A 288,358-nucleotide genomic window follows, 5' to 3' on the forward strand; every position below is an offset into this window, starting at 1 on the left:
GGAAAAAAATCCCTGTGGGATGTGGTGACAGGGAAGTTTACAACCTTACATGTATTTATTACAAATTTAGAAAAATTGAAAGTAAAAGAGCTTTTTAACTTAAAGGCTAGATCAAAAAATAAAAATAATTAAGATAAAATCCATAATTGCCAAAATAGAAGGCAAACAATGATAAAACAATAGAGCAGATCAATAAAAGAAAATAATATTAATAGTTCTTTGAAAATACCAATAAAAATAGGCAAATTTTTGGCAAATATGATTTCAAAAATAAAGGCACAAATTAACATAAAAATGAAAGGGGACCAAACTACAGACAGAAGAGATTAAAAATTATTTTTAAAATACTATGTGTAACTTTTACACCAATAATTTTGAAAATCTAGGTGAAATGGGTAATTTCCAGGAAAATAAGTAACGAAAATTAGCCTAAGAAATAGAAAACTTAAATAGACCAATTAATCACAGAAGAATGTAAAATGATAACAATCTACCTCAAGAGTCACCAACCCCAAAAGTTTTGTGGATGAGTTTGACCAAATCACCTAGGAACAGATTAATCAAACTTTATATCAATTTTTCCATTGCAAAGAAAAAAAAAAGAGAAATTACACCACACAGCTATAAGCCTGGTATAATCTTGATACCAAAATAGAAAGTAAAGGGAAAGAAAATTATAGGCCCACCTCACTTATGAACCTTGATATAAAAATGTATAACCTTGATACCAAAATTGGACAAGTGCAAGAAAACTACAGGCCAGCATATTTCACAGGAGTGCTAATAGCATTTTGTTTGAGACAATTCTTCATTTAGTATCCCTAGTTCCCATTTACTAAATGATATTAGGAGGACTCCTCCTCCTACACACATAACCAATAAACTGTGACAACCAAAAGCACCTCCAGATATTTCCAAATGCCTCCTAGAGGGATGGTTTAGCCTGAGATTGAGGCTCAATGCTATAGGCAATTTCACTTATGAACACAGATACAAACATGGTAAATAAAATATTAGTCACTCAAATCCTTCAGTAGATTAAAGAAAGATACATCATGCTTCAGTAGGTTAATCCTAGGGATGCAAGGAAGGTTTAACATTTACAGATCTGTCAGTGTGGAACAGGGCACTAAATCCTTGCTTGGAAAATTGTCAATTAAAGGGAAAAAGTTAAGCATTTATCCTGTCTTCCCTGTAGGAACTGTATTTTAGGCTTACCAAACAGCCCTAGTAGATGAGGGATACTTCTTTTTATAGAGCAATTCTAGCTAATGAATGACAAAAAATGATGGAATTAGAAAATCATTACTTTGAAACCCTAATGAAATATTTTTTTCAGATAACAGTTATCAAAAGAATGGTAAAGTCATTAGGTAAAAGGATGATGGAGAACTTCACAATGGAGGGATCAGATTGTCACTGTGTCAATCCACTTTTTTTTTTTTTTTTTTGAGACAGAGTCTCGCTTTGTTGCCCAGGCTAGAGTGAGTGCCGTGGCGTCAGCCTAGCTCACAGCAACTTCAAACTCCTGGGCTTAAGCGATCCTACTGCCTCACAGCCTCCCGAGTAGCTGGGACTACAGGCATGCGCCACCATGCCCGGCTAATTTTTTCTATATATATTTTAGTTGGCCAGATAATTTCGTTCTATTTTTTTAGTAGAGACGGGGGTCTCACTCTTGCTCAGGCTGGTCTCGAACTCCTGACCTTGAGCGATCCACCCGCCTCGGCCTCCCAGAGTGCTAGGATTACAGGCGTGAGCCACCGCGCCCGGCCGAATCCACTTTTAATATTACTAGAAGTGAAAGAACCATGCATCATGTAAAAGGAAATACATAGTATCACCATGAAACATTCTTGCCAAATAATAATTTTTAAAACCTGAATGTAATCAAGCCTTTAGATCTAACTTCCAGGCTACAGGAAATACAGACAATATAGAAACAAGTAAAACACCTCAAGGAATAATCAGTCAAATCCATAATGTGGGACAGTCTACAGGACAAATGGCAGATTTCTTCAATGTCAATGACATGAAAATAAAAGGGAGGAGATACTGTTTGGTTTTAGCTTTTAAAAAATTTAAATGAATAATGTACTTGTTAAAGGATCCATATTATCTATATTTTAAGTAGGTCCAACAAGTTGAGTATGAGGTTTTATTTGCTTTTCAAACTCCTTTTTCAAATACTCATAAAAGCATATGTAATCTGTGGTGTATTTTTAAATCAGATAAAATCTCAAATGTTATTGTTTATTAAATATTACCTTCTTTAAACATGAAAAAAATTTAAAAATTTAAATGAAACTAAAGAGACATAGTCTAAATACAATAAGCTGACCTCAGTTGGATCCTGATTCCAACAAACCTTAATGGTAAAAACATTTTTTAGACAGTCAGAAAAATCTGATTATTCACTGAGTATTAGTGTGATAATGGTTTTGTAATTATGTAAGATATTCTTTTTGCTATAATTCTTTTGTTATGCATACTGAAATATTTAGGAGTGAAATCACATGATATTCATGATTAGCCTAAAATATTTCAGCACAAAAGACAGAAAGAGGATAGTTGAAACAAGTATGGCAAAATGTTGATGGCTACTGAAGCTGAGTTATGGGTATGTAGGGGCTTATTGTATACTCTACTGTTGTGTATATTTGGAAATTTTCATAATAGAAAGCTTTTTAAAGCTATTAATGCATTAACAATGTAAAGGGGAAAAAAACAATATGTCCAACTTAGAGGTGAAAAGGCAATTGATAAAATTTCACATCCACTTGTGTTTTTAAAAAGCCTCAAAAGAGTAAAAATTAAAGAGAACTTATTTCACTTAATAAAGAGTAACTGCCAGAAACCCATAGTAAACCTAATGTTTAATGATAAAATTTTAGAAGCATTCCCATTAAAAGGAGGGATAAGATAAAAATATCTGATATCATTGCTACTACTCAATCTTATACTGGAGGTCCTAGACAATGCATTGAGACAAGAAAAATATATATGATATACAGGCTGAAGACAAAGAGATAAAACTATCAATATTTGCACATAATCTGTTTTCCTACCAAGGAAATCCAATAGAATCAATGAGAAAACTATTAGAATAAAAAGAGAATTTAGTAAAGTTGCTGGAGCTAAGATCACAAACAAAAATCAACAACTTTCTTATACACCTTTAATAATTATAAAATGAAAGAAAAATCTTATTCATATAGCAACAAAAACCATAAAGTATCTAGACATTAAATTAAACAACAAGGTATGTTCAAGACATTTATGGAAAAATTATGAAACATTGATAAAGGACTTAAAAATTTGGATAAATGGAGAGCCATACCACATTTATTCATATAAAGGTAGATTTGTTAATGTAAAGATGCCAATTCTCCCCAGTTAAATCTGTAAACTCAATGCAATGCCAACAAAAACACCAATAAGATTCTACGTGGACATAACAATCTGATTTTAAAATCCACATAAAATAGTAAATATGTAAGAATAACAAAGAAATTGAAGAAAAGTATCATAAAACATATTATAAAAATGTAGAAATTAAAACAGTGTGGTAGAGAGGCAGGTATAAATAAATGGATCAGTACAACCAAAGAGACAATCCTGAAACAAACCCACGTATCCATAAGGATCTATATTGATTAAAGGTAGCATTTAAAAGTCAGTGGAGAAAATAAAGAGGGAGGCATGTAGAAAAATATTCATTGCAGCAGGTTTCATATTAGCAGAAATTTGGGGATAACCATGTGAATGGGGAAATTCAGTCTATTTATTCTGTAAAATACTATGCAACAGTGAAGAAGAACAAGCTAGATTTATATTTATTAACAAGAAAAGCTCTCAGAAATAATGTTGGGTGAAAGTAGCAAGTAGCAGAACAATATACATACCATGATACAATTGATATTTTTTTAAACCACTAAATAAGATCATATATTCCCCATATGCATGTGCATGCGTGTAAAATGTTTGCAAAAAAATTTTAAAAGTTATGTCAAACAGTGAGTAGGAATGGAGGAGGTGGGAAGGAAATCAATGATGATCAAAGGGGATTTTAGACTTCCCTGTAATGTCCTAATTTTTCAAAAGAAAAATGTATTCATGTATCATGTGCATAATTAAATCAATAGATAAGAAATAATTAAAAGGCTGCATAATAATGAGTCCAGTTATGCTAAAATTATATATATGTATGAGTACTTATTTATTCACACAAAATGCATGAAAAGGGGACTATAAGGATACATACCAAACTATGAACAGTTGGCTGTTGTTGTTGTTTTTGTGGGATGGCAGAGAGGGAGCAGAAAAGGCAAGTTGCAAGATTTACTCTCTCTATACCTGTGTATAGTGATACATCATGGCACCTACATACCATGTTTTGATCTTTTATCACAAAAATATGCTTATATATTATTAATTAAAAAATAAAAACAAGAAAAAAGTCAAAGACACACTGTTAAGTGGAAAAAGCTAGCTTCAGGATAACACAGTAATAATTATTATGTAAAAAGCAAACCAACAAACAAAACAAAACTAAATATTTTGTATGCATTTATATATAGGTAGATAAAGTTGCAAATGAAATTAAGAACAGTTGTTAAATTTGGGGTGGGGTATTGGGTTGGGATAGAGGTGAAGGAGGATAATGAGGTGATTAAGAACACAGCTCCAACAATTACTAGCTGTAAGATCTCATGCAAGTTACCTGACCTCTTTGTGCCTCAGTATCCCCATCTGTAAAGTGGAAAATATAACAGTACCTATCTCATGGAGTAAATGAACTAATCTATTTAAAGCATTTAGAATGATGCTGGGCAGAGAAGGCCTATGTAAGCATTTACTCTCATTGTTATACATTTCTATATTTTCATAATTTTATAAGAAAATATTCATGTGCTGAGTCCAGCTCAGCACAGGGAACCCCAAACCAAGTGGCTCTGCTGAAATGAAGACAAAGTAGCCCATTATCAGGACAAGTGGGCACGGGGGACTCGATGCTTCTAAGAGCAAAAAGCCCGGTCCTTGGTGTGCACATTGCTTTTATTCGTACAACTCAAGATGGAACGAAGGAACTCAAGGGCGGGAAACAGATGGCCGTTTACTCCCCAATCTCTATATTTTGAGAATGGTTTGTTCAAAGAACATTCCCAGACCTCCTACATAACTGCAGTCATTGGAGACATGGCTGTTTACTTCAACCTCTCGGGCTGCTGACCAGCGGCTTTCCGTCAGGTCGAACTCGGCTTTCCTTCATCCATACCCGTTCAGCATCAAGGAAACAGCCAGCTCACAGTTCTGCTCCTACATTCATGTATTCCTCATGTAATTCCTCGTGCATTCCTTGTGTAATTTTAAAAATAAAATCTAAAATATAATATTAGAGAAAAAAAGAAAATTTTGTAAAATGGCACATTGCAAAATTAATATGCAATTAGTGACAAATTAAATGTCCATCAATAGGAAAACAGTTAAATAAGTCATGATGCATCCATAACATGGAATATTATGTAACCCTTAAGAATGAGGTGGGTCTCTATATATGGAAATGGAAATATGACTATTGTATATTTAAAATTTTTTGAAGTGATAAAATGGTATGTATCATTTTAATATATTATATATGTATACATCTATTATGTGTTTACATATTATACATGTGCATATTATATACGTGTGTGAGTGTGTGCACATATACACACAGCCATATATACACTAACACACACAAATAGGCCTTTCACAATTTACCTTATATACTTTTGTGTTGTCTTTTTTATGAGTGTATAGTTATTACTTAAGAAACAAACACACAAATACTGAGAAAGCTGATGACATCATTCACCCAATCAAAACCCTTTAATAGGAATACTCCCATTGCTCTTAGTATAAAGCCCAAAATACTTAAGAGAACCTGTCATCCAGCCTCACCTCACATTAACTCTCCTATGGCTAGACTAGAGCATCGTTTAGCATGCTCTAACCATAGGCAACATCTTTCAATTCTTCGAATCATTATACATGCTCTAGCTTCAGGTCTTTGTACATGCTGTCTCCTCTACCTAGCACACTTCTTCCACCCACCCATCATCCACCTCCATCTATCCCAATTTATCCAGTTCTCATCACTTCTTCAGGGAAGCCTTCCCTGACATTCCAGACAGGGTCAGATCCCCCTGTTCAAAAGCACTTACAGAATGCTTATTTTTCCTTCATAGCTCTTAACATACTTTGCAGCTTTCTAGTTGTAGGTAGGATTACTCATATCTGTTAACACTTGGCCTCTTGTCTGTCTTGTTATATCCTGACATCTAGTAAGAGCTCAGTGAATACTTGTGAAATAAATGACTGTTTCCCATTAATCATGATGGATCTTGGCTTTAGCACTGGTTCTATTTTCTTCTCCATTTCAACCTCTGCCATCATATAAGCAACATCAATGTCTGTTGATAACACACCCAACATGCTAGCCTCACTGTCCTTTGATCTCCTTTACTTCAACAACTTCTGACTACATGCCACTTCACATGCTGTTTCTAGCCATTAGTGTCCTAAACCATCAAATAAACACTGGAGCTGCTCCACTTTAGAATTCCTGAATTCCACTAGCCCAGTCTCTGGCTAGAACCTCCTATCCCTCTTACTTCTTGGTACTCAGAATACCCACTCCTCATTCTCATCAAGATCTCCCATCCTTTGATTTCTCTCATTCTCCAGCTCATTATCACCTCATGGCTTCACTTCCTATTCTCTAGGTGCCATGGTGCATCACTTCAACCACTCTCTTACTAAAAGCTTCACTGCTCTTACCATTTTTAATCTACCATTTATTGAGCAGTTACTATGAGCTGCTTTACATGCATTACCTCTGCAATGCCTCACAAAACCTTTGAGGTTGATATAACCATTGTCCTCTTTTACTGAACTGATAAATTCAGTAAAGTTACAGTATACAAAATCAACATACAAAAATCAGTAGAATTTCTATATGCCAACAGTCAACAATCTGAAAAAGAAACCAAGAAAGTAATCCCATTTATAATAGCTACAAATAAAATAAAAAACCAAGGAATAAAGCAAAGAAGTGAAAGATCTCTATAATGAAAACTATAAAACACTGATGAAAGAAATTGAAGAGGACACAAAAAAATGGAAATATACTCCATGCTCATGGATTAGAAGAATCAATATTGTTAAAATGTCCATAATACCCAAAGCAATCTACAGATTCAATGCAATTCCCATCAAAATACCAATGACATTCTTCACAGAAATAGAAAAAATAATCCTAAAATTTATATAAAACCACAGAGGACCCAGAATAGCCAAAGCCATCCTGAGCAAAAGATCAAAATTGGAGGAATCACATTACTTGATTTCAAATTATCCTACAAGCTGTACTAACCCAAACAGCAAGGTACTGGCATAAAAACAGACACACAGACCAATGAAACAGAGTAGAGAACTCAGAAATAAATCCACGCATCTATAGTTATCTTATCTTTGACAAAGGTGCCAAGAACATACAGTAGGGAAAGGACAGACTCTTCAATAAATGCTGGGAAAACTAGAGATATCCATAGGCAGAAGAATGAAACTAGATAGACCCTTATCTCTTACCATATACAAAAATCAAATGAAAATGGATTAATGACTTAAATCTAAGACCTGAAACTATGATACTTCTAAAAGAAAAGATTGGGGAAACACTTCAGGATGTTGGTCTGGGCAAGGACATCTTGAGTAATACCCACAAAGCACAGGCAACCAAAGCAAAATTGGACAAATGGGATCACATCAAGTTGAAAAGCTTCTGCACAGCAAAGGAAACAATTAACAAAGTGAAGAGACAACCCACAAAATGGGAGAATATATTTACAAACTACCCATTTGACAAGGGATTAATAACTAGAATATATAAGGAGCTCCAACAACTGAATAGGAAAAAATCGAATAATCCAATTTAAAAACGGGCAAAGGATCTGAATAGACATTTCTCAAAAGATAAGGAAAAGGATTCTTAAAGCAGTGAAGTAACTTGTGCCAGGTCACACAGCTGGAAAGTAAAGGAGCAGGGTGCAATTGGGATATGAAGGAGATATGTCTGACTCCAAGGTCCGTACTCCAAACCAGTAGGTTATCTTTGCCTCTCAGAGGGAAAGACAGCTCTGACTGCAACATGGGAATGAAAAAGAGTGAGGCAGGCAAGTGTGAAGGCTTGGCGAGCAAGGCAGCAATCCAGGTGAGAGGTGATGGTGAACGAGTCATTGTCTACCCAAGCATTGCTCATAATTCAAAATAAAGTCCCACTTACTTCTGGTGTATGATTTTACAGGATGAATTCAGTGGGCTTTGGCTCAGGATAGCACGACTAGGTGTGCCTAGAAAAAACCAAAAATAAATCAGTAATTGAAGACATTCTTTAAGAAGAAAATTTTTACTTTAACTTCTCTGAAAATACACACACACATATTTCTAGGTAAGCTACCACTTATTAAAGACTTCCCATGTGCTTGACATTTATTATAGTCTTATTCATACCTCCAGCTACCCTGTGAGCTACCCCATCCATTTTAGAAGTTAGTGAGGTCCGAAAAGATTAAGAAAATTCGGTCCGGGCGTGGTGGCTCACGCCTGTAATCCTAGCACTCTGGGAGGCCGAGGTGGGCGGATCGTTTGAGCTCAGGAGTTCGAGACCAGCCTGAGCAAGAGCGAGACCCCATCTCTACTAAAAATAGAGAGAAATTATATGGACAGCTAAAAAATATATGTATAGAAAAAATTAGCCGGGCATGGTGGCGCATGCCTGTAGTCCCAACTACTTGGGAGGCTGAGACAGGAGGATCCCTTGAGCTCAGGAGTTTGAGGTTGCTGTGAGCTAGGCTGACGCCACGGCACTCACTCTAGCCTGGGCAACAGAGTGAGACTCTGTCTCAAAAAAAAAAAAAAAAAAAAAAGAAAATTCGTAATGTCACACAGTTCTAGTTAATGGTAAAGATGGGATCAGAACCCAAATCTGCTGGTCTCCTTCTGGTCACTTGCCCAGCAAAGTCCCAATCTTAGATTCCCCACTCTACCCACAGGCTGTCAAGACCCTTAGGGAAAAAAATCACACGAGAAAGCATTACAAATCTAAGCGTTACAAATCTCTGCGCTACAACCTTATCTAGGAGCTGACCAGCAAGATCTGAGGCTGGTGAGATCGGTGAGGATGGGCTCAGGGAGGGGCTGGCCTTTACCCTAAAGGCCATAAAGCACCCTTCTGCAATCTTACTCTGGGGAGTGACTTATCATAGCCCCCCCCAAAAAACTCTTGCAGGCACCGTGTCCCACAGAAGCAGCAAACCTATCCTAAAATCCACCCCAAGCCCACAGAAAGATTAGGCAACGGCCCGGTCACCTGTTCCATTTCTTCTCTCACAGAATCAAAAGACAATGACAGATATCAAAGTAACCTATTTGGGTCTTCTCTTCCATTTAAATCATAATCTGGGATCTACGGATGGCCATCTGTGGGTCCACAAACCCTCTATGCCTATATGCAAACCATGGGCATTTCTTGTTAAGGAAATGGTCAATAGTTTTTCTCACATTTTCAATGGGTCCACTTCCATCCACCAGCTCATCTCAAAAAAAAAAAAGGTTAAAAATCAATCATGGCTTTAAGCTGTGCAGCAAGGGATTCCCTGACACCTTTACCTCAGCTGCACACACATGCAGTGTCGCTCCAGTGTCCCACCGTCAGCCAGACTTCCTTTCCTTTCTCCCCTCCCCCCCACGCACGCCTACACGCACGCACCCCCACGCATGCACCCCCACGTACGAACCCCCACGCACGCACGCACCCCACGCACACGCATATAAATCCCCACTCGCACACTCCCACACGCACATGCCCATGCAGGCTGCCTCCGTCACCAGCCGTACACTCCCACATCCGCACCTTGTAAGTCACCACATGCATTTACCCCACACACCTCCACACATACACATTCCTGCACATATGCGCCTGCCCACATATTCCCGTCTCTACACTCCTTTGTACACGCGTGTCCCCCTCACTACACGTACCAGCCCTCTTGCACATGCACGTACTTCCACATCCTTGGGAGCTTTTTCCCCTCTCCCCGCTCAATGGCTGGTTTTGGGGGCCGGCCCTCCCACGCCCCCAGCTTCGCAGCAGGAGGTCCCTCCCCAGTGCGCTGAGCTCAACCCGCCTGAGCCCGCGGCAGCCCCACACACTCATCTGACTGGGCCGCCGCTTCCCTCCTTACATCCCAGGAGACACCGGGCGGGGTGTGGCACCTCTCACGCTCGGCCACCAAGACCTGAAGACAACAGGGACGCCGAGAGCTCGGCCTGAGGGAACTCCCTCAATTTCTCGTCCCTCTGAATCCGGGGCGTGGGGTGCGGGTGGGGAGCAGGGAGGTGTTTCTTATCCTCGCTGGGGAAAGCGCTCACCTGGTTCCCAAAGCCAGTTTGCCCTTCTACTTCCTGCCAGCGGGGTAGGGATTCCGAGAGAGAGCCAAGGTCTTTGAGGCGGGGAAGGGGAAATGACTCAGAGAGGAGGCGGCCCAGAAGGAGGGGCTGGGCTAGAAACGGGGCGGGGTGGGGGGGGGGAAGGACTGGGGGGCGGGAGGGAAAGGGGAGAATAGAAAGGGATGTGAAAACCGCGCAGGGGGCAGTTTTGAGGGTGTCTAGCGAAGACCTGGAAGTCCTTCCTGGTTAACCCTGATTTCAGGAGCCGCTGGACTAGGTCATTTCCTCAGTGCTGGGCCTTAAACTTGTTCACCTTGCGCCAAAGGGAGCCATGGCTAAGATCCTTGCTAGCAGCTCACCAGGCATCTAGGAATCTGCTGGTTTGGGCATGGATGCAGGGATTAACTCTTTATGTTCTAGGGGGCCAATAATAGTCTTTTACCTTATAGGGTTGCTGCTAAATGAGTCACTGCATCACAAATTGCTCAGCGTAGTGTAAACAATCAATCAATGATAGCTCCTATGATTAGAAAAGTGTTCATTCGTTGATCATCTGTTACTCCTCTACATTATGAGTCTCATGAGTGCAAGGACTATGTTTCTTATTCATCACTGAACTTTAGCACCTGACACAAAGACTATCAATAAATTATCCATTGAATGAATGAGTAAATGAATGATTGAATGATAACTTCGAATGGTGGCTATACCAAGACCCTCTCCTTTGCCCCGTAAGGAGTGTATCTGTGGGAGTCTGGGGGGAAGTCCATGATTGTGGAAGGTAGCACACAGAACCCTTTTCGGTTGCTGTATCGAGTGACCTGCTCTGCCCTTGGAAAATGGAATGTCTTTGGCAATTATTTACATGGACACATGGAAGACTGTCTGACAGCTGACCTGAAATTTGAAACTCAGGCATGGTTAGCTAGAGCAGTATTTGCATTTTGTACAGTTAGTGAGTAAAGCAGGATGGGAGGAGAGAGCTGAAGTGGAAAGTTCAAAAGTTATGGTGGCAAATATAAGTGGGGGAGATTGGCAGGGGAGGTCCAAGTGAAGTATGTACGGGAGAGGATAGTCATCCTAAAGGGAATCAGATGATGGTCCTAAAGTAACCAGTAATGTCACCCACTTTTCTATCCCAGTCATAGGATTCCTGATGATCTGCCCTGATGTCCCAACATTCTTGGGGTAGGTATGCAGATTAGGCTTCTGTCACTAGTCACTAAATTTGCATTTATGGAAATCCATACTGTTAGGGCTAGAAGGGACCTTAGAAATTACCCATACACTTTAGTGAAAAACTAAGAGCCCAAGATAGCAAAGGATTTGGACCTTGGTTCTCTGGCCTTGGTACTGAATCTTTTGGAGCCTGAATTTATTGTATATCCTAATTATTCCCGTAATCCCAGCTCCATCCCCACCTCCAACCCCAAAGAGACTGAGAACAAAAGGATATGAATGAAACATCAGTAGAGAGGAAGGAGAGAGGAGGTTCCTCAATAGACCCTGACTTGACTTCCTTTTGCTTCCCCCTGGGGAAGTTACCTGGACCTTCAACTAGCCTCTGTTGGAGAAAGGCTCCCCTCTGGCACCCTAGCAACCTGGCAATATCCACAATGGTCCCTTAGGCAAAGGCTTGAACCATAGCTAATCTGAGTCTTGTCAGAATGCGTGTGATCCTTCCAGAGCACAAGAGAATAGGAGGTCTGAGAGGAACTGCTTCAACATCATTGCCTGCTTGCCTCATCATCTCCCCTGTGAGGCTGTCTGTCATGAGACAGTTTTTCACAGCCTCCCACCTCCCTGGTTCTGATAAGGTATAAGGCTTCCTGACCCACTTCCCTCAGAATAGAACTAGACTATAAAGCTACTTAGCTGCTGTCTAGAATTGGCTTCTTAGCAATTGGATACCCCACAACTCACATGGCAGTGTTCTGGCCCCTTCTGTTTCAGTGTCATCCTTTTTGTTGTTTAGGACAAGGACCAGTAGGAGCTGGAACCTTTGACTGCTTTTTCTTTCACTGTGTGAATAACAAACTGTTTGAAACTAAAGGTGACTCATTGTATCTTTATTTGTTGCATCAGTCAGGCCTCAGACTTGGCCTTGCCTTATGTGTTTGACAGCTGCTTGCTGTGAATTTTGCATTTATGGGATATCACAGCATCCTCCCTTATCACTGAGGGAGTGGAGCTGGACCAAAAAAAAAAAAAGAAGAAGATCATAATGGCTTTTTCCTGCCACTGCACATCAAAGGGATAATCAGCCCAAATTCCATTTTCTGGGACTTTCAATCTGGGTGGAGGAGTAGCAGATCCTTTTTGCATTCTGTGTATAAGGCCAGCCCTATACAAAATAGAGTTGACATCCATATATCATTATTTGAAAGACTCCTCTTGGCCCAAAATATGTCCCCTACAAGCCTACCAGAGCATTGTCGGCAGACTCTTTTAAATCTGAAAGTCTGAAGTTTCTCTCCCCACTTTTTCACCCCCAGGTTAGACAACAAAAACATTTTCTCTAGAAGGTCCCTGTTAACATTTCTTGTTTTCTGAGAAGAGGTAAAGGTAGGATTTGGTAGGAGTATGAATTTTGCCTGTACTCCTCCATTAGCACATTATTGATGGTTAATTTATTAATTCTTCTAATTGTGCCCTTTGAAGGAGCCTGGTTTTAAAGAACAGTGGCAAGAAGCAGTCATGGGAATGCTGGACCAGGAATATCTGTCTGAGGGGGATTTGACAAGTGGTAGTGGTAAGTGCACCTAACCTCGAACCTCACAATGTACAAGGTGGCCTGCTTGTCATTCTGCTTACCAGGTTCTAATTCTATTCAAGCAGCATTTCCTAAGCATCTACTGTGTGGAAGTCTCTATGCTTGGTCCTGGTAAGAGCTTCTACTCTCACTCTACTCTCACTCCAGTAAATGCTCCCTTTTTCAACTACCCCTAGTAACTCATTGATTTCATAGATCTAAAACTATTTGGGAAGAATTATTGAACTGGGTACCTCCTTATAAATGTTTGGAATTTTTTTCATCTTAATATCACCCCACAAAAATGAGAAGAGTACTAGGAATGTAACAAGTAGTCATAAGCTCTTGATTGACTAGGCCAAACCAGTCACAACTGTAATTCATATATTGTGCACGGCAGTTATAGGAAGACCACCTTGATTCTCCATTCCTGGAAATTCAGTGAAGGAGTCATTTTCACTAGCTATCATGCTAAATATATTTTCAATATCCTTGTAACAACCTACTCCTAACCTTTGTAACTGAGACCACCTCACTGCCACTTACAGGCTCAGCTTCACTGAGACTCTGGGACCAATTCTATTCCTAAATAGGGGAACATAAAGAACCGTCTCTGCTCTGCCCTGGCACATAAATGGAACTAGCCTTTCCCAACATCACATCACAAAAAAATATATATGTATATTAAAATCTTAGCTGTGAGTAATAACCCCATATTTGGCATTTGCCCAGACTGCTCTCCAATTAGACTACTAAATTCCTAATGTTCTAAGCTTTTGTCTCCTTTATATTTTAATCCTCTTGACTTTGGGCTAGAGTTCCTATAGGCCCTTGGTCTGATAACCTGTTTCAAATCACTTCTCTAGCTGCCACCCTTGACTGCCCTGCTTCACTTCACCTTGTAGTCTCAATGCCACCACAACTCTAACTAAGATATGCCCAATTCCAGCCCTGACTAACCCTCCTATGCTCCTTCTACAGGCAAGGTGTTTAACAGTAAGTCAGATCACTTGTTTTTAGTCCTACCCTAATCTTAACACTGGGATTTTATTTGTTCTTCTTTAATTCTCACCTTCTGTTCCAATCTCTGAAACTAAATGTGCCATGTTTCCTTATACCTTCATTTCTTTAGTCTTCTTGACTGTATCCTGCTACTAAAACCAAAGTCTTCATGATTGGATTCTCAAGTTCCAGACCCCCTGGACCCTCTCTGCCCAGATCTCTATTATATGACCATTGGTTTCTCTCAAGTCACTTACCCAATTCCAGTAACTCATGGCCATCTTCCTTTTAGTCCTCCCCCAATTAAACTCCAGTGAGAGACAACCAAGAACTCATGAATACATATATATTTATTTAATTCATAATATAGCATTTTGGATGGGCTGGGATATTTTAGAGAGGGATGAGGCTGTGTAATCCACAGATGCTCAGATTTCTGTCACTAGGAGAGACACTCTTGGTCCAGAGCTCCCAGTACAAAGAGGCCTGGGGTAAAGCATTTGATAAAAAATAGTCCAACAATAGTCTAATAAATATTCTAGCCAATAACAACAATACAGCATACGTCTGAAACTGGCAGACCACACCATAAAAGGCAGTTTTGCCTGACATGATGGCTATCAGTCTGGCCAACCTGTAATACACAGTGGCCAAATACAGCCCAATGGCTCCGAGGCTGCAATTGGCTTCAGGAGCTAGAAATAAGTGTAGGAGTGGTTCTTATCTACCTGCCTCACGTTCTCCATTCTTTGGAGGAAAGGGTATCAAATATTTGAGCTTATTCAAAAGTCCATCCATGGATTGCTCCATCCAGGTAGTCATATATAAATACGTAAACCAAGGAAGCTTAGAAAATTCACCTAGTGTGTTTTAGCCAGAAAGAACATCTATAAGTGATTTTGTTGTAATCTGAATTTTATCACATCCAAAGATATACAATGGAATTACATAATAAAAACACATTCAGATGCAGTTACTCTTACTTACAAATAGCCAGAACCTCAATGTGGCATTAAAACTTCTTTCATATTCTCAAAAGAGGTTTAACTTTATTTTGATTATTATTGTGCTTTCTTCAATAAGACAATATAAAAAGTGGAAACAAGCATAAATTGCAGACATAAAATAATTTTCTGGCAGAAAAGGTTGTGGAAAATAGATTTAGTAAAACAATTAACAACAAAAGCTTATGGAGTCGCCTTCCTTGAAGATGTTAAATATAGGTCTTATTCCCTTTGTCCAACTGGGTTTAGCTAGGGGTAGCCAGTAACTTCTAAGGTTCCTGGCATTTTCAGGATTCTATGAAAGTCTTAAGTTAATTGAAGTAAATATCTGGGACTCATCACACCCCAATGGAGTACTTTGCTACCATGTTATATCTTGGAAATCACTTTTCATTATTTGGCTCAGAAGTTGGGACTTTAACTTCATTGCTTACCCCAAACCCAGTTTAATCTTCCTACTTTATTCGATAGGCCTAGCTGTGACTAATTTTTGGCTATAACCCAAACTTAAATCCACCTTCAAGGAACAAAGTTTGAAAAGATTGAAATGATATTAAAAAGAATAATGCCACATGCTCCAAAGACAATTCTTTAAGATAACTGCCAAAGTTTTTAAGGAGGACAATGCTCATTTATATGTATAAGCCCTGGTACATCTGTAAAATAATATCAATACAACCCAAATGGAGTAGTAACCAAGCTTTTCTGTCCAGGAACTAACAAACATTACTATGGATATCAGAGTACAGGAGGGAAACTTTGATAATTCATTTGTTCGTTCATATATTCATTCAATAAACATTAGCCAGGCAGCTACTCTGTTGCAGACACTGTGCCAGGTATTAAAAATACAACAATAAAAAAAGATACAATCCTTGCCCTCAAGATATTCACAGTCTAGTAGGGAAGATGATTATCACACGTTAAACTTTTGTGTGTGCATCAGAATCACACAAGGAGCTTGTCAAAAATGTATATTTCTACCTATGCTTCCAGATATTCTAATTAATCAGGAGTACAATCCCAGAATCAATTGTTTTAAAGATGAGTCTAACATAGGTGGTCTGAAAAACACTTTGAAAAACACTGCTACACAATGTGATTATTGCTGAGAGAAGGATGCACAGGGTGTCATGGGAGCTCCAAAGAAAGGAATGTAACCCAGTCTAGGGAGTCAAGGAGTTAGTCTGGTTGAGAGGGGTAAGGGTGGGAAAAGGTAGTCCAGGCTAGAGTCAAAGTAGGCCAGGGAAATTAGAGCTTTGTTCTAGAGTACTAAGATCTAAAGGACACAAAAATAAATGAATGGCTTTGGAGAGGCAAGGACAAGGCGAAGGAAATTGTCCTGGGGTGAAGGTGGAGTGTTCTATACTTACAGCCTTTTCACACTATTCCCTTAATTTAAGGAAAATTCCTATTGTTTACTCTGGGCATTAAAATTGTTAATAATGTCTCTGCTTCAAGCACAGAGGACAACTTGGCTAGAGTAACCAGTGTAACGGGGAAAGTAGCAAAAGATGAAGCTGGGAAAACAAACAGGGACATGAAAAGTCAAACTCTAAGGAGTGGGGACCTTCTAATGAGTGTTAAGGCGCCAGTGAAAGGCTTTATGAAGTGGGAAAATCATGTTATGTTTAAGAATTTGGGGTTAGGCCCTAGGGGAAAGACCAGGATAACAGAAATGAAGGGCACACATTTTAAAGCACTGCTACACAGCATTGGAGCTGGGGGTAGGGGAGGAGATTAATATTTATGGCACACTTAGTAAATGCCAGGCACTGTGCTAGACAGTTTACACTTGCTATCTTTTTAAATCTTTGAAACAGCCTTGTGAAGTAGACATTATTTTACAGAAAAGGAAACAGAGGCTCAGAGAATGAAGTACTTGCCCTAAGTCATACCATTAATAAATGGCAGAGAAACTAAGATCATTTTAATCAAAAGGTTATGAGATTTCCATTACAGCACTAATGAATCTTACTGAGGTTTCTTATGTCCTGATTAGCAGTAAGGACATAATGGTCTTTAAAACAGAAAAGCTGACTTTGGCACTAGATATGTAGGTTTGAGCCTTCCTTCTGTATCTGCATCAGTCTTTCTTTCCATGTTAGGTTTAGAAACAATACATAACTGTTACGGCAGGGATTAATATAGATACTTTGTCTCTTCTACAGAATAGAGGCCATTTGACAGCAGGTACTATGTTTTATTAACATGTGTACTCACCCAGCAGTAGTGTGGTATCTGGCATCTAATAGTTTATCGAATGAATTAATAAATCAGCATCCACCAAGCTGGCAGAAAGGAAGAGGGAAGAAATTTTGACATTGTTTCCAGGCTCCAATCTGGGGGAATTATTACAGCTACAACTCTGTAATTGTACAATAGTAATATTTTCACAACTCTCAAGTACACTCCTTGAAGCAGACTCAGCTCCTGGAAAGGAGAAAAGCTCTGGTTTTCTGAAATCCCCAATTCCTGCAGTGGAACTAACAAAATCACAGACCATAAAGGTCCATTCCCTTCAGATATACTGATGAGGACTAGGATAAATTTTATGTCTGCATTTGCCAGGAAGAGTTGGCTAAGCAAATGAATAGTGTAAACAAGATTGCAATAGGAATGATTATTTAACCTATTTAAGAAAACAAACTGTTTTCAGGCATTCTGAAGCACTTCAGAAGTGTTTTATCTGAAAATATAAGTACATTTATATGCAAATAGTTGTTGCACGTATTAACACTCCATTCTTACCGATTAAGCAAGTTCCTAAAGAACTTCCATTATGCTTTTTAAAGCTTAATTCTAATAACTGTATGTACTTGACAGTAAGAAAACTGTATTTCTTTGAAAAATTCTGTGACAGAATTTTTAACAATTCAGATGGACCTCCTCTATTAGGAAGCATCAACGACATTGTGCTCCATAGGACACTTCTACCTGGACCAATTTTCTATCTAGAAATTACCTCCCTTGTGCAATCTTGTCCCAAATTTCTCCTAACCCAACCTAGAACTCTTCCCACTCTCTATGTCATTCATGACTGCATGTGTATGTGTGTGTGACAGGAGGGAGGAAGGGAGTGATGGAAGGAGGGAGGAGAGAAATGCTGATTGATTTTGATGTTTCCTTTAGAGGACAAAAATGGATGGTGTAATTTATTTTCCCTTCTAGTATATTTCTCACTCAAAATGAGCAAATTAAAAAGTTTACTGTGTATATAAAATACATAAAATGAATTCTGCAGTCACGTGAATGATGCAGAATTCATTTTATATATTATATATACATATTCATGGTTTACATAATAAACCCTTTATTGTAGGTTTTTATCAAAAGTGACACACAATATGTGACAATTTGACACTGTTCAAAATTCTATTTGGCCAAACTGGCCAGTACTAGAAAGGCTGACCACTATCCCCCTTCTGGCTGGCTAGCCCCTTGTTCAGAGCATCTTTCTACATTATTTACCTAGAATTATGCTAATTGCTTCCAGTATCATTTAACTCCTGAATCATTGGGAACTTTTAATTCTCTAATGACAACAGATGCATTCTCTAAATTTTTCTCCAATGGCTTGAACCCAGACTACTCAGATAATTTGTTATGAGTAAAACTTAATTCATTAATTGAGATACAAGCTTTAATACACAAAAATTAAATCTACAATATCTAGTTATTTTGGATGCTTCAAATGGACTTTATTTTGTATTTCATATATTGAACACTAACTTGGGTTTAGGAGGGGAAGAACTGCTGAATGGAAGAGCTAGTGAATTATATGCTCTCTTGAAACTTAATGACAACCTTTCATCCCAGAAACATAGGGGGATTCGTGAGGCCTGCAGTTGCATTCCTGCCGCTCAGGGTAATCAATAAAATCTGGGGCAGGTAAGCCAGACAGGATCATTAGGGATTTGTTCCAGATTGTGAATGTTGGACAAACTGGAAGAATGAAGGTCACATCAAAAGTATGAAGATGGAGACAGTTAACTGGGTCATAGAAAGACAGCATGTTGTTGTCATAATCCAGGAGGACACCCAGACGCTTCAACTGCGGAGGCACATCCACCAGCATTTCCTTGTTGTTATGTCTCACCACGAAGTTACTATTGCAGCGAGAGAAGACCCATGAAGAGGCATTCTTGCCAATCCATTCATTCTTTGGAGCTGATTTGTAGGCAATACCAATTGCATACCTGGGAGACAGTGGAAATGAGAAATAAACATTTACAAATGATATGAGTTGTGCTAGACACCATATAGGATATATAAGAAACAGAATACATGTTTCTTCCTTAAAAGTTTACATTTAGATGCACAATGTTGATATCACTAGAGCTTTAAAAAGCTAGCAATTAGAGTAATGTAGTAATTTCCAACTCCTAGGCCAGTATATTTTCCATGATTTTATTAAAAAGCTGGCAAATTTTTCTATGAGTGTTTTTCATCACATACCTTTTCACTTTGACTTGCTGGTGTTATGGCTGTGCTATGGAATTCAATCTCCCAGGAACCTAACGACAGGTGAGAGAAGAGAAAAGAAAAATGGGATCCACTCACCATGTTGAGGAACCCATGAGCACCTCCCAGTAGTGGCAGCCACTGTCAATGAATATATTTCCTGCTGCCCCATAGCACCCTGTGCCACTGAACCTCTCTGGGGTATGGCTTTTTTTCAGAGAGCTTTCATCCTTCTCCATCTGCAATCCATCATTGGAGATCTTCAACTTCCTATGAGTCATTTTGGGATCCAATTTAAAGGGCTGGCCTGAAAAAAAAAGTAGAAAAGAGAAAAAGCGTAATGAAATATTTTAAAAGTTTACCTTTGTCCTCCAGGACCACCACTACCAGGGGAGCCAGACTGTGAATGCTGAACAAAGGGGGAGTCTCAATATGATGATCATTCTTGGGTCAGTGCAAGTTGGCTGCTGTTTAGATTATATTAAGAAAGCAGGCCAGAAGCCAGAGTTTTCAATAAAATAAGAATAAAGGTCAATCTCCCATAAAATGACCTATGTGGAGGCATTTATTTTACCACTGTAGGAAAAAAATGGGGATCTCTCCTAAGAACATTTTGTTGGAAGTAATATTCTAAGCATACAGGAGCTAACAAGCTGTCCCCTCATCATATATTATCAAATTAAAAAGGAGCTTTGCTTTATTTCAGTGGGTGGTTTGGGATTTGGATAGATTTTAAAGGAAGGAGTATTTCAATGTTTGAGATGAGGGGGACTGATAAGGTATTGGTGCTTGATGCCAGAGCAAAAAAAAAAAAAAAAAAAAAACCCTGAGAGCTCAACAACAGGACAGTTATTTGCCCTCTTACAATAGGGATGTAAGCAAAATATAATTGGGCAACTTTGTTAGAATGACTGTTGCATGATCAATGATCAGAGAAAACATTTGCTGTGTACACTCATTCACACAACACAGAATTTCTTATCACCGTATGGCAAAAGCTTTATTGCCAGGGGGCCAGTTACTCGGTATGGGAGGAGCTTTATTATACAAAATGCTTCTGTGACAGACACTGTTGGCTAACACAATATGCATTTCCAACTTTTTCTGTTACCCACTTTCACTATAGAGGCTGGAAAAGCTAAATACTCAATTTCCCAGCCTCCCTTGCTGCTAGGGGTGGCTAACAAGATGGAAGCAGAAGCCAGACAGAATGGAGGAAACTTCTGGGAAAGTTTCTGTTTTTCTGATAAAACGGATAGCCATCACATGTACCAACCCTTTCATCCTTCTTCCTATTTTGAGAGGAGAGATGACATCTGAAGGTTACAGTGGCCATTTTGCAACCATGTGACAACAAGCCAATGCACAAAGAGAGAAGGAGCCTGCGTCTTTTATGACATCACAGAGAGGCTGCACAGCCCTGAACTGCCTACCTTCAAACTTCTTGTTATGTAACAGAGAGAAAAAAATATACTATTCATTTCAGCTACTAACAAATGCAATTTGTTAAGCTAAGTTGTGCTTTCTGTTACTTTAAGTCAAAAGCATTCCTAACAGAATGGCTTCTCTGTAGTAGTATTCTAATAGATCAATCACAAATAACGCTCTTTTACTCAATTGTGTCCCAAATATGAGGCAGAGGGGTAGAGTGCAGACAAAAACTCTTCACTAATATCCTCCCAGGCTGGCAGCTATTTTATGTATATGTCTGTGTCCACAAATCTCCCATGAGCACCAACAAACCCCTTGCCCAAAACACAAACAATAGCAAAACTCCCCTACCCAGTGCCATTGCTCTCATGCACTGCAATGGTGCCTGATCAGGCTAAATGTACTCCCTGACATGGAGAGGAAAACTGATCTTCCCTTTCAAAATTACCACAACGTACTATTTGTTTTTAGTCTGGTCGGTTCACTGTTCCGGCTGCCTGCTTGGTTTATGGCTTTAACAACGAAGATGTAGCGTGTTCCGCTCTGGAGCCCGTGCACCGTGTAATGGTTCTGTTTAATGTTGGGCACAATCATCCAGCTATCCACTGAATTATACAGGCCTGTAAAGTGGGGAAAGACAAGGACATTAACTAGCAGGTAAGAGAGATAGGGCAAAAAACACACTGAAAATTCATCATAAGCACCCCCCTCCCCAAAAAGGAAGTGAATTCATTTTGTCTTCTTTTGAGTCTCGGAACACAGAATGAGATGAAACAGGGCTTATGATTCCACTATTTCTTTTCTCCCACAGAGCTAGATTTATGCCAGGCTCCTTGCTTCTGGAAATTGAGCACAACCACTAGCAAAAGTTAGGTTACTTCAATTTTCTGCCAAATAACACAGGAGTGGCCACTATACAAAGTCACAGAATCATCACTCTTATGAAATCTCTGGATCTTTACCCCAAATGTCCACTTTTCTGAGAGCTGAGTCTGGTCTTGTATGGATGGAGCAGTCCTGTGCAGGGCACAGAAACATGGAAACTCAAGAGCTGAAAGAACACCTAGACAGCATGTTTCCCTCATTTTACAAATAAGAAACTAGGATTGAGAGAAGAAAAGTGACTTGCCCAAGGCCACAGATAATTGGTGATGGTGCTAAGAGTACAACTCTGGTATTTTTAAAATCTTAGCCCAGTGTTCTCTCTACTATACCACAATTCATGGGGTGAATGACAATGTTTCTTTGTCTCTGCAAAGTAGTGAGGCTTTCAGGGCTTATGATTACACTCTCCCACCTCCTCCTCACCCTTACTTTCCAAACTAGCTGGGCTCCAAGGTCTCACAGGGAAGCCAAGGAGATGATATGATAACCAAAGCAAGATATCCTCTCCTCACTCTGATACTACACATTTTTACCCCTTCCTGGCTTTAATTCCCATATTCATTTGGGGTTGAGTGGTCCAGTAACACACTGTTGCCTGGAATCTTCTTCCTTTCCAAGTAGGGAAAGGGATCAGAGATCTAGGCTTCTGCTTTTGAAAGTCTTTAGACTATAAACATTGACTAAAACAGGAGAAATGTACATAACTAAAAACATGTATTTGGCTAGCTTTCAGTAAAACACAGACCAGCATTCTACTCTGTGGATTATCCAGACTTCTCTCTCCTATTATATGCTTTATAGTTAGTTTACCACTTTTTAACCACAGTTCTAATAAAGCATGGAAAGGAAAGGGCAACGAAAATGAGTGGTGAATTTAGTTACTCCTATGCAGCTGTAGTAAAGGATTTATTGAGTTGAAAATTGAAAATAATAAGTCATGACTGTGTTGCAAGAGAGCTGACCAAAAGGATTTTATAATTAATTTGAGAGGAAGCTGAAAATCCTAAATTAAAACTAGAAAAAGAAACATAATGGAGGACAGATATGCTATAGAAAAAGAAGAAGAATTGGTGGAGATGCCTAGTGATTCTTATGAAAATACAATAAGGGAGGGCCAGGATCAATATCTGAGGCCCTGCCTATCTATGTATTAATGCACAGTCTGCGTCATAAGCTGCACATGAAATTTTAATGCAAAGAGGAAAGTATATGATCTTCCAGATACACTTCTAACAATACAAAAACAAACTTCACAATAAAGTACTATGCAGCTGTGAAAAAAGAATGAGGAAGATCTCTATGAACTGATGTAGAGTGATTTCCAGGAAATATTTTCAATTGAAAATAGTAAATTGCAAAAGAGCATACATAGTATGCTACTTTTATTGAGAGAAAGAAAGGCAAATAAGAAAGCATATGTTTGTTTGGATTTACAAAGAAACAACAACAGGAAGGATAAACCAGAAAATAATGAAGTTGGCTAACAACAAGGCACAGGGTTGGGGAAACAGGATTAAAAGGATATGGGAAGGAATGACACTTCTCTGAGTATACTTTTTATATAGTTTCCCCTTTGGGGAACATGTTGTTTTACAAATTCAAAAAAATAAATTAAATCCATAAGGCTGGAAAGGTAGGGACTAAAATTGAAGGCAAACAGAACAAATGAGAATTGCACTTCAAATGAATAACATAACCACACCCAACAGTGGGGATGGGGGGAGAACTGCAAACAAATCCTAAAGTATTGTTATCAGGTTTGTTGTTGTAGTGGTATGGGCAAAGCAATTCTGACACTATTATACTTTGTAATAGATATATTATAGGATTGAGCAAATAAGTACATGTGTTGAGACTGCTGGGAGCCAGGGTTCATACTGTGGAAGAAGGAATATGCATATATGGAATGGGGGAAGGCAAGAAAGAACCTGTGAGAATGGATTGGAATTGGACGTATTGATGTGAACTTATGATTCCTAAAGCATGCAAATGTTTGTGCATGTGCACATATGTAAAGTATGTATGCTTGTATATTGTATGTGTGCATATGTATACATGAGGATGTTTATTCTCCCACTAAAAGGAACCAGGGCTCCTTGGAAAAATGGCTGATTTCAAGGCTGGGACAGGATATGGTCAAAATGAGCCTAGAACATTTTGTTATGCCAAAAAGTAAGGAAGTACATAAAAAATGATGAGAGAATATCATAAAGACCCAGGAGTGACCTTGAAAGGCTCACACTGGCTATATCTGGATGATTTGAGCACCAAAAAAAGTAAGGGCAGTAAAAAATTAAAAGAGAATGCATCAGTCCATACTTATAAATAACTAAACAAATGGGGGAAATGGGGAATGGGGCTCTTGTTTACAGTAGAATGCCAAGTGCCAACTTGTAAATGTGGGAGGGAGTACCCAGCTGGAAAATCATCATTTTGCAATTACCGTGGTACCGTGGTAAAGACTGAATCAGGCAAGAATCATCAACTGATGCTAAAAGAGGGGTGAGGGAGGTGAGATGGGTTTGATGAGGAAGCAGGATATTTTCATGGTCTTAAAGTATCACCACACTGATTGCTTATTAGTGGCAAAAGAAAAAGCAGTAACTACGCAGTGAAGAAATCAGATCACATCTTAACTAGGTGATCAAAATTAGTATCACCAATGAAGGTCAAGTACACATCATATGCTTCCAGATATAATACCCTAAGAAAGGACTGTACTGAATATAATCATGAGGAAACATCAGACAAATCCAAAATAAGGAAGAATATAATAAAGTATTAAAAAAAGGGTACTTTTAAAAATCTCAATGCCAGTAAAGACAAAAAAGGGCTGAGGAAGTTTTCAGATTAAAGGAGGCTAAAGAGATATGAAAATTAAATGTAATACCTGGGCCTACCTAGACTATAAAGGATAATATTGGGTTCTTCATATGTTACAAAGAATGTTATTGGGTCAGTTGTCAAAAATTAGAATGTGAATGGTGGTTTAGATAAAAGTATTGAATCAATTAAAGTTGATAACTGTACTGTGGTTATGTAAGATAATTTCCTTATTCTTAGGAGACATACACTGAAGAATTCAGAGGTAAAATGCCCTGATGTATACAATTTACTGTCAAATGGTTCCCCCTAAAAACAGAGACAGAGAATGTCAGCAAATGATAAATGAAATGGAACAAAATAGTAACGATAGGTAAATCTGGACAAAGAGTACAGGGGTGTTCTTTGTGTTAGTCTTGCGACTCTTCTGTAATTTTGAAATTATTTCTAAATTTAAAAAGGTAAATATATGATCCTCTGGGTATCACTGAGACTTGCTAAGATTGGACTTATGATTAAATTATGATAATGGAAGTACACCTCTTGTTCAGAAGGGAAAAATCACAATACGGAAATCCAAGAACCTGAGTATAAATGTGTGGTGGAGAGAATTTACATGAGAATGAAAAGGAGGGGAAATTAAAGAAGTTATATCTTTGTGGCAGCATGTTATAGACTGCCTGGCCAGACAGAGGTTATGGTCAATGTTTTTGTAATGCAAAACACAAAACTCAAACAGAATTAAATTAATACAGTAATCAGAAGACAAATAACCATCTATTGGAATTCTTGTTCGGCTAACTGCATCATCTGAAACATTATTGGTTGTAATCATTTTAATCTTAAAAGAAGTGGAAGAAAGTTAAAAATGAAGGAAGAAAGTTGATAAATACAGGGGATAGACTACTCTCCCAGACTTAATCTCAACCGACAAGGATGACATTTCTGGATAAAGAAAATGGGAAAAAAACTGAAGGGAAAGTAGCTCTCAGAACTGAGGGTAAGTCAACAGTGGCAGGCCAGATTGGATGGTAAAACTGGGACCTTGAATCTTCATAAATATTATCCCTAGTCAAATAGTTTCCCATAACCATCCAAAATTTTGCTTCAGGGCTCTGCCCTTATCCCTGTCCTACTGAACTGTTCTATCAATGACTGAAGGAAGACATAGAAGGCAGGCTCCAAGGGAAAGCAAATGTATTGGAAGGTAGAATCTGGATCCCAAAGGGTTTTGGCATGCTGGAATAAGGAGTCAAAGTCATTCAAAGTATTGTGTTTCGGTTTAGACAATCATAAAAGAATAGGATTTGGAATTCACAGAAAATTCAGTTGATTATATGCTCGGTAAAGAGTCAAAAGTCAATGTGGCTGCTGAAAAACAGATACAGGGTGAGGGGGCATCAGCTAATGTACAAGAGAAATAAATAATCCAGCTATCCTTTGCAGTGGTCAGTCCACTTTTTCAGTAATGTATTCACTTTTTTGACAGGACATTTTATAAAGTACTTTGTGCACATAAAAAGAATACCAGGATGGTAAAGGATCTTAAAACCATGCCGTATGGGGAGCAATTGAAAGAACTGAAGATGTCTAGCCTAGAAAAGAGAAACTTTAGAAGGGTCATACGAACTACCTAAAATTATCTGAAGAACTACTATGTGAAAGATGGATTAGGTTTCTTAATGATACACAAAAGGCCAGAACTAGTACACCGGTAGCTATGGTTTAATTCAAGGAGCATTAAGTTTGAAGTCTGACAGGCCTGGGTTCCAATCTTAATTTCATCATTTTATAGCTCTGTGACATTGGGCAACTCACTTAACTTGAGGCTTTGTGTCTTCATCTATAAAGCAGAGTTAATATCACCCATTTCATAAGGCTAAGTAAGAACTCATGGGGACTATATGAGATAATGAATGTGGGAACATTTGTAAATGTCAAAGCATGATACACATGTAAATAATTAATGTCATTATTATTTACTAAAAGGAAGAGTCATCTCTCTTATAAGAAAATACTGGCAATTATTTATAGCTACACAGCAATTGAATGGGCTGTTTCGTTAGAAGTGAGCTCCCTCCTCATCACTGGAAATGTTCAAGCTCACACAGGGCTATCATCTACTGGGTATCTGGCAGATGGGAAGAAGATTAGTCTAGATGACTTCTAAGGTCCACTCCAATTCTAAGATGCTATGATCCTATCGCTATTAAGAATTATCCCCTAAGCTTTTCTTTATAAGGGACTATACCTTTTGATCTTAGTCACTTCTTAGACTTGTTCTCAACTCCTGGGAGACTGTTCTCACCATATCAGGAAGAAGAAGCACAGTTGTTGGCTCTAAGACTTTCCAGAGTAGGAAAGACAAGTCTGTCAGTGAAACCTTAGAGTTTGTGATGTCACAACCTGAAGAAACACCCAGGAACATAGCTACATGGGCCAAGTGGATTAGGTTGGAGCTGCACGAGGCAAGTGTTTTTTAGAGTTTGACCTCCAAATGTCCTTTCATCTCCACACCTCACCATTTTCACAAACAGAAGTCTGCCCCAGAATTGTCACAAAACAGGAAAAGGAAGCCTATGGGGGGGGGGAGTTAGTTGGAAAAACTCCTCTCATGCCAACTTGTGAAGTCAGGCACAAAGCACAAACACAAAGGTAAAAGAAAATTCTAATTTGCAGCTATGCAGATGCAACCTTAGGGTGGGAATCTGTTCCTGTCTTGAATCCAGCTTTGATTCTGCTTTTTGTTTCCATTTCCCTCCAGCATATCAAGGGAAACTTTCAGCTCAATACCCTCTTGACTGGCAATCAATGAATGAAGTTCAGTCCCTACTCTGCTTTGTCTTGCTCCAATTCACCAGAAGGTGAAACCATAACATGTGAGCTAAACAACTGCTTTGTTAACCGCTTTCATTTTGTGGACCACTGACTTGTTTTTATATTTAGTATTATTCTTGGTGAAAAGGGAGAAGGAGTAAAGAGAAGATTGACAGAGGCAGGAAGCTTGTCACCATATTCACTGATCAAATAGGTATGATAAAGTCTTTGAACATAATATATTTTACCATGATAATGAGTGGAAGAAGAGTCAAGGAAAGAGATAGATGTTCACACACACAGAACCAGCAATGATGAACAAATACTGAGCTATGCTGTCCTTGGGAGAATGGAGTGACATGGATTAATTGAGGAAAGGCTAAGGATTACATACATAAATGGGAGTGGCCCCAGTGACTGCCCAAAAAGGGATTACACAACTACCTTGTCACCCCCATCAGTAAGGTCTTTGCAATGCCCTGGGGAGCTTACACTGTCTATGAAACACTATACTAAACAACCTAACATGTCTTACAAACACTTGCCTCGTGGCGCCCCGGCCAATCTTGAGCAGCTTACTGCTTCCTTACATTTCCTTATCTCTGGCCACAGGCCCCAACTACACCATGACTTACTGATGAAGTTAGCCTGGCCAGTGAATATGGTGTACTGAAGCTCATAGGAGCTGATGCTGAACTCATCATCAGAGATCCAGTGGACTGTAATGGTGTCATGGGAGGCAGTACAGAGTTCCTCTCGGATAGATGGTGGGTTTGGGGCTGTAAGGAAAGGTGAAAAAGAAGGTAAGAAAAGCAAAATCTCTCTTATGGAATTTTACAATCGTTACTCTTCCTGTGTAACCCAACATCTCTTAGAGAGGAGGTTTTCTTAATAAATAAGCTTTAGACTACATGAACCATACAACCTAAAGCAAAATGCTGAGACCTCCAGCTAGCCCAAAACCACTTTTGCTACAATAAAGATATTTTATGCAATGATATAAGCCTACATTATTGTGATGGTTGCCTCAGTTGTCTAGTCTGTCTATATAAGCGCTTCCGTAGATATCAGAGCAAAGTGGTCACATGGTTTTCTTAATAGATGGCCCTCAACCTATTACATTTTATTTCAAAATAAGTTTTATTACATATTTTGGCAGTATAGTCAAGTGCAAATTAATATGAGTCCCCTCATCTGTAAATAGGGATGAGTTATTGTAAGGATTAATCATATAACATTAATATACAATGTCTGGCATAAAGTAGATATTTAATAAATGATATCTATGTTAATATATTAACAAAAATAGCTACAAACATAAATGTTATAGCCATTATTCTAACATTAAAGTTAGTGTGTGGATATTTTTCTCATGAAATGATCATTGAATAATCCTGAAGGTAGCCAGCATTTTTTAACAGGCTGGTTGCATCCCTCATTTTCTAAAATTGTCTGCAAGCCAGATTTTTCTGACACTTTTCTTCTTGATCTAATAATTCCTAAGTTTTCCTAAAACCATTTCAGTAGTACCTGTTCCCGTGTGGAACATCGTCTAACATTCCCTAATTGCCACCTGAGTTCTGCCCTCTTAACAAGCAACAATATATTACTGATAGACTCATAAAGAGTAATTCACTAGCAATTTCTCGTGTTTTACCCTTAAGTATGGATTGTATACCCATTCTGATCCCAGAAACATTTAACAAACCATCTTTCTTTTCTGTTGTATGAATTAAAATCTATTCTATCTGAAAAGATATAATGTATCACTTTAAAGATTATAAAAACATTTTCATTATAAATATTATCCTTTTTAGATTATTTTTAAATAAAGTAAAAGCACACCAAAAGAAAAAAATGAAAATGGGAAGGAAAACACAGTCTTTTCACACCTGTTAAATAATCTAGCCCCTCCAACAGTTTCTTTTCTCTGGAAAAATCTAAAGCAAAGTTTTCAAAGGCATCATTAAAATTGATGTCTGGAATCAGAACTTGAGAAGATGCAGTTGCCATAGCAACCCTGAAAGAGAGAAAAGTACATCAATATACATCAACATAGGTTTGCAACCTTCACCCAGTGTTTGATTTCTGGTTTAACAAGGTGAAAATAAATGACTTGTAAGGTTTGATTCATTAAGTGAAAATACTGTATCTGTGCTTTTCCAATGAAAACCATTTAAATTTTAATCATCAGGAACCAATTAAGAGTTATACCATATTTATTCACATATGTTCACCCCTCAAACACTCCTCCATCCTGTCTTAATTTTGAGCAGTAAATACAGAATTTTTTCCCCTCTGCATCATTTTCCATCTGGCAGGCAGCATCAAAACTAGACCTCTGAAGGCTTTGTAAGAACAGTTTGAAAGATTTTTTTCTCACTCTCTATTTTTTATGCTAATAAACAAGCCCGCATGCTAGGTTAACACCTTCCCCTAAATAATTCTTTATTTGATCTTTTATAATATTAATATTTCATTTTAATATCCTCTAATTGTACAGTGCTGATACTTTTGTCTCCCCAACTAATTCTATGAGTCTCAAGAGCAGGGTTCATATTTTGTATCTCTTATATATTCCACGGTCCCTAACACAGTGTTGGACACATAATGAAAACATAATTGTTGAATGAATAACTGAATGACTAACAACAACACAACTGCTAACATTTATTGAGTGCTTAGTATATACAAGGCACTGTGCATGCTCTTTGCATACATTATCTAATTTATTCCTTACCATAACCCTGTATAGCAGATGTTATTTCCATTTTGCAAATGAGAAAGCTGACACGTTGAAAAGATAAGTAACTTACCCAAGATCACACAACTAATAAGGGTCAGAAATATAACTGAACCCATGTCCATCTGATTCTAAACTCAATAGGATTAACCATTTAGATTGTTCTTAAAAAAAAAAAGAGGTATATTTTACATACTTCAACAATTCTTAACCATGGTTACACATCAGAATCATCTGGGCAAACTTTAACAAACTATACATGTTTAAGTCCTGGACCAGATCTTCTGAATCAGAGCCAATGAAGATCCTTGAGAATGCAAATGACAGGGTGGAAAGAAACATATACATGGCAACAATATGTAGGTTAGAGTAGAAAAGGCATTGAATGCAGGAAGACCAGAGAGGAAACTTTTATGGTAAACTAGTAGGGGATGAGGAGTTGAACAAATACATGCATGTATACCCTGCTACACATCGACCAACATTATCTGTTGGCTGTTTCTAAAAATAGAAATGTTTCAGGACTAAACTACAGGCCAAATGAAAGACTTAACTCAGTACAATCTAATAGTCTCACATTGAACAGCCAGTCTTCTAGGATTTGGTGAGTAATGAGACAACAACTTCTTTAGGGTAGAGCTAACCCATAAAATTAGCTCATGACATTTCTTCCTGACCTCTCCAATCTTCTTTCTTTCTTCCATTCATCTATCCAATACTTATTAAGCACAACCAATGCATCAGGCACTGTGCTGAGCACTGAAGATACACACAAGAACAAGCTTGTTGTGGTCCTTGCCCTCAAGAACTCACACATTGTGAAGGAGAAAGACATTAGATAGGCAATAGAAGTGCTACTCCAAAGGGAGTAAAGCATACACAAGAGTCATCTGCAGCGACTCCGGAACTAGGGAAATATCCCTAGAGGAAGTTAATTTTAAGCAGTTACCTACATGATGAGCAGGAGTTAGCTAAGCAAAGACTATGTGGATGTATTTGTGTTCTCTCTTGCCTAAAGGCTGGAGAATGTGGCAAAGACATGCAGGACCTTGTAGGCCATGTTACAAACTTTGAATTTTATCCTAAGTACAGGCACGGTAGGAGCCACTAAGCATTTTAGGCAGAGGAGTGATATATTCAAATTTATGTTTCAACAAGAGTACTATGGTTTCAGTGGATGAGCTGGAAAGGGCAAAAATTAGAGGCAGGCAGACCAGATTTTAAGGTGTCCAGGAAGGAGCAGAAAGCAAAGTGGTGACAGGAGTATAGATAAATAAAATAGAAAGTTAATTCACAAAGCAAATTAAAATTTAAAAAGAAATTAAATTTAAAAGTCCAACTACATGAGAAATCAAAGAAATGTAAGTTAAAGTGCAATAGAATTTAGATTACAAATGACAATAAGAGCTTTTTATGCTTATATTTAATAATGCCTACATTTTTGTATCAGGATTGAAATTAATACACATTTTAGAGGCCAATTCAGCACTAAATATCAAAATAGTTTGAAATGTAAATATTCTTTGACACCAGAGTTCTACTTCATAATATTTTTAGTAGGAAAATAATTGGTCATATGCAAAGATACCACTCCAAGGGCACTCAACACACCATATGTAACCTAATTGTTTAGCAGTGGAGACCTAGCTAAGTAAGGTACTACACATCAAAAGATGAAATAGCATGCAGCCACTGGAAAGCAGGTTTTGCAATAGTATCCAATAACATGGAGAAAAGTTTGTGATATATTAATATTCAGTTTAAAAGGTACAATATAGTATAGTATATACAGAATGCCCTTATGTTTGTGAAATATATAAATATAAATATTGGGATATTATATTCCCAAATGTTAACAGTGGCTGAAAGGTTAAAAATGAATTAAAAGTGACACTGTGAGGGGTGTGTGTGTGTGTGTGTGTGTGTGTTTGTATTTAGGCAAAACACAACATTAGCTATTTTGTTGCAGTCTGCTAAGGCCTTGATCTCTATTAGGGATAATATAATAAGTGTTATTTGTAAAGGGGAGATGATACCCCTCCCAGCTAAAATCTCATTTTAACTGAAGTCATAGTGCCTTAACACAATATAATGAATAATGATGGGGAGGAATTTCAGACCCTGTGAGACCAGTGAGAAAGACAATTAAGTTGGATAGATGGCTCTCAAGTCATACCACATAGAAAGCCATCTATTCCACCTACACCTCAGGCTATACCTGAGCCTGCAAAAAGATTCAGATAGAGAGCAGGGAACCATCAGGTAGTTGAAGCCCTAGCAACTAATGAGTTTGCAACAAGAAGAATGTGTAGTGTGAGAAGAGAATAGCCTAAGACAGAATCACAAAGAATTGCATTAAAGGAATAGGTCAAGGAAGAGTTGTTCACAAAGGCGGAAAAAAAAAAAACTGGATAGGAAGAAAATCAGGAGTGTTCATGGTAGCTATGGGCAGAGAAATTTCAAGTAAGAATAGTCAGCAGGGACAAATGTTACTGAGAGATCAAGTAAGATGAAACAGTAAGATGAAACAAAGGAGTGTCTGTTACATTTGGCAACAAGATATTCATTTGGTGACCTTGAAAAGAACATTTGCAATGGTGTGGCAGTGGGAGAAAACATTTCAGAGGAGGGTTGAAGAGTGGGGACGATTAAATACAATGGTTTAAATACATGTTTTATCTTTGCTTTCATGAAATTCCACTGAAATGACAGTCCAAGAATGAAATGTCATAAACCCACAAAGACAAAAGAAAATGGAAAAGAGATGCCAACAAGTAAGAGATTGTCAACAAATGTTTGGAAGCTAGAAAGGGATGGATGTGTGGTAACCAACAACAGACCAAAAAAGCTGGATCAGGAAGCCAACAACATCACGCTGATTTAGTGCCACAGAAAGTTGAAAGTTTGCATGAGGAACAGCTAGATCCCTGGACCCACTAAACCAGAGACTGCCCTTCCCTCATCCTGGCAGGAGATGTGAGGTTTACTTTCTGCTGAGCTTTGACATTATACTAAAAGCAGTCTTCAAACTCTCAACTCCTTTTCCCTGCTTGGCTTTCAGAATGCTGGCAGACAGGCTTATTCCCTCCACTCCCCACCCCACAAAAAGCAGGAGGTTGGAGGATTCCTTCCAAAGGAAAATGACCCAAGAGAAAACACCTACAGAAATGACACTTGGGATACTTCAATAAAAAGCTGGCATTCTGCCTTAGGATCCTATAGCAAAGGTCACCAAAGTTCACCAAATGCCCCCAACCCACTCAGAGCTCCCAGTCATCTTTTAGTGCTTATATTTAAACAAACAGTGAAAAGCCTACCAGATATTTAGGAAAAGAGAGCAACTGAAACAAACACAGAGAAAAGGAACTTGGAGGAAACAAAGACAATGCAGGGTTTAGAAGAAAACTTTTAAAGTAATAACACTCTCAAGAAGAAAAACAAATCGTTTGTATCCACAAAGCAAAAACAGAAAGCTAAAAAAGAAACAAAGGTCAAGAATGAGCTCTTGTAAATAAAAAATATGAATGCTGAAATTAAAATACCAATAGAAGGACTGAACAAAAAATTAAGGAAATATATATAAAATGAGAAGACAAGGTCATGAAAAATAGAAAACAAAAGATTTTTTAAATTAGAGGGAAAATCTAGGATGTCCAATATTTGACTAGAGTCCCAGGAAGAGAGAAGAGAGAAAATAAAGGGGAGGAAATTATTAGTGAATAATACAAGAAAATTTCGCAGAACTATAAGTTACTAGTCTTCAGATTGGAAAGGCTCACTGCCCAACACGGATAAATGATAAAAGACTCACAACCAAGGCAGATCTTGGTGAAATTTCAGAAAAACAGGGTTAAAGATAAGATCTTCTAGATTTTAACGGCAATTACCAAAAAAATGAAAGATACCAAGTCTTGGCAAGGATGTACAAAAGGGGAACCCTTGTATACTGTGGGTGAGAATGTAAATTATAATAGCCATTATGGCAAATGGTATGGGGTTCCTCACAAAGCTAAAAATAGGACTACCATATATGATCCAGCAATCCCACTTCTCAGTATAAACCCAAAAGAATTGAAATCAATTTGCTGAGGAGATATCTGCACTTCTATGTTCATTTCAGCACTATTCACAATAGCCACGATCAATATAAGTGTCCATCAACAGATGAATGGATAAAGAAAATGTGGTATATATACACAATGAAATATTATTCAGCCTTAAAAAGGAAGGAAATCTTGTCATTTGCAACAGCACCAATGAACCTGGAGGACATGATGCTAACTGAAATAAGCCAGGCACGGAAAGACAAATACTACATGATCTCACTTATATGTGGAATCTAAAAGTCAAACTCATAGAAGTAGAGAATGGAATGGTGGTTACCAGAGGCTGGTGGGGGGGAAAGAGGAATGGGGAATTGTTGGTCAAAGAGTATAAAGTTTCAGTTGGATAGGAGGAATACATTTCTGAGACCTATTATTTTGCAGCAACGTGACTATACTCAATCATAATATATTATATATTTCCAAATAGCTAAGAGTAAATTTCAAATATCTCACCACAAAAAAATGTTAAGTGAGCTAATGGATATGCTAATTTGCTTGATTTAATCAGTCCACATTGTATACATATAGCAAAACATCACAGTGTACCCCATTAATGTATACAATTATGATCTGTCAATTAAAAATGCTAATAATTTTTAAAAGCTTCTAGATTTTAAAATATAGGTCATATTCAAAAGATCAGGAATAAAAATGGCAGTGAACTTTTCAACACAACACTGGAATCAGGAGACAATGGAGCCATGCCTTTAAAATTATAAGGGAAATTTATTTCTAACCTATGAAGTATGAAAATTAAAAATATTTTTTAGACAAAAAGTTCTTGAAAATTTACACCCCATTAAATACAATGTATTCTTTCTTAAGAAACTATGAGAGAATTTGTTCAAAAAAATTAAGGGAGTAAAATGGTATAGGAAGGGGAAATTCAGGCAGAGTCTTATGAATTCCCTAAAATTAAAGGGACAGAGCTGAGAATCCAGGGAAACTAGGTTGGCTGGAGTTCACTAGAGCAAAGAGGAAAAAGCTTCAGAGAGAACTCTAGAGACGTTCAGAGGGTTTCCTCTCTGAAGGGGAAAATTCAACAAAATATTGATCAACATATGCATGTGAGGAAACTACTCAATACTGTGGAAAGAGCCACCCAAAAAGATTAGAGGGAACATTCCCTGGGAACAATATAGGGAGGGAACAATATAAGACCAGGAATAGTGTTTGTTCCTACCAGCTAAACTGAAAAATCTCATGATTCATGGGACATTGGGTAGAGTACTCAGAAGGAGTTTGCCTCAATAGTGAGGAAAAATTGTCTCTAGACTAAACACTGCTCTTATCCCACCTAACAAATCTTAAAAGCAAGACTTGAAAGGATCAAGCTATTTTCAAGTAACTTAACTGTGTCCCAGAACAAAGTTTAAGAATATTTACAGGAATATAAAAATATACAGCACTTAAGAGGAAATTCACAAAGTCTGGCATCCAATCAAAAATTACCAGACATGCAAAGAATCTGGAAAATACATAATGAGGAGAAAAAGCAATCAATCAAAACTGACCCAGATCTCACATAGGTGTTGGAATTAGCAGGCAAGGACATTAAAACAGTTACTGTAGTTACAAATGGAAATGTATTCCATTTGTTCAAAAAGCTAGAGGAAAGGCTGAATGTCTTAAGAGATATGAAAGATATGAAAAAAGACTCAAATAAAACTTCTAGAGATGAAAACTATAATATCTGAGATGAAAAAATACACTGAAGGGGTTAACGGCAGATTAGGCATCATAGAAGAAAAGGTTAGTGAACTTGAAGACATATCAATATAAACTATCCAAAATGAAACACCCAGAGAAAAAAAGGCCCCCCAAAAAATACAGCATCAGTGAGCTATAGGACAATTTCAAGCAGTCTAATACACGTGTAATTAGAATCCCCAGTAGAGAGGAAGGAGGTGGCATAAAAAATATTTGAAGAAATAATGACTGAAAAAATTTCCAAATTTGCAGAAGTCAATGATAATGTATAAAATTGAAAAAAATTAAAAATAGCAATGTAAGGATGATATCTAAAAACGTAAAGGTCGTGCCAATAGAAACACCTAATAAGAGTTGAAATTGCTTGGCTTTGTTGTAAAAGTGTAGACTATGGCAGTAGACTCCCTATATTTGAATCCTGCCTCTGCCTCTTACTATTTGGATATCATAGGCAAGTCACTTAACCTCTCTGAGCATCGTTCTCTCATTTGTAAAGTGGGGATAATAATAGCGTCTACTTCATAAGGTTTTTGTGAGGATTAAATGAGTTAATACTTATCAGTGCGAACATCGTATAACCAGGAAGAAGTGAAACCAGGGCTCAAAATCAGATCTCTCCTTTCTAGATCTAAAATGCTTGGGCTTGCACTGACAAAATTTCTAGATGGTTGACATATATGAAAGTGGAGGAAAAAAAAATGGTTAGAAAGTTCATATCGACTCAGGTGATGGCGGAGTGGTGGTGAATGCCTAGATTCGTGCTCCCGGAGAGGAAGGCATGGATCCGGACCTACCACAACGCTAGAGGACCGCTCCTCCACAAGAACAGCGGTGTGAATCCACAGAGAATCAACGTGGGACACACAGAGCAAGAAAAGTCTGAGGTGAACAGGAAATAGGATCACGAAATTCTAGAGAGTGCGGGATGGACAATAGACAGCAGAGTGCGGAACAGCTGTACCCGCCTCACCATGGAGTGGGGCGGGGACAGCCTCCTAGGAAAGCGGCTTGTTCTCCCCACTGACCTCCACACCCACCTAATTAGAGACCTGCCTGAAGCCGGTGCAGAATCACCGAGGGAGACGTGGGGCTGTGCAGACAGGAGGCATTTTCGGGAAAACAGCTTAGACCCTGGGGGATCTCAGCCGAGACCGCGCTGGGCGAGGAGAGACGGAGCTAAGCCAAGGCGGAAAACTGCAAAGGGTCCCCGAACAACGTATTTCTTTGTATCTCCTTGCTTCTTTTTTAGGCGGTTCTCCAGCTGGTGACCCCCGGTGAGCGTCTTTGCCCGCCAGGCCCCCGGCTCTGGTGTTTGCCGAACCGGAACATTAATCCCCTCCAGGGCTGGTGTTCTGCGGGCGCGCAGGCGCCATCTTGAAATCCACAGTGAAACTGCTGTGGAGCCATAAGGTGCCGAGTGGCTCCCTGGCGGCTCCCTCCACTATTCTCTGAACCCACGCCAAGAGCGTGGGACCTACATAAACACGGTGGGCAGGAGACATTTCCAGGAAAACAGCTTGGACCCTGGGGGAATCTCAGCCGGGGGCTTCGCTCGGCAGGAGGGACAGAGCTGCGCTAAGGCGTAAAAAAAAACAAAGGATTGCTGAACTACAGATTTTATTTATTTTATTTGTTTTTTAACTTTTTTTTCTTTTTCTTCTTTTCTTTTTTCCTTTTTTCCTTGCCTTGCCCTGCCCTGCCCTGCATTGCCCCCCCTTTTTTTTCCTTCTCTCTTTTTGCCTTCTAGCTGGGGAGCCACGGTGGGCTTCGGAAATCGCCAGGCCCCCGGCTCTGGTGCCTCCCGGACCCTGAGCAGTCACCCCCAGTGTCGGCGATCTGCGGGCGTGTGGTCACCATCTTGGGGCCCACAGCCTAGCGGCTGCGGAGCCATAGGGTGCCAAGAGACTCCCTGGGCGGCTCCCTCCCCTGGTCCACGGACCCTCTATAGGGGCCCTGCCCTTGTGTAAACACTGAGTACTTCTCCAGAAGTGAGAGTGTGGAGCCTGCTCCCTGGGGACATTGGGCCAGGGCAGACTTTTGCCTGTGGGAGCTGCAGCAGCTGGGGCGCTGAGCAAGCGAGGGCACCATCCACTCCCTGTAGGTAGTATCTTTCCTGCGGAAACAGACAGAAACCACCCCTATAGAGGAAGAACCAAAGGGGAAAAACAAATAAACAAACAAACAAACAGAGAGAATTTCTGTATGCAACTAGTGTGGACCCTGCCTGCTTACTGAAAGACCACAACACAGTGCCTTAACTCGCCAAAGCGGTCTTGGATCACTCCAATCCTCTAGGGCTGGACCCACCAGAAGCAGCCCCCCAACTGAAGTAGAAAAAACTCTAAACAATACACAACAGTCTCCCCCTCTTGACAAAGGAAGCAACATACCTAGACTGCTTCACAGCCTAAGAACAGAGTACAAAGTGTGCTGTTAACCAGACTAAAACTATAAGAAAAGATCCAACGATAAATCTAGATGGGAAGGGCCCAGCGAAAAAACACGGGGAGCACAAAGAATCAAACGGAAATCTCACCGCCAAAGAGAAATACCAGCTCTCAACCATTTGACACAAACCAGACTCAAAATACCAACATGTTACAGGAAGAATTTCAATTATGGATTATAAACAAGCTGAATAATATACAAGAAACAATGGATAACCAACACAAAGAAACCACAAAAAAAAATACAGGATTTGGAAGAAAAATTCACTAAAGAAATTGAAATATTGAAGAAAAACCAAACTGAACTCCTAGAAATGAAGAATTTACTCAGAGAGCTACAAAACACTGTGGAAAGTCTCAAGAGCAGGATAGATCAAACAGAGGAAAGAATCTCAGAGATTGAAGATAACTGTTTCCAACTAAATAAGTCAGTCACAGAGACAGAACAAAGAAATAAGAGAAATGATCAGAGTCTTCAAGAAATGTGGGATTATGTGAAGAAACCTAATGTGAGAGTTATTGGCATTCCTGAGGGTGAAGAAGATAATAAGCAAGGGTTGGACAAGCTATTTGAAGACATAATTGAGGAAAATTTTTCCAGGCCTTGCTAAAACTCTAGACATACAGGTTCAAGAAGTTCAAAGGACCCCTGGGAGATTCATAGCAAATAGGAAAACACCACGCCACATAGTCATCAGGCTGACCAAAATATCCACTAAAGAGTCCCTTCTTCGAGCTGTAAGGAGAAAGAAACAAGTAACATACAAAGGAAAGTCCATTAGAATTACGCCAGATTTCTCAACTGAAACCTTACAAGCAAGAAGAGGCTGGGGCCCCATTCTCACTCTTCTGAAACAGAATAATGCCCAGCCTAGAATCTTGTACCCAGCTAAGCTAAGTTTTCTATAAGAAGGAGAAATTAAGACATTCTCAGATAAACAAAGGCTGAGGGAATTCACCAAGACAAGACCAGCCCTCAAAGAAGTACTCAAAAGAGAGTTACACACGGATCAGCACAAGAAAGACCCACGAATGTAAAACTACTCAAGAGCTAAAGATCAAATTCCAGATACCACAATGGCTCAAGAGAGAAAACATAGCAATGAAGTTCTACCCAACAAGCTGAACAGAAATCTGTCCCACTTATCAGTTCTCTCAATAAATGTGAATGGCTTGAATTCCCCGCTCAAGAGACATAGACTGGCCCAAAGGATAAAAAAACATAAACCAAGTATCTGCTGTCTTCAGGAAACTCACCTAACCTGCAAAGATGCATTTAGACTGAAAATAAAAGGATGGAAATCAATATTTCAAGCAAACAGTAGCCAAAAGAAAGCTGGTGTGGCAGTCTTAATTTCCAATAACTTAGTTTTCAAACCAACAAAAGTAATAAAAGACAAAGATGGTTACTATATACTGGTTAAAGGCACAATTCAACAAGACGACATGACTATACTCAATATATACGCACCCAACCTAGGTGCACCCAGATTCATAAAGCAAACCCTACTTGATCTGAACCAAATGATAGATAACAATACTGTAATAGCTGGAGACTTTAACACCCCACTGACAGTACAGGACAGATCCCCTAAACAGAAAATAAACAAAGACATAATGGACTTAAATAGAATGCTAGAACAAATGGGCCTGACTGACATCTACAAGACATTCTACCCAAAGTCCACAGAATATACATTCTTCTCATCAGCTCATGGGACATTCTCTAAGATTGACCATATCCTAGGACATAAAGCATGTCTTAAAAAATTTAAAAAAATAGAAATTATACCATGCATCTTCTCAGATCACAGTGGAATAAAAGTAACAATGAACCCAAACAGAAACCCTCATTCCTACTCAAAGTCATGGAAGCTAAACAACTTTCTCCCGAACAATTATTCTATAAAGGAAGAAATCAAGACAGAAATCAAAAGTTTCTTTGAATTAAATGACAATGGAGATACAACTTATCAAAATCTATGGGACACAGCTAAAGCAGTCCTGAGAGGAAAATTCATATCCATAAATGCCTATATCAAAAAGACAGAAAACTTGCAAATAGACAACTTAATGAATAGACTCAAAGAGCTGGAGAAAGAAAAAGAGAACGACCCCAAACCCAGCAGAAGGCGAGAAATTACTAAGATCAAATCAGAATTAAATGAAAAGGACAACAAAGAAACCATAAGGGAAATTAATAAAACAAAAAGTTGGTTCTTTGAAAAAATAAACAAAATAGACACACCTCTGCCTAGACTAACCAAGAGCACAAAACAAAAATCTCTAATAACCTCCATTAGGAACATGAAAGGAGAAATCACAACCGATGCCACAGAGATACACGATATCATCTATGAATTCTACAAGAATCTTTATGCACACAAACTGGAGAATGAGGAGGAAATGGACAAATTTTTAGAAACACATAGCCTTCCCAGGCTCAACCAGGAAGAAATAGAGTATCTGAATAGACCAATATCAAGAACTGAAATCGAAACAGCAATAAAAAACCTTCACAAAAAGAAAAGCCCTGGTCCAGATGGGTTCACACCCGAATTTTACCATACATACAGAGAAGAACTGGTGCCCATCCTACATAAACTATTCTCCAATATTGAGAAGGACGGAATTCTCCCCAACACGTTCTACCAAGCCAATATAACATTGATACCAAAACCAGGAAAGGATGCAACAAAAATAGAGAACTACAGACCAATTTCTCTTATGAATATAGATGCAAAAATTCTCAATAAAATTCTAGCAAATCGAATCCAAGTGATTATCAAAAAAATAATCCACCACGACCAAGTGGGCTTCATCCCCGAGATGCAGGGGTGGTTCAACATACGTAAATCTATAAATGTAATTCACCACATAAATAGAAGCAAAAACAAAAACCATATGATCTTCTCAATAGATGCAGAAAAAGCATTTGACAAAATTCAACACCCTTTTATGATAAGAACGCTTAACAAAATAGGCATAGATGGAACCTACCTAAAAATGATACAAGCGATATATGACAAACCCACAGCCAACATCATTCTGAATGGGGAAAAATTGAAAGCATTCCCACTTAGAACTGGAACCAGACAGGGCTGCCCACTGTCCCCATTACTTTTCAACATAGTATTGGAAGTCCTTGCGAGAGCTATCAGGCAAGAGAGCAGAATCAAGGGAGTCCAAATACGGAAAGAAGAGATCAAACTCTCACTTTTTGCTGATGATATGATGTTATATCTGGAAAACCCCCAGGATTCAACCATGAGACTCCTGGAATTGATTAATGAATATAGCAATGTCTCGGGTTACAAAATCAATATACACAAATCAGAGGCATTTATATATGCCAATAACAGTCAATTGGAGCACCAAATTAAAGACTCAATACCCTTCAAAATAGCAACAAAGAAAATAAAATATCTAGGAATATATCTAACTAAGAGGTAAAGGACCTCTATAAGGAAAACTATGAAACACTGAGAAAAGAAATAGCAGAACTTGCAAATAGGTGGAAAACTATACCATGCTCGTGGATCGGAAGAATCAACATTGTTAAAATGTCTACACTACCAAAAGTGATCTACAGATTCAATGCAATCCCTATTAAACTACCAACATCATTTTTCACAGACGTAGAGAAAATAATTATACACTTTGTATGGAAACAGAGAAGACCCCGTATAGCAAAAGCAATTTTAAGCAATAAAAACAAAATGGGAGGTATTAATTTGCCAGACTTCAAACTATACTACAAGGCTGTGGTTCTTAAAACAGCCTGGTACTGGCACAAGTGCAGGGACACAGACCAGTGGAACACAACAGAAAATCCAAATATAAAACCATCCTTATATAGACACCTAATCTTTGACAAAGCAGGCAAGAAAATACTCTGGGGACAAGAATCCCTATTCAATAAATGGTGCTGGGAAAATTGGTTAGCCACATGTAGAAGACTGAAATAGGACCCACAGCTTTCACCTCTCACAAAAATCAAATCACGGTGGAAAACAGACTTAAACCTTAGGTGTGAAACGATTAGAATTCTAGAAGAAAATGTAGGAAAGACTCTTACAGACATTGGCCTAGGCAAAGAATTTATGAAGAAGACCCCTAAGGCAATCACAGCAACAACAAAAATAAATGAATGGGACCTGATTAAATTAAAAAGCTTCTGCACAGCCAAAGAAACAGTCCAGAGAATAAACAGACCACCTACAGAATGGGAAAAAATTTTTGCATACTACACATCAGATAAAGGACTGATAACAAGAATCTATTTAGAACTCAGGAAAATCAGCAAGAAAAAATCAAACAACCCTATCAAAAAGTGGGCAAATGACATGAATAGAAATGTCTCAAAAGAAGATATAAGAATGGCTAACAAACATATGAAAAAATGCTCAACATCCCTAATCATCAGAGAAATGCAAATCAAAACCACAATGAGATATCACTTAACTCCAGTGAGAATGGCCTTTATCAAAAAGTCCCAAAACAACACATGTTGGCATGGATGTGGAGAGACAGGAACACTCATACACTGCTGGTGGGACTGCAAACTAGTGCAACCCCTGTGGAAAGCGTTATGGAGATATCTTAAAGAGATTCAAGTAGACCTACCATTCAATCCAGCAATCCCATTATTGGGCATATACCCAAAGGAAAAAAGGTCATTCTATAACAAAGACACATGTACCCGAATGTTTATAGCAGCACAATTCACAATTGCAAAGATGTGGAAACAACCCAAATGCCCATCAATACATGAATGGATTAGTAAGCTGTGGTATATGTATACCATGGAATATTACTCAGCTATAAGAAATAACGAAGATACGACATCTCTATGGTTCTCCTGGAGAGAGTTGGAACCAATTCTACTAAGTGAAGTATCCCAAGAATGGAAAAACAAGCATCACATGTACTCACCAGAAAATTGGTTTCCCTGATCATCACCTAAATTCACATCTGGGAACGATACCAATCGGATATCAGACTGAGGTGGGGGGTGGGGGGAGGGGATGGGTGTATGCCTACACAATGAGTGCATTGCGCACCGTTTGGGGAATGGTCATGCTTGAAGGTGCTGACGGGGGTGGGGGGGGCGGTGAGGAGGGGATGGCTATATATCTACATGATGAGTGCAATGCACACTGTCTGGGGAACGGACACACCTGGAGCTTTGACTTGGGGGGACAGGTGGTACATGGGCAACGTATGTAACCTGAAATTCTGTATCCCCCATAATAAGATGAAATAAAAAAAAAAACCTTATCAAGGCTTAGAATAATGTCAGTGCAAAGTAAGTGCTCAATATTATTAATATTATTATCAGAGAGCAGAAACTGAGGATGAAGAGATTGGCATTTATTGCAATATGACTTGTAGCAGTATTTTACTTTCTAACTATATTCGAGGTATCCCTTTGATATAAATAAATTGTAAATACTTGAGAGTAAATTAGGGGTGAGAAAATGGAAAGTCTTTCAAAAAGTTTTCTCTGAAGGGAAGGAAAGGGATAGGGTGATAGCTAGAGGGGGTATAAGGTAAAAAAAAAAAAGTTGTAGATTTGCTTTGTTTTGAGGTAGTAGAGAAATGAGTGGGTTTAAAAGTGGAAGTGAAGTCAACTAAGGAGGGGGAAAATTGAAGGTATGGAAAAAAGAGGGCATGTGAGCAAAGCACAAATGAAGGGACATCTCTTCCATTATAACCAGAAGAAAAGAGGATGGACGTGAACGTATATATGCCCAGCAGTTTGATATGAGAAGTTGAGATATTTATCATTCACACCTACTATTCTTCATAAAGCGAGAGGGCATTTGCTGAGCATAAGCAGGAAGGTGGCAGGGTTGGAATTCTGAGAGGTAAGTACAAAAGATTTGAAATATCCATTATAGAGAACAAGTCAAAAAGAAAGCTGACCAAAGCAACACAGAAGGATTTCAGGTCAGTACTGAGAGCCCAGGTGAGATTAGAAGCCATAAATTTCTGCTGCAGCAGTACCAACCTCTTTGATTACATGATTTTTGCCAGCAGGGCTCTGCAACTCAAATATATACATGGAAAAGGTGGGAATAGCGGGACTGATTCACGGTTGGGATTTTATCATGTTGGTGCAATAGAAAGACAACGGGGTAAGGACATTTTCCAAGGAAATTAGGGATATTAAAAAGAGAAAAACTGAAGTAAGAAATCAGACAGGAGGTAGCTGGTAGGTAGGAAGAAAGTACAGTAGTCAGGACTTAGAGGTCCCAGTGAAGTTGAAGAGTAGATGTATTTGAAGAAAAAAGAGTTCTAAGTATAGAGATTATAGTTAGAAAATGGGATATTTTAATTTATGATTTCACTGCAATTCTGAGGTTCAGCATGTGGTCCATGGCAGTGGGTGGATGAGATGGAGCAGAGGTGAAAGGCACTGGAGGAGGAGATGTCAAGGAGGCTAGATGGCTAGAGCATTAGGTGGGTCAGCCGTGTGCGTGCTACTGCAGTCATCCAGAATGATGGCAGGGGCAATAGGAGGAATACCGTGAGCCTGGAGCCAAGCTCTTCAACGGATGAGAGGGAGATATAAGATCAAATCTGGCCTAATGAGCCACTGTAGCCGCTTGAAGCCTTGGTAACTATACTGAACAATGTTTCAGACCATGGATTTTTTTGCCAATGGTTATAGAAGGGTTTTAAAGGGTCCATGAGTCCCCCAAAATTGTATGCAAAATTCTGTATATATATGTAAAATGCATTTTTTTTTCCTCTGGAAGGTTCACGACTTTCATCAATTTTCAAAAGGGTGAGTGATTAAATAAAAGCCTTAAGGGCTGGGCGTGCCTGTAATCCTAGCACTCTGGGAGACCAAGGCAGGACTGTTTGAGGTCAGGAGTTCAAGACCAGCCTGAGAAGGTGCAAGACCCCATCTCTACTAAAAATAGAAAAAATTAGCTGGGCATGGTGGCATGCACCTGTAGTCCCAGCTACTTGGGAGACTGAGGCAAGAGGATCTCTTGAGCCGAGGCGTTTGAGGTTGCAGTAAGCTATGATCACACCACTGCACTCCAGCCTAGGTGACAGAGAAAGCCCCTGTCTCTTTAAAAAACAAACAAACAAACAAAAAACCATGGCGGTGGGGCTACAGAGTCAAAGAAAAGAGCCCTGACGTCCACAGGGCAATTTACCACTGAAGTTCAATAACTACTTAGCTGATAAAATCTTCAGGTGGCAGCTGCTACATATATATGCCTAAACAGAATTAAGTAACTTCAGGCTGGCCCTTTTTCACAAGAACACGCATTTCAAAAGAATGTAAGGAACTCACCTCTCAGCGATATTTTTTGCAGACTGTAGAAACCGTGCCTGGTCATTTTCTTTCAGGATATGCTCAGCTTGGTTGATGAGGACTGTTGACCGTTCAAGACACTGGCGGCAATTAGCAACCTGCTGTGCCAACTTTCTCAGTTTCATAACCTTAAAGAAATTAGTAAAAGAAAAAAATAAGATAAAATATGCAGTGCTTAATTAAAAACAATAAAAAACCAACATGAATGAGATATGCTGCTGTGATTCTACAAATAAGGCTTATTAATATCCCATGTTTCTTGTATTAACCACTCACCTTCTCACCCTACCTGCCATGTCTCTCTTGCCAACCCCTCCCTTCTCCCGTCTGCAGCTTGCTCACTTATGCTGCAACTGTCATATCCTCTGGTTTATCTACCTCCTCTTTGTATTGATAACATTAATTTTTCTGGTTGTAAAAGCAATGCATGCTCATTATAGAAAATTGAGAAAATAAAAAGTATAAAAAGAAATGGTACTACACAGAGATGACCACTGTTTACATTTTACTGTCAATATATTTTCACATATATGTTTAATAAAAAGTACCTTTTTCTTTATGAGTATCTACATTTCTATGTATATATTTCTCCAAGCATTTTTTACACATACCTGTGTGTTCACAAATCTGTGTTCTTGAAAACTTCAGTTCCTGGGTAAGCTGGAACCACCCAGCATGGCATAAAGTACGGGTCATCACTCCAGGCTCTCAAAATTTCTTACATTATACACATAGCATGAGCTTATAACCATTAACACTGATTGGTACGCCAATAAGCCTAAAACCATATAGCTGCATGGAGGCTCACACTTGACCTTCCTAACCATGATTCTTCAGTTCCCAGGCTAGAAGAAACCTAGGATTCTTCACTGACTCCTCTCTCTCTCTCATGTTTTTAATCTAGTAAGTCAAGGATTCCTATCATTTCCTTTCTAGCAATGCCTTCTTCCCTTCCATTTGTGCTCCCACCACTCTTGTTTAAGTCTTCATCAGCTCATACCAAGAATCATTCTGTAAGTCTCATAACTTGCTTTCCTGACTTTGGAATCATCCCATTCTGATCGACCCTACATACCTCTGCCATATCCGTCAGTCATTTTCCTTCATAAGAAACTAAAATGGCTTCTCAACACCTCTCAGATTAAGCCCAAAGTCCCCATACTGGCATTCATGATCCTGGCCCATGTTTCAAACATTAGTTTTTTTTCTTTCATTTTGCATTGACTTATACACAGTAAAGCACCCAAATCTTAAGCGTACAACTCAATGAATTTTTGCATACACATACACCAATGTAATTACTAACCAAGTCAAGACACAGACCATTTCCAACATCCCAGTATGGCCCACATTTTTACTGGATTCATAGCAATAGAACATTGCTTTTTCATTGTCTCTCTCCCTACAACCTCATTTCTTCTTGCTTTCATGATCCAAGTTCAAATGAAACCATCTGGATCAAACTTTGACATTTGTAAATTCTACTCTTTCTTCGCCTCACTGAAGTGCTGTGCTTTACCTTTGTCTCTTTGATTTTGACAGCAATCATTTGCTTCCTCTGCTGGATGATCTCTACCAACTCGTCACATTCTTCCATAAGTTTTGCCTCATGCATAGCAGTATTCACCTGCCAAGAAAGTCCAGAGTAATTACACAGTGATTGTTGCCTTTGTCCCCTGCTGGCTCTAAAAGGTTCGGACTGACAGCTAAGCATGCACAACTTCTTCCATACCTCCCTCATAAGATCCACTCCTAGAAGAAGGGTAGAGATGATGATATTAATGATGCAAGGGCATTGAAGCACCACAGATAGGAAGATCTCCGGGCCTCTGGTAGATCATGATGGTTAATGGAAGGCTGGGCAGAAGGACAGATGAGATGGGGGCATGTTATTCCCACTGTGCAATTCCCTTTACTCCAGCACCCTGTCCTCCTGCTGTTCTTTCGGAAAGAGGGTAAGGAGATTTATGTATGTCAAGAAAAGAAGATCCCCCTCCACAGGCACAATAACATTAAGATAACATTACAACAACATATTTCTACTATGCTAACAAAAATGATTTCAGTTTTCCTTGTTCTCTTCTAATTATTCAATATATGAATGCACAGACATATTTTCACATTAAATATATTAATGTGCAGATATTTTTTCACATACTTGTCATCATATTTTAGTGGATATTTCTCACCTTGGGCTGTCCAGTATCTGAATACCTTTCCTATTTTGGGATACTGGCTACACCAGAATATCTCTACTGCAAAGTCAGGGTTAGAGAAAAAAAAGCCACCATTTTCATCATCTTTCCATAGACTGATTTCTCCTTCTTCCCATCTCTATTACTATTGACACTAGATGGTACAGAGCCCCCAGGAGGAGCTAAAATGACAGTAGAGGGAGATCTTCGGGCTGCCCAAACATTAAGAGAATGGAAGGGGGTTAAAAACTAACATCTTTTTAAGCACTTAACTTGCCAAGCACTTCATCGATAAATTATTTCATGTAATTATCATAACAACTTTAGAATATAGGAATCATTTTTATTCCCATTTCACAGATGAGGAAACTAAGGTTCAGAGAATTTTAGTGACTTGCTCAAAAAAAAAAAAAACCCCACACAGCTAAAAAGTGGTAAAACCAGATTTCAAACCGAGTCCTGTCAAGTGAAACCCCTGGGCTGGCTGGGTGGGCGGATGAGGTTCAGTTCCACTTCAGTAGCACACAGAGCAGTCACACAGGGAAGCACAATCATTCCAAGAGTCTATTCAAGGATCACTCGAGCAGAGCTCTAGAAGGCTGAGGAATAGACAATGGGTTACTTGAGAGCATCAAAACTTAAGGGGCTTCATTAGCAAGGTAGGGCTGCATTTCCAATTGCTATCCCTTCTCAGAGGATTCCTCTACATTCTTCAACCCCAGCAAAATACTTGTCACTGGACCCTGCTACCTCTTCTCTCATCCTCTAAGCTTCCTGCTGGCTAATTTTCTGTTTCTTACTTAACTGAAAAAAAAAATACATCTGTTGGTGAGTGATAGCCTTATTTTGCTTTATTTCTACCTTCTAGGGGAAATGCCACATGGAAGGTTCTCCTTACTCATTCCCACTCTGGCCATTCTACTTTTTTTTCTCAGACTCCTCTCCCTTTCCCTAAATTGGATCTACTATTCCAAGGCAGATATCTTAGCATCTCAAGAAACTCCCACTCATTGAAGAATACAGAAAATCATCTAGTTCTCCCTGGGTCCTTGTTAGAGTATCTGCAAACTTAGACTCTATTTATAGTTTCTCTTTTAAGCAGCTGCTGGTATAGTACACGATGGGGTAGTACCTTGTTTCTTGTAATTTAGTCCTTGGACTAACCTTTACATAACTCTCACTATATGCCAGGCATTGCTCTAATCGGTTTACATATATTAGCTCTCTCAATCTTCAAAATAACCCTATGAGGTAGGTACCATTATTTCCATTTGACAGATGAGGAAACCTGAGCAGAGAGAGAGATAAAGTGACTTGCTCAAGGGTGCATAGCTAGTGAGTGGTAGAGATGGGATTTAGACCCAGGAAGTAGAGTCCAGACCTTTAACCATTATACATACTGCCTCTCCAGTTGAGTGTAACAGCATCCCTGTCTTCAATTTCTGACAATTATCTCTGTTGAATCATCCATCGCTATTCTGTCATCCCTTTCTCCTTAGTCACTTCAGACTCCTTGTTGTTCCCCAAGAATGTCATGCACTTTCATGTCCTGTGCCTTTGCCTGAGACTAATCTTTTATTTGGAAAGTCATTTCTGCATGTGTTTATTGAACAGATCCTTACTTATCTTTCAAGGCCCTGCTCAAAGATCATCAATTCTGTAATTTTTTCTTACCTGCTTGGACACAAGCAATTGGTCCCCTACTTCTACTGCTATTGCACTTTATATATAGTTCAATGATACCATTTGCTACCTTAGGTCGTAAATTTTTTAGTCTGTCTTCCCCACTTGAACATGAGTTCTAGAGGCCAAGGACTGTGTCTTATTTGACTATATCTATCTCTAGCATAGTGAAATGGCATATAGTAGATATTTGTAAATGTTTGTTGGATTGAATTGAATGGCAGAAAGATATCTTTTACTGCTTGTTAGACATGTCCACTTGGTTACTCAAGTTACCCTAAACTCAGTACATCTAAAAACAAACTTATCAACTTCCCCCCAGATCTGGCTTCGCTAAAGTTCTTTTGGCAATATAGTGTGGCTCTGAGCCAAGGAACCAATAGGTTAAGGCCCTTATCACCCCTTTGGACTATTATTGTAAAGGCATCCTTAATTAATCTTCTCCCTACCTCCACAAGCTATCCTTTGCCACCCATCCTCATAATCCTCCCTCTACCCTGAAGCCAGGAAAAATTATCACCATCTTCATCATCAAACACATATTAAGCATCTTTTGTGTGCAATGCATTTAGCTAACTAAGGCCTTGCCCTCAATAAATTTGCAATCTGGATGGGGAAGAGCCACATACATATATAAAAAAAAAGTCAAGATAGCATAAATTAAATACCAAATAAGTGATGTAGATTATAATTTACATAAATTGAAAAGGAGGATCATTCTTGGTGGGGAAGTAGAAGAAAGATGCATGAATGGAATGGGATTTGGATTAAACCTTAAAGATGAAATAAGACTTACATTTAAAAGGTGGGAAGAAGTGAAATTTCAAACAAAGCAAATGAGATTGAACTTTTTTCTTTAGGTAATATGGTATCTTTGAAAAATATTTTTGAGAGGAGGAAAGGTAAGGTGGTGGGAGAATGACCATAGTTAACTATTTTTTAAAGAAGGCGAAGCAGGATTGATTTAATGGGAGGTAATCGTAAACTTGAGAACGATTTAGGAGGCTATGGTGATGTGAAAAAGGCCCATCCAAGAAGGATAACAGGAACAGAAAGGAAAGATCAAATATGAGAGGCACTCCCTTGCTCAAAAATCTTCAATTAGACAGTAAGCTCCTTGAGGAAAGGTTTTATGCTACTCTGTTCCTCTCATTATAACTGGCACAAAGCCTTACACACAACAAACACTTGAGAAACATTTACTGATTGATTTAGTAAAGTAAAAGATCAAACCAAGAATGGCAAACATTAGAAAATATATTCCAGTGAATGTATTTTATAGAGAAAAAATATAAGGTGAAATGAGGGAGCTAGGGTGGGAAGGGTTTTTTTGGACAGTCACATCAGGGGAGATAAAACAACCAGGCACAACTAGTAGAGTGGAAAGTTGGCTGAAGAGGCAAAAATCCCAAACTAAAGGTAAAGCAGTGACATTAAAATCTTTCCATGTCAAGAAGCAGCCTAAAAGAGCAGGGTCCTTAAGTGTTTTCTGAACACAAAATACCTCAGGGAAAAACTGTCCTCATAAGGTGAATAAAACAAATTGCTTGGAAGGCACTTGAAAGCCCTTGTATTTTGTTTGTAGATTTGCTTGAAAAATACAGTGAGATATTTCACTTGCTTATTAACGCTTAGTTGAAAATAACTGGGGTTATCTTGATAAGCGTCCTTGGCTGGTTGGTTGGTTTGTAAAAGATCTCAGCTCTTTATTTGACCTTCGCTTTTCATTTTGGGTTAGTGGGTTTGACTAAATGGCTTTATGTCAGTGGAAAAAAAAATCTATCCTCCTTGAAAATACCATTAGGTCAATCTTGGCAACCTACTTGTGTAAATCCACCCACCCCAAAAAGGCTTTTGGAGGGCAGTTTGCGATGTTTAAGACTAAGGGTCTCAGCCTCAATCTTCCTAGGCCTAAGCACTAAGCAACACAGGCTCCCTTGTAAGTCGCCAGGTCCTCTTTGCTCTGTGCTCTTTTACTTTCTTCCCAAAGGCAGAAAAGAATTTGATTTACACATGTTTTTCCAAATGCCCATCCTACCCTATTTTCTGAAGTTCTTTCCTACTCCCCAGCCCAAAGATTAACTGCAGAGTAAGACCTAGTCTTCGCCAATTTTGCGTCCTAATACAAACACACCACGTCCCCTACTGGAAGGATTTTACTGCCATTGACAAGGATCACAAGGAAAAATAAGTGGGAGTTCACAAAAGCCCCAACTTGCAAAGATTTAAGAAATTGCAAAAAGTTATTTTGGCAATTGTTTCTATTCTGCATTGAAGTGTAAGTGGGCTAGACCTTTTTACCCTTAGCTTCTTTCAGGAGCTTATTTGATAGTTTTTTGAGCAATCTCCCATATACTCATTCTATAGGCCTTTTATTCCTGAGCTTAAAGTTCATGAGCCTTCCTTCCAACCCACCCCCATAAGAAACTTCCTCGCTTGCACTTTACCCTCAGCTCATTCACATCAGTCCTCTAGACCACTACACTGGTGTTCAGAGGGCACTGAGATTTCCTGTTCAAGTGGGACAATATGTATGAAGCAATAGATGATCCTGTATACCCAGACTCAAGTGAAATGCATTTATATGGCAATAGAATTCCTCACTGGCTTCTCCATCTCAGTGTCCTCCATTCTATACAGTTAATGCCAACCTAGTTTATTCCCTGAAATCTGCCCAAATAGATCTTCCCCTTCCACCTAGAAGAATTTGAAATCCCAGCACTAAAAATCATTTGGGGAAATTTTTGTTTCAGCAAACATTTATTGAGTGCCTGCCATATACAAGGAACTATGCCAGGTTCCCTGAGTGGGATATAATGGTGAAAAAGATTCGGCTTCTGCCTTCAAAGCACTTACAATCTAGTGGAGAGGATCAGTGTGAATACAACTAATTATAATTTAAGGAATAGCAGAACAAGTAATAGAATACAATGAAAGCTCTATGAGAACATGGAGAAGACAAAATTAATTTTGCCCATGGAGAAGGACAATCAGAGGATTAGAGAAGGTTTCATGTGACGGAGCTGGTCTTGAAGGATCAGCAAGACTTGGGTAGGCAGAAATGGGGCTTAAGGGGAGAGAAGTCCAGGCAGTGAGAATGGTATGAATAGCAGGGGCAAAAGCATAGGCAGGAAAGTAGAGAACATGTTTGTTCTCAGCAGACAAGCCTGACAGCTAGAAATGGGGGGTTGCAGATATATTATGCAGAGCAAGGCTGTCATTTTGAGTCTCTGAGAGTCCCTGGATAAAATGTCAAGATCTTAGCACTATAGTAACATCTTAAGCACTGTTAATTAACATCTTAGTTGAGAAGGAGGTGGAGAGAGAAGGCAGGCACAGTGCTTGAAGAAGTGGGAGGGCACAACAAACTTCCCACTTCCCATTATTGCCCAGGACCACTCAGGTGATCACTATCCCACCTTCTCAGACTCTGTAACATCAGAGCAAAGAGGCTGAGTTTGGCTTCATTCAATATTCAGTCACTTTCTGTGCAAAGGAGATGAGAAGGAAAAGTGAGAGGTAAGTTGGAGATCTGACGGATTATCTGTAAGTTGTTATAAACAGCTTCGTCACCTTACTGAGCTGCAAAGAGTTCATTACTTTCTTATAATGATGCATTCAAGAAAACACAGTGCTTATGAAGCAGACATAGGCAGGAAAGTAGAAAACACTTTCCTCACTGTGGCAGCATCAAAACTAAGGTATTAACCCAGCTCACACTTTAAGGACAATCAGTGTCTCTCTCTCTCTCCCTCTCTCTCTCTCACACACACACACCCCCCTCACTCTACATCCTAGCTTATTTTTATCCATAGCACTTATAATCCCTAATAAATGTATATTTATTTATTTGTTTATAGTGTGTTTCTCTCACTAGAATGTAAGCTCCTTAAAGTTAAGGACTTTGTTTTGTTCACTACTGCATCCCCAACACCTAGAATGGTGCCTAGCACACTGTAGGTGCTCAATAAATATTTTTTGAATGAACGAATGGATGTGAGTGTGTCGGCCCTGAAATAAAAGTATAATGAAATTTTTTTAATTCAGGATATTATGGGGGTACAAACATTTTGGTTACATGTAATGCGTTTGCCTTGCCCAAGCCAGGGCTACAAGCATGTTCTTTGCCCATACTAGTATGTTACATTTCTTCATTACATGAGACAAATTTCCCTTGCATTTTCTTTTTACACGCTCAAACTAATTTTCTTTTATCTGTTGTGTCATCTAAATATTGTTCACTGAATTATGAAATATTTGGAGAGATGTTGGAATAACAACCTAGATTCTAGGAGACCACATATTCTTCTATGTTTCCTTTCCCAGTGTTAAAAGAAAGAGTAAGTTGCCTTTGTTAGGTAATTGGCTGTGCTTTACTCAACCCTTATGAAGCATAAAAAATTGTACTTACAACAGATAGCCACCAGAGGGCATTGTTTATTCAATTATCGTTTCCTGGTACCTACTATGTACCAAGCCGTGTGCTGGGTATAAAAAATAAGGATAGGACACAGTACTTGCCCTCAGAGTTTAGTCTGGTGGGGAGAAAAGTCGGTACATAGAAGTGCTATGATGAAAGTATGTACAGGGTGCCCGGAGTACACAGAGGAGGAACACCTGAACCAGATGAGGGAGGCGGGAGAGAGGCATAGAGCATGGGTGATGGCTTACTGGAGGAGATGAAGCCTGAGCCTAGTCTTAGGGACAAGCAGCAGTAGTCAGCCAGAAGAAAAAGGAGGCAGTATAAATTCCGTGAGGACAGGTACCATTGTGTCCCGATGCCTGGCCCAAGGCAGAAATATGCTTAAATATTTGTGTGATGAATGAACAACATATAAAGTGTGGGTAGTAAAAGGGCATACGAGATGTGCTAGGCTTTAACTGTATTATCTTTGATTCTCAAAATAACTCTTCAAAGTGTATACCATTACCCCATTTTTAGATAAATAAAATGATTTTCAATGCGTATAGCTTATAAAATGCAGAGCCAGATAGACTCAGGTCTACCTGCTCTTTCCACTTGCTGTCTCCCACTGAGCACATAACTATTAAGTCAACTCATATTCTGCTTAAAAGGATTTTGAAAAGTGCTTCACAATATTGGTATTCCTCCCCCAAACAAGACAAAATGTACTCTAATTGTTCCTTTTTTGAAGTTTTGAATGTGGTTTGATTATTTTTCAAGTTAGAAGATAGAATCAACTAAAAAGTTAAAACATTGCTATATTCTCAAATTAGCTACCTAATTTCTTAAAATAATAATGAGAGATATATTCCTTTCAAAGACAGGTTAAAGGACTAAACAGCAGATTGTTAACTTGAAACATCTAAGAAACAACGACACTTTAGTCATATTTCTGCTAATATGCAAAATTCATTGCTTCATATTCTGACAGTAAAAACGAACACTAACAAAGATCATGTTTTTTACATGAAATGAAAAGATCTGTTTCATACTACATTACAACATAAAAAGGACATTAACTGTCTCACTGTTTTATAATGTTTATAGTAGATGTTTCAATAACAGCACTGCTTTTCAGAAAGCCATAAGAAACTGAAAAATTATGGATAGACTCCACTGTTACCCTGTAGGATATGCCAAATTCTTGAAACGGTCAACACTCATTTATGTGAATGCCATGCAGGTCATTTCCTTTTATCATTGAACAAATTTTACCGTTATTATGTCCTAGGCATTTTAGTAAGCACTTAGCAGTAAGCAAGAAAGATCAGGCCTCGGGCAACATCTTGTGAAGTTTATAATGATCAGGGAAGCAGACACTAAACAGTTAAATGTGTGAGGAGTGCTACAGAAGAGATTTATTGCATAATGCGTATAATCTTTGGGTGTTTATAAGATGGAGGCTTAACTAACAGTGGTTAAGTGGGGAGCTTAGATGGTTGAGCAAGGCTTCCTAAGGATGTGATATTTTTAAGGAACAAGTCAAGAGTTAGGTGGAGGAAGGGGACACTCATGACAGAGAGGACGCGGACAGCAAAAAAAGTGGGGGAGGGAATGCCAAAGAAGTAGGTAGAGACCAGATCATGGTGGGTCTTATAAACCATTATCTTAAAGGTGATGGGGACCCACTGAAGGGCTTGTGGTGATAAGGAAACCCCCCATCTATTACTTAGCACAGCAGCCACCTGAGACCCCCACCGCTCATGGAAGACCCGCATCAGCATAATACTAACCTAACACCTGGCCCATCAACTACTCTATTACCTGGCACATTAGCATATTACTAACCTATTACCTGGCACATCAGCATAACACTAAACCTATTACCTGGTGCATCAACATAATACTAACCTATTACCTGACACAACTAACCTATTACCTGGCAGCCATTAGTCACCTGAGACCCCTCCCCTTGGATCACCCCAACTTAATAAAAGTGGGAAAAATTGGATAGACGAGACTCAAAATTTAATGACGAAACCCCTCTGAGCCCGCTGACAAATAAACCTTAATTCTCCGACTCTCCGTGTGCCACTCAATTTGTCCTCGGGACCACTCGCTGTAACACTTGCTGTAACAGTGGTAGAGAGTGACATGATGGGATTTGATTTTAGAAAGCTCATTTCCACAGCAGCGTGGAAAATGGATAGGTGTGGCATAGGGTGGGTCAGAGAGACCAGTTAGGAAGTGCAGTTTCCAAACTGAATGTGCTATTGTTACAGCGAGTGGTCCCGAGGACAAACCGAGCGGCACACGGAGAGTCGGAGAATCAAGGTTTATTTGCCAGCGGGCTCAGAGGGGTCTCGCCACCAAATTCTGAGCCCCGTCTACCCAATTTTTCCCACTTTTAGTAAGTGGGGATGATCCAAGAGGTGGGGTCTCAGGTGACTAATGCCTGCCAGGTAATAGGTTTAGTGTTACGCTGATGCGCCAGGTAATAGGTTAGTTGATGTACCAGGTGTTAGGTTAGTATTATGCTGATGTGGGTCTTCCGTGAGGGGTGGGGGTCTCAGGTGGCTGCTGTAATAGATGGGGGTTTTCCTTATCATTATAGCCATGGCCACTGCCTTTAGGAAGCTTATAGTCCATTAAAAACACGTAATCAGGAAATTCCACTATGGCAGAGTAGGAAATGTAACAGAGGTCTGCTCTGTCCAAATTCATGCAGCTAGTGGGTGGCAGAGCCAATACCAGAACCCAGGTTTTTCTGATGCCTAGTCCAGGACTTTTTCCAAAGCCATCCCTTTCACTGCCTTTCACAATCATGGAATTATGGAAGGAAAGGAGAGCAGGGCAAGCCAGTGAACGTTTATGCTTTCTTTAGCCTCAGACCAGACCGTGGGGAGCATTTAGCCCTTCTTTGTACTCAAGTGTGACATAAGTTTTCCTCCCTAGAGCTTTGTTTCTGGGAGATGGATTCAGCATCCGATACTCCATGTATACATACAGAGCAAGGAATCTCTACTGAGAGGAGGGCCAAGGAAATTCAAACTCTGACAGCTAAGGTCAAGGGAGGGCATCGTTCTGAGAAAAAAGTCATTCTTTCTGAGAAAGAGGACTTTGGATAACAAAAGGGGAAAAAAAAAAACCTGGTTCCATGTTCAGAAAAGGCAGATGGTCAGTAGAAGAAGCAAGGACCCAAGTGGAAGAGCAAAAGGAGGTGAATAGGACCCTATGTCTAAGCTTCAGGGCTGGGGTGAGTTGGAGTGGAAGGAGGGGTAGGGAAAGAAGATAGAGAAAGTACCAGGAAAGATCCCAAAGTATAAAGGACCTGAGGAATTCTGTATGAGAGCATCAGTGGCAAAGGAATGCTCAGAATAACACCTAACTTTGTGACTAGGTAACAAAGATGTCTTGAGAATATATTTCCCAGGGTCCCAACTACCTCGAGAGTCAAGAAATGATTAGAGCTAAGGAGTTTCTATGGGGGAAAACCCAAGGGGGGGAAGGGGTCCTGAGTAGAGCCCTTGGCCAGGTTATCTTGGTGGGGATGGGATTGGGGGAGAAAGGGGAGTGAGAAAAGGGGAGGGGAGGGGAGGGGAGGGGAGGGGGTGAGGCGGGGCTCTAAGGACAAATTCTCTAAGATCAGTGTCAAGTAAGGGTTTTTGAGAGTCCTGGGGTGGAGGAGTGTATCTGTACTGAACCAAAAACCAAAATTAAATTAAAATTGGAAATATTTAAAAGAATGGGCTTTGAAACAAGACAGCCCCATGTCAGCCTCCTGGTTTTGCTGCTTATCAACAGCCTGTCTGGTTTTGGGCAAGTGGCCCAAGTTTCCTCTTAGCAAATGAGAATAATACTAATGCCTAGCCTCATGGGTTTTGGACAGAATTATCACGTTAAATTAACATAAATAAAGCACCTAATACATTTTCTCATGTGACAGGTAGTCAAATAGTTATGTTGCATTTTTATTAATATTAAATACTACTATAATGATGACAATAACTACAACTACTATTGCTATAACCACTACATCTTCTGCAGTTTTCTGCAAAACCACCAAGCAACCACTGTTTATCATCTGGTTTATTTCTATTCAGTTCCTGAATATAGTCTGCTTTGCTTTCTGGAACACACTCGTCACAATTTGCTTTTCCCTGAGATTGTTACGTCCCTTTTCTTATTCTTCTTTCCACATCTAAGTACCTAGACCTCATTCCCAAATGCAGTTACCTCCACACTGCTGGACAAGGTTAGCCTGGCCTCTAAAGGGAAGATGGCCTCTCTTCCTGCCAGAAGCCACACCATCCCCTACTCCCTCCATTCCCAGCAGAAGGCTGGTGCCGGAGGGAGGTCAACTGCTGATTTCTCACAAAACATTGATTACATTTCGCATCCTTGGCTGGGAGAGAAATTGGCTGGCCTGAGCTTGTTACTCCCTGTTTTTTCTGTTCTGAGCTCCCCCATAATTAACACAATCCCTAAGGCTCAGAGCAAAAAAGATTGAGTCTAGAAGAAATAGGTGTGTAAGCATGAAAGATATCTAACACATTCTGTCACTTATAAAAATATAATACTGCAATTACATTCGGTTTTAGTCTCCTCTGTGGTGTTCCCTGAGGGAGAGGACTCCTCTATTCTGTACTCTGAGCTCCGAGCAGAGTAGAGCTCTGTACTGGAGGTGCACTGAAGCACTTGTTAATGCAGTGATGAATATGCACATTCCCACATCCTATCTCTGCTCTATATAGTAAAGAATCCACCTGTTAGCCCCTCTGTGGTATTGGGGGAGAGGGGAGAGTTGTCAAAAATACCAACAGAGTATGGTATTATGAAAATATTACTGAAGTCAGAGATGGCCCTAGGTTACACTGTTTCATTCAGGGATACTGACAAGCGCTGTGGTAAAAAGCCCTGAGGCTCACATATGTGTGAGTGAGTGTGTACGTGTTTGTGTATGTATAATGCCTATAATTTATAATCTGTCTTCACTGTCACTAGGACAAAGCAGGTATATCTATGTCCCCACTCACTCATTTACTCAGACAAAAGCCTATCTTTTTGGAGCTTCTTTTCCCTTATAAGGGGAAAGGATCTGCCCTTGATGTTACTCTTAACCTGATTCACCTATGTATCAATGCTCGTGAGAGTTGGAGGCAGGGGACATACAGACTGTGATTTTTTCTGGTTCTTTAATTTCTGCTTATGGCTCAAGGCTCAGTTTCCCACTATGGGGAGTCCACTGGCTTCTAGAGAAATTATAAAGCAAATGGGAGGAATCTCGACCTGCTGGGAAATTCGAAAGGTCTGACCATCTTAATACATTGCTACTGTTAATAAAGGAAATAATTAATTATGATTGTATAGTTATAGTATAGCTGTATAGTTGTCACAGCTTAGCTTAGAAAGTGCCTTCAGATAGATTTGATCTCTACATTTGATCTTCACAACAACCCTATGAGACAGATAAGGTAAGCACCACTGTCTGCATTTTGTGGATGAGGAAATGAGATCCAGAGAGGTAAAGTGAATTATCAAAGGATATAAGCTAGCAAATGACAGAGTTTCAACCCAAACTGGGCTTCCTAACTCCAAGGCCAGGGCTCCTGCAGATTACCCATGTTCCATTCTAACCGTCAGAGTAACTCTGCCCTTTTTTTTGTTGTCTTTATAACTAAAACTTTTTTTTTTTTGGTGAGGGACGGGGAGGAAAAACCATCCTCCCCTTTCTTTTGAGGATTTCCCTGTGCTAAAGTTTCCATTTCTTCTCAGCACTTTTTTTTTCTCCCAGGAGGCAACAGAGTAGAGTGGAAAGAGCTCTGGATTTTAAGGCAAGCAGGCCTGAGTCTGAATTCTAGCTTTGACACTTGTAAGCCAAGTGACTTCAGACAAGTCACTTAACATCTCTGAGCTTATCTTTTTGACTGGTAAAATAAAAACAGTATTACCTATCTGACAAGGGGTTGTGAGAATCAAATGAGATAACAGAGATAAAGATCTTAGCACACTACCTGGACCATAGTAGGAGCTAAATAAATATGGATTTCCTTCCCCACTCCTCCCCCACGCCAACTTGCTACCCTGGTCTGGAAACATGCAGTACAGTACTTCTTTCCCAAAAAGCTGAAAGTCAGCCTTTGATTTATGTCTCTACTTACTTATCTTACTGTAAAATAGGATGGCTGGCATTTTAACTATTCATGGTTTATTGTTTACAACTGATACTTCCATAATCTTTTGCTGCTTATTTGAGATAGGTTTGGAACTTATAACTTGTGTATATATGTGTACACGTGAATGTGTTGCTAAGTAATTTAGGCACTTTAGTTATTACTCAGAAATGACTTCTATTCTATAAAATCTGGATAAATCATTCTTAATTTCACGTAGAACCTAAAAGGCTGGGTAGACCTTATTTGGATAATGAGCTAACAAATTCAGCGACTTTGGTCTGAATATACTGCAGCAATTTGAGTCTATGATCTTTTATTGGGTTCAGCTCTCACATATTCACCACCAGATTTCAAACATATTTTCTAATAAAGGATGCACCTCCTCAGCAGCCAATTTCCCATGATCTTTCCCTGTTGTCACATTTTCCTCACTGAGGAGCTTCAACCAATGTGACAAAAAGGAAGATAAACTGGGAATGGAAGAAAGTTGGGCTGGTCTTGAGAGTGGGGATATAAGATTTTGATAAAAATGGATTTGGTATGCTAAAAAAGGCTAGGCCATAGATTTTGATTGGAGAGAAAGTAGGGAAAATTTTCAAATGTTTTCCTTAGGCATTTTGATTACTTTTTTACTGGTTGCAGTGAAAATATGTTACTATTACCATTTTAAACATTTTTATGAAATTGAGAATATTTAAAACTAGAGAATATTATGAAATCCCATGTGCCCATCCCCCAGCTTCAAAAGCCATCAACATTTTTCTTGTTTGATCTATTCTCTCCCTTTTCTGAAGTATTTCAAAGCAAATCCAAGACATTATCTTACTTCATTAATACTTCAGTTTGCATTTCAAAAACAAAAGACATTTTACTGCATAATCACAATGATTAAAATAATTCCTTAATATCATTCATCTAATGCTTGTTCCATATTTAAATTTTCCCAATTGTATAAAGCTATATACTTTTATAGTTGATTTGTTTGAACCAGGTACTTTATGAAGAGGAATTTAATACTTATTTTTTAAAGGTCATGTATATTGCCTTTTTTTATGGCCTAGAGATAGGATCGTGCTCTGTTGCCCAGGCTGGAGTGCAATGGCATGATCAGAGCTCACTGCAACCTCAAACTCCTGGGCTCAAGCAATCTTCCGACCTCAGCCTCCAGAGTAGCTAAGACTACAGGCATGTGCCACCATACCTGGATGGTTTCTTTAAAAAAATTTTTTTGTAGAGACAGGGGCTTGCTGTGTTACCCTGGCTGTTCTCAAACTTCTGGCTTCAAGCGATCCTCTTGCTTTGGCCTCCCAAAATGCTGGGATAATAGGCATGACACACCACGCCTGGGAAAGGCCATCTATATTTCTAATGAATAATTAATTACTGCTGTTTCTGAGTGAAAAAAAGATCCCATCAGTACTATGAATCCCCTTCCACCCTAATTACTGAGTTCCACCTTCAGGAATATATGTTCTTTATGAAAAGGTAGACTCCTGTACAGTAGTTTCTATTCATTCTCACAGCACTGTGAATTTCAGTGTCTCAGCAAACAAGTTTTGAAGGAGATATGGAGAGAAGAAAAGGTCATCACTGGGCAGAACAAAGAGAGTGGGAAACATGAGTGATGTGAGGATGGCAGAAATTGTGGAGGAAAGTACTTAAGTCCAACATGGGGACATTTAACTGCTTAATCAAAACTGCTTCCGATTTCTCTGGCCTCTTTTTCTACTGAAGCACCCAACTCTCAAAGACTCAACAGTCTTATTTGTAACGGAGGGCACTAGGCCCACTGGATGACAGCCATCAATTTTGTCAGCCCTAATCTTAACCCAGTGGGAGCTCCTGCTCTCAACTACTGCCTGGCATCCAAGAATTTTTCTCTTAGAGAGATGACCAAAAAGGCTAGGTGTAGGTGACAGAATTGAGTAGTTGTAACAGCATGGTAAAGGAAAATAGGAATTCACCACCTGCTCCCTCGTACATTTCTTGTGGGAGTATAAATTGCCTTGGTAAATAGAGATTGTTGACAATATGTATCAATAAATTTTAAAAATGTGGCTTTGCATTAAACTGTCAATTTCACTTCCAGGAACTGCTCTTAAAAACAGAAAGAAAAACAATAAGAAAATAGATACATTTATAGTTGAAATTGACAGATCAAGTAAAAAAATAAGCAGATTTGAAAATAATAACATTTGAAGAAAACTATCAATACATCAATTTAATAGTTACAAGGAAAACTGGGTATCCTACAGAAAATAATAGATTTTTCTTTTATATTCATGGAACATTCATAATTTATCATAAACAAAGAATTTATATTCTCCATCTCTGATCATTATCCTATAAAATAAGAATGAAATAACAAAAAGACAAACTCACAAAATCCTTAACTACTTGAAAGTTAAGAAACATACTCCGGCCGGGCACAGTGGCTCACACCTGTAATCCTAGCACTCTGGGAGGCCGAGGCAGGAGGATCATTTCAGCTCAGGAGTTTGAGACCAGTCTGAGCAAGAGTAAGATCCCGTTTCTACTAAAAAAAAATAGCAAATAAATGATCTGGACAGCTAAAATATACATAGAAAAAATTAGCCGGGCATGGTGGCGCATGCCTGTAGTCCCAGCTACTCGGGAGGCTGAGGCAGGAGGATCGCTTGAGCCCAGGAGTTTGAGGTTGCTGAGAGCTAGGCTGATGCCACGGCACTCTAGCCCGGGCAACAAAGCGAGACTCTGTCTTAAAAAAAAAAAAGAAAGAAAGAAAGAAACATACTCCTAAACAAGCTTTTAATTAAAGAGGAGAATAAAACTGAAATTTTGAATTTTACAGAAAATAATGAAAGTATACACACTTAATACCAAAATATATATTATGGGATACAGTTAAAGCTCTACTCGGGAAAATATATAAAGACTGAAAATAAATGAGTGAATCACTCAATTTGAGAAACTGGGAAAAGACAAAATAAACTAAAAGTAATTAGGAGGAGGGAACTCATTTTTAAGGAGCTGAAATTAGTGAAATCTGAATGAAACTACTATACAAAGGATAATTAAAATCAAAACTGGTTCTTTGAAAATCCTGATTAAGGAAAAAGAAAGCAAAACAAAACAAAAAATACAATACTAACAATGAAAAGAGAGATACACTCATAGATACAGACAATAGTGTGCTGGTAAATATTTAACAATTGGCTCTCAAAGAAAAGCCATAATTTGTGGTGCTTGCTCATTTCCATGGCACAAAAAAACTCCAACTACAGTGGATTTTAAGTTACCAATATGTAGCCACTAAACCCAAAGATGGCAAAAAATTCACACTATTGGAAAGCCAGCTCCAGCACACCTCTGGATAGATATTAAACCAATTATAAGGGAATATTATATGCAACCTATGGCATGTGTTTGAAAAATCTAGTGAATAGTTTTATCCAAGAAGCAGTAACAAAACCTCAAGAGTCTAGTAATTTTAGACCATATTGGAAAGGTGATTAACGATCTGTAATTTTTTTTTAAAGGCTCCAGGTCCAGATGGTTTTAGAGCTGAGTTTCAAAAACCCGTGAAAGTACAGATCATTCCTATGCTATTTAAACTACTGAAGACCACAGAGAAAGATAAAAAGACTCCACACGCATTTACTGAATCTAATATAATGCCACAATGCCAGAAATCTAAAAAAGATATCAGAAATAATAAGACTACAGCTTGATTTCACTTCTGATTATATACAGAAAAATTCTAAGTAGAATATGAAATCTAGCAGGGCAACAAAGGAATAAAATACCATAACCAAACAGGGTTTATTCCAAAAATAAAAGAACAATTTGACATTAGAAAATACGTCAACATATGGGGTTATATTACATTAATACATTCTAAAAGGTTTTTAAGCAAAATACAGCAGCCAATCCAAATGAAAACTCTAAAAAATTAAATAAAAGACAACTTTTAAATATGATGAAAAACAAAGAGCAAACATCATACTAAATGGTTAAATGCTGAGGCCCTTTCCAATAAGTTGTTTTTTTTTTTTTTTTTTTTTTTTTAAGAGACAAGGTCTTGCTCTGTCACCCAGGCTGGAGTGCAATGGCATGATCATAGCTCACTGCAGCCTTGAACGTCGGGGCTCAGGTGATCTTCCTGCCTCAGCCTCCTGAGTAGCTAAGAATACAGGTGAGTGCCACCATGCCTGGCTAATTTTATTTTGTTTTGTAGAGACAAGGTCTTGCTATGTTGCCAGGCTGGTCTCAAGCTCCTGGCCTCAAGCGATTCTCCCACCTCAGCCTCCCAAAGTGCTGGGATTATAGGCGTGAACCACAATGCCTGACCCACCAACAGTGTTTTTAATGTTTTAGCTGAGGCAAAAGAAAATGACAAAATGAAATAATTGGTATAAATATGGATAAAGGACATTAACTATCTCAGATAAATGCAATAGACTATAGTTTTTTTAAATCTAAACTTATCAATATGGTAAGATTATTATATATAAGAAAATACACAAAACCAAAAGCTCTTCTCCATATGCTTTTTAAAAATGGAAATACAAAAGTAACTCATTCACAATGGGGACAAGACTACAAAATACCTAAGAATCAACTTAACAGAAAAGGTACTGTACCTATTTGAAGAAAACAAGGAAATATTAGAGAGAAGATCCCAAAAACAAAACCTGAAAACATGCAGAGATATACCATGATTCTGGATGGGAAAACCTAACATCATAAAAATGTATTTCTTCTCAAAATTAATATATAACTGTAATACAATGATAATCATCATCGAAATTGAATATTTTGTAACTGCATAAAATTATTTTTAAATCCATATGGAGAAACAAATATATAAAAATAGCAAGAAAATTATGAAAAGAAATGTCAGATATTACCAAATGTTAAAACTGACCATAAAGCCACCATAATCAAAATATTAATAGTGGCCGGGCGCGGTGGCTCACGCCTGTAATCCTAGCACTCTGGGAGGCCGAGGTGGGCGGATCGTTTGAGCTCAGGAGTTCGAGACCAGCCTGAGCAAGAGCGAGACCCCATCTCTACTAAAAATAGAAAGAAATTATATGGACAGCTAAAACTATATATAGAAAAAATTAGCTGGGCATGGTGGCGCATGCCTGTAGTCCCAGCTACTCGGGAGGCTGAGACAGGAGGATTGCTTGAGCTCAGGAGTTTGAGGTTGCTGTGAGCTAGGCTGACGCCACGGCACTCACTCTAGCCTGGGCAACAGAGTGAGACTCTGTCTCAAAAAAAAAAAAAAAATATTAGTAGTAAGGTACTAGCATAGGAATAGAAAATTAAATCAGTGCAACAGAATCATGTCTAGAATAGATGCAAGTACATATGGAAACCCAATATATGGGCCGGGTGTGGTGACTCATGCCTGTAATCCTAGCATTCTGGGAGGCCAAGGCGGGTGGATGGTTTAAGCTCAGGAGTTCGAGACCAGCCTGAGCAAGAGCCAGAACCTGTCTCTCCTAAAAATAGAAAGAAATTAGCTGGACAACTAAAAATATATAGAAAAAATTAGCCGGGCATGGTGGCACATGCCTGTAATCCCAGCTACTCGGGAGGTTGAGGCAGGAGGATCACTTGAGCCCAGGAGTTTGAGGTTGCTGTGAGCTAGGCTGATGGATGCCACGGCACTCTAGCCTGGGCAATAGAGTGAGACTCTGTCTCAAAAAAAAAAAAAAGAAAGAAAAAAAGGAAACCCAATATATGGCAAAGCTAGCATATCCATTCAATGGGAAAAGGACTGTTCTTTTAATAAGTGGGCTTGGCATAACAGTTATCTATCTGGAAGAAAACAAAACTATATATCCTAAAATAAATCAAAACCTCATATCCTAAAATAAATTCCAGGTGTATTAAAGACCTAAAATATAAAAAGTAAAATTACTGGAAATATGAAGAGACAGTTTAAGAATATGAAGACCTTCTTCTGCAAGCCAGAAAAAAACAAAAGCCATATGGAAAATACAGAAAAGACAAACTGGGAAAAAATTGTAACACATGTGACAGGTAAAAGATTAATAATATCACACATATAGGCCAAGTGCAATGGCTCACACCTATAATCCCAGCAATTTGGGAGGCTGAGGCAGGAGGATCACTTGAGGCCAGGAGTTCAAGACCAGCCTGGGCAACATAGCAAGACCCTATTTCTACAAAAAAGAAAATTAGCCAGGCATGAGGACACATAGCTGTAGTTCCAGCTACTTGGGAGGCTGAGGTGGGAGGATTGCTTTTAGCCTAGGAGTTCCATGTTACAGTGAGCTTTGATCATGCCACTGCACTCCAGCCTGGGCAACAAAGCAAGACCCTGTCTCTTAAAAAAAATTAGTATCACACAGTTATATGTGTAGTGTGTGCACGTGTGTGTGGGTGTGTGTGTATCCCTCTCCTCACCTAATCAACTTCCTCTTCCTGGACAATTTCATTCATGGTTTTAATTGTTACCTATATGCTGACCACACACGCATACATTGATTCCCTTTAAATTTGTGGTGTCCAGCATTAAGCAGTTTAAAGTTTCCTTAAAGTTTCCTATTACCCTCATGTTTCTCTTAACAGCTCTCTCCACATCTCCACAGTAGCTAATTCAAATCTCTACAGTCCTAAAAGCTTCTGCCCCACCACCTCCTTCCTCACTAAGTAAAATCATTTACTTCCTTCTTCACAGAGAAAATAGAACTCATCCCAGAGGATTCCCTCAAATTCTCACAACAAATCAATTAACAAACATAACTGCATCCTCAACCATCTTTCTTTCTCTCCTATGACAAAAGAAGTGGTAGCTCTCTTTCTTTAGAAAATTCATCCATCTACCTGTGCTCTGCATTCCATCCTCTCCTGTCCCCTTGGGGTCCCCCACTTGATCAATCTTCCTCTCTCTCTCCTTCATTCAACTTCTCCCTGTCAACTGGCTCCTCCTCATTGGCATTTAAAGATACTTAAGTCTCTCACAGCATTATAAAAAAGATCATCCATTCACTTCTCTTGGAAATATTCTCTTCCCTCAGCTTCCATGACACTAATTTTCCTAGTTTTCCTTCTGATCACTCCAACTTCTTTGCCTGGACCTTAAAAGCCAGTATTTTGAGAGTTTGTAGCACACAGTCTTAGGTGACCTCATCCATTTCTAAGGCCTTAATTACCACCTATACACCAGTGCTTTGCTTATATATTTTTTAATTTTAAGAGCTTTATTCATATATAATTTACATGCCACAAAATTCACTCATTTTAATAGACAATTCAGTGATTTTGATAAGGAAAACTCCCATCTATTGCTTGGCACAGCGGCCGCCTGAGACCCCCACCCCTCACGGAGGACTCACATTACCATGTCACTAACCTAACACCTGGTACATTAACATATCACTGACCTAACATTTGGCACATCAGCATAACACTAATCCTATTGCCTAGTGCAGACACTAAACATTACCTGGCGGGCATTGTCACCTGAGACCCCCTCCCCTTAGATCAGCCCAACTTAATAAAAGTGGGAAGAATTGGGTAGACGGGGCTCAGAATTTGGTGGCGAGACCCCTCTGAGCCCGCCGGCGAATAAACCTTGATTCTCCGACTCTCCGTGTGCCGCTCGGTTTGTCCTCTGGACCACTCGCTGTAACACTTGCTGTAACAATTTTGGGTAAATTTACAGAATTGTGCAACCATTACCACAATCCAATTTTAGAACAATTCCATCACCTCAAAAAGAGCCCCATTTGCTTCGCTTATATTTATCTCCATCCTAAATCTCTCTCCTGAAATGTAGACCCATATATCTAACTGCTTACTGAACGTTTTCATTTGCATAACCACAGGCACCACAAACTCAGTATTTCCAAAACTGAACTCATCTCCTTCCCACAGCCTTTTCCATTAAATCTGATTCTTCTCTAATGTTTCCTCAGAAACCCAGGACATCATTCTTAACTTCTCTTTTTCCTTCTCCACATCCAATTAATCATCACATTCCATATATTTTACCTCCTAAATATAATTCAAAACTATCCCTTTCTATCCTTTCTTGTTCTTACTTCTATAATAATCTGTCCACCAAATTTTAGATGTGTCCACCAAAATCTCTTCCTTAAATTAATCCATCCAACAAATACATGTTGAGTGCCTACTATGTGCCAAGCACTGTGCTACAACAGTCACCCTAACTAGTCTCTCTGTCTCCAGTCTTTTATTTACCTGAGATGTTCTTAATCCAACAGCCAGGCAACATAGTCTTCTTTTTTTTTTTTTTTGAGACAGAGTCTCACTCTGTTGCCCAGGCTAGAGTGAGTGCCGTGGCCTAGCTCACAGCAACCTCAAACTCCTGAGCTCAAGGGATCCTCCTGTCTCAGCCTCCCGAGTAGCTGGGACTACAGGCATGCACCACCATGCCCGGCTAATTTTTTCTATATATATTTTTAGCTGTCCATATAATTTCTTTCTATTTTTAGTAGAGACGGGGTCTCGCTCTTGCTCAGGCTGGTCTCGAACTCCTGAGCTCAAACGATCCGTCCACCTCGGCCTCCCAGAGTGCTAGGATTACAGGCGTGAGCCACCACGCCCGGCCCACATAGTCTTTTTAAAAACACACTATGCCCATGCTTAAAACGGCTTTGTATAAAATTTCAACTGGCTTCCCTCTGACCTTAGGATAAATTGCAAACATCTTAACATGGCTTTTAAGATCCTTTGTAATCAGGTCCCTCTGTGCCTCTCTAGTCTCATCTCTAATCATTGCCCTGGAATAAGTCACTTAGCTATCTGTCTGAGTTTCCTCATCTGAAAACTGGGGATAATAACAGTGCCTATCTCAGAGGTAGTTGAGACGATTAAATGAGATAATGCATGTAAAGCACTTGGCACAATACCTGGAGCATATTAAATGTCAATAAACATTAGCTATCGATGATGGTAATGAATGTTAGCCTTTTTCAGTCTCCCTCTCCTCTGAATTCCTATGGCACCTACAGTTAGTATCACACAATTTAGCACTAAATTATTTTATTTTCCATTGCTTGCCATTGCTTCATACTGCTAGTTCTGATTTCCCAACTAGACTATAAATTTCCTTGAAGACAAGGATAGTGACTTATACGCCTGCTATAGTCCTCTATAGCACTTAGCATGATGTAAACATATGGTAAAACTTAATAAATACTTTTTAATAAACGTCCACAAAGGAAAAAGTGACAGAAGTTGTACTGACTCTTTATAAGGGTGCTTTTTTTAAAGACCATAAATAATAAACACCAAAGCCCTAGGAACACCATTTGCTTTCACCTTCTGGGCTAATGTGTCACTGGGTTACCATGGGGCTTGGCAGTACTCACTGTAGGTCAGTGGTTTTTTGTTTTTCTTTTCCCCCTCCAGATGGTTTGCTGACAATATCCTGTTTTTGACAGAAATGTAGTGTGAAAGCATGAAGGTGTTTAATTCTACTCTTTGGCATTCAGACAATATGCAATTTGCTACTCATCTTTGATATCAGATTTTTACCTCTTAAATACAAGTGTTCTCTCTGAGCTACCAGTATAATATAAACTCCATTTCATTTTAAGGCCAATGGAATCCTCCCCAAATGGCTTGGACTACTTGGCTGATGAGTGGGTGGTAATCAGAATCCCAGATAGCCCCAAGGGGCCAAAATGTTCAGAGCTCTTCAGGTTATAGAACACCCCACACAGTTTGCAAGAATTTCATTGTATGTGCACCATAGAGTAAACTGGCATTTTGTGATTGTTTCTCCTTCCTTTTTACATACTATTGTGATCCTTCCCTGCCTAGTCCTTTCACCCTCTTCTCTAATCTTCCTCATGTCCTGAGCTTTGCCCACGCACCTGAGATTTTTCTAATAAGGCATTTTTCGGCATTCATATGCCTGTTGTTCTGTGCCACTGCATGATTACTCATATATAGATTGGGGTGGGGGAGCTAAGGGTGGAACTGTGTAGTTCTATGCGACGTGGACTCCCATGGTACAATACTCTTTTTTAGCTAGTTTTATTGGTTTAGAAATTATTCTACAGCCAGTGATTGTTTTGTGCCTTTGATGTTACTAAGGAGAAGCTGGAACAGGCTTTGGATATGGAAGAGGAAAGCTTGCTCTGAACAGAAGAGACAATGTTTCCGATCAGAGATAACAAAAGGCAACCACCTCCAGTTTTGTCCCAGTTTCTCACCTTATATGGGGAAAGCACCAAAGGATTGAAAGTAACCCTTTGAGCAGGGGAAAAAAAAACAAGAGGTCAAAGCAGTCCTCATGACCCAGTTTAAACACTAATTCTCTCACTGAACAACATAGCCTTCTTTCCACACATATCCTCTTTCCACATACACCCCCCCCACACACACACACACGTATGAGAGATGAACACCCAGGCAGCCACCTATGAAACAGACAGATGCATAGCACGTGCAAGGGCATTATGATGCATGTTGTAAAGAGACTACCACCACAAAGGCATGCCCAAATACCGCTCCAGTTAGTATCACACCACGTTAATCCCACATGGACACACACTCACATAACATACCAAGACTGGTCATACAGACATCTGTCATCACCCAGACCATAAGCACAATAATCAGCGACTTGCAAAACACTGTACATAGAGCCATGGATTGATGAATCTTGTTAGATTTGCCCTTCACTTTTAATATAGCATAGTGGTTAAGAGCATAAGACTTTAGAGTCAAACTGGATGCAAACCCTCACTCTACCACATACTCCCTGTGTGACTTTGTACAAATTAGTTGCCCACTCTGTGACTCAGTTTCCCCATCTGTAAAATGAGAATGAGAATAGTAGGTACCTCATTGGGTTATTGGGCAGATTAAATGAGCTCATGCACTTGAAACTCTTAGGAGTAATGGAGAGGTCCTAGAATTGCCTGAGATAGGGTAAACTGGGACTCAAATTTGATTTAGGTAAGAGGAGAGGTAGTGGCAAAGGACTGAGGTATGAGATTCTCTTTCTGTCCTGAGGTAGTAAATAGCTGATTTCCCGGATGTGCATGCGCTTCTCAATAATCATTCCATCAAAGGATATGGGTACACCATTAATAGTAACAATGCAGTCAGTCTTTTTTTCTGAGAAAAATCTATATATTTGCAGTCACTGTGATATTATATTTATTATTTATAGTCTGTTTTAAATGTGGTAACATCAAGTATACTTTTGAGAGTACATCTTTCCTGCCAAACTCTTTGCAGCTGTTAAGAAAACCTGTGTCTCATCGAAACTACTTTTATTCTGAAACATGGTCATGTACAGCTCTAGAAGGAGGAACTAGCCAGGAAGTCTCAGCAAGGATGTGTGGGTCCCAGAATAAACTGACTGAATGGTTGAGGGCAGTGCTAATACCTGGAGCTGTCCACCCTATTTTCACCCCCCACATGGCACAAAAATAATCTGAGAAAGTAAGTTCCTGATCATGGGCACTAATGCTTCCTTCTGCCAACACAAGCAGTAGTTCTCCCTCTACTCCCTACTCCACCAGGGGCTGTTAGGATTTGGAGAGCTGCTCTGGGATATTAAAGATAAGCCAATGGCAAGGGTATATAAAAGGCTTACCATGGATTCAGGAATCCCAATCCCCCAAATGGACCATATGTTCTTCTAGAGCTAGAGCTATTTAGTGGAGAAAAACAGTGAATATTCTAGAGCTGTCTCCTACCTATTTGAACAAAAATGAATCAGTAGCAAGTAAACATCTTCTCCACTAGGCTTCATAGTGCAGTAGAAAGAACATGGACTTTGGAGTCAGGGAGATGTATAACTGAGTCCCAGCTTACCATGTGTGTGACCTTGAGTAAGGCATGGAATTTCTCTGACCCTCAGCTTCCTCATTTGCAAAATGGGAACATCACCAACCATATCACAGAGTTGTCATAGACACTAAATGAGATTAGAAACAAGAACTGCCTCTAGAACAGTGCCCAGAACAAATGATTCAAACATGATTCTCTCCCCCTTCCAATTCCTGTTTACCATCCTACATAGCTGGACGCCTCTATTCAGGCATACACAGAAAGGACTTCTCAATGGCTGTGTGCTTATCTGTTGTGGTGACCTCTGATTTGGTTTTAGATTTTGGAAGTTTGTAATTTGTTTGTTTGTTTTTGGTTGGGTTGATGACAGGAGAGATTGGAGGTAGAAGTGGAACTGGGAACATTTAAAGGTACAGGATAGGCTTGATAGGGCTTTAGCCAAATTATTAGGGTTCCATTAATTTTCTAAGAGCACACTGTAAATAGAGAACGTGGGAGGATTGTGAAAAGAGTGGAGCAAGCAATAAAGGCCAAAAGTAAGCAAGTGTTCTGGTCATTTAGTGAGTAACCTGGAATTTGAACTCTGAGAAATGGGATCTAGAGGAGGAAGGCAGCAGATGGGAAATGGGACCATAAGATGAGCTTTGCACCAAAGGACAGTGGAAAAATGGAATGAGTATATGCCTATACAAACTGTTTGGCTATAAAAACATGACCACACCTGAAAGGTCACCTGCCCTATAGCTGTGGGGGAGGAGGGGAAGGAAAACCATATTAATCCTAACTCATTTTAACCTTAAACCCTGTCATGTGTCCATATCCTCCAATTTTATTTTACTGCAGTATATCCAGAATTGTCACAAAGTATTTTTGAAAAAGGTATCTGAAAAATAATAAAGTGTTTTTTAGCATAAAAACAGGCTCTGCCCACACTTCAGACTGCACAGTTGATTTAGGTTTTTCATCTATATTAAATGTCAACTACTATATACTTAATAAGATTGAATGCAATACTCTGAATTAGTCATTACAGTAGTATGAGTGAATAGACTGACTAGGTCACTGCATTTATTTTCCATTTTTCATGGAAACCATTTTCTTCACAGTGGTTTCAAAATAGGCATTTCATTCTCACAAGGCGCTAGTAGCCCAAATCCTTCTCAGGAACTATCAGTCCACTCCCCTTGCTCTTTCATCTCTCAAAAAATACCCACAGAACATTTTGACTAATTACTAACATTTAAAAATCCCAAAGAACTCTCTCTCTTTTTAAAATCACTAGAGATGAAAGCCTGTATCCCTCCCTAAAACTTTTCTTTTGCCCTTGCTTAGAGGCAGTAATCAAGAGGAATCTGGGCCAGATAATGGGCAAGTTTACTTAAGTATCAACATAAAGAATCCCTTAGATATTGTTGCAGAAAGGCAGTGAACACTTCCCTACTAATAAAATGTGTTTAAATTAATAACTGCAAACTAGCAGCTTATTGAGCATAATAACCCTCTTTAGTGCATCACCTTTGCAGAGGTACTTGTGAGTTATTAAATAGGGTCACATGGCTGAGATTCCCAACATTTTTGCTGCTGATTTCATTACCACTCCCTCTTCCCAAGGAATTTTCTAGTTCATGCATGTTAAATTTGAAATTGTGAGCATTTGGGAATGACTGTCCTCCTCACTCTCAGAAATAGTGATAAATTTCTCTGGAAGTCTCTGGCAAAAGGTGTGCAGCCTAGAAGTACTACCAGTAGTACTGCTGCTACTAACAACTGCTCCTACTATTACTTTTCTTCCTCCTCCTCTTCCACTTTCTCCTTCTCTCCCTCCTCCTCTTCTTCCTTCTCCTCCTGCTACTACCACCACTGTTTATTGAGCTTCAACTATATGTCAGGCACAGTAGCAGGTGCTTTACATGTACTGTCTTTCTCTCTTCAAGGTATTATTAGCCCAAGTTTTATACATGATGAAACTGAGACTCAGAGAAATTATGTATTCAAGGTTATACAAGGTAGCATGACTCCTATCTGTCCAACTCCAAAGCTAGCACATCACACTTCATCCCAGGACCTACATACCATTTCTAGGAGGGGCAAGTTGTAGAAACTGAGGCTTTGGGGCTGGGAAAGAGGGTCCTGGGTCAGAGAGGTAGCTGGACACCAGGTCAGGGAGGGAAGTGAAGTATATATGATCAGAAGCAGTAGATTTAGTGATTCCTATTGTTATCTACCCAGTAACGGAATAACAAATAATAAGAATATTACATATGCATTTTTGAGTCTGACTTTTCTATGCTTCAAAAGGATGATAGCTAGCACCCTATTTCTTGCTTCACCGTCATGATCAAACTTCTTACAATATGTTATACATTTCCTTACAACTTACTTTCTCCTTGACCTCTCTGAGGCTATCTTCTATCCTCACCTTTGCATAGAACCTTCTCCTTCAAAGGCCACTAATGATATCTTCTTCTATGATGTCTCGCTCCAGTGGACCCTATCAAATCGCCCACACCTTGCAGACCTTTTATTCCTTTGATATTTTGATCCTCTGTTTTTCTTTTTTCTTTTTTTTTTTTTTTTGTTGAGACAGAGTCTCACTTTGTTGCCCAGGCTAGAGTGAGTGCCGTGGCGTCAGCTTAGCTCACAGCAACCTCAGACTCCTCGGCTTAAGCGATCCTACTGCCTCAGCCTCCCGAGTAGCTGGGACTACAGGCATGCGCCACCATGCCCGGCTAATTTTTTCTATATAGATTTTTAGTTGTCCATATAATGTCTTTCTATTTTTAGTAGAGACGGGGTCTCGCTCAGGCTGGTCTCGAACTCCTGACCTTGAGCGATCCACCCGCCTCGGCCTCCCAGAGTGCTAGGATTACAGGCGTGAGCCACCGCGCCCGGCCTGATCCTCTGTTTTTCTTGGTTTTCTTCCTCCCTTGACTGCTCTTTCTGTTTCTCCTTTGCTGTCCTGCAGAATTCACATCCCTGTTTCATATCCCTTACTCTTACAAGTCTTCCTCATGATAGGTCCAGGAACCACCAGGGATGAACAAGAGACATCCAATTGGTGTGTACCTTGGCCTTGTAAGCCACACACAGTGTAATGGAGTGGTTAGGGGCACAGGCTCTAGAGCTAAAGTGCCTGGATTCAAATTCCCATTCTGTTACCTACTAGTAGCATGACCTCAGCAAATCACTTAAGTCTTTCTGTATCTCTATTTCTTTATCCATAAAGCAGGAATAATAACAGTGTCTGTCTCATATAATTGCTATAAGGATTAAATGAGTTAACACATATAAAGTGCTCAGCTGGAACAGAGGAAATTCTCAGTAAGTGTTACCTATTATTGTAGCCTTTATGATGGTAATGTCTAAAACTTTGATTTTTTTCCACAAATGAATAATTTACTTTTGGTATTGAATTTTCAAAATGCACACCATCTCTCAGTAATCTCATCAAAAGCACCACAGTCTTTCTACACATTTTTGGAAGGTCAGTTTGTGTTGTATTTTGAGTGACAAACAATTGGATTGGAGATCTGTCCTAGGCTCTCTTCTCATTCTGCACATTCTCCTTGGCTTTAAGTGCTACTTAGATGCTGATGACTTCCAAGTCTATCCCTTTCCCAGACCTCTCTTCTGACCTCCAGATCCAGGCAGCCAGCTGCCTACTGGGCATTTCCTACCAGAATCTCTGACCACACAACAAACCTTGCATGTCTAAACTCCTTTTGTATTTTCTAACCTAGTTAAATGCCAACATCCACTCAGTCGCCCAAGCCAGAAATCTCTGGATCATCCTAGTATTTATTTTCTCTCACCCCTTCAGCCATTAACTGATCAACAAGTAATACTGATTCTACTACCTAGAAATATTTTGAATTTATCCCTTCCTCCCTAATCCTACTGCTATTGTCTCAGGTTGGGCCTTCATCTCTTCTTGGATCTGTAAAAGTCTAACTGGGACTCTGCCTTTACTTTTGACCCTTGACCCTTGCTCCATCCTCCATATTATAGCCATAGAAATCCTTCTTAAATGAATATTTTATCCAGTTATTCACCTGCTTAAAAACCCTTCCATGGCTCCCTAGACTCCTCAGGATAAAGTCCAAACACCTATACACGGCATAAAAGGCCCTCTGTTACCTTGGCCGGAGCTACTTCTCCACACTCACCCTTGCAATGATTTTCATGTCTTACATTCTAGCCAAATCAAACTTCTGCTGGTTCCCTGAACACCTCTACGCTGATCACCCTTCTGTGTTCCTGTATGTGGTCCCCTTCAGTCCTTTATCTCACTTTTGTTGGCAAAATTTTATTCTTATTCCAAGGTAACTCGATTTTTACTTCCACTCAGCAGCCTTTCCAAAGTTCCTCAGGCAGAATTGGATGTTTCTTCCCCCATGCTAGCTAGTCATCTTGCATTGACCTTCATTACAATAATTACCATTTCACATTCTATTTGCCATTTTATCTGTCACGTTCTCAACCAATCTGTGCCTTCCTTGAGGGCAGGAGCCATTTCCTATTTATCTTTATACACCCAGTGCTTAAGGTACCACTTTGCCCATACAATTTGCTCATTTCCACCTCCACTAATATCTCTGCTTTCTGTCTCTGAAAAGGGAGTAATTTTTTTTCCTCCTTCAACATTTAGCTAAAACACATTTTCTCCATTAAATTTTCCCTGATTACACTCGCTTCTCTCTAATGAGTCCTTCATTTTATGCATATTATGTCCTCGGTAATTGTAGAGGGCTTTTCCAACAAGCATATTTGTGCTTTAATGGTTTAGATTCCATTCTTTCTTGTAGCTCAACCACCTCAAAACATTTAAGGATCATCTGCTGAAATTGCTCATAGCAATGAATTTTTAAAAATTTATTTATTTTAAAAGACCTGTTTTTTATGCTTGGAGAAGCAGTCAGACATCTATTATGTAGACTCCAAGAATTTTGCCCTTCCCAAATCAAGTACCCTTAGAGTAATAGGAGCAGAATGGAGGAACACCAAGCCACCTAACATTTGAACTCTAAAGCAAAAGATTTCCAAAAGTGATTGATGGTAAGACCTAATGGCAACACAGAAAGCTGAAATTCCCCAAACTACGGGAGGCCTCCCCATCTTTTCCACCTCATCTCCTTTCTTTTTTCTTTTTCCTAAGGCTAAAGAGCAGTACTATCCAGCTCTTTAAAAGCCTTGAGAAGTGCCAGAAGGAAATCAAACTGCCCATGGAGCTTCTGGGATGGATTAACTCATTGTATTGCAGCAGTTCTGGAGAGGAACAAAGGAAGATAACACACAAAATATCCAGGAAAGTCCTTTACTATGCTCAGTGCCCTAAAAGCTAAGAACAAGACTAAATAAATAAAGTTGGAAGGGCCACACTACATTTATTTGTACTCCCTGTACTGCATGCTGCTTTATAAATACTCTTTCTCATTAGATACTTTGTTTTCCCTAGCTAGACTAGAAGTTCCTGGAGGTTATCAACCATGTATATTTCTTTTGTAGCCCCCAAATTGCCCACCACAATGAGCACATAGTGTACGCTCAAGAAATACCATTGACCGACTGCTTACTAAATATTTAATTATTTTTCCCCCTCACTATTTTTTCAGGAATGTTTATTAGTCACAAAACCATGAAGTCCTGGAAGCCAAGAGGAAGTATCCATCTGTTGGTATACATTTTCCCTTGGCTATGCATTATACAGAAGTTTCCTTTGGAAATGTAAACAAAGGATGCCTGATGAGCCCGGACAAAGAACAACTATATATAGAAATCAAGTGGCCAGAGTAGCAAGGTCAAAGCCTGCCCTTCCTTAACCAGATTAAAGGGAGTCTTGGGGCTGCCTCTACCTCCTTCCCATGCTCTCCAGTCCTGACAGAAAATATTTTCCAGCTGCCTATCTACTGAATTCTGAAACCTGGACAGCAACTACAATTACCATTAACAAGTTACATTATCATAGAATTCAGCTACCAAATCTGTGGTGATCTTAATCTCTGTTTCTGTAATAATAGGAAGACTGCAGCTTTGTTTACTTTCTGAGGAGAATAGAGAACAGGGAGAAAGGACCAGGATAGGGAGGCAGTATTTATGACCCCTTTATGAAAAGTCAATCTGTGACAAAAACATTTGTAGACAATAAGGAAGGGGAACAGGTTTGGCAGGAAAATAGCCTATTCCAGTTTTCTCAGAAGTGCCTTAGCTGGCTTCCTCCACCCCCGCCCAATGCCTGGTTTACACCATGAATATAGTCATGCCCTATACGCAAATCTGGGTTAGATAAAATGGAAAAATTCTAAATCACCCTTCAGTGTCTGGTTCTCATGACTGACAGTACCCTACTATTTATTCATTTTATAAAGTATTCATAAGCATTTATGAAGTCTCAAGTCCCTTCATTAACTACATTTCTAATCCTGAAGCTTGACCTGAAGGCTTTTGGACACACAGACTCTGTGCTGAACGAGTATAATAAGTAGCCTGGATTCACCCTGTTATTAAGAGGAAGTTAAGGGCACATCCCTAACCTTTCAGAAGGGATGATGTCATAGAGGACAGCCATGGTCTTCCATAAACCATCCTGTAGGGTTCCTGTCAAAGACAGAATCCTAAACTGAATAGACTGTGGAATTAAATCCCAAAATACACCCCCACTCTCAACAGTATCTCATTATTCTTTCCCAGTTCTCAGTTAATGTTTTTATTCCATTGTCTATATATATTTCCTGTACATGTATATCCACATCAGGGTGAATCTGGGGATAGATACTGTGTCTATGCTGTTTTCTTTGCACCTGGTACAATGCCAGGCATAAAGAGGTATTAGTAAAAGTTGACCTTTTGTGTAACTAGAGTAGACAGTGCCCTACATGCACCCCTAAGAGTGCTTCTTAAATATCTGCTTTGCAGATTCATCAATGGGGCTACTCTTCCCTCCTACTTTACTTATATGTGGCAGCACTAGTGTCACTTCCTTAAGACTCAGGCAGGAACACCAAACTTCAGAAAGGCACTGTTAAAACATTGCCTATTACCTAAAAGGCCAGAGTGAGTCCTCCCTTATTAACACAATGATGGATTGTTTTACGAGACTAGCTCCTTGCCACTTGAAAAGAGTAGGGCCCTGAATATAAAGGCTTGACTGGCGGGATGGGCTGGGAAAGGTTGGAACAGGGGCTATGTTTGGGTGAGGCTGGTCAGAGTGATATGCTCCTCAGGGCTGGGGGGATGAGATATTTGAGAGGTCCTAAAGTGAATGAGCAATGAAAATAAACTGCTTACTTTGCTATTTTGACTACATCTTGCCACTCTGTACTTAATATTATCATTTTAATGAGAATGGGGAAGGTGATTATAATTTCTGGCCACATTTTATTCACTATTAGCTGTAACTCCACCTTCAGTCATGCAAATTCTAAACCAAGGGATCCCTTATCTTGTCTCCTGCTTACAATACTCCCTTGTCCCTTCAGCAGTGTGGATTGCTTACACCGTAATCTAACAGCATAATCAGAAACTTTGATAGAGTAGAAAATAGAGGGATTCTGATTAGCTGAAAACCACTCTGAAATATTTCCTATGTTGTTTCTCTCCCTCTTGGAAAGGATGAGATGGTAGAGAAAATGAACGGAATAAAGACAGTAACCATTCACAGAATCATGACCTATGAAATCTGGAAAGAAGCTGAAGGTCATATGGTCAGTTCAACTCCCCATTTTATAGGTAAGGACACTGAAGCTAAGAGGCTAAATGACTTACTCACATTCACACTTCCAGTTAATGGAAGAGCCTAGTCTAGATCACAGTTTTCCAACTGACATTCCAGTGTTCTTTCTTTACATTCCTTATGCCCACTGCCCAAATCCCCCACCTAATTCTATTAATACAATCTCAACCCTGAGTTTAACCAGTATCCTGTATGTCCTGCATATAGCACCACTCTCTTACACAAATGGAGTGCCCAGCAGGGATTACACCTCTATGGTGCCTTTATCATACAAATACTCTACCTTGAAGAATTTTAATATTTTAAGAAATCCAAACTATTAGCAGATGGGGGGTTACTCATATATAATAAGAGGATTCTTTGCCTTACAAGAACAATCTCCACTGTCTTTTTTTTTTTTTTTTTTTTTTTTTTGGAGACAGTCTCACTCTGTTGCCCAGGCTAGAGTGCCGTGGTGTCAGCCTAGCTCACAGCAACCTCAAACTCCTGGGCTCAAGCAATCCTACTGTCTCAGCCTCTCAAGTAGCTGGGACTAAAGGCATGCACCACTACACCCAGCTAATTTTTTTCTATATATTTTTAGTTGTCCAGCTAATTTCTTTCTATTTTCTTTTTTTTTTTAGTAGAGACGGGGTCTTGTTCTTGCTCAGGCTGGTCTCAACCTCTTGATCTCGAGCAATCCTCCTGCCTTGGCCTCCCAGAGTGCTAGGATTATAGGCATGAGCCACCGTGCCCGGCCTCCCCTGTCCCTTAAATAGGAATCCTCAGATAGGATTAAGATGTGAGATCTTCATAAAATTATTTTATCATTTAAAATAAAATGAACTTTGAACTGTTACATTTATCTATCATACAAGTAAGATTAGAGCTAGACTATCAGGCTCGAAATATAACTGAAGCACCCATCTATAATCCTATAATATTCTACCAATCCTGTTTACACTTGAAGCTCTGCCATCAGGTCTTCAACAAAATCAACACAAAAACAAATACTGCAACTGAAGTTTCATGCTCTTGAGAAAGAAAGAGAAATAATATCTTTAGTTTATTATGTCCACTGAAGAAGAGGTCAACTCCTCTTATAAGCTCTGCCCTAAGATTTGATGTAGGTAATGATTTTTAAAAATCTCACACTCATACAGCACCTTATAAGTCACAGACAACTTTAAGACAGTTATCATTTGTTGATGACAAAAATAAGTGGAAAGGTGACGAGTGAGGACCAGGTAGGGTGCATGGTATAGATAGGACCATGGGCAGGGGAGGAAGGGAAGAGAGGCTAGGAAGAGGAGAAGCAGTCCTGATAATATTGTTACAGAAATAATATTGCACTGAATGAAACTCACCCTACCCCCAAGGACCCAGGATTCCCTATGACACCCCAATAATCTCTTTAAGGACTGATAATGTCCAGTTTGATGAAGGAAGAAACATACTGCATGTCTGATTCTCACACTGCCTACTGTTTGGAAAGGGGAAGGAGTTGTCCCTTGGACTATTGTTCCCCCAATCCATCACCACAACCTGTTTTTTTTTTTTTAACCATAGATACCTGTCACTTTTTTTTGGAAAAAGCATCTTAAAGGAATGAGACTTCCTAGAACTACTGTTCAGTCCTTCACTCCAAATGACTCAGCTACATTTTGACAAAACTGAAGTTCCCCAAAGGATCACCCGATCCAGGTCCTCTGAAAGAATCACAAATGTTTCTGTTACATACCTCAACCTGCTGGCAGATCTGTATTAGTTTGGCCATTTGATTTTCTAGTTCACTGTTGCGCTTAACCAGGTTGGTGAGGTTCATCTCCAGGGTTTGCTGTCATCGCAGAGTGTGAAGCCAGAGGGAAAGAGGGAAGAAGAGAAAAAAAAACAATGAGCTTGAGAACCAGTGTCATGTGAACATCAGTCAGTCAGTAGACAGATATTTCAAAGATTCATTGCACACCTGCTATGGGCCAAGCACTACTCTAGGTGCTAATTAATAATGCCGAAGAAAAAAGATAACATTCATGACTTTGTGGGTGTGGGAATTTATTAGCATTAAAGCAATCTTATGTTTTCTATAACATTTTTAACTTTTCCAAGTATTTCATAGGCAATATCTCATTTTTCCCTCATAGTAATCCAGGTATTTTTATCTGTTTTACAGATGAGTAGACTAAGAAAACTATACAGATGCCCCTCGACTTACAATGCAGTTACATTCCCATAAACCTGAAAGTGCACTTTCAACTTAAGATATTTTCAACTTACAATGGGTATAACCCCATCATAAATCAAAGATGTAACCATATCATAAGTCAAAGAGCATACTGAATGCCTATCACATTTGCACCATAATAAAGTCGAAAAACTGTTAAGTTGAACCATTGTAAGTCAGGGACCGTCTGTCATTATTGAAAGATTGCCAGATACAACACCAGGCAATTTCATACATACCATTTAAAAATCATAACAACCTCACAAAGTAGGAGATGCCAGCATTTTACTGGTGAAGAGAACCAAGCTTCATAGTGGGGTTATTGTGTTTTGCACAGTCATATAATTAGTATGTGGTAAAGTGAGGACTGGAACTCAGGTCTCCAGCCCTCAGTCAGTTTTGCCCCAGTGTGCAGGATTTTTTTTTCTTTTTGTTTATAACATTTTATATTTATCAGTAGGCTCCTTCAGAAAAAAAAAAAAAGAGGTAGTATTTTGAGTGTGGGATTCATCAAAATCTAGCATTGTCTCTCATAGCTTTCTTTGTATGGTATTGAGGCATCGCCCACAGAGATGCCAGGCTTCAAAAGGCAAAGCCTGACAGCCATTGCTTACTGGCACATAGATTGTTTCAGGTACCTATTAGGAGCACTTTGCAGATCTGCTGAACATAATGTGATTACAACAGTACTCGGAACTCTAGCATATTTTGAATTGAGCAAGCTACTCTCTCCCATTCCTTATGTGAACGATAGAATGTTATTTCACTCTAGATTGATTATGGGCTTTTTTGTATTCCTCCCATTCCCAAATCTTCAGTTCTGGTAGCTGCTTCTCCTCCAGGACCTGCCCCAATTTATACTCCTCTCTCACCCACCATCTTAATATCCCATAAATTCTGTTCCAAATGTAATACCCCCACATCTTGGCCCTTATTCTGCTAGCATTCCTTCCCTTAGTCGTGTTCATTGTTTAATTGCCGTCTCCATGGTTCCTATGGTTTGTAGTTCAAAGTTCATGCTTTTGAAAAAGTGGATGAGGGGACAAGAGGAAGAGGAGAGACATGGAGGAAGAGAGGGGACTTGTGTATTTGGCTCCTGTCCTGTCTACTAAGTAGCTGTGGCTCCTTAATATCCTTGGCACTGTTCCCATGAATATATCCCAGAGGATATACTCACATAGATAGATAGATGTGTTTCTAGGCTGGATAGCCTGATTTGACTTGTTCTTAAACTAGATTATGAGGACAAGCTTAACCATTGCCTCCCTTCTTGCCAAATCTCTCTTGATTTCTTTGGCTTTGCTCCTATGGAAGAGATTTTTCACCATTTATTCCTTTTTTTTTTTTTTTTTTGGCTTGAGGGCACAATTTTTCCCCTGACCTTCTTTAATCCCACCACTATCTCAATTTTTGGCCTTCTTAGCAAGGATAAGGGGGAGAAAGAAGGAAAAAGGGCAGCAATCAATGACTTAGGCATGGCCTCTAAACTAGATTGATGTCAGGGGAAATGAGAAAAAAGATATGGCATGCTGTTCAAAGATTTAATACAAAAATGTATTGAGCACCTATTGTCTTCAAGGTGCAGTGACTTTACAGATAAAGAGGAGGTAAAATTAAGATGAGTCTTGAAGGATAAACAGAAATTAATAGTCAGAGATGGAGGGGGGCAGGGTGTTCCTGGCACAAGGAACAGAGTAAGCATAAGTAAAAAGGAATAAAGTATGTGGCATGTTCAAGGAATAGTAGTTTAGTTTGGCTGGAACAGAGGGTACAAACAGAGTAGTGGGGGACAATGCTGGAAATGAAGATTGAGGCCCTGTTACAAAGCTCTTGAATACCTAGGTGAGGGGTTTGCACCTTTTGTTTTTTTTAGCATTGGGGGCTTACCAAAGCTGGTTGAGCAAGGTAATGGCATAATCAGGGCTGCACTTAGGAGATTAACCTCATAGCAATATGCAAGGCAGACAGAAACAGGAAACCCCAGAGGGCAGGGACACTGATTAGGAGAAGGCTGCAATATTTGAGGCAGTCGGTAATGCAAGTCTGGGCCAAGCTAAGAGGATAATTGAAAGAAACGTGTTTCAAGAAAGGATTTGTCACTGTCAAATATGCAGAGAGGGCAAGAAATATGAGAATTGATAAAAGGCAGCTGGATTTGGTAATTAGAGGTCACAGATAACCTTTGAAAAAGGAGTTTCAGTAGGATTTTGGAAGCAGATGCCAAATCATACAGGGTTAAAGAGTACATTGGTAGTGACAAAGTAGAGGCTGCAAGTCTAGACTCCTCTTCAAAAGTTTGGCTACAAGGTGAATATGATAGAGCTATAGTTTGATAAAAGAGTCTAGCTTAAGTTAGAGAATAGGAACTGGTAATTGACCCAATCAGTTGATGATTTCCTCTAGTAGAGTGATCCAAATTCCTAGATCAATGGAAATTTCATGTATCACAAATGAATATATTGATATATTAGATAAACATAATGTAGATTGATGAACCCAGAGCAGGTAATAATATTAGAAATCTATGTTTCCAACTATAATGCATTTCTATTCAAACATAGGATTCCACAGGGGGGAAGTTTTTAACAAGTACATGTGACCTGTTGCAACACTGGTCATGAAACTAATATCTCATAAATAATTCACTGTGCAGTGCAGGACTAAAATCCCTGCTGTGTGTTCCTCATTTATGGCCCAGAACTGAGACTCATGCCTTCTATGAAGCCACTGAAAACAAAGATTAGGGCTGGACACATAATTTTGGGTCTGGTTGGGTTACCATCACAAAATTATGGCAAATGGTTAGTTTGCTCTGGCCCCTTAGCAATTGCTAGCACGTTTTAACAACACAGAACTAGAACTGACAAGATGACTCTAATTTCAACTTTACTTCATTAATATGAAAATGCTTTGAAAAATAAATCTTTGGCTAATGAAAACACCATCTGTTGATGGCTTTTTGCCACTGTTTTCTTACATTACGAGACATAATTTGAGGAAAACACCGAACATTTACTTACTCACTTCCTATTCATTTACAAGGAATTAAAGCCTCCTCTCAAATTGGAATTGATTCTCAATAATGAACATATGCAAAGGGAAGCAGAGAATTGAAGCAATTAGGTAGTCTAAGGAAGTCAACCTTCCTTATCATGCTTAGTACTGACGAACCATTTAGAACAAAAAATTCTGGGCCACTCTAGGTTTGAATGATTTGAATTGATTTTGCCAAGTAATTATAGCCAGTATAGACTCTGGCTGAGTAAAGAAAGAGGATACATGTGTGCGTTTGTGTATGCATAAAATCTCTTTATGTAAAAGTAAACATGTCTCTTTGTTGTTGTTCAGTTTTGAAAAATTGGTTTGTTTTGCTCTTCTCTTGTGCAATCTAGTTAATGACTCGGCCAGGTTCCGTCTGTCTAAGCCCAGTCAGTGCAACTTTCTCAGAACAGCTGAACTGTGACAACAAGAGAGCCAAAGTGGCAGGAGAGATTGGAATGGAGATATCTGCTGTGAGGCAGGAGGTTGGCAGGGGGAGCAGGATGAAGCTCCCATTTCCTGCTGCAGGAGGCTACCTCTGGGTCCTTCTGTGATTCCCCTTTGTGAGGGTTAGAAAAGCCATTTTAGTTTATGAAACTGTGAGACCTTCTTCGCCTCCAGATGACTAACATCATGCTAGCTCTCACAAAATTGTACATGTGTCTAAACGGCATAAAGTGAGAGGAAGATTTGGCTGGCTTGCATAACAGATTTTAAAAGGCCTGAGTTAGCTAAATTGGCAGTCTACACCGATTCCATTTTTACCCAAGTTCCACTTCATTTGTATTGTATAGACTTGGCCTCTTTGTGTTCTGTTTTTCCCTTCCCAAAGAGGAAAATGTTTTGCTATCCGAGAAAACTGGACACAGGCTATTCTCCTTCCAAACAGCATCCCATTAAAAGAAATGGCTTCTCTAACCCTCTCAAATAATTGCTAGACTTTTTTTTTTCTACTTCTCTAGACACAGATTGTTTTAGGTAGCTTTTTCATTGGCTCCCTCAAGAAACCTAGCCATACAACAAAGCACCAGCCCTTCATTAAAGTGAGACAGATTACCCTTATGGGGCAAACTGGACCATGATCTCCATTTGTCATGCTCCAGGAAGACACATGTATTCACACATACATGAGCACACCTACATACACCAATCAGACACAGTAAATTCTAAGGCTTAAAAAGGGGTGCAGTTTTTGTTAGTTCTATTGAAACATGTCGTATTGCCATTGAATGCCTGTATTCTCTTTTGCTTTGTAAAAGGTACAACAAGGGCAACATTATCTAAACCTAGAGAAGATCTTGACTGTTTCAATGTGGGAATTGAACCTTAGGGGGGGTAGGCAGGGAGGAGTGGAGGATAAGAAGAAGAGCAGAAAGGCCAATCCACCCCAAACCTGAGTCTTCCCAATTGACAGAAGACAGCTTCATCTTTAAAAATAATCTGAGCCAGTGACCCCATTACTATTCTTTGACATGCTCTTTTTTGACATCCTGTCTACACACCCAAGTTCCCAGCTCTTCCAAAATCCAGAAGGCAGAATCTTCACATGCTTTGGGGGTCGCAGTCTGCTTTCTTTTTTTAACTGCTTGTCTTAAAATACTTACTTTGCTTTTGCTTCAGTCTGTCACTTTATGTATCAATTACATATGGCCTTTCAACAACAGAACATGCCATCTGGTACACAAACTGAAGCCCACACCCTTATGCCAGAATTTATTCTTTCCGCAAACATTTATTTGCTGTTGTATAGACATAGGCTACGTCCCAGAATGAGATGCAGGTGACATACTGCACGTATATCATGCAGGTCTGCTCTACCTGAGGTTTGTTAAAGAATAACCAGACTCTCAAGCCAGGTTAAACAGTTGCCATCCCTCTTCGGATGGTTCTGCAAGGACCCACACCTCCCCCACTCTAAGGAATGCTACCCAAACCATCCCTCATTCTTTTTTTTTCCCCCCTCTCTTCAGGTGCATAGCATGATTAAATCTCTAGCTCAAATGGGTAAATTATTATTTGGACCTTCCAAAAGAAAACCTATACTAAAAACCTAAATCCAGTGTTTATTTTGATAACTCAGAATAGTGAGCCAAAGCCAACTCTACTTTCCTGGAAGCTTCAGGATTGTATTCCACTTGTACTATTCCTCTTCAGTTACTGCCTCTCATACACATCCTCCTCTTTCTCTTTCATCTGCTATTCCTTCATGTCTAGTTTCTAGACCATAAGTGTGCTACAAGTCTCAATCCTTGACCCTCACTCGGCTCCACTTCCATGCTGAAGATACCCACATCTATTTCTCTAGCCCCAATCTTTCAGTCACCGAAAAAGCCTGAATTACCTCTTTCTAGGACACCTGCCCTTACAGTTCTAAGAGTACCCCATCCTTTCTCTCCTCCAGATGTTTGAACAAAGCTCTTTTCTCTTGACTAGTTCACTCTCCTTCCCTGACCCCAACCCTAACAGGGGGGTTCAAAAATCCACTCAAATTCTCTTTTGATGTCCCTCCTGTGCTTTCTCACAACCTGCTATGCTTCCACTGTCATAGCACTCACCACACTGTATTGTAACTTTGTCCTTAATTGTCTGTCTCCCTACATAAAACTGGGAGCTCCACCAGGGCTGGCACTGTGGTGTCTTAATCATTGTAATCCCAACACTATCCTGGTGCCTGGCACCTAATAGGTGTTTGAATGAGTGAATGTTGAATGACCCAAAATCACATAAACTCAAATCTAAAGTCAAAGCATTGGCCAGGCACAGTGGTTCATGCCTGTAATCCTAGCATTCTGGGAGGCCAAGGTGGGAGGATCACTTGAGGTCAGGAGCTCAAGACCAGCCTGGGCAAGACCGAGACCCCGTCTCTACTAAAAATATAAAAAATTAGCTGGTCAACTAAAAAAATAGAAACAAAAAATTAGCTGGGCGTGGTGGCTTGCACCTGTAGTCCCAGCTACTCGGGAGGCTGAGGCAGTAGGATTGCTTGAGCCCAGGAGATTGCTGTGAGCTAGGCTGACGCCACGGCACTCACTCTAGCCCAGGGAACAAAGCAAAACTCTGTCTCAAAAAAATAAAAATAAAAATAAAAATAAATAAATAAAGTCAAAGCATCCCACCAAAACTGCCACCCCTTTGTAATGCCCCCATTTTTGTCCTCAATACCACCATTTTTCAAGATACCTCCAACTCAGAAATTTTTTTAATATTTTCTCTCTATTGTCTATAACCACTACAGTCATTCACTAAGTTATGTAAATTCTATCTTCATGGACTCTCTCCAGTTTGACCCTTCTTCTCCAAAAAATTCATTCATAGAGCCAGGCGTGGTGGTTCATGTCTATAGTCCCAGCTATTTGGGAGGCTGAGGCAGGAGAATCACTTGAGCCTAGTTCAAGACCAGCCTGGGAAACATAGTGAGACCCCATCTCAAACAACAACAACAACAAACTCAAATTCATTTATGATTCCCTGTTTGTAAGCTCAGTGCCATCCTTTCCCTGACCTCTCTCCTCTGTGCTTCAGAGCATCCTGTGCAAACCTCTGTTGTGGCACTTATCATACCAAACTGGAATTTTCTATTTACTTGTCTATCTCCCCTACTAAGCTCAAAGCCCCTTTAGGGGAGGAACTGTGCCTTATTTCCTGTGTCCCCAGCTCCTACCACAATGTCCAAAGTGTTCAATAAACAAAGTGAATGTTCATTAATTGTCTGTTAAATGAATGAATGAATGAATCCCTAGCCTAAATCCCTGATGCTAAGGTTTAAGTTATTGTCTGTTCGATCTTCAGGGAAGACAAAGAACAAGGCATTACTACATTATATCAACCCTTCATGAACTTGAAAGCCATTATCTTATTTTTCTTTTCTTCATTTCTTTGGGTTCAATAATTCTTGTTTCCTTAATCTTTCCTCACCTATATTATATTTCTGTTGTTTCTTTGCCCAATAATAACAGACAGGGTTTTCATCCACCCAAGAATAATCTCTGAGTTAACATTTTATAAATTGTTCTCAAACTAATGAGTGTTAGCTCCTTTCAAATGTTGATGAGTAGAAGACTCGGGACAAAAGAAAAATAGAAAGATAGGCGTACAGATAATAGGAGTATCTACTTGCTAAACTTGTCTCAAATCAAAGAAACAACAGAAAACATCTTCCAACACAGGGTCCCATTAATACTAAATGAATTCAGAGCCAGAGAAATCAATATAAATCTTGGAGGGACAAGAACAGGGGTTCAAATGAGTCTCAGGACAATTTGAGTAGAGATGGAGTAAAATGCATTTTTACCCACATACACACATGAAACATGTACAGATTTATACATATTATGTGTAATGAGCAAGTCTCGGACAGTTAAGAGACCACAGAGAAGCCAGATCTACAAGCAAAAATTATTTTATGACCATGAATTGAAGGCTGGTTTAGCTGAGAAACCCCATGACAGATACAGCACCCACCCCAAAACACACATGTCCACCACCATCATCACCACACCTTAGGGCACACAAATCTGGACACAAATGCTTTGCTTTTATTATATTTAGCCACTGTGATTTAGTATCTGAGTGACAGTGAAAAACAACTTTTTCTGTTCTCTCACCTATGGTAACCCACCCTGGTCTCCATTGAAGATTTTTCTTATCATGAGTTTATGTGATCTGGTTCATTTATTAGAATGATCCCTAGGCTCAGGAATGGTTCTACTGAGGTTCTAACTCTCCTTAGGGTGGCTACAGAAAGCTTGCCTCATAGTCATGGCCCCCTCCTACCCAACTTATCAGAAAATTCACACAGACACTCTCTCATCTTCACATACAGTGACACACATTTATAGATGCACTTTGATACACAGACACAGAGTCATTCTCAGCCACTCATTCACGCAGGAATACACACACTCGTATATAGTGATGCACACATTATGTATTCAAAGATGCCCTCTCTCAACCCAGTCTCTCAAAAAGATACTATTCTCCCTTCCTCTTATATTTAGACTCATACTCGTTCAGAAATAGTCAAATGCCCATTGGTACATAAGTTGAGAGGGTCTGTCTTGGCAGACAGAAGTGGGTGTTAAGTGGGTGAGTAGACAAATGACTGATAGAAGGTGGTGGCTGAGTGAGAATGGGTGGGTGGATGACAGAGTGACTGAGTAGGAAGGAGGACAAGTAATCAACTTGATAAGATTCTAGACTATCATATTTTCCAACCTTTTAACTCTCATTGTGGCTTTCCTTTGAACATTCTCCAGGTCTCATATCTCCCTTCTCTTTGTCTGGCAATCTTTAGCTCTCTGTCTCAGTGTCTCTTCCCATGTCTGTGTGCACGCGTGTGCGTGTGTGTGTGTGTATGTGTGTGTATTTTACTTTCCCATGACAAAAAGCTTACTCCAGTGCCAGGTAATATTTTATAACTACAAGATCCCTGATAGGTAAATGTAACTGCACTTAAGAATTATTTGTAGAAATGAATTTGTGGAAATGTAATGAGAAAAAGAAAATGTGCTTGTTTATTCCTTTCAGGAAATTCCTCTATTCCCCCTGGTTTTCATCAGCTATATTTTTGGCAGGCTGTGGGCATGGAAATGTGAAGACATCACACTCAAAGAGAATTATAATAATCACATCTGATTTATACAGATGTCACCATAGGGTTAGGCAGTTGGAAAATCCAACAATCAAAATGAATAGGCACTTTAATTAAGGACATGCTGGACGTGCCATACTTTTGCTAACACTCTGGTTTTGAATATTTTCAGTAGTTCACGGGAGATTTTTTTCCAGACTTTTAAAGTATTCATAATGGCAAGCCAGATTTACATCTTCTAAGATGAGAACCAAAGGAAGCTAAAAACACTGGTATACTTACTAAAAATCCATTATGACGGAATTCATTTGGATTTCTTGAGCAAATACTATGTGTACTAGATGCTAAGGAGAAGAATACTGGAGAAATAAAAGACATTGTGTCTGACCTCAAGGACTTTGTGGTGTAGCTGTGGTGTGTTAGAGTGGCCTTGTGGGGTTTGAATGGAGCACTAAAGAATAGGTAGGATTCCTAAGCAGGCCACGAGCAGAGCACTAGTGAAAGTTAAGAGTCAGAAAAGAGAATGGTATGTTCAGCAGATGGTTAGGAAGGAGGCTCATCTCAGTAGATGAAGGTAGCATGTTTGAGAGGAGTAGGGGAAAAAATTAATGGTCAGCACAGGAACTGAGCTGTATAGGACTTAGAATATCAAGGTGAAGTCTGTCAGCAATAGACAGCCACTGAAATTTGACCTCTTTTTATAAAGCCAATATTCATTAATACAATAATATCAATCTTTTATAATAGAAGAAACTCATGTGATAATGAAAATTCTAAAATGTGAAGCAGTTTTATAGAAATGCAGCATATACCATGAACCAAGAGATATACTGGGACTAGCAAGTAAAAAGAGAACAGCAATGGAGAGAATAAATACTCTGAATAACTGTTATGAACACAAATATCCTTTGAAATTGAAGAATTAATTGAAACACTGATAGCCTTCCAAAGGACATGTGTCCCACATCTCAACCCTATAGGTAGACTAGACAACTAAATAAGATCATAAAAGTATACTAAGTACCCCAAGTCCTCTAATCCATTTTGAGTACATATTAAAAAAACAGGTTAGCTTCTGGTTATTCTGAGCTTTTATCTAGAACATAGTGGTTTTATTCTTTATTGAACAAATAAATATTAGCAGCCACTAATCCTAAACAGGAAGGTTAGTACATAAAAAGTACTTACAAATGCCAACAATGAAGCTGGAGAACCAAAAGGTAAAAATAAACACTGTATCAGCTACTGGCCAGAAAGGCAACCCCCCAGATATATATAGATATATATATTATCATTCTTCCCCTTCTACAGGACTCGTGTGTTCCTCTCAGGGCCAGGGGAATATCAGGCAGTCTCCCCCATAGCTTCTGCCAGTCAGCTTTCTCCTTTCTCCTTGGGGAAGAATCAAGCAGATTAAGGAGATAATCCTAAATGCTTTTCTAATTAAAATTAACCCAAAGAAGTGAGTATATGTGACACTAAAAGTCAGACTTCCTCTCTGCTTAATGTGGAGAATTAATGTCCTTTTACACTCGGCGCCAAACCAAAGCAGCCTCCCCCCACCATACACACACACAAGCAGCACCTCCCTCTCCCTCTCCAAAGTCCAAGATGTTCCAGACAACATAACGAACCACACAGTTGGGAATGATTCATATGTTTCCACTCTCCATCCAAAAATGAGCAAAAATAGTTTCCACTTAATTTATAATCAGAATTTTCTGCACATTTCCTAAAATATTAAAGGGGAACTATTCAAAATGTAGCCTTTCCTTCTCTAAAAATTACTGATTAGTCACATACTAAAGTGTTTTTTGGTAAAAATAATTTTGTGTTCCATCTATCCCTAGAGATGAGGGCTATAGCTGCATGATGCCAAATATCTAATCAATTATCCAGTGTTTTCGGATGTTTTCAAATAGCTGGTGTCCTGTAGATATAGGCTTACTCTATCCAGTGTTTTTGTTATCTCAACAGTACATATGGATACAGATTTTTCTGTTTGGAACATTTCTCAAGGCCAATGCCTTATTGTAGTCCCAACACCTGCAAATATTTGGCAGAGATTGTTTTATCCTCTCTATATTCCCCACTCTTCCTACAACCCCACCCTATCTTTTGCCATTATGAAGCTGTAAGTTTATACAATATGTCCCTTCCTTGATGCCATCAATTGTTCATCTATGACCCATGAAATGTGCAGTAGCTGGAACATAAAGTTTCAAATCACATTTCATGGGGAAAACTGAGGTCTGAAACAAAGTGGCAGTAGACTACAATAGAGAGGAGAGTTAACTCAATCTAGAGGCTGAGTTCCAGTTCCAGTTCTCCTATTACTAACCAGTTCTGTGACTTTGACCAAAGCACTTAACCTATCAGTCTCAGTTTATACAACTTTAAAGTGCAGGGCTTCAACTAGACCAAGTCAAAGGACTAACATATTATGAGCCTAAGAAGTGAAGTCAATGAGATTCTTTTTCTCTGCAGCCTTGATATGAATTATAGTATTACCTTGAGTGAAATCAAAAAATAAACATTGAATTTTGTACAAATGTATAAATATTATATATAAATAATAGCAAAAGAAGCATAAACCATTGTCAGTGTGACTACTGTTACTTGCAATAAATACATTTATTGCAAATATTACTTGTAATAAATTACATAGGAAAAAACATATCCCATTCTGAGTACTGCTACCCTCGCCAACGTCACATGTAATTTTTACATAATTTACAATGAGTTTTCCACAGTATGGCAGGAAGGAAATCTCCACTCCCTTTCATGCCCTCCTTTTATCCTATCTGGGTCTTTCTTCTAGCTTGATTTATACACTCAGGCCATAGTTTGAAGTGGTAATCTTACTATCCATTTAAATGTTTTATTTTTCTGGAATCTCTGTTAAGTAGCTCCCTTCTAAAGAGAAATTATACAACATAGCAGGCAAGCAATGGTGATAAAACAATTTTCTCAACCTGTCATCTGTTAATATGAATGTGAAATAGGAAGACTTTTAAAAATAGGTACTTAGACTTGAACACAAATATTCTATAATTTCAGAAAACTCTGTCCACTGAACACAAATGAGAGATTAGGAATTTCTAAGGCAAGAACTATAAACAAGTGCTTCAGTCCGTATCCCATAATAATGAACACTGGCACAAAATTTGATACTAACTTAAATATTTTTTGCCTTCAATTTAAATTTTTAGTTCAGATATTTGATCATACCTTCTGATTTCATGGTACACTGAAGTTTCTTGTTTGTTTGTTTTGTTTTGTTTTTAAAGGCAGGCTTAGAATTAGCCCTGTGTTAAGTGTTTAATGGCAATTTGTAATGGCCAATGCCAAACATTTTTTTCTTTAGTGTACTGAGTATGTAAACACAAACATATACTAATGTCCTCCACAAAAATCTCTCACCTACATAGATACACTTAGACACCTCCACCTCCACCTCCACAAAGATACACCCCACCTTCCCATTGCTATATACATACATATGCAAATCAGCCCATCTGCTAATTATAGTACACCTACACAGGTATTCACATACTTAAAAGAAGAGGTGGAAAGATGGCAGCTAAGATATGTAACGTGCACTATGTCACTGACAGAGGAGAGAGGGTGCTCTTTCCCTGGATGGACTACTAGTGTGGCAGGCCATGGGCAAACTCTCCCAGAATTGGCCAGAAGCATATGAATGCAAGAAGGCTTATGCAACAGATGAGATAGGTTCCTGTGAGAGCTTGCAGGTGAGTAGATTATTCTTCCTGAGAACAACTTGAAGTTAACTCATTTGTCATATATGAAAAATGATCCATTTTATTAGGGAACTTACTAACTGTATAACTGTGTACTAAGAGACAAAGTTGTGTGAGGGATATTTTCCCAGATCCCTTACCTTGAGTTTCTCAAATCGATCATTCAGGGATGCGACATGATGGTCTCGGTGACGACCCACCAGTTTGCATAAGGCACAGATCAGTTGGTCATCAGATACACAGTACATGTTCACCTTCTCATTCTCATGGTCCAGGCAGGTGATCCCTCGAAGATGCGTGTCTGGCAATGGTTCCACCAGGCGGTGGCTGGTGAAAGGTTTCTTGTTGGGGTGTGTGGCCCGCAGGCAGCGGTCACAGTAGGAGACCTCACAGGTGATGCATGTTTTCACTGCATCCCTTGGTGGGTCCTGCTCACAGAATTGGCAAGCAATTCGCTCACTAGACATGGCGGTGCTGGGCCTGTAAGTCCTCTCCCGGCGGCTCTCACTTGGAGAATTAGGCCCACTAACTGAAGCCTTCTGGAAGCGATCAATAATGTTCTGCAGGGTCACATTCCTCTTGAGACCGTCCAGGCCCCGGTGGTTCAGCGAGATAACATACCTGCATGTAGGACACTGGAAAGCAGTAATGGGTTCAATGGATTCACCAGAGCTGCAGCTTGAGAGCAAGATGCGATGGGCACAGCTGAAGCAGAGGCTATGAGCACAAGGGAGCAGAAGAGGGTCTTCAAACAACTCTAGGCAGATTGGACAGGTCAATTCAGACTCCAGTGTTTCCATCTTTAGTGAAAATAATCCTGCTGAGGCATTAAGAACCACAGAGGCTGGGCTTTCACCTGCAAAGAATACAGTGCAAAAGTCATTAAGCATTTCTAAAGGAAAAGTGGATATAACATAATTATGCACTAACCAATGGAAACTTTACATGCTGGGCTCCCCAGGGATGCTTGAGCAACAGGAAAGCAATTTGGGAATTAATCAGGAAGCCTTTCTCCCCCTTCAAACCTTGTTTTTGACAAATGTCTGCGTTTATTTTCCTGCACTAATAAATAGCACCGGTGGCTACCTCTGAATCCTGGTTGATTGAGTAACATTACCATTCCAGCTCACAACATTGGCATGGATCATTCTCTCCCATATTCTACAATGCCATCTCTTGTCCTGGGCTATGATGAGGCTGAGGCCCTACAAAAATCTCAATCTCTAGTCTCCAGTATTGTTTTCTATTTCACGTCAAGGTAAAATATAGGAGCCGCTCCTATTTCACATCCAGTGGGAGGAAAACAAAGCCATATTTTAAACTAACTCTCTGCTTCCTGAAAAGATTCCATTCTGAGAGCCTGCATAAAAAAGAAGAGAGAACTTTAAAAAAAATGTAGTTCTTGGTACAGGATAATAAGCTCTTCTTCAGAGTGTAAACTTGAATTACTTCCTATTATCACACATGGAGATTTCTATTCCATCCTATTTATAATAAACTGAGTTCCTAGAGACAAAAGATGATAGTTTTCACTTTCACTTTCTTCCCTCACCTACAGAAAACCCTTTATTTCATCAAACCAAATGAAGAATGATTTCAACTTTTTTACTTACTCAGAAATAGTTGCTGATCAATGATGAAGTCATATTACCTTGTGGCTTCAGTTCGCTTTTATTATTAAATACCTGCTGAACTAACACAAGCCTGTTATAAAGCTCACCTCCCATGTGTCTTTACATACTTCCTAAACATAACAGGATGCAAATCAAGATCTAGCTAGAAATTAACAAGGTAAGCAGCCAAAAATTTTCAGATGTGGTAACCTTTATTTAAGCATGCATCAGAGAGTAAAGGAAGTCCCCAGCTGACAAGAAACTAACCTCTTGGTCAACCTATCTATTCTCCCACAGGCATTTCTGCGCTAAACACATACATACTTACTGCCATGTATCTTCCACTAATTAAAATCCACACACACAACTAAGTTAGCCTTAACTAAGGAAAAAATATAAAACATCTTATTGACTGAAAATGTTAGTCCTATTTATGGGGAAGAGAAAGGCATCTTTTGCTTGAGTAGCTTCTATTCATCATCTCACTGTCATTGGGGACATTAATCAGGGCTTGAAAATTTGATTCTGCCATTGATATTTGTTCAGATATTGTCATTTATCAGTGATATCTACATATCTCACAGGATACATAAATACTCAATACAATTATACCATGTGTATAAGTACAATAGATGTATACCTAAAAGCTGTTTCTTTTCTTTTTTTTTTTTTTTTTGAGACAGAGTCTCACTTTGTTGCCTGGGCTAGAGTGCCGTGGCGTCAGCCTAGCTCACAGCAACCTCAAACTCCTGGGCTCAAGCAATCCTTCTGCCTCAGCCTCTTGAGTAGCTGGGACTACAGGCATGTGCCACCATGCCCGGCTAATTTTTTCTATACATTTTTAGTTGGCCAGATAATTTCTTTCTATTTTTTAGTAGAGACGGGGTCTCGCTCTTGCTCAGGCTGGTCTCGAACTCCTGAGCTCAAATGATCCTCCCTCCTCGGCCTCCCAGAGTGTTAGGGTTACAGGCGTGAGCCACCGCAGCCGGCCCTAAAAACTGTTTCTAAATCAAACTTTTTAAGTGCACTGAACTAACTAATGGCAATCAATAGGAAATTGGGCTATAAAAGTAAAGAATCGTTTTGTAAATCAGTCACTCTGGGTTGGTTTAGTAGGTTCATGTTTGTATAGCCACTTTAAAAAAAAAATGTGAGACATGGTATTTTTGTTTTACAATTTACAAGTGCTTGAAAATTGTTAGCCAGTATTTTGTAGCTTATAACATCTATCAGCATTCATCTATCGAGATGAGAAAGTAAAACAATTAAAACGTACACATATCATTGAATCTTAGAATTGGAAGAGACTTTAGAGACAAAATATTCCAATTTTTCACTGAAGGCAGGAATATTGCCTTAGATAGATCCACTTGTTATACCCTCAGATGCTCAATTCAACATATCCATAAGTGACCTTGTTATGCTCATCCTCACTCCTGCAAAACAAAACAAAACACACACACACACACACACACACACACACACAAAATATCTGCTCCTCTTCTGATTTTCCCTATCTGGTGAATATCACCATTCAAGCCTAGAAACCTAGGAGTTCCCTCATTTACATATTTATCACTTCATCCACTGATGGTTTCCAGAACATTCTGTTTTATTTCATTTACATATTTGTTTTTTTTTTCTTTTTTTTTTTTTATTTCATCTTATTGTTATGGGGGATACAGAATTGCAGGTTACATACGTTGCCCATGTACCACCTTTCCCCCCAAGTCAGAGCTCCAGGCATGTCATTTACATATTTGTATCTCCAGCTAACTCTCCCTGATCCTTGTGGGCACTGACTGTTTCATAGTTTTATTCACAGCATGGTACCTCACACAAACTAGGTACTATATTCAGTAATTTTTAGTGAAGCATCCCTTAAACCAGAAGTAAGAAGAGACCAGCATTTATTGAGCACCTCCTGCTTTCTGGGTATTTGGTTAAGTACTGGGTACTTTATACATTATGTCATTAAATTCTTTCAGGAAGCCTGTGAGGAAGTTACTGGTACTATATCCATCTTATAGCTATGAAACTGGGGCTTAGAGTCATTCAGTAAATCAACCAGAATCATATATACCAGAGCACTGGTCAGTCTAATGCCAATACCTTTGCTCTTTCCCCTACATCTTAATTTTAATCATCTCAACTCCTTCACTTAAGTTTACCTGGACTATTTAGGAGCGGGCTTCTAAACAGCATGTTTCCATTTCTATTTTTGTCTTTCTGTGTCCCTAAGTTTCTCTGAATTTCTCTAACCCATTCTGAATACCTTCCAGAGTCATATCTCTTTCTTTAGGCCCATCTCTACCTCACACTGCACTTCTATTACTATTTCTTCTAGAACTGTATGTCCACATTCCTCAATGTCTGTGTTGGAAGCTACCTGGGTTGGTCAGGAGTATTGCTGAAAGGCATGTATTATGTGTTGAAACTTACATAAAAATAATTAGAGTACCACAGTTCTCCTAAGTCTTAGAAGGGTGCCATACAAATTCTTCTGTACAGAGGAAAAGCTCTTCAATTTTGCCTGGAGCCCTAAAATTTGTTCCGAGTCAGCGTGACACTTGAACCTCACTATAAAATTAAGCTTGGGAAAGTATGCTATGGATTAGGAGGATTGCCTTGGGTAAGGTCAAAATCAGATTTTTTTTTTTTTTTTTTGAGACGGAGTCTCACTCTCTGTTGCCTGGGCTGGAATACAGTGGCATCATCATACTTCACTGCAACCTCAAACTCCTGGGTTCAGGCAATCCTCCTGCCTCAGCCTTCCAAGTAGCTGGGACTACAGGTGCACACCACCATGCCCAGCTAATTTTTTAAAAAACTTTTTTTGTAGAGACAGGGTCTCTCTCTGTTGACCAGGCTGGTCTTGAACTCCTGGCCTCAAGCAATCCTCCCGCCTTGGCCTCCCAAAGTGCTAGGATTACAGGCATGAGCCACCATGCCCAGCCTGAAATAGGAATTTTAACGGGTGACTTCTGAGCATCCTAAAACTACAGAATGTTGTGTGTATGTCATATAAGCATTTTTATGGGGAGAGGGTTGTCCAAAGCTTTCAAAAGATCCTCAAGGGTTCTTCAAAGAAAAAATTCAAGTATTAGTACTCTAGAATAACCTACCTTAACTGATTTTAGCTCTATAAAGAATACTATAAGATGGTTACTGTCTGTTGCTTAATTGTAAGCAACTTTTCTATACTGTTTCTATGCTATTTGACTTTATTGTCATACAGTAACTGCTTTAGCCAATTTTGGGGAACTGAATGTTTTTCAACTTCTTCAAACATGTGTTCAATCATTTTTCATTTATGAAGCCTCCTTGTTCTGGTTACTCCTAATATTTTAGCATCCTTTCAACTATCCTCCATTTTCCCTACCTCCCTGATTATCTAAGCACCTTTACAATACCCTTTATATGCATTATGTCATTTAATTTTCATAATCCTCTAAAAGGTAGGTACTATTACTACAAGAAAGGGTAATTTGTCCAAGGTCATACTTATTTGCAAATAGCAAAGCTAAGAATCAAACTTAGGATAAAACTCCAGAAATAAACCCATGTATTTATGGTCAACTGATTTTTGACAATGATTCCTGGACCATTCAGCAGAGAAAGAAAAATCTTTTCAACAAATGGTGCTGGGACAACTGGATATCTATGTGCAAAAGGATGAAGTTGGAGCACAATCTCACACCATATATAAAAATTAACTCAAAACAGATCAATAATCTAAATGTACGAGCTGAAACTATAAAACTCTTAGCAGGAAAGATAGGTGTAAATCTTTGTGAACTTAAATGAGGCAACAGTTTCTTAGATGATATCAAAGGCACAAGCAACCAAAGAAAATATAGATTAATGGTACTTCATAAAAATTTAAAGCTTTAGCCAGGCACGGTGGTTCATGCTTATAATCCACCAACTCGGGAGGCTAAGAATGGAAGGACTGCTTAAGGACAGGAGTTCAAGCCTGAGTAACATAGGAAAACGCTGTCTATAAAACATTATATGAAAAAAATTAGCTGGGCATGGTGGTGCATGCCTGTAGTCCAAGCTACTTGGGAGGCTAGATAGCTTGAGCCCAGGAGTTCAAGGCTTCAGTGCACTGTATGATTGCACCACTTCACTCCAGCCTGCGTGACAGAGCAAGACCCCATCTCTAAAAAAAAAAATGCATTTAAAACTTTCATGCTGCTAGTGCTACAAAACAACACCATCAACAAAGTGAAAAGACAACCCACAGAATAGGAGAAAATATTTGCAAATCATATATCTGATATGGGTCTAGTATCTAGAAATACATAGAACTCTTGCAACTCAACAATAAAAAAGACAAATAATCCAATTGAAAAATGGGCAAAGAATTTGAATAAACATTTCTCCAAAGAAGACATACAAATAGCCAATAAGCACATGAAAAGATGCTCAACATCATGAGCCATTAGGGAAATGCAAATCAAAGCCACATTGAGACACTACTTCACACTCACTAAGATGGCTATAATAAAACCAAACAAATAAACAAAAACCAGAAAATAGCAGTCAGTCGGTATGAGGAGAAATTGGAACACTCATACATTGCTGGTGAGAATTTAAAATGGTGCAGCTGCTTTGGGGAATAGTTTGCCAGTTCCTCAAAAGGTTAAATGTACAGTTACCTTATGACCCAGCAATTCCACTCCTAGGTATATACCCAAAAGAATTGAAAACAAGCTCACTCAAAAGCTTGTACACAAATGTTCATAGTAGCTGTATTCATAATAGCCAAAAGGGAACGACCCAAACATCCACCAATTGATGAATGGATAAAAAAATGCAGCATATCCATACAGTGGAGCACTATTAAATATTTGGCTATAAAAGGAATGAAGTACTGATACATGCTACAATGTCAATGATCCTTGAAAACATTATGCTAAGTGAAAGTAGTCAGTCACAAAAGTCTATATATTGTATGGTTCCTTTTATATGAAATGCCCAGAATAGGCAAACCCATAGGAAGAGAAAGTAGATTAGTGGTTTCCAGGGGCAGGGGTGTGGGGATATGGGGGATGAGGAGTGACTTTTTGGAATCATTAAAGTGTTCTGAAACTAGATAGTAGTGATGGTTGCACAACTTTATGAATAAAAACCATTGAATTGTACACTTTAAAATTGTGAATTTATAGTATGTGAATTATATCTCAATTTTTTAAAAAAGAGATTCAAACTCAAGTCCATCTGACTGCAGAGTATAAATAGTTAATCACTATGCTATACTGCCAACTGTGCAATAAATGTAGTATTTATAAACTCTATTGGATTGCTTACTCCTTTTGATTGTTTTTCTAGGTCAGTGATTCCTTCTCTAAGTTTTGCAATATCCTAGGATATTTCCAGTGATCAACAAGTGTCAGAAAACTCTTAGCTCCCAATTTTATTCACTTAAAAAATATACATGACTCCTGAAAAATATTTGACTCGTACTATCATGAAATACGTTTAGCAGGAGGAAGTGGCATGACAAAAATTAAACAATGTCAGAGTGTTGCAACTTCAAAAAGTTTTTGAATCACTAATCTATACAGAGTTAGACAGTGTGCTAATGATAAAGACAAGATGTGACCCTGTTAGGGTGTGACCCAATGACAGGTAATCATGAGACTTTTGCCAGAAAAATGGTTTGTCATAAAAATGCGTTGATGAAATGCCTGGGATGGCGGAACCAGTTGCCATATTAAGAAAAGAAATGCCCACATCCACACACCCTAATTAGTTCCTTTCCAAACCATTTAGTTACTGCCATGTAGTCAAATACATATATTTCTGTATTTGCCCTGGCTCTATTAAAAAATTGTTTCCTTGTATGGTTTATGGTCACCCTGCAACACCCTCCCACCCCACCTTCAGGTTGAGACCTCTGAAAAAAGTTGATGAGAATAAACTATAGGAAGGTATCATATAGTTACTGTCATATAGTCAAATATGAATGTTTATGTATTTTCCCTGGCTCTATTAAAAAATTATTTCTGTATAGCTTATCGTTACCCTGCACCCCCCTTCAGGCTGAGACCTCTGAAAGAAGTTGATGAGAATAAACTATAGGAAGGTATCCTATGGTTGTGTGACTGGGTAGAAATATAGAAGATATTCAATGAGGAAGATTGAGGTAAAAATAATGCATTCTACACTTATAAAAGACTGATTTCTGCATTGCCCTCCAAATCTAACTCACTCTTCAGCTAACTCTGATCGAGAAGCCATGATCTGAACTTGGCAGAATTCTATTATTTCAAATGTTATTTGAGCATAATTAAATGCCCACTTATATCAACAGTTAATATTCTGTCTAGTTTTCATCTTCCAGATCTGCAGAGCATGGCTCTGGGCTTTGACTACCTTCCCTGAGGAGCCGTAATATCCCCTTCCTCACAGAAAATCCATGAGTATGAAACCAAGCCTGATCTCTGGGCTGTAGATTAAGAATTGAGCTAGGCCGGGCGCGGTGGCTCACGCCTGTAATCCTAGCACTCTGGGAGGCTGAGGTGGGTGGATAGCTCGAGGTCAGGAGTTCGAGACCAGCCTGAGCAAGAGCGAGACCCCGTCTCTACTAAAAATAGAAAGAAATTATCTGGCCAACTAAAAATATATATAGAAAAAATTAGCCGGGCATGGTGGCACATGCCTGTAGTCCCAGCTACTTGGGAGGCTGAGGCAGTAGGATCGCTTAAGCCCAGGAGTTTGAGGTTGCTGTGAGCTAGGCTGACGCCACGGCACTCACTCTAGCCCGGGCAACAGAGCGAGACTCTGTCTCAAAAAAAAAAAAAAAGAATTGAGCTACATTGTAGGGTTTTTTAAAAAACAAATTAATATAAAATAAACACTCTTCAGGATATTAACATTAATGTCCCATGAGCTCTTCCTTAAAGTACTAGAAACTGTCTCCCTGCCTTGAGGAATAAGCAAATGAGTCCTAGCTTAGTCTGATATTTCCTCAACTGTAAAATGTTCAAGTTGGACTAAAATCACCAGATGATCTCTTTAAGATGCTTTACAGCTCTGACATCCTATTATTATAGAGCTCTTGCTCTATCTGTTACCACATAGAAAAGTCACCTCAGATTGTTGTAAACTAGCTCCTAAAAACACAAATGTTATTTATTATATGGACATCACCACCATAGGAAGTGGAAATAAACAAAATACATTACATTCTCTTGACTGAGCCGGGGTGCTGAAGTACAGTGGTTTTGTCTATTGTACCTCAAGGAAGATATAATGCATGTTCTAGAAGACAACTAAAGGGGAGAGAAGTCCCATGGGAATATAAAGTAACGGAAACATCTTTGGGGACTGAAAAAGAAGACAATCAAATCATAGAACAACTATGATTAGAAAAGAACCCCTTGGCCAGGCGCGGTGGCTCACGCCTATAATACTAGCACTCTGGGAGGCCGAGGCGGGAGGATCCTTTCGGCTCAGGAGTTCGAGACCAGCCTGAGCAAGAGTAAGACCCCATCTCTACTAAAAATAAAAAGAAATTATCTGGCCAACTAAAAATATATAGAAAAAATTAGCCGGGCATGGTGGCTCATGCCTGTAGTCCCAGCTACTCGGGAGGTTGAGGCAGTAGGATCACTTGAGCCCAGGACTTTGAGGTTGCTGTGAGCTAGGCTGACGCCACGGCACTCTAGCCCGGGCAATAGAGTGAGACTGTCTCAAAAAAAAAAAAAAAAAAGAAAAGAAACGGACCCCTTGAAGGTCAAAAAAGATCATCTGGGAACACAAAAGGCAACCAATGCATAGAATTTGCACTCTATAGGCTAAAGACTGAAAATAGAAACATAGAAAGAAAGGGTCTAGGTGGTCAGCAATAATAATTAACAATGTCACCTTACATTTGTATATCATTTTATACTTTTCAAATGGTTTCAAAGCCATTATCTCATTTGCTCCTCATAATAAGAGACTGGTTGTAGTCCTGGATCTAAACCAAATTAGCTGAGCAATCCTAGGTAAGACATTTAAACTCTTTGGGCCACAGCTTCCTCATCTATCTAATGAAAAATACCTGCCCTACCCATCTCACAGGCTCTTGTGAGGATCAGATAAGGATAAAATAAGTATTAACTTGCTTTACAAATATAGGTATTCTCATCACACATTCACAGATGACAGATACAAAGCAAGTTATTAAGAAAAGACAAAAATGTTTGTAAATTCATCCCAAACACATGGTTGACATAGTGAAGGACAACCACACTCTCCCACAAGACTTCTGGAAGACCACGGGTCTGACTGTGGTATTTCTTATGTTCATGTCTTTGCTTTACACCAGGATCCATCCCCCCCCCCACCCTCAAGGGAAGAACTGTCTCTCTTCTTTTTTCTTAAGCTTTCATCACTCATAGGGAGAGCTCAGAACGAGAGGCTGATTACCAACTGGCAGAGAGCACCAGAGCTAGTTCCTGTCTACTAGGTTATTAAAACCTTCTTAATATTTTCTAGTACCTGGATTTAATTATATTCTTTTCAATTATTAGCTCCTAAATCCAACCATTGGATATTTTAGATAATATAGTCATCATAAACATTAACATGAATATCAAAATAGCAGAACTAAAAGTCCTAAATCTGCTACAAAGATAAAAATCAATCTAAGTAACCAAGAAACGGATTTGCCAAGGTAACACATGATAATTGATGGGAATCCTAAATACAATTCATAACACCTTTATCTTAATGCAGATTACACTGGCAGTTGCAAGGTTGGGGAACGAATGGAGAATAAATTTAATTTACCTACTGCTACTGGTACAACTTTCCATCTTTTCTAGGACTGCTTTTCCCAACCTCTGTTACTCAATGAGATACTTGCAAATTTTTTAATGTTCAGTGGTACACCTTGATGGGCAATCATCTCTATTTCTACAGAATAAAATTGGCAATATATGCATGTAAAACATGGTGTTGAAAGTTACGCTGAGAGGACCCCATGTTCGAGTCCAAAACAAGGGACGGAAAACAGAGGCCTACTTGAAATCAAGCTTCTACTTCCCTGGGAACCACGTGGATCCTAGCAACACTGAACAAAGGGCTACAGACAAAGTGATTGAGGATTCTGGACCATAAACCATTTTCCTATCACTGGGGTATATATTATATATCCAGACACTTCGTTGTCCTCAATTAGCATTGTCTGCCCTGTCCATACATTATGCTCCTATCCAAACAAATTGCAAACACTGGGATTTCACATTTCAGGAGAATCTTAGATTATATAATGGGTTTGTTACCACATCCAGAGACGGAGCATGCTGTTCATCAACCAGAGGAGTCTGACCTGCAGGAAAAAGACTGAGACAAAGCCCAAGGTCAGGCAGTTAGAGCTCTGCAGGGAGATAGGAACTCAAGTGAGTTAACTATTTTGCTAACCCACTTAGGCTGAACCCACTTTTGATGTTCTGATAACCCACCTAGGCTGAACCAACATCCTAGTGTGTATTCAGGTAAACTCCACATGCAGAAGGGAATGATGGGATGTTGGCACATTATTCAAAATCCCTCCACCACCCATACTTTAAACACCTTATACCATCTAGTAATCTTAGTAGTTTATAGGATTTCTAAGGGAAAGTGCAGGCCAGGCGCAGTGGCTCACGCCTGTAATCTTAGCACACTGGGAGGCTGAGGCTGGAGGATCACTTGAGCTCAGGAGTTGAGACCAGCCTGGGCAAGAGAGAGACACTGTTTCCAAATAGAAAACAGAAAATAGAGAAAATTAGCTGGGCAAAGTGATGCACATCTGTAGTCCCAACTACTCAGGAGGCTGAGGCAAGAGGCTTACTTGAGCTCAGGAGCTTGAGGTTGCTGTGAGCTATGATGATGCCACTGCACTCTTGTGGGGCAACAGAGTGAGACTCTATCTCAAAAAAAAAAAAAAAGTGAGGGGTGAGGGGGATGCAAAGCTGGGGGATTGACTATCAAAAAGATTATATCTGGCCGGTCGTGGTGGCTCATGCCTGTAATCCTAGCACTCTGGGAGGCCGAGGCGGGTGGATCGCTCAAGGTCAGGAGTTCGAGACCGGCCTGAGCAAGAGCGAGACCCCGTCTCTACTAAAAAAATAGAAAGAAATTAGCTGGACAACTAAAAATATATATAGAAAAAATTAGCCAGGCATGGTGGTGCATGCCTGTAGTCCCAGCTATTCGGGAGGCTGAGGCAGAAGGATTGCTTGAGCCCAGGAGTTTGAGGTTGCTGTGAGCTAGGCTGACGCCAGGGCACTCTAGCCTGGGCAACAGAGCAAGACTCTGTCTCAAAAAAAAAAAAAAAAGAAAGATTATATCTGCCTAGGGTCATGAAGAAGGAGAAAAAGGAAAGAGAGAAACAAGTAGAAAGAGCCACAGACTTCCAGAGCCCACACTTTGCAAGAGTTTTAATACATGAAAGTGGAGGGAGAAACATATATTGATCCTTGGAGGAGACAGGATATAAAAAGGGGACCAGTAGTCTGCATAGGGTGATAATTGGAGCTGGAATTTCTTGTCTCAATACCACTCATCTGGTCTTCTCATTTGCTAGCATGACCCAACATGCTGGTTGAGAAACACTTTTCTAGTCTCTTCTGTGCACTGCTCAGTGATGAACACAATGTTTTTGAGAGATCTGAAATACACCACACCTTGGTACCAAAATTTCATTCATCAAAAAGTGAATAGTTATGAACTCTCCTGAACTGTTGTATATTCAGTATCAACATATTACAACTATTTTGATGATGCAATGCTCTAAGTTAAGACATCCAACTTAAGTAAGGAGGGTACTTCATGAACACAGAGCCTCGTTCTCTCGTTTGCACAGAAGAGAGAACAGAAACTTGGTGGTAGATGGAAATGGAGCACCTCCTGACCTCCATTAGCAGCCAAGTTCCATGGCCTAGCAGCTAGGAAGTTACCAAGACTTATAAAGATTGAATGACAGACTGGGCTAGGTGGCTGATGTCTGTAATCCTAGCACCCTGGGAGGCAGAGGCCAGAGGATTGCTTGAGCTCAGGAGTTTGATACCAGCCTGAGCAAGAGTGAGAGGCATCTCTATTAAAACTAGAAAACCTGGGGGGGGGGGGTGGAGGGTGGTATCGTGGCCCTGGCCTGTAGTCCCAGCTACTCAGGAGGCTGAGGCAAGAGGATTGCTTGAGCCCAGGAGTTTGAGCTTGCAGTGAGCTAGGATGACTGCACTCTACCCAGGGTGAGAGAGCAAGACTCTGGTCTCAAAAATAAATAAATAATAAAATAAATTCAACTAAAAAAAATCTTATAAAAAAAAGATTGAATGACAGACACACCTAAGGCCAAGCAGATACCTCCAAGAACAGCCATTTGAGATACATTCTGTGCCTCAGCCCTGTCCTCACCCTTTTTAGGGCTCTATGTCCCTGTTGAGAAAGATAGAATTTGAGTTCTAAGGGATGCAATGAAAAGACAATATTCTCTCCTCTTCACCAACCCAATGAGGTTCACTGAGCAATGAGGACATACTCCTGTAGTTTCTTTGTCAATTGTTAGTGTCAGCAGATTTTATAGGAGGAGGGATGAGGGAATGGATAGGCTCACTACCGAGAGCAATATTTGGATGCAATGATGAGACTCCACTGGCACTACTTTGGGATCTACAAGTTGGAGCAAGTTTCTCAGCTCTTAGAGGAGGGATTAACTAAACCAATTTCATCTAAATCAATTTGCACTGTTCAGATGATATGTTCATAAAGCAACCAAGTCACTCTGATTTGTAGCAGTACTTCCCAGAGGTGGCCTTGCAAGGTACAACATGCCAGATGAGAATTCTAGTAGTCATAAAAGTAAATAGGAGGAACACAACCACCCCTTCATGTCCCTGGCCTCTATCCCTGTCCTGCACAGCCCTTCCCTGTCCTAATCCTGGAGCTGCAAGTATGGAGTTAGGCCTGGAACAAAGAGGAGGCCAAAATACTAAGCCAAGTGTGGGGCTTCAGCCCAGTCAGCAGAGGACTCTGCATATTATAGGTGCTTAATAAATATTGTTGACTCCCTGCTGCTAGATACTAATCATGCTTATATAGCCATGCCTAAAATAATTTATGCCACTTTTCATTAGAAATTAATGAACTGCCCCCATATAGGATAAGAATAGGTGAGGTTATGTTTTCAAATGAGTCTGACTCAGACTGTTAGGTTAGAATACATTAGATATGATTCAAGCCTCAACTTAAAATTATCACCATAACTCTGTATGCCTAGTTATATGTATGTTTTTATTCAGTTGTACATGTATTGGAAGAAAAAACAGATTTAGGACGTATGTATGATGATAGATTTGGCTCCCAGGAGGGCTAACAATGGCAAAGCAAGGTTCTCAGTAAACCAGGGTTCCTACTTACATTTACACCCAGTCAATCCACTAACCCAATAAAAGGTAAATGAAGTGCTTTCTTTGAAAAGTATAATGCTGAGGATTTATAGAACCCTTTCATCTTCAAAGGATCAAGCCAAGATTCATAATACCCTGTACACAATATTATGCCTTTTACACAAGTGCACCAACTGTGAAAGAAAGGTCATAGGAATGTCCTAAGGCCACGAAGCCAATGCAACATCAGATTTGGGATGAACTCTCTGATCTTCTAGGCTCCCAGACCTGTATTAAAACCACATAAAATCAAGTTGTGAGGAACAATCAGGAGAAATCTAATTCACATTATATATCCATATTAAGTTAATTGATTGGGCAGGAATAAATAAAAATAGTAAAGACTTTCCCCCTCAGGGCAGTGATGAGTGGAGAGGAGGTAGAAAGGGGAATGTGAATTTACCCATCCCCTCCTCCCCCCCCCATTGATTTCCAATGATGGGCACACTTACAACTTTGACTGAAAACATTACAAAAGACAGGGCTGGGTGGCTCAGGCCTGTAATCCTAGCACTCTGGGAGGCCGAGGAGGATCGCTTGAGCTCAGGAGTTGGAGACCAGCCTGAGCAAGAGTGAGACTTCGTCTCTACTAAAAATAGAAAAATTAGCCCAGTATCCTGGCGCGCCTGTAGACACGGCTACTCAGGAGGCTGAAGCAGGAGAATCGCTTGAGCCCAGGAGTTTGAGGTTGCAGTGAGCTACGATGAGGCCACTGTACTCTACCCAGGGCGACAGAGTGAGACTCTGTCTCAAAAAAAAAAAAAAAAGTACAGGCCGGGCGTACAGGCCGGGCGAGGTGGCTCACGCCTGTAATCCTAGCACTCTGGGAGGCCGAGGCGGTGGAATGCTCAAGGTCAGGAGTTCGAGACCAGCCTGAGCAAAAGCGAGACCCCGTCTCTACTAAAAGTAGAAAGAAATTATCTGGCCAACTAAAATATATATAGAAAAAATTAGCTGGGCATGGTGGAACATGCCTGTAGTCCCAGCTACTCGGGAGGCTGAGGCGGTAGGATCGCTTGAGCCCAGGAGTTGGAGGTTGCTGTGAGCTAGGCTGACGCCATGGCACTCACTCTAGCGCAGGCAGCAGAGCGAGACTCTGTCTCAAAAACAAAAAACAAACAAACAAAAAAAAACGTACAAAAGCAATTTATGTAACCAAAACGTTTGTATCCCCATAATATTCTGAAATTAAAAAAAAAAAATCAAAGGAAAAAAAAGAAAAGGAATGGGGGGGGGGCTAACCATCTGCGGTGCAATGAAACGTTCCCTAAACAGAAGAAACTTAGGGGAGGAGAACTCCCTAATTAGCAACTCCCTTTGGTTGGAACATTGCCAGAGAACTGATTGGGGTACTGGGAGGGAACAGAATGGCGTTAAAGGCCCAAAGTGAGAATCAGACCCACACACTGTACTTCTCTATTTACATGATTTCCAATATATTCCTTTATAAGAGCTCCTCCTCACAGACACATAACCAACACCATAGACTCGCCTCACGCTCAAAAATCCTCAAAAAGTCAAAGTGGTTGAGAAGAAAGACGCTGCATGGCTGGGAGACTGAGAGTGCACAGGTTGATGTGGAAAGGCTGGGGGCAGAGGAGCTCCGGTGCGAGCTTCGTGGGGGCAAATAGGAAGAAGGTGAGTGTTCATGAAGATGGATGGGGGAGTGTGGGAGAGAGAGAGAAAGTGAAGAGCCCAGTGACCCCAGGATCCCAATTTCCTGCTCTAAGAATAAACGCCTCTGAAAAATAATATGCTGCACACAAAGTGCTAAATAACCTAAACCTTATCATCACCAGTAATGTTTCTGTAAATCTACCCCGCCGTTATTTACTTAATTCTTACAAGCCAAGAATGGAAAAACCCCACCTCCCCCTGGTTCAGTCGCAGTGTGTCCTGTGGACACATGTAAGTTTTCCCTCTCCCCCACAGAGCTGGTTTCACAGCTAGGCCAGAAATAAGGAACCACCCAAACAGAGACTGGACGATCGCTCCCCTGGCAGAAAAAGGATTAAGTTTCACCGGGCCTCCCTGCCGGCAGAGTGTCCGCAGCAAGGCTGGCTGCTGCGCCAGCACCGCCCGGCAGACGGCCGGCCGAGGGGCGCCGCCTGGGCGGAGGAGGCTGCCGGCCGCAGGAGCGTGGGAAGGCGGCGGTGCCCTTTCCCAGACTCGCGCCCAGGCGCCGGGGGAGCCAGACGACTGCCCGCGTCCGGCCGGGCCAGGCTTCGCGGGAGGCCTCGAGCCGCCCCCGCCCCGCACCCAGGAGTGCAAACTCCGTCCCAGAAGGGCAGCAGCAGGAGCCCCGGCCCCAGCAGCACGACGGGGAGCCAGAGCGGGGCCAGGGCCCCTGCCGCCGCCGCCTCAAGCCTCGCGGGCCCCGTCACCCTGCCCCGCCGAACCCGAGAACCCTCAGCCAGCGCCGGCCCCGGCGGCACCTGAAGAGCGGCCGGAGCCGGGGCCGAGCCCTGTGCGGGCGGCGACGATCGACCCCCAGGGCCCCGGCGAGGGGGCGCGTTTTACCCATAGCGTTCCCAGGTGCCAGCCATCTCTTCCGCACGCCCCAGGGCGCTGGGCGCTCGCCTGCCTCCGCAGCGAGCTGGCTGGGGCTCCGGCGCGAGCTCCTGGGCCGCCGTCGCCGCCGCCGCCGCCACCACTCTAGGCCGCCGCCCGCCTTCGCCGCCGCTGCCGCTACCGCCGCCGCCGCCGCGCAGCAGCCGGGATCCGCCAGCCCGCGCGCCCCGCAGGGGACAGCACGGCGGCCGCGATGCTACCGCGGCTGTGTCTCCCGAGCTAAACTTAAGAGTTTTTGCCCCTCAGTCCAGGGGCAGCACCATGACACCACGGCAGCAGCACACTGTCATTTCCGCCGCCGCAGAGAAAAAAAAAAAGGCAATCCCTTCGAAAAGGGGGGTGGAGTGGGGAAAAACAGGGCTGAGGCTGACACCCCAAGGGAGCACTGGGAAGGGCCCCAGCAGAAGGGGCACTCGGCCACCTTCTCGGGCTCACCTTCCACCGCCCCCGCCACTCCCAGCTCCCCCAGTCCCTCCTCTGGAGGCGCATTTACGTGTCTTCTCCCCTGGCAGGAGTGACCGGAGAAACCTGAGCAAGCAAAGGCAGCGGGTGGGTGGGGTTCGGGTTACCACTGTACCTACCAGCTGATTCCAGCAACCTTTTCTCCAGCGCCCTGTCATCTTGAAGGAAGACACACCGAGAGGGACCCAAGCGGGCGTGTGTGTGTGTGTGTGTGTGTGTGTGAGAGAGAGAGAGAGAGAGAGCGCGCGCGAGCGCACAGAATGTGTGTGAAATGCACAAGAAGACTATAGTCAAACTCTTCTCCCTCCCGCCACCCTGGCCCCACAAACCCCCAGATTAGAACACGGAAAAGGCCCTTGTAACCGGCAACGAGAAGAGAAGAGAGTGCCTGGGTCCACCGCACAGGTCCTGCGTATGAAGCTGCTCTATGCAAAGTTAACTACAGAGTAAAACAAAAATAGTGGAGGAGACAGAAAAGGGCAGACAATTGAAGGAAACCCAACCCCTCTTTCTTTTTACAAAAGGAGAATGGCTGTGTTTTATTGGCCTTGGGCAGAAGTTGTGAGGATGGATTAAAGCTATCAAGAGGAAAAAAAAGAGTTTCTTTTATACCTTCAAATCCTTGACCGGCAAAACCAGAGAGAGGAGTCGTTACTACGAAGACAATGAGGCAGATGCTACTTATCCAGGTATTCAATGTACCTAAATCAGCTAATTGGTCCATTTGGAACCCAGGAGCCTCCCCCTGGGCTGGAGTCAGCCTGTTTGCTGATCTGTCATTGGCTCAGAGACCACCGCCCCACTCACAAGGTGGATGGCCCAGGGAGAGGAGGAAGCCCCAGAGGAGACTCTGTTTCTAACATGGGGCAAAAGGGGAGAAGAAGAAACAGAATCGAGAAAATGGGAGGAAACACCTCCACACACACACATAGGCCTCCCATTACTATACATGGAACAGAAAAATTAAGGTAGCTCTGGGTGTATCCCATCAGGTAACCAATAGTAATCAGCCAACACCCTGTTAAACAATGTGCTAGAGAGCACTGAGGTGGAACCGAAGGCAAAAATTACAACTGGCTACCCTGATGAAAGTCCAGCCCTGAAGAGAAGTAAAAGTTAATGGTCATACCAAAATCACAGGCAACAAAAGCAAAAATAGGTAAATGGGACTGCATAAAACGTTTTAAAAACTTGCACAGCAAAAGGCACAATCAACAGAGTGAAAAGGCAACCTAGGGAATGGGAGAAAATATTTGCAAATCATATATCTGATAAAGGATTAATATCAGTAATATGTGAAGAACTCCTAGAACTCAATAATAAAAAAAACAACTCTATTTAAAAATGGGCAAAGGACTTTAATAGACATTTCTCCAAAGAAGATATACAAGTGGCCAACAAGCATATGAAAAGATGTTCAACGTCACTAATCATCAGAGAAATGCAAATTGAAACCACAATGAGATGTCACCTCATATCTGTTAGGATGGCCACTATCATAAAAAAGAAAACCCAGCAAACAATAAGTGTTAACAAGGTTGTAAAGAAATCTGAACCCTTGCACACCGTTGTAAAATGGTACAGCCACTATGTAAGGGAATGTAAAATGGTATAGTCACTATGGAAAACAGTATGGAGATTCATAAAAAAATTAAAAATGAAACTACTATATGATTATTAAATAGAACTAAAATTGAAAATAGAATTATAATATGATTGTTAAATAGAGCTACCAGATGATTAAGCAATCTCATTTCTGGATATTTATCCAAGGGAATTGAAAACAGCATCTCAAAGAGTTATTAGCACACCCATGTTCATAGCACCATTATTCACAATAGCCAAGAGATGGAAGCAACTTTAATGTCCGTCAGTGGATGCATGGATAAACAAAATGTAGTATATACATATAATGGAATATTATTCAGCCTGAAGAAGAAAGAGATCCTGTCATATGTTACAACATACATGACCTTGAGGACATTATGTTAAGTGAAATAAGCCAGTCACAAAAAGACAAATGCTGCATGATTCTACTTATATGACTATCTAAAATAGTCAAACTTACAGAAACAGAAAGTAGAATGATGGCTGTCAGGGGCTGTGGAGAGGGAAAAGGGGAGAGTTGTTCCGTGGGTGTGGAGTTTCAATCATGTAGGATGGGGGGATGTTCTGGAGATCTGTTGCACAGTATACATGTGGTTGACAATATTGTACTGTATGCTTGGAAATAGTTAGAAGGGTAAATTTTAGGTTATGTGTTTTCTCACCACAAAAAAATTAATTTTTTAAAAAATAATTTCTCTAAAGTCTGCTGACCCCAGCAAAACAGAGCAATGGATAAATAAGTTATGTAATCATTAAAATAATTTTTATATGCATATGTATATGATATGCACATATATAACAATCATGAATATTGTGTGATGAAAAAAGCAAAGTGCAGAACTGTGTATGATTTGCTACTACTTGTGTAAAAGAGGAAGGGTATATGTACATGTGTTCTTGTGAAGGAGCTCAGGAAATTTCACCCCAGAATTTGACTCCTTGATATAAAGAATATTTTGAATTAAAGACCTTTAGAAATCAGGCCTGGCACGGTGGGTGGCTCACCCCTGTAATCCTAGCATTCCGGGAAGCCAAGGAGAGAGCATTGCTTGAGGTCTGGAGTTTGAGACCAGCCTGAGCAAGAGCAAGACCCCATCTCAACAACAAATAGAAAAACTAGCCTGATGTGGTAGCAAGTGCCTCTAGTCCCAGCTACTTGGGAGGCTGAGGCAGAAGGATTGCTTGAGCCCAGGAGTTCAAGGTCTCAGTGACCTATGATGATGCCACTGCATTCTGGCCCGGGCCTGGACAAGAGGGAGACCCTGTCTCAAAAAAAATAAATAAATAAATAAATAAATAAAAAGAGAGAGAATCATCAGGGAAATGCAAATCAAAACCACAATGAGATATCACTGAACTTCAGTGAGAATGGCTTTTATCAAAAAGTCCCAAAACATGTAGGTATATATATATAACCTGAATTTTTGTACCCCCATAATAAGCTGAAATAAAAAAAAAAAGTCCCAAAACAATAAATGTTGGCATGGATGCAGAGAGATAGGAACACGCATACACTGCTGGTGGGACTGCAAGCTAGTACAACCTCTGTGGAAAGTAATATGGAGATACCTCAAGGAGCTAAAAGTAGAACTACCATTTGATCCAGCAATCCCATTACTGGGCATCTACCCAAAGGAAAAAAAAGACATTCTATAAAAAAGACATCTGCACTCCAATGTTTATAGCAGTACAATTCACAATTGCAAAGATGTGGAAACAACCCAAGTGCCCATCAATACATGAGTGGATTAATAAAATGTGGTATAATGTATACCATGGAGTTCTACTCAGCTATAAGAAACAATGGTGATCTAGCACCTCTTGTATTTTCCTGGATAGAGCTGGAGTCCATTCTACTAAGTGAAGTATCCCAAGAATGGAAAAACAAGCACCACATGTACTCACCATCAAATTGGTACCCCCATAATATGCAAAAAAAAAGAAAAAAGAAATCCACAGACTTTGGAAGGGGCTTTCTCTCTGCCTGCATAAACCAGATGATCCATCAAAAAGACAATAGATTTCCTTTTCCCTCCCAATTATCTCACTATATCTCAGGAAAGAAGATCAATAAGAATGCAAAGAGACCTGGCCCAAGTCATTTCAAACATAATACCTGTCTTTCAGGTTAATATACAAGTCAATCGGTTTCCTCCCCATCCATTCATTCTCCCAAGTATCCGTTCATCCTCTGTAGCAACTATTCATTGCCCGTAAACAGAATCATCTATATTCCTCAACCCCCCTCCGCTCTAAAAGGAGGGTTTATAAATTTCTGGACCGCATCGTGATATGGGCTAATCACTCTGTGATTCTCCTCGTTTGCTTATTAATCTGCCTTAATTGCGAGTTGATCTTTCAGCAAACTTTCAGTTTCCCCTTGCCCCATCACTTGTGTGTGCATAAACTCTTCTGTAAAGATACCTGAGAAACTGACTACACCGGTTGCCTGAGGGACAAGCACAGGAAGGAGTATTTAACGCTGCATATGCTTTTTTGAATTGTTTGAATTTTTTTTACAATGGTCATGTATTACCATATCAAAAACAGTTTTAAAAGAGAAAGGAGCATAGTGACAGGAAGTAAAATTGAGGTTACCAGGGGCTGAGGGGAGGGGGAAAATGAGGAGTTGTTGTTTAATGCATACAGAGTTTCTGTTTGGGGTGATGAAAAATTCTGGAAATAGTGTGTTACACAACATTGCGAATCTACTTAATGCCACTGAATTGTACACCCGAAAGTGGTTAAAATGGTAAATTTATGTTATGTGTATTTTACCACTATAAAACAAATAAAAAATAAAAAGGAGGAGGTATACAGAACAAGTATAGAGCAAACAGATATATGTATATGCCGGTAAATGCATGGAAAAGAACCTGAAAACACCCTGTAAACAGTGTGAGCCTGGAGTTGGGGTAGGTGTTTGAGGGAATCTTTCAGTTTTGATTCTATTTATTTTATAACTGTTTGAATATTCCACAAGGAGAATTTCCTTTGTAGTTTAAAACAAATTTGAAGGCATGTCTTCAAAGAACAAGTTGAACCCAAAGTTGAGTCACAAGTCAATTGATCTCTAAGAATTCTTCTTCAATTTCACTTGATGATCCACACAGAGAGCTGGAGAATTTTCTAAAATGTGAAGAAGTGATTGCTCTCATCATCGACATATCTGAACAAAGTTAGCTAGCTCTTGGCAAAACTGGAAGTTAAGGAGATTTGCTTTTAATGGCCTTTATTGTCTTTTAAAAACCATCCTATTCTTCCCTTTTTAGCAAATCTCCCTTGCACTTGGTATTCCAATGCTTTCAAATTGGTCCCTTGTTTACCAGAGCTCTATGCAAAACTCCTAACCCCATATTCCCTCCCCAGGCAGCAGACTATATTCTGAACCTCTCTTTTCCCTCCTCAAAACTTAACTGCTTCTGGGTCCCTTTCACAAAGGACCTTACTAAGTGATTAAGGAATTCAATCAACTAATTTGAGCTAAATGTTAATAGCTTCATTTGTCTATTAGGAGATAATATTTTAATTGTAACAGAGGCCTTCAATGTACTAATTCAAAAGAATGACTAATAGCGTGTGTGGGTGGGGAGGGAGTGAGGAGATGTTTCTAATCACATCACATAAGCAGCTGCTTTGAAAATATCCCCACTTTCAGTGGTTTTATGCAAATTACTCACTGTAAATTTATTAAAGTAAATGTTTTGTATCTGGCAGGAGATGCAAAATTGGCTGGGAATATGTGATGAAATTATTTGTTTGTAATTATTTAATGGTTACCTTTGTATATAACATATGTTGATCCAATTAACAAAATAAATCTGGCCCACCAAAAAAGGATGTTTGACAGATTCAGCTTGAGGTGTTTAATTGAATTAATCTGAGGCAGACTCACCACACCACAGGCCTATAGTATGAAAAGGACAGCTCCTGGGCTGCTTTTGCCTGCTAGGAATGTGGGGGGTGGGGAGAACTGCTCCAGATACTTTCTACTGAGAGAAGCACAGAGCCCAGTCTGTTCCAGAAGGAAAAACCACAGAAGGGTGATTTTGTTGTGCAAGAGAATCATTGCTTCTGCAGAAGGGGACCTTCATACTGCTCTCAAAAGAAGAAGCTAGTTGTCTGAAATGCAGAGGTTGACTGAATGCTTTTCTAACCAGGGGGCTTTTAACAAGATGGTGAGAAGAAAAGCACTTTTGATATGGACTCATCAATAGGACATTGTTCTTGAAACTAGTTATGAATGGGCCCTGTAGTCTGCTTAAGAGAGAAAGTTTCAAAATAAATATGTTCCCAGTATTGAGAAGTGGCATGCTCCTGGTACTTTTTAATTCTCCTTTGATCTATATTTTGCTATTGTTTTTATCAATTTTGTGACTTATCTGAATTGCTGTGTCTGGTAGCATAAATATGTATGTTGGATAGCTATACTACGTTGGTAAATATTTTCCTGGAGTTTTAATGTCTTCAGACTCAAGCCTAAACCTTACTGTTGCCTATGCCTTCCTGACCAGCAGCACCAGGTCACTTAGAGTCTGGCTTCTGTGACTTGACCTCCTGGTTTTCCTCCTGTCTCACTGCCTGTTCCTGGAGTTCTGTTGCTTCCTCTTCCTCTTGTCAACGGAAAAGAAACCAAACTCTGTAAAATAATGTTAAAGAGATTTATTCTGAGCCAAATTTGAGGATCATGACCCAGAGCCATGCCCAAGAGGCCTAGATCAAGTAGACTCGCTGTGGCTGGGTTCCAGTTTGGTTTTATACATTTCAGGGAGACAGGGGTTACAGGTAAAGTCATAAATCAATACGTGGGAGGCATACATTGGTTTGGCCCGAAAAGGTGGGCCATCTCAAAGTGGGGGCTTACAGGTTACAGGTGGGTTTTAAGATTCTTTGGCTTGTAATTGGTTAAAGACATGAAGCTTTGTCTAAAGGCTTGGAATGTTTTTAACATAGTTGCTGTTTATAGGAGATAAGCCACCCTGACAGAGATTTGTTGTGTAAATTGAGGGCCTGTAGGTGTGTCTTGCATACCCTTAGGCTTGTTAATGGGTTACAAAGATGTCCCCAAGAAGGGAGAGGGGCATGATGAGGCACGTCTGACCTCCCTCCTCCTGGCAGGCAATTTAGTTTTAGGGTATTCCTTTGGCCACGAGGGGGTCCATTCAGTCAGCTGGTGGTGGGGTGAGCCTTGAGATTTTATTTTAGTTCCCACTCTTGCTCTTCTATTGTATCCCTGAAGGTTGCCGTGCCCCATGGTTCAGTCCTTGACTTTCTACTCTAGCTACACTCACTCCCTAGGTGACCTTCTCTAGTTCCATGGTTTTAAGTACAATCCACATGCCGGTGGATCCCAATTTTATCCTTCTAGCTCAGACCTCTCCCCTTGAGTCCAGACTTACATATCCACTTAACTATTTTGCATCTCCACCTGGCTGTCTCACAGACAGTGCTAACATAATGTGACCAAAAAAGAACTCTTAGTCTCTACTCCTCCCCATCTCAGTAAATAGCACCATCCAACTGCTTAAGCCAGATACTGGAAAGACGTCCTTGACACCTTCCTCTCCCCAAAGACCAAGGCTTATTTTGGTCTCTCCACTTGCACTTTCAATCAGTACTGCAGCCAGAGTGATCTTTTCAAAATGGAAATATGATCATTTTACCCCCATACCCTGCTTAAAACCCTTCAATCTCCTCTCACTGCCATTAGAGTAAAACTCAAATTATTTAACATGGTCTATAAGCTCTGGCATTAGTTGGCCCCTGCCTACTTCTCCAACCTCATCCTGTCCTACTCTTCACCATTGCTCACTACAATCCAAATACACTGGGCTTCTGATACCCCTTGAACCACACCATGCTCTTGGCTACCCCAGAACTTTATATGCTCTTTTCCTTCTGCTGGAGTGCTCTTCCTTCCACCCTTCACATGGCTGTCTAGTGCCCTCTCTCATGTTATGCATCACCTCCTAGTAGAAGCCTTCCCTGACCACTTTGTCTAAAGCAACCCTTCCCGCTAGGGGTGGTGGCTCATGCCTGTAATCCTAGTACATTGGGAGGCCAAGGCAGGAGGATCATTTGAGGTCAGGATTTCAAGACCAGCCTGAGAAACAGAGAGAGACCCTCTTAAAAAAATGGAAAAATAACCCAGGTGTGGTGACACATGCCTGTAGTCCCAGCTACTTGGGATGCTGAGGCAGGAGGATCACTTGAGCCCAGGAGTTTGAGGTTGCAGTGAGCTATGATGATGCTACTGCACTCTAGCCTGGGCAACAGAGTGAGACCCTGTCTCAAAATAAATAATAAATAAAAAGTAGCCCTTCCACATTATTCTCTAATATAGCACCCCATTTGTTTCCTTCAGAGCTCATATCATTATCTAAAAGTATCATGTGTTTATTACGTTCATACATGTGTACGTGTGCACACGCGCGCGCGCACACACACACACACACACACACACTAGAATATACCGTTCGTGACAACAAGAACCTTGTCTGTCTCTATCACTGGTGTATCTCCAAAACCTAGAACAGTACTTGGCTCATAGTGGGTGTTAATATATCCTGGATGAATGGCAATAAACAGAGGAAAGAATATGGTTCAGAGATGACCTTTCCAACCTGATATAGATTTACACCAATCTTCAATCTGCAATAAGAATATCACATTCAGAGAGCACCCTGTGGCAGTACTAGTGCATTTATAGCAGCTTCATGCTGGGAGGCCAGACACATTACTTGGGGTCTCAGTGGCCTCTCTACTAGCAATTCTCAAACTGACTTAAGAAACACTACTGTTCCTCAAGTTATTAACTGGTGTTCTGAGAAAAAAGGATTTGATCAGACATGTTTAGGAAATGCTGCAGACTGAATCTCCTTCTTGGAGACTCATAGCACACATTAGCATATTAAAGCTCTAAGAACTCTTGTAAGAAATAAAACCTATTTCAGCTTTGTCTAGCATTTCCCAAACATACTTGACCATGGAACATTTATGTTCTACTCACTTATTAATATCTCACAGGGCACTAGTGTCTGTCAAAATATAGTTTTGGAAACACTATCATAGATATGTAGATATAGAGATATGTGTGTGTGCATGCATGTGTGTGTGTGTGCATGCATGTGTATGTGTGTGTCTAATATCATAGATATTAATCAGAGTTACTTATGAGTCATGGCAATAAATTCCAACTCAAAGATATCTGTGAGATGAGGTGGAGGGGGACTCAAATTAAAAATAGGCAATGATTGGAGACAGTGCATTCTGTTAATTTTGACCTGTTAGGAGGATACTGGCTTACAGTGGGTTAAGAGTGCTGCTCTAGGCCAGTCACAGTGGCTTATGCCTGTAATCCTAGTACTCTGGGAGGCAGATGTGGGAGGATCACTTGAGCCCAGGAGTTTGAGGTTGCAGTGAACTACGATGACACCACTGCACTCTAGCCAGGGTGACAGAGGGAAACTCTGTCTCAAAAACAAACAAACAAACAAACAAACAAAACTGCTGCTCTGAATTAGTTCATATATTCTGACCTGAATGAATTACCCCTAGGCTATTGAGAACGTGCAAGTAAGATATACAAACCCCTGTCAGCGATCCTTTGGAAAATGTACAAATGGGAGAAGAATCAGTATCAGATCCTCAAAGACTAGAAATGAGCAGCTTTTAAAAAAGGAAAGGTAAATTCTATAAACTAAAGATCAGTGGGTTTAATGTTGATTTGAGACAAGATTCATACCATTCTTCCTCTCACCCATTTTAGTACTTCTTTCTGTTTCTTGAACTCTACACATTCATCCTTGCTTAAGGCCTTTGCATTTTCTGTTCCCACTGCCGAGAGCAGGGGTTGGCAAACTTTTTCTGTAATAAACCAATGGTAAATATTGTAGGCTTTGTGGGCCATATGATCTCTGTCCCAACTATTCAGCTCTACTGTTGAGTACAAAAGCAGCCATAGACAATACATAAACAATAAAACTTTATTTTCAAAAACAGGCTGTGGACCAGATTTGGCCCAAGGGCCATTGTTGTTCCATCTGGAGTGTACTTTGCCAGGATTCTTACATGACTACTCTTTTCTGTTCAGAATTCAGCTCAAACTTCATTGTCTTGGATTATACCACCCAATATAAAGTAATTACATATTTACTTGCTTTCAAATCTTCCTATCTTAATTATCTCCACTACACCTATCACTAAGTGATATTTTCTTCTTCATAGACTTATTCTCACCCTGCCCACACACACAATCGAATAATAACTTTTATTGAGCTCTTATCTTGGGTCTGACACTGTTCTAAGCACTTTACATGTATTAAGTCTTTAAATCTTAGTAATAACCTTCTGACAATAATCCTTTAACTCCCCATTTTGTAAGTGAAGAAACAAAGGCTGAGAGATTAAGTAATTGATCCAGGGTCACATAGTTTAGCCAGTGGTGATTCCAGAATTTAGACCCAGACTCATAAGCATTGTGCCATACTACATCTCAATTATAAGCTCCACAAGAGCAATGATCTTGTCTGTCTTGTTTGCTAATGACCCTAGAACAGAGCTTAGAGAACAATGCCTGGCATATATTAATAATAAGTGGTCAATAAATATTAGTTAATTTAATAAAAATTCTAAGGCACTCAGATTATTAAAGGGAGAGATTATTCACTAAGAATAAGTCTGATTAACCTGATTTCCTTCTTTGATAGGACTAATAGATAGGGAGAACAAGAAAATGGAAATAGAACTTTGCATTTCTTTGGATTTTAGCAAGGAATTAAAGATTTTTCCTGAAACCCTTATTTTACTAGACCTTTCGGTGTCATTTGATGCTGTTGCTCTTTTTTTTTTTTTTTTTGATTGCCATGATACACACTTTCCTAGCTCCTTGCATACCTTACTATTGTTACTTTGTCCTTCATGTGGTCCTCCTCCTTCATCAGCCTCTAAAATGTGGGTGTTGACTAGGATTCCATCCTCAGTCCTTGGCTCTTCCCACTTTCCAAATTCTCTTAGGTGGTCTCATCCATTCTCATTATTTTATACTGTTACCTTCATTCTGATGACACCTCAATCTACATCTCCAGGCCAGAACTTTGTTCCAAGCCTGAAAAATCCTACAGGCACTTCACGTTTAACATGTCCGAAACCAAGCCCATTATCTCCTCCCCAAACCTATTCCTTTTCTTATATTCCCAGTCTCAATTAATGACATCACCCAGTTACCCCCACACTAGAAACCTGAAAGTCATTTTTGCCTCCTCCCCACTCCCCCCATCTCTAAATTCTAACCCAACCTTGATGACTTTACTTCTCAAATATTTCTCAACCCATCACACACCTACTAGCTGTCATCAACTCTTAGCTGGTATTTCTGCCTCCAGTTTTTACTCTATCCAGTTCTCCACACAGCCACCAGACTTAGCCTTTCAAAGTGAAAATATGATCATGTAACACTTCATTGCCGATAAGATGGAGTCCACGCTACATCAGGATCATACAAATCTCCTCAAACTCACCAGCTGCTGTCTCACTCGCAGCTAATGTTTCAGCAATTCCAAACTGCATGCAACATTGCAATTCTCCATGCAAACACTTCCGTGCTTTTGTACATGCTTTGCCTCTGCTTTGGTACCAACACTGCTACCACTTACTCCCCTTTTGCCTGGCTGATGTCTTGTCATCCTCTCAAACTTACCCTCATCTCCTCAAAGAAGATGCTCCACCCTGGGCTGGGTTAGATGTTCCTCTTCTGTGCTTTCAAGGCATCCTGAACTTGCCTTTGTCACAGCACTTGTCCCATTCTATTTTTCTTGTCTGTTCACATGCCTATATCCCTCATTAGACTATGAGCTCCCTGAGGGCAGAACCATGCCTTATTCAAAGTTGTACGCATAGCGCCACAAACAGTAGCCTGGAACATAGTAAGAATTCAATTAATGCTTGATGAATCAGCTATTGTACAGCCACCACACACTGTTGGCTCATTGAATTGACTGATAGCATCCTTAATTCTTTTGCACACAAATAATTATTACCTAAGTGTGGTAAAATGATAGAGGTAAAACAAAAGAACAGAAGAGGGACACCTAACTTGGCCTGAAGTGAGGGGAATGGAAGGGGAGATACAGAAAATGTACTAATTCAAACTTAGGCTGCAATAATAGAAATTGAGTATGTGAATCCAGGGAGGAAATAGTGTGGATCTATTCTGCAAGGCCAAACTACACTTGAACAACATTTCAATCGGTGGGGTAAGCTGGATTATTTAATAAATGCCAGTGGTTTGGAAAAAATAAAACCAAACCTCAGAAGCAATTGAAGAAACAGGGAAGGTTTAGCCAGGATCAGGGAAGACTGTGAGGGATTTGATGGTTTTCTTCAATTATTTGAAGGGCTGTGTTATGGGTTGAATTGTGTTCCCCACAAAAGATATGTTGATGTCCTTGAATAGAAACTTTTCGGAAGAAGACAGAAGAATGGCCAACAAACATATGAAAAAATGCTCAACATCTCTAATCATCAGGGAAATTCAAATCAAAACCACAATGAGATATCACTTAACTCCAGTGAGAATGGCCTTTATCAAAAAGTCCCATAACAATAAATGTAATAATTGAATCAGGCAAGAATCATTAGTGGATGCTAAGACTAGTGGATGAAAGTTTGAGGAGTAACGAGATATTTATATAGGAGGCAAAGAAGCAGCAACCAAGGAAGTAGGAAAAGCAGAACAGTGTAGAATCATGGAGCTAAGTGTATTCGTTTCCTATTGCCTCTATACCAAGTCGCCACAAATTAAGTGGCTTAAAACAACACATTTATTTTCTTATAGCTCTGAAGATCAGGAATCTAAAATCAGTCTCACTGGGCTAAAATCAAGGTGTCAACAGGGCTGATTTATTCTGGAGGCTCTAGGGAATAAATCATTGCCTTGCCTTTGCCAGCTTCTAGAAACCACCTGTATTCCTTGACTCGTGGTCCCTTCCTCCATCTTCAAAGCCAGCAGCATAGTGTTGTCACATCTCCTTCACTGTCTCTGCTTCCTTTGTTATATCTCCTTCTCTGCTGTCCTGCCTCTCTCTTATAAAGACCCTTGTAATTACATTGGGTCCACCCAAACAATCCAGGACAACTTCCCCATCTCAAGATCCTTAACTCCATCATATCTGGAAAGTCCTTTCATCTATAGAAAGCAACATATTCACAAGTTCCAGGGATTAGAATGTGGACATATTTGGGGGACCATTATTATGCCTACCACACTAAGGAAGTAGAGAGTTTCAAGGAGGAATTTCAAAAGAGTCAAACACAGAGGAGAGGTCAAGGAAGATCAGGACCAAAGAGTGGCTTTTGGATTTAACAATTACAAAAAAATTGTGGCCTTGGCAAGAATAATTTTGGAGAATTGGTAGCACTGAAGCCAGAGTATAGTAAGTTAAGAAGTGAATATGAGGCATTGTGGATAACGTGGGGCAGATTTCTCACTGTTGGTGAAGAGATTCAAAATATAGAAAAGGAGATGGACAGAATGAACTCTGTGGTTTGAATTGGAATTTGAAAATCAGTGTGAACTCATTGTTATATACATATTAATATATAGAGAGAAATATAGATATTTGGGTATATATTTATACATATACATATACATATGTTGTAGGTGCGTGTAAACATGTATATACATATACATATACATATATGTACACACATCTATTTCATAGCTCTGTCTACTGAGAGGTTCTCCAGGCAGCAAGCACAATAAGCCTCCAGATCCTGGGTCCTAAATGCCATTCTCTACAAAAAGGAACAGGACTCCTTGAAGAAATGGCTGATTCCAGGGCTGGAGCAAGGAAAGTACAAGATGAGCCTGGAATATCTTATTTATGCAAGAAAGTAACAAAGTACTCAAAGAGTGATGGGGGCATGTCAAACAGACACAAGAGCTAGCATGAAGAGACTTCCACTGGCCAAATCTAGAAAACTGGAGCATTAAAATACACAATCATAATAAAAGATGATAACCCTTTGAATAATGCAGGAATCTATGAGTCCACACTGATGGAAGTAAATAAATGGTAGTGAAGGGAGAGCTCATTTTTATAGCAATAATAAATGTAGGAGAAATGACAGAATTAGAAAATTACCATTTGGCCATAATTGTAATAAAAATTGAATCAGGCAAGAATCATTAGTGGCCTAAGACTAGTGGATGAAAGTTTGAGGAGTAATATGATATTTATATAGTCTCAAAGTATCTCCCTACTAGACATTAATTAGTATAAGAGGGAAAAATAGTAACTTTACAGTGGAGAAACTTAGCAAACAGGATTTTAACCAAGTGATCAAAGCCAATAGGGCCAGTAACAGGACCAATCAATATCGTGTGCCTACTGAGGACACATCACTTCTATGATATTCCTTCCAAAACTGCATAAATTGAATCTAATCATGAGGAAAACTTGATACAGCCAAATTTAGGGACAGTCTATAAAATAGCTGACTGGCCTGTACTCTTCAAAATTGTTAATGTCATGAAACACAAGGGCTATAGTACTATTCCAGATTAAAGAAGACATGAAAACTCAGTGCAACTCATGAACTAAGATTTTCTTCTGATATAAAGGACATTATTGGGACAAATTCAGTGACTTCTGAATTAGGCCTGTAGATTTGTTAATATTGTATCAATGTTAATGATCTAATTTTGATCAGTGTACTTGGGTTATATAAGAGAGTGTCCTCATTTTTAAGAACTGCACTCTGAAGTACTTAAGAATAAGTGCCATCATGTCTATAACTTACTCTCAGATGGTTCAGAACAAAAGAGGTGTGTGTGTGAGCGTGTGTGCATGCATGTGTGTGTGTGTGTGTGTGTGTGTGAGAGAGAGAGAGAGAAAGAGAGAAGGATGAAGCAAATGTGGTTGAACTCCTGGCCTCAAATGATCCTCCTGACTCAGCCTCCCAAAGTTCTGAGACTACAGGTGTGAGCCACTGCACCCAGCCCAAATATTTTTAATTTGATGATATCCAAGTTATCTATTTTTTGGTTGGTTGTGCATTTGGTGTCATATCTAAGGAATCATTGCCTAATCCAAGGTCTTGATGATTATAAATCAACATATACCTCTGTTTTCTTCCAAGAATTCTATAATGTTAGCTCTTACATTTAGGTCTTTGATCTATTTTGAGTTAATTTTTGTATATAGTATGAGGTATGGGTCCTACTTCATTCTTTCACATGTGTATAACCACTCGTCAACCACGTGTACATCTAGTTGTGCACCATTTGTTTAAAAGGCTATTCTTTCCTCCTTATATTCTGAAACAAAAAAAAAAATCAATTGACTATAAATGTGAATGTTACCTCTGAACTGTTAATTCTATCCCATTGATCTACATATCTATCCTTATGCTAGTACCATGCTGTCTTATGTATTGTAGCTTTACAGTAAATTTTGAAATCAGGAAGTCTGAGTCCTGCAACTTTGTTCTTCTCTTTCTAAATTGTTTTGGCTATGCTTACTATTGCATTTCCATATGAATTTTAGGATCAGCTTGTTGATATCTACAAAAAAAGCCAGCTGAAATTTTTGATAGGAATTGCATTGAATCTATAGATTAATTTGGAAGTTATTGACCTCTTAACAATATTACGTTTTCCAATCCATGAACATGGGATATCTTTCTATTTGTTTAGATCTTTTTAATTTCTTTAGACAATGTTTTGTAGTTTTCAGAGTTTGGCACTTACTTTTGTTAAACCTATTTCTAAGTGTTTTACTTTTTTTGATGCTATTGTAAATGGAATTACTTTCTTAATTTCATTTTGGATTTTTTTTGCCAGTGTATAGAAATACAATTGATTTTTGTTGTATTGATCTTATATGCTACAACTTTGCTGAACTATTAGCTCTATTAGTTCTTTTTTTGTGGACTTCTTAGGGATTTTCTATATACACAATCATGCCACCTGTAAATAAAAATAATTTTAATTATTCTTTTCCAAATTGAATGCCTTTTATTTCATTTTCTTGCCTAATTGCCTTAACTAGAACCTCCAGTACATTGTTGAATAGAAATATCTTGTTTCTGATCTTAGGAGAAAGCTTTCAGTCTTTTACCATTGATGATGTTAGCTGTGGGGTTTTCATAGATGCCCTTTATCAGGGTGAGGAAGTTCTGTTCTATTCCTAGTTTGTTGAGTCTTTATATCATGAAAAGGGTATTGAATTTTTTCAAATGCTTTTTCTGGGTCTATTGAGATGACTGTATGGTTTTTATCCTTTATTCTATCGATGTACTCTGCATGATTTTGAAATACATATTGTAAGAACTACTAGACAAGTCATCTATCCACACAGTAGGAAAGTCCCTTTACTTAACCAAAAGTATGCTTCACAAAACATTGTTAAAAGCTTTTTCTGAGCCTAGGAAAAGATGTCTTTGGGAGCAATCCAGGTGGGCAGCCACTAGGAGGAGTGGTTGAGAGATATTCAAGGTACCCCTCCAGAAACACCCTGTGATAAAAACAAATTTTAGTTTCATGACTTTGAAAATCCATTTTTCCAATGGAAACCAAGTAGTTGGGAGGGGGGAGGAGGGGATGGGCAAATTCACACCTGATGGGTACAATGCACACTATCTGGGTTATGGGAACACTTATAACTTTGACTCAAACTGTACAAAAGCAATTCATGTAACCAAAATGTTTGTATCCCCGTAATATTCTGAAATAAAACAAAAACAAAGCAAACAAAAGAAAATCCCTTTTTCTATTTTAGGAAAGTTGCAGAGGGGAGATGCTCAAAAATGGGCAAACTCCATTGCCATATTCAGGGTAAGCTAAATTGGCCAGAAACATGTGTCAGATGTTCTTACTTCTCCCAGAAAATAAAGATAACTATGGCTGGGTGGCATTAGACTGTAGGGTCTGAGTGATTCTAGAAATCAAGGCAGAAAGGAGAGCACACTTGAGAAGAATGCTCGAGTGAGAGAGAGCTCAGATGTGATGTAGTCAGTGGGATAATTCCCCGAGAAAAAGGAAACTCAAAGAGAGGTTTTTACCAAGTGGCCTGAATAAAGGAAAGAGAAAGAGACAATATAATACCCTGATTAAGGGCACCAGCTTTGACATAGACTCCCTTAGTTTGAATACCAATTCTGTGTCATTTCCTAGTTAATGACCTTGAGTGAATTACTCTACCTCTTACATCCTCAGTTTCCTCACCTATATAATGGGCATAGAGTTGCTAAGAATAAATGAGATTGTGTTTTAAAACTTCTGACAAAATGCCTAGCACATAATAGTTATTCCATAAAAATGGATATTCCCTTTCCTCCCTGATTCAGAAAAGAATGTTACTGACCAGAGGATAGCTTCATGTCATAGGGTAAAGGAATCAGGAGTAAGACAATGATTTTATTCAACTCTCCAGAGGGAAGGTCATGAACTCTGGAGATAGACACTTGGATTCATGAAGGGTCAATTTAATTCCCCTACACAAGGATGAAACTAAATGGAAAATGTATGAGCTTTGATATCAGAGTGTTTTCAACTGCATGTTAACAGAAAACTCTGCCACAAGTTGGCTTGAACAATGAAATATAATGTATTATCTCCTATAATAGGACATCCAGACATAGTGTGTGCCACAAAATTAGTTGATTCAGCAGCTGGATAATCTCATGAAGTACACAGGTTCTTTGATCCCTCTTTCTGCCATCTAAAGCATCCCATTCATCCTAGGGATGGTTTCTCCTGTGGTTGTAAGGAAACCATTTATAGTAATCTGTATATGCATACTTATTCACATCTGGTGGGAAGGAGAGACAAAGCCTCTCCTTCAAGTATAAACTAAATATCCTTCATTTCAGTCTCACTAGGGTCCCCATTGGTCGTTGACCATCTCTGAATTTATTAATAACTGCCATCACAGGATTGTCAATCTCCGATTGGCTTAAGCCTGGGTTCCTAAACCAATCACTAGCAAGAGGGAAGGGATTATCATAGCCGATTCACACTAATCAGGCCCATGAAAATTAGGGAATCAATCCAAGATGTCCAATATTCAGCTAATAGGGGTTATAGAGACAGCAGAGGAAAGGGAGGGGAAGAAATTACAAATAAGTGATACAAGATGATTTCCCAAAAAAGGACACAGATTGAAAGTGTCCCTTGAAATCCCATCCTAGTAAATGAACACAAAACAAAAAAGCCCCCACAACTATAGAAACATCGTTGTGAAATTTTAGGATGTCAATAAAAAAGAAAAGACTAAAAATTCTGACAGAGGAAAATCTATTTACCACATATCTTGTCTTTAAAAGTTTCTTGATGATGTGTTCCAGAAAAACAAGGGAGTAAACCACAAAAGAGAGAAACACGGGATCCATGAAACAGTGAATCTGATCCAGGACTATAGTAAAGAAAAGTCCCTGGAAGGCAACTGTTATCTAGAGCAGTGGTTCTCAACCAATGGCCATTTTGTCTCCCCATTGGTCTGCCAGGAACAACTGGTGGTATCTGGGGACATTTTTGGTTGTCACAAGTCAGAGTGTGTGTGTGCGTGCACGTGTGCATGCTTGTGTGTGTGAGTACATGCACACATGCTACTGTATATAATGGGTGTGTGTGTGCATGCACACATGCTACTGTATCCAATGGGTGTATGAGGCCCAGATGCTGCTAAACATCCTGTAATACACAGGATTGCCCCCCACAACAAAGGATTATTTGGCCCAAAATGTCAATAGGGCCAATGTTGAGAAACCCTGGTCTAGAGAGTAACCAATCCAGATTGGAGCAAGAGCACAGACAGATCATAGGGAGAAAGTAGAGGAATTTCCATAGAAGACCTAATTTTTATAGAGAGTTTGAAGGAAATTAAGGGGTTCAAGAAAGGCAAATACTATAAGAAATAGATAATGGTAAATAAAAATTCCAGGAAACAAAAGATACAATTGTTAGATTCTCCCTGGCTTTTCAGGGAACAATATTTACACAGTCACAACAATAAAGTACCCTTTATTAATTTTAAACTTTTGGAATTAACCTAAAGACAGAGAATGGACAACTTAATTATCAACTTTGACAATGTAAAATTAAAAGTACAGATGAAAGAAGCTGGGCAGTAGAAAGGGAGGAGGAGGGATAATGAAAGGTAAAGGAGCATTAACATCTTCATCTTACAAAGTGGGGAATACTATGTGGTGGAACAAAAAAAATGGAGGTATATTTATATTAAAGTTACAAGAGTACATATGTAGTAAACTGTATAACTCATCACTAATATTCAGGGCCTCTCCCTACAGATAACTTCTTCACTTCCTCAGAGTCAGTCTGGGCAACATGTTTTGAGAACTGAAATGTGAGCAAAAGTGATGTATGTCATTTCTGAGTGGAAGCTTGAAGAGCCAGCACATGTTTTGCCACTCTGTTTTTCCCTCCATCACCATCATTCCGGAGTGTGGTTATAACACCAGCCTGGGCCCCAGAAGGAGGATGATTATGGCATGGAGCAGTGTCCCCAGGTAATCAGCACTGGAAATGTTGGTGGGAGGAATAGATCTTAGTGATTTTAAGCCACTAAGGTTTTTTAGTTGTTTATTACTGCAGTGTAACCTAACCTATGCTATGTAACAACAGAAAAAGTCAGTACAGATGCTCCTCGACTTACACTGGGGTTGTATCCTGATAAACTCATCATAAATTGAAAATATCATGAGTCCAAAATGCATTTAATACTCCTAACCTACCAAACATCATAGCATAGTCTAGCCACCTTAAACATGCCCAGAACACATACAATTAGAGTACAGTTGGGCAAAATCATCTAACCCAGAAGCCTATTTTATAGTTAAGTGTTGAATATTTCCTGTAATTTATTGAATACTGTACTGAAAGTGAAAAACAGAATGATTGTATGGCTAATGGAAGTACAGTTTCTACTGAATGCACATCACTTTCACACCACTGTAAAGGTGAAAAATTGTAAGCGGAACCATCCTAACTCGGGAATTTTCTGTAAAGTGTTGTAAACTATATTGAGAAGATGGAGAGTAGAGAAGTGCAAATAGAGGTGTAAGTGAGCTAAATCTTCATCTATGAAAGCAGAAAGTCAATAGACAATGTTTAAAATGAAAATAAGCAGTCATGTTATTTAGAGATATGGAGGAAACTACCAAGAAACAAACAAAAAAATTACTAAAAAAAAATTTAAGAGTTATTGCCCAGGGAACAGACCTAGGGTAGGAAGAGGTGAGGCAGGAGGATTTTTGCTTTTATTATAAACTCTTCCAGACTTTCCTATGGTTTAAAATAATATGCTTGTGGTTTTTTGATCATTTTAAAAATTTCCATTATTTGACTTTATTTTATGCAAGCTCTAAAAAATGAACGTTTTGGGCTCCAGGAATATGGTGATAGAATCCCAACTGAAGTCTTCCTAAAAGGGAAGTTGTGCTTTGGTTGACTCAGACCTTACATAACTAATTCATTCCTGAAGAACACTTTTGACCACCTAATGGTCAAACTGGTAATCTGACAAACAGCTTCAAAATTCAGATGAGAACAAAAGGATTTTTTTGTTTGTATCATTTAATAAATTTTCAGAGGCAAAAGTACATCAAAAGGGTTTCTGCTCAGCAAGTAAGGTAACTTAAACTTGTTATAGAATGGGCTATTTGCAGACCTGGTGTTGTTCTTTAACAGGCTTTTCGAGGGGTAGAGCTTCGAGTTTTTCTCTAGTGGATTCCTCTCCTATAACGGACCCGAGCCTATTTTCCAAAGCCTCCTCCATCGGCAACAAAGTCTTCATGAAACTCATCTCTTACCTGGCCCCCAGATCAGCCCTGGCCGTACTGTTGACCTTCTCTAAAACCTAGATCCCAATCCGTGCAGATGATATGGTCATCTAGGCAGGTTTTTTCATCTATGCTGAAAAAAACCACATGGCATTTTCAGCATCAACTCTGTTATAGTATTCTATAAAACAGAAACCGCATGCTGTTTTCTTTATCTTATCTAGGCCCATAAATATATTCCTGACATTACCACGTTTACTAAAAAGCGCATTTATTTGCTCTTCAATTGTATAAAAGGAAAAATTCCCCATATACAATGTGGAGCTTCCCCTCAGTAGTTTTCCATGCTCATTATTATCACCATTGAGCTGCTGGTCCCGGTGCTTGCTCAGCTCCAGAGAGGAGTCAATACACAGAATTCTCAGGTAGTTGGGCATGGTGCTGAATGGGCCACGTGCAGACAACAGTTTACAGTCCAGCTTGGCAGCAGTGACAACACCACTGAAATCCTAAATTGAGTGTTTTTTAAAAAGGGAGAAGTGACAAGGAGGGAAACAGAAGTACAAACTTGTGGATATTTAAGAGATTTATGTCCAGATGCAAAGAGACCTCAGCTTTTTAAAAAATAATTAATTATTATTATTATTATTTTGGTGACAGGGTCTCACTCTGTTGCCTACACTGGAGTGCAGTGGTACAACCATACCTTACTGCAAGCTGGAACTGCTGGGCTCAAGTGATCCTCCTGCCTCAGCCTCCTGGGTAGCTGGGACTACAGGCATGCACCACCATGCCCGGATAATTTTTAAATTTTTTTTTATAGAGATGGGGTCTCACTATGTTGCCCAGGCCGATCTTGAACTCCTGGCCTCAAGTGATCCTCCCACCTCGGCCTCCCAAAGTGCTTACAAGGGATCCCCAAAGGGATTACAAGGGTCAGCCACTGCACCCAGCCTTCCTCAGCTCTTTCTGTGAGGATCATTTCACGGCGAACAAAAAATGGACAGTTTCAGACTTAAGAATGTGGTCATAAAATCCAACTTTTCATGTCTTCCTGGAAGGGAAGTTGTGCTGGTTTGGGTTGACTTCATTCTTACATACCTATTCTATTACCAAAGAACACTTTTAATAACAGTATGCACTTGGAGAATATGGCATAAAACAGTTAAATGGATCAAATTTTCACAGAGAATGAGCATTACCATTTCTGGGCATCAGGGCTCGGCGTGGTGGCTCAAGACCGGCCTGGGCAACATAGTCAGACCCCATCTCTATAAAAAAATAAGAAAAATTAGCCAGGTGTGGTGGCATACACTTGTAGTCCCAGTTACTTGGGAGATTAAAGCAGGAAAATTGCTTGAGCCCAGGAGTTCGAGGCTGCAATGAGCTATGATCATGCCACTGCACTCCAGCCTGGGTAACAGAGGATAATCCTGTCTCAAAAACGAGAAAAAGGACTAGGCATCAGATAAATCACATACATAATCAGTGTCAAAGCACAAATACAATTGAGACATACTCTTTGATAATTTGCAATTTAAGTCTGTAATATGGAATCAATATATTGTATTATTAGGTTACACAAAGGGCCCCTATGTACTATCAAGTACACAAGTAGCTTTATAAAAATGAAAACTCTCTGGTATCATAAATTTGACCTAAATTACCATTAGATTTTATTAGTAATAATTCCACTTGTCCAAAAGTTAAATAGTAATTACCTTTCTATAGAATTTTAACTAATACCCTTTTTCTCCTTTACTAAAATTTCCTACAGCATTCAGAGGCATTAAAAATGATTCAACTGGAGCCAGGCATGGTGGTCATGCCTGGAGTCCCAGTTACTTGAGAGGCTGAGGTGGGAGGATAGCTTGTGCCCAGGAGTTTGAGGCTGCAGTGAGCTATGAATGTGCCACTGCATTCCAGCCTGGGCAACAGAGTAAGACCCCATCGACCCCATCTCTAAAAACAAAAAAAATTATTCAATTGGTTTTAGCTACACTTTTGAAAAATAAGCATTAATTCTCCCCCTTTTTTCTATCCTATCTTGCAGTGGTTCCCAAATTTTAGTGTAAAAGAAATATCTGCAGAATTAGATTAAAATGCAGATTCTTCCAGGCTACCCTTAAGAAATTCTGATTCAGTAGATTTGGAGAGGGACCCAGGAATTGACATTTTAACCTGCACCCCTCAGTGATCCAGATGCAAATGGTCCAAAGACCACACTTTGAGAAACTCTGCTGAGAAAGTGCATTCCCTTAACAAACATTTAATGAGCAACTCTATTTGTCAGATACTATGCTAGGTACTATAAATACGACAATGAAAAGACACAACGAAAGTACAATTTTCAGAAATCATTGTATCCTCAGCACCTACATGAAGAATGGCTTGCACATACAGTAGACATGCAATAGATATCTGTTAGTGAATTGATGAACAAATGAGCTCATAATTGAGTAATGAAGCCAGACAAGTAAACAAGAAAATACACTATGGTGTGATCAATACTATTTTAGAGGTGCTTGTGGAGGAAAGGGAGAAGGAATCTAATATTTATTGGGGACCTACTTTGTGACAGGCACCATGTGCACTTTCTACTCTATCACACAGGAGGAGAAGCAGTTAACTCAGCCTGGGGACAACAGAGAAGGCTTCTGGAGAAGAGGCTGCATACACTGATTCTCAAAGGACAAGGAGGGTATGTGTGTATGTGTGTTGGTGGGCAGGGAGCTGTAGGACTTTAGGGAATGAACTAGGCAGAGGAAACATGGGCAAGGGCAGAACACAGTCAAAGAAAAATAAAAGCATAGAAAACTGAAATGGAAGCCTAAATAAAACCAGGCGCAAATAAATAACAGTGCTGGACAATTCAAAGCAATGGAAATGGGAGGTTGCCTATTTAGATGTCATTTTGAAGAGCAGTAGGAAGCCTACTGCCCAAAAATCGTCTTTCTGACAGCCTGTCAATGATGTCTGAAAGTATGCCACTGGAAACTCATTACTTTGAGTCATTGACAAGTTGTCCCGTTAAAAAACAAATATCACTCCTGGACTTCATTTCCTTTTGTTGATCTGGTTACTAGATTGGCAGATCAGAGAATGTGATAGCTATAGTAGATTTCATTTTATTCAGGCATTGGACAAAGTTTCCCATAATTTCCTTGTATATGAAGATGGCAAAATATAAGCTGAATGCTTGAGCTTTTTTTGAGATGAACCTGTAACTAGTTGAACAACCATAGCCAAAGAAGTGAATGAATGGTTTGGTGTCAGAATGGAAGAGAAGTTCTAGTAGAGAGCCAAAAGGCCCTATTTTGGGCCATGTCTTGTTTGGCTAATTTATAATTTTGGCTCACTACAAACAAGAGCTTTTAAAATTGTCAGAGCAATCCAGAGACAGAAGGGACTGCCTTGGGGAGCAATGAACACTAGGCACTGAGGGATTCAAGCTAACCTTGAAGAACTCTCTACCCAATAGTCAAGCAGTGGAGAGGCTCCTTTTAAATCAGTGTTGTGTTATGAGTCAAGCATGAATTTTGAAGTCAAAATACCTTGGTTCAAAACTCAGCTTCACTTACTAGCAATGTGACCCTGGGCAAGGCACTTAATCATACTGATTTCAATTTCCCCCTTTATAAACTGGGGATCAAAATACCCACCTTGCAGCAAATGCTGTGACAATGTCATATGTGAAACCATCTAGCACAGTGCTTGACACACTGTAGGTGTTCAATAAACAGTAGTTATTATACCAGTATTCTGATCCAGTGACTCAGAATAGGACATACAAATACATATCAAATCTACTGATGACACAAAGATAGGAAGGACTTTGAAATGATCTGGGCAGTCTTGGATAATGCTGAGCCCAAACTGACAAGGTGATTGATAGATAGTATTTACAAGAATAAATGTAAAGTATTACTTTTAGGTTGAACACATGGCAAAAGGACAGAGTGAAGGAGATCTGGAAAGAACACAGACGTGGGAGCTCTGTTTTATAATTGGGGCCTCCCACACTTCATTCATTTCTTCACTCATGTATTCATTCAATAAACATTTATGGAGCACTGTGCTAGATTCTGAGGAAACAGTAAGAAATAAGATCTTCCTCTTTCCTCAAGATCGGGCTCTTTCCTCAAGTAGCTCACAATTTGAAGAGACAGACAACTTAAAGATAAATTACAATACAACACAATGTAATTATTCTAATCACAGGAGCATATAGTAGGCCCAGAGGCAGCACAGAGAAGGGAGTACAAAACTATGGAGGAGGAGGAGAAAGAGGTAAAGGAAGAAGAGGAGGAGGAGGAAACTTTCTAAAGGACCTGATCCCTGAGCCTTTTTAAAAAAAATTATCACATTTTATTTATTTTTGAATAACTAATTCATATTTATGGTACAAAGTACAAAATGTACAAACAGATGGGCAAAGTAAGTTTTTCTCTCACTCCTGTGCTCCAGCCACCCACGACTCCACAAAGGTAAATCACTGTCATTAGTTTCTTGAATATCTATCTAGACATACTTTGAGTCCAATTTTGAAAGCCAAATGAAGGTTTGGCTAGAAGACACAGGGTCATTCTAAGCAGAGAGGACAATGTGTGCAAAGGCATGGAGGCATGGTGGGGTGTTCAGCCTGACATTATTTGGGCAAAGAGGATAAGGAAAGGATGATAGGAGATAAGACTGGAATGGTAGGCAGGGCCAGGTTGTGAAGGGCCTTGTAAGGTATGTGGGGCAGCTAGCTTAGACTGTGCCAGTAAGCAGTAGAGGAGGCATGATAAGGCTTTAAGCAGAGGAATGGTATAATATGATTTACATTAGAGAAAACTTATCCTAGCACCAGTGTGAAGGATGAATTAAAGGGGAGTTGACCAAGAGGCAAGGAGACCAGTTAAGAAGTTACTTGAATAGTAGGGAAAAAAAAAGATGATGGAAAGCCTGGACTAATAATATGATAATATGCTGTGGTAACATAAAGGAAGGATGGATGTATCAGATGGATACTTAGAAGGCAGACTTAACACGCCTTGGTAACTAGTTGAATGAAAAATTTAGGATAACTTCCAAGTTTCAGGCCTGGACAACTGTATGGCTAGAGGTCTGAGTCACCAAACTGGTCGTAGGGGTGATGTATAGAGAAGGGGTGGATTTGAGTAAGGAAGATGAATTTGGGGCATACTGAGAACATGGGATGTGCCATGTTCTACGTGTCTAGTATCAACTAAGTATAGAGGTCTGAAGCTCACAAGAGAAGTCTAGGACTACAGATATAGATTTGGGGGTCAATAGCATGGTAAATAAAACCTTGGGGATGGATGAGATGATCTAGAGGAAAGATTTAGAATGAGAAAAATCCTGGGAAAGACTAGTATTTAAGGGGTGGCAGAGGAAGAGTCCACAAAGGAGCATGAGAAGGAGTAATCAGTGAGGAATGAGGAGAATCGGGAGAGGAGCAACATCACCAAAGCCAAGGAGTAGGTACTTTCAAGAGAAGCATGAGGATAGAAGTAGGGTGAGAGCAATCAATTATGTTATTTTTGTAGAGACAGGGTTTCACTATGTTGCTCAGGCTGGTCTCGAACTTCTGGTCTCAAGTGATCCTCCTGCCTCAGACTCCCAAAATGCTGGGATTACAGGTGTGAGCCACCACACCCAGCCAATCGATCATGTTAAATGCAGCAGAGAGAAGTCCAGTAAAATAAGAAACTTAAAATTGTTTATTATTGATGCTTTTGTAGTTCATGAGCATGATTGGGTTTTCACGTGCATGAATGAGATGTGCCTCCCTCAATCCTTGTTACGATGTTGGCACATTACCTGTCTGACATGAAAAAAAATTGTTCATTGGATTTGGCAATTAGGATGTCATTGGTTTTCTTAATAAAAGCAGTACCAATAGTGTTCTGGGGACAGAAAAGCCAGAGTAGGGGCTGAATTTTGAACAGGGGGTGAGGAAAGGGAGTGTCTACACTTTAGAAAAGTTTCCATGACAATAGGAGCAGAGAAGTAGGGCAAGTGTCAGTTGGGGATAGAGTTGAAGGAAAGTTGTGTTTGTTTGTTTTTTTAAGGAGTGAAAGTTGAGCATATCTAGATGCTGATGGAAAGTAGCCAATAAAAAGAGAAGGATTGGTTGAAGATATACATGAGAGAGGGGATATATAACTGATGAGGAAATGTCCCCAAGGGGGGTGAGGGAGAATGGGCTCCAAAGCACAGGTAGATGAATTAGCCTCAAACTGGAGAAGCTAAGCTTATTCCTGCAAGACCAAAAAAAAAAAAATGTTAGGACTTATAGGTGTATAGGTATGCAACCATGTGGCAGCGTGGGGAGAGGGCAGGAAAATGGCATTAGCATCTGATGGCCTAGATTTTCATAATGGAATAAGAGGTGAGGGTCATCTGCTGAGAATAAAATGGATCATTGGAATTGGTTGGTGAAGTAGAGTGGAGGTAAAAATGATTGAAAAGATGAGGTTTATAAATATTTCATTTACAAGGACATTAAAGTCACTCAGGATGGTGGCCAGAGAGTTGCAGTGGAGGGAAGACCATAGTGAGATGCTGAAGTCCTCAATAAGTGAGAAAACTGGAGTACAGTAGATGACAGTAGGAAGGATTAGAAGAGGGTAGTTACACCATCTCCTGGCCCCATGGGGTAAGAAAAAACAGAAAACCTCTACCATTGAAACTTTGGGGAGGTTGCTTAGTAGATGTTAGATACTTGACCCAAAGTAGGCACTCAATAAATGTGAAGAAGTGACTTACTCTTTCTTAAGCTACATGATCATAAAATTGCATCAGAAGATCACAGGAAGTGGCAGTCCCAATGTACTCAGCTCTGATCAAACCACACAGGGAGCAATGTGTTCATTTCCAGGTGCCTTATTTTAAAGTGAACATTTACAAACCATATTACATCTAGAAAAGGATCAAGAAATTACTGAAGACTGATTAGGAATTGGGTATGTTTCATCTAGCAAAGAGTTGGCTAAAAGAGGATATGATGGATGTCATGAAACATTTGAAGGGCTATTTCTGCTCCATATGGTAAAAATAAGATTAATGAATAGAAGTTACAAGGAGAAGATTACAATTCTTTTTTAGCACAGTTTTTAATTCATCTAGTGATGAAATTGAACTTACCTAGTTTATTCATGTGGAGACTGGATGAACATCTACCTGCTAAAGGTATTAGAAAGGCCAACCCCAAAGTTGACTTCCCCAGAGGTTTAAGGGATGATGGAAAAGCAATCCAGTTGTTGGAGGCCACAGATCCTCAAGTTGATTTGTAGACACTGTGAGAGACTATTTCCTACCTAAAAAGTAGAGCTTGGCTGGAGTGGAAGGCTCTCCCTGACTCTTGCTATTGGGGAAAAATTAGTCAGAGAATCTAAAAATAGAAGAAAAACTTTAAGAATGGCTCAAAACGATCAGCCAAAATCCTAAGGGAAGGGAGGAGAGAAGGTGGCAAGATAAAGCAAATAACCTTCCAGGAAACAAATTTCACTGGGCTTCTGGAATTGGCAGGAGGACTCTGCAAAAGAATCTTTTCAATGGCCGCCTTAAACTAATGCTTGGTATAGTTTCAACTATGTGGAAGGATTAAGGATCTGGATTCTTTAAAAAACCAGGCTGCTTTCTGCTCCAAATGAAGGCAGTATCTCTGAGAAAGGAAATTAGAAAGAGTTGAGACCATAGTGTTACTACATGCCTTACCTTTATGAGGTTGTTCCTAGTAGGAGAGAGAGAACTGAGAGCAGCTGTTGAGGCCTGGAACCCTGTGGTGTGGTCAAAGATCTGGCTTGTGCCAAGAGAAGAAGCTCATGCCTTACTGAGACAGTTTGGAGCTGAGAGTGGTAGAAGGTGCTCATAGGTATTTAACACCTACATTTAAATGAGCAGTTACACTTAAGTTGAAACAGACTGGCAGAACCAAAGCAGAGGCAATGGCCTGAGACAGGCTGCAGGAGAAAAGAGGATAATAAGTGACTTTTTAGTGTAGAAGCTGATTTCAATAAAATTAGGAACCAGGTATTAATGGATACTTGAACTTTTTTTTTTATCATTTGCACTATATGGCCTTGCTATTCAAAATGTTGTCCATGGATCAACAGGGGCAGCACACCTGGGAGCTGGTTAGAAATTCAGGATCTCAGGCCCCTCCACAGACCTGCTAAATAATCTGCATTTTAGGCCAGGTGCAGGGGCTCATGCCAATAATCCTAGCACTCTGGGAAGCTGAAGTGGGAACATTCCTTGAGCTTAGGAGTTCAAGACCAGCCTGAGCAAGAGCGAGACTCCGTCTCTACTAACAAAACAAAACAAAAAAAAAAAAAAAAAAAAAAACAGAAAAAATTAGCTGGGCAACTAAAAATAGAAGAAAATTAGCCAGGTGTGGTGGCTCATGCCTGTAGTCCCAGCTACTTGGGAGGCCGAGACAGGAGGATCCCTTGAACCTAGGAGTTTGAGGTTGCTGTGAGCTAAGCTGACACCAGGGCACTCTAGCTCAGGCAACAGAGTGAGACTCTGTCTCAAAAAAATCCTGCATTTTAACAAGTTTTGGGGGATTTGCATGCACAGTACAGTTTGAGAAGCACTGATGTATGTGGTTTCTTAGTTGAGATTTTGCCTAGCAAAACTCCCTTTCCCTTCCTACTGCCTTCTCTCCCTCCTTCCACCTCTCTTGATTTCCTTGTGAGCTTGCAAACAACTCTGATCATGGCTTATAGCCCTAGCAGTAGTGCTCCTGATATGCCCAGGTAAAGAAAAGGGAGGTCAGGTACATATTGTAAAACACAGGTTTGGGTAGTGGGAAGCCATTGACTTGGTCTCCACTTGTGCTGTCTGTGTAACTTTTGTCAAGCTCATTGATCTTTCTGAGCCTCAGTCTCTTTATATGTAAAATAAGAGTCATTATAGTATTTACGTCATAGTGCTGTTGTGAGGATTAAATGAGGGGAAGGTATGTAGACTTCCTAACACAGTGCCTGACACACAGTAGGTGCTCAGTATATGGTAGTTGTTATTGTGGAATGCTGTCAGTTTTGAAGTGAAATTAGAAATACTAAAGAACTAAGTTATGACTGTAGCCTTTCAATGTTTATGTAAGTCTTCCTGGAGAGCTTCCAGAAAGCCCTGTCTACCTCATCCAATTCAGCCTGCTTGACTCCAGTGCCAGAAGCCAAGCTAAAGTATTTCTTCTTCCACTGGATTGTCTTCTTGTGTTTGCTGAATTACCAAGATTTCCTACTTTTTCATTGCAAATTGCCTGTACTTCTAGTACATTAAAGCTAAAAAAAACTTCTTTTGTGGGCTGGCTTAGAAATATAATTCCATTTAGAACATTATTTTTCTGCTATGGAAAAATGAATGTCACCTTCCAAACAATTGACTTTAGCATGAACTTTGAGAACTCAGCTTGTCTGCAAGTCAGAGGCTGCCCGTATGTCAACATATAGAGTGGTCACAAAAGGCTAGATACAGCAAGTTCAGAATTCCAGAGGTATCTGAAAGGCAAATTAGGATGCTACAAGGAGTAGAAAGTAGGGCAGATAGATCAATCTGAGTGCACAGTATCAAGATTTAGAAAGCTAATACAGGAAGGGAGATATACCTCTGGAAGGATATTAAAAAATAGCAACAATGACAACATAAACCATTTTTCTATTATATGAGGTCAGGGGGCCCTAATCAGTAGCTTGGGATCTACAAACAATATCAAGGCCTTACAAGCTAACTCTCCAAGATGGTCACCCTCCTCCTGCCCTGCTCTCTGCAGCTTGCCTGGATTCTCCACTCAGAGAGAAAGATAGTAAGCAGTGTCTTGCCCCCACCCCAATACCCATTCACTCCCATGCCCTAACAGCCAGTTCCCAGGTTCAGGCAACTTCCCTCTATTCTTAACATTCCTCTTCCCAAAGAGATCAAGGCATCAGAAAAATACAACACAGTTTTTCCTCACATAAAGGAAGAGAACTCCTGTATTGGGTAAAATGAGATGACTGGTGAAAACAGAGTCCCCAGGAGGGAGAGGGATGGAAAGCTAGTAACAAAGGACCATGAAAAAGCAAAAGATTTTTGTGCCTTCCTACTGAAGTCATTAGCCAGAAGATCAACTATATCCAGGGGAACTCTGGGTTAACAGGGCAGCAAGCTAGCACTGATCCCCACCATTTACAAATTCCCATTAAAATATCCATGAAGCTCTGCAAAAACACTAAAACTTGCACTAGCTAAGGAAACTAGGGGAAAAGTGACCACCCTGCTAGCAGGGAAGGAATTTCTGCTAGCTTTCATGGGGAGATGGGGTTGGATTGAGGAGCATACTTATGGCCTATATATATTCCACCCTCTAATCCAGAACAGGAAAAGTGCCCAAGAAAGATGGGGAAAGTTTTTGACTCATTTCTACCAACTGTCTTCAGCTTAGCAATACAGAAACTGAACTGATCAGAAAACCAGAATGTTATCCCTTTACTATACAGAAAATATTTTCAGAGGCAACCAGGGTTCTGCTCTATTTCTTCCATCATCAGCTCCTCTATTTTCTGTATGCTTTTGGAGACTACAGCTTCAGGACCCCATGGGCTGGTGATGGTGGTAATGGTGGTTGGGGCCAGACATTGTTATCAGGAAAAGTTCCAAACATAAGCATGCTTGGGGACATCATATCTGATATATGTAACATGACAAAAGGCAGAGTTGGAAAACCCAAAAGATCAGGGACAGAAGACTTCATCTCAGTCCAGTAAGGGCTAAAAATAATGATAGCAGAGACAACAACACTATCAACTGCCACCATTTTCTGTGCAATTATATGCCAGGCACTATATTAAGTACTTTATATGCCATGCATTATCTCATTTATTCCTCATAGCAAACACAAGTTGTCATTCAAGTTCTGTTGAAAAGGTCAGGTAACAACATTGACATTTATCATTTATTGAGCTTTTACTATGTGCTAGGCATCAAATGTTATACATCCACCATCTCGTTAGGTGAGTGTCTGCCAGGCACTAGAAAATGGGCTTGTATAAACACTTTTGCCTTCCCAATTCATCCATCAAGGCTCAGTTCAAGGCATCATCTCTTTCAGGAAGCTTCCTTGACCCTTCCAATCTGAGTTCAGTATATCCACTCTGTGTTCCTTCCATTCTCACCCTGTGCTTCCTTCTGTCATAACCCTTATCATATATATTGTGATTGTCTCTTTGCTTGTCTGTGCTCCCATCCCCAACACACACACACACACACACACACACCCCAGACTGTAAGCTCCAGAGGAAAACATTCTATTAATAGATATTAGAATGCAATAATATAGGGTGGGCACGGTGGCTCACACCCATAATCCTAGCACTTTGGGAAGCCAAAGTGGGAGGATCACTTGAGGACAAGAGTTCGAGACCAGCCTGGGCAACATATAGTGAGATCCCATCTCTATAAAAAATTTAAAAGCTAAGGCCAGGCACAGTGGCTCACGCCTGTAATCCTAGCATTCTGAGAGGCCGAGGGGGGAGGATCGCTTGAGGTCAGGAGTTCGAGACCAGCCTGAGCAAGAGAGAGACACCATCTCTACTAAAAATAGAAAAAAAAATTAGCCAGTCAACTAAAAATAGAAACAAAAAATTAGCCAGGCGTGGTGGCTCGCGCCTATAGTCCCAGCTACTTGGGAGGCTGAGGCAGAAGGATCGCTTGAGCCCAGGGGTTTGAGGTTGCTGTGAGCTAGGCTGATGCCATGGCACTCAGTCTAGCCCGGGCAACAAAGCAAGACTCTGTCTCAAAAAAAGAAAAAATTAAAAAAAAAAAATTTTTAAATTAGCTGGGAGTGGTGTTGCACACCTGTAGTCCCAGCTACTCAGGAAGCTGAAGCAGGAGGATTGCTTGAGCCCAAGAGTTACAGGCTGCAGTGATTTATGACCATGCCACCGCACTCTAGCCTGGGCAACAGAGCAAGACCCCCTCGCTAAAAAAATACATACACACACACACACACATATATATATATGTGACCTCCATGAAATAGTTCTATAAAGAGAGAAGCTGATGGATGTGTTAATTAGCTTGATTGTGGTAATTATTTCACAATGTATATGTATGTCAAAACAGCACATTGTACATAATAAATATATACAATTCTTATTTGTCAATTATACCGAAATTAAGCTGGGGGGAAATAAATAAAAGGAGAACTAAAAAAAGAGAAAAGAAAAAGAAAGAAACAAACAAACAAACAAACAGGCCGGGCGCGGTGGCTCACGCCTGTAATCCTAGCACTCTGGGAGGCCGAGGTGGGCGGATCGTTTGAGCTCAGGAGTTCGAGACCAGCCTGAGCAAGAGCGAGACCCCATCTCTACTAAAAATAGAAAGATATTATATGGACAGCTAAAAATATATATATAGAAAAAATTAGCCGGGCATGGTGGTGCATGCCTGTAGTCCCAGCTACTCGGGAGGCTGAGACAGGAGGATCGCTTGAGCTCAGGAGTTTGAGGTTGCTGTGAGCTAGGCTGACGCCACGGCACTCACTCTAGCCCAGGCAACAGAGTGAGACTCTGTCTCAAAAAAAAAAAAAAAAAAAAAAGAAAGAAAGAAAGAAACAAACAAACAAACATACATTTGCTAATCCTTGCCCTAGGAAGATTCTGTGAGAATACGGGCTCTGAGCCCATAGGAACCCAGATGTCCCAAGTCTCTAGGTGTGTGGGCTGCTGACACCCCCCCATCTGCACCCCTGCAGTCTCTATCAGGAAAGGAGAGCACACAGTCCCAGGCACCCATCCTGTGCTTAATAAAAAGCAGATGTTATGTGGTCTCTTGGATGAGCCACAGGCATTGGGGTTGAGGATCAAGGTGACCTAAGTCTACTGATCTACTGGTGGGGCCTCAGCAAAGGTGCTTTGTCACCAAAGGGGTCACTGCTGCACTATCTATAGAGAAGGAGAAGTGGGCTGAAAGTAGAAGCACCAGGATATTAACAAGTTAACTGGGGTGGTATTCAAAGCTCTCTGTTCTCTTAAATTTGTACCATGAACACGCACATCAAAAAAAGGGGGAAGCTGAGATAAAAGTTGTTCTTGGGTGACAAAATTACGGGCAAGTTTTGAGACTTCTTCATACCATCCTGCACCATCAATTTTCTTTTTTTTTTTTTTTTTTTTTGTTGAGACAGAGTCTCACTTTGTTGCCCAGGCTAGAGTGAGTGCCGTGGCGTCAGCTTAGCTCACAGCAACCTCAAACTCCTGGGCTCAAGCGATCCTACTGCCTCAGCCTCCCGAGTAGCTGGGACTACAGGCATGCGCCACTATGCCCGGCTAATTTTTTCTGTATAGATTTTTAGGTGTCCATATAATGTCTTTCTATTTTTAGTAGAGACGGGGTCTCGCTCAGGCTGGTCTCGAACTCCTGACCTTGAGCAATCCACCCGCCTCGGCCTCCCAGAGTGCTAGGATTACAGGCGTGAGCCACCGCGCCCGGCCAATTTTCTGAAATAATGTTGTATTGCTTTTATGATAAAAATATTTAATTTATATAAGCAAAACTAACTAATTTTTGGCAAATGATAAAATGAGAGATTCTCTCTCCATCACTCCTTTCCAACATCTAATCCCACCCCCTCCCTTAGGAGTAACCACTGTCAACAACTTAGTTGGAATCCTTGCATAGGGGCTATATTTCGATTTAAGTGACAGAAAAATATGTGAATTCTGAATAGCACAAATCTCAGTTGTAATAGAAGAATGAAAAACCCGACTATAGTAAAATAAATCAGTGTTTAAAGAAGATCAAGGTTTGCTGGCTTTATTGGGGCTGACCTCTCTGAGAGGGTGTGACTTCTTAGGAGTCTGCTTTTCCCTGAGAACAGAAGGAGAAGGACGGGGAGGGAAAAAATTATAGAAAAACTAGAGATTCTTGAGGACAGGAACCTTATATTATTACTACCACTACTACTTCTATTTTTTAAATAATATTATAATGGTAACCATTTATTGAGCTCCATGAGGAAAGAGTAGAGAAAGTGGCCTCCAACTGACATGAAGAAACCTGATACAAGTGCACATTCACACACTCTTCTATACAAATCCCTGTCACTCATACACAAACATACTCAAACACCTCCCCCCACCACATACAAAATAGCCATACATAGGCAAAGCTCCATATAGAAATACGTTCACAATCATGAAGATTCAAATATCCTGCATCTTACTCTTGTTCTCTCATTAACTCTACCCCATTGAAATCAGTTCCTAGTTAATGTTCTCTTAACACTTGCATATGTTTGCACTCTATTATTCTGGTATATAAAAAATTGAAAGTAAGAAAGTTTGAATGTTGAAATCATTTGGTCCAGCTCCCTATCTGCAGAGGTGTCTATATTATTTGAAACCTCTAATTGTCTATCTTCTACTTGATGGTCCCCAAGGACAACTTTAAAATTTCCCCCAGTTGCCCATCTCCACATTTTATTTCTTCTTGATCAATCAACAAATATTTACTGAGTATCTACCATGGCCAAGCACTGTGCTAAAAAAGCTTGTGGAAGCAACCTAAGTGTCCACTGATGGATGAATGGATAAAGAGATTGTGACATACACACACACACACGCACACACACACACTCACAATGAAATATTATTCAACCTTAAAAAAGAAGGAAATCCTGTCACATTTTACAACGTGGATGAACCTGAAGGACATTTTGCTAAGTGAAATAAGTCAGACACAGAAAGAAAAATACCACATCCCACTTATACGTAGCACCTAAAAAATTGAATTTATAGAAGCAGAGAGTAGAATGGTGGTTACCAGAGGCAGTGTGGTGGGGGGCATGGGGAGATGTTGGTCAAGGGGTACAAAGCTTCAGTTATGTAGGATGAATAAGTTCTAGAGATCTAGTGCACAGCATGGGAACTATAGTTAACAATACTGTATTGTATACTTGAAATTTGCTAAGAGGGTAGATCTTAAATGTTCTCTCCCCCACACACAAAAAGATAATTATGTAAAGAGATGGATGTTAATTAGTTTGACTGTAATCTATGTTTATGTATATCGAAATGGCATGTTGTATACCTTAAATGTATACAATTTCAATAAAAAATTAAAACAAAACCAAAAAGCTTGTGGTTGGGAATATTATAGCTCTCAAACCTGGATATCTATTAGAATAACCCAGGGACTGTTTAAAAACGTAGATTCCTGGTCCCCACCCAAACCTAATGACTCTGAATCTTTGTGGTTGGGGTCTGTTGAATTGTGAGCTGAATTGTGAATTATGCTCACCCCCAAAATTTATATGTTGAAGTCGTAACCCCTAGTACCTACCTCAGAATGTGACTGTATTTAGTGATGGCCTTTAAAGAGATAATTCAGTTAAAATGAGATGATTAGGATGGGCCCTAATGAATATGACTGGTGTCCTTAGAACAAGAGGAAATTTGGACACAAACACATACAGAGAGAAGTCCATGTGAAGACACAAGAAGACAAACATCTACAAGCCAAGGAGCAAGGCCTCAGAAGGAACCAACCCTGCTAATACCTTGATCTCAGACTTCTAGCCTCCAGAACTGTGAGAAAAGAAATTTCCACTGTTTGAGCCACTCAGTCTTTGGTACTTTGTTATTGCAGCCCTGGCAAACTAATAGAGAGTCCAAAATACATGAGTTTTAAAAATAAGCTTCTCAGGGCTTCTAATGTAGCCCTCCTGGTGTCAACCCAAGGCCTGATTTGGTTAAGAGCATGGGTGGGGCTTAGAGTCACACTGACTTAGGGTCAAGTCCCATCTCTTCCACTTGCCAGCCATGTCACCTTGGAAAATAATGCCATGTCTCTGAGAGCTATAAAACAAGGCTGCCTCACAGGCTTGCAATGAGGAATAAATGGAAAATGGTTGTAAAGGCTTTAACACAGTGCTTGGCAAATAGTAAAGGCGGCTCATTCATGTTAGCTATTGTTATTCATATTAAAGGAGTTGGTCTAGAACAGAGACTCTTAAAAATTGAAGGGATAAATGAGCTTAGATAGAAAAATATTACATTTTTATTTTCACCAACTACTAACTGAAATTTAGATTTCCTTCAATTACAAATGCAGAGAACAGATCACAGTAGTATTGGCTGTGCCTATGACTTTGTCACCAATAGAAATCATAAATAGTTTTATGTCACATTATTGTTATTACAGGTATCTTTAAATATTTTTGCACTTATAATTACTTTGTTTTTTTCCTTTACATATGAAAAATGCTAAACTTATCATTACTTTGAAGTTATCATGGTTATCAGAGTTGTGTCAAGATCTTGCTATTTATTACATTAATAACAAACACTTATATAACTATACCAGCTTCCATCTCTCACATTTTATTCTCCAGTAACACTGAACTGCTTTGTAACCCACACCTAGCCCCCAGCATACAACTGTTCTCACCTGCAGGCCTCTGTCCACTAACCTCTCTACCTAAATGGCCCTTCTCTCCTTCCTGAGCTAATCCTTCCTCCACGCTCTCTCAGTACATGCCCCCCTACACCAGGCCTCTAGCATCACTTACCACTTGTACTGCTTTTGTCTGTCTACATGTTTCTCCTGCTAAACCATGAAGTCTTTGGGGACTTGGGCCATGTCTTATTTACCTCTGAATCTCCCACTAACACTGTACCTGGCACAGGGCAAGGACAGAGTAAGTAACTCTGCCCTTGGAGTTGAGTGACTCCATCTGATGTGGAGGTGCCCCTTCTATTTTCTTTCTGCTCCACCCAGAAAGCCACCAGCTCTGTCTGGAAATGGAGCTCCCCTCTGCTCTCTGAGTTTATGCAAGAACATTTTGCTGCTTGGAGTGTCTCCATCCAACACAATATATGTCAGCAAAGCAAGGCTTCACAGAGGGGAGCCAAGGTGGCCCTGCCCAGTCAGCCTTCCTCAGTGGAGATACGCAATTTGTTAATATAAGCTGGACTTGTATACAAATACATGGCAGCTCTCTGAACTCTATCTCTTAACTACCTAGGTTTTTTTTTATATCTCAATTATATTTGCTCTTGATAAGCCTGGATATAGTATGCAAAGCTGTACTGAATTATTAACAATACTGCTTGAGAGCAAGGACTACAACAAGGGAAATGTCAAGGGGACAAAATCTTGAGTTTAATGGTGCCAAATGCCAAGAAGGAAATACTTCTACTGGGGCCTCATCCCAAGGTTATTCACAAAGATAAGAGGACTCCGGCAAATATAGAAGCAAAAGGCCCACCAGTTCTCAAAACATAACTTAAATAAACATTTATGGATCTAATATATTTTGTTATAACATTTAACATAAAATAATTATAAACAAGAGGAAAAATCATAAACACTGTAATTAAAAAACAATTTAGTAGGCTATAAGTCTACACAATGCAGATGAAATTTCATATTCTACTACCTCCTCTGGATTTTACCCAAAAACATTAAAAAAAAAAGACAATGAAGAAGAAGAAACAAAAGAAATAGGGAAATTAACACATCTAAAGTATCGGCTTTTGAGAGGGGAAATAGAGTCCTGTGAGAACACAAGGACCCTACTCTGACCCCCAAAGCCTCTTTCATCCCTGACCTTGGGATCCTATCAGAAGCCAGGGATATTGCTTGTTTCTGGCTTTCTGGTAATTACAGCAGAGAGAGTGCTGCACCCCCTCCATTTCCACCAAATTTGGGGGCCCATATAAGACCCACATGGCCTTGGGAACAGGAGTTAGTTGGCCGCCCTTTGTGCCTAATCACAGGGCTGATTATGCTTGTGGCACTTAGAGGAAATTTCAAATCTGTGGAAGTCCTATCAGCAGGGACTCAGGCAAGCAGAGCTCCGCTAGAAAAACGGTGACTCTGGCCCTGATTGGTTGGTGTCTCGGCCTATACCTAGGCCTTGGGGCTCTCTTAGTATAGGCGCTCTGCTACTTTTAGAACCAGTGCACGTGGATTCCATTAGGAGGCACCTCTCGTGTTTCCTAGAGCTGACTCTGTGACGCAGACAGAGAATGTTCTCTGTTGGACACAAGATGGCAGTATATACTGCTCTATTTGAAAGGCCGTGGACTTCTGAATGAAGCAGCTGAAGAGGGGGTGGAGAGTGCTGGGTGAATTGAAATCTATTTGAATTTTATATGAAAACTGAACATAGTGAATATTTTAAATATTTTTCAAGAACCTACAGTTATTGAATCCTATACATTTAAAGTATTCCAAATCTCCGAGTCCCAAGACACCCTTGAAGACTACGGCTTGCCCACCCAGTACATCCCCACATCTCGCCAAGGTGGGGTATGACTCAGGGCAACAGCCCGCTCTCCACGGATCTAACCTTTTACTTTACCTCAGCTTCAGAGTTACCATCTCATCAGAGCCCACAACCCCCCACCACGTCCCGCACTTTCGGGACGCCCAACTGCCGTCCCCAGGACCTCTCAGGCCTATCTCTTGAAAGGGTAAGGAGAGACGAAGATAGAAGATAACCTAAGGTGGCAGGTGGGGTTCTGAAAAGAGGGGGGAGAACAAATTTGGGGAAATAGGAGAAGATAAGTGAAGCGAGGGAAGCGAGGGGGAAACTAAAATGAGGGAAATGGAGGGGGAAGAAAGAAAACGAGGAAATCCGGAACGAGGAAATTAGAGAAAGCGGGGGAGAAAAGAAATAGAGAAGGGGGAAAGAGAAGGAATGGGGCAGAAAGTAGAGGAAATGGGTAAAGTGAGGGGAAAAAAAGAGAAGAGGAAAAAATAAGGGAAACAGCGGAATGAGTGGGAGCGGAAGATCAGAGAGAAGGAAGGGGAGGATTGAGAAGTGACAGGGAAGGGGCAGAGCGGAGGGAAGCCTCCTGGGGAGCTGGCACTCCAGGAAGCCAGGACGAGGACCGCCTCAGATGGGGTTCGGGGAGGAGAGGAGCGAGCAAGTGGGGGGCGGGGAAGAGGGCGCAATGGGTGAAGTGAGAAGAAAGGAATAGAAACTAAGGAGTTTAGGTGTGCTTATGTGAGTTTGGCTTAAGGCATTTATCCGGTACTCCTGATGTGTGCCTGGCACTCGGACTCTCCGCACGGGCAACCGCTTTCTTTGAACCCCCACCCCACCCTCCCCCCAAAAAACGGGCTTATGGACGGTGGCGGTTAAGGCTACAACGCGACAAGCTCTTGAGGGTGGCGTCTCTCCTGTAGGGGGACCCGTTCGCGGTGAGACTAGAGACATTTTGCCCTCCCGCTGAGCTAGAGACCCACGAGGCCGGGTGACTAGGGAGGCGCGGCGGCCCCAGAGGGGCCGCTGGCAGATTTTGGGCGGAGGATGCGGCTCGAGAGAGCCTGAGGCGAGGCGCCGCGCGCACTGAGAGGGGGAGCCGGGCCTGCTCCCAGGGGACCCCGCGACGGTGCGAGCGGCAGCGTGGGCGCGTGGGCGGGAAGGCGCGAGGGCGCGAGGCTGCGAGGGGGCGGGGCTAGGTGGGGCCGGGACCCAGTCGCTCGAGGCCGGCGCCCGCCCGGGAAGCGACAGAGGAGCGTTCCCCGCCGGCCCCTCTAGGGTAATTTACGTGCTGTCACAGCCGGTGCTGACTCCCGGGCGTGCAGCTCGCTCAGTCGCTCTCGGCTCCTGCCACCGCTCAGCCGGCACAGCCCAGGGGAGCCCGAGAGCCAGAGAGCCTGTGAGCCGGGGAGGGAGGGAGCAGAAGAAGGGAGGGAGAGAGGGCGCGCCCGGCTCTCCGTCTGCCCTGCCGCCCGCCCTTCCTGCCGCCACAGGTCCGCCCTGAGCCCCGCTCACACTTGGGAAACTTGGGACTGCTCTGGGGCCGCGTGTGGCACCTCAGGGGGGCGGCCCCGGCCTCAAGAGGAGGGGGAGGAGGAGGAGGAAGAGGAGGAAGTGAGCCCGAAGGATCCGCTCAGAGCTGTTTGTCCAGCTGTTTCTATTCGCACCCCCAGCCCTACAGCCAGAAAGGGGCTGAGCCCAGGGTGGCTGCCTTTAGGCGCTAATTTCCAACTCTTTTCCTCACAGCTTGTCTTTTCCAGGCACCCTGGAGTCTCCTCAGGCCAGTCCGGCGGGCGCGCACCTGCCAGCCGCCCCTGACCTCTCAGGCCAGGCGGCCCCCGAGCCTGAGAAGATGGCCCAGTCCAAGATCGAGTGCCGCTCACCTGTCGGCCTCGACTGCTGCAACTGCTGCCTGGACCTGGCCCACCGGAGCGGGCTCCAGCAAGGCAGCGGCGGGGAGAACAACAACCCGGGCAGCCCGACCGTGAGCAACTTTCGGCAGCTGCAGGAGAAGCTGATCTTTGAGAACCTCAATACTGACAAGCTCAACAGCATAATGCGGCAGGATTCGCTGGAGCCAGTGCTGCGGGACCCCTGCTACCTGATCAACGAGGGCATCTGCAACCGCAACATCGACCAGACCATGCTCTCTATCCTGCTCTTCTTCCACAGGTGGGTGGCTGGGCACACGGTGGATATGCGTCCCGGCGCGCAATGCTGCACCCTCACCTCTGACAAAAGGGGCAACCAGGAAGTTCAGGAGGGGCACTGGGGAGGTTTGGCTCACCGGGTGCCATGACTGGACTTTGAGGCTGCCTGGAGTACTGCGGCACTGAAGGGAGACCTGGCAGGTGCAAGTCCTATTTTTAAGGGTGCCTGTAAAGGTTTTCCGAGGGGAACACTGAGGCCCAGAAGGTGGGCAGACCGCATATGGTTTGGAGATAGCTGGCAGTACCCACTCCTCTAATGCATACATTTCCACAGCCCCTTTGGGGATTCTGCCATGGGGTCCCCTCAAGATCCAAGTCACACCCTTTTCAAAAGCCCATTTCTAAATGTGCAAACTCAGATTGAAACCGCAAGGCTTTTAAAATTACTGAGTGGCCCTGACTGACAGTGAGGGCAAGCAAAATGTCAAGACAAATTAAGCACCTGATGGTGGTGGGTGGGAATAAGAAAAATCAAAGACCCATGAGAATTTATTAAGATTCTGGATGGCGGTACCCACCCCCTCCATGGATCACAGCCTTCGATTTCAAATGTAGGTGAAAAGCAACCCCAGAGAGCATCCTAGGACATCTCCTTGAGTGCCTCAAGAACTGTGTGTGGCAGGAGGGTGGATGAATCCATGTCATCTTGGGCGTGTGTTGGAGTGCGGGTCAGACTTTCTAAAAATCCTGCAGGGGAGGGAAGGAAATGAGAGGAGAGGCGAGAAACACAATGGGAAGACCCAAGGTGGCTGCTGTCCTTGTCTGAGACGCTGTGGTAAGAGCCTTTCTCAGAGAACAACCAAGACAATTTAGAGGCACTTCAGAAAACCCAGTCATGGGTTTGGTGTTCTTAGCACCATCGGGATAGGGCACTGGTGTGTGTGTGTGTATGAGGGTGGATTTATTTTTGCTCAACGATGAAGCTTATGTAAGAGAAAGACACTGCCACTGTGGGGGACCTGGGTTGTAGTACAAGTTATGGCTCTACCTGTCTGTATGAGCCGGAGCAAGTTGCCTGACCTCTCTGGTCTCTCTAAGATTCCTTCTAGCTCTGCGATTCTAGGTCATGGGCAGGTGGTGTGCCCAGAGGAAGTAATAAGAAATTCTGAGCACCCACAAAATATTCAGGTAGCAGTAAGGCTCAAATAAGAACTTTTAAAAGCAATCAAGAAAGGCAGGAGGCTGGGCGCGGTGCTCATGGCTGTAATCCTAGCACTCTGGGAGGCCGAGACGGGAGGATCCTTTCAGCTCAGGAGTTCGAGACCAGCCTGAGCAAGAGCGAGACCCCCATCTCTACTAAAAAAATAGAAAGAAATTAGCTAGACAACTAAAAATATATAGAAAAAATTAGCCGGGCATGGTGGCGCATGCCTGTAGTCTCAGCTACTCAGGAGGCTGAGGCAGGAGGATCACGTGAGCCCGGGAGTTTGAGGTTGCTGTGAGCTACGCTGACGCCAGGGCACTCTAGCCCAAGCAACAGAGTGGGACTCTGTCCAAAAAAAAAAAGAAAGAAAAGAAAAGAAGAGAAAGAAAGAAAGGCAGGAGCTGTCATCACTTAATACCAAGACCAGGTTTGCCTTCCTTGCCCTAAGACAAATCCACCATCACCTCCCACTCCAGCCCCAGTGGTTCCGGGCAGGACAAACAGGGCTGCTGATTTCGTTAGTGTTATTATAACAAGTTGTATTCCTCAGGCATTTTCAATGCTATTGAAGCCCTTTCCCATCTATTATTTCACTTTGGGCATCAAATTATCTCATTGTTTAAAATAAACCAGGCCTCAGACGGAACAGGTTTCGAGGAAATCTTCATTTCTGGTGAAAGATTACTCCAAGTGCATTCAGCCCACAGCCGCTGAAACCCTGCGGAGCGAAATCCCTAACAGGTTCCTAACGATCCGCCCTTCTCTGTTGGAGAGTGGCACCAGGGGAGGGGTAGCAGAGAAACCTGGAAAGGGCGCTTGTAACATTTGCATTCTTTCAACTGGGAGAGAAAGGGCCCCTCCAGGCTTTGGTGAAGTGTGAGCCGGCGGCGCTTCCTCTGGGTCTGGGCCTAGGAGGCTCGGACCTGGGTGAGTGAAGTGTGAGGCTTAGAGCCTGAGATCAAAGTGTTCGCTTGTGCCACACCTCGGGAGCGCCCTGGTTATTTGGGTTTCTTGAATGGGAAGACCTCCTTTGTCATCTTCTCCGCTGACACCAGTTTATTGACGCTTGGTTCTTGGCAAAGCCTGGAAATGCTACAGGGTGGGGATGGGGGCCATTGAAGGCACAGGGTGAGGGAGGAGGGCCAACTGTTAGGAAGGTGTGCCTGTGCAGCACCCTGCCTCCTGGGACCAGAGCAACTCAGCGTCCAAAACCACTGAGGAGCAAACCAGCAAGCTGTCAGGCTTCGCTGAGGCTGGGGAGTGACAGGGTCCTGTCGTAACACCCCGATCTTTCTAGCAGGACAAAACATTCACTCACTTTCTTTGACAACTGGGACCTTACAGATTGGAGATTCTGAATTCAGTTTAGGTTTTGCCCAGAATGACATGCTCATTAACAAACTAGGAGACCATTATTGCTGGTCACGGGGATTCTCCGATGTCTGGAGGTGGATAGCCTTCTTTTCAGTGAACATTTCTTTTCTTACTTCATTGAATTCCCTGGGTCTCTATCTTCATACCTCAGCCATCATTTTTTACTCCTATTCCATTTAATGATTTGACATTTCAGGTTCCTGTTGGGTGTCTTTTCCTTTGTCTACTTTCAAGGCCACCTCTCCTGCTGGAGAAGCTACTCTCCCCACCCCTCCTCCTTCAGCCCATTCCTCTTCTTCCAGGGCTCCTATATTCTTGGGAAGAAGGGAAGGGCACAGTCTTGATTTATATCTGGTTTGTCTGCTTTGACCTGTCCCTGGCTTTCAGCTTAGCTCTTGATTTCCTTGTAACACAAGAGTGTAAGCAATTTGAGGGTAGGGTTGTGTTTTACTCACTTGGTTTTCCCTTGGCTCCTAGGTATGTATCCAGCACTCAATAGATATTTTTTTTTTTGGTTGGACAACTACTTAAGTGTTGATGTGGTCCCATGTAAAGATTTTACAACTTTAATCGTGTTTTGGAAAATCTTTATTAAGGTTTAAGTGTGGTTTTGCCCCCACATGCAGTAACTCTAATAGCCTGGTAGAAGCCCTGATGGTGGTCAGTGCTGTGTATATACATATGAATCAGTGGTAATGAACATGTAGCTTGTTGGTATGCAAATGATGCCTCTACTATTGGGGGTGGGGCGTTAAACACCATCTCTTCAATCTTGTGTTCTATAAGTAATAACTATAATGGATTAATAGCTAACATTTATTGAACATTTACAATGTATACTAAGCATTATATCTGCATAATATCATTTAATATTTACACCAACCTTATGAAATGGGTACTATTACTACTCATTTTCATTTTATAAAGAAGGAAATCAAGGCTGGGAAAAATTAACCAACTTGCTCAGTACCTCAAAATGAAGAACAGAGCCTCACAATGATCTCAGGTGGAGTCTATGAATTGTCTATAAAGAAAGAATTGTTATGAACACTACATAACTAAACTAACGCTAAAGAAATTGTTAGAACACTTAAGAATTGTAGGCCGGGCGCGGTGGCTCACGCCTGTAATCCTAGCACTCTGGGAGGCCGAGGCGGGTGGATCGCTCGAGGTCAGGAGTTCGAGACCAGCCTGAGCAAGAGTGAGACCCCGTCTCTACTAAAAATAGAAAGAAATTATATGGCCAACTAAAATATATATATAGAAAAAATTAGCCGGGCATGGTGGTGCATGCCTGTAGTCCCAGCTACTCGGGAGGCTGAGGCAGTAGGATCACTTGAGCCCAGGAGTTTGAGGTTGCTGTGAGCTAGGCTGACGCCACGGCACTCACTCTAGCCCGGGCAACAGAGTGAGATTCTGTCTCAAAAAAAAAAAAAAAAAAAAAGAATTGTCTATGAAGCAGAGGTAAATGTGGGCCCAAAACCTTTCCAAATAGTCAAAATGTCCTTAGTAGATAAGGGGACCAATCATCCCAGTCCTGGGACACAGGACTTTCTGGGGGACAATCCCAGGGAAACAAGGATGGTTGGTCACCTGATTATTAGGGTGACTCAACTTTGTCATTTGAATATGCTTCTAATAATGGAAAACTTAGGAGAGATAGATATATGCTGTGCAAACAGGTGAAGTTTCTTACTTAAAGGTAGTATATGAAAAAACTTCCTAAGCTGAAATTTGAAGGGCCTTAATTCTCTGACCTGTAAGATGTGGCAAGCTGGAACATGAACTTGGGCAATATTCTGTTGCTGTGATTGTTGTTGTTGTAACCTCAAATTTATTTCTAAGATTTTACCCAAAACCCTTTAATCAGCTCTATTCTGCTTTTGACCCCAGAGCATACCTACCCAGTGTGGTCTGAAAGACTCTGGATCTGAGTTCCCATCCGTCTCTAAAAGCCCTAGGATTCTACCTTTAAGCTTCTGGCCCAGCACCAACTGGTTCTCACAGATAGATTCTCAGAAGATAATAATAATAGCAAACATTTCTAATTGCCGTATGTACGCTAATCCATTTACTATCCCCTATTGAGCTGATATACAGATTCAGAGATCAGGATTTCAAGAATAATTTGCACAAAAAATTATTTGTGCTTCTCTAAGTAAGTCTTAGAACCAATAATTTCATGTTTATTCTTGGAGCTGGCTTCTGAGCAGGTAGCCACTTACATGGTATGATTTAAGGGGCTACCTGCTGTAGTGCCTAAATTCATACTATTTAAGATTTAGTTTTCTGTCCATGTACCATCTAAAACTCCTCTCCCATAGCACCAGTGGTATGCGGACCACACCGTGAGAAACCCTGAATTAGAGATTGCAACCCTTTGTCAACTAATTTACCATTTGATTTTGAGGACGGAGTTCTTTGCTGTAGAGAGGTTTTGGGTTTCTATGTGGTTAAGCCTGTCATTCTTTGCCTTTGTGATTTTTGCTTTTGGTATCAAGCTTCGAAAGTCCTTCCTTAGCCCCAGGTAATTTAAAATAACTATTTCCTGAGTGCCTAGTGGTCTGACAAAGAATAGACACTCTTGGATTAAGGGACAAATGCATTTGCAAACTTAACATTCATGGTTTGGGTACCTCATGAGAACCCAGACATGTAAGAAATTATCTTTTTGCTGAGGCACAGATGTGAATCACATACGCTAGGAGGCTAGTATGAGGGGGTCAGTACTTTCACCAATGAGTGAGCCTGGTGCCCTATCTAGCACCTACTATTATATATGAGTATGGGAATGTGTGTAAGGTGGGGGGAAAGATGTATTATATATGTATATGCTGTATATAATACATTTATATAGTGATAAAATATATATAATATAAAGTTTGCTGCTTTAACCATTTTTAAGTGTACAATTCAGTGGCATTAAGTACATTCACAATGTTGTGCAGCCATCACCATTTCCAGACCTTTGTCATCATCCCAAACAGAAACTCTTTGCCTATTAAACAATAACTCCTTATTCTTCCATCCCCCTACCCACCAGTAATCTCTATTCTACTTTCTGTCTCTATGAATTTGTCTACTCTAGATATTTTATATAAGTGGAATCATACGCTAGGTGTTTGGCTTCTTTCACTCAGCATAATGTTTTCAAGGATCATCCATGTTGTAGCATGTATCAGCACTTCATTCTTTTCTATGGTTGAATAATATTCAATTGTATGAATATACCATATTTTGTTTATCCATTCACCTGTCAGTGGAAACTTGGGTTGTTTCCACCTTTTGGCTATTGTGAAGAATGCTGCTATGAACATCGGTGTACGAGTATCTGTTTGAGTCCCTGCTTTTAGTTCTTTTGGGTATAGTCCTAGGAGTGGCATTGCCCAGAACCCTCTTTTCAACACAATTCTGTGGTCCTCTGCTTACAATCAGTCCACACATAGTAACTCTCGTGAAATGAGCAAATGTCTTGTGTCTTTGAGGAGAATGCTCCCTCCCGGAGTCAGCTGCTGGTGCGAGTGATTACATGAAAAGAAAGCTAAGAAGTTTAACAAAGTGATGGTGCTAGTTGGAAATAGAAGTGATGTGCATTCAAGATTGCATTCATGAGTTGGAGACTGACAAAAGATTTAGTGTGAATCTCTCACGAATGGCCAAGGTCTAGCATACCTTTTAAAAGAGTAACATGTGACACCATTACTTGTCATTGACTTCTTTGTATGGATTTGTTTATCAGACCTTTGGTCAGGGTGACAGCTCACTGAGAGTAGGGTTACATGGGGATGGGACATAGGAAAGCCAACTTTGGAGAAGAAAGGTAGAGAGATGGGGCCAGAGTCCATCAGAGGCCTAGCTTGGGTGGGCTGCTGCAGCGTGGGGCTCTGGGCAGCCTGAGAGCCCAAGAGATCTGGTTGGAAGGAAGGTTCACGCTCTCAAAGAAAGATGGAAAGAACAGAGCCTGAATTTCATCTACTCAGTTTTGCCGGGAGTGGACCCACATGAGCCCACTCCTCAGAAAATAACTCTTTCCAGGGTGACCTTATTTTCCCTCCCTGCCTGAAGAGAAGGTTAACATTCCTGCTTATATTTGCACTTTCAGATAAACTAACAAGCTCTCAATTCCAGGTAGAGTGTTGGCTCCTTTCCAGACCAGGTTCTGAAGGCCAGAGAGTCTGGCTAACTGGAGATGGATGTATCTGGCCAAGGCTGCCAGGATCTTAGGACCCCCTGGTCAATGGAGCTCAGCAGAGTACTTGCCCCTACCTTGTGTGTTGGTTGAGAGGGACGAGGTCGGCCGTGTCTGTACCTGGTGGTGGCTGTTGTAGTATGTTTGTTCATCTCAATTCTGCTCCTACCTGAACTTTCTGCTCTTATGTAAGGCATCCCTCAAGATAACTGTGAAACCATAATCTGCCATGGCTGGCTGGGTTTACATAACAAATTAGTTGGTGTCGTGCAATAGCCTCTTGAGCCCTGGAGAAACCAATGTGCTGAGTTGGGACTAAAGCTTGGGCTCATTTGGTGGGGCACTTAGTGTGCTCACTGCACTCAAGGGAAAGCATTCCATGCTCACAGGGGTCAAAAAGATGAAATTTCCTTTTAGATGAAGAGAGCAATAATGGCCCAGGACATACTGTGCTGTCCCAAGGCCTGCAATAATAGAACAAAGGTTAGGGCTTCACTGAAGCACCAAGCTTTGGCAGACAAGGCCCTCCATAGAACCCCATGGGCTAACAGGAACACCGTGAAGGCCAGAAGGCTAGATCCCAGCCTCAGAGCAACCTAGGTTTGAGGAGGAGTCAGGTCAGGCAAAATGGCTTCTGGAGGCCACTTCCTACCTTGCTGAAATCCAGTTTAACTAGAGTTGGAGTGGGGCTAAGATAGGGTCTGTGAGAGCAGAAAGCAAGCTTTTCCAAATGCTACTCCAGGCAGGAGGGAATTTTATCAGTGGACAAGGCAAGTTCACATGTACTTTCTAGCTGGAAATTTCTGCTCCAAAGTATCCATGGCCCTTCTGGAAATGGTGTAAGATCCCAGCCAGCACAGGAGACTGAATGGGAAGCTTCCCATTGTGCAGACACTAGCCCAAAGGAAAACAAGAGCTGGAAGCAGCTTTGGTCAGTGATGACCCAGGCTCACTATCAGCCTTCCTCTCCTGGGAGCCGCTTTCCTCAAATAGGTCCAGCCTGAGATCAGGCCCCTGTCTATAGACAAAGCACCACAGGGACCTTCCCCATCCTTCCTCGAAGGAAGACTTTACTCACAAAATAGCCTTGAATACTCAGCCCACTTCCTCTCATCTCTTCAGGGGAGATGGAGAGCAGCTGCTCACAGCTTAGGGGTCTGGCCAGGATTCCCGCTCCATGCTATCTAGGCTGGTGATTGGCTACAGCAATCCCTAAGGAAGAAGTGGGTGAGAAGTGAGAGGAAGGGAAGTGGCTTCAGCGGCTCCTTCCTGGCTTACCCCACTCCGAGACACCCCTCTTTCAATGCTGCTGTTTAGCTTCACTCCCAGACTAGGCTGGGCCTAGGCCAGCCGGAGGGCCCTGACTCATAACTAGTGTAGTGCCTTATGTAACACAGCCAGGTTACAGAGGCATCAAGCTTCTGCTTGCTCAGTGGCAGGCTTCCCTGGGGCCAGGCATTTGGAAGCCTGCTGGGGGTTGAAGTCAAGCTCATCATACTTCCCAAGGAAAAGCCTGTTCTCCCCAGTGTCAGGCAGGCAATCTACTCAGAAGCAAGTGCCAGGCTGCAAAGGTGACCCCCCTCAGTCTCCACACTCAGCAGTAAATGTAAGCAGACAGGTGAGCTGGAGTGGACTTAGTTGGACTTCAGAAATTTGGGGCGGCAGGAGGAGGAAGAACCTGCTATAACCTGATTAGTGCACTGCTAAAGAAACCGCCTCATGTATGAAGGGGCCCCAGATCAGTTCTTAGAAGTCCCTCTTCCTTTTGTATCTGCTTGTTGGTTCAGGGATTGTTTGGCAGGGGTGTGGGAGGGAGCCCCAGGCTGACCGACACCAGGTGGAAGGGTTTACCAGAAGCTGGAGGAGCTGTTTAAAGGAAGGCCTTTCGAAAGCCAATTCCTAGTCCATTTTCCATGAAGTCTCAAAGTCCCCAGGCTGGCCTGAATTCACAATGATTCTCAGCTCTCTTCCTGGCCTATTCAGAAAATCACATTACTGGCTTGGTGCAACTGAGCCCCCGGTGAAGTCAGGATTGCTAGATTCTCTGACATAGTTCTCTAATAAGCGAATCTATCTACAACACAGAATATCGCCATCAATCTAATATTCCACTGGCTCAAGGGTTGTGACTAAACCAATAGCTCCTCTTCTGTTCCGTTGTCTTTGCCCCAGCCTGTCCCACTGTGTTGCCAGTGGGTAAATGGCTCACAGGCTGAGAGTAGGTGGAGACACTGCTCTCCAGTTCAAGAAAGAGAGGAAGAAACAGGGAAACAAAGTCAAAAAGGTGGTGTAGGAATTATCAGGAGGCATGGTTTGTGTCCAAAGCTGACCCATAAGTCCTTGAACAGGCCCAAGACAAGCCCACCATCTCAGGGGTCAGAAGAGCTGGGCACCCCTAGGCCCCTAGATCATAGCCAGAATCCAGTGAAAATTGGGAGTCCTGAGGTAGAGGTACAGAATTTCCCTTTTTGGGATTCCTCTCACGCTTCCAGCCTCTTGCTTCTCTGCTTCTCCCTATTCCTTCTGCCCTTTTGGTTCATAGGTGCAGAAAAAGAAAAAAAAGGAAGGAAGGAAAGAATAAGAACTGCTTAATTTTAAGGCAACATAATCTGCCTGCCCAAGTGCACAGAGAAGTGAATGATGGCAGCACCTCATTCAGCCTTGTAGTAAGCAACCAAGCACTCCAATTAATCAATCCATCATTTATTGACCAAGGGCCTGCTATTTATTGAGCTCTGACTGCGGATTTATTGAATGCCTACCCTGCTAAGCACTGTAGAGGACACGGGACACGTCAGAGGCTAGGACCAGGGCCGAGAAGAGCTGAGAGTGTAGCTGGGGGGAGTGCAGCAGCTGCATCCAAGGCCAGCGGGGAACAAAGCACTGGCGCAACTGACCGCAGGCCTCTCCTGCTCCTGGAAAGGCCTCAAGCTTACTGCTCCCAGGGTCCACAGGTCTGGAGCTTGGGCGGTGCCAAAGCAAACTAGGAAGGGAGAGTTTCTTTATGGCGGCAATTTCCAGCAGGGCCTCAAAGAATGGGTTGGCTTTGGCACGGTGGGAAGTGGGTGGTGGGGCTTTCTGGTTGGGAGAGGGGAGGAGGACCTTACTGGTCCAGCAGTGTTCTTGGGTAGGAAGGGGCTGGCCTGGGGTGGGAACACTTTTGATTCTTCCTGGGCTAGAACCCAGAGTCGCCAAGCTTCAGGAACAAGACAGAAAAGTTCACTCTGTTCCCCCCTCCCCAACCATTGTCCCTCTCTGACTCAGGGCAAGCTGGACCGTAGTGCCCTCTCCTCAGGACCCTGGGTTAGCCCTGGCTAGGTGGAGGCCTTCAGGGCCTGGGAACAGGAAGGTACTTCCCCCTTATACCTGGAGAAAAAGCCCATTGGAACCAGGAGGGTTGAGCCTGGGGCTGCAGTTGAGGGTGGGCACCAGAGGAGCCTGGGAGCTATGGCTTCATATCTGTGCATCTCTGGCCTTGGTCTCCATGAGGCCTCTCTGAGGTGTGTAACAGAAGCAGGCGGGAGTCAAGGTGCTGCCATGAGAACACATATGCCATTTGCCCAAGTCTCTCTGGAAAAAAGTTGCTGGTGGCTCTGCAGGGTGTCATTTTAGTCTTGTTTGCACTTCAGGTCAAACCCTTCTTCCCCAGATGCCCTGTAAATTGGGGTAGGGGTGAAAAAGGCGAGAAGCCTCAAACTGACAGGAAGGGACAGGGAGCTGTAGTAGCAAAAGAAACCAGGTTCAAGGTAAACTGGGCAAGGAGGGTACTGTTTATGGTCAACACTCCCTCCTTGCTTTCTGAGGCCCTCTCCCCAGGTTAGTGTCCTGGTCACTCGTGCCCATATTTTTTCCCACCAGTGCTCTGGAGAATTCACATTTAAGTTCATGAACAGGTTCAGTCAATAGCAAATATTCATTGCACACCTCAAGGCTTGGTGTTAGGTACTGGGGCTATAATGGGAAACACACAAAAGGCATGGTCTTGGCCATCATTGAATAGTCAATGAAGTGGGAGAGACAGACATTAACCAGTCACACTAAGGAAAAGTGTACAAAGTATCAGACAAGGCTTCCTGAGGAAGTGATATTTGAGCTAAAGAAATGAATCTCTAATGCTGAAATTCTAATCATCAGACTCAGCCCAAAGGAGACATTTTCAGACACAGACTTTCTCAAGGACCCCTGAAGTCATACTATGTAGGTAGTTTTCACACCCCTGGAATTATCTCCAGGCTATAAGTAGCCAGCAGGTCCCAAGGGGGAGGATTGACAACATTCTGACAAGAGGAAGAGATGAGTTTGAAGCCCATGGGGTAACTGGTATTTAATGTCATCCTTTGCTAAAAATAGTGCATGACAGTATGGAAATGTGTAAAGGCTGGCCCTGGGGACCAGTGATAAAGTGGGTATAGCCTGTGGGGAGGAAAATTTGTTTTTGTAAATTATTCACTGTAAAGAAAAAAGAAAGGGAGAGTCGTCTGGGTTTTCTTTCCCTTTTCGGGCTTCCTTCTGAGTTATGAATGCTTCTCATTGTACAGAGGCAGTGGGGCACAGAGCTTCAGGCTGTGCTCCTTTCTGGGGCCCAAGGTGTAAATTTACAGGGCTGCAAATGTCTGAAAAACAGCCTGCATGTAGAAGGGAATGGAGACTACACCTCCAGGAAGGGCAAAGAAATTGATCAAGGGGCCCCAAAGAGCTTTCATTTGAGAGAGGTGGTCCCACCGCAATGACAGGGCAGATGATAGCTGAGAGCTCAGTGTGAACAAGGGAATCTGACTGTGAAGGGTCAGGATAAGGCCAACAGGACTTGTTTAGCAAACAGGAGGTGAACCTGGGACTTCACGGACCTGTGGGGCAAAGCTAAAGGAACTAAGATTATTGATCTAAGAGATGTTTAAGGGTGGGGTGGAAGGTGATAGACAGAGAAAAGAGAGGTTGATCTTCAAATATAAGAAAAGCCACAACTCAGAGATAGTGATTAGCTGTTTCCCAACCACACTAGGAGCAGAACAAGAGGAAACAGGCCTATACTGTAGCGTGAAGAATTGAGATTAGATAGCAGAAAGAACTTCCTGACTATAAGCATTCAGAGAAGCTAGGCAAAGTTACCAAGGGATGTTATGCATAATTTATAAATATGGGGAAAGTGGTGACAGTAGCAATAGGAACTGGATAGAAGTATGAGAGGGCTGGTTTTATAAGGACCATGGACAGAAGGGGACAGACAGGTAGGAAAAAGCAAAGGGCTTAGGAGCAGGTGCTTGTAAGGAAAAGGAAAGTACATATGTAAAAGATGAAAGTGTTTTCATGAAAATATTTTCATATTGAAAATGTCAATGAAATTTCTATTGGAGGTAAGCCAGTAAAACTAGCATACACTCTCCTGTGACTAGAATAGAGTCGGGGAATGGACTAAGAAGCTGTTAGAACCCCTTCCAGCATTCTTCAGCCCTCTTTTCTCCTAGCTAAATTAGTTTCAATGGGCAGCCCATATCCCACACTCTAACAGTTTTGGGGAGCACCCCCATGTTGAGGCATTGAAGTAAGACTGCCCACCCCAGGTACTTGTTGTGGAGGAGGAGGATTTCTCCTTCGTGCATACAATGAAGATTAGACACAGGGGATACAGGTTAGACACTGGGGATACAGCAGGAAACAACAAACCATGCAGGATCCTTGCCATGGGAAACTTTCAATTTAGTGGTGGAGACAGACATCAAATAGTAATCACACAAATAACAATATCATCACAATTGATTTTAACGAAGGAAAAGTGCAGAAAGACAGGCCACAGGGACTTCACCCAGAATTAGAAAATCTGCAAAAGAAAATTCACCTCATAAAGACCTGGGGCACCAAATGTGCCCCGCTGTGAGTGATTCTTGCCCAAAAATCAATAGTAAGGAAAAGCGAAATAATCCCAGTCACTGCTAATGCCCTAAGATGTGGATTTTGAAAATGCTCTGGCTCACTGAAGCCCCGTCAGATAGGAGGAAACCCCCAAGGAAATTTTCTCACTGCCAAGATTAGGCAGCCTTGATTTAGGCAGAGTGATTCTCCTAAGGAGTGTAATGGCCTATCAGCTGAAAGTCAGGATCAGGAAGACTTTGAAGAGCTCATCACCTGCCAGATGAACAGGAGGGAGGTCAGTGAAGAGAATAAAGAACTAATGTGCTGAAAATTACACTTGAAACTGACCCCCAGAAATGACCATGTCTCCCAAATGCTGTGCCCTCAGTCTCGTATTTAAATGTGAGAGGCTTTGCTAGTATATTCTATTAATAGTATTGGCTGCAAGGTGTGCCCAGGACTGTTGAGCAGAACAACTACTGATAGACTCTGTGACCGTGGCAAGTGCAACCACTCTGGACCTCAGTTTCCTTCTCTAGAAATTGGTGGTAATGTGGTTGGGAAAATTAAGAGAGGACACTCCTAGAAAGCGCTGAGTATCCCTTCATTGTCATTAGGCAAGTCTTACATGGTACTAGAACAAAACCTTTTCTGGCTTGCCTTGCCTCCCTTTCTCACTAAATCCTTCTCTCACTGACCCCTCCCCTTGCCCTGTCAATCACATACCATTTCCTGCCCAGAGCCAGGTCTGGTGAGCTTTCTCCCTGTCAAGGCTTGCTCTCTCAATCTTCTTCATTCACATTCAGGTATAAATGACTGAGAACACTTTTGGTTTCCACCCTGCTGGGTTGTAGAGAGCTCTGAAATGTTTACCCAGAGATCAAAACCTAACAGAAGCACCAGGATGCCCTACTGGCATTGTTCCCAAATGCGAAAGGATTTCAGAGGGCAATGGGGCTGGGGACAGCCTCTCCCTTCCCAGGGTTGGTGGCTGGCACCTTCTGCCTCCACATGCACCTTAGACAGAGACACAGAGTGTCAGAACTGGTAGGAGTTTTTGCAGCCATCCGGTCTGACCACCCCCGGTTACAGATGAGGAAACTGAGGCCCAGTGTGGGGTGGATATCTGCCCCCAACCAAACAGCCAATTAGTGACCAGCTGGAAAGAGAAACCATGTCTCCTGATTTTCTGATCCAATGGTCTTCCAACTTCTCGTCTCTAGACGGTTGTGCACATCCCATCCCAGTAGGTACACAACCTCTCCATGCCAGGAGACCAGCTTTGGGTACACCTGATGCCAAAAATGGTGTTTTTTTATTTGATTTTATTTAATGGAATTGACCGGTGGTTTGGGTGTTACGGAGCCCCGGCTCTGGAATCCTGCTTCTGCTCAGGCTGGGGCTGCATGCCACAGCCACAGTCATGCAAGGGGGACAGAAAGGCCTGCTGTTCGGGTTGGAAAAGAAATCAGTTGCTGAAACATTGGTCTTTTTGAAAGTTCCAACCACAGGGGCTGGCTGGCAGAGCCGCCGTCTGGGCTCCCCCTGAGGATCCGGCCCTCCCCTTCAGTCTGGGAGTTAGTTTAGGAAGCTGGCCCGGCCTCGGCAGAAGATCCCGAGAGCAGCACTCTCCCCAGGAGCTCCAGCCTTCCCTCAGAGCCTGGGAGCCCCCCAAGGCACTCAGGGCCGTGAATTTCCTCCCGCCTCCACAGCTGAGCCAGCCCAGGCTGGCCCTGAGGCTCCCTGAGCACTTTTTCTTCTGAGCCTGGAGTTTCCAGTTGCTCCCGCCCTAGCCCGGCAGCTACAGAGAAAGCGGGAGAGAGGGAGAGCGGGCTCAAGTAAGACAGAGGAGGGAACCAACCCCAGCCAGGCAATCCAGGCTTCCTTGGACAGCGGTGACATGAAGGTGGAAAGGCTGGAGGAGCCCCAGCTTGTGGAGGAGCCCCAACTCGGGGAGAACCCAGAGCTCGGGGAGGAGGCACAGTTCCTGGAGGAGCTACAGCTCGAAGTGGTAGAAAGTGGGTCAGATTTAGATCCAGAAGATTTGGGTTCGAGTCCAGACTTTGCCACCAATCTGATGCTTGAGCTTGAGTAAGTAACTCCCTGCCCTTCTGTGGGCGGCTTTCCCTACTTAATGAATGGGGGAGGGGAGAGACAAGATGGTCTCTAGGGTCTCTTGTGACTCAGATATTCTGGGAGACTATGCTTCTAAAATCTTGATGTATGGGGATGGGATGCATGGAAACTTGAACCCCAAGTCATTGGACCCCAGAATGTCAGAATGGTGTTGCGGTGGGAGAGGGAGTTCACATAAACAAGACAAAAGAAAAAGAACTAGAAGGTGATAAATGTATAAGAGTCATGACCCCAAGAGGAGGTCCAGGCTGAACAGAACATTAGGGTAGTAGGGTAGATTTTCAAAACTCAAGGATGATGGGCTTGGAATGGGTTAGTAACGAGAACCAGGGTGTTTGGGGTGTCATTAATGTGCAGTTGCTAATGAGCCCTTCAACCAAATGTCTCCCAGTAACCCCATCATCCCCAAAATGCAAATACTGAATCCAGAATGCATTTCTTGAGTTCTTCATGTGTGAATCTGCAGGAATTCTCAATTGAATTGGGGGCATTTTCAGATGTTGACATCCATATCGAAAAGCAAGTGTAAGATGAGAGACTAGACTGGCCCTCCGTCTCCTCTGTCTTAAAAACCTACTTTCTTGGTAAACTCCCACTCTCACCAGAACCACTGCTGCATGATTCAATGGAGGTCCCTTTGAGAATCTGACTGCCACTATACATAGCCACTCTCTCTCCAATAATGCACAGATGAGCTACCTAAAACCAATCTCCTTGGTGGTCGTTGGTGTTTGGTACATTGCACTGCATTCAGATTCCTTCAAAGTTGATCATCCCTCCCTGGGTTATATGGTGAGAGTCCCTAAGCCATAGCAGGTGACATTTCACTAACCAGAGAGCACCTTGCCAGGCCAGGCTCCCTATACGGCATATCATCTACAGTGTCTTCTGCCAACCAATCAGCATCTCCACTGCTGGGCAAACTGCAGTGGTGACAGTGAGTAGAAGAGGAACCTCCCTCCACCTGTCCAGACACCTGCCCACAGCCTTGGTGTCCTCACAACCACACTGCTCCCTCCCTGCTAGGCCTCCTTCTTGGTTCAGTTCATTCTTTCAACAATAATTTCATGGGTGATTTCTGGCCACTCAGTTAACCTTAATCAATTATAGATTCCTAAGATTGGAAGGGATCCTAGAATTCCCTCAGGACAATGGTTTTCAAGGAATCTTTAGTGTCTTCCTTGGCAGTTGCAGGAAAGGGAGGGGGAAGGCAGAAAGGGAGGAGAGCTTGGGGGAGGGGAGGAGAGGCAAGGAAGAATATGATGGAGGGAAGGATAGGAGAAGAGCGTTTGGAGGAGGACAAAAATACAAAAAAAGAAAGAGGAGAGGTAGACTGTGCCACGGCCCTCACCAAATAGACACAAACCCACACCTGGAAGACACAACAAGATCACAAATAAGAATCTACATGTGTCTTTTAAAGTTTGTAGAGCTTTGGTCCTCACCTGGTTTGATTTTTCCTCAACAGAGGGTTTTCAAACTGGTTAGTTAGTTTTCCACTGAAATAAAAGGTGTCCCCACGTGGGTGGTGGATGTTGGGGGCAGGCACTAGGAGCCCCAGAAGCTTGGTGGGCAGAGCTCCTGGCCTCAGCTGCACCTCCCTCAGAGCTTCTCTGCTGCTTCGCTAAGGACTTTGTATCCAGAGATCCTGACAGTTTCCAGATTAGACTGGGGGGTAGGGATAGGAATCAGGGGTGATTATCTGTTTAACAACAACAAAAAAGTTGTAAGCCACTGAAGGACTTTAACTCCCCAGCTGAAACAAGAGTCTCTTCTAAAACACTCCCAGTGGGTGGACACATCGCCTAGGCTTGAAAATAGCTACGTAGAAGCTGGTTCCTTAGGTCAGCCCTGATTGTTACGGAGTCCATCTGTTTAGTCAGAATCGATACACTCCATATCTTTCTTGCCTGCGGAATGCTTTGTCCCCTCCTGTCCTGTTCCCACTGCAGGCCTCTTTTGTCTCCTGACCCTGAGGAGCAGGCTCAGGGAGGGGGTGGTCACTGGCTTCCACTAGAGGGGAAGACCATGTTCCTAACTAGGGGCACCATGTGCTCTGTGGGGCCTGTGTGAGCTTGGGCTGGACAGGCAGGCTACTGATGTGGGTTTGGGGCACTCCAGCTGATTCAGCCCGTGGGGCCAAGGCAGAGGAAGTCCACTCTACAGAGGGCACTGGCCCGGTTAAGTGAAATTTAGTGTGGAGTTCCCAGCCGGGAAATAGCTCGAGGGAAGGAACACTTGACCAGGAATAAGGGCCTTGTGTTCTGTTGCAAACCCCAGCCTTGGCTGGGGCTGTCACCTGAAAGGAGAAAAATAATAAGGGCCAGGGCCCTGAGAGGAAGGAGGGAGGGAGCCAGGCTCAGGACGATATCCTGGCCATTTGGGGCAGTCTGAAGCCCTGTCGGCTTTACATTGGAAAAGGAAATAAAGCCGTGCTTGTTGACTGCGGGGACCATCTGCATGCACTATACAGAGAGCACTGTTTCCACAAGTGTGGTAAACATATGCTGGTGGTGTGCAAGAGGATTTTAGGTGGTACGTGGACTTTGTTTTTCTATTTTTACAGCTATTTATTTATTTAACATGCATTGGGGGGAAATGTGGCTAACATATACCCTATGATTTCAAAAATATTATTTCTAAGGATGAGACATTTTATTTTTTTTTCCATTTTTCTGACTTTTTAAAAATTTCAGAATATTATGGGAGTACAAACATTTTGGTTACATGAACTACTTTTGTACAGTTTGAGTCAAAGTTATAAGTGTGTCCATCACTCAGATAGTGCGCATTGTACCCGTTAGGTGTGAATTTACCCATCCCCTCCTCTCCCTCCGACCTGTTAGATTTCCACTGAATTTTATTACCATACGTACACGTGAGTGTTGATCATTTAGTTCCAATTTAATAGTGAGTACATGTGGTGCTTGTTTTTCCATTCTTGAGATACTTCACTTAGGAGGACAGTCTCCAGTTCCATCCAGGTTGTTACAAAAGGTATTAGTTCACCTTTTTTATGGCCGAGTAATACTCCATGGTATACATATACCACATTTTATTAATCCACTCATGTATTGATGGGCACATGGGGTGTTTCCACATCTTTGTGATTGTTAATTGTGCTGCTATAAACATTCGAGTACAAATGTCTTTTTTATAAAATGTCTTTTTTTCCTTTGGGTAAATACCTAGTAGTGGGATTGCTGGATTGAATGGTAGGTCTATATTTAGTTCTTTAAGATATCTCCATACTACTTTCCATAGAGGTTGAACTAGTTTGCAGTCCTACCAACAGTGTATAAGTGTTCTTTTCCCTCCCCACACCAGCATCTGTTGTTTGGGGACTTTCTGATAAAAGCCATTCTCACTGAAGTTTGATGATATCTCATTGTGGTTTTGATTTGCATTTCCCTGATGGTTAGAGATGTTGAGCATTTTTTCAGGTTTATTGGCTATAGTCTATCTTCTTTTGAAAAGCTTCTGTTCATGGTTTTTGCCCACTTTTTAATGGCGTTGTTTGAGGTTTTCTTGCTGATTTGTTTGAGTTCTTTGTAGATTCTGGTTATTAGCCCTTTATCAGATGTATAGGATGCATATATTTTCTCCCACTCTGTAGGTTGTCTATTCGCTCTGTTGATTGTTTCCTTGGCTATGCAGAAGCTTTTTAATTTAATAAGGTCCCATTTATTTATTTTTGTTGTTGCTGTGATTGCCTTTGGATTCTTTTTCATAAATTCTTTGCATAGGCCAATATCTGTAAGAGTTTTTCCAAACTCTTCTAGAATTCTTATAGTTTCATGCCTTAGGTTTAAGTCTGTTATCCATTGTGAATTAATTTTTGTGAGTGGTGAGAGGTGCAGATCCTGTTTCAGTCTTCTACATGTGGCCATCCAGTTTTCCCAGCACCATTTATTGAATAGGGATTCTTTTCCCCAGTGTATGTTTTTGTCTGCTTTGTCAAAGACTAGATGGCTATATGAGGATGGTTTTATACCTGGGTTCTCTGTTCTAATCCAATGGTCTGTGTCTCTCTTCTTGTGCCAGAACCATGCTGTTTTGGTTACTATAGCATTGTAGTATAGCTTGAGGTCTGGTAAAATGTTGGATGAGTCATTTTTTAAACAGTGAATCCGCTTAAAGTTAATATAGAGAAAATATTAAGTGAATAACAATACTCAGATATGGCAAAAATCTTGACAGTGGTAGACAAATAACTAGAGCTGAGGACATGCTACTATACTGTGTGTTAGCAGAGGTGGGGCAAGAGAAGCAGAGGTAAGTATCAGGAGCCATACAGTATGGTTTGAGATCATCTTTTCCATGTGTACCTAACTTGAAGTCCCCCTCTGACAGCCTTATTCCAAGTGTAAGAACAACCTGCTATTTTTATATTCCTGGTGTCCTGCTCTGCCCCATGACACTCAACACTCCAGATTAGCAGCAGGCCTTTCCCTTGGTTGAGGGCACTGTCTCTACCATGCTCCAGCAGACATGGGGAGATAGATGCTGGACAGTTGATGGGGCTGTCCTAACCAGCCTCCATTGATTTCCTTTCAGCATTGTTCACGGGCATGTTCAACTCAAATTTAAGGAGGTATTTCCGGGAAGCAAGTCAAGAGGTTACAATCTTTCTCTGAATGCACAAAGCCACAGTAGAAGGACAGGAAATATGTCACTGTGGCAATGTCGCATAGATTTCTGGACAGATTCGGATAAGATTTAGTGGGAAATGTGTACAAAATCGAACTGTACTGAAGGGTTCCCACTTCTGCCAGGATTTTATGATGGGCTCTGTGTAAATAAGTTTGGTCCTCTTCCTCCTTCCATTGCCCTGTGATACAGAACATGATCATTAGTCCTGCTTCTTCCCAGGGCTCACCTTGCAGATTTCATGAGGGTGAGCCCTGGAGGGAAGCAGAAAGGAAATGAAGGTTATGAGTCTAGTCTCCTGCCTTCTGGCTGGGTTACACCTCAGGAACCTTGTGTGTCTTTCCTATGTTGTTCAGTCCATTGAGCTGTCTTTAGCAGAAGCCTCAAGCAGAGACAGCTGATCTTCAAACACCTCTAAGAAAGGAAATACGACAATGTCCTTTGGTCATACATTCCAGTGTTTAACAACCTCTGCTCTCTGAGATTGCTCCTCCTAATTCTGTCCTCCAGCTTCCCTATACTTATACTTAGTATATTTAATATGCTTAAATGATAGTTATGATGTCTCTTGTCAGCCTTCTCTTCCAAATTAGCTAAATCCATTAAAAAAAAAAACTTTGAACCAGCTTATATTTCTCCACCTTTTAGATAGTGTACAAGTTCTCCACTAGAGATTTCATTCTGTCCTCTGCAATAGCTGAGATTGTAGTACAAACACCTTTGCCTTTAGTCAGTCACCCCAATCTCACCTCTAATCAGTGACACACATTTATAAGATTGCAGGTTAAGAAAGGAACAAAATTAACTGGACTGCGGAGGACCCAACTGCCTGCCCTAACCCCCTGAGCTAGCTGTCTTACAGGAAACTGGAGCTGCGTAGGGTTTGGTTAGTGGCTGATGACCATGGAGTAGAGAAGGAAGATGACCTCATAGTTCCTACATGCTTCTTCCCTATTTAGAGTATCCAAGATCATGCTCATTCCTTAATGATACTAAATTGTGTGCTAGCAATTCATTGCAGCCTCTGCCTTTAGCTGCTTACCCACATAGTCCCATTCTTGTATCTGGGTAGTCACATTTTGATTATCCCTATATTCATTATCCACATTGTGGATTATCCGCAGCAATCACAAAATCCCAGGTTTCCCTTCCCCCACCTTCTAGCTAGTTTCTGGGAACTCAGGGGTGCACGGTCACTTTGACACCAGTCCAAGTAGAGCATAAATAAAGAAGGTTCTGGCCGGGCGTGGTGGCTCACGCCTGTAATCCTAGCACTCTGGGAGGCCGAGGCGGGTGGATTGCTCAAGGTCAGGAGTTCGAGACCAGCCTGAGCGAGACCCCGTCTCTACTAATAATAGAAAGACATTATATGGACACCTAAAAATCTATATAGAAAAAATTAGCCGGGCATAGTGGCGCATGCCTGTAGTCCCAGCTACTCGGGAGGCTGAGGCAGTAGGATCGCTTGAGCCCAGGAGTTTGAGGTTGCTGTGAGCTAAGCTGACGCCACGGCACTCACTCTAGCCTGGGCAACAAAGTGAGACTCTGTCTCAACAAAAAAAAAAAAAAAAAAAGAAGGTTCTTGCAAAAATAAATTACCCACTCACATATAGATTCCAAATCTGAGCATGGTTGAATTTCACATGGCTAGGGTAATGTAGGACTTGTGGCATATATAATCCAAAATAAAAGATAGTACTGGGGAAAAATCATAGATAGCTAGCTTTGAAATTGCAGGATGGATATAATTTTTTTCACAGTTCTGCCTTCCTAATTATTTGGGCTGATATGAAAATGACCTTATGTCCCTGGAGTATACAGAAAGTTAGAGAAACTGGATGTAGGGAGAAGCTGAGACCAAGCATTGCCACTGATATTTCACAAAGTGGAAAAGCCACCCAGAAACATTTGGCAGTTGATTTCTAAGCATACAGAAGTCATTTCTGTGTGTCTTTGGATTCTGTCATGTGTTTGCGTACTAAGTGGATTTGTCCAGGAAGGTGTAAGGTGCCTGCACACTGGCACCTAGTTTGACTTGGGGAGACAGAGCCAGGGAGTTCCCAGGAAATCAGTAGTTCCCTTCTCCTATCTCACCATAGCCTAGTGGTTGTATCGCCTGGTCTGATCATCTGACCTGTGTGAGTCTGAAGGAGGTGGTGCAATTCATCTGAGGAAAATCACATCTGAGACAGGAAGGGGCACAGCAGCCTCTTCAGCCAAGGATTTATGTATCTGTCACAGGAGGGAAGTGTGAACTGAGAAATGACTCCCAGAAGTGCTAGAATTGGAAGAGGCAGCACTGCTACCTATCACAGTCAGTAGTGTATTCATGGAGAATCTATGCTACCTCAGGAGGCCAGCATCCTGGCCCTTCCTCCCTTCCTCGAGTCCATCCTCCCCCCTTCTCGCCTCTCTGGCTTAGCACACGCTTAAGAAAACAGAGGAGAGCTGGCCAGGTGCACTCTGCCAGCAGCCAAGCAGTAGGTGAAGGAAGGATAACAGGGGCTTGTGCTGCTCTTTGCCTGGCAGTTAGAGGCCAAGGGGACAGGTCTCAGACCCTTGAGCCAGTCACAGCAGGCTTCCAGCTGATACTGTGTCACCACAACTGGAGCTAGTGGCAACCTAGGTGGATGAGGCTCCTCCAGTTCCTGCAGCCCACAGAGGCCAGCAAGCTCACTCAGTTGGGCTCTATCTAGACTTAATTCTTGCTGTCTTTGGGAATTGATTTTTGCATTTTTGCCTGCCATGTGTATCTTGGCTATGGGACCTCTGCTGAGCCTGGGACTGAGTCTTTTCTTCATGTCCTTTCTCCTCTGCAAGGCTGCCAGACCAACTCCCTTGGCAACCTCATTAGGCTCCAGTGGTGTCTCTGGGGAATTTAAGCTGGGCAGCAGTGCTCCATCTTTAGGGCTCTCTTCCATCCAGATGACTTTTAACCCCTCCAATGCAAAAGGATTCCATCTGAAAAGTCAAATCCAGCTCTGTTTGGGAGCACAAGCACTCGCTGGCCTGGCGGAGAAAGGCTAGGAGATAGCCCAAGCTTCCAGGCATGGCTCTTTGTGCTTCCCTTCCCTATTCTGTCTCCAGGGCAGGGACTTATCTAAGGAGGCAAAGGCCTTTCCACTCCCTGCCCATGACAAAGAACTAAAGACTGTTTTCACTGCTCCTCTCCTCTGGAAGCAAGAGGTGGGCCACACCAGGCCTTCAAGCCCAGTAGGAAAAGTAAATGCCACCTAGGATCCAGACTTAGTCCCTTCTTACCAGCACATGATCTCTGTATTACATGGCAAGAGATGAGTATGAATCCTGGGGAAATGTGTCAGTCTGGAGAGGGGATTATATCTCCCTTGTTGTAAACCTAGTTGCCAAATCAGAACCACTTTCAGCTGGGGTAGAGGAAGCAGGCCCATCTCTCAGAAAACAGTGAACTGGGTAAGATTTGGTTTTGACACTGTTTTCCCCCTAGTTCTCCGTCTAGCACAAGCTCCTTCACACTACCTCCTGCTGCTCAGGGCTCTCAACTATAGGATGATAGCTCATGTTCCAGAACTTTCCTGATCCCCTGCCTCTTAACTATTAGCCTTCAAGCCTTGCTTCCTACAAATGCTAATGTGATGCAATGAATCCAGCTAAGGTGTAAACAGCTGGTGGTAGCTGAATATGCTCCCCCTCCCAAATAGCCATTGTATTTAAACCTGGGCTTTCAAAAGGAGTCAGCAAAGTGTCCCTCCAAGAAGGGGAGTGGAGCTGAGCTTTTGGGGCTTGGTCCCTCTGTCCTTTATCCTCTCCAGTCATACCCTGCAGGCAGCCACCTCTCCATCTGTGTGTAAGACGATCCCTGGAGATGTGGTTGGCTTTAGTAGAGGGAACTGAGAACATCCTCGCTAGGTGAAGTCCCCAGGTTAGCCTGCAGAGCAGGTAGCTGAATTCTGCCTAGGCCTCTTGTCTCTCCCCTGACCATCCAGGCAGGCACTTATGGAAGATGCGGGAAAGAAACTGGAAATCCTCCCTAGTGCATACCTGACTCAGTTGACTGTTTAAATATCTGAGAAGACAAGAGTGAGGCAATTACTTGGAATAGCAAAACCATTCTCACTTGAAGGGAGGAGCTCTAACCACTTACAGAGCAAGGGTTACAGTCCTTCAGAGGGGTCTGTTGCAAAGCTATTTTTGGCTCATTTTCTCTTCTTTCCTCGTGAGTTCTGTTCCCCTCTAGGCCTCTCAGGAGCCTCTCTCCCCACCTCCTTCCCTGTGTCTGCGCTCATGCAGCTTAGAGGGGAAGTAACCTCTAGCCAAGTGATTCTCTCATCCAACACATTTTCCGAGATGGTCCCACTGCTCCTTTCCACAAGAGCAGGGACAAAGACTGTCTGGGCCGACATAACGACCTCTTCCCCTCCGCCCAAGCACACCGGAATTCCAAATGCTCTCGTTTCCTTCTAGCACAAATGGCTTTTGCTGCTGATCTTCTGCTCTGGGTTACCCATTTCCTGCTCAACCCTGGCACAGCAAATGTGTCTCTGTAGCAGCTACCTCAGGGTAATTTGAGAAGCAGCTCTAGACCACCACATGTGGAAAAGGAATCAGGGGAAGACACATGTGGAATAAGAATCTCCTAGAGAAAGATGCTGGGCCTTTGTAAACGGCTTTAATAATATAGAAATACCAGCACCGGATGTTTCTAGGATGCCAGCATAATTTACTCTAAGGTGATTTTTAAATTATTATTATATCCTTCCAGTTTCAGCGACTTTAACAAAATCCCTGACACTGTTCTATCTGCCTCAGGGAGTCAGCTACCACCCATCTCCTGGCCACGTGAAAGTCTTGGGCACACATACCCTTATCCAGTTTGGAGCCTTCAACTGGTACCTGCAGTATCTGATCGGTTTCTGCCTAGTCAGTCAGATGTGCCCTGTTGCCAAGCCTGTTTGGGTGGGGAGGATGGGAAAATGGGGCAAGTGCTCCAGGAGAGAGCTGTTCTCAGTTTCTTATGTGCCCCCCCTCCCCACAGTCCCCAGCTCTCTCTCCTGGTTCTGTGTCTCCCGTTTCCAGGCACCAATCCTGGTCAGGCCCAATGCCCCTTGCCCGTGATGCTGGGTCTGCAGTTTTGCTCACCATACTCACTCTGCCATCTCACCTGCCACTTTCACCGCTCCTCCTCTGCTCAGCCCCTGGGCTGGTGGCAGGTTTCTACCTGCCTGGCCACTAAGACCCCTAAGGATGTCTGGCCAATTCCTTCTGGCCTTTTCCTTCTTGCTATGCCAGGGATGCTCATTCATGGTGGGGCCATACGATGGAAGATGCTGCTCCAGCAGACTCACCCTAGGGAGCAAGTGCTTTCCCCTCAAAGCTAAGTGAGAAAGCAGGAGTATTGCTCACATTCACTATTCACTTGGTCCATGGCTTTGCTTTACCCATTTCTGCTTCCACATTATAATTTTGTTTTTATTTAATTTTATTTTCTTAGTGGCAAAGTCTTACTCTGTTGCCCAGGCTGGAGTGCAGTGAGTGGTGCAGTCATAGCTCACTATAGCATCAAACTCCTGGGCTCAAGTGATCCCCTTGCCTTAGCCTCCTGAATAGCTGGGACTACAGGCAGGCGCCACCACACCCAGCTTGGGTCCACATTTTTAACAGACCTTCCAGCAAGTTGCCAAAGCTGCAACCCCATTCTAGGGTAACCTGAGAATGCAAGCCTGGGACTCCAGATGAAGCTACTGAGTAGATAAAAAGTGTTGCACCCAACTCTGTCTGCCTTTCTATAGCATTCTCTCACCCTCCCCCCTTCTGTGTGCCCTGCACTCCAGCTCCTCCAGTGCCCAGGCTGTGGCTGCCCCCATGGAGCACCAGGTGCCAGAGCTCCTGCTCTACACTCCCAATTCCAGTGTGCTCCAAGGGCAAGTGAAGGGTCCAGCCAGTGGGACCCCATGCCCATCACCCCAACTTTAACTCCAGTAGTTCTGTTTTCATGTGTCTTACATATTGGTTTTTCCATGTGAGATTCTCTTTGAAAGAAAGTGTCCACTATTTTTTTTTAAAATAACTACTCTAGGCCTTTCTCTCTCCATATCAGAATTAACCTCCTCCTGTCCTCTTCCCTCTGGCTCTGAACTCTGCTAATGGACAGTGAAGGGTAATGCTAATCAAATAACCATCCCTACTCCAGGCTGGCTATAGGCTGCCTGGCTGGCAATGCCAATGCCTTCACCCAGTTAAGTTGGTGAAGAGAGCAGGCAGGTTGGCACTCTGCTTCTCCCATCACGTGGCTGCCTCCCCACCCATCATTAATAATAATCCCTCGAATTTGCATAGCACTTGACAGTTTCCAAAGCACTTTAACAGACTTTATCTTATTTGATCCTCTAGAAACCCTGTGAAGGCTGCCAGGGCAGGGTCTGTTATTTACATTTTACAGACTTGGGAGGCTCCCGAGACCATTTAATAATTGGCCTCTCTGAAGAGCTTGCTAAAGGGAACTAGTTGGTGTGAGCTGAAGAGTTGGTTAAAAGGAACAAGGGTTGGAACAAGGGTTATAAAAGGAATGACAGGGGAGGGAGATGAAGCAGAAGGGAGGAAGAGCCCACAGCAACTCAGATACACCAGCCCGGTTTGTGGACCATTTCAGAAGCAGTATGGAATATTGAGAAGGGCCAACCCAAGGAGGCAGAGATTTCCCCTTCTCCAGGACAGTGGCGGCTGGGGCTCCTGAACCAGCCACTGCCTCCACCTTGTCTCTTCCCCACTCCACAAACCTGATCTTGTCACACAGCTCTCTTGTGGCTCATGGAGCAGAATTTCAAGTCCTAGAATTGGAAAGTCCCACAGAGATCATCTAGTCCAGACCCTCATTTTCCAGAACAGAAACTCAGAGACAGAAAAAGTCTTGCCCAAGGTCATACAGAGAAGTAGAGGCAGAGCTGGATTGAAACCCCTATCTCCCGACCTGCAGTCCAGAAAGTTTTCTGCTATTAACATGCTGCTGTTTGTGTGTGTGTGTGTGTGTGTGTGTGTGTGTAAGGGTGTGTGGTAGGGGTGTGAAGAAGGCCTGTGGGCAGTGCCTGGAATGTCTGTCTGGTGAACTGCTGTGGCCTGGACCTTGTACCCATACACAATGGCTGGAGGTTAAAGCCATTTATAGGGCCTGATGTATGATAGGGTGTGAGAAAGACAGGGTTCAGGGTTTCTCTCCCAAGGGGATTCACCCATATAAACTGCTCCAGGTAATTAAGATCCCAGAAGAATTGGCAGCTGCTTGCTGAACAAATTAGACTCTGCCTTTATGGGCATGTTCTGTGCTGGAGATCAGAGGGCCCTCCCTGATGTTTGGTTCATTAGTCATTGTTCCCTGTCAGAGCAAGCACTCAGAAAATTGGATGTCTGGCAACAGCCTGTATTTAGAAATTCAATAGCAAGAGCAGCAACAGCAACAGCGGAGTGTCTGGGACCGTGCTCCATGCACAGTAGGTGCTTGAAAAATGCTTGTTAGCTAACTAATGAACTAAGTAAAGAAAGCCTTTAGTCCTCTGTGCTATTCAAAATGAAACAGTGTCAATAACAGATCTGATTGCTTTTCAGCTGAGCCACATTTGAACTTTTTTAATGGGCAGGCTGGCGGGACTTGGGTAAAAACACACTGGATGCTAGCTTTTCTGTGCAGACTGCACTGTGAAGATCATAGTGTCCTCTGCTTAGATATCACACCGCATTTTGCTTAGATCAGATAGATCCACTGCTCCCTCTCAGCTTGCCCATGACTTCCTTCTAGTCGAATCCAAAAGCCTTTTTCCCAGTTCTAGGCATTTTTGGCCAGAACAGAGTAAGCCTGGCAGGGGACAAAATGAGGTCCCAGGGCATGTGTGATGAGGGGGAAGTAAGCAAGCTCCAGGAGCACATACAGGGTGAGTGGGCTTTCAAATCGATTTTTCCTTCTTCACCGTCTTGCCACAGGCCAGGCCTGCCAGGTTAATTTGGACAGGCACTTTCTCATTGTTCTTAAACGTCAGGGAAAGATTTTTGTTTTTGTTTTGTTTTGTTTCTTATACTAAATGTTCTTAGTTCAAAATACCCAGGATTCCTTGTAAAGGTCAGCTAGCATAGCAGGACTAAGAGAATCTTAGAAGCTTTTGGCAGTCACTAAAGGTTACCGCTGGTGTCTTGTCTATAGGCCAAGGGAGTGAACTCTGTGAGGGATTTCAAATGTCCTTGATGGACTTTTCCATCATGCTAAGAACCATTAGAAAAGCTTTCTCCAATTCACCTAGCTATTCAGTCACTCCTCCAAACCCAATCCACCAAGGAAGAAAGCACAAAGACTTTATTGAGCACAGACTCCTTTTGCCTTTGTTAGGAAGAAGGATGTGTTATGAGTGTATGTGTAACTCTGTGCATATGTCAGGACTTGAGTGTGTATAAGGGGCTTGGGGAGTAATGTGTATGTGTATGTATATAAATGTATGTGGATGTATGTAAAAAACATCTGTTTACATTGTATGCAAAAAAGGCATGGAAAAAATTTATGGTAAATATATTTGAGGGGGAATACCTGTGTTTGTGAAGGGACAGCTGGAAGGATAGCATCTGGGAGGGCTGGTGTTCTTGTGTGTGTGACATATGTATGTAACTATATCTGGGTCTATTCCTGTTTATTGGACCTGAGAGTCAGGGTAACAAAAGGTATATGTGAAGGAGGGATGTGTCTGTGCCTGCCTGTGTGTGTATGCGCATATATGTGTGTGTGTATATGTGTACCTGTTTGTCTGTCTGGGTGAGAGTGTGTGTATATGTCTGGACTATCCTCAAGTCTTAGACCTGCCTGGGGGAGCCATCTTGGCCCCTCTTCCCTTTTCTGCATTCCCAGGCCTCTTTAAGTTCTCTGCCTCTGTTTCCTCCTTCTTAGGGAGATATTTTCTACCATGTGTCCTCTCTTTCTCTGTTTCATGAGAAACAGAGAGAGGAGCCCCCTCTCCCAGGCCGCCTGCAGTCTCTTCCAACAAAGTGGGGAGTAGTGACTCCACTGGTGAGAAGGGCAGTGCTCAGTGATTGGGAAACAATCTCCAAGCCAATGAAATGTCTGCCTAAAGATTGTTCTTGGATCGATAGGAATCCTGTGGGTCACCCTTGGACAGATTAACATCATCAAGAAATGTAATATAGATATTCAATCCTAGAATTTTGGTGAATTAATTAAAGCCTTGTTTTTAGTTCTATTGAGAAGGAAAATCATTTATTATCTTTAGTCTGACCCTGTGCCTTCAAGAGAACTCTTATTCTGTGAAAATAAGGGCTGAGGTAGGCAATTCACACGTACTTGTGAAATCTAAGCAGATTATCTCACCAGTGGCTATAACTGTAATAAACTAAAGTGACCTCGGTTTAAACAAACAGATGTTTGGAGCTGACAATTGAAGTGCAAACATGACCCTAATTAATGACTTGGTTAATAGTAAGTAGTTCACTCTTTAAGGATTTAGCTCAATTCTCAGTCTTTAGCTATAACATATGTCTTCAGGATACCTTTCAATTCTTTCTGTTAGAAATTAAAGATTTCTAGCTACTCTGCCTGTGAAGCTGCTTGTGAAGCAAGAGAGCACAACTCAGAGACAGTTCTGATTTGAAGAGTATTTTAGGAAAAGTATTCCTAAATACCAAGGGTTCCCATCCATGAATGTGTCTCCACCATCAAAACAGTCCCCTTATATCTTCTCACTGGTAAACCCATAAACAAGGCATTATATATGTTAACACACATTAATGAACAAACATGATATCTATGATATCTAGTTTCAAATGATTTCCTAGCAATAATGCACTCTGCATCCAATATAGTCATATGGCTAGATTTAGGGAGAAGGGCACTTCCGGAAAGGAAACCAGAAAGCAGCCTAAAACCCTGTTGCCAAAGAGATGGACGAAACAGAGTAGAGGATGCTGGGAAATGGAATGTCTAGCTCCTGGGCTTCATGGCTGCTTGGTGTGGGGTACCCCACCCTCATCCCATCTGCTTATTTGTTATTTCATCAAGATGGCACAGGGAGGGGGTGGTTAAGTCAACTGACATGCTGACTTTGGGTGACCCTTCCTTCAAGAATAGCTCTTTCTTTGCTGCATCGGATACATCCAGCTGCAGATTTCCGTCATCACTGGATACGCTTGCAGATGAATTCAGAAATTATACTGGCCTCCCCAATTGTTGTTACTGAGTTGAACAAGCACTATTGAGACTATCCTCTTGCCCACACAACTGTACTGGGTGCCACAGGAGGATGGAGGAGGGGAGAAATTAACACCAAAGTCCTGCTTCCCACCCTTCAGGTCAAGTTAGAGAGATGGGATGCATGCACAGAAATCACTTGAGAACAATTATAAAGGTATGCATCCATAGAAGCAAAATAGCACAAGCCAAAATGTCCTATAAAATGATGGGCTCTGGCATTTGGTGGAATTAGGTGGCAGTTGTTACTGTCTGGAATCTTGCTGCAGAGTGAAAGGTCAGAAAGACCTTGTGCTAACTGTTGTTCGTATACCAGTCTTTACCAAGAACAAGGAGAATAGAGGTGGTTAGGATAGGTTCCGCAGCATGTGTGTAAGTATTGAAAGTAGTAGGCATGAGTGTCTTCCATGCTGAGCTCTTTATTTTATGGATCTTCTCCCAGATATCCAGGCCACTCTATCTCAGAACTCAATGTGTGCTATTTCCACACTGGCTATAGCGAAGGATTGACAGCTTGCAGTAGTGGAGGGTTGGCCATGTCAGAGAGGGCAGGGCAACAGTACCATTGGCCTCAGCTTGAGCCCCAGCCCATGGCTTGAGCACAGACCCAGACGATGTAATTTTGGCCTGAGAATACTGGGGTCAGCCTTGTGGACCTTGCTATCTGCCCACAATCTGGCCCCTGAGCTTGCACAAAGTTGAGAAAGCTTTCCATGGCTTATCACCTTCTTGAACCTGGTAGGCACTCCCACCCACTTCCTCTTCCATGCTCATTTCAGGCTACACACTTAGGGCTCAACTGGAATATTACATTTGGGCTGGGAAGGAGCAAGGTGAGCTTGGAATCCCAAAAATGTGCTAAAGGCTACATACTTAGGTTTGCCCGCAATTCCCCCTCCCAACCAGTGGACAAACTGGGGCTGGGTTTCTACCCACTTCCAGAGCTTGAGTCCTCAGTAGGAAGAATACTCTAGAAAGGGTGAAGGCAGGGAAGAGCAGGGGTCTTCAACCCAGCCCAGGCTTGACATTGAGCCCTGAGTGTGATGCCCACCTGGCCCAGCATCATCAATAAGCATGTCTGTTGACAAATGAAGGAGTCTAGAGTGCTCCTTGCCCCATACAAGCATCCTGGCCACCCTCAGCTCACCAGGCTGCACTGCATTGCCCAGTTTAACTCTGGAGCTGGGTCTACTGTTTCTGGGGCCTGTAATTTCTGCCTGGGCCTCAGGTTGGTATATCTTCTTTCAACCATAGCCAGGACCCAGAAGTGTTTGGGGAAGTACCCTGACTTCTAGTACCAGTTCTGCTAACCAACAAATGTCTCTTCCCCTCTGTGGGCCCCAGTTTCCCCACATGTAAGATGAAAGGGTTGGACTGAATGATCCCTAAGGTGCCCTTCTGGCTCCAGTATCCCTCCTGGGAATTGAAGTGCCCTCCCTTTTTTCATGAGGCGAACACTTTGCGGGCAGTGGGGGCATGGAACAAGGGACGTTTGAGGACTTCCAGTTTGGAAGCTGGTGCAAAGTTCCCAGGCTGTGTTTGTTTTTGTGTCAGTTTGCTTCTTTCCAACTGGCTTCTCCCATCACTAAGGGCTAAGGGCACTCTGGTTTGGGCCACAGGCAGGCGTGGTGGGGCGGCGGGTCAGTGGTTCAGGGCCACCCTGGGAACCTAGGCCTGGAAGGGGAAGGTCTGTCACTTCTGCTCGTGCTTCCCACCAGGCGGGCTGGGGAGGACTCGGCTGACCGGCCCCCTCCCTGGGCAGCACTGCCACGGACCCTGGGAGGAGGCCACCTCCAGCAGCAGGCAGGGCTGCGGGGCTGGCTGCATGTGGGAACCGGTGCTGTGCGCAGGGCTCCCGAGCAATGGGGATTTCTGGGGGATGATGTGAAGAGCCCTTGCTGATCCCAGAGCGGGATCGGGTTCCCCTCAGGAATCTGGGAAACTCTAGGGAGGCCCTGTGGCGTTTGGTCATTAGGCTGTAAATGAAGGACAGGGGCAGGGGACCCTACGACATTACACACTCTGCTTCCTCCAAGGGACCTTGGAGGCCTTCAAGTCTTGCTCCTCCTTTAATGGAGGGGGGGAAGCTTCCACAAAGCCACAAGACCAGGGGGTGGAGGGAGGGCTTGTTTGGTGTGATCACGTGACACTGGGACTCCCCCTCTTTCCCAGTCCTTTCCAGGGAAGCATTGAGCTGGAAGGAGCCTAGGCGGGGAGAACAGTGGGGATGTGCCACACAGAAGGCAGCGTCAGCCACAACAAACAAGCAGAGCCTGTCAGACACACGCACACACACACATACACACGTGTGCGTGCATGCACACAGAGTGTCACTCACTCATGCGCTCTCTTGCTAACACACAAACTTACATGTGCCCGAAAGTATATTCGGAGACCTCACTGGACAGCCATCCCACGCCCAAGATCGTGGCTCTGTGGCATTGATTTTCTGTGAAGACACCCATTGGCCAGGCCCACGTCACCTGCTGGTGCAACTTCACTTTGCCCAGGTGTAGGGGAGGAACAAGGTTCCTTGGAAGGGGAGGGGCATTTTCTAAAGCTTAAAAAAAAAAAGAAAGAAAACAAAGCAAGGCTGAAGTCCTCCCACAGGCAGGCTCGTGCTCCGGGTGTGCTTTTGCAGGCCAGAAACTACAGAACTGGGAGTACTGCCAAGTGCTTTATCAAAGGAAACAGCCCGCCCAACAGCTGGAGATGGGCTCTTGCCAGCTGTGTGTGCCTCTTAGTCTCTCCTTCTCCTTTTCTCTCCGCTTCTCCTATCTCCATCCATCCATCTTCTGCAGCCTTGCACTTTGCACTGGGAGAGCCCACGGACGAACTTCCTTGGGCCACGGAGAGTATCCTTGATGCTGAGTAACTGAGCAGATTGCAGCCCCAGCTGGATTGGGGGAGGCAGTTCTTGTGAGGGGCCGTGTTGCCCAGAAGCGGGTCTCCATTGAGCACGGGGCTGCTGGGATGCAGGCGCTTCTGCTGCAGCTGGAGCCTTAGGGAGATACAGTCCAGTAGTTCCTCCTTAGTCTCCTTTTCACCCACGGTGGGAGGCGAGTGCCTGGCTGGGCTGTCTGTGTTGGCGGCAACAGGGTGTTTTCCAGCAACCTCAGCAACTTTGCCATCCATATTCATTAATTAGTTAATTACTTGGATTAATTTCCTTAAGCCTTGGGCTTCCCAGAGGGGGAGGAGACAACGTGGGGGTCGGGGAAAGGTGTTCTTCCCTTCCTGGCTTCTACTGCCAGACACTCAGAGAGAAAGGGCAAGGGGGACCTCCTGTGGCTTCACCCCTTCTCCGGGCCCTCACCTACCTCAGGCTCCTGGTTTGCCTGCTAAAGTAGCCAGCATAGCCCCAAAAGGCTGCTCTGAGCTGCATTTGTAGAAGCACCCCAATAGAGAATGGCGCCAGTGGGGGCTGCCTGGTTTTGTGAGTGATGGTGCTGGGCTCCGGGAGCTGAAGGCACCAGCCTCATCCCGGGGGACAGGAAGCCCACACGGCCCTGCCAGCCTGGCCGTGTCTCAAGGGCAGGGTCCCTGATGTATTCATCTCTGTACCCCAGTGCCTGCCATGTAGTGTCTGGTGAGCTGGACTCTGGGGAAACTCACTTTAAATTTTTATTTTTCTTTTTACTTTTTATCTTTTTCCACACACACTTGAGATTGGTAGGAAACTCACCTTAAAGCTCAGGTCTTACCAAGCGGGAGACAGTAACTTGGTCTGTGTGTATTCCCTAAGGTTGCCATGTTGAACTTAATCATTCTTTGACTAAGTGAGTACCGGTGAGATGGCAGCACCATGCGGTTGCTATGGGGGTTACCAAGAGGGCCGGGGTTACCAAGAGGGCTGGGGCCCCATACATAGATAATATTAGCTTCTGGCATCTGGCAGGCATTCTGCTGCCCATCCTCCCTCTCTTGTGCACCCCTCTCTCAGCATTACAGTTTTTCTCTCCCAGCCAAGCTTTTCGATCTTCTCCCTTACCCTGTTCTTTCCTTCCCTGAGGCTTCTTCTAAACATGGACACGTTCATATGCTTAGTCACAAGTGGCCCTGAAGTGTAATGAGCACAGGCTTTGAAGCCAGACAGACCTTGGTTTGAATCCCTAGTCACCCATTTTCTATTCCTGATGTGCTTGGGGTAAGTTATTTTGCTCCTCTTAGCCTCAGATTCCCCCTCTGCATATTGGGAATGATACGAATAATACCGATCCCGTGGGTTATACCAACCCCCTGGGTTTGGGGAGGGTTAATTGAAATAGCATATATACTGTATATGAAGTGCTTTGAACCATGTTTAGCACAAACTAGGTGCTGAACGACTGACTTTTAGATGGTGGTATTCATTACTGTTGCCCTGTGTATGTGGTATGTGTGATGATTTAGAGTGTCTATCACACACAGCTGGGCTGATATGACTGACTATGTAATAAACCATAGACAGACTGCCATAGACCCTGACCAGGACACTTAGAAGACACTTCAGCAATTCTGTTTGTCCAGCCCTGGCAGCCACAATCCTGGGTGGAACAAGGTGCAGAAGTTTAGAGCCGGAGGCACAGCTCAACCCCTTATCCCTGAGTCTGTCCCTCCCAGGTAGGGCTTCCCCTTAGGCTATAAGACAGACCAGACTGGCTCCGGGGCATGGGGCCAAATGTCTTCTTGGAAGCTCCACCTTCCCCTCAACTTCTCTGGACTCTGGCTTCCTGGCTTCCCTCATGTGAGGTCCTCTTTGTCTCACCTCTCTACCCTGCCCTATGCTCCAACACACATGCCCTTGCCACATTTTCCCAAGAGTGTGGTCAGCCTTGATTGAGTGTATCTGAAAGGACAAGGCCAGGACATCAGGGCCTGTTTGCAACCATCTCCCTGAGGGCGTGTGTGTGTGTGTGTGTGTGTGTGTGTGTAGAGCCTGCAGCCTTGACGTGCCAATCCCTCTGTATGTTAAACCTTGTGACATCAAGATTTCTCATTCCTAATCCACATACTGATTGCCCGACCTCCCCTCAGCAGCAGCCTCTGCTGCTAAGCAGTAAGGGGGATGCTGACATGGGCATTTCCACGGTTTGTGATTGAGGTCTTCGCGAATGGAGGTTTGTAGGGCTTGCCCCCTCCAGTTCCCTTGCAGGGGCACTTCCGATGGTTGGCACCAGCAGCATGTCAGCTGCAGGGAGCAAATGGTGTGAGGAAAGAGATTCCAGGTCTTCTTTGGCTATGACTGATTCCTTATTTCCTCTCCTTTCCCAGTTTGGGAGCATTTGTTGCTGTCTGAAGGGCCGGGCAGTGCCAAGACCACAATAAACAGCTTGTCCAGTACACACAAGCTCTTTGGACCCTGAAATGTCAGCTGGCCAACTGGCTCACAGCTAGCCCCTGCTGCGTGCCGTTTGCATCCGGCCCCGACAATGCCACTCAGCACTTGTAGAGCCATGTGTCATAGCAACAAGGCTGGGGGGTGGGGGGCCACAGTGACCTGGCCCCGCTCTGGGAAGCCAAGCCCAGGGGCCACACTTAAGCACCCTGGCAAAAATTACTGCCTTAGGGACCCAGCTCTGCAGTCTCAGACCAGCAGAGTGGCCTGCCCTGCCCCCTCCCCCAACCCAGGCCTGGCCCCACGGGCAGCAGACAGCCAGACTACCTATGCCCCATATGGCTGAACCGCTGACTGGTAGTGAATAGAAACATCTCGCCCAGTGAAAGCTAGTGGGGTGTGGGGCACACGCTTCCAGGGGGTGCAGACTAAGTACAAAGGGCAAGAGAGGAGAGGGAGCAGCAGCAGGGTCTGGTGGCAGGAGTGCCAGGCCAGGATCCAGGAAACCTGGGCTCTGCTCCCAGCCCCTGCCACCAACTCCCTTGGCATCCTTGAGCAAGATCACCCAGAGGTCAGGGTTGGGGGAGCAGGCACAGGGCCAAGACCTTGCCTAGGAGAAGATGAACTGCGAAATCTTGTTCATGCATTCAGGAGGTGGAGGTGGGGTGTTTAACCAGGAAACTTTCCCTTGAAGAGCTACCTAATTGCCTTTTAATGCATTGGATGCATCTTGACTAGCAAAGGAACCAAACTCAGGTGCCTAGGGGACCAATCAGAGAAGAGGGGGCCACTTCTAAAAATGTTTGCCCTTTGACTTGGTTGGGAGGCCAACAGGCAGTGATCCCTGCTGCCAGGACTGAGGGCAGAGGGCACAGTTGTTCCTTAACTATGGAAGGCCCTGGGATTGTCTTCACTTCTGCCTCTTGCAGCACCCAGGCCAGCTTCTCTGGGATGTGATGTTTGTCCCTGGTCTTAGGAGTTTGTATGGAAAGGCCATCTCCCAGTTCACCACCCCAGGTGCCCATGCCTCAGTACCCCATTGTCCAGGGACCCACACCACGGTACAAGCTTACTCTCAGGACCCTCCTTCACATCTCATCCCTGAGCTTCCTCTGCCTGGTAGCAACAAATCTGCTATTTATCTGGCTCTATATGCTCAGTGGGAACTCATGCGGTACAATAGTCTTCAGTAAATAGCACAAAACACAGTCGAGAGAAGCTACCACTGTCTGATACAGAATAGATTCTCAATAAATATTGGTCAAATGAATTCAGGCTAAAATCAACTCACGATACTCTCATATAAAGGGCTGCATTTAATGATAGAAATTTCAGGCTCCACAGTAGGACCCGTTTGGGGGCAAGAAGAAGAAGGCTGTTTGAGACCATGCAAAAAACAGCATGGGGGCAGCCACCCTCCGTGTGCATGGAGGGAAGGTAGGATATATCCATGGTGTTGGTGGGGAGGATGTCTGGGAAACGGGCCAACATCCACTCCAGTCTGAGAGCTTCAGACACTTTCCAGTGCAGGAAGGCCCCATGATGGTGTCTAATTGGCTTTCTGGTTGTTCTCTTACTTACTGAAGGCTCAGTGTGGCAAAGTTGGGGCAGGGCTGAGTTTCTAGAGTCTCTTCTGGAGCTTTGGGCAGCTCTTGCTTATTTCCAACCAGGTTCCACTTGCCAGAGAGGGCCTTGGATCTGAATAGCATTGCCTGAGGAAACCAGGAGGGCCTTGGCCAGGGTCTTCACAAGTCACTCATACCTCAGCATGCCCCCTGTGCCCCATTGGTTCAGGGGCTCTGGGAGCTGTGGTCTGGCCTTTATAGCTTCCCTTGCCAGATTCCTGTGTTGTCTGTGCCTTCACAGCAGGGTGGTGAAAAAGAGCAGCCCAGGAGGAAAAAACAAACAGAGGAAAGGTCTTAGGGTCTGTTGACATTATAAATGCTATTGATTTTACAAGATTTTTCCATTGGGAGGACAGTGAGCTGACCTCATTTTGCAGCCGGCTCTGGGCTTTGACGCCACTGTCTAGGCCATGAACCGAGAATCCGAGAGGCAATGGCTTTATCTCAACACATACTTGATAGTCACCACTCTCGGCAAGGCCAAACTGGGCCTCTGGGATGGGATGTGGAAGGATGTGGGTGGTTCCAGGCCTTTCAGCTCCTTCTACCTTTTGCCAGGGACGTTGTGTGACCATGGGTCCAAGCACTCTCAGATCTTGTTGGACTTGGATATCAGCAGAAGAGGGCTTTTCAAGCAAGAAGGACCATAGAAATAAAGATCAGACAGGAAGAGAGTGGTTGAAAGAACACTGAACTAAGATTGGTGATGTGGGCTTGCATCCCCTCTGTGCCACTAATTAGCTGTCTGATTTCAGGCAATCTATTTCCCGTCTCCTGGTCTCAGTTTTCTTATCTGTTAAGTGATAGATAGAGATCCCTTCCAGCTCTAAAGTTCAGCAGGCTTGTGAAAGATACAGAAGTTAGGAAGGAGGAGAATATCAAGAAAAGAGAAAGGGATAAGAATTAAAAATTACAGGACAGTACAGAAGGGGAAAACTGGGAGAGAAGGCGAGGTGTGCTGCATTGTGGTGTAGTGGGAGTAGCCCCAAGTGCAGACTGTTCCCATCACTGGAGCTGTCTGACCTTCGGCAGGTCACTCCCCCTCTTTGTACCTCATTCAAGAGAGAGGAATGAGTTAGCCCCCTGCCACCCAGGCTGCTTTGCTGTCGGGAAAACTAGATATACACTAGATCTACATGCCAAATAATCAGGGAATAGACTCAGTGCTCAGTGGTGTGACATGGACAACAGGTGCATTTGGATAAGGGAAGAGTGATAGTGGCTGGTGGGCTAAGGCCTTACCTAAAAGGCAAGGGAGCAGAGTAAAGAGCAGAGGCTCCAGGGTTAGACAGACCTGGATGGAGTATTGGCTCTGTCCCTACCTGGCTGTGTGACGCTGGAGAAGTCATTTGCTGTACCCAAATTTCAGTTTCCTCACCCATAAAAGGAAGGAATTGAACTAGTTGATCTTCAAAGCTCCTTTCATCTCTCTGAATATATGAGAAAACAAAACACAACAAAAAGGAGCCAGAGATGCCAAGTAAGCCAAAGGGGAGAATTGTGCATTCAAGGAAGAGGCCAGCTGGTGTGGGTCAGGCACTTATGCCAGGAGTGAAGAAAATGACATTCTCAGAGCAATAGTGGGCCACGGTGGGGGTGGGTGGTGCTGAGGAAAGGAAGGACAAGGGGAAGGAAAAGGCAAGGCAAGGTCATGTCAAAGGAGTGATTGGAAAGGACATTCCTGCATTTTCAGTGAGAAGGGCTTGGTTGCCTCCGAGTATGCTGGGGAGAAGCCACCACCCGGCGTGGAGGTCTTACTTGGGTCTCAGAGTCAGATGTTGAAGGTGATAGTGAATGCTTGCAGCAGACTTACCGAAGGATGAACCCCAAGTAGAAGGTGGGGAGCTGGAACACTTTCAAATTGGCGGGCCTCCTTCCATGGGGGGAGAGTGAGGTCAAAGGCCCACCACTAATCTTTGATACTATTGGATTTTATACATCACTGATCCCTGCCCAGGTGCAGAGATAGAGTCTGAACAGGTGTGGAAACTGAGGCCCTGAGAGGGGATTCAAGCTGCCTGGGGTCACATGTTAATTTCATGGCAGGACCAGGAGCCAAGTTGGGCTTTCTCCTAATTCAGAGCCCAGGACTCATGTGTGACTCCTGCCCCATGTGTTAGATGCTCTTGAACAAATCCCTAATTGGGCAGGGGCAGTGAGGGCTGGGTAAGGGTGAAGAATGTGGGTTCTAGAGTCAACTGGATCTTCAAATCTCAGCTCCAGCAATGTGACCTTAGGCTGGTCACAACCTCCCTGAGTTTCTGCTTCCTCATCTGTCATCTGCAAAAAAAAAAAAAAAAAATTTTTTTTACATAGGGTTGTGTGAACAATAAATGAAATAATGCATAAAAAGTGCTTGGCACAGTGCCTGGTACATACATAATAAGCTCTCAATAAGTAGTAGCTATTATTATTGTTATTACTCTTATCGTTACTGGTAATAAATGAGACAATTTGCGATCTTTCTTGCCAATCTCCCACTTTCCTCTTCACTCACTTGCTTCAGGGTCCTGCCGCATGTTCATCTGCTGAGTTTTGGGCCTCTGAGACCACCTTGTTCACCTCCATGACGGGACTAGCTTTCCCAGATGGCCTGTCCAAAGAGTCCCACCCCCTCCCAACGTGCCTGCCAACATGGGGCCCCAGCAGCGGGTGGAGGGAGGGAGATAGAGACAGGTGGCAGGGGCCAGCGAAATGAGGCCATGCATTGCCACCCTGTCACCAGTTCCCTGGCAAGGTCTGGCAAGGTCACCTTTTGCTTCCAGTTTCCTTCTTTGGGGAGAGGAGGGTTGAAACACAGCCCAGAGGGAGCATTTGGATGAAAGCAAGGGCTTTGCCCCCACAATTTGGAAGAGACACTCCGGTAGTTTTCAGATCAAGAGACATTCCAGCCAAGGGCAATATCATCACCTTGTACATGAGCAGAGCTATTAGATCCATGCTGTGCTGTGGTGGGCCTCATTCTCTGGCCCTTAGCAGCCCTCAATTCTGGGGAGGGAAGCCCAGGTTTCTTCAGGTGAGAAGACTCTTGGGTGTGACCCTGCAGAGAGAGCTGATTGCTTGCACTGGGGAAACTGAGAGGGTGCCCCAAACTGCTCCTGAGCCTCTCATCCCTGGGGCAAAGGTGTGGACACCAGAGAACCTCGGTGGCACTAGGCCAGGAAGGACTGAAATCACATGCTAGCGTGCAGGTCCTAGAGATGAAACAGCCCAGCCCATTCTCTGGGTTGAGAGGTGAAGGGGAAAATGGGTGGGAAGAACAGCTGGGCAGGGCCTGCCAAACCTAGAGGTGGGGCAGGCAATTGTCTATCTGGCAAGATTTCAGGGGCCCCAAAGCAGACTCCACCCCAAACGTCTTCCCCAGCACATGTAACCAAACAATGGTGTGTTTCTTGAGCACATGCTGGGTGTTCTGCATTGTGCTCAGCCTCTGTAGCAAATTGTCAAGTTCAATCATTACCCCCCAGAGTCCCTTCCTCTTTAAAGCTTTGATGGGGAGGGCCTGAGGTCAGGGCTGGGAAAGCAGGGTCATTCTGCACAGCACGGAGAGGGACAGAGCAGGCAAGAGGCCCTTGGCTGGTGAAGGAAGGCCTGAGGGTGACAGGATGGGTGGTGAGGGGGATGAGGGTGGAGCAGGAGATGTTCTTAAAGCAGGGTGGAGGTGCACAGGAGACCAAATGTGGCTAAGGGCCAAGCCCTGGGGGAGAGACAGAAGTTGGAAGAGAGGAAAGGGGCAGGCCTAAGGTGCTCTGACATTTTTTTGAGAAGACAGCACTACCAAGTAACCTGAATGAGTCCTTCAAGCCTGGGGGGTTCAGGGGGCATAATAATCCCTGATATTTCTCCAGGGCCTTGCCCTGTAGAAAGCACGGTCGCGCATTCTCGCTCTCACTTTCTGCTCTTCTTTTCACTTTATCTCTGTTACACGTGTGCCTGCACATGCAAGCACATGGACGTGCACACACACACAGTCTCTAATTTTCATAAAAGTTCTGCCAAGGTGGGTAGGGTGGGGGTAATCATTCCCATTTGACCTGTGAAGAAACTGAGACACAGAGAAATGAAGTGATATGCCCAGCATTACACAGACTACAGAGATGGAACCAGAACTTTGGTCTCCCAACTTGCAGGGCAGCGAATGCCAGAATTTGCCTAATGAGTGCAGAGTAGGCAACCACCTCTACAGTGTTACTTCAAGAATTCTGGGAAGGACCCCCTACCCCACAAATCTCTCTCTCTTCCCACTCACTAATACCTGAAATTTCACTCTTGAAAATTCATTCTTTCAGATCGGAACTGTGGCCCCTGTTGTGACGTGAAAGAATGTGGGGGAAGGAAAGAGTAGGGAGGGCAAAAGACAACATCTCAGCACATCAGAATAATGTCTGGGAGTGTCCCTAGGAGAGGGCATGGGCGATGGAGTTGGGTGGAGTAGGGCAGGGGGTGTGTTCGGCAGGGAGGAAGGCAGCCCTGGCAAACCTCCCCCTTTTGCGTAAGGAGGGGAGGAGCTGTGTCAGAGTGTGAATGTGGCAGCACTGGGAAGGGGGCAAGTCTGCCCAGAAGCCGGCCTGGCCTCCGGGAGCTCTAATGGGTGACTGCACTGAGCCTTGGACAGAGGTTGGGGGAGGACTTGGACTTCCATGTAGCTTTGGCAGAGGGGGTGGAGGAGAGGGGAAGGCAGTGGAGAGGTGGCTGGACAAGGAATCAGGTTGGCCTAAGAAGCTGGAATTGTGGAGAGGCAGGGTGGGGTGGGGGGAGCTATTCAGGGAGCTAGCCTGGAGCCAGGGGCCAGTCCCAAGGGGGTGAGCAGAGGCTTGAGAGCTCTGGGCCCCATTCCAGCTCCTGACCTTGAGTCACCATGCAACTCGGCACTTTTCCTACCTCAGCCCAGACACCCAGCAGGTCTCTGTTATCTCGGTTTCCCACAGAAAACAGTGTAAAAGCTAGTCCCCTGGCTCCTGCTCCTGACTGACCCTGCCCTTCCTACAGCTCTCTCCCTCCCCTCACCCCAATCCAGCAACCTGCAAGCCTCTTGTGCCTCATGGAAGCTCTTGCTCGCTGCCTTTGGTCCCAGATCTGCTCCTCTCAGCACAGGCCACCCCTGATGGTGCAGACACTTCTTGGTTCTGAAAGCAAGGGCCTGAAGGTCTCACCTAGCCCTCGGCCTAGACCTCTTGACTCAGAAGTATACCTGTAAATAGTTGCATCTGAGGAGATCAAGGCTGAGACTATCAGAACTGGCAGCAACCTTAGAAATCACTTTTGCCATTAACTCATTCATTTAGTTATTCCACTTTTTGAGCACATACTATGTGCCAGCCACTGCTGTAGGCACTTGGGATATAGCTCCTGGCCTCATGGAGCTCCCAGTCTAAATAGGGGTATCATTCATCAAGTAAGCACCCAAATAAATATAAATTTACAGCCCCAACCCTCTCATTTTACATTTAGGGGAAACTGGGGCCCAGAATGGTTATAGGACTTTTCAAGGTTGTTTCCGTAGTCAGGGGCAAAACAAGGCCAGAACTGAGGTTTTCTGACTACTATTCCAGTATTCTTTCCACCATGTTCTGGAAAGAATACAGCACAAGTGTGAGAGCATAGTATTTATCCCTGTACATAGAGCCAGCCTTACCTAGACTCAGAGTAGAATGTGGCCTAGTTGGCAAGATTTGAAGATCATTGATAAGCAATCTCCCCCTACTTCTGCTCCCACCCCAGCTTGCTCTCTCCCCACTACCACCACCCCAGTCTATAACAAAATTTATAGCATTTTACTTTGGGAGGCTGAGGCAGGAGGACTACTTGAGGCTAGGAGTTCGAGCCCAGGAGTTCAAGACCAGCCTGAGCAAGAGTGAGACCCCATCTCTACAACAAAATAGAAAAATTAGCCAGGCGTGGTGGTGCACACCTGTAGTCCCAGCTTCTTGGGAGGCTGAGGCAGGAGGATCGCTTGAGCCCAGGAGTTTGAGGTTGCTGTGAGCTATGATGACAACACTACACTCTAGCCTGGGTGACAGAGTGAGACTCTGTCTCTAAAAAAAAAAATATATATATTATAGCATCGATTAAAGATTAAAGCCCCTGTGATCTTACTGAGAAAAACCTGTTAAGCCATTATCTGCCATTTACACAAACAAATTTCTTCAATTTGTCCTTTAGGACTGGCTCAAAGGCCAGGTATGTTTGACTTTCTGGAAGGAGAATGGGAGTCTCCCTTAATGAGGGCATTGCTAGGGAGGGAAGTCCCCCTCCCATGCCCTGTAGCCATGGGCCCCATGAAACTCCAGGCAGCAGGAGGGCACAGGTGGCCTGAGGGGACAGGCAGGAGGAAGGTCCCTGAAAAGGAAGCAGGAAGGTTCTAAAGACAGACTCCTACTTCACAGTTTGGCCCTGGGGGCCAGCCCTGCACAGACACCATGATCGGTGACATTTTGTTTCAAAATACATGTTTACATTTGGTCTTTCCTTATACTGGATTATACTAAGTCTTTTGTCCCATCCCCAGCCTGGTGTCTGGGTAGTTTATACTTATTTGTGATTACTGAGTGGCCTTCCCTGGGAATGGTCAAGCAGCTGCCCTTAAACAGTCTCCCAGTCTCTGAATTGAAATGCAGATCCATCCCATCCTGGCATCCTAGCTGTGACTCACTTTTCCAGGGAATTAATTGCCTTGGGAGTCCTTTAGTCAATAGAAAGAATCAGCCCCTGCCCAAGAGCTTCCCCACCCTGACCCTGATGAGGACCCTTTTTGGATTCCCCTGCAGCTGTGATAAAGGGAGTTTAGTGGGAAAGGGACATTGGTGCAAGTTCCAGTTGCTGCCTAGAATGCAGCTGTGCCTGGAACCCTCCTCACAACAAAGTGCAATCCCCAGCTAGAGACAGCCCAGCACTTTAGAATCACAGACCAGGGATTCTTATTTGACCTCTGCCACTTACTAGCTGTGCAACCCCAGGCAAGTTACTTAACCTCTCTGAGCCTCAGTTTCCTCATCTGCAAAGCAGGCCTAGTCATAATATAATACCCAACTCCTAAGACTGTTGACAAGATTCAAAAGGCTAATGTATCTAATGTTCTTAGCACAGTGCCCACTAAGTAATCAGTGCATGGGAGCTGCTGATGTTATTATTTGGACCAGATGAGGTTTTGAGATCTCCCAGTGGTAGGTCAAGACCTAACAGCTGTCCATCCCTGCCCTCTTGTTAAATTGAGATTTTCATATGTCAGGTTTGCTTAAAGCAAAGCCCACCTGCAGGGCATTCCCTGCACTGGTGATTCATGGGTGGGATGCATTCTACCCACCTATTTTAAGCTGTTCTACATTTTCTTCCCTCTGACATGGATGTGTTTACACAGGGGAGGACAGTCCCAGTCAAAACAAGATGAAAATACACTGCTGGCTGGGAGCCCCAGGCTAACTGGTTTCAGGTCCTCTCCCAGCTGTCAACGCCTCACAGCAAGGCCGTGGGGATGGGGGGAGTGCTCAGCCCTACTCCCCTGCCTCCCTCTATCGGCCCAGCTCTGCCTGGTGTGAGGCAGTTGGCCATCACCTAGTCAAGCTAGAGGGAGCCCCAGGGCTGAGGTTTTTCTAGAGTTTTACAAGAGCAAGAAGGAGGGGTGATGAGGGGCAAGGGCCACACTGGCCAGTTCTAGTGTGAGTATTATGTCTGCTGCCAGAGCCGCCTGGTGCTCAGGCAGAGAAGGCCACTGCCAGCAGAGAGAGGCAGAAAATGGCCAAAGAATGCCCAGAATCTCTCCCACTAGACACTCCTTTGGGTTAACAGAAGGCTCTTGGTAAAAAGAAATTACTGCTGGGAAGGGGAGTCCATCAACCCCTATCAGCCATCGACTCTGCCTGGGGGTCAATTTCTCTGCTGTGCCACCTTATAAATGAGGCAGCAGAGCTGGAGGAGGATGCATCCAGGGGGCATGTTTTGATGAACAAGCAAAGGGGATCTCCTAGACGGGGAGCACTGAAGATAAATGTTCCCAATATGCCCAAGGCAGCTTGCTCCTCACGGCATCTTCATAACAGCTTGCTTTTATTTACCAAGAAGAAAAGGAGAAAACAATCTCCTTTGCCATAAACTCTACTGCTCTTACAGCTGCCCACGCAGAGGCAATTTGGTTTCTTGCCAGCGAGTGTTGAATATTTGGGCACATTTGCCTGTGCCCTGAAAGCCCAAGCCCACCAGGTAACCAGGACCCGTTGTGATGCCCCACCCTTAGCAGCACCCCATCACTTAGCCTGAATCACTTCTCCCAGAAGCCCCACTATTCGGACCAAGCTGAGCCAGTTTACCATATTCCTCGCCTGAGAAAACTAAACAGTTCTCAACGGAGAAAGACTTTTCATTTGAACAGCGTACCTCAAGACTTCAAACCCAAGGGTGATATCAACGGTGAGAATTTCCTTTAACTTGGCAAGTGTTGAGGTATTTTTAGTTGGGATGGGAGGCGGTTTTTTGTCCCCCACCCCCACCCCCATCGTTCCAGTTATATGGCTGTCACTTACTCAGAGAATCAGGCCTGCTAGCCCTAAATCCCTCTTTGATATTGGTGCCAGCTGAGACTTGGCTGCCCTGCTCCTGGGCTTCACCACCCTCTACTGCTCCCTGTGGGTGACTGATTCCCAACTGACCTAGCCCCTTTAGCTAAAGATGGAAACTGACCAAAGTCCCAGCATTAGTGCAGAACCAGAAGCACACACACGGATGAGTTATCCGTTTTATTTAAGAGGTTGGGCCTTGTTTCCAGGTCATTAGCAGCTACTTACTCAATTACACTGTGTTTGGGTTTCCCAAGTATGTTTGATTTTCACAGGCCTTTTGTGTTTCTACCTGCAGAGTTTCTCTCAGACAATGATAAGTCCCCAAATTAAAATGTTAAGAGAGGCTAATTCATGAATTTGCCCGTAGTTCTTCTCCACTGAGGCCATTAGCAAAGTCCTAACACTTAGCCAACCTTTTCTTTCTTTCTTTATTAAGTATGTATTTACCACATTCATACTGTGTGCCAGGCACTGGTCCAAGCCCCAGGCGTACAGTGGTGAATAAGACAAGCCCCTTCTCTCACAAGGCTTATATTCTAGTCTAGGAGGCTAATCGATGCTCACTTGAGACCTTGCACTGCCCACTTGCAGTCATGGTCCTATCTGGCTGTGCCTTCAGTCCTGCCGGAAAGAATAGAGGTCCTGCTGATTACTGATTGTTTGTACCATCGGAGAGGCTGTCAAGGTCAAAATGTTGTGCAAGTTAGGAGTGTTACGTACAGGGAAAGATTGCTAAGAAAGACCTTCAGGAGAATAATTTAAATATGGATTCCATTTTAACATGAACTCCTCAAACTACCCGCCTCCACATAAACAGTATAGATAACATGTGAAACCATGGGAACAAAAATTGGAACTGGACAGAAGGTTAAAAACACTAGACTTTGAAACAGCATTGAAAGGGCTACTCATTTGGGCAGCCACTTTGCCAGCCTTGTTTGGGGAACAGGGCCCTTATAGAGTATATCACATTCACGTGGCCCTTTTTTTACTCTCCAAAGAACTCAGCAATGGCTGGTGCCTACAGAGTGTCTATCAAGTCTGGAAACATAGGCAAATATTTGTAATATCATCAAGGACATCTTCAGTCTGTAAAAAAATTAAAATATTATCTATGTTTTCAAACTTCAGGGCATCCGTAAACATATACACTTTGCAGGGCATTGGGGGTATTCCCATTTCAGGGATGGGGATCTCGCAGCATAAGGTGTTTAGAGGTCTTCTATGCAGTCCCCCAGCTGGCTAGTGGCCAAGATAGAAGAAGAACTTTGGCCTTCTGACGGATATTCTTCCCACTTGACCAAGTTCATTTAGAATGGGTGCTAGAGTGACGTTTCTCAGGACATACCTTCCTTCGCATATGCCTCAGGGGAGTCCCCCTCAGTTTTTCTCATTACTGTCATCTGAGAGTTTAATACCAGATCTGTGGGCCAAGCCCATCATTGCAGCAGCCTATTGTTGGTGACTGTGACAGATGCCTTCGGGGTTATCTCCCAACCATGCTCCAGGCCCTGGTTCCCCAAGATGTTCAAGGAGTATCTGTGAAACTCTCTTCTTCTCAACTGCTGAGCTAGTAACTGTCTATTCTTGGCTATTCCTCAGTTTCCATATTTACTTTAGCTCTTCTGCAACTCTGTCAACAAACTCCATGGTATTATTAGTTTTAGTAAATAACAGGATGTCAGAACTGTTGACCAGGATTCGTTAGTTTGCTGTTAGAGCTCTATCCCAGGACATAGGAGCTAGTGTTTCTCTTATTTTTTAAGGTGTATGAGCTTTGGCAAGAAGCCTTTCCTGGTTAGGCCCGCTGTGTTCTGTTATCTATAGGTCTTCAATGGCTCTCGTGCCCGCAAAGTCTCCCCCCTACAAAGACCTGGGCACTTCTGTCTTCACTTGGTGGCACAAAGACATCTATAAGTCAGTTTTTCAAAAAAATCAATGCCAATACTTTGAATTTCCCATTTTTGTGCTTTATCCTTACAGTCTTGCTGTGGCCTTTAAAAGAAGTCTGTCCTTGGTAAGATGGCTTCAGTGCTTAACATTCATGTTGTCGGCAAGGGTTGGGGATGGTATTTTAGTCTGGCACTAAGAATTTCCAGGCTTTTGACCCAAGATATTTTTCTCTTTCAACCCCACCCCTTACACTGACTCTCAAGGAGCAAGCAAAGAGGTTAAAAGGGTCACTGTGTTGCTGGCAGGCAACCAGGAGGTCCAGACCTTTGGGGGAAGCATAGCTTTTGTTTAAGCCCCAAACCTAGCAGGCAGTGTAACTCTTTTTTTCTCTTTTTTTTTTTTTTTTTTTTGAGACAGAGTCTCACTCTGTTGCCCGGGCTAGAGTGAGTGCCGTGGCGTCAGCCTAGCTCACAGCAACCTCAAACTCCTGGGCTCAAGCGATCCTCCTGCCTCAGCCTCCCGAGTAGCTGGGACTACAGGCATGCGCCACTATGCCCGGCTAATTTTTTTCTATATATATATTTTTGGTTGTCCATATAATGTCTTTCTATTTTTAGTAGAGACGGGGTCTCGCTCTTGCTCAGGCTGATCTCGAACTCCTGACCTTGAGCGATCCACCCGCCTCGGCCTCCCAGAGTGCTAGGATTACAGGCGTGAGCCACCGCGCCCGGCCCTAGCAGGCAGTGTAAATTAAAGATTAAAATAAAAGAAAATAAAATGCCAAAACACAGGCTGGATATGTACCACAGAAAACAGCAAATTCCCCTCCTGCTCCATCTTGGGAGAGGGGAGTCAGCAGTAGAGACAGCCTTGTTGCTGGGGCGGAGCTCACAAGTGATGGGATGGGGTGAAGACTGTAGTGGCTGGTGAGCTCCAGGCTTGGATCAGGGTGGGGATGGGCATGTTTGCAGAGATCCTGGCAAGTCTTTGTAGTCAGTCCCGGCAGGTTCTTGAGGGGAGAATGAGTCACACCCCCCCAGCTAACCTGGGAATCAACCCATGTTTGACCTGGCGGTGACAGCCACAGGACTGGAGGAGAGCTGGCTCCTGTAGAAGGGAGGTAGGGCTGGTTCATTGACCAAAGTGTGCTGTTAGAGAAAAATCAGCCCCTTCCCGTTCTCTCTTCTGGGTTCTCTCTTTCTCACTGTGAGGCGCATCCTCCATGTCCCCAACCTGCCAGGCTGAGAGTTCCCACCGACAGCTGTGAAATATCTTGGAATCTGTTCCTTATAACAGAGAGGCAAAATTTGCGAAAGATTTAGATAGAAATCAGAGCAGGTTCAGGGTTATCCCTCTAATAGTAGCCCTCACTCACGTTCTGGCCAAACTTTCAGGAAGGAGAGAGAAACAGATGGTAGAATGGCCAGCAGACCCAGAATAAGCCGAACTTCATCAGAATGTGTCATACAAAGTGGGTCTCAGTGCCCCTGGCACCATGAGGGGTCTTCAAGTAGACTGTTTCTTGGCTCTCACCTTTAGGCCAGTGGTTCCTAAAAGCAGCTCCATGGACTGGTGCCAGAAGAGCTGCATCCAAATCACCTGAAAATTACCCTTCCCCAGCCCCAGACCTAGTCCACTAGATTTGTTAGGGCTGGAGTCCAGAATGCCTGTGTTCTCCACAAGCTCCCTCAGGTGATCCTGATGTTAAGAACCTCATCTAGATCCATTTTTCCCCTCCACAGCCCACTGTCAAGGTTTACCTGCTGCGTGTCCAGTTGTCTTAATGCTGACTGGCCAGTGACTGCTCTGTTGAAAGTAATTCAATAATTTAATTCATACTTAAGTATTTGAGCTGATAGTGGCTGACTGTGGCACCTTTCCAGGGCTTTATGCATTGGAAAAGAAACTCTTCTGATTGGCCAGAGTGTAAAGAACTCCAAGAGAGATCATTAGAACCCAAAGGCATGGTTCTGATGGTGACATTTGTAGGGACCATGGTAGCATGTCTGGAAAAACAGCTCTGACTGAGAGAGATTTTTTTCTCAGTGCCTTTTAGATCACACTTCTCAGGTCACAGAGGGTATCTATGCCAGGACTGGCTCTAGTTAGAACTGTCCTCATGAGGAACTTGTGGGAATCATTTCTTAAGCATCCATATGATTGATTGTGCACAAATGGCACTTGTTTTTATTTCACCTTCATTTAAAAGAGTTCATTATAATGTATGATTGACATCTTTGAAAGCTGTGGTCCTAGTGGTGCCAGGGACTTCCTGTTTCTGGTGTGCAGTGTGAGGCTTCAAGCTGGTTCCCCTTGTGCCCACCTGAATGCCACTCAAGGCTTTCCCTAAGACCCTGTCACCTGTGACCCTTGCACAGCACATAGCCAGCTCTGATGTCAGAGAGAGCAGAGGCCATGGCTTTTGATGCTCTGGCCTGGCCTACAACACTGTCCTGCCTTGCTATCTTGCTATGTTCTGTGGCCTTACTACCCCTTTGGGGTTATAAGGAAGCTGGCAACAGCAGAGAAGGGGGGTTGCCCCTCTCTGCCTGTCTCTATGAATTAGACTGTGTGGAAAGCTGGAGGTGTTTGCACAAATGTGTGTGTGCTTCTGTGCTTCTCTTTCTTCCTGAGGTGTGTGTATTCCTTGTCAGCAATTCTCAAACCTGGCGGGAGACCTTTCTTAACCCCTCTCAGCACTCCTTTGAGTTCCCTGGTGATGTTCCCATGGTTGGGGGGCCCTGCCCAGGGAGAACCTTGCCCTATTTCTCTCTTTTCTTTCTGTCCTGAGAATAGTGTGCCCCCTGCCTCCTCCTGCCACTGCCCTCCGCCCTCGCTGGGTGGCCTTCTTTCCATCCAGAAGGTTGGGGTGCGAGTGGTGGCTGGGAAGCTGGAGGCCCTTTGCAATCAGCACAGCCCCTCTTCACAAGTCAGAGTCCCACAACAGAGGATCGAGGAGCCACCTCAAGTGAGCCCATGGTAAATAGCTCCACTGTAGGGTAAGCGAGGGCCTTGGGGAGCACAATGTGAGAGCCCTGGGAGGCCCATAATGCTTACCCATCATGGCCAAGGAGCCGGAGCGCCTGAAGAGGCCAGCGTTATTAACCATCCTTTTGTTCCCTAGGGAACCTGTGCCACTTCAAAGGTCACCCATTCTATAGCAGAGCCCACAATGGAGCCAAGGTGCTCCACCTCGGAGCTCCTGCCCTCTTCATAGTCCCCTTGTCTGCTGGCTCCACGTCCTCAGCAAGAACGTCCTAGTTCTTGTCTTCCGAGAATTGCCAATAGCCCTGAGTCCTTCACATGCCACTCAAAGTAACCCTGGCAACTGCCAGAGAAAATGGCTTGGAATTTCGGCTCTGGGGACTGCTCCACAGAGTAGAAGGGACGGGGAGAGGTCCTGCCAGTGTCTCTCTGGCCTGGATAGGCTGGTGGAGGGCTGGTGCAACAAACAAACGTGGAGAGTGGCTAAGTTCTTGCTGCTTTCTTTCCCAGTCTCTGGGAAGGCTGCAGGGCACCAGGATTTCCAGAGAGTGGGCTGCCATGAGGGGGCCTGTTTGCTTACCTGAAGATGCTGGCAGAGAGGTTGGCCACAATGTCAGAGGAGCCGCAGCTTCGGGACTGCTGCATTATCCCCATCCTAGGTGGGCACCAGCCAAAGGGCAGGGTGGGGAGAAGGAAAGCTCCCCCCATTCTGTGGAATGAGTGATGCCCAGGATGGTAGCAGCATGGTCCTTTCCTACCTGATGCTACCCTCCTGAGCACCCCCAAGCCTGAGGCTTTTCCTCAAGCAAACATTTCACTAAGTTCTAACCAGTAAGGAGATTTCTGAATTTGCCACACAGACCTAGGATATCTGGAAGGAAGCATGGTTTTTGACTTGTATTACCAGTTTGCTTTTTAAAAATTTCCTTGCAATGTGCCTTGAGCTTTGAATAAGCATTCAACCAACTTTGAATTGAACTGATTTGAATTGAATTAAATGATAATGGCAACTAGTGTGGGGAGGGGGAAGGAGGATGGTGATTCCCCATTTACCAAGGTTAATTTTACAAGCCTCTTTTTCAGGAATATCTATTTCATGCTTGTAGACGGATAATGGGGAGGGTGAAAAATGAGAAGAGGGCTTGGAAAAATTATGGAGGTAAATTTTCCCAGCTGTAAGGCATAAGGGGAAGGGAGACAGGCATAAATATTGACACAAGGTTCATGTAATTTAAGATCCACTGAGCTAAACTGCATTCCTGGATAAGTTGCCAATACTTCCAGTCCTGTAGAGATGCCAGGACAAACCTCCCCCCCACCATATTTAGCCACCAAAGTTGGGGTGATGATTTGGGGTGATTTGACAAGAGCAGTTTTTGACTTCTCTGAATGAGGGCAAGTGGGGTAGAATGCCTTGTTAAAACAGGGTTTGGTTCCGCCTGTCGGCCCTAGTGTCACACAGAGACTGTTTGTGACCCTGGTCCGGAGGGAGCTGAAAGGCACAATTCATTGCTCCTGCCATCATTCCATGCCAGAGTTTGCCCCAAATCAATCCCTAGAGCTGCTTTTCCAAGAGAGTATCCATCTCTCCTCCGGGATTCTCCTTGGGCTCCCTTCCACCCACCATCGCCTTCTGCATCTGCATCTGCATCCTCCTCCCCATCTTCCTGTCTCCCAAAGTCAGGGCCCTGGGTCCTGGCCATGCAGGGCAGTTCACATGATCCACAGAGAACAAGGCACTTTCTCTGTCTCCGTCTTTCCTTCTTGCTTCCCTCCTTCTGGACTTTGGGGATTTTCCATGAAGCCAAAGTAACTATATAAGTGGCAGTGGCCTTCCTGTCTATAGTCTTCCACATTGGAGTGGAACCAGAGGGGAGGAGTGAAGATAAGCGAGAAGCAAGGAGAGATTAAACCATGGCATTTCAGCCTCCTTATTCCCCCAGCCTCTTCAGAAAAAGGGACAAGTAAGTAATTAGAACTAGACAGAGCTTCAGATGGAAGGGGGCCCGCGGTGGAGGAGTAAGTGGGGAGGGATGTTTTTCAACCGTCCCATTAACACTGTGCTAACGCTCTAGCGCTCAATATCCTTTTTGTATTTCCTTTGCCAGCTCCTAACCCAGTGTTTGCTTTGTGGCTTGTCCCGCACCTCTCGCATCGTGTCTTTTTCCGCTTCTCCTGACACAGGACCCTGTGTTTTGCTGGCAACATCGCTGAATCTTTGGGTGGAACATTCCCTGTAGAAAATAAGGAAGACTTGCCTATAAATAGTTTCCTTCTGGCTGCGTGGTACACAGTGCTTCAAGTGTAACAAAAAGGGAAGTGAGATGTTCACCCTCACCACCACCCCCAACCTACAGCAGCCACCCTGAATCTGCTCCCACCCCTGGTCAGCATGCTGAGATCCTTCCCCAGGCTTCTGCCGCCAGACTTTGCCCAGTCTCCATTCCACTGTCCCATGGGAACCTGAAGTAGGAAGGACTCTTGTCCTAGAGAGTCTGGCTTTTGAAGTGGAATAGGCAGGTGGGAATGCTGAGACACTTCTTCCAGCTCAAAGGGAGCACGTTGGCTTCCAGGGCCTCCTGAAATGGAGGGAGTTGGCCTTGTCCTCATCATGCCACCCTCCATCTAGAAGGTTGCCCCTGAGGGAGGTAGGGTCAGCTATGTCTGTTTCATTGCAGAGTCCCATGAAGACTAAAACTAAGAGCTCAGCGCCCGGTGCTTCAGCTGGGCGCTATTGCCATGCTGGCTCTGAGTCCAGCCTATGTCGTAAGTTGCAGGGTGTCAGAAAGGGAGTTTGCAAACATTTACGAATGTTGGGGTTGCTGGGCTGTTGACTCCCTAGGCCACTGTTTCCTGTTTGGGGCCCACCTCCATAGGACACAAGGACGCTGAGAGTCTCAAGGATCAGCACATTACTCAGAAACATTAGATCAGATAATAGATAACATGTACAGCACAAACTTCCACTCACTGCAAGGTCTGGTGCAGCTATTCCGGGCAGAGGAATTTTCTGGTGTGCTGAGGGTTAAGCAGAAAACCCTTTGGGTCCCTCCTCCTTCTCCCCCCACCCCTTCTACCCATCCTTATCTCTTCCACCCTTGTTGTTGGGAAATCTTTCTACAGAGACATTTAAGTCCATATTCTTCCCTTAGGGAGGCAGTGGGCCCTGAGATCCCTTCATTCCTTGTCAATGGAGGATCATAAGGTCTCAGGGCGACCACTTCTCCCATGACAGAACTAGAGGTGTAGAGAGAATGAGAGATTGTGAGCTGAACCTGGGACATCCTTTCGAAGTTGTTTTTGTAAACTAAATCCCTGATATGAGCTTGTTTTCTTGTTGTTGACCTCATTCTCCTAAAAGCTGAACACAGCAGGAATAGGGGGGAAAAAAGTTAATTAAGGGTGCCAGTGAGTGGGGCCTCGGGTACTCAAGCTTTGACTGCACTGTGATTATTATTCGAAATTTCATACTTTTTTTTCAAATATTGTATACCCCAAGCCTATATACTCCATTCTGGAAGCCACCTGGCTGGATTAATATTTCCTATTTCCTAGACAGAGATAGCTTTCTTTGAGGACTGGTTGGCTGCCTTTTGGAATGATGTGGGTGAACACGGCTCTCTCATAAAGCTCATTTGGACAGTTTGGATTTTCTTCTGATTGCCCATTGCTGTGCTCCCCTGCCTTCCGTGTCAGCAAAGCCAGCACTTGCAGAGCTCAGAGGCGGCCTCTGGACTTCTCCAATGGTGATACTGTGGCCCTCACCCTTCTTCCTCCTTACTACTCTCTGGCACCTCCAACCCATCCCCCAGCTGCCTCGACTCACTCATTCAAGCCTCCACACATTCAACAAACCTACTCCCTGCCCCACTAGTCAGTGTAGTTGGGACAAACTTGGGCTCTAGGTTAGGAAGACCTGGGCTGAAGTCCCTGCTTGGCAATTTATTAGCTCTGCCACCTTGGGAAAGGCAACCTCTCAGACCCTTGGTTTCTTCTGTAAAATGATGATGACAGTGCCTACACCTTGGAGTCGGTGGTGCAGGCAGCACAGTGTCTGCCCATAGCTGATGCTCCTTTAATAGTAGCTATTATTGTCAGTAGGTCTCAAACTCAGCTTGGTTTTTTTAGCTGAAGTATAATTAATGAACAATTCAAATGCAGCTTTGCTAGCAAACTTAACCCCTTTTCCCTTCCCTCCTGAAACTACCTGGATTTCTCTGACTCTGTCTCCATGCAAGAGAGTCCCCTTCGAAGGAGTTGTCATACTTCTTTCCTGTTTTCCTGGCGGTGTTTTCTCCCTGCCAACCCAGCTTTCTCTCTCCCCTTTTCTTCTCATCATCTCCCTTGGAATCTTGGGGTGGGAAGCAATCATTTAGGAAAAATTAACAGTCCAATGGAAGGTCAACTCAGAGACTTTCCGGACTAAGAAAGCTCTATGTGGCACAGAAGGCAGATTAATATATCAGGGAATTCCAATGTCAACTAAGCCCCTGGTTTAAGAATTCTTTTTCTCAGCTAATGTCCTTGATGACCCATACATATGCACTTTGTTCTGTCTCCTACGCACAGCTTAGAGCAAACACTGTGTTCGGAGAGTTTGTGTCCCAAAGTTAACAGAATGTCCTGAGAGTGGGATGGTCTCCCACCTAAAGTGGGGTGAAGAAAACCACCATCCTGGGTTAGTGTAGTAGGTTTGCTTGGATAGTTCTATTGGTCAGCCCTTTGCAGATATAATGGCTGTTATGTACATACCACCACCACTGAAATCCCCCATAAAGCTCCATGTGATAGCCCAAAATGTTGGCAGTTTGGTGGCATAACTGCACTGGAAGCCTGGAGGAAATCAAGGCCTCAGACCAGACTGGGCTTGGCTGGGGCCTTGGCCAGTGTGTCGGTGCCAGGCACCTGATTAAGAGAAATATCCTGAAGCAAATAATAATTACCTTTGCTGATAAGAAGACCCAGTACTTTTCCAATTGCATGATTGCATTAGGATATTTCTTTGGACCACAGCCTGCAGAGCACTGATTCATGGGTACTGGCCTTAACTCCATCCAAACTATTGTGTATGTGGCGGAACCCGGTGTTCTCATGGTCCTAGGTTGGTATAAATAATGTTCCCCGGTTGCATCACCTGTCCCTGCCCCTCTTGCTCCTTCTGGCGGCAATTCTGCTTCTGTCCACCAGGTGGCGTCGCCTAGGAAGGAGCAGAAGAAAAAGACCTCAAGCCTCTAGTGCCTTTTTTTTTTTTTTTCTCTCTCTCTCTTTTTTTAAGCTTGAGGCTGAAAAGAATGAAAATAGATTTTGATGGAAACATGTGTAACTCTTGTTGGGCAACAATCACCTCATCTTCTTTGTGGTTTAGAGTCTGTTTCTTCCTGAAGTACCCTCTAATGCTATGTGTGGCTGGACCCATCACAGGGGCAGGTGTTTTCCTAAGATGGTTTATATATAGCCTTGGTCTGGAGTTTTGTTGTCATTCACTGTTTATAGGAATATGACAAAATTTTGTTTTTTAAGAAATAGGAACATGAGATCCCGGATAATGTTGAATGGGTATTCTTTGAAGTGTAGGATGTGGAGATTGAAGAGAAAAGGGCTGGCATGTTGTGGTCACTCCAGTGCTCCCTCCCATACCCTGTCTCCTCACCTCCTCTGTCACCCACCTTGCTGCTCCCTCATACGTGTTCACCCACTCGCCTGAGTTCCTGGATACCCTCTCCTCCATAGACGTGCATGCACTGATGAGTGCAGACCTGTGCATGTGTTACATGCATGTCACAGATCTGTGCATGTGTCAGTACACAGACGGGTACTCCCCCACCTGTACATTAAAAGGAAGAGGTGAGTGGATGGATGCCAGGCCAGTGGGACAGCTGGCTGGGTGAGGGAGCAACTGTGTTGGTGAGACAGTGAATATGCAGGTGACAAAGTATGTGTGTAGGGGAGCGTCTCAGAGGGCAGTCACCGGGAAGAAGATGAGGCTCCTGATGGTGAGGGAGGGTGTCCAGAGAGTGTGACGTATTAGAGCATTAGAGCATTGCAAAGCCATCGGGGCATGCTGTCTGACACCTGAAGAAGAGCTTTTAAAACCAGCGCCATCCTCTACTGAATGCTTTCTGCCTCCTGTTCAGGCATTGGTATTTCTTATTTCTCTAGAAATCAGCTCCAGTTTGGTTTTTAGCAATCTCCAGAGCCCTCTTTGGAGACGCCAGTTGGCACAAGAAAGTGCTGAACTGTTTACAGTCCCAGCCTAAGGTTCAGGGAGGGGATGTGGTTTAACTGGGCCACAAAGCCCGGTACAGGACTCATTTGCATGGCCCCTGACGCCATGTGACGCAGCCGGCTCCTCCTATATAAAGAAGCAGGAGCCGAAATATCTCCGAGTCTGGGTTGGACCAGCGGCTGTGGAGTTTGTGACACACTAGGTGACACCCCTCGAGTCACTTCCCTTCAACTCCAGCTGGAGCGCTTGCCTGGCTTCGGGTCCGTTCGGCAGCCTTCGCCCCTCTCCTAGCCCAGGGCCGGACTCCGGCGCAGAGCCCAGCCCCGTGCAGCCGCCAGCAGCCGGCAGCCGCCCAGCCCGCGCAGCCCGGCCACAGCTCCCCGGCAGCCCGAGCCATGAACACCGAAATGTACCAGACCCCCATGGAGGTGGCGGTCTATCAGCTGCACAATTTCTCCATTTCCTTCTTCTCTTCCCTGCTTGGAGGGGATGTGGTTTCCGTTAAGCTGGATAACAGGTAACCACTGGCCCCAGCTCCCGCGCCGAGCCCAGCCGGGGTGCGGGCGGGGGCTGGGCTCGGAGCCGGATCTCCGAGTGAACCGTGCGCCGCCGGTCCCCGTTCCCCGCGGTGCAGCATCCTGGGAAGGGGCGGGGGTAGGGGACGCAGGAAGGGGGGGGGTCACCGCCGCTCTGGGATCCGTCGTCGGAGCGTCCCTGCGGCCGCTGCGCCGTGAGAACCAGCTGCTGCAGCCGCAGAGGCGGCGGGCAGGGGCGGGCAGGGCTGGGCAGGGGGCTAGCCGCGCTGTGCGCCGCTTAGGACAAGGCCGGAAGCTTCCCAGCCGCCAAAGAATTCCTAGCTAGCTTCAGAGCCGGGTAGGTTTGCCCTGGACCTTCTGGGCCGGCGGCGGGGCACTCCCTGGGCCCCTCGTCCCCATTGTTTGCATATCGCTCGAGCAGGCCATGCTGCCCCTGGCCCGTGCGCCTGGGACCCGCGCGCCACGGCAGTTGCTCGGAACTCAGGGCGGTGGCTGCGGCGGCTGTGGCGGGGGTGCAGAGCCAGCCTCCATGAGGTGCAGCTTCCTGGAGGGGCCAGGGAGGGACCTGGGGACAAACTGCCCGGAACTCCGGGCTAGAGAAGCAGGAGAAAGGAAGACCTGGGCCAGATGGAGGACTTTGGCCACAGCTGCCAGGTACTCAGAGTGGAACCAAGTGGGTAACGGATCTCTTTGCTTTTTGTCTTGGCAGTGCCTCCGGAGCCAGCGTGGTGGCCATAGACAACAAGATCGAGCAGGCCATGGTGAGTGGCATCACTGCGTCATTCCCATCCCTAGACTTAGCTGCTGCTTATGTAACTCCGGGCAGGACCGGTGGAGGGGTGTGCATGTGCAAAAGCCTGAGGGAGTAGACAGCCTACTCCCTATCCTCCCTGGAAGCCTTAGGTAGAGTCCAATTAGAGAAGCACCCTTTAGGACGTTTCCAGTCTGCCCTTGCTGGCTTCCCTCCTCTCCTTCTCCCTCCTTCATCTCAGGGCTTTGCAGCAGCCTCTGGCTCCCTCCTTGGCCCACTGCAGGGCTGGGAGCTCAGACTCTGGAATTTGCCTGCATCCCGCAGCTGGCAGGAGGCAGAGCTCATTGGATGCAACTGCACTGCAGTGCCTCTGCAGAGCCTGGGCTGGGGTCAGGAGTTGGGAGGAAACAGGAAGCACAGGACCCCACCCCTTCTCCCTCTCCTTACCAGGTAGAGGTCATACTCCCACAAGCAGCCAAAATGACTGCAGAGACTTGGGGCTTCCAGCAGTTAAGAGCCCCTTAACTGTGCCCTGGAGCCTAAGGACATGTTCCCTGCCCCCAGTGCAGTCATCAAATTCAGAAAAGATGCAGCAATCCCAGTACCTTTCCCCAGGGCCCGTGTCCTGTGTCCTGCCTGGCCGGGCTGCAGGATAGCTGTGACTCAATGTAGTAGGTCACATGGTGGGGAGGAGACTCCAAAATAGTCAGTTTTGTTCTCTTGGTGAAGATTTGTAAAGCCGACAAACAGTATGTGGGTGCATTACGGGTCCTCCCTACCCCCACATCCCAGTCAGCAGCAGCAGTGTCTTAGGTGGCAAGGGGAACATAGCAAACCACCGGCAACCAGCAGAAGTCTCACCCCAAAGGCCCCTAGCAGCCAGCTTTGAAAGTCATTCCAAACTTTCAGCGGGGAACCTATCTAGTTCCAAGCTGGGCTCCCAACCCCAGCATGGCCCAAATCTGTAGCTCTCCCGAGTGGGGGTTTAAGTGCTTCGGAGAAAGTGCACGAGGATGAGGCTGCTGGGCCAGCCCGCTGAGGGAAGGCTGGAGGGTGGTGGCATGAGGGACAGCACAGGCACACCAATGGCAAGATGAAGATACTGCCCAGGGGCCTTGATGGATAACGAGTGGCTTTGTTGTGGTTCGTTGGTGGCAGGATCTGGTGAAGAACCACCTGATGTATGCTGTGAGGGAGGAGGTGGAGATCCTGAAGGAGCAGATCCGGGAGCTGGTGGAGAAGAACTCCCAGCTGGAGCGTGAGAACACCCTCCTGAAGACCCTGGCAAGCCCAGAGCAGCTGGAGAAGTTCCAGTCCCGTTTGAGCCCTGAAGAGCCAGCTCCTGAAGCCCCACAAGCACCTGAGGCCCCTGGTGGTTCTGCGGTGTAAGTGGCTCTGTCCTCAGGGTGGGCAGAGCCACTAAACCTGTTCTACCTAGTTCTTTCCAGTTTGTTTTTGGCTCCCCAAGCGTCATCTCACGTGGAGAACTTTACACCTAGCATAGCTGGTGCCAAGAGATGTCCCAAGGACATGGCCACCTGGGTCCACTCCAGTGACAGACCCCTGACAAAGAGCAGGTCCCTGGAGGCTGAGTTGCATGGGGCCTAATGACCCCAAGCCAGTGAGCCTCTAATGCTACTGCGCCCTGGGGGCCCCCAGGGCCTAGGCAACTTAGCTGTAGCTGGCAAAGGAGAAAGGTAGTTTGAGATGTGATGCCAGCTTGCTCCAGAAAGTATAAGGGGTCTGTTTTTCATTTCCATGGACATCTTCAACAGCTTCACCTGACAACGACTGTTCCTATGAAGACGCCACTTGTGTTTTAGGCAGAGGCATCCTCTCTCTTCTCCCCTACCTCGCTAAGGCAGGGGGCACAGATGGGAGGGATTGAGCCACGTCAGCCTTCTGTTGGTTAATATGGTATAATGCATGGCTTTGTGCACAGCTCAGTGTGGGATTACAGCTTTGGGATGACCGCTTACAAAGTTCTGTTTGGTTAGTATTGGCATAGTTTTTCTATATAGCCATAAATGCGTATATATACCCATAGGGCTAGATCTGTATCTTAGTGTAGTGATGTATACATATACACATACACCTACATGTTGAAGGGCCTAACCAGCTTTGGGAGTATTGACTGGCCCCTTATCTCTTAAGGCTAATTCTTTGTGTTCATTTACCAAATTGATCCAGTTTGTCCTTTAGGTTAAGTAAGACTTAAGAGTAAAGGCAGAGAGGGGGGCCAGCCTCTGAAAGCGGCCACAGATGCCTTGCTGCTGCAACCCTTTCCCCCACTGTCCCCCGAAGACACACGAAGTCCTCTTTTGAATGCCAAACCCACCATTCACTGGTGCTGACTACATAGAATGGGGTTGAGAGAAGATTAGCTTGGACTTCACAGTGTCGTTTGAGAACTTGTTTTTTACATTCTTGTTGAAAACTTTCAAGTAAACAGAACGATGGTGTCCTACCGTGGACGAGGGATGAACAAGGGAATGGCTTTGATCTGATGGAGCCTGGGACATGCGCCCAGGGAGCTTGTCTCTGGGGGAGGTTCTGTGACAGTGAACACTTTCCACTTTCTGATACCTTATCCTGTTGTATGTCTCCAAGATTTGGATTTGGATTTTTCAGATGTAGCCTGAAATTTCAATAAAGTTTGCTCTTTTTTTTTCTAAAAATAAACTTGGTGTCTGATTGAGTATAAACAGACTGGGTGGGTGAGTTCCCTCACCAGGTGAGGGGGTTGCTGTTTTTCTGCTCACCTTCACTGAGCACCCCCTAAGTGCCGGGCCTGTGCTACATGCATGATCTTGTGTGATCCACACAATGCTCCCATGGAGGACATGCTCTTTACTCTCACTGTAAGGAGGCTGAGACTCAGTAAGTTTAAGTGATTTGCCCAAAGTCACGGGCTACTATGCAAATCGGAGTCATGCCTGCATCGTGCCCCCTTTTGCATGAGGGCTTCAGAGTGAGTGGGAGGTGACTACTATCACACAACCTCAGCTTGAGGGCGTGATTTGAGAGGGAGGATACCCCTGAGAAAGCCCAAAAGCCAAGGGCAGGGCATACCTGTGAGAGAGAAAGAAGAGAGGAACCAAATAAACACGAGCGGGCTTCTCTCTTTTGAAAACATCATCAGGGTCACTTAACACATCCTCCTTAATACCAATCCACATGGTACCCTTGACCTTGGCAAAGGAGCTAAGATGGCCTTAGTGAGAAAAAGAGGGAGAATGTATGAGATGGCAAAACCACTTCCTTCTCTGCTCTCTCCCCCACCCCTGCCCAATGAAAGACACCCTCAATTCCTGCTGCTCCAGTGTCACCGCTGAAAGTTCTCTCACAAAACCCGCCAGCTGCGTGGGCAGGGCCAAGTCTAAGGTTCCTGACTCCAGCTTCCTGCCTCCACCTCTTTGGGGTTCATTGTCACCCATCACCCTTTCTCAGCCCCATGTCCCCAGCATCTGGAGTCCTGCCATTTCTCTGACTGGTTGTTGGTAAGTATTCTGTCTCTTCTACCACACCCTAACCTGCACCCGCTCTGGACCTTGAGCCGTGTTACAAGCCTACTGTGTTGCCAAGAGAGACCATCACCCCTCCTTAAGTGACTCTATTCATTCTCAGCTTCACGTAGCATATATGCCTATCTTTCTGTCACTTGAAATTGAACAGAACTCCTTTATTTTCCTGAGCCACAAACCTTAATGTGACCAAGATGTCTTGGCCCCCTCCCTTGCACCAATCACTGCCCAAACATAATCAAAAAGACATGTTGTGTCCTCTGTAAAGGTCGTACACATTGGCCTGTTCTTTTCAAATGACCAAAACCCTTCTTCAGAACATCACAAACCCCTGCTTGCTGGCCTCTCAAATCTCAATTTCCCTGCCTGCTCCTAACCTCGCTTCTCTGGATGCCAAGTTCATTGTCTACACCTGCCAATGTGGTCATGGCATGCAGATTTTGCAGCTGCTGGTCTAGCCACAAACTTTGGAGTAGTGTATTCAAAGCTCCCAGGCAGCCATCGCCCACCCAGAGGGGTGCTCCCAATCCCCACCTACTCCCAAACCCTCCCCCTTTCATGACAAGCTGAGAGACTGTGTGACTATGCAGGTCATCTTCCACAGACTTCCCACGCCCTATTTTGAGTTGAACAAGAACAAGCAGATGAAAAAGGGAACCCAGAGAATAGCCCGGCAACACCCCAAAACTTTCTGGTCATCAAGCCTTTCTCTACAAGAAAGGGGAAAAAACTGGCCCCACAGTCACATAGTGGTGAAGAGAGAGCAACTCTGTTTCCTAGGCAACCCTGACTAAACAGAGACAAACACTGCAACTCCTGAGGCCACAGCGGTTACTAGACTAGATAAGAGGAACTTTGTAGATGTTGGTTAGTCACATACAGGCCCAACTCTTTGTTGTTGTTGTTCCACAGAAAACCAACTAAGGGTGGAGAAAGGCAAAAGAACATATTTCTCCTGGAAAGACTTTTATGGGCTTTGGGGTTCTGGGCTCAGCTGATCCAGCTGGACCCAAAACAAGGAAAAGAACAGCGAGGCCCACAGCAGGAATCGCTCCCCGCCTGGCTATGCCACTTCTCCATGTGCCGTCCTGTCTACTGTCTCATCTCACCCTCATGTCAGCCCTCCCAGCCCAGCAAAGAGGATCACAAGAACACCACTCTGTGCCCCACCTCCTGGGTGTGAACATTCTGTCTCCTGCCCTCAGGAAAAGATGTAGCTATGATTTCCCTCCACTTGGCAGACAAGAGTATTGAGATCCAGAGAGCTTGGTGCTACTCCCTCAGCTCCCGCATATCCCATGGGGCAGCGGTTCCCAACCTTAGTGACAATGAGGACCGCTTTTAAATGTCAAAAATGTTCTTACACCGCCCCCAACTCAATAATAGTTGAACTTTTAGTCTTCATTGAGAAAGAGAGAGAACATAATGACAGACACTGACGATGAATTCAGTGGGCTTTTAAAGGAATGGATTGTATGTGCCACAAAATCATAGGTGTGGACTTGAAAGCAACACTGGGAATGCATATTTTAGTTAGGATTTAGCCATTCTACAATGTAAATATATTTCAAAACATCATGTACATGACAAATATATACAATTTTATCTGTCAATTTTAAAAAAAGAAAAGAAAACTAGAACAGAAATGTGGGTGACAGATTATTTACAGACAAGGACTGCTTGGGGCACAAGGTGTCAGGCTGGGGACACCCACGGAGGAAGGCAACCCTGGGAGAGCTCTGAGAAAGAAGCGGGGGAGTGTGCAGATGAGGAGGCAGGGCCACTGGGACCTGGGGAGTAGGGAGAAGGTTCTAGAAAGACCATAGGAAAGAGGGTGCATAACCCACTGTTCCTTAAAGTATTTTGAAGTTGTCTTAACATCGTCCTAATTATTCTGGAAAATCTTGCTTTCAACGCTCACCTCCTCTCCTCCTAGTTGGTCAGAAATTAATGGAAGTAATTACAGCTGTGTAGACAGCCCAGTTCCTCAGGTTATCTCATGCAGAGGAGCTCACTGGAACCCAAATACTTAACACTTAACCACCTCGACTATATCAGGCAAGGTGTGACAGAGAACGCTACCAGTCAGCCATTCCAAACAGAAATGGTTTCCAGGGAGGAGAGGACTGCAAGGGGTGATGATCACAATAATTAATAACAATAGTCAACACCTACATGGCACTTACTTCATGCCAGACACTGTTCTAAGCCCTTTTACATCCATGGAGTCTTTTAATCCTCTCCACAAATGTATAAGGTATGCTCTATTGAGATCCCCATTTTACGGATGAGAAAATGAAAACAGTAAGGCACAGAGAGGTTAAGCAACTTGCCCAAAGTCACACAGCTGGTGAATGGCAGAGCCCGCACTGGAGGAAGGCAAAATGGATGCATTGAGAAGCAGGATGGCAAATCTGAACACTTTTCATAATTCCTCCTATGTCACCAGAAGTGTTCAGGGAGGGTGGCGGAGGGAAGGTAGAAAAGAGACCACCCCAAGCTAGCAGAGGGGCTAAGATAAGAAAAAAATGACTAATGAGCCTGGGAGGGGTGGGAGTGAACAGAGAAGGAAGAAAAGGGGGGACAGGAGGCTAGCTTGGCTGGCTCCCAGCCACATGACTTTAGATAGGATCTTATAGGTCTCGGGGAGCCATGGTAGGCTTGTGAGCTGGGAAGTGATGTGACACAAACGATATTTGGAGAAGATGGGTCCTGCCAGCTGGAGAGGCTGGAATAAGCAAAGGCTGGTGGCAGGCCAGCTGTTGCTGTAATCCAGGTGTGAGGTGATGAGGGCCAGCCGGGGCAGGGATAGGGGTCGTGAAAGGGAAAGGAAGGGACAAAGCCAAAAACACTGAAAGGTGGTCTTTCTCCAGTGCAGTGTGCTCTCCACCTGCACCAGGTTTGTCGGGAAGTTTAAAATGTAGATCCCAGGCACCAGAATGAGAAAGTTTGAGGAACCTCCACTAGGTGAAAAATCAGCACGACCTGGTGGCAAAGTGAGTTGGGGAGGAGACAGCAAAGCAGCCACAAGTCGAGGATGACATGAAAGTTTTGGATCTGGGATTTTTTATTGTCCTGCAATATACATAACATGGAATTTACCAACTTTAAGTGTACAGTTCAATGGCATGAAGTACACTCACATTGCTGTGCAACCATCACCACTATCCATCTCCAGAACTTTGTCATCATCCCAAATTGACACTCTGTGCCCATTAAGCACCACCCCCCTCCCCGGCTCCCCCCAGCCTCTGGTGATGAGAAAGTTTTGATTGGGAGACTGTGGAGGCACTGAAAGAAAGGGAGGGGTAGGAAAAGGCTTGGCTTTGCAGAGGGATGATGCATTCCAATTTTGGTTTCCAGCTGAGCGAAGCATATTTACATATGGAAATAGCCCATCACCAGCTGTGGAAAGAGAACTGTGAAGTAAGAGGGCTGCAGGGCGAGACAGACGCAGGCATGTTTGTGTGTCGCAGGAGCTGAAGACACCCCAAAGAAGTGGCTGCAGAGGAAGGCTTAGCAGAAGGCCCAGAGGCCGTCCCCAGGGAGGCCATGCGTGCCAGGGAGGAAGAGGACAGGCAGCCAACTGGGAAGGCGACAGAGAAAGGGACAGGGAAAGCCCAAGGGCACACTGAGGTTTGGTGATCTCCTGTCGTTTTATCTTTTGGTCTATTTCTTTTGACATTTCCTCTTCAGTTCTTACCACCAGTCCCCTCATTGTACAAAATTAAACTAGTCACTAAAGGTCACTTTGGGGAAGGCTGAGGCAGTGGGAGTATTCTAGGAAGAGGCAGTCAGGGGTCCTGGGCTAGCAAACTATATGACCTTGGGCAAGTCACTGATATCTCTTAGAAAACCTCAATTTTCTCATCTGCAAAAGAAAGTGGTTAAGTAGGATTGTTTCTAAGCCAGGTGCTTAGTAAGTAGCTACGGGGCCAGGAAGAGCCCTCTGGCTGTGACCTGTATAAGGTACCTCTTTGCTCTAGGCCTCAATTTCCCTCCCAGCCCCCACATTCTATTCATCCTCATATCTCTTTCGTTCCTATCAAGTCATCCTGTTTAAAGAACACCGAGGAAATAGCCACTTTTAGAGACCCATACACAGCCCAGCACCCACAAGACTCCATGTAACTTTGTAGAGGAAGGAATCACCTACAGCCTTGTTTCCCCCCTTTTTCATTTCAGGAGCCACCTCCGGTCGCCAACATTGTGACAACACACTTCCGAGCTCTGGGTCACCAAACTAGAAGGGGAGGGAGGGGGCAGGTTCTATAGGTAGACAGAACTTTGAAATGGGCTTGTCTTCGAAAGACCTGTGCTTGCTGCAGGTCCATGGAGGGTTCAGGGAAGGAAAGAGAAAGGTGACTGGGAGGGGGTGGCAGGAACTAGAAAAGGCCAGTGTGCAAAGAGGGCAGCCCTGGCCCACGGGAGCTTCCTCGGCTGGGCCCCTCTGCTATTTCTCTGCTGTTCCACTGGCAAACTTGCTGCCACCACCTAAGAGAAAAACAGGACGAATTCACCCCCAAGCCTGAGTCTGTAGGCCCTGAACTCCCCCAAACAACTCTTCTTGGCTGTCCGTTGAAATCCAGAACCCAGTCATTTCTGGTGCAAAAGTGGTCAGGGTAACCTGACCACTGCGTGAAGGCATCTTGAGGCACAAGTGATATCACAGTGAGTTAATTCACACCTGGGATCAGAAAATAGAGTAATAAACCATTAGCGATCGTCTATCCCAACCCCCTCACTTCCCACATGAGGGCACTGAGGCTAAGAGAGAAACAGCCTAGTCCCAGCCACTCGCAGGGCCAGGACAAGCCTTCTTGTGTTACACCCTCTTCGGATGACCTTGCTGTGAAGTGAGGAGTGGGACCAGAGCAGTAATAGTTCCTCACTGTGGCTGCACAGTGAAATCACCTGGGGAGAGTTTAAAGAAATCCTGAATGCTGAACGTTGTCCCCAGAAATGTTGACAAAATGAGTCTGGGATTGGGGCCTGGGCAGAGGTGATTCCTGGATGATCTGGGAGGACTGTTCCGGTTTTGACACCCAGAGCTGTTCGTTCATTCATTCAACAAACAGTGGCACCTATTGAGTGCCAGGTGCTGTGTGAGGCACGGGGGATGCAGTGGTGACCAGGTCTGATATGGCCTCTGTGCTCCTGGAGCTCATTTCATGTCTCCCTATGGAGAGAGCAAGTGAGACAAGATGGGGCATTTGGAAGACGGAACAGGGCACACTAGGAGTCCCCCCCTCTTCTCTCCCCACCTTCTGGGTTCTGGGGCCTGCAGAGAGCGCGTGCTGTCTGCTCTCCCAGCCCTGCAGTAAGGTTATTGGGGTGGGCCCAGCCCCTGCAGGGGAGGCCTGTGCGTGTCCACCTATGGCAGGGACAGGGTGGCTAAGTCCGTCCCATTGAGACGGGAGAGGTGTGTGATTAGCAGGACTGTTTGACTGCAACTCTAATCCTTTTTCTCCAAACAGCTTTATGATTCATAAAGGTGATATTCTTATCTCCTGTCTGACTCATGCGCGTGTCTCTCTTGATTGATTCTGATTTCAGGTGGAAGAAAAGAGGCACTATTTATCAGCCTCCTCAAACTGCAAAACAGTCTATGGGGGATGATGGGCAATATATAAATAATCCTATGGCCCCTGCTCAGTCACCTTTGCTGACTTCTCGTCCTCTACTAGGAGTGTCTCTGGGCCCAGCTCTTCCCTCTCTGTACTCTCCTCTGCCGGTTCCACCTACCCCCAAGGTCTTAAGTACACTGCCATGCTAATGACTCCCAAATTTATATCTCCAGTCTAAGCATTCCTCTGAGCTCCAGACTCCAACATTCAACTGTCTCCTCAAGAGCTCCATTTGTATGTGTCACAAGCATGTCAATATCTACATGACCAAAATCAAAGTCTTGCCTCCCCCCTCCCCCTGTGTCCCCCACCTTGGTGTGTGGTGCCACCATCTACACAGCTGCTCACACCAGAAAGCTGGATTCCTCTCCCCCCCCTCAGCCCCCATATCCAATCCATCGCCCGGTCTGGTCCCTTCAACCTCTGAAACACACCTCGAATCCATCCACTTCTCTCCAGCCACGTTGCCACTGCCTGATCTAAGCCACTCATCTCTCTTATGAAGGCAAAAGCCTCACATGCTGTTCTCCCTGCTTCCACACTGGACCTTGTCCAGTTCCACACAGTAGCCAGAGTGACCTCTTTTTTAATGGAAAATCAGATCACGGCATTCCCTTGCTTTAAGCTTATCAATGGCTTATCATTGTACTGAGAATAAAGTCCAAACTCCTTCCCATGGCCTGCAAGTGCCTGCGTGATCTGGCCTCCGCCGACCTCTCCAGCCTTTTCGAGTGTCATTGCCCCGTTCTTACCAAGCTCCAGCCCCACTGAACCTCTTCCACTCCCCAGACACCCCCCATAACCTCAGTGCGTGTGGTTCCCTCAGCCCAGAACCTCCCACCAGCACCCACACCCCACTGTCCGTGTGGCTGCTTGTTCCTGTCCTTGGGCTCCCCCCTCCTCTGAGATATCTTTGCCCACCACTCTGTCTAAAGAAGTTTCCCCCATTATCCTTCCTTTGTTGCATTTATCCCAGATTGTAATAATTTGTTCACATATTTGTGTTTGTTTGTTTCAGCCTCCCTGCTCTGGAAGCTCCCTAAGGGCAGGGCCCATATCTGCTTTGCTCACTGCTATATCTTCAGAGCTGAACACAGTGCCTGACACAGCTGATCAAGAAATAAATTTCTGGGAGTTTCACATGTTACAGCAGGTGATGGTAGGTTGGGGAAGAAATTTTCAGATGGGGATGCTGCTTATATCTCATTACCCACTCCTAACTAAAAGAGGGGCCTTTTTTACCTGAGTACATTGCTATTCCCAAATTCAAGTTTCTATTATTAAGGAAGAGAAGAATAGACTTTGGAGTAGACAACCAGTAGTTTCTTCTTCAGGTGTTTGGCTATATTATGAGAAGGAGAGAGAAGAAGAAAAGAGGAAGAGAGCACAGGAAAGACTTCATAAAAGAGTCCGTGACCACTGACTTCCACATAGGGGGACATGCCTACTCCAATGGGCAGAGCTGGCCGGCAGGCGTGGCCATATGCTTTGGGAACCAGATCCCTGGGGGGTGGAGGGGTGTCTCTGCTGCTGCAGAATTGTTTCCCAAGAATGACCCAGGCAAACGGGGCTCAGGAGGTGACCCAAGAGGCCTCTCATCAGAGAAATTCCAGAAACTGGGAGCCCAGGCTATGCCGTTAAATGTCTTTCTGCAGGCAAAGGGGATAGTAATCTCTAAAATAGGCAGTCCCAGGTCAAAATGTGGTGCCCTGATATCTAAAGTCGAAATTCCAGAAAAATCCTCTTACTTTTTGGTGGCTGTAGAAGGCATGTCAGCAGAGAATCTTCAAACCTTAGGGCTGGAAGAGGCCTTGAGAGTCTCCCACCAATCACACTGTCTTCCACCCTGCAACCTCACACTATGGACAGACAGGTTATGTGGAGAAGATGTTAATTTGAGGGGATTATTTTCTATGGGAATGTAGGTTTTTGAGGAGCTAAAAGATTTTTGGGGGGTAAAAATGACCAATAACACCCATTTCTCCAAACCTACGATTACAGGATCTGTTTCAACAGTCTTCAACCTAGCTGAAGAGCAGTTGCTAACCTTATGGAGAATGACACAGACAGCTGAGTGTCACCGAGGGCCAGCTCATTCCCTGCAAGTCACTTCTTCTCCCTCCAAAGGCATCAATATCATCTTGGCAGCTTCTGCCTTGCAGAAGGTCGAGGCATGTGTTTCTTCTGCCTTTAGCAAAAGGCAAGGGGCTCTTTAGAACTTTGGTCTTGGGGGCTCCCAACTAAACTCTTCTACCTCTAGTTTCTTTTGAAGGTCCTGCAGCTTAATTACCTTCAATCTCTCCCATTGAGCCTGTGAAATGGGACACCAGGGCATTGTTACAAACCGCAGACAAAGCTAGGACTTGAAGAAAACATTTTTCCTGCCTCTTGGCAGGACCCACGCTGGTGCCAGGCAGAGCTATGGAAGTTTGTCACCTGACCCTGCCCATTCAGTGGGCAAGAATTACTCAGGCAGAACACAACTCCTGCCCCTCCCACAAATGCTGAACATTCTGTTTTTTGCCCTTAGGAAGAAAGTAGTAAATAACTGCATTCTCTTCTCTCAGTCGCACACCCCCTTCTTTGCAAAACTAAGGAATTGGGTCACATTACATAAGTCTATGTGGTTTCAAAGGGCTGAACATCAAGCTTCAAATTGTTATCACACACATGTTGGAGCACAGCCAGTGTTCTCCTGGACGACACGAAGAGAAGCTGCTGAGGTCCAAAGTTTGGCAAATTGTTTTTCCATACACTTCAGGTCATTTTTAACTCGTGACCTATTTGAGTTCCTCTCCTAGAAGGGCATTATGCTCTGTGAGGAGTACTTCAAACTAGCCCGGACAAGCACCATTAGGTTAAGGAAGGGGAAAGTTACCAGAAATCCCAGCCATCAAATTATCAAGGTCAACCCTCTCCTTTTGTAGATTCAGTCATTCACTTGTTCGTTCAACAAATATTTATAGAGGACCTATTATTTGCCAGGCTTTCTGACAGATGAGGTTCCTAATCTTGTGGAGCTTACATTCTAGTGGAGGGAGACAGACGGAAAATAGAGAAACAAATAAGAAGTCGGGCACAGTGGCACACGCCTGTAGTCCCAGCTACACAGGAGGCTGAGGTGGGAGGATCACTTGAGCCCAGGAGTTTGAGTCCAGTCTGGGCAACATAGCAAGACCCTGTCTCAAAAAAGGAGAAAGCCTATTCCTTGAAAAGAAACAAATAAGAACAATATCAGACAGTGAGGAAGCTGGGGCTGGAAGAGAGGAAGGGACTTGCCTGACATCACACAGTCTAGGTCTTCTGACTCTCAGTATCGCACTGACGGTATATGGAGCACCTACCACGTTCCAGGCATAGCACTAGACAATGAGGATATAATATGAATAAGACAGGCAAGGTTTCCGTCCTTGCAGAGCTTATAGTATAGTCTGGAATATAAACTGTGAATAAACACGGAAAAAAACGTAGAGAATTCTGGTTTCTGGTCTGGCACGTAAGGAGGTTAACAGTCGCCACTGTGTCCTTATAACAGGTACAAAGCTGAATGAACTGAAAAATTAACAACCCTTATTAGATCTCTCAGAGGAGCAGGATCACAGAGCAAAGTGCTACCTCTAAAACTGGAGAGAAAGACAGGCAGATACAGAGAATCACAATTTTCCAGACCAGAAGCCCCTGCGGGGACCAGCACGGGTGGGAAAATCTGAGCTGTAATCAACAAATTGCTGGAGGCTCAGTGTGGACAATCCTGAGGGTTAAAAACTCCAGGGGGACTCAGTCATGGTGGCCCCACGCTTTTGTGAGTTTTACCTCCAGGAGCTTTATCATGTTCTCACAGTGAATATCAGAGAAAAATCCCCTGTGCTTCCTATAAGGGGAGGGGGAAAAGGAACCATGTTGAAATACACCAGAGCATTCTGTTCTTCTTAAAAAGGCATACCTTCTGGAAAAACTATTTTATCGGAGCCTAAGTTGCTATGGTTTTATCAGAGCCTATTCACCCTGGGGGAAGGAAATATCCAATCCCAGCTTTCTCCAGCCTTCCATTTGGGGGAAGGGAAATATCCAACTCCAGCCCACTCTAGCCATCTTGTCTTACAAGGGGATAGGGACTGAGAAACATTGGTGAAGTTCACTGCCCTGGGGCACAGGCTCACTTAAATACTGAGACCTAATCATTGGGCTACAGAGTACTTCCCCTCCCCTCACACCTTACCATCACATCACTAAAGGCCTATTTACCCCATACATCATTTCCACCTTTCAACCAAAAATTGCAAGGCATACTTAAAGGCAAAATATACAGTTTGAAGAGACTGAACACGCATCAGAATCAGAGTCAGATATGGCAGGATGTTGGAACTATCAGACCAGAATTTTTTTAAGACTATGATCAATAAGCTAAGAGATTTAATGGGAAAAGGAAACAACATGCAAGAATAGATAGATAATGTAAGCAGAAAGATGGAAATTCTAAGAAAGAATAAAAAATAAATGCTAGAAGTCAAAAACACTGTAACAGAAATAAAGAAGGCCTTTGGTGGGCTCATTAGTAGACTGGACATGGCTGAGGAAAGAATCTCTGAACTTGAGGATATGTCATTAGAAACTTCTAAAACTGAAAAGGAAAGAGAAAAATACTTGGATAAAAAACAGAGCAAGCATGCAAGAATTGGTGAACAACTACAAAAGGTGTAACATACATATAATGGAAATACCAGGGGAAGAAAGAGAGAAAGGAATAGAAGAAATATTTAAAGCATAATGACTGAGAATTTCCCCAAATTAATGTCAGATACCAAACCACAGATCCAGGAAGCTCAGAGAACACCAAGCAGGATAAATGCCTTCCCCAAAAACCTGAATGTCATATTGCAACTTTATAAAATCAAAGATAAAGAAAAAATCTTGATAGAAGCCAGAGTGGGAAAAACATCTTACCTATATAGGAGCAAAGATAAGAATTACATCTGGCTTCTTTTCAGAGACCAAGCAAGCAAGAAGAGAGTGGAGTGAAATATTTAAAGTGCTCAGAGAGAGAGAGAGAGAGAGAGAGAACCTAGAATTCTACACCCTGTGAAATAATTTTTCAAAAGTAAGGGAGAAATACAGACTTTCACAAACAAACAAAAATTAAGAAAATTTGTTGTCAGTAGATCTGCCTTGTAAGAAATGTTAAAATAATTTCTTCAGAGAAAAGAAAAATGATGTAGCTCATAAACTCAGATCTATATAAAGAAAGGAATAACATTACAGAATAAGTGAAAGTTATTCTTATTCTTAATTGATCTAACAGTTTGTTAAAAATAGTAATACTGAGAATGTATTTGATAGTAAGAATGTATTTGATTTTATATATAGACACACACATATATAACATATATAAGTTAAATGAATGATAGCAATAATACAAGGGACAGGAGGGAAGAATGAGTATGATTTTGTTATAAGCTACTTGCACTATTGTGAAGTGGTATAGTTTATTTGAAAGTGGACTTGGATTAGTTGCAAGCATATATTGCAAACTCTAGAGCAACCACTAAAAACAGTTTTAAAAAGGTATCATTGATATGCCAAGAAAGAGAAAATGGAATCATAAAAATGCTTAACTGAAACTACAAAAGGCAAAAAAAGTGTGGAAGACAAAAACAGGAACAAAGAAAAAGGGCAACAAACAGAAAACAGTAATAAATATGGTAAATATTAATCCAACTATATCAATAATAGCTTTAAACATCAGTGGTCTAAATATACCAATTAAAGACAGAGATTGTCAGAGGAAATAAAAAACCAAGACTCAACTATATGTTGTCTATAAGAAACCAAATTTATTTTTTATTTTTTTATTTTTTTATTTCATCTTATTGTTATGGGGGATACAGAATTGCAGGTTACATATGAGAAACCCAATTTAAATATAAAGGCACGTATAGATTAAAAGTAAAGGGTAGAGGAAGATATACCATGCTAACACTAATTAAAAGAAAGCGGGAGTAGCTATATTAATTTCAGACAGAGCAGACTTTAGAGCAAGGAAAGTTATCAAGGATAAAGAGAGACATTACATAATGATAAAAGGCTCAGTTTTCCAAGAAGACATAACAATCCTTAATGTGTATATATCTAAAAAAACAGAGTCAAAATATGTGAGGCAAAAACCAATAGATGTGCAAGGAGAAATAGATGAATCCACTATTATAGTTGGAAGCTTCTCTATCCCTCTATCAGAAATAGACACATCCAGGAGGCAGAAAATCAGTAAGGACAGAGTTGAACTCAACAGCACCATCAATCAACTGGATATAATTGACAGCTATAGACTATTTCATCAAACAACAGCAGAATACACATTTTTCTCAAGCTCACAAGGAACATTCACCAAGATAGACCACATTCTGGAACATAAAACACATCTTAACAAATTTAAAAGAATAGAAATCATACAATGTCTGCTCTCAGACTGCAATGGAATTAACTAGAAATCCATAACAGAAAGATAGCTGAAAAAACCCAAAATACTTGGAGAGTAAACAATACATTTCTAAATAACACATGGATCAAAGAAGAAATCTCAAGAGAAACTTTTAAATATCTTCAGCTAAGTGAAAATGAAAATGCAACTTATCAAAATTTGTGGGATGCAGCAAAAGCCGTGTGCTTAGAAGGAAGCTTATAGTACTGAATGCATATATTAGAAAAGGAAAAGACCTAAAAATCAATCAATAATCTAAGCTTCCACCCTAGGAAAATGGAAAAAGAAGAACAAATTAAACCCAATGGAGGCAGAAGAAAAGAAATAATGCAAATTAGAGCAGAAACCAATGAAATTGAAAATAGGAAATGAATAGAGAAAATCAACAAAACCAAAAGCTGGTTCTTGGAAAACCTCAATAAAATCAATACTCCTTTAGCCAGGCTAACTAAAAAAAAAAAAAGAGAGAAGACACAAACTACTAACATCAGAAATGAAAGTGGGGCTATTAATACAGATCACATGGTTAGTAAAAGGATAATAAAGGAATATCATGAACACAAATTTGATAACCTAGATGAAATGGACCAATTCCTTGAAAGACACAATCTGCCAAAACTCACACAAGAAATGGAATAGGCCTATTCATTCAACTAACGAATTCAAACTATTCAGGAGAGTTTTTGTCATGAAAATGCTCATTAAAAAAGAATCTAGACACAGACCTTGCACCCTTCACAAAAATTAACTCAAAATGGATTACAAACATAAACAGAGAATGCAACACTATAAAACTCCTAAAAGATAACATAGGAGAAAACCTAGATGACCTTGGGTATGATGATGACTTTTTAGATTCAACACCAAATCCATGAAAGAAATAATTGATAAACTAGACTGGAATAAAATTAAAAACTTCTGCTCTGCAAAAGACACTGTTAGGAGAATGAGAAGACAAGTCATGGATTGGAAGAAAATATTTCCAAAAGACACATCTGATAAAGATTTGCTAACCAAAATATACAAAAAAAAAAAAACTGTTAGAACTTCACAATAAGAAAACAACCCGATTTTAAAATAGACAAAAGATCTAAATAGAAACCCCAACAGAGAAAATATACAAATGGAAAATAAGCACATGAAAAAATGCTCAACATCATGCCATTAAGGAATTGCAAATTAAAACAACGAGACACCTATTAGAATGGTCAAAATTCAAAACACTGGCAACACCAAATGCTGGTGAGGATGTGGAGCAACAAGAACACTCACTCACTGCTGTTGAGAATGCAAAATGGTATAGCCACTTTGGAAGACCATTTGGTAATTTCTTACAAAACTGGACATCCTCCCCCCTTACAATCCAGCATTCACACTCCTTGATATTTACCCAAGTGACTTGAAAACTTATATCTACACAAAAACATGCACAGGGATGTTTATAGCAGCTTTATTCATAGTTGTCCAAACCTGGAAGAAACCAAGATGTGCTTCAGCAGATGAATAGATAAATAAACTGTGGTACACCCAGACAATGGAATATTATGCAGTGCTAAAAAGAAATGGGCTATCAAGCCACGAAAAGACATGAAGGAACTTCAAATGCATATTACTAACTGAAAGAAAACCAATCTGAAAACACTACATACTGTATGATTCTAACTATATGAAATCTAGAAAAAGCAAAACTGTAGAGAAAATAAAAAGATCTGGGCTTGGCCAGGCATGGTGGCGCATGCCTGTAGTCCCAGCTACTCGGGAGGCTGAGGCAGGAGGATCACTTGAGCCCAAGAGTTCCAGCCTGGGCAACAGAGCAAAAGTAGACTCTGTCTCTATTTAAAAAAAAAAAAAAGACCCTGGCTTGCCAGGGGCTAGTGGTGGGGGAGGGATGAGTAGGTGGAGCACAGGGGATTTTTAGGGTAGTGAAGCTATTCTGTATGATATTGTAATGGTGGAAACATATCATTATACATTTGTCAAAATCCAAAAACCCATAGACTGTACAAAACCAAGAGTTTCGTACATCTCAATATAAACTATGGACTTTGGGTGACAATGATGTGTCAGTGCAGGGTCATCAATTGTAACAAATGTATGTGCCACTGTGGTGGGAGATGTGGATAGTGGGGGAGGCCATGCGTGTGTGGGGACTGGGGTATATGGGGACTCTGTATTTTCTGCTCAACTTTGCTACTTTGCTGTCAACCTAAAACTGCTCTAAAAGAATAAAGTTTATTAATTAAAAAAAACATAGAAAGTTGGGGTCACAGGTACCCAAGACATCATCTGTCCACTCCACTTACTTGGCAGATGGAGCAGCTTAGGCCCAGCAAGTGGAAGATACTTGCCCAAAGTGACACAGCAAGCTTGTAGCAGAATCGAGGTCAAAACCAGATGTCTTGTTCCTCTGTTCAATATATGTCACCCTGCCATGTAGCAAGGGTCAGCTCATTGTTTGTCAGTTAGACAATGACTTGCATGAGCTCTTCTGAAGTAGCTTGTAGGCTCCATTGTCTGCAGAGGGACTGAACGACTTAGCCCGAAGCCCTTCTCCCTTTGGAGGGCAAACTTTATAATCAGTGGGCCTCTCTGCTTCATAAAAGATCAGCACTGTCACCAAACCCCAGTCTTACTTCTGCCCCAAGTTCTGCTGAACCTTCAGAGCCAGGGGCGGCCTCAGAGGCAGAAGCAGGAAAGGAGCCTAAGGCCTTTCTCCTGTTCTGTTCTCAGCCTGCCTACTCCTGGCCAAAGTCCAGAGCAGGATGGAACAATCCGGCAAACCCATTCATTAGGTCCTATTTATTCACTGTAAAGGCTCATAATTTGTTTTAAGGGAGACTTTTTACCTTGATTAATATGTAGGCTCCCATGAATACGCGCATTACATTACAATGTGCTTGTATCTGTATTAAGTGCATTTGAAGTGTGCATTGTTTTCACTTCCCAGGGAGGAACCAGCGACTCTGTCAGTATTGTCCTCTCTAGATGCCTAGGACCAAGGCCTGGGGTTCTATTTGAATTAACCCATGATTATGCCACATTATCCAAGTTTGCAAAGAGCCCCAATTCATGCGTTGATCATTTGATCTTTGCTGCTTCCTTCGCATTGAAAATGATTTCATGAGAAGTAACCCTTCAAAGAGAGGTCTTCCTTCTCCTACTAAACACTAACCCCTCTCCCTGAGCTCTCCAAGCCATCTAAGTCCCCGCCTCCTGTCCCCCTATCTGGCTCCGCTGCTTAATTCCTTTGTCTTCTGGGTACTCTATCTCTGTGGCTAAAATGGGCTTACTTGTGTCTTGTCCTTATAATAAGGACTCTCCTCCAACCTTTCACCCTCCCCTCTTCCCCCCATCTCACTCCCTCCCTTCACAGCCCAGAGTCCTTGAAGAAGAGCCTCCCTCACGAATTACTTCCTCACTTCCCACTCACTCCTGAGTCCTGCTGTCTGGCTTCTGCCCCCACCACTCCCCTGGTATCTGCTCAAAGACCCAAAGTAAACGCCAGACCCAATGGGCACTTTTTAGCTCCTGTCTTGGCGGTGCTCAGCCTGGGCACTGCTGAACACACTACCCTGCAAACTCCCTTCCTCTCAGCCTTGGGGAGCCTCTCTTTCCCTAGCCTTCCTCCTGCATCTATTACCATTCCTTTGTAGCTACCTTGATGAAGTCATCCTCTTTTGTCCCTTTTATGTGTCAGTGGTCCCCAGGACTCTGTCCTCGGACCTCTTCTCTTCTCACTCCAGTACATACACTCTCCCATTTCTGCCCCATCCAGTCTCACCTCTTCACCTCCATCTATATGTTCCCACATCTCTGGCCCCAGCTCCGACCTCTCCCCTGAGTCCCAGCCCCATACGTCCAACTGCTGGGTGTCCCGCTGACATCTCACACTTACCATATCCAACACTGAACTCCTCTTCTTTCCCCACAAATTTTGCTCCTTGTTCCCTGTTGCCTTTCTCACTGAATGACTCCATCAGACACCCATTCGCTTAAGCCAGAAATCTAGGAATCAGCCCAGACTCTCTTTTCTCCTTCATCCTTCCCCACATCCAGCCCATCAATTTGTCCTGCTGGCTCTACCTTCAGAATATATCCAGAACATGACCATTTCTTTCTACCTCTTCTATACATTGAGTATCCCTTATCTGAAATGCTTGAGAACAGAAGTGTTTCAGATTTCGGATATTTTTGGAGGTGGGGGAGGGAGGTTGGAATATATGCTTTATACTTAACCGGTTGAGCATCTCAAACCCGAAAATCTGAAATCCAAAATGCTCCCATGAGTATTTCCCTTGAGAGTCATATTGACACTCAAAAAGTTTCAGATTGGGGAGCATTTTGGATTTCAGATTTTCAGATTTGGGATGCTCAACCTGTACTACCTTTCTGCTCCAAGCCACCATCCTCTCTCCTAACTGGCCTCACTGCTTCCACTGTCAGCCCTTTAATCCACACCGCACTTGACAGCCAGAGGGATTGATACAGCATCAAGTGGCCAATGTCACTCTTCCGCTCAAAATATCCCAATGGCTTCTTGTCTCGTTTGGAAGAAAAGTGAAACTCCCGGCCGGGTATGGTGGCTCACGCCTGTAATCCTAGCACTCTGGGAGGCCGAGGCGGGAGGATTGTTTGAGCTCAAGAGTTCGAGACCAGCCTGAGCAAGAGCAAGACCCTGTCTCCACTAAAAATAGAAAGAAATGATCTGGACAGCTAAAAATATATATAGAAAAAATTAGCTGGGCATAGTGGCACATGCCTATAGTCCCAGCTACTCAGGAGGCTGAGGCAGGAGGATCGCTTAAGCCCAGGAGTTTGAGGTTGCTGTGAGCTAGGCTGACGCCACGGCACTCACTCTAGCCCAGGCAATAGAGTGAGACTCTGTCTCAAAAAAAAAAAAAAAAAAAAAGAAAGAAAAGAAAAGTGAAACTCCTTATCATTGCATACAAGGAAGTCCATACTGTAGTTCCCACCTGCTTTATCCTTCTCTCACAGTAGTCCCCCTCCCACTCCATGCTCCAGCCACTTTCCATACCAAGCTATTTCCCCTGTCTGGACCTTTGCTCATAACTGTTCCCTCTGCCTGAAATAATCGCCCCATTATGGTCAGGCAACCTGGTGACCACAGACTCATCTTTCAAGACAGCAATAGAAACCTTTCCTGATACTCCCAGGCTGAATCGATCATTGCCTCTGCTGTGTCCTATAATTCATCACCAGGAAATGCCTGTTAAGCACCTATTATGTACTGTTTCTACCCACTCCTGTAGGTAACCAATTCTATTAGTTTCTTGTTTATTCTTCTTGTGTTTCTTTTTATACAAAATGAGCAGATGCACTTATATATATTTTTTTACCTCCCCTTCTTTCTTACACAAAAGTAAGCACAATATAGACATGTTTTTTTTGCACTTGGCTTGTTTTTTTTTTTTTTTACTTAAAAATATATCCTGAAAGTCACTCCCTATCAGTGCATAGAAAGCATCCTCATTCTTTTTAACAGCTGCATAATACTCCGCTCTGTGGCCATGCCATAGTCTATTCAACCACTCTTCTATATGTGGACATATAGGTGGTTTCTAATATTTTGCAATCCCAAACAACACTGCAATGAATAAACCTCAGGCATAAGCATTTCCATATTGTTGGAGGTGTATCTTCCAGGTAAATTCCTAGAAATGGGATTGGTGAGTCAAAAGATAAATGTATATATAATTTTGTGAGAGATTATCAAATTCACCTCCAAAGGGTTGTATCAATTTTCTTTTCCACCAGCAATGTATGAGGGTGACCTGAGGCATTTTTGGAAGCCGGTTTTCTCAGAACATTAACTAGCTCCATTTCCTAGCTGACCTGTCTTTGTCTGTGACTGATTCATCCCAGTGCACATGGAGGCCCCTCAGGCACTTAGCACACAACCGTGCCCCGGGAGCACTCACATATGTAGCAGGAGACGGGGGACAATGGACAAAACCCACTGTTGCTGAATATGCTCCTGCATCTTCTGCCTTTCACGCTCTTTATTGAAAAGAAACAATAAACAATTGTTTACACTGGCTCCAAGTGCGCAAGGCTAATCAAAAGTAACTTAAACCAGGGTCAATTAGCTTGAGGAACACAGGAGGAAGTATAAGGAAAGTTTAGTACTTTTCCAGACTCAACAAGTACCAATTTGGTCTGCTTGAAAGCCCCTAATGAAAACAGACATCCATCTCAAAAATAAATAAGCCGTCCTATTGAGAAAAATAATAATAAAAGTAATTTACTGTGCTTCAAAGATCACACAGTGCTTTCACACATATACATTATCTCATTCGATCCTAACAATAGAAGCATCCACGCTGGAACAATTGCTTCATTGGCCAATCTTTGATGTATATTAAGTGGTTCATGGACTTGAAGTGTGATTTATCCACCCAGACTTCAAAGGGTTAACTAGAGCTGAACTCTAAACAACCTGAACTTATTAGAGGCACAGGGTTGTAGGAAGCCTTGGGAGCAGGAAGTGGTCAGGAAGCTGAGTGGGCCCCAGGCTCAAATTTCCCTGACCGAGAGCCTCAGATGAATGATGGTGGAAAACCCCCAACTGCAGTGTACCCTCGCCCTTTAATTTAGGCATTTAATAAACAGATGGCACTGTCCTCCAGAAATAAGGAAGGTTTAATAATTTCCTTGGATGGAGAGTTCCAAGCAGCTCTGTGGCTTTGTGTGGACCTTCAAAAGAATTTCTGCAGACAGAGTCTGTGAAACTTTTTATACTTGTCTATTAAATTTTCACTAGGCTCCCCTGCCCTCGTTAATATTAGAGTATAGAACTGAGGACCGAGCCAGGATTTGTCCGACATCCCAGAACATCAGGGACGGATTATGAGGCATTCTTCCTGCCAATGTCCCCAGCTGGCAGTGCCCTCCTGCTTCTCCCAGGGTGCCCAGGACCCCCCAGCATGGCAGCAGATCATCGCCAGGGGATCACTGAAAGAGACCTTCTCTTGTCAATTCAGCTCAAGGCATCAAAGTGTCCCCCTGCTTCTACCAGTATCTCAGCAGAGCCTGAAAATCAAAAGCAGGGAGGCAGGGCCATTTTCTCTCTTTAGCAGCTCCCGCTTGTCAGGGCTTCAGGGGCAATTTGGATGGCATTGAGCCTGCCCAGTTGCTGCTTAGGGAAGCAATCATGAGTGTGGGGTGTGGGATCGGGATCCGGCAGACCTGAATCCAGATCCTGGCTCTGCCCTTTGCTAGCTGTGTGTTTTGGGGTAAGTCCCTTGGCCTCTGAGCCACAATTTCCTCATCTGTAAAGTGTATGTGTGAGGTGAGGACATCCTAGTGTCTACCTCACAGGAGCTGTAGTGGGGATTAAGTGAAATGAGAAATGTAAAATGCTTAGCCTGGCATCCGGTGCATAGCAGCTATTTGACTCTTAGCAACTCACAACTAAAAGTGACCTTGGAGAGCATTTGTTTGGAAGCCCTCAGTTTCTAGATGGGGGAATGGGCCTAGAGGGGGGTTATTCAACGCATTAACAAAAGAACCAGGATTCAAAAAGTTTTCCTGACCCTTTTCAAGCCACCATGGTGTTTCTCTTGTCCAAAGCAGATGGGTAGGAAGTGAATGGAGTTCTGACCTGCCAGAGGCCAGGCTGGGGAGACCGCAAGTGCCAGTTTGGCTGGTGCAGTGTAAGTAGGCACGAGTGCTGATGAGAAAGTGAGGCCTTGTGAGATGAGGAATTTTTCTGTCTAGGATTATGTTCATGCTTATCTACACCCTAGGCATTTCAGCAAAGTCTGGGTTGAAAATCCATTTGGTGTCATTTCTCCCTAATTTGGTGCTCAACCTAGTCCCCACAAAGAGCAAGTACTTTGCACCAAGCTTTGGGAAGCAGAGCATTCCTCTTTCTTTGACTGTGAGCAAGACGCCACTCCCCAAGGCCTTTTGGACCAGCTGTGGGGTGGAGGAGGGAAGGAACTTCTCTCCCCAGTTTGCTTTGTGGAGGGAAGTTCTGTGGCTTTTGCAAGGACAAGTGAAGAGTGGGGAGGGAGCAAGGAGGCTGTGGCTCTAGTGATTGGCCATCCACAGAAGTGGTGTGTCAAACAGCAGCCAATCTCATCCAAGCTCAGGCATTCAAGCCCGCCCTCCTGACCTCACGTGGCCCTGCATGAGGTTTCTGCTCTGAGACCAGGGAGCACTGGGAGTCCTGCCCAGCTCAGCACTTCCTTATGCTATGGAGGCAGGAAGGAACTGGCCCGTAAGTACTTAGCTCCTGTCTGAGCAACAGCCAGACTAAACAGGGTGGGGATATGTAACTAAGTACTGATGCTGGCTTCGCTGCACCCCCAGGCACTGGAATAACAGAGCACCCCAAGTAATGGAAACCAGGTTGGGCACAGTGGCTCATGCCTGTAATCCTAAAACTTTGAGAAGCTGAAGCAGGAGGATCGCTTGAGGTCAGCAGTTTGAGACCAGCCTGAGCAACACAGAGAGACCCTGTCTCTACAAAAAGTAGAAAAATTAGCCAGGCGAGGTGGCATGTGCCTGTAGTCCCAGCTACTCGGAAGGCTGAGGCAGAAGGATGGCTTGAGTCCAGGAGTTGGAGGTTGCTGTGAGCTAGGCTGACGCCACGGCACTCTAGCCTGGGCAACAAAGGGTGACCCTGTCTCAACAAACAACAACAAAAAACAAAACAAAACAAAATAATGAATACCAGAGTTGCTTCCTTTCCTTCCCAACTCTGAGCATCTGCATCAGCTTTCAGAACCCCAAATTTGCCACGATGCACCAATAACTTCATCCTACCAGAATCCACTTAGCCTTCTCTGTTTGGTTCTCTGTTAAGTTCCCTCTTATGGGAGAATAAGACCAGGAAGCAGGATGACTTTGGACAAGTCACTCCCCTTCTCTGGGCCTCAGTTTCCTTATCTGTAAAATGTGTGCTGAACTCCTACAGGAGGTCTCCACAGCCACTAGCCTACCTAGGCCAAGTCATATCATAACCTCCTGACTTTTCTCTCTGCTTCCACTCTTGTCCCCACTTGATCCATGACCTACACAGCAGCCAGGGGACACTATTTCAAACACAAATTAAATTGCACCATTCCCCAGCTTAAAACCCTTCATTCCACTTTAAGTGAAATGGAAGCTCCTCAGCTGGGTGCAGTGGGTCATGCCTGTAATCTCAGCACTTTGGGAGGTCCAGGTGGGAGGATCGCTTGAAGCCAGGAGTTCAAGACCAGCCTGGGCAACATAGCAAGACCCTGTCTCTACAAAAAAAAAAAAAAATGAAAAATTAGCAGGGTGTGGTGGTGCACTCCTGTAGTCCCAGCTACTTGGGAGGCTGAGGCAGGAGGATCACCTGAGCCCAGGAATTTGAGGTTGCAGTGAGCTCTGATCGTGCCACTGCATTCCAGCCTGGGCAATAGAGCAAGACCCTGTCTCAAAAAACAGAAAACAAAACAGAACCAAAAACCAAAAAACAAAAACAAACAAGAAAATGCAAGCTCTTTACTACGGCCCTGCGTGAGCTGGCCCCTAGCTAGCTGCCTAGTCTCACCTCCTACCTCTCACCCCCTCACTCCTTCTGTTCCAGCCACACCAGTCTTCTTGGATGTTCCACACACAGTGCCATGCTTACGACTGCCTTGAGTCCTCACATAGCTGTACCCTCTGCCTGGAATACTCTCTCTCCAGGTTTTTGCCTATTTAACTCTTGGTCATGCTTGTGATCTCAGTTCAAGGTCACTTCCTTGGGAAAACCCTCCTTGAACAGCCTTACTCCCCTCCCGCCAGGTTAAGTCAAGTCCTCCCGTTACATGCATTTTCACTGGACATTGTTCTTTTCCTTTATATTACTCATCCCAACCACAATTCTCTGTGCAATTATTTAATGTCCAACTCCCCTGCTAAACTGTAAGCTCTGTGAGGGCAGGAACCTTGTCTGTCTTATTCACCAGTTTATCTTTCATACCTGTGTCGTGCCTGTCATATAGGAGGAGCTTACTAAAAAAAAGTAGTTGAATGAATGAAGCTCCCTGACAGCTTGGGCAGCCAGCCCACAGTGCCAGCGTCCACGGCTCCTTAGCCTGCTACAGCCAGGACAGGTCACTGTGTCCGTGCCTCTCTGGTGCTATAAAGCATAGGTGTTGACCTATTAACCCTTACTGTCAGGCAAGCTGGGAGGACATATATGTCCTTGGAAAAGACTCAGAATGTGGTCACTCCTAAAGCCAAATGCAAAAGACTTTGGTTTATGTTATTTGGGCCTCTTGCTCTTGTCATGAGTGATTCAATTTCTTAAGTGTCTATTGGGCCTGTATGCCTGGCCCTGCCCTAGATCCTGCCGGTCTAAAGGCATTAGTCTTCCCAGGTGGCCTGGGCTATTCAAGAGCTCACATGTAAACAAGCAGTTCTCATACAAGTCAGACCCTGATAAGTGCCTGGGAGGACAGGGGAAAGAGCAATTGAGTACTGATTGTCCTGTGGAAATTTAGTGGGGGAAGGAGGAGGGGCAGAAGATTGTGCAAGAGGGTAATCTGATTAGTGGCAGAGCAGGAGTGCGTTTCCTGATGGAAAGATGAACATCAGGGAAGGACGCCCATGGCGGGTGAGGGTTTTGGGAAGGGCTCTCTGTCCATCCAGTGGCCACCAGGGGCTGCATGTGGGGGTGGCAGGAGCACGAGCACCCCTAATCGACACTCACACTCTCCATCACAGCAGCTATTGCAATATTGGATGTTGGGACCACCCAGGGAACCTGTGAAATGTGCAGAACCTATGCCTTCCTCCTACCCAGCCCTGTAGACTCTAATTTAGTGGGGCAGGCATGGCTGTGGCCATCTGCACATTTAATAAATCTCCCTCCACCTGGTTCTGAGGCAGGTGGTCGAAAGCGAACCCTGGGAGGACCACCATCGCAGCAGATTGGCCAGTAGCTGACATGAGTGGGAACCCCAATGGAAGCCTAGGCCCACGGTGGGTCCTCAGAACTTCGGTAGCATCACTGATTGGTGGGAGGTGTGGCTGGGTAGGAGGAGGGGGTTTGTGGGTAAGTGGCAGAGTCTGGGTGAGGGTGGGGTTAATGGTATAAAAGAGGAGTCCTGAACCCATGACAAGAGTCCTCAGGGCTTTGGTGGCCTCTGTACCCAAGTCCCACCTTGCTGGGCCAAGGATCTCTTGGGTGCCCAGGTGGTTTCTGGACCACAAGAGAAGAAGAAACAAGATGAGGGTGTCCAGGGGGTTAATCCAGGAACAACAGAATCTCCAGGCCGCTCCATTGCCTCCAAACAAGCAGTGTTGGAAACAGGTAGGCTCAAAGGTCTAGCCTATGGGTGAAAGGGAACAGTAGGGAGGGAGGAGGGGGTGTGAATGCAGTTCATTCATTCATTCAATGGTGTGTTCATTTCACAAACTTGTGCTGAGGGCCAGACATTGTACCACCATCTGCCTACCTGTCAAAGCCAGAAGCCAGGGTGGCATCCTAGACTCTTCCATCTGTCTTACTTATCCCCTCCCATCAATCCATTTATCAACTCTCATTGATTCCATCTCCTAAATGTCTTCTGACTCCCCCACCCAACCCCTCTGCCACTGCCTTAGCGTCAGAGCTCACTAACTTTTGCCTGGACCATTGCAGAAGTTTCTTCACTGCTCTCTCCACACCCAGGCTAACCTCCCTCCAATCCATTTCCCACACTGCAGCCAGACTGATTTGATGGTCTCTTATTTTTAAACAGCTTTATTGAGGTACAGTTTACATACCATACAATTCATACATTTTAAGTGTACAATTCAATGATTTTTGAGTATATTCACAGAGTTGTGTAATCATCACCACAATTCGATTTTAGAACGTTTCCATCACCCCAGAAAGGTCCCTCATGCCCATTAGAAGTCACTCCCCATTCCCACCCCTAGTCTCAGACAACCATTAATCTACCTCTGTCTCCCTGGAGTTGTCTTTTCTGGGCATTTCATATAAATGGAATCATACGATATGGGGTCTTTTGTGTTTGGCTTTGATTGCCTCTCAATACAGAAGTCTGCTCGGTTAAAATTCTTGAATGATTTCCCATCATTCCCATTCAAACACATCACATTGCTGTTCAAGGTCCTTCATGAAGGTCCAATGCCCGACCCTGCTCTTGAACCTTTTATAGTTCCCTAGCACACACCACGCACTCATTCTGGCCTCCATGTCCTTGGACCTGTGGCTCCCCTGACTAGAATGTCCTTATGCCACCCTTAAGCAGGAATTACCTCTGCTACGTCTTCAACATCCCATTCCCCAAATTCTGCTCACCACTTCCATAGCTGCAAGCACTTTGCACCTTGTATATGCTTTGTTCATCATCATCTCACATTGCATCGTAAGTAGCCACATGCACAGGTTTCCTAGCTAGACCGTGAGCTCCTTGAGGGCAGAGACTCCATGCTTTTCATCTCTGTGACCCCACATTGGCAACAGATCCTGTTGCCATACATGTTTGTTAAACCAAACAGAACTGCATAAGACTCAGTCCAGAAACTGCCCTCAAGGAGCTCACAGTTTCATGAGGGAGAAAATAATCCATGCACCAGCCAAGCTACATTTATGGAGGCCCCACTGTGCAGTGGTAGGAGAAAGGACAGAGTGAAAAAGACGAGGCATGATGCCTGCCCTCTTGGAGCTTATAGCCGAGTGGAGAAGATACACTCACCATAGATGAACAGGCTGCAATGGCACACATTACATAGTCAAATATTAGGTGGAATAGTGGGGTGTAGCAAGAGTTCAGGAAAAGGGGGAAGTGACCATTGTTGGGACCCTTGGAGAAAGCATCATGGAGAAGGAACCTGAGGGTGGGAGGGCCAGAGGATTTGGACAGGAGTGGGAAATATACAGAGCGTTCATAGATGGCAGTGAGACAGTGGCCTGAGCAACACCTTGGGGCAGAGGAAGAATAGTTTGGAAGATAGAGAGCTGGGGGGCCAAGAAATCAGTTTGGCAGAGGGTAGTGACTTCATCCAAAAGAGTGATCAGACATGAACGAAAGCTCTATCAGTATGAAAGGTTATGCAGCTGGAGTAGGATTTCCAGATGTAGCAAATAAAAATACAGGACACAATGCAAGGGACACAAGGGACACACTTAAACAAAAAAACTATTTGTTGTGTTTCTAAAATTCAAATTTAACTGGGCATCCCTGCGTTTTATCTGACATCCCTACACTGGTGGAGAGCAAGGTTGGGCCAAACCGGGAAAGTCTTGAATGCCACAGTACAGTCCCTACCCTGTGCCCTGGGGGCAATGAGAAGCCACTGAAGGGCTTTAACTAGAGGATGGACAGGATCAGAAATGTCTTTTAGAAAGATGGCTCAAGGCTGGGCAACACAGTGAGACCCCTATCTCTACAAAAAAAAATAGCCAGACATGGTGGCGCCCACCTGTAGTCCGGGCTACTCGGGAGACTGACATGTGAGGATCACCTGAGCCCAGGAGTTTGAGGCTGCAGTGAGCTGTGATCGGGCCACTGCACTTCAGCCTGGGTGACAGAGTGAGATCCTGTCTCAAAAAAGGAAAGAGGGAAGGGAGGGAGGGAGAGAGGGAAGAAGGAAGGAAGAAAGGAAAGAAAGAGAAAGAAAGATGGCTCGGGTATCGGCAAGGAGAATGGGTTGCTGGAAGGAATAAGTCTACAGGTTGTGACAGTGACTCAGGGGACAGAGGATCAGGGCAGAAGCCATGGCAGAGGAGGTGGGCATAGAGAAGAGGGTGGATGCAGGAGCAACTCAGCTCAAATCAGAGGATGCTACCTTAGTGACAAGTGTGGGTTGGGGGAGTAAGGCATGGGGATGTTGCCTGCAGGGGGAGCAGCCTCCAGGTAGGGGCTGGGCCCGGCGAGCTATGATTTCCCTTACCACCTCCTGCTGCGCAAGGGAAGGCTGTGAGCCTGAGCAGCTGCCATGGCTGAAACCTCTCCCAGGCTTCTCCCTCGCCAGTCAGTCCTGTACACTTCCCTTTCCCTGGGGTCCCGGCACCGATCCAGAGCACACAGTGTTCTCCCAAGCAGATGCAAGCATTCTGGGCTGGGTGAATCACTGTCCCTGGCCAGAACGACCTGCCTGCCGGGGCAGAAACCAGGCAACCCCAAAGAATGTGCCAATGGGCCTCCTGTGCATACTCTTACAGAAAGGTTCACACGGGGGAAACAACAGGTGCCAAAACAATGCTGGCCTTTTCCGGGGTAAAAGAGATGCCCCATCTCAGCCCTGCTGGCCAGGAGTATCTAGAACATTCTCCTAGATCAAGCCTAGCACTCCTTGGGAATGCAAGAGCCAAGAAGGCAGAACCTGCTTCTGTGTGATTTGCTCCACTGTAGCCCAGACGCTGGGGCTAAGCTCCAGTCCCGCCCTGGTCTGTGATCCCTGTGCTTGCACGTGGGTCTTCACATGGCCTGGGCAGGGACAGGAGGCTGATAGCAGGGAAGGACTCTTCCCCATAGGCTGCAAAGGCAGGGTTAGAATGTTCCCAAGATCCCTGCTGTCTTTCTCTAGGATCTGTGGGACACAGTGGTCCCTCAAGGCCTGTGATGGAGTTGCCAGAACCTTCCTTGGTAACCTCAGGGGCCATTAAGCAGTCAGTGGGGAGGGTGCCCAGTACAGTGGTTAAGGACAGTGGCTCTATACTCAGATGGATCTGAGTTCTAGGCCTCACTCTCCCCTCACTAGCTGTAGACCTTGGACAAGTTACTCAACCTTTCTGAGCCAGAATTTCTACTACCAAAGTGTAAAATGGTGATAATAAGTGTACTTGAAAGGTAATAAGCATTTAGCCTTGCAGCTGGCACTTAGTGAGAATTCAATAAATGTTAACTGCTACAGTTATCCCCCTTTGATTTCATGCCCCTCATCTCTTGGTTTTCCTCATCCCTCATCAGATTCTTTTTCCCAAGATCACACAGCTCAGGACCATCCCCTTCAGGCCACCGTTGCCTGGGCACAGAGCCCTGTCCAAGGATCCTTCTCGGAGGATCTCAGTCCTTGCTCCCCAGATGGCGGTTCTCCCAGGGCCTCTCATCCTGATTCAGAGCCACTTGCCTTCTATGCCTCAGCCTTTGCCTTTTCTCTCTCGTGCCATTGTTGGAGAAGGAGCCAGAGACAGAGGGCAAAGGGCAGGGCCAGAGAGCAAGGCCACTAGGTCGGGCGGGGCAGAGGAGATGCTGAGAGTCTGTCCTGTCAGCACTTTTTCCACGTGGGAAGGTAGCTACCACGGGACTGGGCTTTCTGCGAATGTCCAACACCGATCTTGTGCAAAGCTGGGCTGCCCCTGGGCCATACCCCCTCCTCAGCAGGCTTTCTGATCTCTTGGGTGGAAGGAAGGAACAAGAAGTTCAAAGAGCTCAAAAGATCCCCTCCCACGTAGCCCTCTCCACAGCCTCCTCAGTTCAGCCTGTCCCTGCCAACCTCGATTGCTCTCTGGCAGGCGCCCGCGGGTCCTGACTCCCACCATGCACTGAAAACTCAAGGGACAAAGCTAGTCTTGAAAAGGTGAGGGTGACCTGCCACCAGGCATTTGTTTGCTCTCCAAACTGCACACCAGGTCTCCAAAGCCACTTACTTGCCCCCGCACCTCAGAGGAATTATCAAGAGCAACTGTGAAAATGTCCCTGGTGCTAAATCAATTAGGATCGCCTTAGCAATCAAGCCCTTGATTTAACACCACCTTCATTTCCCAGCTTTTACTGCACCTTCTGGATAGAGTCTCATTAACTCTTTTCCAATCTCTAGGAAAAAGGGAAAGCAAGCACTTGAGAAAAAGAGAACACAAACAGCTGCATTCTAGCCCACGTCACAGAGAAAATAGGTAGTTGGGGGGGGTATAGAGATGTTGTGCTTAAAACATCTGGGAAATGGTATCAGTCCTTTAAAAGCACGGCTGGCTGGGGTGGGGGGGCTTTCCATTGGCCTTGCCCAGCTGTCTCCCTCCCACTCAGAACGAAATGTTCTGTCTTTCTGTGGTTATAACCTCTTTTCCCTTGGAATGACTTGCCATGTCTGGACCTTGAGCAGGGCTGCTGCTCTAAGTCGCTCTCACGCAATAATAAATTACCCAGGAGGCCCCGGGGCGAGCTTTCCTCCCCCGCCCCCGCCCACTTTCTTCCCCTCCCTGTCCTCCTCGTCCCACTCTGAAAAGTCACTGTGGTTGGTTCTTAGGCGGCGACCAAGCCCATGCTGCGCCGCATCACTGGCCTGTGGCCCCCCTCCCCTGTGGCCCGCAGCACATGTCTGCCCACGCTGCCCTGCGGCCAGGAAGCCGGGGCATGTGGGCCTCCTTGTGGCCGCCAGACGAGGGCGGGGCGGGGACGCTTCGCCCTGCCTGGGGCTCTGGCGAGTTCCGGGTGACTGGACTGGGGACAAGAGGCACAAGGGAGGACGTGAGTTCTTAGATTTTTCCAAACGCCTCTGATACATGTCCTCACTCCAAGCTGCCCAAGAAAACAAAACAAGCTCCACTAATAAGTGACAGAGGGAGACGTGGGGGAGGCGACATTTGGCCTCAGAGTCCCAGAACTGGAGCGGGATGAGGCAGTGCAGAGGCGGGTTTGGAGCAGAGAGAGCATGGGGTCAGATGCCTCAGGGCCCGCCCAGGCAGGTAAGGGGACAGGGGAAAGTGACCATGGTTGTAACGCGGTGGTTCTCAAACTTGATTGCAAATTAGAATCACCTGGGGGGGGGGGCTTTTACCAATCCTGATGCCCAGGACTCACCCCACACCAAAGTCATCAGAATCCCTGCAGGTGGGACCTCGGCAGGAGTTGTTTTCCGAAAATTCCCCCGGTGGTCCCAATGGGCAGCTGAGGCAGACCAGCAGCGGTGCAAGAGCTGCTGCTCAGAACTGGGCGGGGGGTGGGGTGGCCTGCAGCGTGCACCACACCTGGGAGCTTGTCAGAATTGCAGAATCCCACACCCCAGCTGGCACCTACTAAACCGGCATCTGCATTTTAAAAAGAACAGCTCTCTATTAAGCTATCATTCACATGCTATAAAATTCACCCTTCTAAAGTGTACAATTCAGCAGTTGTTAGTCTATTCACAATATTGTGCAACCACCACCTCTATATGGTTCCACTTTCATCACTCCGAAAAGAAACCTTGTACCCTTTAGCAGTCACCCCCCCCATTTCCCTCATCCCCCCCATCATGAGCAACCACTGCTGTGATTTCTGTCTGTATAGATTTGCCTCTTCTGAATATTACCATCTACACACAGTTTGAGAAGCACCATCACGAGAGACCTAAAAAAGAAGCAACCCTCACTCCCCTCCCACAATTGTTATCAGGTAGACATGAGGGTCCTGAGTCACTAGATTATCTGCTTTATTTTTTTCAAGAGAAGCCAAAAATCTGGATTTTTATGTGAAATCTTGCACTCTTTAAAAGCTTGGCAACTAATTCCAATTTTCAAAAAACACTGTTTGGGCCAACAAAACCTGCCTTAGGGCTGGATTCAGCCTGTCAGCTGCCAGTTTGCAACTTCTGATGGTCACCAGGTTCTTACCCACACCCACCCAAATCCTTCCCACTCCAGACATAGTGTGCTTTTTGTTCCAGTTTCCATAAATGTGGGGAAACAACTGCTTAGTAGCTTCCTCATAAAATCTTCTCACATCTTATTCCTCCCTTCTCCAAACAGACGTCCAAGTATTTCTTAAGGACCAACTGTGTGCTTGGTGCTTTATATTTTTTGAATCACTTAAATCTTCACAACAACCTTTATGGCAGATGTTATTATCCCAGTTTTAAAGATGAGAAAACTGGAATTCAGAGACGTTAAGCAACTTTCCCAATGTTGCACAGCCACTAAGTGACAAAGCCCGAGCTCCTTCCACCTCACCACACTGCCTCTACTATACCAATCTCTGTCCAGAGGCCCCATCTTTCAGCTCTCTTTTCTTCCTATTCTGAACCTTCTCCATTTTTCCCAGATTGTGCACGTAGCTCTCTGATGAAGATTCTAGACTGTCACTGAGCTATGCTTGCTGAGGAGAGTCTGAATTTCAAACACTGAGGCTTGTTTGCCCATAAGTACATTCATCCTTGTCAAATATGTGCCCTGATCTTCGGTTTGGAAAATGTGGTCTACATAAGTGAGCTATGCTTTATTTTGACACTGATTCATATTCAGCTTGTGGTCAACTCCCTTTTTCGCTTGGTGTTTTTCTTGTTTATTTATGTCGAGCCAAATTATGTTGTTAGGTTTTGTCACTAACGAGCCCCTTGCACTTGTTCCCGCTGAATTGCATTCTAGTTTCACAGGACCTTCTTCCTCCAACCCGTCTGACTGGAAGTCCCTCTCCTATCTGCTGTAGGTTTGGCCCCCCTCCCAACCTTCTTTCATTTTCAAGTCACTTCAGGCTTCGGGAAACTGTCTCCACCCTCCCCAAAGGTCTCATGTGGCTCCCTCCCTTCATTGCTCTGGAAACCCTAGATAGGCCTCCTGCAGGATGGTGGGGACAGGTGGAGGGAGGCAGAATCTGTTCCCCTAAATTGGTTTGGGGTGGCAGAGGGTCTGACTGCGGCTGGGAGTGTCCCCTCCCGGTGGCCTTAGGTTGCAAGCTCTCCTAGGCTAGCTCCAGACCTAATCTGATCTTTTCAGATCAGAGAGGGATCCTTAGTCCTGGCGGACCCTTTGGCAGAGGTCCTTTAACTCAGTCCTAGCCCCTTAGGACATCCCATTGTCTGAGCACTGCAGAATCCCAGGCGGTTGCTAGGTGCAGGGCTCTCAAACAATGTAGTGTGACAGTTCCCTACCCGCCCCAGGGGCCTCCCCAAGCCACAAGGGTGTGGTTTGCAGTCTGGGTACATTCTGTACCCTCACTTTGGGGGCGGGTTTGTGGTTCCGGGTGCTGTGCAGTGGAGCCCCGCCCATGCCTTTCCTCTCCAGCCACAAAAACAAGCTTGACACCAAGAGAGGAAGAATCAGAAAAAAAAGGCTGTTACTGTACAGCCGGTCCCTGGAGACTCTGAGATGGACCCGCCCCTTCCCCTTCCCTAAAGGCGTCCCATGCATGGAAGGCCAACAGCGTCACTGGCTGTCTACTGCCGGTTCTCCCCTTCCCATGCCTTCCAGAGTAGCTGCCTCCACCACAGAGCAACGACCTAGAGCGGATGCCAGGCGGTGCTCTCTAGGGACTGGCTGTCACCTTCTTCCCCAGAGACCCTGAAACACGATTTCCTTTCTCTACCAGCACTTGGCATCTCTACATTCCTCTGACCATTACCCTGACTGCAGGTTCTCAGACCCATGCACCTTAATTGTTATTATTAGCATCATTATTGTTATTAGCCACCACCCACTCAGGGCCCGTATGGTACTGGGCGCTTTCAACCTTTCCCATGTAACCATCACGACCACTTTGTGCGATAATCTTCGCTGATACTTATTTCACACTCATACATGCAGGCACTGTTGTAAGCACCTTACATATCTCATTTAATCCTCACAATTTTGAGCTAGGTCCCTGTACTGTTATTAACCACATTTTACAGTCAGGGAAACTGAGGCACAGAGAGGTTAAATACTGTGCCCAAGGTCATACACTACTAAGTGGGAGAAGCAGGATTCGAACCCAAGTCTTTCCACTGGACCGGATTGCCTCCTTTTCCCCCAGGACAATCCTGAGGACTGGACTGCACCTTTTATCAGTTTTTTCACTGGAGACTAGACTAGTTTGGGCCTTGGAGGGGAGGACATGCGCCCTGAGAAGCTGGGAGAGGCAGGAGCAACCTTTGCTCAGTTACAGGGATTCCCCAGGACTCCCTGGGAGTCAGGCCACACCCCACAGCTTCTGCTGGGCTAGCAGTGTCTGCTCTGGAGTGGGATGGGGTGTGACACACACACACACACATACACACACACACACACACACGCTCGTGCGGTGCACGTGGGCAGGTGGGGAGGCGGGAGGGGGAAGGGAAGAAGCAAGGGAGAAGGGGTGGGTGAGGACGCTCACCGTCCCAGAGCTCTCTTGCACCCTCTTCAGGCAATACGTGCTCACTGCCGCTGCTGTCCAGGTGACTAATTTCTGCCTTCTGAGGCTCTGATCCTTGGACCTCAAAACCCACCACCATTCTCTGTGGGCTGCAAGCTCAGTGGACCAGGCCTCTGCTGGGGCTGTTTGGTTTGGTTTTTGTTTTTGTGGTGTTTTAAATTTTTTGACCATTATAACCATTTTATGTGCATAATTCAGCGGCATTAAGAACATTCACATTATTCTGCAACCATCACCACCATCCATCTCCAGAACTCTCTTTGTCTTGCAAAACTGAAACTCTGTGCCTGTTAAACAGTAACTCCCCATTCTCCCCTCCCTCAGTCCCCAATAACTAACTAACACTCTACTTTCTGTCTCTATGAATTTGACTACTCTAAATCCCTCTTATAAGTGGAATCTTACAACATTTGTCCTTTTGTGTCTGGCTTATTTCACTTACCATAATGTTCAAGGTTCATCCACATTGTAGCATGTGTCAGAGCTTCATTCCTGTTATACTTTTTTTTTTTTTTTTTTGAGACAGAGTCTCGCTCTGTTGCCCGGGCTAGAGTGCCGTGGCATCAGCCTAGCTCACAGCAACCTCAAACTCCTGGGCTCAAGCGATCCTCCTGCCTCAGCCTCCCAAGTAGCTGGGACTACAGGCATGTGCCACCATGCCCGGCTAATTTTTTCTGTTTTTTGCTCTTGTTTGCTCAGGCTGGTCTTGAACGCCTTACGGTCAAGCAATCCTCCCGCCTCTGCCTCCCAGAGTGCTAGGATTACAGGCATAAGCCACTGCACCCGGCCTGAGCTTCATTCCTTTTTAAGGTTGAGTAATATTTCACTATATGTATATACCACATTTTATTTATCCATTCGTCCATTGATGGACATTTGGGTTATTTCCACCTTTTGGCTATTGTGAATGATGCTACTGTGGACGTTAGCGTACAAGTAGCTGTCTGAGTCCCTGCTTTCAATTCTTTGGGTATATATCCCTAGGAGTGGATGTCAGAGCCATTTACCTATTCCCTGAGGCAGCCTAGTGTCCCGGCCCTCCTTGGAGGAAACGTGCCTTCACAGCTTTCTGCCTTGATTCTGCTTTGTCTCAGAGCACGTGGCAGCACCTCTAGGAAAAGTACCTCATGTCACCCCACCCTACCCCCTACCCCATCACCAATGATTCCCAGCACCAACCGACTGGTGAGCCTCTCTGGGTTTCAGTTTGTATTTTTCTGCTTCATGTACTTATGGTCACATTCTCTCCCCTTGAAGACCGTGTGAGTCTCTAGTTGCCCTCTCTGTCAGCTCCCAGAAGGCCAGGACCACGCCTGCAAAGGCGTTTGTACAACAAGTAAGAGACAGTGTGGTGTAGTGGTTAAGGACATGGGCTCTGGAGCCAGGGTTTGAATCCTGGCTCCCTCCTTGTGTAACCCTGGGCAACCTACTTGACTTCACCATGCCTCAGTTTGTCCATCTGTAAAATGGGGACGATAATAATAGAATCTATTTCAAGTGATTATGAGGGATTAAATGATACACACAAAGCCACCAAGCCACCAGTGCAATGCCTGGTGCATAGTAAATGCTAAATAAATGGGAACTGTTACTGGTAGGTCCTCTTTCTGCCCGTCACTGCCTCTTTGACAAAAACTATCAAGAGATAGTAAGAGCCACCTCAGTATGTTTTCCAGGGAGAATTGCTTTTGAGCTTATAGAATTCCCTCACCACTATCCACCCCCACCCTGTGCTGATAGTCTTTTCAGGCCAGTGCCCCCTCCACTCGTTTGAAATGCTTTAGTGACGTTAGTGTAAATAATATAGAGAATATAGCACTTGTTCTCGTGCTACAGCCCAGCACATTGCACCCTTGTGCCCCAGATAAGCTGGTGATCCTACTCAGATCAAATACAACTCAGAAAAGCTGCCGACAGCAGCTGGCTTTGAGAAACCTCTCCTCCTCTTCAGGAACCTGCCACAGAGGGGGTACGTTGTTTATGTCTTCCAGGCTGGGAAAGAAGAAATCCCCACTCAGTCAGTGTATTTCAAGCTTATCAGCAAAGATAGCCATATCTTGTTTGTCCTGTTGGTTAAAGTGCCTTATTAAGAGGGTCTATTGATAAGGTCGAGCCCATCACTTCAGTCTACTGGGCCATTCTCTGAACATTGATTGGGCACCTGTTACAAACCGGGCACTGCAGGATACAGACATGAACAAAGTAAGATGGCCGCCCTTGAGGCACCCAGGCCCGGATAATGCGATGCTCCCAGTGCTCTGAGAGAATTTGAAGAAGGTCCCCCAACCCCAAATCCTCCTGGAGGAGTCAGGGAAGACTTCCCAGAGACAGTGCTTACTTTTATGTTAACTCTTGAACGAGCAGTGTGTTGGACTAAGGCCTGGCAGGGAGGACAGGGCATTTCCCCAGGGAACAGGAAGCTTGTGCACTAAGGGCTCAGAGCACCAGGGTGCTGAGGGAGATGCCACAGGCTGGCTGGAGCTGGAGCTTAAAGAGCGAGCTGCGGCGCCAAGATGCGAGAAGGCCGGGGAGACAGGACCCAGAGCGTGGGGAAGTGATTTGCTATTGTTGTCGTTGCTTTCTTTGTTTTGTGAGAGTTTGGACTTTATCCTGCAGGTTTTCCAGCTGAGTTCCCCAGAGCACTAAAGTTCCACAGAACTGCCTCTCGTGAGCTCCCCCAGTAGCTGCTGGAGGTGACAGTGGAGGAAGGAGCAAGGAGGACACTGAGTAAATGGGGCTGTACATTCCACCCCTGCTCTCCTACTAGAATAGCTCCACTTTTACCTGTGTCAAACAGTTGTGGTTTTGTTTTTTTAAACTTTTGTTTTTAAGTTCCACTGTGTTTTAAAAAAAATCACCACCCACACGGAAGTCTGAAAACTCCTGTTATGGACAAATGTGCATGCATTAAAGGATTTGGAGTAGGGGAGTTGGTACATTCGATTTATCAAATATGTGTCTGACTGTTGTATGGAGAATGGATTACAGGAAGGTATGAGTGTAGACAGAGAAACCAATTAGAAGTCCAGGAAAGAAAATACGGTGGCATACACTAGGGGGAAAGCCATAGTAGTGGTGAGGAGTGGTGGAAATGGGGCTATGTTAAGAGGTAGAACTGGCAGGACTTGATGATGAATTGGGTGTGGAAGGTCTGGGAGAACATGTCAAGAATGACTTGACTTCTAGGATTCTACTTAGGGCCACTTGTTGTTTTTTTTTTTTTTTTTTTTTTTTGAGACAGAGTCTCACTCTGTTGCCCAGGCTAGAGTGAGTGCCGTGGCGTCAGCCTAGCTCACAGCAACCTCAAACTCCTGAGCTCAAGCGATCCTCCTGTCTCAGCCTCCCGAGTAGCTGGGACTACAGGCATGCGCCACCATGCCCGGCTAATTTTTTCTATATATATTTTTAGCTGTCCATATAATTTCTTTCTATTTTTAGTAGAGATGGGGTCTCGCTCTTGCTCAGGCTGGTCTCGAACTCCTGAGCTCAAACGATCCGCCCACCTCGGCCTCCCAGAGTGCTAGGATTACAGGCGTGAGCCACCGCGCCCGGCCTGGGCCACTTGTTGAGTGTCATTTCCTGAGCTGAGGAAGTCTGATTTGGGCAAAAACTTGAGTTCGGTTTTGGCCAGATTGGTTTGGGATATCAGTGAGACATCCAAGTAGAAAAGCCAGTTATGTGGTTGGCTATGTGAGTGTGGGGTTGAGAAAGGTGTGGAGTAGTGCTGTGAGTTGGGATCACGGTTGCCTGAGGACTGAATCCTCAGTGCAGGTAGAGAAGAGGAGGGAGCTGAGGACTAAGCCCTTTAGAGATCAGAAAGATGAGAAGGAGCATCCAGTGAGATAGGAAAGCCAGGCAAGTGTGGAGGAGTCCCCAACACCAAGTGAAAAAAGAGTTTCAAGAAAGAGTGAGTAATCAATAGGACAAATGGTGCTGAGAAGCTTAGTAAGTTGAGGAAAGGTGGTTGTCCACTGGGGTTGGTAAATTGGAGAAAGCCAGGGACCTTGGCAGGAACAGTTTTGGTGCCGTGGTAGGGATGGAAGATAGATTGGAATGGGTTGAAAAATGAACAGATTAAAAAACAACAGTGAATGGGAAGTGAGACACTGAAATCATGTGTGCACACAATTCTTTTAAAAGTTGTGTTTTGTTTTAGAGAGGAGGGTGGAAATACGTTCAGTTTGAGGCAGGTTGAATCTGAGGTGCCTATAAGACTTCTAGACAGAGTGTCCAGTTAGGCAGACGGATATACAGGCCTGGAGCTCAGGAGAAAAATCTGGGCTGTGTACATAGGTGTGGACGTCAGTCATTCAATAGTTTATCACTGAAGCTCTGGGGACTGATGAGTTGGAAGGAAGACGGTTAAGGTGGTGAACAAAGGTACAATTTGGTGGGTGGGAGCAGGTCGAAAGTTGAGGAAATTCCTGGCTGATGGCCTGATAGGAGCCAGTTAGCTTGGTTCTATCCTAAAGGACATGAAGCTGGTCCATGAAAGGCTGGTGGGAAGATCTCTTGAGACCCAAGGCTGTGTGGAAATTAGGAGTTTTATGGGATCCAACTGTTGACAATTTATGATCTGCAAACTGATTGTATGAATGAGGTCATCCACTATAGCAAGATACAAAATTAACCACTCAAGTTTTAAAAGAAAATGTGCAGGCCAGGTATGCTGGCTCACACCTGTAATCCCAGCAGTTTGGGAGGCCAAGGTGAGAGGATTGGTTGAGGCTAGGAGTTCGAGACCAGGAGTTTGAGACCAGCCTGGGCAACATAGTGAGACCCCATTTCTATAAAAAATTTTTTTTAATTAGCTGGGCATGGTGGCATGTGTCTGTAGCCACAGCTACTCAGGAGGCTGAGGCAGGAGGATCACTTGAGCCCAGAAGCCTGCAGTGAACTATGATGATGCCACTGCACTCTAGCCTGAGTGACAGAGTGAGATACCATCTTTAAAAGAAAAGGAAAGAAAATGTACAGTATGATACCATTTGTGTAAAATTTAAAAAATCTCAGAAATCAATATTGTATAATATTTATAGATATTTACTGTGTGGCAAAGGCATAAAACAAGGATCCTCATCAATTACCAACTTCAGGATAATGGTTGCCAATGGAGAGTGTAGAAGAGGAATGGGATGGATGGGGAGAATGTTAACCATTTCTACAGTGTCTTCTTTCTTTTTTTTAAAGAATAGTTCTAAGGTAAATGTGGCAGAAAGTGAACATTTTTTAAATCTGGATCGTGGCTACATAGGTGTTTATTATAATGGCTGGCTGTGAAGAATGAGTTAATCCATCTAAAGTGTTTTGAACAAGACCAGTACATTACTGCACCCAGTAAGTATGAATTATTAGAATTAGCTATTTTTGTTTCTGTACTTTTCTGTATGTTTGAAGGGTTTTGGAATTAAATATTTATATTTAAATACATAGGTATATAATTAAATATAAATATATATTTAAAACCAAAAATAGCCACTCCATGGAAAAAGGCCACTATTAACTTCTGAGCACTTTCAGCTAAGATGGGACTGACCACTGTGCTATCAGGACACCAGTGAAATGACATGCATTACAAGTTATTCCATCTAACTGTCACACTGCTGCAGTGGGAAATGGATGATGCTGCAGATGCATCAGAAGGAAATACAGGCTGGGCGCAGTGGCTCACGCCTGTAGTCCCAGCTCTTTGGGAGGTTGAGGCGAGAGGATCACTTGAGGCCAGGAGTTCAAGACCAGCCTGGGCAACATAATGAGACCCTCTGTGTCTAAAAAATATATTTAAAAAATTAGGCAGGCATGGTGGCACATGCTTATAGTCCCAGCTACTTAGGAAGTTTGAGGCGAGAGGATCACTTGTGCCCAGGAGTCCAAGGCTGTGGTGCACCACGATCGTTCCTGTGAATAGCCACTGTACTCCAGCCTGGGCAACATAATGAGACCACATCTGTTAAAAAAACAAAAAAGGCAATGCAACTAGCTAAGCAGTGGGCCTATCAGACCTTCCAGCTGGATTTCTCTTGAACTTCTCATGATGTTAAACTTGAATTCAGATTATGATAGTCTATACAGCAGCATCTTTGCCAGTTTAGAAGATGGGTAATTGTATGAACCTCCCTTCTATGGCCAAGGAGTAGAAGTGTCTTATTAGCAAGCCCAGCACAGGCAGACAGACCTGCAGCAGCCAAGAGGGCCTAAGCAATGTCCTCCAGCAGGAGCAGAAGCAGCCGAACTGCTTAGGCCTGTGGCCTGGCTAACGGAGACTGGGGAATCACCACCACCCATCTCCCCATCGGTGGGGGGCTGGGGGAAGCACAGGTGAGAGTACATAGAGGCCATGAGGGTAGGAAGCATATAACCATGAGCTGTCAAAGCTGGAAGGGCCCTTAGGGATCATCTAAGCTAACTTTCTATCTTTATGGATTAGAAAACTAGGGCCCAGGGAGCAGACAGGACTTGCCTGACTTGCCTGACGTCACCTAGCCACCTGGGAGCAGGTCTGGGAGCAGACCCAACTCAGGTCTCCGAATTTTTCTGTAGGGTCTTTGTGCTCTTTTCCAGGGACCACTCTGCCTTCCTGGCCCTTCTGACTCTAAGCCCTTCACCTTGGAAACAAAGTTAGCTGCCCTGGGATGCCTCTCCCTTCAAAAGAATTCATCTCCTCTGTGGATTAGGTCATTGTCTCACCAGCCTCCCCTGGAGCTTTGCCCAGGTTGGTCTGGAAAGGTAGCCTGATCCTGTGATGGCTCTGTTCTTGTACCACACACGACTCACATTATCCACCGCAGGCCTGGCTGCAAGCTGGAACCTTGGGTGGATGGAAAATGGTCCTAATATGTAGCCAAGGGCCCACATTTTCAGTCATAGAATGATCAGAGCAAGGATTAGGCTGCATGCAATGCATATGGACGTGAGGATGGGGGTAGTGACAAGCAGGAGAGGCCCCCCCCAAGGCCCAAGAGCAGTGACAGCCAGCTGAGACAAAAGGTCGGAGGGGAGAGTAATTGTGAGCAGGCCAGAGGAGCGCACCAGGAAGCCGCTGAGGACAGGATGGGCAAGGGAGGGGTGGGTGAAGACTGGAGGCAGCGAGCAAGCCGAGCCGAGCAGGGCAGTTATTTAATTATGCCAACTTCACCTTTTCTCAGAAATGATTTTAGGTGTCTTTTACAAGGGCACACAAAGTATGTCAAGACAGTATGAATTAAAGAGAGAGAAACAAGGGAGGGTGTGCACAAAGTCCAGCCAAGCATGAGGCTCCGACTGCATACCATGAAAACGTCTGCTCCCACGAAGGGTGGGCCAGAAAGTTGGCTCTAAGCTTTCTAGCAGCCAACAGGAAAGGGGAAACCTTGTCGTTATACAATTCACAATGTCCAGGAGATAAAAACAAACGAATTGCTCAGAAGGTCAACTGTTTTCAGTACTAAGATCAGACAGGAATTCCTCCCGGGGGTCCTCGGAGAGGATGCTGTGGGATACAATGAACAACATCCTTGACAACATCCTTACAATAGCGGTAGCAACAAGTTTCAAAGGGCTGTTTTTCATTAAGGACCCTCAGGATCAACTGCCTGTATCCCACTGCAGCCAGGCAATTAGAGGCTAAAAATAGCGTGTGAAGGTGCAGAACAGTGTGTCTAGTATGTTCACATTGGTGGGAAAAACAAGGTTATATATAGGCATACATATGCATAGAACACTCCTCTGGAAGAATAAATTGGTAACAGTGGTTGCCTCTAGGGAGAGGAAGTGGAAGACTGTGGCCTGGGATAGGAGAGAGACTTCCTTTTCATCATATACCATTTAGTGCTGCCTGGACTGTTGTTAACCATGGCTTATTTTTTTTTCAATAAAAGCATTGCTTACTAAAATAATAATGGCATTCGGGGGCCAAAGGGTCAGCTGGATTTTATCTCTGAGCCACAGCCAGACTGAAGACGTCTGAAAGTTATCCTTGATGTTTAAGGAAAGAAGGAAAGGAACATTTATTGAGCAACTCTTGGATACTAAGAGTTTTTATCTACTTTATTTTATTTAATCTACACAATAGTCCTGTGAGAGGAACGTACCTCATGGGCAATCCACTCAGTTTCCTTAGAGAAGACACATGAGTTACACTGCTTATTCTTCTTCCTGCAATTTTTAGGAGAAATGAACGACTGGGAGGAAAACAAGCAGCTATAGGGAATTTGAAAAAGCAGTTGTCGGCTGGGCAAGGTGGCTCACGCCTGTAATCCTAGCACTCTGGGAGGCCGAGGTGGGAGGATCACTTGAGGTCAGGGGCTCGAGACCAGCCTGAGTCAGAGTGAGACCCTGTCTCTACTAAAAATAGAAAAAAAATATATAGAAAAAATTAGCCGGGTGTGGTGGGAGGCTGAGACAGGAGGATCCCTTGAGCCCAGGAGTTTGAGGTTGCTGTGAGCTAGGCTGACGCCACGGCACTCACTCTAGCCCGGGCAACAGAGTGAGACTCCTTCTCAAAAAAAAAAAAAAAAAAAAAAAAGAAAAGAAAAGTAAAAAGAAAGCAGTTGTCAACAGGGGTTAGGGGCCACCTATGAACCACCTGGTCAGCTCAACCTCTTTAACTTTCCCCATCTCCTTGCCTGGGCTTGGGGCAGTGGCCACTGATGTTCAGACAGACTACCCTGACAGTGGCCAGACCTCAGTCAGAAAATCAAGATTCGCCCAATATTAGGATAGCCAGATAAAAACCAGGATGCCTGGTTAAATTTAAATCTCATTTTTGCCTGCTGGTCCCTGAAAAAAAATAAATAAATAAAATAAAAATTTAAAAAAGTAAATCTCAGAAAAACAACAAAGAATTTTTTAGTATGAGTATGTCCCAAATGTTGCATGGCCTTGTTACTGCCTGGTGGCAATAAATATCCCGGCTCTCTATTAGGCATTTTCGGAAACCTTGGTGGGGGGTTTGGGGACACTTCCTTATACAGCCTGGTTTCCCACTTGATCCTTGCTGGCATGAGTGGGATGGGGCCAGTTTTCTTTGTGGTGTTTGGTTATTGTTTAAAAGTTTTGTGGCTTGATAGGCTGCCTCTTTTCTGATCCTTTGCTTAGAGAGAGCTGGATTTTGTTTTAGGGCCTTTTTCATCTGTGCCCACTGGCATTTCTGGGTTGCCTCCCTGGCACCCAGCCTGAGATATATGAAGCGAAAAGAAAACCCAGGGAACTTACCACCATGTTGGGCCTCAGGTCCTGAGATCCCTTGTTGGTCTGCCTTCTTCTCTCCATCTTTCAGAGTCTTGTGGTTTTAAAATATATAATATTAAGGGTTATCATCTGATATCCTGTATTTTTATTTTCTAAACCTAGCAACCCTACCCAGGACCCCTATTACCAGCTGAGGGAGTGAAGAAGACTTGGAGATTTGGGTTGAATTTTCAGCCACCAAAAGTGGAACAGTAAGAAAGCTCTGCTGAACCCCTATTCACTTAGAAAATCCAATTTTTTTGAGGGAATTAAGCTGACCAGCCAATTTTCTCGCCCATTTCTGTTAATCAAAGTTTTACGGTGCTTCTAGAACCTTGGCAAACTTCCCTTCCCATATATTTGCCAGTGACATTGAGTTTGTGCTAATGAGGCCCTCTGCTGTCTGCAGAGAGAAGGGCAACTCCATAAATCTCCAGGCTGTAGCAAATTTCTCTGCAAGGCAGAGCGGGGAGTTCATAAATTACATTCAATTATTAGAATAGCCGATCCCCAAACTTTGGGGAGCTGTAATGCCCTAGCTCTGCTTAATTTCATGATACTCTTTCCTTATCGCCTCACAGAAATACATAGTGACCTGGTTCAAAAATAGTTATTTCATCAGCAGGTGATAAAACCAAGAAATAAAAAAAATAATAATAAAAGTAGAGTTTAAGAATATTTTTTAAAATAAGGAAAAAAGAAAATAGTTATTTCAAACTGCATTTTGGACATTTAGTGACAAGCTTTCCCTGTAACCCCCCAATTGGGGGCTCACCAAGGCTGGTCTAGGCATGGCAGCTAGCACCATTTGCCAAAGAGAGGAAAGGACTCACAGAGGCCAGGCTAGGACATGGAGCTGTCCTAGCCCGGGACCCTCCGGGGCCTTTACCTGCCATACTGAGAAGGAAGTAATATAGTGTTTGAGCTACGGGGCCAAGCCGATCTCAGCCCACGGAGCGGGGCTGGCCTTCCCATGAGCACTGCTTTCTGCTCCGTCTGGGCCTTCGCTGGTAGAGTCCTGAGTTGGGGCATGAAGGGGGGCAGTGGGAGCTGATACACTGCAAACTCCCAGGAGGCACTGAGAAGGACACCCCAGTACAGCTACTCTCGTGAATGAAGCTTTTCCCTCCGTCTCTCCAACCCACGAGAACAAAGTTACAAAAGGTACTGACTCCTCATTGCTCCTCCTTCCACAGGGAGGAAAGAGGGGAATTAACATTTACTGAGTGCCAGGAACGTTATCAGGTACTTTACATAATGTATATTGTTTAGGATTCACAGCAGTCCTAATAATTATAAAAATGGTAACACCCTTGACTGAGGGCTGGTTTATGTGGCAAGCACTGTTCCAGGCACTTCACATGAGTTGTGGGGTTTTTTTTCCCTTTTCTTTCTTTTTTTAGAGACAGGGTTTCACTCTATTGCCCAGGCTGGAGTGCAGTGGGATGATCATAGCTCACTGCAGCCTCCAACTCCTGGGCTCAAGCAAAGTGATTCCTGTCTCAGCCTCCCAAGTAGCTGGGACTATAGGTGCACACTACTGTGCCTGGTTAATTTTTATTATTATTATTTTGTAGAGACGGGGTCTTGCTATGTTGCCCAGGCTGGTCTCAAACTCCTGGCCTCAAGAGATCCTCCCACTTCAGCCTCCCAAAGTGCTGGGATTTCAGGTGTGAGCCACTGTGCCTGGTCAAGTTGTTTCTTTTAATCCTCAGAAGACCACCCTGAGATCAGTGCTGTCATTACCCTTCTATAGCTCACATCAGCAAGAAGTTGTACAGCTAAGACTTGAACTTAGGTTTGATTCCAAATCCCATGTTCTTAACCACTACACTGCGCTTCTGGGAAATAATGGAACTCAAATTTGAACCTGGGGCTGTGAAGAATGTTCAAACCTAAGGTGCCTAAGGGAGGGAGTCGGATTGATAAATGTGTGCAAGAACCCACATGCCTATGCGCACGTGCACTCACACTCTGGGGAGAGTTTCGAGCCAGTCAGAGCAGGTCTCAAGCTATCGGCACCTTTCTGCTAAGAAGCACCTTTTACTCAGCCAGGTAAAAGCCACAGAGGCAGTGGTTACTACTGTGTGGAGAATAGTGCCTGAAAGGGGCCAAGGGGGGACTTCTGGGTTGTCAGGAATGTTCTGGTTTTTGATCTGAGTGGTAGGTATGTCCAGTGTGTGCAAATTCATTGAGCTATAAACTCATGAATGAATTGTGCACTTTCCACATTTTAAAAAAGGCATACAGAGTTCTGAGAAGATGGAGCAGATGTACTTTTACCTATTCCTTCCGCTAAGTATGACTAAAAACTCTGGACACTATCTAGAAAACAACCCAGCAAAGACCGAAAGGTAGAAGGAAGGCAGCTAGGAATTTCAGGACCCAAGGAGCAGCATGGTGGTGAGTTCCTTGGGTTTTCCTTTTGCTTCCTGTGTCCTGACTTGGAGCTGATGAAGCCGACAACATGGAAATGCCAATGGGTGCAGACCAAAAAGCCCCATCCCAAGTCTTCTCTCTCTAGGCAAAGGACCAGGAAAAGGGTAGCCTAGGAAGACAGAAAATTTTAGATCTTGATCACTTCACTGTAGCTAAACACCACATCCCACCAGCAAAGGCCAAGTGAGGAGCAGAGGCTTCAACCCTTGCCATGCTGTAGTGATGCACCCGAGTCCCTGCCCACAGCCCCTGCCGGGTGGGTGTCAGAGAAGGCTGAGTAGGGAGCTGGGACTTTCATCCCTGCTGAGTGGTAACCTGCAGTGGTGTCAATGAAGACCATGTGGGGAGGGTAGACTTCTACTCCCACTAGGTGGTTATAAGGTAACTCTTCCCTCCCTTGCTGGGGTGGTGTCAGAAGATCTAGAGGAGTGTTAAAACTTTCACCATCGCCTAGCAGTAAGAAGGCCACCACGCTCTGCACCATTTGATATCAGTGAAGGCCATGTGGGGAGTAGTAATGAGGAAGTCCTCCCCCTCCCAGCCAGGAGGTATCAGTGGAGGCCTAGCTGAGAGCCAGGACTCCCACCTCCACCCAGAAGTGATGAGAAGGCTCCTTACTCAGCTGCTGATGGAGGCTGAGCGGGGATCTGTACTTGTACCCCCAGTTGGCAGGAATGGGGCGTGCACCATTCCCCACTTCTCTTGAAGAAATGCAGCTAAAACCAAAGCCTTAAATAAGATCCAAAAAATATTTGACCCAACACTTCAGCAAAGAGGATATAAAGATGGCAGATAAGCACATGAAAAGATGGTGAACATCATTACCCATTAGGGAAATGCAAAGTAAAACCACAAGGAGACATCACTACATGCCCGTCAGAATGGCTAAAGTTAAACAAAAATACAGCGACACCACCAAATCCTGGTGAGGATGTGGAAAAACTGGATCATTCATACACTGCTGGTGGGATGTAAAATGATACCGCCACTCTGAAAAACAGTTTGACAGTTTCTTTCAAAAAAAAAAAAAAAAAAAACTAGGCAGCTACCACACCACTTGATGACTGAATTCCTGGGCATTTATCCCAGAGAAATAAAACTTAAGTTCACACAAAAACTTGTCTATGTAGCACTCTGGGAGGCCAAGGCAGGAGGATCGCTCCAGGTCAGGAGTTTGAGACCAGCCTGAGCAAGAGCGAGACTCCGTCTCTACTAAAAAAAATAGAAAGAAATTATCTGGACAACTAAAAATATATATAAAAAATTAGCCAGGCATGGTGGTGCCTGCCTGTAGTCCCAGCTACTCGGGAGGCTGAGGCAGGAGGATCGCTTGAGCCCAGGAGTTTGAGGTTGCTGTGAGCTAGGCTGATGCCACGACACTCTAGCCCAGGCAACAGAGTGGGACTCTGTCTCAAAAAACAAACAAACAAACAAAAAACTTGTCCATGAATGTTCCTAGCAGTTTTATTCCTAATGGCCCCAAACTGGAAACACGTATGCATTTCAGTGGATGAATGGTTAAACAGGCTGAGGTACATCCTCCACATCATGAAATTCTTTCAGCACTAAAAAGGGACAAACTACTGACGCATGCAACAGCTTGGATGAATCGCCAGAGAATTAGGCTGAGTAAAAAAAGCCAATCCCAAAAGGTCACCTACTGTGCGATTCCATTTCTGTGACCATATTATAGAAATGGAGACTAGATGAGTTGTCGCCAGGGGTTAAGGAGGGGTTGGGTGCAGAGGCAGTGCAGGTGGCTCTGTTCTCTCTCTTGCCCGTGTCAATGTACCAGGTTGTCTATTGCACTATAGTTCTGCGAGATGTTACCGTTGGGAGGAACTGAGTAAAGGCTGGATGGGATCTTTCTGTATTATTTTTCACAACTGCATATGAATCTACAATTATCTCAAAATAAAAAGTTTAATTTAAGAACAGGCATAAGGACTCTCTTTTCAGCACAGACACAAGGCTTGGAAGCCCTTGCCTCCCTTTTTAAGGAGTCCCTGTTTGCCATTCCCTCTTCAGGTTTTTAGCCTTCTAAATATGCCCTTTGACGCTGTGAAACCTCTTTACTCCCAGGATAAAGTTCAAGCTCCATAGTATGTCTTACAAATGGGTTACCAGATAATTTATCACCCAAAACAGGACACTTTTGAAAGTGAAAGGGTGTGCTAGCAATAAGTACACTGGGACAACAGGTGCGTGGTCAGCCTACTTGTACAACCCTTCCTGATCTAGTCTCACCAGCCCCATCCCTCATCACAGCGCTCCATCCTACCCCAACAGACACACACACACACAGACTCTTCCTTTTGAGTGTCCAGGTAAGCATGTGCTATTCTGTCTGGCTGAAACACCTGTCTCTTCACTCCCTCTTTGACCGTCTCATTAACTGCTTCAAGAGTCAAAATATTTTTCTCCAGGATGTCTTTCCTGACTCCCAACACTGGCTTGGGTGCCTTCTCCTGTGCTCCCATTGCACCTTGTTCTTCCCTCACCATAGTACTTGTCACACTAAATCGTAATTATTCATTTCCTTGTCTGCCTACCCCTCTAGACCGAGCACACCTCAGGGTCGAGGAGCACATCGGGTCTGTTGCCGCCTTCCTAGTGCCTAGCACAGTGCTTGGTGTGTGAAAACGCACTCGCTGTCCACTTCAGATGTGCATGTTCCTGTCTGCAGAGTGCGTGGGCGCCGTGCTGTCCCCCACACTGGAGAAGAGGGGACCTGGAAGACCAGCAGGTGCTTTGGCTGCCACCACGTACCCCAGGTGCCCCCCCCCAGCCTCTGCTTGGCTCCCCCTAGCGGCAGCTGGGCAGCAGTGACAGGCCCCGCGAGCCAGGTGGTGGCTGCAGGCAGGGGCGTGGGTGTGTGGAGGGGAGCGTCCTCAGCCAGGAGGCAGCTCGCATACCCAGCGCTGGGGAAGCTGGGACGGCTTCGGCCGCGGGGCAGCCCTGCCCTCATCGCGCTCCCCTCTGCCTTGCTGCAGCCCCTCCCGCACCGCAGAGTCCCCACCCATTGTACCATTACAGGGCCTACCCCAAGAACTTGGAGGGTGATGACTACAATTGGGCAGCGTGTCTACAGGCTGCTTACATGCTGGAGGCAGAAAACCTCTGCTGAGTGGATTGCCCTGGCTGGCCTGTTTTGTTTTATATCCAAACCCCGAATCAGAGGTGCAGGATATGAGTGAGCTCGTGGCAACTAGGTGGGTGAAACAAGAGCCCAACTGCAGCAGTTAGCGGACGTGCAGGGGACCGGGGGAGAAACTTGGAGAACATGAAAACTTGAGCCAGTCGCGAGGGGGTGGGGGGTGGGGAATGGGGCTGAGGGGAATGGGAGGAGGGTCTATTGTCACCCTGAACGGTTTCAGATGTTTTTGTTTCAAAATGAGCTTCCCCTTCCCTTTGTTTTATAGTTGACAGCTGAGCTAATAAAGGAACATACTGGAGCGAAAAGCTTGGAAAAGGGAAGAGATGGAGAGAGAAGTCTGTTTTCTGGTTTTCCTTAGGACATGGTGCAGGGGACAGTAAGCCATCAGGTTAATCCTAACCCTCCCTGATCCCACTGGCAGCTATGAGACAATGATGGCATAGATGACCCTGGCAACCTGTTAACAGGTGATGGGGGAACAGGGTGCTTTGGCATCCCTAGAGAGGACTCCAAAGACACATCCCTCCTCTATGTGAACCTTTCTTGGTCCTAAAAGCCTTGTCACAAGCAAAGTGGATCCCTTGTATAGGCAAAGCAGGAAGCGGAGCCAATCAGCCGAAGAAGCATCTGTCTGAAGATAGGAGGTACAGACTAAGGGGTAGGCTGGCTCCCCCTACTGACCTGATGTAATGGCTATTTTCCACACAGAGCATTTACTCTCTTGACGTCACCGGTGTGAGCGGCGGGCCCCAGAGCAGTAGTGCAAAGCTTTCTTCCTTCAGCCTCACTTCATTTTATGAGGCAGGTGCCACCAGTAACCAGATTCCCTCCCAGAGGACTCTTCTCTTCTCCTCCCCGACAACTGAGAGCTAATACGGGTGAGATAGTAGGAGGGCGCAGCAATAGGAGAAACAATGTTTTGGGGGGATTTCAGGCTGTTTATGATTCTAATAACCCTGTTGTTAAGGGCCACATGCTATCAATGGATGAGTTAACATTTTCAACAGGAAACACTTGGTGTCCAGACCTGGGAGAGACAAGGACTTGCCCCAACTCGAGATGAAACACATCCTTATTACAGAGGCATAAGCTCTGGGAGTTGCCGAGCTTAGCTTTGGTCCAAGTAATCCCCTTTTTTCTGGTTCTGAGGATGGGGGGAGGTGACGGGGTGTGAAATAGGGTGATGCCTTTTGCTCAAAGGCAATCATACAGCTGTCACAGGCACAGCTTCCTATCAACCATGCTCACCACACCCCCCTCTCCCCACTCCGATTTGGTGCTACCCCTCCTCGTGCCCCACCGGTCTGCTCTCGCTACTGTTCCCCACGGTCAAGAACTGCTCTGCCATCCGAGACACTTGGGCCTCTCCCACTGTAGGGAGAACGCCCTTGGAGGTGTTTATGGCACTTTGCTGAGTGTCACAGAAAACTGAATACTGGCCTTCCCCCAGGCATAGGGATCCAAGTTGGGGACTGAGGGCCTTTCTTGAATGACCTCAAAAACTCATCCTAGGAAATGGATTGCCCAAAGGGGCCCATAGCAGGTCTTATGTCAAAAATATTCTGAATCAACAAGCCCTGACCAACTGACCCAATACTTTAGGAAATAGCAAGTGAAGGCATTGTCGTGCCACATCAGCTTCTCCTAGAACAAAGATTAGAGATGAAAGAGGGCTAAAGGGTCAGAGGCACACACGCTTTATAGCTTACTTAGATAGGGAAAACCCCCATCTATTACTTAGCACAGCAGTCACCTGAGACCCCCCCACCCCTCATGGAAGACCCACATCAGCATAATACTAACCTAACACCTGGCCCATCAACTACTCCATTACCTGGCACATCAGCGTAACACTAACCTATTACCTGGCTCATCAACTAACCTATTACATGGCAGGCATTAGTCACCTGAGACCCCACCCCTTGGATCACCCCAACTTAATAAAAGTGGGAAAAATTGGGTAGACGGGGCTCAGAATTTGGTGGTGAGACCCCTCTGAGCCCACCGACGAATAAACCTTGATTCTCCGACTCTCCGTGTGCCGCTCGGTTTGTCCTTGGGACCACTCGCTGTAACACTTGCTATAATAACTTCGGTCCCTCTTGAGTCATTTTTATCAACAGGCTAATTGTGAAGTAGACATCCCAATACCCAACAAAAGCAAAACCAAACTGAACAAAAGCAGACCCAGATTTCAATAACAAGGGAGCACTCTTCAGGCTCCAGAGGCATATAGTTTCCCAAAGTAAAAGACTGCCCTTGTTTGATGATGCGCCAAGAAACTCACTTAAAATTTTGGAATCTATTATGGTTCCTTCTTAAATCCTGTACATTTACCTTCTCAAAAGTTTTTATTTAGAAGGGCCAAAATTAAATGCGAAACATATTAATCAATACTGATGAATGGAGGGACATTATCACATTTGGCAAAATTGGCTCAAAATAAATAAATCATAAAAACTGCTCTCCTATAAAAACTTAATTCAGATCCGTAGGAATAAGAACCAGAGATCCAGCAGGCATTATACATCCCATAATTCAGGTACACTGCACAGAATTATACTATATCTAGCTATATCTAGTTCTCAATAAACCCCAGACATCTTAAAATCTTACAATTGAATAAAACTGCTGCCAATGTGTTCTCTTAGCTTAACAATGCAGCTAAAATAATTTGGAGACAAAGAAGTTAGAGCTATCATTGGACAGAAAGACATCTAAACCAAACCTTCAGAAAAGAGATCAGTATAGATATGATATAGACCCCAAACCATACACATACACTTTATTAGTTTCCTCTACAAGAGACAATAACATCAATCTTTTAAAACAGAAATCTCAGGTCATTTGAGAGGCGAAACAGATCCAAGGAAGGAAGATAAAAATTAAATACTTAGATGAATCCAAAGGCACTACGATTATCACCTAAAACCACTGCTGCAGCAGTAGTAGGCTAAGGAAGATTAAGCTACAGCAAATCATCTCATGGGAATGTTAGCAATTACATAGCAGGAAGCAAGTTTGCTTTCCAGAAGACTATGGTACAATGATCATTTGGGCCCAAGAGGATATTTGGCCAGGAAAAGGTCGAGATGGATGAAGGTAAGCCAATGGAAAGGAACAGGTACAAAGGAGAATCAGAGCTACACAGTAAAGCAGATGGTGATGGATCAGGCTTCTTCCTCCCAAGAAACATTTGTTGCACTAAGTGCTGCCTCCCCCCCTCCCCCCAACCCCCACCCAATGGCTGCTCAAGCTGAGCTGCCTGCTCCTGCCTTGTTGGGTGCTCAGCTACCAGGACTAGGTTTAGGGCAGCCCAGAGCTCTTGCTGTAAGTTAGCATTGATCTTGGACACCTTGTCCCATGTGGGTTGGCTCTGTTGCTAGTTGTTCTGAACAAAGAAAACCCTGAAGCATTCACATGAAAAGTAGTCTGAGCTTCCTTAATCACAGTCAAATACCTCTACACAACACCTTCAAAAGTCTAAAATCTTGCAGCAGCTGAGCTATAGTTAAAGCTGCAAGGCTCATAAGATCGAGGAATTCCAGTAGTTAATCTCAATCTGTCTTTCCCCATTTAGGATAAGCACTAATAGTTGATGTGGGATGTAGAAAGCTACACTGGAATTAAGCTAGGTCTTCTGCGGAGTTTGTCATCAAATACCAAGGGAAAACGGGGAGGGGGGGCGGGGGGACGGGGTTGTTTTTATTTTTAAAAAGCTTCAGAAGTTATTCTATTATAAAGGAACATGGCTGAACAGGTACGAAACAGATTCCCCGTTATGAGTTCTCCTGATGGCTTCTGCAAGGATCATGGAGATGTCGATCACCTAGGAAGGCAAGAAGGGCATCAGGTTAGTATCATATGGACAGAGGTAACTTGCCAATCTGTGGACACTGATGAGCAGAGCAGCCCAGTGCGTGCTCCTCCTCTTTTTTCAGATTTGCAAGATTTATTTCTACAAGAAGTAGATCTCTTGCTTTAATATGAGACTCACTGAAAGAATGTGGTTTTCTTTTATTATTATTTTTTAATTTCAGAATATTACAGGGATACAAACGTTTTAGTTACATCAATTGCCCTTGTACCATCTGAGTCAAAGCCACAAGTGTGCTCAACCCCCAGATAGTGTGCATTGCATCCGTTAGGTGTGAATTTATCCATCCCCTCCTCCCACCTGCTTGATTTCCAATGAATATTACTTCCATATGTACACATGAAGTTGATCGATTAGTTCCAATTTAATGGTGAGTACATGTGGCTTTGTTTTTCCATTCTTGTGATACTTCACTTAATAGGATGGGCTCTAGTTCCATCCAGGTTAATACAAGAGGTGTTAATTCACCATTTTTATGGCTGAGTAGTACTCCATGGTATACATATACCACATTTTATTAATCTACTCATGTATTAATGGGCACTCGGGTTGTTTCCTCATCTTTGCAATTGTGAATTGTGTTGCTGTGTACTCTTAAAAGTGCTACACTGTACTATTTCCCCTCAGGAGCCTGCACTCAGCTACTCTTCAGAACATCTGTAACATAACCACTTAGGAAAGTGGTGGAAATGCTAATGGGAAAAAAATCCCTGACTCTGGCTCATGAAAATGGTGGTGTATTGGCATTTTAAAGTCCTTAGGAATGAACAAAAAGAATATTTAAAGTGAAAAAAAATTCTTAAGAATGGCAACAATCCTCCAACTACATATATATATAAATTTCAGAAAGCTAATAGGTTACCGTACACATTAAAAAAAAAAAAAAAAAGGCTGGTCAAGTGAAGCAGTGGGAATGGAGAAGGAACAAAGGAATCTATAACTGGTTGTGATCAATTAGTTGTAAACACCACTGCACTTGGCCCAACCTGTACACATCTTTAATTAATGAAAGGTCTTATTCTTTCAGTGCAACAGCACTCAAACTTTAGTGTCTAACAATTACTTGGGGAATTACTTGAAAATACTGGTTCTAGTATTTCTGGTTTTGTAGTTCTTGGATGGAGCAAAGGAACCTACTTTTTTTTTTTTTTTTTTTGAGACAAAGTCTCACTCTGTTGCCCGGGCTAGAGTGAGTGCCGTGGCGTCAGCCTAGCTCACAGCAACCTCAAACTCCTGGGCTCAAGCGATCCTTCTGCCTCAGCCTTCCGAGTAGCTGGGACTACAGGCATGCACCACCATGCCCGGCTAATTTTTTATATATTTTTAGCTGTCCATATAATTTCTTTCTATTTTTTTAGTAGAGACGGGGTCTCGCTCCTGCTCAGGCTGGTCTCGAACTCTTGAGCTCAAATGATCCACCCACCTTGGCCTCCCAGAATGCTAGGATTACAGGTGTGAGCCACCGCGCCCGGCCAGGAACCTACATTTTAATAAGAACCCTAGGTCCAGAGCACACTTTGAGAAACACTAAAGTTCAATCATCGTAAAGGTTTCACATTGTGTCTACAGGGGCCTACAGTTATGAGTAAGACAAACATACTGTAAAGTATGGATTTGCAAACTGTACTGTGCATCAAAATCATGGGGAAAGCCTGTTAAAATACAGACTTCTTGGATCCGTCCTCCAGAGACTGAGGTCTAGCAATTTGAACTTCTAAATAGGTGATTTTTTTTTTTTTTTTTTACTTTTGGAACACAGATTCTGATGACAGACTAAACCCTAAAAGATCAAAGAAGGAAATCTTCAGAATCTAGACACCTAATTCAACATTACATAATCACCTCCTAAACACTTAGTGAAGTCTTGTTTTGCAATAATCTCACTCTCACCTGTATTTTGGAGCAATGCTTCATCTTGTCCTCCTGAGGTATGGTATTGGTGACTACTACTGCTTCAAAGCATGCATTGTTGATGCGAGAAATGGCTGGACCAGAAAAGATTCCATGAGTCAAGATAGCATAAACTCTGGTGGCTCCAGCTGAGAGGAGTCTACAGGAAAAGGAGTTCATATGGATTAATCTTACTTGTCACTACAGAATCTGAGTCAGGGAGAGGGAGTGTATTAGTCTGCTCGGGCTGCCATAATAAAATGTCATACACTGGGTGATTTAAATAACATTTCACTGTTCTGGAGGCTAGGAGTCCAAGATCAAGGTACAGACAAGGCCTTTTCTCTTAGCTTATAGGCAGCTGCCACCTTGCTGTGTGCTCACATGACCCCTTGTGAGTGGGCACAGGGAAAATACCAGCAAGCTTGTAAAAGCACTGATCCCACTGTGAGGGCCCTGCCCTCGTGACCTAATCCAATACTGAACACCTCCCAAAAGTAGTCTCCAAATATCATCACATTGGGGGTTGGGGCTCAACATACATGAATTTTGGGAAGACACAATTCAGTCCATACCAAGGAGAAAGAACAGCACTAAAATCTTACCTAAAGAGGTTTAGATTACTGTAAAAGGACTCTGGCACAGACATCAGTGCTTAACAAACTCCATCTCCTCTTCTTCCTAGGCATATAGCTGACCTACATTTCCCAGCCTCCCTTGCATAGTTTGGTGTGGTCGTGTAGCTTAATTTTGGCTATTGAAATGTGGGCAGATACAGATATATACCACTTTGTGGCTGGATTTATAAAAAATCTTCCACAAGTGATCCTCTGTGTTCCTTTCCCTTTCTGGCTGGCCAGAATGGAAATGTCTTCCAAGGTAATTTTGGAAGCCACATGTTAAAGATATAGCACTACAAAATTGAAAGAGTCTGCATCTCTGAACTATTGCTTAGAGAAAATGAGTCCAACCAGGAATACTTGCATTGGAGTGTGCCATAGACAAGGAGAAAACTATCATGTTAAAGCCACTGACATTTCAAGGTGTTGACCTGTGGCAGCAATTATTCCATTAACATAAGGATGAAATGGGTTTATAAACATAAACTCCAGAATCCAAGCCAGGAATCATTCATCGCCCATATATTTTGCAGGCACTGTGCAAGGCTCAGACACATGGAGGTTTAAAAAGACCGTTTTCATTAAAACAAAAAGCTATCACATGTAGGGTGCTCAGGGTGATGAAAAATAGATAGTGGTGATGGTTGTACAACACTATGAATGTAATTAATGTTATTGAATTATATTTTAAAATGGAAAATTAAGAAAATCTGAAAAAAAAGAGTAATTATCAATTTCTACGTAATCAAACCTAGGGTAATGAAAATCATCCAGAGCCACTTATCCCCTCAATTCAGTTCCAAAAAGAATCAGTAGGCTGAGGCATTCGGACAGCAGTTGTTAGCTTTGTTAGCTTTTTACTTCTAACCATCAGCCCCAGCACTACATACTCACTTGTCAGCTGCATGGCAGATTGTGCCACAAGTATCAGCCATGTCATCAACAAGGATGGCCACTCGATCTTTCACATCTCCCACTAGCACCATGCGGTCCACTTCATTGGCCTTCTTCCGTTCTTTGTGAATCAAGGCAAAGTCCACATTCAGCCGGTCGGCAATGGAGGTTACTCTACAAAACAAAGGGTGTTCATGTGTATGTGTGCTTTCTCAGACACAAGAAACAGCGTCTTAGCTGGACTCAGTGGCTCAAGCCTATAATCTCAGTGACTTGGGAGGCTGAGGCAAGAGGATTGCTTGAGGCCAGGAGTTCAAGACCAGACTGGGCAATACAGTGAGACCCCATCTCAACAACAAAAAAGCAAAAAACAAAGCCCAGATGTGACAACATGCAATCTGCAGTCCCAGCTACTTGGAAGGCTGAAGCAGGAGGATCGCTTGAGCTCAGGAGTTCAAGGCTGTAGTGAGCTATGATTGTGCCACTGTACTCTAGCCTGGGCAAGAGAGCAAGACCCTGTCTTTAAAAGAAAAAATAGACTAAAGAATGGACATGTTTTCTGGGGGAGAATACTCCTTGAAACCAAATAGTTCCCAGGGCTGGAAGAAAGCAACCATCACTGACTGACATCTCAAAGGCAGATGCCACAAACTGGGTTTTATAGGTTAATGCCTACATATCCCGATAGGAGTTTATGAATGTACTGGTCAAACTTAGATGAGCATTCATTCTTGGTAGGGGACACACCCTCACCAGTCCTGGGAAGCAGTATAATGCTAAAACACATTTTATGCTGTGGTCCCCAACCCATGCACCATGGCCCACCACTGGTCCATGGCCTGTCAGGAACCAGGCAGTGCATCACCGCCTGAGCTCTGCCTCCCCCCTACCCCCCTACCCTCCCCCGTCTGTGGAAAAATTGTTTTCCATGAAACTTAGGAACCGGTAGCACAGCAAGAGGCGAGCGAGACTTCATCTGTATTTACAGCCACTCCCCATCACTTGCATCACCCCCTGCTTGAGCTCTGCCCCCACCCCTACCCCTGTCCCCTGGAAAAATTGTCTTCCATGAAACTGGTCCCTGGTGCCAAAAAATTGGGGACTGCTGATTTAACGGATTGGCAGTAGAACAGATGAAAGAAGAGTTCATTAATGTAGGAGTGTGCAGACTGTCCCAATTTCTGCCATGGAAGACCTGTGACTGTGGATGGTGAGAAGTGACCCTGAAGCTGGCGGGAGAGTAGCAGTGTCTAGCCCGTTCCAATGCGTATGCCCTCATTGCTCCCCTCAGTGATGGTGGCAAAACATCCACCAACAGTCAGTGCCAACTGTACCTGGACACCAAGCTTGGGAGCTCCTTTTATGAAGGCTAGAAAGAAAGTTATCAAGAGGGCATCTCACTATACAGCCCCACGTATTTCTAAAATCAAAACGGAATTCTTATTACAAGATAATACAAACCAGACTAGAAGGTGGGATAGAAGACAAATGTGTTTCTGGACAAAGTATCACATAACTCAAACAGAAATCCATTCGGTGTAAATGACAGTGAGCTGCCCCAGTGACATGTTTGTTCATGCTCTGCTGTGACATCCCTGTCGTGCATGAAGAAGAGGCCTGTGCTTTGGGTTTTGGCCTGTTTTTTAATGTAGCATTGATCCAACTATAGCATTTTCTGTTTTCTTTGTGACTACAGGGTCACATAGCTGAGGTTTTTCTGTGAACCTGTGACCATATAATAAGGTTCGAACCACAACTTAGACAACATTTATACCTTGATCTAAATGAACTCCACCCTGTGCTCTCCATCACTACTGCTTAGGCACGTAACATCAATGTAACTAATTTGTTTGGAATGATTACTTACCCAAGGCAACGTGTGATCAGTTTAAGTGTCCTAAACTGTCCATACTCAATGGCCAACAAGCTCAGCGACCAGCAAAGCATAAAGAGGGCTAGAAAAAGTCACTCCTTACACCCTTGAGTGGAGAACTACTGGGCAAATGAAAATCACACAGGGATCTCCACCTAATCCCTGAACCCTGCCAAGACAGAAGTGATTCTGCAATCATATAGGCAGTAGGGGGGAAAAAAGTGGTAGCCACTCACTTAGAAAATACTCCATCGTTATAAGACTATTATAATGAAAAAGTAATCAAGTAGCAATGTTATCTACTAAAGGCAGTTCTCCTGTACTCAACTTTGGAAAGAAACTCCTTCTTCATTATTTCAAATGTGACTATTTTCTAAGCCCAAGGCAAGATATGAAAATAATGGCCAGTAAGTTAAGACAAGTATGATGACTACCAGTAGAGGGATGTTTTTTAGGCTCTGTCTCCAGTATTATAGATGGTAACTAGTGATTACATGGGGCTCACCAAGCCATACATCTGGCTGGATAGAATAACTCAATCTCTCAGCTTATCAGTTCTGTGGAAGCTACTGAAATAAAGAGGTTGTTGAGAAACAGTCATTGGAGATTTGAAATGCTTTTTGGAAAATTCTGAATTAGCTTTTCCTAATCATCTGTGTTTTGTAGCTCTTCATTCTATTTCCACAACAAGAAGAACATGTGAAATGCTTTTGAATGCATTACTAACGAGTGATCCACTAAGGAAATCAAGAGCTTAGTCTGCACCATGTGAGCTGGAAAGCACTGTAACTGGCAAGCCCTGGCAATCCGTTTGTTTAAAATTTTATGGTCTTGGCTTTAAATAAAAATACCACATTTTATTTTCCTTCCTGCTTGATTTTAATCCCCCCCCCCCAAATTAACAGCATTAAGAGGTATGGAAAAGCAAACTTGTCCACTAATACGTGGTTCATAGCAACTGCCATTCATTAGAAAACCAAATTTCCTATCCTTCAATAGGTTTATTGCAGTATTGCTAACTCTATAGTGCCAAGTTATTCATGTGTTGCAGTCAAGTCCACAATACCGTGACTATTTAGGGCCTTTTTTCTTTCTTGTCTTCCAAGTAGTGACTCAGACCAATAAAAAGAGGAGTAAGTAACACTATATTCAACCCATGTCCCAACTACTGCTATATCCATTCAGAAGTATACTTAAAAACCACCACTTGGATAGAAAGGCATCACCTTCTGACAGAACTGTCTGAAAGATTTTCCCAGTATATTGGTTACTACACTAATTTCAGCCATACCTCTTAGCTCCACCAGCATCAGGTGAGACAATAGTGCAATTCCTCCACTCAGAGATGTTCTCCCTTATCCACTTCAGGACAGCTGGCTCTGCATACAAATTGTCGACTGGGATATCAAAAAAGCCCTATAGAAAGAAGCTAGATCAGTTTTGCTTCATTTTCCTTCCCTTCCATTTATTTATAAATGGCTAACACAAAAAAGGTAGTTAACTTGTTCAATGAGTACCTTACTGCAACATTCAAATGGATGGGAAGGCATGCCCAGTGTGATAGATTATAAAAACGGCCTCCTTGAATCTAGGCTGTGTCAGAGAGCCCAGCCCTCAGCCAACCCACAACTGGCCATAGGAACATGGGTGAGTCCATGTGAATGGCCAAGTTCAGCCAAGACCATAAGAACTGCCCAGCCAACATACAGACTCATGAGTTAATAAATACTGCTTTATGCCAATAAATGTTGCATTGATTTGTTAAGGAGCAAAAAGCTAATTGATAAACCAGTTAGAGATGCTATGGTGTATAACTCAGTGGAAGCTATTTATAGTAAACAATCATAAAGAATAGCTAGAAGTCAGGAGATCTGTATTCTAACTCCAGTTGATACAAATTATAGCTGTGCTTCTCAAGTTGTTCCTTTCTATAAAATAAGTACAATCTCTTGTCCTATGTACTTCATTGAATTCCCATAAGCCTGAATGAAAGCCTCTTTGAAAAGCATAAAAATTGTGTTCTACTCCCCTTCCTCTAGGTTTATGCTAGAAAGTAGGTTCCAATATCTGTGGCTCTAAATTTAAGACCGTGAATATTCAAGGAAAATAATACTAGCAATAACACTTCCCATTTATGAATACATAGGTATGCACAGGCCCATACATAGGCCCATATATGATAGCATGGGCCAGGCATTATATCATGAATTTAACATATTATACTCACAAAAGTATGACCAGAGAAGTTAAGTAACCTGCCCAAGCTTACAAAGCTAGTTAAGCGTCAAAACCAGTATTCAAACGAGGTCTGATGCCAAAGTCTATGCTCTTCCCCATAATACCAGACTATCTCCCTATCCCACTACCTCAAATGACCAAGATCACGGAACTATGCTTAATGTGAATACATTTTAAAATGTTATTGATGTCTAGTTTATTTAAGCTGTACTTAGGCATAATTTTTGGCTTCTCTGTAGTCTTCAGCATCATCAGTACTCACCTCCTACCTTTCTAACCCCCAATATTTAGGTTCCATTGATACCTGTATTTGAGAAGCATGTAGGTCCATGGTGATAATATGATCTGCACCTGCTACAGATAGCATATTTGCAACAAGTTTGGCTGAAATTGGAGCCCGGCTCTAAATGGAGAGGAGGAAAGAGGAAAAAAAAAAGAAAAATGAAAAAGCCAATTAGAAAAACAATTCATTTGATCAAGAAACTATTTATTATACACCTATTTTTAAGGTACCATGCTACCGGGAAATTCACAGAAAGAGACGTGGCCATTGACTTTAAGAAGATTAAAATCTAGAACAAACATCAAGTACAATAGCACTTTTCCAACTCAGGACACTATTTCAATAAAGAAAATACCTTCCTAGCTTTCATTTTCTTAGCATACATATTTTCATCCTATTCAAATGTTTCCAATGCACAATTATTCAAATTAGGTAGACCCAAAAATCTTCTTAAAAAATAATTTAATTAAAATTTTTAGCACATGCATACTCAAACCTGTATAATATCTGATGTGTCAAAGTTTAAACACACATCAATAAAGAATGGAAATTAGAGTTTTTTGGTAAATTATATCACTACCGTACTCATCTGAAGGTTAACCTTCCAATAACCTTAAATCTCTTAAAAAAAAAAAAGATAAATATACTCACCACACTATAAAATAGAAAAGTCCATGCCCTTTAATTTATACTCTGTTGGAAAAAAATATCTGGCCTTTTCCCAGGCATTGTGCATGAAATTGGGCATTAATTACAATAGACTTGCAAAGTTTTATATGTGAAAACCAAGTATTCATAATAGACTTAACGTTTTATGAAGGTCATAACTAGGACCCCAATCTTATGACAGTTTGAGAGGATCTACATAGCTTTAAAAAAATATTCTATTCCACGGAAGTTGGTGCTTAGTCTTACTGATACAATTAAAAATACCAGTGAGCTAACTGAAAGTTACATATGTAGGACTGGAATAAAATATAGACTATAAATGCTGCTTTATGCAAACCAATTATTAATATGTCTATTATTTTGAATATAGGGCAATACCTAAGAAAATGTGATTTAAAAAATACCCCCTAAATATCAATCTGCTGGTTACAGAATTCTTTTGTGACTTTGGGACAGTGCTTGTTTCCCCTGCTTTAAAAAAAAAAACAAGATTCTGCTCCTACCTTATCCTTCTTATCCTGCCGGGCATACGGGAAGCATGGGATGACTGCAGTAACCCGGCTGGCTGAAGCAATCTTGCAGGCATTAATCATGATCAAAAGCTCCATTAAATTGTCATTGATTTCACCACAACCACTCTGAACAATGTAGACATCCTCTCCACGCACACTTTCGCCAATTTCCACACTGCAATGGGGAAAGAAAAACATAAAATAGATTTTTAAGTACTATACAGTCAGCCCTCCACTTCCTTGGGTTCCACATCCATGGATTCAAGCAACCGCAGATCACAACCTGTGAGATGAAATACAGGCTGCCTGCCGAAATTATGGTCCAATTATTTGTAAGTACTTTAGACTAACATTAGCCAATCTTTTTCATGTCGTGTCGCGTGTAGAAAATGGTAATATTTGTATACTGCACTGGAGTAAATTGAACCAGTGAACTGCTTCTGCGTATAGGGGTCCTCCGGGGATTACCTGAAGTCTAAGGGCTCAGTATCCACATGTAGCTGTAACCCATTCACAGCATACTTACAGGGAAGCTATGCTTCTTAGACCTTACTGTCTATAGAAGTATAGTTAGTCATCTCTCGGTATCCAAGGTGGATTAGTTCCAGGACCCCCCTTGGATACCAGCATCCACTGATGCTCAAGTCCCTTATGTAAAATGACAGTATTTGCATATAAACTATGCGTACCCTCCTGTATACTTTAAATCATCTCCAGATTACTTATAATACCTAACACAGTGTGAATGCTATATAAATAGCTGTTATACTGTATGTTCAGAAAGTAACGACAAGAAAGTCCGTACATGTTCTATACAGGTGCAATTTTTTCCAAATATTTTTGATCTGCAGTTGTGATGTGCATATAAGCCTGATACATCACCTGTGACTGTTACATATTCCACATGTAACAAAAGTAGAAATATCATAAGGAATGAACTGCTACTGTTCCATAATGACACTTTATACAGAAGACAGTACCACCTCCACCATATTGGCAATTCACTCAATAAATATCAAATGTTCATATGCTAGTCACTGTGCTAGGTTCCACGGAAACAATGGTGAATAAAACAGATGTGGTCCTTGCCCTCATTCTGTGCTAACTGTACTCTGATCCAATCAGTGAGTCTTGTTTAATAAAGCTCCATAGGAAAGTTACTCCAGTTATGGAGTAGGGCTACTATTTTACCACAAAGTTTTAATACCCATACTTGGGTCCCTACCAAGAAAAAGTTATGATCTAAAAAAAAAAAATCCACCTCAGTGACACCTTAAACAGCACCATTTTCCCAATAGATCCCCTAGGTGAGGGAGGGGTATGTATATGTATAGGCAAGGAGTAGATCAGAATGGCTCTAGCACTCTGGGATGCCGAGGCAGGTGGATCCTTTGAGCTCAGGAGTTCAAGACCAACCTCAGCAAGAGCGAGACCCCATCTCTACTAAAAAAAAAAAGAAATTAGCTAGACAACTAAAAAAAATATAAAAAATTAGCCGGGCATGGTGGCACATGCCTGTAGTCCCAGCTACTTGGGAGGCTGAGGCAGTAGGATCGCTTGAGCCCAGGAGTCTGAGGTTGCTGTGAGCTAGGCTGATGCCACAGGGCAACAGAGTGAGACTCTGTCTCAAACAAAACAAACAAACAAAAAAAACCAAAACCAAACAAACAAACAAACAAAAAACGGCTGACAACCCCTATTGAGCAAGAGAAAAATTTTCTGCTTGAATCAAAAGGCAATAATAAAAGATCCAGACCTTTATCTCACTCTAAGTGCTATCTTCTGCCTGGTTTCAGGAACTATCCACTGTCCCTTGCCTGTCAGGATCACTTTTACCCCATTCCTCTCTCCCCAAACAAAACTTCAAGGAGCATTACCTCAAGGAGAATTACCTCAGCAGAGGTAATTCGATTGCCAGAAGAAGCTGACATAACAGATAATCATTTATTCATTTCTAACCCACATAGCTATTGAAGTGATCCTACTTTTATTATAAGAATGGGCTTTTAAGCACTGAAGGCTGTCTCATGGCTGCTTCCTTTCACGTCTTCCTGACAAATGGGTTTATTTTGCTTCTGAACCAGTCTTTTTGGCTAAGATGCCTATGGAAGCCCTCCAACAGCTGTTGGGTCTTTTTTTCCTACTAATTTCACTTTTCATATAACACCATCAAAATAAAAACTGTAAGCATTTTTTAAAAAAGAATGGCGTTAGTTTGTACTGTAAAGCAAGAAAAATAAAAGCAAATAGAAAAAACCAGCTGAGCTTCCTGGCAGCCAGAACAAAAAGGAAAACACATTAGTTTAGGATATCTGAACATAAATCTTCAGGCACTGAATTCAGTAAGTATTTTATACCACGTATGCTTATGCTAAAAGTGCATTATTTGCTCAAGTCAAGAATCTAAGTTCCTACCTCAAGAAACTAGGAAAAGAGCAAAATAAACCCCAAGGCAAGCAGAAGGAAGAAAATAACCACAAGAGCTTAAGTCACTAAAACTGAAAACAGGAAACAGAAAAAAGTCAATGAAACAAAAAGCTGGTTATTGAGGGGAGGGAACTATCAATAAAACTGATAAACCTCTAGGAAGACTGACAAAAACAGCTTCACTGGAGAATTCTACCCAAGCATTGAAAGAAGAATTAACACCAATTTTGCGCAATCTTTTCTAGAAAACAGATGACGAGGGAACACTCTCCAGCTCATTTTATAAGGCCAGTATTACTCAGATACCAAAACCAGACAAAGGCAATGTAAAAAGGAAAACTACAGAGGGGGAGGAGGAGAAAGGTGGATGTGGTTACGACGGGAAGGACCCTTACAGTGATAAAACCATTTTATGTCTTGACTATATCAATGTCGATATGCTGGTTGACACGATGTACCCTAGTTTTGCAAGAAAATTATAGTTTGGGAAACTATGATTGGGAACTTTGGGACAAGTGGATAATGGGCTCACTGGATCTCTGTACTATATTTTACAAGTGCATGTCAATCTATGATTATCTCAAAATTCAATTTCAACAAAAAGTACATTATTATACTCTGTGTATACTTGAGTAAACCACTGCTGGAGCCCTCAGTGAAACCTGAGGTCAGAAAAGCATAACTAAAAACAACAGCACTTCTGTAGTCAATCAAAAAGAACTTAGTCTAAGGCCGGGCGCTGTGGCTCATGCTTGTAATCCTAGCACTCTGGGAGGCCGAGGCGGGTGGATCGCTCGAGGTCAGGAGTTTGAGACCAGCCTGAGCAAGAGCGAGACCTCGTCTCTATTAAAAATAGAAAGAAATTATCTGGCCAACTAAAAAAATACATAGAAAAAATTAGCTGGGCATGGTGGTGCATGCCTGTAGTCCCAGCTACTCGGGAGGCTGAGGCAGGAGGATCGCTTGAGCCCAGGAGTTTGAGGTTGCTGTGAGCTAGGCTGACGCCACGGCACTCACTCTGGCCCAGGCAACAGAGTGAGACTATCTCACAAAAAAAAAAAAAAAAAAAAAAAAAAAAAAAAACTTAGTCTAATTGTATTATTTTCTAAGAAACTATATTATACTGTGAGGGAACTTGGAGAATAGTTAATTCGAGAAATTGCTCATTTCAAAATATTTTCTCCCTAGCTTATACACTGGCCATACTCTCTTCCTTACATTCCTTGAATACACCTGTTTCTACTTCATGGCCTTTACACTTCTCCCCACTACCTGGAATGTTCTTCCTACAGCTACCCTCCTCACTTTTCAGGTCTCAAATCAAAATACCTTCTTTCCCTGACCATCTTATCAAAAGTGACCGCCCAGAGAACCTGTAAAATTAAAAGTGACTTAAAAATCATATCAACCAATTATACCTGTATGGACCTTATTTACATACTGTTTCAAACAAAAAAACCCCACATTTATGAGCTGGGGAAACTGGAACACTGGCTAGTTATTTGTCATTAAGGGATTACTGTTAATTTTTTAGGTGTGATAATGGTATTGTGGTTACTAAAATATACATGGGGGACATAACACCTGTGTTTGCTTCAAAATAATTCAATTGTGGGCATTATGTGTGAAGGGGCAATAATAGATGAAACAAGAATAGCTGTAGGCCGGGCGTGGTGGCTCACGCCTTTAATCCTAGCACTCTGGGAGGCCCAGGCAGGAGGATCAAGGCAGGAGGGAGGATCGCTTCAGCTCAGGAATTCAAGACCAGCCTGAGCAAGAATGAGACCCTGTCTCTACCAAAAAGAAAAAGAGAAAAAAAAAAGAAATGAAAAAACAACAACAAAAAACCCCAGCCAGGCACTGCAGCGTGTGCCCATAATCCCAGCTACCCAGGAGGCCGAGGCAGGACAGTTTACAGCCCAGGAGTTTGAGGTTGCAGTGAGCTACAATGACACCACTGCACTCTACCCAGGGCGACAGAGTGAGACTGTCTCGGCAAAAACTAACAAGGCAACTGAGCACCCACTCCCCTCACAACCCCAACCCCTTCAAAAAAAAAAAGTAGCCAAAAATTGATAACTGCTGAAATGTATGATGGGTACCGGGAGTAGGGAGTGATCATTATACCATTTTCTCTATTTCCATATATGTTTGAAATGTTCCGTAATAAAAAGTTAAAGTGATTCCCCGCCCCGCGCCCCCCCTCCCCCGGGGTATTTTCTCATCACCCTGGTTATTCCCTTTAGAACACTTACTACAATTTCTTATCACCTTATTATTTATATACGTGTTTACTGTCTCTCCTCCACTAGAATGCAAGCTCTGTGAAAGCAATAACCAGATCAGTCCCACCTACTGGTGTCCCCAGCCAGCCAGTGCTAAAACCATGAAAAATGGATGCATGAACGGATATATGAATGAATAAACATCCTTCAGAATTAGCTGCCCCTTGTCCCCATTCGTTTTAGACAGATTATAAACTGGCTTCAGGCCTGCTATTGGGAAAATTTAGAAGGCTGACTTTTATCATCCTTCACAAAATAATTAATTTTGCCTCTACAATAGAGGCAAGTGTGGACATGTTTCTTTAAAAGGTTTTGACTGCTCATACTCTTTTGCAGATACTTGTATGATATTTAATTTGGGGTAGAACTATAACCTGATAGGCTCACCAGGGTGATAGTGACAAAGAATTTTATGGCATGATCCTTAAATACTGGTGCTGAGTAAGATAATGAACAATATAGCAATTTTGTGAACCTCCACGTAGCTGAAGTGATAGAGTGATCTACCTTTTTTGTTCTAATTTATGAATACTTAACTTGATTCAGCTTTTATATGAACTTTGCCTTACCTTCAGTTATAAAAAGTAAAAGGGTAAGTATCTTTTATGCTGAGCATATTTTATTAATCACAAGATCAGCCTTAAGAAACAATTGAATCTGTTTGAAATACCAACTATGCCAATGTCAAAATTGCTTTCTGAAGACATTCTTCAACAAAATTCAAATAGGCAACAGGGAGCCAGGAAGGGCTTTCTAGAAGGACAACTTTCATGTTTTCCAAAATTAGGCCCTAGAATGGTACAGTCCAATATGGTATCCACTGGCCTCATGTGGTTACTGAACACCTGAAATGTGGCTAGTGTGACCCAGGAACTGAACTGATATGTGCTGTTTAAGTATAAAATAGGTACTTTATTTGAACAACTACAAAATGCAGAAAACTTTAATCCTGCCCACATTCATCACTCATACGTCACATCCTTGACCAAATTCTCCATTTCCCTGGGTGGAGGGAGTCAGGCACATTGATTTCCAATAATGTCAACTTTGCCCTCTACATCTAGTATCAGAAATCTATTGAACTTGTTTTTGTCAAGAACACAAATGTTATCTGTGCTCCAGGCATTCACTTGCCAGATCCAGGTGGTTTGTTAGGAGTTAAGAGAACAAATGTAATTTGACCATTGATCCAAAACAGTATAAGGGACAGGCTAACTATCTATTCCTCTGTTTTTAAAGCTTTATTATTATCAAGTAAGACCAGAAAGCAACAATACTTAGACCATGGTGGCTTATCTCCCTTTACTAATGCCTCAAATATCAGTCAGTATAAATAATACCCACATTTGGAGCTGTCATCTGGGAGGGGGACATACCTGCAGTGGTGATGAAATATTCCATATCCTGATCTACACAATGGTCATTATGAATGATTTCCATATGTAAAATTCTGTACATTGAAAATTTGTTCATTCTCTCCATTCATGTTATAATTCAATTAAAAAGTAAAGATTGTAAAAAAAACCCCACAAAATTGCTATATTGTTCATTATGTTACTCACCATACCAATTTAAGAATCCCACCCATAAAATTAGCCTTATGAAAATAAAAGCTCCATAATCCCAAGCTAGCTGACAGTAAAAAAAAGAAAAGCTACATAATCCATTGCATACGCCTTTATCCCTCTGGCTGCCAGGAAGCCCAGGGATACAGTTAAACTAACACCAAACTTTAGTAATCATTTTATGTCAAATTCTAGGCACAATTAGTGTAGTCCATCATTCCACATGGCTTCTTAAACTTGTGACTATTGTGAAACACACTTCAGATCCTTTCTTAAAAGCAGGCAAGGTATTAGTTATAAAATTAAACATCAGACAGGATAAGCTAAATATATAGCTTTAGCAGGAGATTCTTTTAAAAATAATATATTCTAACATCACATAAGGCTTGAAGAATATTTTTAAATCACTTTATCAGCTCACCACCCAATACAATTACTAGTATCATTTTTGTTATTACATGTCAGATGTTTCCCAAGGTCAAACTTAAAACTAAAATTTACCCTCACCATAGAAAGATATTTGTTATGATGAAGCACGTATCTTATAACTTGTACAAGTTATTTAACTGTTAAAAATAAGATGGTACAAGTAAACTTAGGATATTGACTTGTTTTACTGTGTATAATTCTAATTTTACTTATTAAGACCAATTTTTCCCTCTAGTAGTACTGCTAGACATATGGACTTCCACAAAGTCTTAAGAAGTCCATGAACTACACTCATTATACAGCTTGGTCAATAAATGATTTTTGGTTTCCTCTAAATCTAAGAGATGAGGTATGGCAGCACTTGATGGAAGAACAGTTGGGCCTAAAACCTGTTTGCTCCTAATATAATCTATTAGGCAGAAAGACCCAGTTCAGCAATTTAAAGGATAACACTCTTTGTTCTCTTCCTCTAGTTAATGGAGTGCTCTCCAAATGGCTTTGCGCCAATCATTCTCCCAGCTGTTTTGGAGAGGCGAGAGGACTGATTATGCCCATCCAATCAGTGAGAAAACTAGCTTCTCTTTTTCCCTTCCCTTTAGCATTAGGAATAAGTGCATCCAACTGGCACGGAACGTTAAAATATACAAAAAGGAAATATAGCTAACCTAAAAGGCAGATGGTATTAAGAAAATCTCAAGAATTCAGACTATGGAGATGTTGGCATGTGCAAAATACGTGGGATTAACTAACCAAAAGGTACGGTTCTTAGGAAAATCCTAGGCAACTGAAGTTGAAGTCTTCCTCCTCTCAGCCAATACAAAATTAACCAAATAAACTGTAGTTATTTACTAATATTGAAGAGAACAGAGTCAGAACAGAGTCAAAAGTTTGGTATATCCAAAAGTTCTGAAAGCCTGGTGAGGTATCATGTAAGCAAAAATTTAAGAGAATCATACACAGAGTTGAGCAAGTTACTTAACCTTGAATCTTAGTTCCCTCCTCGGTAAAATAGAGATATTGAGTAACTTCTCATAGCAGTTTTGAGAGAATTAAATACAATGTACACAAAGTGCTTAGCATGGAAACTAGCACACCTTTAAACATTCACTATACATCAGATATTATCAATATTGTTATGGATGATGAAACTGGAGATTAGTTCAACTTTTCTGGGAAGCAATTTGGCAATAGGTATCAAAAGCCTGAAAAATGGTGTATACCCTTTAACCTAGTAATTCCCCGCCTAGGAATTTATTACTTCTTTTTTAAGAGACAGGGTAGAGTGCAGCACAATCATGGCTCCCTGCAGCCTCAAACTCCTGGGCTCAAGCAATTCTCGCCTCAGCCTCCAGTCCCAGGCTTGTGCCTGGGACTACAGGCACAAGCCACCACACCTGGCTCCTCCCTAGGGATTTAGTCTAAGGAAATTATCAGACATAGTCAAAGATTTATATTCAAGGATTTTCATATAAAATCATTAGATCAAAAATTGGAAATATCCAATTAACAGGGACTTAGTTATCTAAAATTACAGTATATGGCTCATACCTATAATCTCAGCACTTTGGGAGGCCAGGGCAGGAGGATCGCTTGAGGCCAGGATTTCAAGACCAGCCTGCGCAACATAGTAAGACCTCATCTCTGCAAAAAAATTTTTTAAAAAGCATCCAGGTGTGCTACCACACACCTGTAGTCCCAGTTACTCAGGATGCTGAGGTGGGAGGATCACTCGAGCCCAGGAGTTTCAGGCTGCAGTGAGCTATGATCATACCATCGCACTCCAGCCTGGGTGACAGAACCAGACCCTGTCTCAAAAAATAAGGCCGGGCGTGGTGGCTAATGCCTGTTTTGTTGTTACCCTGTTGATCAAATCAGAGCACTGCCCACAATCTTACAGATACAGTCATCTGGGCCGGGTGCGGTGGCTCACGCTTGTAATCCTAGCACTCTGGGAGGCCGAGGCGGGAGGATTGCTAGAGGTCAGGGGTTCAAGACCAGCCTGAGCAAGAGCAAATCCCCCCACCCCCCGTCTCTACTAAAAATAGAAAGAAATGATTTGGACAGCTAAAAATATATATAGAAAAAAAAATGAGCCAGGCACGGTGGCACATGCCTGTAGTCCCAGCTACTCGGGAGGCTGAGGCAGAAGGATCACTTGAGCCCAGGAGTTTGAGGTTGCTGTGAGCTAGGCTGATGCCATGGCACTCTAGCCCCTGCAACAGAGTGAGACTCGATCTCAAAAAAAAAAAAAAAAAAAAATATCGGCCGGGTGCGGTGGCTCACGCCTGTAATCCTAGCACTCTGGGAGGCTGAGGCGGGTGGATCATTTGAGCTCAGGAGTTCGAGACCAGCCTGAACAAGAGCAAGATCGAGGCCCCGTCTCTACTAAAAAAATAGAAATAGCCAAACACCCACTAAAATATATACAAAAAATTAGCCAGGCATGGTGGCACATGCCTGTAGTCCCAGCTACTGGGGAGGCTGAGGCAGGAGGATCACTTGAGCCCAGGAGTCTGCGGTTGCTGTGAGCTAGGCTGATGCCACGGCACTCTAGCCCCAGGGAACAGAGTGAGACTCTGTCTCAAAAAAAATAAATAAATAAAATAAAATAATGGTATAACCATAAGACTACACAGCCATTTCAAATCATATAGACTAGCTAGGCATAGTGGTGCGCACCTATAGTCCCAGCTACTCTGGAGGCCGAGGCAGAAGGATCCCTTGAGCCCAGGAGTTTGAGGCTGCAATGTGCCATGATCGTGCCTGTGAACAGCCACTACACTCTAGCCTAGGCAACAAAGTGAGACCCTGTCTCTTAAATTTTATTTAACTAAATAACTTTAAAAAATCGCATAGACTAAATATTAAAGGGAGAAACTACTCAAAATATATTGCTAAATGAAGAAAACTATTTTTTTGTCACTTATCATTGAGTTGTTTATTCTTTTTTTTTATTTCATCTTGTTATGGGGGATACAGAATTGCAGGTTACATATGTTGCTCCTGTACCGCCTTTCCCCCCAAGTCAGAGCTCCAGGCGTGTCTGTTCCCCAGGTCGTGCACATTGCACCCATCATGAGGTATATATCCCTCCCTTCCCCACCCCCCCTTCCCGAGTCAGCACCTTCAAGTGTTACCACTCCCCAAACGGTGCGCAATGCACTCATTGTGTAGGCATACCCCCATCCCCTCCCCCACCCCCACCTCAGTCTGATATCCGATTGGTGTCCTTCCCAGATTTGTATTTAGGTGATGATCAGGGAGAAGAAAACTATTAAAAGTAAAAAAAAGTATATAAAAGACACACATATATAACAAACATCTGGGAGGCCATAAATCAAAATGTGAACAGTTTATCTTGGGTGATAGAATTATGAGAGATATATTTTTTCCTTCTGTCTTCTACAAAGGTTAAGGATTCAAATCCAGGTTCCCTGATTCCAGCACCTTAACTTTTAACCTCTATTTCTGTATGTTTCCTAAATAACTAGACAGCTGAGGATAATCCTGATTTCAGAAGAAAAGCTACTCTGCTCAAGAGAGCATCAACCCCTCAGATTCTGCCAAATTATAGGAAATAGCAAAATTGTTTTTTTCCAACAGACGCCCCACAGCACCTACTGAGTTGCCCTGTCCATGACCTTTAGATCCCAAGAGTCACCCAGGGGAGCAGTTATGATGTCTGCAGCATAGAAAAGACAAAGGTTGGGGGGAGCTCCACAGATAGCATATTTGACTATGTTAAATGAAGATTTCTGAATATCTAAGGATCCAAAAAGCTAATGATTAAGCCAGAACCAAGGAAACCTAGCCAGTCAGCAATTATCCATGTTGGGCTTATTCGAAATCAACTTCCACTGAGAAAATGAGGTTGTTTTCCCCCTCCCCTCACGCAATATGGCCTCAGGTGCTGGTATGTTGCATTATGCAGAAGGATTAAGACAAGGAGAAAATAAACTGTTCATATTTTTCCTGGGAGCATAGGAAAAGGATTAAATAACCACAGGGGCCAAAGAAAATCTCCAAGTGAAAAACATTCTTGTCCCCTAGCTATACTGCCATTCACAACAAAAGTCTGGTCCTGTTTTGTATTCTTAACGAAGGTCCATGATGTTTGGTCAAGGCTAAAGACTGAGCAGCATGTAAGCCTCTTTTGCTTGAGGTACAGGCTGGTTACAGATGGCGGTGTTTATAGTACATTTGCATCACAATCATTGGCACAATAATCCAGGAACCTGTCCATTACAGTAGACATTACTTTTATCACTTTGATCTTTAAAAAGATTAGGGGAGGGCTGGGTCAAGTTGCTGACGGGAGGATCACTTTAAGGTCAGAGGATCACTTTAAGGTCAGAGGCTGGGAGACCAGCCTGAGCTAGACCAGCCTGAGCAAGAGTGAAACCCCATCTCTACTAAAAATAGAAAAAATTAGCTGGGCATGGCCGCAGCTGTAGTCCCAGCTACTCCGGAGGCTGAGGCAGGAGGACTGCTTGAGCCCAGGAGTTTGAGGCTGCAGCCTGCACTCTACTCAGTGCGAAAGAGCAAGACCCTGTCTCAAAAAAAAAAAAAAAAAAAAAAAAAAAAAAGATAAGGGCAGTTACACTTGGAAATCGGTTTAAAGAAAAAAAGTAAACAAAAGCATTTAAGAAAAAATGTTCAAAGTAATGTAACAAACTATTAGGTGAAAACTTTTCCCTTAACAGATGACTGTATCGGTTTGTTTGGTTTTTTTCTTGTTGTTTGTTTGTTTTTTGAGACAGAGTCTCGCTTTGTTGCCCGGGCTAGAGTGAGTGCCGTGGCGTCAGCCTAGCTCACAGCAACCTCAAACTCCTGGGCTTAAACGATCCCACTGCCTCCGCCTCCTGAGTAGCTGGGACTACAGGCATGCGCCACCATGCCCGGCTAATTTTTTCTATATATATATTTTAGTTGGCCAGATAATTTCTTCCTATTTTAATAGAGACGGGGTCTCGCTCTTGTTCAGGCTGGTCTCCAACTCCTGACCTCGAGCCATCCTCCCGCCTCGGCCTCCCAGAGTGCTAGGATTACAGGCGTGAGCCACCGCACCCGGCCCAGATGACAGTATCTGTAAGATTGTGGGCAGTGCTCTGATTTGATCAACAGGGTAACAACAAAACACAAAGTACACCTATCAGAACCAGAAGATCCTGCATTTAAGTGGAAGAGTTATTGAAAGAATCAGGTAACCAAGTTATCTCTAAGATGGTCCCATGGCGCAGGTACACGGTGGAAGTGAGGGAGAGGAAGCAAGTTTTAGTGGTAAGGCAATGAAAAAAATTGAAGGTGCAATGCACTGTCCAATCCCGGTCTTCCACTCCATTATCTGTCCTCAATTATCTTAACATTCAGGTATAAAAATGTTTCCTAAATTCCCCACCCTAAGAGAAGAGGAGTGCACAAGTGCAGGGTACACTCTATTACCAAAAAATATGCTTTTGCCATTTTCGGTACCACGAGCTGCATTGGGGAAGGTCAAAGATTCCAGAATTAAAGTCCCCTAGACTTTCTGGATGGCTCAAGCTGAGATGCTGGCTGTCAAGGATGCAGAGTCAATGCATCACTTTATCCGATCAACTAGATTTATGGCTCCGATTACGCAGTAGATGATTCTAAAAATGTGAAAGCCCAACGCTTGCCGATCTAAGGGAAGTCCTCTGTAGTAATTTTGGCGCCCACAGTATATAGTGCCAGTTTCTCCCAACACCAAACTGGACCCATACCATTTCAAATGAAGAAGCTACTTAGACACTAGGAGAAAGACCAGGGAGGCTCACTACGCGGACGGTTCTCCAGTGTAAGCTAGTCCAAGAGCCGAAGCAAACCCAGTCCTAGCATGGGTGGCTCAAAAGCGAAGCAAAGCCACGTGTCCCCTCCCGTCGATCCAGGCAGCCACCATCCACTGGGTTCTCCAGCCCTTGCCTTTAAACCCAGCAGCCTCGCCTCATGCTCCATCTTGACTCCACCCCACCGCACGGTGAGAATGAACGTGACCCTCCCGCAAGAGGTAACATAACGGAAACAGCCCAAGGGGCACACTCTCCACAGAGCTTCCCCCTTTCCCCCTCCCTCAGTCCCTCGGAACTCAGGCGGCGGCCCCATCCCCTCTACGCCCCGCTGTTCGGGCGGGTGAGGTCAGATCGGGGTCCCAATTTGGCCCTTACCAGGTCTCCTGGTTGCTGAATTTCTTAGTCACCACCTTGCCTAGCTCCAGGCCCAGGCGGTCGGCAATCTTCTGGGATAAATCCTGGTGGGAGCTGCCGCTGAAGATTTTGATGTTCGGCATCTTGTCCAATTACCCTAGGCACTCTTCCCTAAGCGATCACTGCTGCGGCGGAGACAGGAACCAAAGTCTGCCCAGAGACTCAATGCTAACCTCTTCGTGCTGCTACTCCGCCATCTTACATTCCCGCCCCGCGCGCGGCTCTAAATTATCCAGCGCCGGGGAGGCGGGGTTAGCAGCGAAGTCCACACCCCCCCCCGCCCGGATTAGCTGAGCGGGAGCGAGGGGCCGGCCCCTCCCTGTAGCTCGGCCTCCCTCCGGTTCTCCAGGTATTGGCTGGAGCGCATGAGGTGGGCGGGGCTACTTCTTGGCCTCGCCCCCTGTAGCTAAGCTGCCCGGAGAGCTGACTGGAGCGCGGGGAGATGACTGGGGGTGGAGGGACGTGGGTGGAGGGATGACGCGGAGATCATTCCCGCTAGCGGGAAATCAGCCACGCTTGCTTTTTTTTTTTTTTCTTCCTCAGCGCGAGAAAGTAAGTCTGGCTCTGGTTTACAGTTTGCTTTAAAAAAATCTATTCATCAGGATGGCAGCCACATGAGTTTGCATGTTTCTGAACACCATTTTTCTCTCTTAATAAGGATGGGGCTGAATTAAAGCACTTTTACATCACAGAGGCGCATCCAAAGGGCTTGTTTGCCCTTTGCAATTGAACAGCCTGAAAGACAAATCTTAAGGGGAAAAGTGACTGAAGGCATGCCACCTGAATCATCCAGAGGCACTGCCAGAGAAAGTTGCGTTTTGTTTCTTAACGCTGCGACCAAGTATATTCAAACAAGTGAAGGACTGTGGATTTTCCAAAATATCTAGGCAATAAGGGTCTGATTTATGTTACTCTTGGAAAGGAAAGAAAAAACAATGCAATGGAACTTCAGATGAGGAGTCCTGAAGAGATCAGAAAACCCGGTTTTTAGTCCAGTCTCCCTCCTGTGAGCTTCGAAGTCATATCTGCATTTTGTTAACGAGGCTTTTGCACCATGTCTTATTATTTTTATAATGATCCTTGCTAATTGTACCAAAGTGAGCTTTTATTCTTACACCATGCTTTTGTTAGGCATATTCCAACCATGGTTTAGGAGAAGAGAAAAATCATACAGTTCTAGAATCAAAAGTGACTGTAGTGCTCATAATTACCAATTATAAAAATAGAGATCATCTAGTCTACTAACTTCATTTTACATATGATGCAACTGGGACCCAGAGTGGGGAAGGGATTTGTCTAGGTGGCAAAGGCAGGAAATTCTCAAAGCAGCAAAGCAGCATCCTATCTTTCTCTTACTGCCATTTTCAGCAATGTCCATGGAGGACCTCTCCTCTGACCTTTTGCATACTTTCACATGTTCAGAAATTTAATATAGGCCCACGTGTATAGGAATACTCAGAGAAGGAAGCAGACTGCAGGGCAGAATATTAGTAGTCTCCCATCATAGTTCATCCATCAAATATTTACTGAGTGCTTTATTGCATACAAGGCAGTGTACTAGGTCTTGAGGGGACTACAAAGTATTTGCCCCCAAGGAATTCATTCATTCAATAAATATTCATGGAACACTTTTTATGAGCCAGGCCCTATGTATATGCATGAGAATACAGTAGTAAACAATCAAACCCCACCCCCCATGGAGTTTACATTTTTCAAACAATAAACATACAAATAAAGAAAAGGCATAGTATCACAAATGGTGATAAGTGCTGTAAAGAAAAATAGGCAAGGGAAGTGGGATAATGTGTCAGGGTGTAGGGGACAGGAGTATAATTTTAAGTAGGGTGGTCAGAGAAGGCCTATCTGGAAAGATAACATGTGAGCTAAGGCCTGAAGGAGATTAAAAAAAAAGAGGCATGTTGATAACTGAGTTAGACAGAGCCAAAGGCAAGGGCAAAGCCCCTAAGGTGGAAGTGTTTGACTGGCTTGAGGAACACTAGCGCAGGGTGAATGTTGTGGGGTGGGGGGTAGTATGTACCTATAAGAGAAAATAAGCAAAGTAAGATCATCAAGATAAGAGTGATTGGAAGGAGAATATCCACTATGCAGGACCTTGTAGGTTATTGTAAGGGTTTTCCTTT

At 43.2% G+C, this 288,358-nt stretch overlaps 3 protein-coding genes and 1 non-coding gene across 12 annotated transcripts; 2 read left to right on the forward strand and 2 right to left on the reverse strand.

The window, feature by feature from the left end:
* Nucleotides 1-18,969: 18,969 nt before the first annotated feature.
* MID2 (midline 2) lies at nucleotides 18,970-111,822 on the reverse strand. Of its 2 annotated transcripts, XM_069463152.1 has the most exons (10): nucleotides 111,779-111,822; nucleotides 94,726-95,441; nucleotides 81,713-81,808; nucleotides 47,531-47,638; nucleotides 45,991-46,139; nucleotides 29,562-29,689; nucleotides 28,305-28,448; nucleotides 21,603-21,764; nucleotides 19,813-20,020; nucleotides 18,970-19,448 (listed from the first exon to the last, which is right to left on the reverse strand). In XM_069463152.1, exons 2-10 carry the CDS (start codon nucleotides 95,383-95,385, stop codon nucleotides 19,046-19,048), a joined length of 2,058 nt encoding a protein of 685 aa, XP_069319253.1. In that variant the 5' UTR covers nucleotides 95,386-95,441; nucleotides 111,779-111,822; the 3' UTR covers nucleotides 18,970-19,045. The 2 variants fall into 2 exon arrangements, with proteins under 2 accessions (XP_069319253.1, XP_069319252.1); XM_069463151.1 differs by lacking the exon at nucleotides 111,779-111,822 and having other exon boundaries at nucleotides 94,840-95,435.
* Nucleotides 111,823-137,803: 25,981 nt separating this feature from the next.
* Nucleotides 137,804-137,904, forward strand: LOC138379375 (small nucleolar RNA U13). The gene has a single exon (XR_011232137.1). It is a non-coding gene; the product is annotated as a small nucleolar RNA U13 (small nucleolar RNA).
* Nucleotides 137,905-151,576: 13,672 nt separating this feature from the next.
* TSC22D3 (TSC22 domain family member 3) lies at nucleotides 151,577-212,656 on the forward strand. Of its 6 annotated transcripts, none has more exons than XM_069462978.1 (4): nucleotides 151,577-151,615; nucleotides 152,083-152,508; nucleotides 209,946-209,997; nucleotides 211,146-212,656. In XM_069462978.1, exons 2-4 carry the CDS (start codon nucleotides 152,189-152,191, stop codon nucleotides 211,374-211,376), a joined length of 603 nt encoding a protein of 200 aa, XP_069319079.1. In that variant the 5' UTR covers nucleotides 151,577-151,615; nucleotides 152,083-152,188; the 3' UTR covers nucleotides 211,377-212,656. The 6 variants fall into 6 exon arrangements, with proteins under 6 accessions (XP_069319079.1, XP_069319078.1, XP_069319080.1 ...); XM_069462977.1 differs by lacking the exon at nucleotides 151,577-151,615 and adding an exon at nucleotides 151,636-151,829; XM_069462979.1 differs by lacking the exon at nucleotides 151,577-151,615 and adding an exon at nucleotides 151,636-151,829 and having other exon boundaries at nucleotides 152,097-152,508.
* Nucleotides 212,657-262,875: 50,219 nt separating this feature from the next.
* On the reverse strand, nucleotides 262,876-286,405 carry PRPS1 (phosphoribosyl pyrophosphate synthetase 1). Of its 3 annotated transcripts, XM_069462909.1 has the most exons (8): nucleotides 286,179-286,405; nucleotides 273,282-273,465; nucleotides 272,690-272,698; nucleotides 272,131-272,229; nucleotides 270,880-271,004; nucleotides 267,716-267,889; nucleotides 266,202-266,361; nucleotides 262,876-264,263 (listed from the first exon to the last, which is right to left on the reverse strand). In XM_069462909.1, the coding sequence occupies exons 1-8, from the start codon at nucleotides 286,298-286,300 to the stop codon at nucleotides 264,171-264,173; spliced, it is 966 nt and encodes a 321-aa protein (XP_069319010.1). In that variant the 5' UTR covers nucleotides 286,301-286,405; the 3' UTR covers nucleotides 262,876-264,170. The 3 variants fall into 3 exon arrangements, with proteins under 3 accessions (XP_069319010.1, XP_069319009.1, XP_069319008.1); XM_069462908.1 differs by lacking the exon at nucleotides 272,690-272,698 and having other exon boundaries at nucleotides 272,131-272,231; nucleotides 273,275-273,465; XM_069462907.1 differs by lacking the exon at nucleotides 272,690-272,698 and having other exon boundaries at nucleotides 262,878-264,263.
* Nucleotides 286,406-288,358: the final 1,953 nt, after the last annotated feature.

The sequence above is a fragment of the Eulemur rufifrons genome, chromosome 30, assembly GCF_041146395.1.
Source record: "Eulemur rufifrons isolate Redbay chromosome 30, OSU_ERuf_1, whole genome shotgun sequence".
Classification (NCBI taxonomy): Eukaryota; Metazoa; Chordata; class Mammalia; order Primates; family Lemuridae; genus Eulemur; species Eulemur rufifrons.

Bases quoted from the DNA above. Each gene is read 5' to 3' on its own strand.
- TSC22D3 (XM_069462978.1), top strand. From the start codon at position 152,189: ATGGCCCAGTCCAAGATCGAGTGCCGCTCACCTGTCGGCCTCGACTGC. The intron at 152,509-209,945 runs GTGGGTGGCTGG...TTGTCTTGGCAG, and splicing joins ATCCTGCTCTTCTTCCACAG to TGCCTCCGGAGCCAGCGTGG. The intron at 209,998-211,145 runs GTGAGTGGCATC...CGTTGGTGGCAG, and splicing joins ACAAGATCGAGCAGGCCATG to GATCTGGTGAAGAACCACCT.
- MID2 (XM_069463152.1), bottom strand. From the start codon at position 95,385: ATGGAAACACTGGAGTCTGAATTGACCTGTCCAATCTGCCTAGAGTTG. The intron at 47,639-81,712 runs GTATGTAACAGA...CTTTCTTGGCAG, and splicing joins AGATCTGCCAGCAGGTTGAG to GTGAATACTGCTATGCATGA. The intron at 46,140-47,530 runs GTAAAGCACAGC...AATTTCTTTAAG, and splicing joins TCAAAATCAAAGAGACAAAG to GTTATGAAACTGAGAAAGTT.
- PRPS1 (XM_069462909.1), bottom strand. From the start codon at position 286,300: ATGCCGAACATCAAAATCTTCAGCGGCAGCTCCCACCAGGATTTATCC. The intron at 273,466-286,178 runs GTAAGGGCCAAA...TCCCCATTGCAG, and splicing joins TTCAGCAACCAGGAGACCTG to TGTGGAAATTGGCGAAAGTG. The intron at 267,890-270,879 runs GTATGGCTGAAA...TTTGTTTTGTAG, and splicing joins GATGCTGGTGGAGCTAAGAG to AGTAACCTCCATTGCCGACC.